General features: G+C 48.4%; 3 protein-coding genes and 2 long non-coding RNA genes across 19 annotated transcripts in view; 2 read left to right on the forward strand and 3 right to left on the reverse strand.

Annotated features, from left to right (window-relative positions):
- Window positions 1-12082: 12082 nt before the first annotated feature.
- On the forward strand, window positions 12083-168429 carry PTPRS (protein tyrosine phosphatase receptor type S). The gene is given in 35 exon segments (XM_066983830.1): window positions 12083-12238; window positions 69328-69495; window positions 87831-87976; window positions 88935-89076; window positions 96954-97142; window positions 106856-106966; window positions 120155-120424; window positions 122565-122851; window positions 122853-123147; window positions 124074-124207; window positions 124380-124524; window positions 130582-130887; window positions 132328-132521; window positions 132967-132993; window positions 134800-134917; window positions 138463-139053; window positions 139745-139842; window positions 140353-140606; window positions 140993-141086; window positions 141316-141531; window positions 143334-143491; window positions 146275-146387; window positions 148753-148800; window positions 152942-153039; window positions 155740-155863; window positions 158636-158811; window positions 159391-159510; window positions 159624-159778; window positions 161774-162059; window positions 162511-162689; window positions 163205-163331; window positions 163410-163535; window positions 164596-164750; window positions 165430-165565; window positions 166121-168429. Coding segments are annotated over 34 exon segments (5775 nt in total). The 5' UTR covers window positions 12083-12238; window positions 69328-69407; the 3' UTR covers window positions 166190-168429.
- Window positions 168430-168853: 424 nt separating this feature from the next.
- On the reverse strand, window positions 168854-180382 carry LOC106044933 (uncharacterized). Of its 2 annotated transcripts, XR_010826718.1 has the most exons (5): window positions 179642-180382; window positions 177609-177778; window positions 174126-174311; window positions 170256-170359; window positions 168854-169126 (listed from the first exon to the last, which is right to left on the reverse strand). It is a non-coding gene; the product is annotated as an uncharacterized lncRNA (long non-coding RNA). The 2 variants fall into 2 exon arrangements; XR_007168597.2 differs by lacking the exon at window positions 177609-177778 and having other exon boundaries at window positions 179642-180375.
- A 4959-nt stretch (window positions 180383-185341) lies between these two features.
- KDM4B (lysine demethylase 4B) lies at window positions 185342-276451 on the reverse strand. Of its 4 annotated transcripts, none has more exons than XM_048077727.2 (23): window positions 271501-271969; window positions 264433-264595; window positions 262340-262515; window positions 260971-261085; window positions 258704-258897; window positions 241663-241712; window positions 238385-238488; window positions 233838-233975; window positions 219320-219516; window positions 218794-218826; window positions 214540-214709; window positions 208830-209320; window positions 207444-207561; window positions 204012-204190; window positions 202612-202834; window positions 200629-200705; window positions 200401-200456; window positions 199807-199915; window positions 194471-194656; window positions 194179-194343; window positions 193302-193421; window positions 190189-190281; window positions 185342-188265 (listed from the first exon to the last, which is right to left on the reverse strand). In XM_048077727.2, the coding sequence occupies exons 1-23, from the start codon at window positions 271533-271535 to the stop codon at window positions 188080-188082; spliced, it is 3378 nt and encodes a 1125-aa protein (XP_047933684.1). In that variant the 5' UTR covers window positions 271536-271969; the 3' UTR covers window positions 185342-188079. The 4 variants fall into 4 exon arrangements, with proteins under 4 accessions (XP_047933684.1, XP_013050678.2, XP_047933688.1 ...); XM_013195224.3 differs by having other exon boundaries at window positions 208815-209320; XM_048077731.2 differs by lacking the exon at window positions 218794-218826 and having other exon boundaries at window positions 208815-209320.
- A 22-nt stretch (window positions 276452-276473) lies between these two features.
- LOC136787012 (uncharacterized) lies at window positions 276474-278724 on the forward strand. Of its 7 annotated transcripts, none has more exons than XR_010826717.1 (2): window positions 276474-277465; window positions 278255-278724. It is a non-coding gene; the product is annotated as an uncharacterized lncRNA (long non-coding RNA). The 7 variants fall into 7 exon arrangements; XR_010826713.1 differs by lacking the exon at window positions 276474-277465 and adding an exon at window positions 277473-277757; XR_010826716.1 differs by lacking the exon at window positions 276474-277465 and adding an exon at window positions 277473-277757 and having other exon boundaries at window positions 278261-278724.
- Window positions 278725-279801: 1077 nt separating this feature from the next.
- UHRF1 (ubiquitin like with PHD and ring finger domains 1) overlaps window positions 279802-284814 on the reverse strand; it is a 30462-nt gene continuing 25449 nt past the window's right edge. For all 5 annotated transcript variants that reach the window (XM_066983840.1, XM_066983839.1, XM_066983841.1 and 2 more), the window contains 8 exons: window positions 284684-284788; window positions 284274-284380; window positions 283326-283488; window positions 283086-283223; window positions 282587-282698; window positions 282320-282480; window positions 281870-281968; window positions 279802-281257 (listed from right to left, as the gene is read on the reverse strand). In XM_066983840.1, the coding sequence (XP_066839941.1) occupies window positions 281111-281257; window positions 281870-281968; window positions 282320-282480; window positions 282587-282698; window positions 283086-283223; window positions 283326-283488; window positions 284274-284380; window positions 284684-284788 (1032 nt within the window). In that variant the 3' untranslated portion in view covers window positions 279802-281110. The remainder of the gene's footprint in view (window positions 281258-281869; window positions 281969-282319; window positions 282481-282586; window positions 282699-283085; window positions 283224-283325; window positions 283489-284273; window positions 284381-284683; window positions 284789-284814) is intronic.

Genomic DNA, 284814 nt, shown 5'->3' on the forward strand with positions numbered 1-284814 from the left:
GGTGCTCAGATCCCTCCCCATCGCTGCCTTGCCACGCCACAAGATGTATTTGCTCCTCTCGAGGCTGCAGATCTCGCTGCTTCTGCCCCCTCCCCGATTTACCTCCCAAACCTGGAGCAGGACCTGCTGGGTACAGAGACCTCAGCTGCCGGAGCGATGGCTTTGCAAATAATGGAGTTAGCAGCCAAAGGACCAGGCGCCCGCATCTGTTTATTAATTATAATGACTTGGTATCATTCATTAAGAGCTGGAATTTATTTATCAGACAGAGGCGGAGTGCCACGCGGCATTAGGGTTCGATTTTGTTCTGTGAGCTGGCTGAGGAGCCCAGGAATTAGGAATGACTCTGTGCATTGGGCAGGAAAGAGATGTACGTAGCAGGCTAATGACATGAGAGAGGAACAAAATTGAGATACATGGCGCATGCCCGCTCCGCTCCAGAGGAGTAAATGGACGTACATATTATTATTGCAATATAATTTGAGCAAAGTATTTTCCTAGGATCTAGAGCGTTTGCTATAGTTAATTGAGATCCCGAAGTTCAGTGCCTTTCATTATAGCAAAGCTCTGGAGCGGAATACTCTCGGCTAATGATCAGAGCAAGATGGAAAGGGCATTTACTGGAGCTGCATAATGTGGCTCGGAGGTGGGAGAGTGTCAACAAGCACGCTCCGGCTCCCACGCCGGGGCTGCCCCGGGGCAACGCTGGAAATTTGGAGCTGCAAAACCTTTTGTGGGGCGTGGAAGGAGGCAGGAGCTCAGCTGCACGGGGCTGTGGGCTCACAGGGGCTGCTCTGGGGTGGCTGGGTCCGAACGGGGGCTCTGCTCTCCGTGGTTATTGCATGAACCCATCGGCTGTCAGCACCCAGGGGATCGGATCCTGGAGCACACAGATCCCGTCTCCTCCCACGGCTGCAGCCAGGCAGTGCTGGGGATGCCCGCTAAAGACCAAAGAACCCGAACCCCACCAAAACTGCACCAACCCCAGCATAAGGGCACAGCACCCCCGGCATCCCCCTGACCTGGGAGGGAGCTGGGAAGGGTTTTCTGCCGGCCACCTGCCCCTCCAGCACCTCGCCGCCTCCCCAGCACCGCCTCGTCTCTGCCTTTCCCAATCCCAAAATAATCTGGGCGAACAACGGCAGCGGTTATCCCAATAACCTCCGCCCTGCTGGAGAAATAATTACTGCAAGTCCAGAAGTGAGTGCTCAGAAAGTAATAACGAGATCAACAGCGGGCTGAACTCGGGCGATGGGTGCCTGGCGAGCGTGCGGGCACTGGGTACGGCTCAGCCGGTGCCACCCCCCGGCACCAACCCCCTATTTACCCCCGTGCAATGTGGAGCAGCTGGGGCAGAGCAGGGGTCCCCAAATCACATCCCAAAAGCCCAGCTTGCACCCGTGGAGCGATGCCGGCCGGCACAATCCCATTCCCCCCTGACCCAATCTAACCAAAAATGCAATATTTTCAGCCGCCACAATCCTGTACACACCTCCACTCCCACCCCGACCCAATCTAACCGAAAATGCAATATTTTCTGTCTCGACGATCAGGCTGCAAAGCAGCCGAACAAGACCCACCTCCTGCCTGGGGCTTGGGGGGATCTCACCACCACCCCCCCCCCCCCCAAAAAAAAAAGGCTCCCCTTGGGAAATGTGAGCCCTCAATCATTTTGACGTGCGCACCTCAGCGCCTGTCATCCGTCCCACTCCACCTGTGCACAGCAGGCTTCGCTTTTCATTAGAAATAAAAATAACCCTTGTCAGAAGGTTTTTCCTCCCGCGGTTGAACGCGGAGACGGCAGATGAGTGTCGGCTGAGCCGGGCCCCCTGGCAAGGCTGGGAGCCGGAGAATTTCTCTGGAGTTTTTCTAGGTTTAGCGAGGCGGAAAATAGACAAGGAGAACACAAAAGCAAAGGCCGTCACTCAGGCTAACTTTATCTCAAATTAATCCTGCCAAAACGTGGCAGTGGGGAAAGGGCCGGGGAGAGGGGAGGGAAAAATAAAATCAAACGCGATGTGGAGACCTCTAATAAAAAAGTCGCTTTCCCTGCAAGCAGCAAAGCTCCGTCCCGTGGCCTCGGCTCTGTCTCAGGGCTCCGATACTCGATCCCTTCTGCAGCAACCAGGGGTAGGATTTTTCCCCTCCTGAGGATGCTGCAGGACCAGGCACCCCAAAACCAGGGTCCTGAGCAAGGCTGGATGGAGGCTGGGGACGGTGGGTGCCCACGGCTTTGGGGGGGGAGGGAGGAGAGGACCCCAAGGGGGAAGACGCTGGGCTGGGGGGGTGCAGGAGCCCCTGGGGGAATCGGCCTGGTTAGTTCACCCCATAGCTGCTCTTTGGGATTTCCATTTAAAATCTGAGACCTAAAAGCCTCCTGGAAGCTTCAGCACTGCCACAGCTTCTCCTCCTTCTACCACCGCTCTGCTTTCCGCCGATGCTTTTATTTTATTTATTCCCCCCTCTTCCCAGCTCCATCGCCCGGTTGCTATAGCACCTGGCGTGCCAGAAGTGCCCTCCTTGCCCACCAAAACCGCGTGATTTCTATGCAAAACAGCCAGGCAGCCACAGCCCCTGCCCACCCAGCATGCAGGGCACCGGGGGTCCCCCGACTGCAGGTTTTGGGGTGCAGCATCACCCCTGCCACCCTCCCAAAACCCAGCACAGGGTTAGAAATGGGGCGGTGGGAGCCGGGAACATCTTTGTACTGGGGGCTTTGTAGCTCCGGTGCCATCTCCTCCCTCTCCCTGTTCCTAGCTGAATAGGTTCTCGCTGGAAACAAAAAAACCCCTCTTCATTGCTGAAGAAAACCTACACATCTGCCGGGCTTTAAGCAAGGTGTTATTTTAAGCTACATCTATTTTAAGGTGGTGCCAGTCTTTAAGCGGAGGAGCGCGTTTACACGGGGACCTGGGGAGATGTGTGCCACGGAGCCCCGTCACGCAAAAAAACACCATTTTGTGCTGTTTCTGTTCTCTCCCGTAATTTTTCCCTCCCGTGCACAGCCCCATTGCTCCTCTCCCATCTCCATCCCCACGCGCCCCCCACCTGCCACGCTCTCCCCAGCCATGGGGCTGCCGGTCCCGTGGCCACCAAGCCCAGCCGGCAAGGCACGGCTCTGCATCGGGGGCCGGTGCCACCGTCCTCAGCCCGGCAGCAGCTCTCCGTGCTTATTTTGCGCTGGTGCCACTGACCACGCGTAGGTGCTGGGGAAGAATGAGGGCCTGATTGGGGCTCGGAGGAGAGCAAGCTCGAAATGCGGCGTTTATTGTTAGTTGACACCAGGGAAGGTGGATACAGAAAAAAAATAAAAAGTAAAAAGCTAGATTTTCCTTCCTTCTTAGCTCAGTTTTCCCCTGGAGGCACTCCATGTACTGTGCGAGAGGCCAGACCACCAGTACCTGCCCTCAAGCAGCTCTGTGAGAAATTGCAGCTGCCTCTGTCCCGTATTTTGGGGCCGAGATGTGCACCAGGAGGCGACGACTGTCCCGGGGGGGGGGGAGTGAGGAATGCGGGGTGCGAGGGGCAGCACCCACGTCTCCCCTCCGCCGTGCCGCAAGCAGGAGGAGCGGGGTGCTGGGGGGGCGCGGGGGCACATCTGGCAGGCGCGAGCCCGCTCAGCGGTAACACATCTGGACGGATGCACGTGCATCTGCCAGACCTCATCAGGCAGGTCTGCGGCGGGGAGCAGGCGGCGGCTCCACGGCACCAAGCCCACGGGTACCGGAGGCAGCTTGGGAAAGCTCAGCTGGGAAAAAGAAAAAGAAATAAAAGCAGCGAAGGCCAGGGCAGGCGGCAGGGAGGGCTCTGCCTTCAGCCGCAGCAGCTGCTCCAGGTCCCCGTCCCGCTCCTGCTCCCGGTTCATCCAGGTGACCCCAAGGATGAGCCAGGACCCGCACCCATGTCCCTGAGCCCCCTGTGAGCTTGGCAGCGGGGTGGGATGGCACCTTCATCAGACACCCAAGAGCCCCCCAGGGAACGGGGACGAGCGGCCGAGGCGCGCTGGGAGTTGCTCCAGGAGCGCCTGGCACATCCGAAGGAAAATCAGCCAAGCCGTGTGGAAGGCGGCCAGGTGGCAACCTGAGGCTGGGAAGGGGCACGGAACCTGAAGGATTTACAGCCTCGGAAACCTTTTTCTGTGATTAGAGCAATGACCACGGGCTGCGTGTCCGGGTGAACTGGGACTGCTTGTACCCAGCGCAGGGTGCGTGCGGCGGGACGGAGTTTGGGAAAATAAGAAAAAATAAAAATAAACCCTCTAGGCTCCAATGTGTAGTGAGAGCACATACGCACCCACGCTGGCACGTTGTGGGAACATCACCCAAGGGTGCTGAGCATAGGCAGCATGTCCCTGCCCCTGGAGACAGGGTGCTGAGGGCTGGTGCTGGCGTGCCCCCGTCACCCACCTGGTGAGCCCGCAGAGACGCTTCCCGCAGGGATATCTGCAGGTCGCTGCCGGCACCCGCAGGGCAGACCGGCGTTTTTGCCTGCCCGGTGCCCCGCTGAACTTCCCAAGCTGTTCGAGTGCCTGTGAGTGAAAACTTCAGCTCATTAATTAAGCCGAGAAAATTAGAAGCTGGCCTAAATATAGCTGCCCAATGAGACTGCAAAGCAAAAGGGAAACATCCTTCCCAACCGCCTCGCACTCCCGCCCACCCGCTCTGGCAGGCAAATAAAAGACAGAAATTCCCATTTAAACTCCGCTTCCCCCATGTGCGGTGGAGCTTCGGGGAGAAACGTGGACGGGGAGAGTGAGAAATCCTGCTAGGATGGAGATGTTTGGAAGGAGCTTGGTCCTCCCTGCGCTCCCTGCAGGTCCCTGGGGCCTGGGAGCCGAGCTCTTGCTCCCTGAAGGATGGGAAAAGGAAGGGGGGAAGGAAGGGGGGAAAAAGGAAGGAAGGAAGGAAGGAAGGAAGGAAGGAAGGAAGGAAGGAAGGAAGGAAGGAAGGAAGGAAGGAAGGAAGGAAGGAAGGAAGGAAGGAAGGAAGGAAGGAAGGAAGGAAGGAAGGAAGGAAGGAAGGAAGGAAGGACGGACCATAATTTATCATCTCCCACCTGAAGGGCAGGCAGAGCATTAAGACCTCATTTGTTCAGCACCGAGATCACCGGAGTCCCACACGGCACATTTCATTCAGCCTTAGCAGACTGTTCCCTATTTTATGGTCTGGATAATTTAATGCAGTCCAAACAAAAGTTTCTCTCCCTGCCCCAAGCACAGCGATTCCTGGATGCACACTCAAATGGGCACGTGGAATCTGGGACAGACCCAGATTTTTTACCCATAGGATCACGCTGGAGGGGCCGTTTCCCTGCTAGGTCCTGCAGGAGATACGTGCACACCTCTGGGTTTCAGGCTGCGGCATTGCCATCGCTTCCAGTTTCCTTGCAAGGGTTGCGTCTTGCCACACCGAGACGCTTGGGCATGGTTTGTTGGGTGTTACGAGCCCGTTTGTCTTACAGGGACAGAACCAAAAGCAAGGGGGGGCTGAGTGGCACCCAACGACGCAGCCCCGCTGGCACGGGGGGCTCGGAGCAGCGGTGCCGGAGTGAGTCAGCTCCCAGTTGACGGCAGTGCTTCAGCCTCTCCAGAAGAAGGTGAAATGACTAATGACTAATCCGTGCTATTGCCACCCGTTCTGCGCTAGTTTCATCCACACAAAAAGCCTCTGCTGCCTGCTCCGGCCGGGGAGGAGCGATTACGACAGCAGCGATGCAGGAGGCTCCCGCTCCTGCTGAACTGCCTGGGGGGGGTTTGGTGGTGGTCCTGAGCACGGGGGATGTGGGACAGGGGTGGTCGGTGCTGAGCAGGACTTTGGGGTGCAGCAGGGAAAGGCAGGGTTGTGTGCGATGGGGGGGTCAGCCCTCGTTGCAGGGATCCTGCTGCGTCGGGCTGGGAGAGGTGGATCTGGTAGGGGATCGAAGCCAGGGAGAGCACGCAAGTGAGGATAAAACCTTGGTTAGCAGCTGGAGGTGGGAGAAGAAGGGGGATAGCTCACAGGTGGGGAGCAGAAGGCCCATGGGAGGTCCAGCCCGGCTGCAAAGTGCCCCCTCACCAGCCTTCTCCATTTCAAAAGGGGAAAATTTTAGTACAAGGAGGGGAAATTCCAGCCGTGGTTTCTCCCCTCTTCCCCCATCACCCCTGTGCAGCCAGGCACTGTTCAGGAAGTCTCCCGGGAAGGTACCCACAGCAGCACGGCTTCACGTGGGCTGGATGGGGGGAAGCCGAACCCCAGCGAGGGTGTGAGCCTGGCCACCAAAAAAAGCCTGGATTTATCCCCCTGTGGAGCAGAGGGCGAACTCCAGCCCCACCAAGCAGCTGGGTGAAAAATCCTTCCACGTGCTGCAGATGCGAATGTCCCTGCTGGAGACAAAACTGGAGAATATCAGCATTTTTCCCCAACAGATTGCTTCCTGCACTTAACAAGCCGCTGTCAGCACCGGGCAAAAGGATGCCCCCGCCTGATCCGAAGCGCCCGCGCTCGCACCGAGCGTGCGCCAGAGCTGTGCTGGAGCACACCAAGCCGTTTTTAGGCTTGGAAGCTAACAAGATTCATCAACATTTTATAGCTTTTGCTCTGCAGATATGAAACGGTGACCACAAGCCAAACACTTCTGTCCTTTACCTTCCTGCAACACCAATGACTTTGGTGCAACAGAAAGCCAAATGCAGCCCGTAATTTTTCACTGCAAAGACAGAATTCAGCCCATAATGTTCTTGATAAAGCGAAGTACCAATGACACAGCTGAAAAACATCAGAGGAGCAAAGAGCAGTGAAAGCTTCCCTGGGCTTCCATATGGCATTGCTCCATTTTGGACCGCATTATTATTATATTTCATCCAGCTTTAGCTCTTTCTGTGTTATCTGACGCGGGGAAAATGTTGATGTGGAGGACGCCGGCACAGACACCCGGCTCTCCTCTCCCGCCAATGCGTGCCGCATTTGTATTCTCCCCAGTACTGCGACGTTTTCAAAATGTTTTGTTAAGTTAATTTGTATCCGCAGCCACTTGTGAATTTTTCAGATTATTTGATCTGTAACTGAACTAACACGAAGAGTAACTATTGTTCTGCAGGAGCAGACGGTGCCAAAGCGTGTCTTACGTGTTCGACACGTGCCTGCCGACTAACCCAAAACGAGGTCCCCAGGCACCAGCGATGCCATCAGAAGCCAGCCTATGATGGCACCAGCATGTCCCTGCCCTGCTCCGTCCCATGGCCAGGGCTGGTGAAGGCACGGGGTGCACCTCGCTGCAAGGCACGTGCCTCCGCTGCAGATTCCCCCAGATCACAGAATTGTAGGGGTTGGCAGGGCCCTGCAGAGCGCACCGGGTCCAAACCCCCTGCCAAAGCAGTTCCCTAGGGCAGGCTGCCCAGGGAGGCGTCCGGACGGGCCTCGAATATCTCCAGAGAAGGAGACCCCACAGCCTCCCTGGGCAGCCTGTCCCAGCGCTCCGTCACCCTCACCGGGAAGAAGTTCTTTCGCGTGTTGGTGCGGAACTGCCTGGGCTCCATTTTGTGGCCGCTGCCCCTTGTCCTGTCCCCACAGAGCACTGAAAAGAGGTCGGCCGTGTCCCTCTGCCTCCCACAGCTCAGGTATTTACAGACATCGATCAGATCCCCTCTCGGCCTTCTCTTCCCAAGGCTGACCAGACCCAGGTCTCTCGGCCTCTCCTCGCAGGGGAGATGCTCCAGGCCCCGTATCATCTTTGTGGCCCTCCGCTGGACTCTTCCCAGGAGATCCCTGTCTTTTTTGTACTGGGATCTCGGTCATGCCTCAGCTGTGCTGTTCCCAGGAGGCTTTCTCATGGACACTTGGCTTTGGGACATCCCACCCTGCATCCCCGAATGCGTGTGCGTAGGGGCAGCTTTGCTCGAGGGCTGCGCCTCACTTCCAGCCGGCTGGGCTTGTGTTAGCTCCCCCATCGCTGTGACTGCAGAAAAATTTATCCCTCGCTGGTTTTAACTGGGGAAAAAAAAAAAAAAAGAAAAAAAAAAGAAAAAAAATCAACTTTAAGGATTTTGGAGCAAGGAGAAAGCATAAGGATGGAGTGAAACCTCCCGGCAGCAGTGGCTCCTCGCTGTCCCGGCAGTGCTGCTGCTTTCCAGCCCAAGCCATGGGCAGCAGGATGGCAGCAGTGAGAAGCTGCTCTTTCATTCAGCTCAAATGAGTTCTGCCTGAGGAAGACCCTGGGATGCGTTTTTTTTGGTTGGTTGGTTGGTTGGTTTTTTTGAGCTATTTCTGAGTTGCCAACTAGACTTTGCCCAGGAGGGTCTATCTGCCCTAATCCTGTGGCGACCAAGGGAAACACCAATCTGCTGTGCTTGCAAGCAAATGGAAAAGGAACAAAAAATCCAGAGGAACAAAAAATCACAGACTCAGGTCCCCCCACCCCAGACGCCAGAATTTAGCACCAGCAGCAACCCCACAGCAGCCACCTTTGCAAGGGGGTGTTCGTGGATCAGCACTGGCCCCTCCAAGTGGCCACCAGCTGGCGTCAGTCGTGCTGTGACTGTTCCTTAAAATACTGTTTTACCAGCTTGAATTTAAGATCTGAGTTCAAATGCCTTCGAGGGGGAGATCAGTACCTTTTTTTGACAAATAAACGACAACAACTGGGCATGGTGGCTACAGCTGCTGGAGCAGAGGTGCTTTCCCTCCTGGCTCTCAGACGAATTAAAACCCAGTGGAAACAGCAACAGCTTGGAGAAGGAGCTGGGAGCAACGTCGGCTCCAGCACAGCCCCCAGGAGCTGAAGCGAGGTTGTGCCCAAACCTTTGATTTCCTTAGGTGACGCCTTGGGGTGTGGGTGTTGGTTTTGCAGCACGGGGTTTGCTCCCACCTTCAAAACATCGCCGCTTCCCTTCGTGGGACCCCCAAACCGTGTCTGCACGGCCCCATGTCACGGCCTTGGGGCAATATGGGCACAGGATGGCATTAAGGTGGAACTTTTTTACATCACAGGGGTACCACGCTAGCTGTAAAAATATGTGTGCTTTATTAAATCGACCAATACAGCTGAAAAAAACTCAGGCAAGACCGGGGGCAGTTCTCTGCAGGCTCCTTGTGCACCTGAAAACTCCCCCGTTAGTCATGAGGACACCCAGGGATTGCGCATCCTTCAAGTCATTCACGGCTCTGTGGCAAGTCATGAGATATTTGGTATTTTCCTTCAAACAAACAAAAGCAGATGATTAAGGAAGAGGCGCAGCTTGCTCGCTTTCAGGAGAAAGACAGCTTGCAAAATGCAACTCTCAGGGCTTCAATAAAACTCCAGAAAGCAAATAAACAGCGTGGCTGGGGAGGATAATGCACCCGCTTGCCTGAATTTTAAGCCAAATTTGGGATTCTGGGGTGGAAGGAAGGGGATTACCTCCTGCAAAACTGGCACCAGTGAAAATGTCATGAGAGTGTGGACGCTGAAATGCAAAGAAAAATGTGTGCTGCAGCCTGCGCCTGGCTTTTTAAGCTGTATATACACCAGAAACTTCTAAAACTTTGAAGAGAAAAACATTTCCAAACGGAAAGCCAAATTCCAAAAAGAAAGCAGCTGAGTTTCATCCCTCTTCTAATATTTTTTGGTTATTATTTCATTTCCAAACCCTTTTTTGCCTAAGGCAACATGTTTATACAAAGCATTTCACTCAAAAAAAAAAAAAAAAAAGAACTAAGAACTATTTGCAGATGGAAAAATATTCTGTCAGAAATTTCCTGGCCACCTCTCCATTTCATGCCAACGCTTCGCACACTCAAATGGCTATAAATGACTATACAGCAGCAAATTTGGCCACTGAGATTTTAAGCTGTGGTTTTGCAGCCCTCTACGCACAGGATTTAAAACCCCCACTTGTTTTACACTTTCCTTCACAACTATCTCCCAGCCATAAAATATACATGGAAGCATCGATTGCTCTGGTGATCAAATATCTCTCCCTTCAAAAATATACCTACCCAGAAATGTAAGCATCCTAATTAAAAATATGCTTGAGAGTTGAATTGCAAATGAATCAATTCCTCCCCCCCAAAAAAAAATGAAAAATAAAAAACCCCCATCAAGCAAGACCAGGATGGGCTGGTTAATAATTGATATTTACATTTCTCCCATGTCTGATCAAAGGATTCGATTGCATGACAAATGAGGAAATTACTGTAAAATGTGGTACATCCATTAAGAACACAGATGCAGCAGATAGCACGCGGGAGCTGGGCGATGGGGTTTGTGCCACGAGGCGCTGCGGAAGCAGCTCAGCGGCCAGACCCTGTCCCAGAGGGGACACCGCCATGGGGAGTATGGGACCGGGGTGCTGGGGCTGGGCCTGGGGCTCTCATGGGGGTGAGAGAGGAAGTCTGAACCCCAAAGCAGCGCAGTGGGGCCCTACGGGCTCCTATGGACCCCTATAGGTTCCTGTGGTCCCCTGTGGTCGGGTAGGAGTCTTCGCAGCTTCCTATCATGGAATCATTGAGGTTGGAAAGGATCATCAAGTCAAGCTACCCTATCTCTTCACCAAACCATGTCCCCTAGTGCCATGTCCCAGGGACCCCAAGGGTCACTGTGAGCTCCTGTGGGCCACTACAGACCCCATGGGTCTCTGTGGGCTCCTGTGGGCCCCTATAGGTCACTGTGACCCCTACATGCCCCTGTGGACTCCTACAGGTCTGTATGGACCCCTATAGGCTCCTACAGGTCACTACAAGGTCCTATGGACCCCTACACATCTGTGAGGCCTCCTCTGGATGCTTACAGATCCCTTAGAGCTTCTACAGACCTCTATGGAGCTCTATGGGACCCTATGGGTTCCTACGGGTTACTATGAGCTCCCATGGACCCACATGCATCCCTATGGGACGCTATGGGCTCCCATGGGCTCCGATGGACTCACAATTTGTTTCCAAGGCCAGAGCAATGACCGTGACCTCCCCGTTGCAGAGAAAAACAGGCAAAATCCAGGAGCAGTGCCCTGCACCCTGAGGCTGTGCACCGGAGCATGTGAAAGCAAAACGTTCCGCTGCCCGATTTCCCCAGAACAGTGAAATCTGCGCCGACGGCTGACATTTGGGCAGTATTAGGAGGTGCACGAGGGGATTGGGGAAAGTTCACGGAGCAGCAGATGCAGGAGCAGGCATTTACCCTCCAAGCGATAGTGCCCGGCTGCTTCGCCAGTGAGACGGCTTTGGGTCCCAGGCTTCAGAAATGAAAAATGCTAAAAATGTTTCCCCTCTTTTCCTCTTTATTTATTTATTTATTTATTTTTCCCTGCGACCTGGGGCTTCAGAATGGAAACCGACACGGTGGTGGGGTCAGTGCTGTCCCCTGGGAGCTGCTGGGGGTGGGAAGCAGCGACGGGGAGATGGGGGAAACGGACTGGGTTGGGGAACTGTATTAAATGTGAAAACGTATCGAGTGTGGGAACATACTGAGTATCAGGAATGGATTACATACGAGAATGTATTGAATGTATAAAATATCAAGTATCAGGAATGGATTACATGTGAGAATGTACTGAATATATACAATATGGACTATCAGGAATGGATTACATGTGAGAATGCAGTGAATATATGAAACGTTGAGTATGGCTAACACTGAATATTGGTAATATGTTACGGCAAACATACCAAATATGGGAAATATATTGAATACAATAAACTCAACACGGGGAAAAGGTGGAATTCACTGCGAAATCCCCTGAGGGAACCGCGGTGCGTATTACTAACGTTAGCAATGCGCTAAACTTGAAAAACACATTAAATGTGAGTTGCTGCACAGGGCAAGGACCCAACGAGGACCCCCAGCACCTGCGGGCAGCCCCCACGCGCCAGAAAATGGCGGCCCGGCCCCACCCGGAAGCCCCACCCGGAAGCCCCACCCGGAAGCCCCACCCCCTCCGCGCGCCTCGCGGGCCCCTCCGCCACGTGCTGGGGCGCGCGGGCGGGCCCTTTAAGGCGCGGGCCCCGCCCTGGCGGTGACGTCACCCGCCCCTTCGCGGCTCCCCCCCCCCCCGCTCCCGCCCCGCGGTGACGTCAGGCGGCGGCGGCTCGGGGCATGACGTCATCAGCCGGGCGAGCGGCCGGCGGCGGGCGGCAGCAGGCGCCGCAGTGTCCCCGCGGCCCGGCCCCAGCGCAGCCCCGGCCGAGGGCGGAGGAGGAGGAGGAGGAGGAGGAGGAAGGGGAGGAAGGGGGGGGGGACCCTTCCCAGCCCCTCCGCCGGCCGGCATGGGAGCGGGCGGCCGCGGCGCCAGGTAGGGCGGGGGGCGAGGGGCGGTGGGGTGGGGGCGCCGTGTAATGGGATGGGGGGGGTCAGGGTAATATGGGGGGGGGGCTCAGGGTAATGGGGTGGGGGCTTAAGGTACCGGGGGGGGTCGGGGGAATGTGGGGAGTCGGGGGAATGGGGTGGGGGCGCCGTGTAATGGGGTGGGGGGGGGTGAGGGTAACGGGGGGGGGCGCCGTGTAATAGGGTGGGGGGCTCGGGGTAACAGGGTGGGGGCGCCGTGTGACGGGGTGGGGGCTCGGGGTGATGGGGAGGGGGCTCGGAGGGTGGGGACACCCCCCCCGGTGTAATGGGGCTAAGTTGAATCGGAGGGGGGGGGGGGGGTCCGCGTTGTAGAGGGGGAATGGGGTGTAGGGGGTGTGTGTGGGGGTAGCGGGGAGCCGGGGGTGGGGTGTTGTGGGGCGGGGGGGCGCGCACCGGGATGGGGGCGCGATGTAGCGGGGAGGGGGGGGGCAGCCGGGCTGGCCCCGGGGGCTGCAGCGCCGTGGGGTGGGGCCCGGGGCTGTGCCCGGCCCTTGGACGCTGCTGGTCCCCGGGATGTGCCCGGTGCCCCCCGGTACCGGCACCCGCCGAGCACCGCCGGCGGGGCGATGCCGCAGCTCGGGGACACGGCTGCAGCCCCCCGGGAAGGGGCTCGGCCCCGCTGCCCCCGCCTGTGCGGTGCCTGGTGACGGTGACAGCGGCGGGGAAGGGGCCGGGATCACCCCAAAGCTACCCGAGACCCCGTAGTACCCGACCCCATAGTACCCGACCCCAAAGCTATCCAAGACCCCATAGTACCCAACCCCAAAGCTTCCCGACCCCATAGTACCCGACCCCAAAGCTACCTGAGCCCCCGTGCTGGGGAGAGGCTCCCGGAGCCGTCCCTTCCCCTGCAGCTCCGTGATTTATTTATTTTCATTTTTATTTCTCTTTTTCTTTTTTTTTTTATCCTCCGTTTTCCCCTATCTGCCTGTTCTGCCAAGCGCGATCGCTCCGGGCGGCGGGGAGCTCGTACGCCGTGCTTCGGGGCCGTTTTTCATCCACCCTTTTGGCTTTCTGCTGGAAAAAAAAAAAAAAAATCCCAAGCCCTGGGGCGGGCAGAGCCGCCCCGCAGCCTGGCGATGCTGCACCCACGGGAGCAGCGCCCGTTGGTGGCACGGGTGGGGTGTCCCCGAGCCCGAAGCCGTCCCACGGCTGGGGGGGACCCCACAAAAATACAAGCGGCGCTGAGCGGTGCGCGTGCTGCACGGGGAGGCGTCCCTCTCGCGGCGTGCTGGGGGAAGCAAATGGTGTGAATATGGGATAAGGGGGGAGAAAGGGAGCCGTGGTTACGAGGTGACACCCGAGGGACGGGGCTGGCGGCGTGGGTGCGGGTGCTGGAGGGGTTCCAGCGCTGGGGGGACCCCAGCCCTGCGGGTGTTTGCCCTTTCCAAGTCCTATTCGCAAAAGCGTGCCGTGAGATTCGGGGGGAAAAAGCGCTTTTTTTTTTTTTTTTCTTTTTATCCCCAGCCCTTCCACCCAGCTAGAGGGAGGCAGAGTCCGTCCCCGTAAAGAAACCCGGGGGGGTGACGGGGTGCACAGCATCCCTGTCCCCTCCCGGCACTGAAACTTCCCCGGGATCCGCAGGGCTGTGCTCCCGCGGCTGCGAGCGCTGCCGTGCCGCTCAGCTCCACGCGGGGGGACGCGCGCGTCCCCCGGCAGCACAATCCTAAAGGTTGATTTTTTTTTTTTTTTTTCCCCTATAAAGCGTGGTTTGTGCCTTGCGGGGGCTGCGCTGATTCCGGGCTGGGGGAGCCGGAGCCATAACCTGGCCGTGGTCCTGGGGTGCTCGGGTACCCCCGGGATGCTCGGATGCCCGTGGCACCGGGTAGCAGGATGACTGCAAGAGCTCTTGATGGGAAAAGTTGCGTTGTGGTGCCGAGCCCGGAGCCATTCGGGTTCGTGGGGTGTGTGCCCGTGCAGGGACCGTTCTGCGCTCGCTGGCTGAGAACCACCCCCCCCTTCCCGCGAACCCAAAGATTGGTAGCCGTTAATTGTTCCCTGCCAGATTGACTTCGAAATTAACGAGTTTGCTGGCGCTTTCTCCTCCTTCCTGTGCGTGGTGAGGGCCCGTATCTCAAACGGGGGGGGGGGGAAAGCCATAAATACTCGGAGTAATGCGAGAGAAGCGTCCAGCTGAAGCGGTGCCGCGGGGCGATGCGGGAGCGCAGGGCGGTGAGGGGGGCTCCCTCGGGGGCAGGAGGTCCCCGCATCCTCCTGTGCTCTTCTGGTGGCAGCATTGCTACCAGGACCGGGTCCCTGTGCCCCCCCGGTCCCTGTCCTCGTGATGTGGTGCCCGCCTGATGGGGATGAACGTCCTCTTGTGGGGTCGCATCCGTCGCACCCCGAGGTTTTGCTCTGCTGGGGGGGCAGAACCGTCAGCCTTTCCTCCAAGGAGCAGCCTGAGCGAGGCGTGCCCTGGGGAGAAGAGGAAAACGGGCCTTTGCTCCCTTCCCACGCGGGTGAGCTCCTGGCAGACCCTAGGTGCTGTTGCCGCTTTGGGGTCAGGGCTGGAAGGAGGGTGAGGAGACGGCTGAGGATCGTGCAGGCGGTTTGTGGGGAAACTGAGGCCGGGGGAAGGGTTTGTGGGTGTGCGTAGTGCTGACTCCTGCACGCCCCGTTCCCGTCCTGCTTCGGCCACATTCGGAGACCTCAAAGGAGCCCCAGGCGGGCCAGCCCCAAAACCCAGCTCTGGGGCTGCCAAAAGCCACAAAGCGCCAGAGGGAGGCAATCAAGAGCCCGGTGTTCCTAATTAGGCAGGCAGCAACGCAGAAAGCCTTAATGACCGCCGTGCGGGCTGCTGAACCCGGCGGCGATGCTCAGCCGGGCTGGGACCGCCTGCGGCACTGCACCCCGGGTTCGACGGCCCTAAAACACCGCACGGAGCTCAGCCAAAGCCCCTGCAGCTCCCTGCCCTGCTGCGGGGTAAATGGAGGTAGCGGGCACGCGCCGAGCCCTCCGTCCCCTTTCCCACGTGGCGCCCGAGCTCGCGTGGGTGGCGATGTTGCGTGTGGCCCGCCGCTGCGGCTGGGTTTCGTTTGGACCCTCTCCATTCCCAACCGGACTAGTTTTTTCTCTTGCACCACAGATTACAAAATCGCAAGTGTAGGACACCGAGGTAAAGGCGGGTCTGCCCCACGTCGGTGCTGGCGGCGCGGGTTTATGGGAAGGAGGGAGGTGGTTGGGTTGCGTTAGGGGTGCTGCGAGGGACTTTAATCCACGGCTGCTGAACTTCGAGCTCTAAATTCTTCTTACGCGGGTTGATAAGAACACGCTTAATATTCCTGCCTCCATCCCAAAAAAGGAAAATCTGTAAGTGACTTAACTCAAATATCCTTGCCTCGACAGAGTGGAAAAATGTGCCCAACTTTCTGCTTCAGATAAATCCTTTCCCCGGCCCTCTCCCTCCAGCCGAGGAGCTCTCCGCTCCCTGCCACCACCGCGGGGATCGGTGCCGGGGGTTTGGGTGCCCCGGGCCGGTCGCACCCACTGGTGCCAGATGCAAAAACCAGCCAGGGCTGGTAGGAAGCGAAGCTCCCGGCCACAACAGGATTATTTTTTAAGAATCGTTGGTGATTGAAAATTGCGAGCCCCGAAGTAGTAAAACTCAGGGCAGCTTCCTTCCTGCACCATTTATTACACAATAAGCTGGAGCAATTTGAGGGCTCTCTTCGTTAGGCTTTCTCTGCTCTTGTCCTCTCTGATTGTTTGCTTTATAACTTGACTGTTGGTTTGTTGTTTTTTTTTTTCTTTTGACACCACAGCCTAGCAAACTGGAACTTGTCTCTTCTACCTCCCTCCACCTCGTAAACCCTCTGGACTTTTGGGTCTGCTCCCACATAATTCTCTCGGACTTTTTGTTTCCTAGCATGGCAATCGCTGGCCGAGCTCGGTAATTTATCGAACTCGGCGTTCGTGGTGCAGTAGCTGCCCGTTGGGTCGGTTGCTGCTCGTCTAAACGAGCTCTTGCAGAGTTTTTTGCAGAGGCTGTGCCCGGTGTAGCCCCAGCACCTGACAAAGTCACGCTGCCCTCGTGATGTGCCATGGCAAGCAGTTTTCCTTCAGCTCCCTTTATCCTGGAAGCCTCCTGGCTCCGATCTCCCAAGGAGCTGCCGGGCACGGCGTGGCCCCAGGGCCAGAGGGAGGAAGCGGAGAGGTGAGGAAGAGGATGGTGACGCGTGTCCGCCGCAATGCCCAGGCGCAAGCAGGGCGCACGTGTGAGCTCGAGGAGAGGGGACGCGGGCTTTGTGCAGCCCCCGGTGTTTTAGAGGAGGTGTGCATCTTCCAAGGCACGTAGGGATGCTCTTGTCTCCGGAGATCAAGGGGTGGTGACAGCAGCCTGTGGGACATGCTGGAGTTTCTCCTTGTCCCCATCAGGGACCCCGCTCCTGGAGGAATGAGGCTTCGTCGTGTCCCGGTCCTGGGCTGTTCGGGACTCAACGTGGGTTTCTGCCTCTTGGATTTAGGGAGATGGGCTGCACGTGGCTCCTGGCACAGCAGCGTGGGGTCTTGGAGCCCTGCTGCTTGGGCACTGCAAGCTTCCATCGCCCCAGCCCAGGGGGAGAGGAGGTTTTAGCAGTGCCCTCTTCCATGCACCGTTACAGCTTGGGCTGTCGCAACCTGAATGTCATCGTGCAAATAAGGCCTCTAATAACCTCCATGCTCCCGCTCCGCTCCCTGACAGCGCTTGCCCAATTAAGAGCTGATCTAGATTAGCAAGCAGATCTTGGTTTGTCTAAACAGGTTTAGAAACCTATCAAATTAAACTGGGCCAGGCGACCGATACAAGGGGAACGCCGAGATGGGTTTAGCAGCTGCCTAAATCAGATTAGGTCGGGGCTGTGGCCGGGCAGGGCTGCTTTGGGTTAAGAACCCTGTGGCAGTTTCTGCTCGGCTCCCGCTCCTTCAGGGGGTGTCAGGGCTGTTTTGCAAAGCAACAGCTGAATCACTTGTTTACAGCCTCGTTTTTTGGGTTATTGCTGTGTGTGGTGCTGGTTTGCGTCAGGCCGGAGGGGCGCAGTTGGGCCGTGGCCTCGCAGGCCCCCAGGCTGCCCCGATCCGAGCGGGGATGTCAGCGGAGGAGGAAACCCAGAGGCTGGGTGACCTCCATCCCAAAAAAGGCCCTAATGGGGCCATGCAGGAGGGCACAGGACTCCTGTCGAGGCCGGTTCGGCTGCGGTGGGGCCGTGGCTGCTTTGCACGAAGGCTCCCAAGGGGAGGCACGAAGCCTTTCTCCTGGGAGGTGATGTGTTTTGGTATTTTTTACAGTTGAAATATGCTGGATCCTAAACCCAGAAGTGGCCTGACTTTACGTACCGCTGCTTTCCGGTCTCTTTTTTTTCCCTTTTCGCTGCTGTCCGTGGGCAGTAAACCCACGATGCGAGGCAGTTACCCGGGGCTCCCACGTGCTGCGGGTGCGGGAGGCACGAGGCTGGAGGCGCAGCGCTGCCGGCTCCCGCGGTTGCGCTCGCTGCAGCCACCGAGCCGGGACTGCAAGGAGCTGGCGGGAGAGGGAGGGAATAACGTGCTGCTGTGTGCCCGACTTTTCAAAACGCGATAATCCCGTCTCAGGAAAAGAGCAGCCTCGTCTAAAATGCAGCTCGTCGTCCCTTTGTGGTGCTTGAGCCGCGCCTGACCGTCCCTCCCTTCGGAGACGCCGCTGAATCGTTTGCTCCTTCGTGGCGTCCCTGTGTCCAAATCGGTGCTGCTAACCCACGGCTGCTCCGAACGGGAAAGGTTCCGTTCTCAAAAGTCCTGATTTATCATTCCCTGGAGCTCGTGCTTCCCTCCATTTTGCTTTTGTGAAGAGAGCGGAGACGGGTAGACCGGCTACCTGCTCGCAGCGCTGCAAATGTGTGCGCGTGTGCGCGCATCCGTGCAAAACCCGCAGGAACTGTGCTTTTTTTTTTTTTTTCCCCTGATTAATCTTCAGCCCTGATGACATCAAGCGTTTCCCGTGAAACGTAGATGGGTGCTGCTCCTGGCTCGCTCCCACCGAGGCTTCCCTCCCGCTGCTCTCCTTTGTTCCCTGCCCGCGGTGCCTCCCCCTCGGCAGGGCAGCGGGAAGCGGAGCCGCGCGTCCCAGCGCCGAGTTCCCGTTTCGCCGCCGACCTGCGCAGCTCAGGATGTGGAGAAGGGAAAGAAAGGTGCTGGGCAGAGCCGCTTCCCGCTGCGGGTAAGCGGGTGGGGGACGCGGTGGCCTTTGTCCCCAGCAGGAGGGGACGCCCGGGTCAGAGGGGTGGCCCTGGGCGGGCCGGTGGCCGCGGGAGGTTTTTCCAGGGGTGGTGTCGGGGAGGGTTTGGTGTGGAAGCACGTGGGAGGCGGTTCCCAGCATCGAACTGGACGGGCTGTGGTTTCCACCGACAAACCGTCGTCCCCTGGGACGGCTCCTGGCCCCTCCGGGCGGCTCGTTGGCGCTCCAGCCTGGGAGAAGGGGAAGACGGGGACCCAACGCCGCGGCCCAGCACTGAGACCCGCGTGCAGGATGGTGCCGGCACCGGCTGCCCCCCAGGAGCGGCATGGTTGAGCCGAGCACCCCGTGAAGGAAAAAAGGGACCCACAGGAGTGACACGATGGGCTGGGCACCACGGCGGCCATGGCACGGGGTCTGTCCCATGCCCAGCTCACGAAGCAGCCGCTGTTTGTGTCCCCCGGTCCCCTGCCCGGAGCTGCCACCGACCCGGCCCCGCGGCAGCCGGACTGGACCCATCCCGTGGTGTGCACAAACCTCCCGGTGGCTCCTTCCCTCCGAGTCGCCATTTTATTTTTTCTTAAACGTTTATGTATAACCATACACTAACCTATAAAAATTAGTTTAGGATGGCTGCCAAGAAAATCTCTGCAGTGCCTTGTGGGTAGCTCCCTGTGAATTACCATAAAAGCTGTAGTGCCGAGGCTGCTGTGGCAGTTGTGAGGATGCCAGTCATAATGCTCTGTATTTAAAATTCAGATGAATGTGTAATGCATTCGTGTCTGGATTGCAGCAGCTCGTAGCGTTTCTGGCATCCGTGCCCTGCGCGCCGCTGCATCCTCTCTCGCTTTTTAATGCCTTCTCGCGCTCCTCCAGCGTTTTGCCTGATCGTGGAGTGCAACAGGTAGCAGAACGTGGGCTGGGCGCTCCGGGAGGGAGAGTGGTTTCTGATAGCTTCCTCCCAGGAGAGAGGAACCTCCTGCTTCCATTGAGCCGGCAGCAATATTGCACCGAAGGGAGCAGCCGCCCCGTAACCCTTCCCCTCCGCATCCTGCGGCGCGTGCCGGAGCCCGAGCGACGTCCTGCTTCCGAGGGCGCTTGGGTTTTGTGGTGTGCCGAGCGCGGCTCTCGGGAGCCAAACGTGCTCGAGGAAACGACCGCGGGGGTCGTCTCGGCGTGAGAAATGCGCGCTTGGAAGTGCAAAGTGTCTCTTCATCCAGTGCCACTGCTGCTCCTCCGGAGCAGAAACCAAAGCTCTGAAACAGCCTCGGCCGAGGAGCTGGTGCGGGTACTGGCAGAAGGCACCGCTGCTCTCCTGCTTGGCGTGATGGATCATTTCATTTAAATTTTACTGAAATATAATATTCATCACAGTGTCAGTGGCCCACCTTCATTATAGCTTACTGATAAACATCTCTAATCGGAGAGTGATCTCTCCGCCCTGCCAGAAGCCGCCTGGGGATAATGAATACGGTTTTTGGAGCAGGGAGAAGGTGTCTCGGGGCTGTGTTCCTGCTCTCCCCACCCCGTCTCTGTGCCGAGAATTATTCGCCTGGCTGATAAATGAGGCAAAGAGCAAACGTGTTTTTCCCAGGGCCGTTTGGGGTATCGGTGTGCGGCTGTGAGATGGTGGCAGCCGGGACGTAACCCGGTGTCCCCGTGGGTACCTGACAGCGTTTTCCACCCAGGAGTTTCCGAAGGGTCTCAAACACAACCGCTTTCTTTCCTACTTTGTGCTCTCCGGGGGTTTAGGGCACGGCACGAGTGGGGTTTTGCCCCAGCCGGGCTGCCTCCTCCTGCAAGGGTTTGGTGCTGGCTGCAGCCTCCGCCTCCCCCAGGTCCCCCTGGCAGCGGCATCGCCCGGGCTCCGCGGTGCCGGCAGCAGGGACGCGGCTCCCCCGTGCTGCACGACGGAGGGCTCAGAGCAGCCATTTCCCCTTCTCCCTGCGGAGCCCAGAGCCAACGAGGGAGCGTGAAGGAGCCGGACCCAGCGCCGTGCGGTGCTTCAGCCGTCCCAAGCCTCTGCGTGCTGCCTGGCGGAGCAGGCTGGCATGGGGAGAGGCCGGGGCCTTTCTGGGGGCTCTCCTCCTCCCGGTGCATCCTACAAAATGCTGCTCGTCTTGCTCCTCTCGACTGGTTTTATGCCGAGGAAGGGCTGCCGTGTGACGGAGGGCTCTGCCACCTCCATCCAGCACGGCCGGGTGATGGCGCGCCCCGGCTAGGCTGCTGGCTTTGGCTGCCTGCTGCAAAGCGAAGGTGATGTCCGCGGTGCCCGGGATGGATTTTTTTTGGTCTGTGCAGCAGTGAGAGATGGCAGCCGGCGGTCCTGCACGCACTGGCACGTCTGCTGCGCTCCTCCAGGGAAAGCTGTTGGCTGTTCGGCCTCTGAGCCCCCCTCGGGAAGGAGCCCGGTGGCTCTGGGGATCGGCTCCGGATCGTCTCTGCCTTCCTGACCTTCAGCAGCAGAGCCCTGCAAGTCCTCAGCAGCCCTTGGTACAAGCGTGACCCCTTGGGCTGCTTTTCTGCAAAAAGGGCTTTCCTCTCCCTGCACCTCCGCTTCCTCCTCCGCGTTTGACCCAGAACAAGCTGAATTTTGCTCTGGTTTGGGATTTCCTGTCACCTCTGCTCCTCTCTGGCTTCCGTGTCCTCAAACGTGCAGCACGCTTCTGTCCCACCGCAAAACTTGTCAGCAGGAGGAAAATCGCCCGGAATTTGGAACCGCTGGAGCTCTGGGCTGCGTTTGGACTGCTGCGAGCCCTGACCCTGCTCGAGGACCCGTGCCCGAAGCCCCTCCGAGGACAGCCGAGCAGCGGAAGAGTTCCCTGCTGCCTCCTTCCTCCCCAGGCTTGCTGCGAGGGCTGGTCGTGTGATGCTGATAAGATGATTGATTTTTTTCCAGGAGCCCGGAGCTCGGTGCCCTCGGAGGCTGCGGATGAAGACGAAGCCACCGCCATGCTCCCCGGCAGGATGGAGCAGAGCTGTGTGCACCGGGTGAGCGGCAGCGGGGTCCGAGGACCAGCCACCCTTGCTGCCCGTGGGACGTTGTCCTGCTTCCTCAGGGAGGAAGAGGACGAAGCTCGGACTGCTGGGCAGCCCCTAATGAATTTGCTGCCAGCCCCCAAACGCGAGCCCAGCGATGCTGTTTGGGTTTCAAGAGCTGCCTGCGTGCTGGAGCTCGCAGCATCTTCTCCCGAGCTGCAGGCAGGGCTACGGCTCCGTCCCTTTATCCCTCCCTCGCTTTGCAAAAGCAGCTTGAAGCTCCGTGGGGTGAGCAGCTGTCCCTTCCCGTCTCCTCCTGGTGGGGACAGGGACAGGGTGCGGCCGGGGCCGTGGGTGCCCGTGGCACCGCCTGGAGGCTGCAGCACCCCCCCGGCACCTCGCCGCGTGCTGGCCTAACCAGGAGTGAGCTGCTGGGAAAAGCGGGGAGGCGGAGGGGGGAACTGAAGCCTTTCTTAGAAGTAAGAGAGGAAGGAGAATGAAATATTAAACAGCCCTGGCAATTCGGGCTTCTCTTCCCAGCCGCCCTGCAGAGCTGTGCGGGACGCGGGGGCTCTGGCGGCTGCCGCGGGTGGGTTTGGGACGGGGTGAGGAGGAGCAAGGCAAGGCAGCAGCTGCACTTTTCAGCCCCCGAGGTGTGTTTGTGGCTGGCTTATCCTTTGTTCTTGGCTTACCCTTGACTTTTTCCAGTGTCTCTGAGTGCGTCGCCTCCCGTCCCCGTCCTCAGTTTCTCATCCCCCCCATCCTGATTCGTGCAGAACAGCCTCGAGGCCTTGGTGCTTGTCCTGGAGAGAGAGCCCTGCTCTCCTCCGAGCCCTCCAAACCTTACCGCGGCGAGCACCTCGAGGTGACACGGTGGCAGGTTTTGCTAGGAAATAGCAGCCAAGTTTGTGACGCCAGGCTCCGGGTTTCACGTCAGGCCCCCAGGAAGCTCAGCAGCGCTCTTTGATCTTCAGAATAAAAACAAAACAACACTCTCAACTTGGGTTTTTCCTTGGGAGTTGCTTTATTTGAAAAAAACACTTCTTTCTGGTTAGCCTTTTGGAGAAAAAAAATTAATATCCTGAAATTTTGAGTATTTAGGCAATTGCTGGGCTTTGGCTTTAAGTTGCAGGATGGCCGCTGTGCTTCCCAGCGCTCCTCCCTTGAGGCAGCGCTGGAAGTGGTGGCATCAAATGGAGTCCTGTCTGTCTGCCCGTCCCTCTGTCTGCTCTTGGGAGTCCTGTCTGTCTGTCCATCTCTCTGTCTGCTCTCGGGAAGGCTCTGGGGCAGGGGAGGATGAGTGTTTTGGGACAAGACTGCGAAATCCCAGGATAGGCTCCCGCGTTGCTGTGCTTCGGGCATTGCACAGAGGCACGTGGGGGCAGAGGGATCGGGACGAGAGTCCTTTAAGGTGACCCCAGTGGTGCTGGGGAGAGTCCGGCTTGCTCGGGTCTCGGTGTGCGTGCGGGTCTCGGTGTGGGAAGGCTTCAGGGGCACCCGCAGCTCCCTCCTTGCTGCGAGCGGCCCCGTGCCAAAGCAGGAGCGAGGGCTCGGTCGTGGCTGCTGGGAAAACCCAGACTCGGACCAAGAGCTCAGCGTCCCGGTGGCATCCCGAGCGCAGGCTGCTGGAGGGCTGGGAGGCGCTGCGGCCGACCTCGGCTGTTAAACCCCCTCGGTTGCGTGTGAGCAGAGATGCTTTTACGGCCGGCGTCAGCCTCGCGACGTTCGGGGAGGCTCCGGAGCTGAGATAAGGCTGGGGCTGACGCACGGAGGCCGGCAGCAGCACGTCTCCTCCCCAGCCTCCTGCAATTCGGCGCCTGACGCTGTCGGGGCGGTGTCTGCAGGGAGCCTGCGGGGGGCTTGGGGCTCGTGCCCGGGGCCAGCCGGACACCAAACCCTTTTGCTTTCATAGCTGGCATAGCTGGCCCTTGTGCCGCGGGGTGTCCTGTTCCACCTCGCCTCCAGCATCGGCCGGGCTGTAACTCTGTGTTCCCGGCCGCAAATTCCCCCGGGCAGGGAGATCTCGGGTTCCCTCCCGAGGGTTGGAGGGGTGCCCGGGAGCTGCGGGGCTCGCTGCCACCCCTCGGTGCGACCAGTGCCTGCCTCGGCGGGGAATGCAGCCCTGGCACTGCCCGGGGTCTCTGCAGCCCGCTCCGGCTGTGCTGGCACAGCTTTTGGGTTCCTCCGCTTTGTAGGATGCTTGCGGTGCTCCCCGCAGGAGGAACCCTCCGGACGTCCCTGGTCTGAGCCCCGCTGAGGTCGTGGCAAAGGGAACGGGCTCTGCGGTGCCTCTGGTTCCACTCGGGTCCTGCCCTGGGTACCCACGTGGCAGGTGTCCCCAGCAGCCCTGCAGAGATCCCTTCGCCTTGGTCCCTTGGCGCTCTTGGCGTTTGCGGAGGAAGCGCGGGGGAGCAGTGTCCCTGGGGGCCACGGGGCATTGGGAAGCGGTGTCTGTCTCTGTAGGGCCAGCAGGAGCCACCTGGGGCTTTGCTGGCAGGCCCTGAGCAAGCTTTGTCCCGCAACCAGACCCTTTGGGATGCAGACTTCCCTTTCTCTGGGGAGGGATTTGCAGCACACCTTCCACCGTGGCGTGGGGCAGCTGGTGACACGGCTCCTCCTTGGCTGTTGGGATGGGTTTGCCGTCGTGCTCGCTGACTGGTTATTCCTTTGGGATGCAAGGCTTTGCCCAAGCATTACAGATGTGGTTTTTTGTTCGTTTGTTTGCCCTGGGTGGGTGCAGAAGCAAAGCATTGCCCCCTGCTCCCCACAGGGCTTACAGAGGGCTGGGGGGACTCAGGGGGACACAGCGGTCCCAGCTGGGGTGGTGGAAGGGATTTGGGGCCAAGGAGAGCAAAAGGGACTCGTTTGCAGCCACATGTGGATGCCTGTGCTGTGCTGCTGGTGTTTAGCATCCCTCCGCGCTCTGCTGAGACCTCGGGGACTGGGAGCACTGGGCTCGCAGCTGGGGGAGGCGCGGGCCGATGGCCCCCGTGTCCCCTGCGGTCCCCCCTGCGCCGAGCAGGGGCGGCTCTCGGAGAGCCCCTCCTGACCTTTCCAGCTCCCTGCCCTCAGCTGCCAGCGGGTGACACGGTGACATTTCACGTCCCGAACATCTGAGCGATTCCGTAAAGAACGGCGGCATAAACGCAGCGCGCTGGCTTTTGTGCCCGACAAATCGGATTTGTTACCCCCGAGCCTCGGCTTCGGGCTCGCGGGGCCCCTCCGCGCCTGCTGGGACGGGGTGGGAAGGGGCAGGGACCGCCGTGGGGATGGGGGCAGGAGCAGGGAGCGCTGCTCCCGGCAGCGCGGGGCGGTCGCTGCGTTTCCAGCAGCGTGTTTCTGGAGGGATGGGGCTGTGTGCGGCACACCTGAGCTGCAGTTGGTGCCACCCAGGCGGTTGTTTTTCCCCACCTCCGTCGACCGGGCGATGCCACCGCCTGCCCATCCGCCCCAGCACGCTGCTGGGCAAAGCAGGAGCGATGCCAAAGCTCCCGGCCTCGTGCTGGGGGGGAGCAGCACCGGGCTAAGTGTGCACAGCCCCGGGCACGAGCCCGTCGTGTTTGCACAGAGCACACCAGCCCCATTTGCTCAGAGGGTTGCAAGCAGCATCGCGTGCTGCTGCCCGCCGTGCCTGCTGCTATAGAGCACGCCGCCTATAGCGTTATTTATGGTGCGTGCATGGCAGGTAGGAGACGTGCCCCCAGCTCCTTCCTCTCCTCCCCAGGGAGTGGGAGGAAGCATGCGTGCCGGGGGAGGTGATTTCCTCTGCTGGCGTGCTGCTGGAGGGCTCTGTTTGCTTAATGCTGCTTAACCCTGGTCTGGGCACTGGCACAAAGGGTCTCCAGGGAATTGCCAAGTTACTTCCCACCCCCCGCTTTTCTTTCCCTAAATTAAGTAAAAAAAGGTAGAAAGCAAACAAAAAGGCTCTCTGTGAAGCAGGCAGCTGAGCATGCGTGGGGAGAGCCCGTCCCTGGCTTCCTGAGGTCTCCGTAAGGGCCGTGCAGGTTGGGCGCGGGGAGCTCCCGTGGCGATGCTGCGCTCTCCGGTGCTGCTCCTATGGGAAACGTTCGCTGCGATGGCAACAAATGGAGGCGGTCTTTTAAATAAATAAATAAATAAAAGTCATCTGTAGGGCTTACAGGATGGGGACACCAAAGCTTCCTTGTGTGATTTCTGCTGGGCGCGTCTGACTTGAGAAACTCCTTCCCCTATGCCCCCAGCATGGCTTTTGGCAGCAGAGCTGCGCGGGAGATGTCCCTTAGGTCCTAGGCTTGATTTCCTCACCAAGCCCTGGGGGAGATCACCACCGCCGTCCTCACGTCGGCACCCAGCTGAAAGCCCCAGCAGCATTTCTCCGGAGGGCTGATGAACCCTGGTTTTTGGCCGCGTGACTCCTCGTGCACCAGCCGCTGCTCTGGGCTTTGCCCGAACTCCCGGAGCAGCGACCCTGAGGGAGGGCAAAACATGAAAATCTCAAATCTTCCTTGCTGCCGATCTCAGAGGGCTCCTGCAGGGTTTAGGGACGTGGCAAACCGCTGGCTTTGATCTCCAAAGGGGTTTAGAGGGCTCAGAGAGGTGCCCGGTGTCTCCCATGGCCGTGCTTCTTCAGGAGACCTCTGTTGGAGAAATGCCTTCCAAACCCACTCGGTTCCTGATGTGCACGGTGCAGTTTTTTCTGTCCTAACGTCACCCAGGAGATCCTCACCACCACGAACACCAGGGACATGCTGCAAAGTTTGAGGCCAGCGCTGGATTTGGGGCCAATACCCCATCCCTCCCTGGGCTTGAAGCAGGGCAAAGCTCGGCTGCGAGAAGAAATCCAATGTGAAAGGGGGAAAAAAACCTTTTTTCAGGTTTTCTGGGTCTGAAATGTGAGCAGGATCCTCGGAGATGGCTTTTCGCCAGCGTGGAGAAAAGGGCTGAAACCTGCCTGATCTGCCCAGGCCCCGGGCGTGCGGCACGTCCTCCTGGCTCCATCGCCTTGATTTAAGGATCTGATGCATCCCGCCGCTCCAAAATAAATAGCTAGTTATTTTGGGCCGGGGAGGCAAACAAATCAACAGGCCAGTGATTTCTTCAATCATCCTGCATGCTGCACAGGGGAAAAATTAATAAAGTACCTGCCATCCTCAGAAGCTGTTTGTTAAAGCCAACGATAATGATGGGCAGAATCGAGCTCCTGTTTCTGACGGCTTTGCTCACGCTCCTGCGCTCCCGCTCCCTCTCCGAGGCGTCGCCCTGCCCGACTTAGTGGTGGGAAAGGTCTGGGTCTGAGCCTCTGTGGCGCCGGGAAGGGCTGCACGGGGCTCTCCAACCTCTCTGGGGACCCCCTTGTGCTCCAAGAGCTGCGTCCTTTTAGGTGGCTTGGGATCCACAAAAAAAATCTGGATTTTCTGGAGTCGCTGTCCTGTGGTTAGTGCTCGTTTCTTGGTGCATTTGGGACTTTTGAGGCTTTCCGGAGCCTTGCGGGAATGTTCCTGGCACGGGCACGTTGAAGCTGCCCTGTGTGGTGGTGGCTGCTGGAGGAAGGATGCTGGGGAGCACGATCCATCCCTGCAGACCATGTCGGCACTGGTTTTCCAGCACGCCCTTGAATTTTCTCATCTGTAAAATGGGCATGTACAGAGCTACCCCTCGTGAGGAGCTTGGGACTAAACTCGTTTTGAGCCCGTGAGGTTTTCACAGGACTCCAGCCAGCCTGCAGAGACCAAAGCTCGGCTGCTCTTACCCGGCTCAGAGAAGCAGCCGGCCCTACCTGGAGCCTCAGGGCTATCGGCTGCTCTGCCTTTGCCCTCCAAAGGCCAACCCAGAAATGTTTGGAGTAAAACACCGCGGCACGGGAGCATGTAACGTTCCTCGATTGTGGTGTTCATGGTGCTGCAAGGCTCAGGGAGCATCCTCAGCTCTGGGTCTCGTTGCTGCAGAGCACCTGGTGCTGCGTGTCCCCTCCCCAGCCCCCGCATTCGATGGCCCCCAAAATACTCCCGGGGCCTTGCAGCAGGGACCTCTTGCAGCTTGCACCGGTTTTGGGCTTGCCACGGATGGGTCTCCCCCCAAACTTTCCTCTTGGCCAACTTATTCCAGGAATATTTCATGCTGAAGGTGTGAACGGTGCAGGATCTGGTGCCGAGAGAGACGGAGGGTTTGGCCAGCCAGGGCTGTTTGTGTGCTGGTGTGGGTCGTGCATCGCCTCGGTGGGAGATGAGCCATGCAAACAGGGGGTTAAACAGCCGGGGGCACAGCGACCAGCCCCAAATATGCCAGTGTGGAGACCAGAGGGAAAGCAGGGAGCAGATATCCCCCCACCTGGGTGGACGGAGGTCTCTCGAGAGCTGACTCAAAAAGAAAAACCTCTCCCCCCCCGGTTTGGGTGATGCCCCATCCTTAACCCCATCTGCAGGAGCCTGTTCAGCACCAGGGAGGCTGAAGGTGGTGTTTGCCGCTCCGTGTTTTGTTTTTTTTTGGTTATGAATATTCTCCCCACCAAAATACCCTGCTCCGGGCTGCTTTCATGTTCAAAGCGTGGCTCCTCCTGCTAATGCACCTCCGCTGCGTGCCCGGCTCGTGGGTGGCTGCGAAGAGCAGATCTGCATTTAGCTCACTCTGGCGAGGCTTTGGGAGAACCAGGGGGAAAGTCCCTTTTAAGTTTACCGTTTCCAGAAGAGACACGAGCTCCACAGCCGGCGCTAAGTGGGGAACACGGCTGTCAGGGGGCGCGAGCTGCCTTGGAGCCGAAGGAGGGGCGAGCTCCGCAGCGGTGGCAGAAGCTCCCAGCCACTTACCAGAAGATTCACGGGTCCCGTTGTGGTGCCAATAAACGCTGGAACCAAGAATTGATCTGCGTTCAGAGCACTTGAATTAAGTAGCGGGAGCTGTATTTTTAAGCTATTGGTGTTCAACTCTTGAGAGCCCTCTGACGGGAAGGGCGGCCAGAGGTGGCACCACGGCGAGGCAGCGGCAGCCCCTTCCCAGCTGGGTTTTTTGGGGTCCAGGTTCCCCGCATCCACATCTCCGTGCATCGTGCACCCCCTTTGCAAACAGGGCAATACAGGGTATTTTTAGTGGGGGAAAAAAAAAAAAAAAAACTAGTCTCTGGTGATGGCAGATGAGCTAAAATCTCCCTGCTCTTGGAGGAGCAGAGAGCGCTGCTTCCTGCCGGATGCAACTCGGGCTCAATCCCGAGTCCTGTCCTCAGGCTCCAGATGTCCGTTTTCATCTCCAGGGTGCCAGGTTTGTGGCCGGCTGGTCCCAAGAGACCCTCTGTCGTCTTTGGGGGCCGGGAGGAGCCGACCTCCCCGCTGGGGGGGTTCTTGGGGTCCCAGCTTCTCCCCCCCAGCACGCAGGGACCTCGCCATGGACGCGCTCGATGGCACCGTGTGGCAGCCACCACGAGCGGGTCGGGGCCTTCTCTGGCACCAAAAGGACAAATTAAATAAACATGCTCGATTGCTTAAACATTTGTTTTTTCAATTAGCAGCAGCTTTTTTGTATTAAAGTATGTGGCTATGCTGCTGGGGAACACTTTAGCAAGTTGGTTTTTTTTTGTTTTTTTTTTCTTCCTGGTGCTACTTCTCCAGAGCGAATCCTGATTTAAAAACCAAATGCAAAACGCAGGCCAAGTTTTAGGTTTGATCCCGTAAAAGATGTCGAGGGGAAAAAATTGCACTGCTCGGAGCCGTGGGGCCCTGTTCGGACGTGTGGTGGGGCCTTGAAGGCAGCGGCGTTTGCAAACCGTGCCTGCGAAGCGCTCGTAACGCGTCTGCGGACGCGCGGTGTGGTCGGCAGATTGCAAGAACGTCGAAGTCTCCTGCAAGGAGGCGTTTGGAGACGCGGGGTAAGGGAATAACGCAGGGCTCGGCGTGCTCGCAGGGACACGGAGCCTCAGCCAGGAGGTTTTGGGGACCGTCCCCTCCGCGGGCGGCATGCTGGCGGCGCCCACACCGAGCTCTTCCCACTCCGTGTCTCTGCTTCTGTTGCGCCTCTGCGGTCTCTGTCCTTTGTAGATGGCAACAGACAGCCTGGCGTGAGCATTACAGCTTGGTCGGCATTATAGGATAAGGAGGTTTTAGATGCTGCCCTAATAGTAACCAAGATTGCTAAATAGCATCTCTGGGAAGGCGAAATGCAGCCAGAGAGACGCTAATGCTTCAGATTGACCTTGCTCGGAGCGTGTGGGGGTTTTGCTGTTTCCGTCGGCTTGCGATCGGTTTCCTAAAATAACATCCATCCAAAAAGCACCGCCAGTAGCCGAGCGAGGATCCCTCTGCACGTACCTGTGCGAGTCCCGTCCCTGCTGGGCGTGGAGGCACTGAGGAACAAACCAGCATCATCCCATTTTAGAAAGAAGCAAAGAGAGACCCCAAACCCCGGGAGCGCTCCGTGTTGCGCCCCCGGCTTGCAGCAAAGCTCCCGGCAGCCGGCCCGGGGACCAGCCTGGATCGAGGGAGCCACGGGGGTCTTCAGGGCACCCCCCTCTCCTCCCTTTCCCTTTGCAGGCATTTTAGAGCAGTCCCCGAACCCCAGCCCACACCCTGAAGCTTCAATAAGCCAGATTTTTAAGATGCTTCGCTTGCAGAAGGGCGCTGACCCCGTGGCTGGGTGCGTGCAGGTGCAGCTCCAGCACGGCCACGAGCACCCGTGCACAACCACGGGGCTTGGGGGGGGGGACCCCAGCTCTGTGCCTTTCCTAAAGGCGACCAGCAGCAGTTCTGTTGTTTTTTTTTTTTTTTTTTTTTTTTACATATTAGAGGTTTAATAAATGGAATTAAATACTGTGGAACTTAAGGTAATTAAATGTGGAAGCAGAAAGAAAAAAAAAATATTGTAAAGCATCCTCTCCAGGAAGCTAATAGGCTCCATGCCTCCTTATCTTAATGATTTTCATAATTTAGCTGAATGCAGAGATAATGGATCTGATGAACCTTTATGGAGCTAACTTTAGATTTAATGGGCTTCTTGCTGGGGAGCGGGGTGGGGGCAGGTGCAATCAATGTGCTTAAGGAGGGAGATAAGAGCACGAGAAAGCTGCAATAAAAACAGCCAAACGGGGTTTCCGAAGACTTGAAAGTTGCGCTGAGTGCTCCCTACTTCCCACCTGGAAATAACCTCGGAAATCATTTGCAGCGGCCACGTGATTTCCTCCAGCTCGGCCACGCCGCCGCTGCCAGCGGGTTTTGCCTTTGTGCACAACCTCTGACCCGCCCCGCGACGAGGGAGCCGCAAAGCTGGGATCATCTGCGTTAATCTGGTCTCGCTGAGGCGGGATCAGTGGAAACCACCTCGCAGATTCACTGCATTACGGAGCAGATTGAGAGACTTAGAGAGCAAATTTAATAAATATCATTTCGATATTACTCGGTGTAAGGGGAAAAAAAAAAAAAAATCCGCCGAGCAGCTGATGCTGGAGCACCCAGCGAAGGATGGTTAATGGGAACGTGTCGTGGCTGGGGAGCTGGGATGTGGGAAACGTTCAGTGCTGACTTGGGGTGGGGGGACAGGAGGAAAGGACCTTGCTGGGGGTGGTCAGAGTGGGGTCACAAGAGCGTGTACAGGGCTGGATGTGCTTGGGGAAAGGGGAAATGAGGATGTTTGCTAAGGGAGGGAGGTAAACCGGCACCTTTGGTTCCTTGCTGGTGCAGCCACGAGTCTCCTGCTGCCCCTTTGCACCACCGGGTGCCCGGGGAGCTCCAGTGGGTGCGGGAGCAGGGCTGGGTGATGCCGAGGCTGTTCCTGGACCCAGGGGAGCTTTGCTGTGTTGGCACAGCGGTGGCTGCAGAGCCGTGTCCTCCCTCACGCACCCAGGGCCGAGCCAGCCCCCCTGTGCAGGCATTTTTGCAGCTATTTGAAACCTGCACCTAGGGTAAAATCTGGGTACAAGGGCTCGGGGTCCCAAACCTTTGTGTCTCGGGGCTCCCTGTAGTACCCGATGGAGTCTTCGAGCTGTGCTCCGACATGGCCGCAGCCTCTTGGGAGCTTTCCAGTGGGAAAGCAGAGCTGCCAAGGGCACGAACAGGAGGACGCGACGCCGGCAGGGGCAGCCCTGGCGGGCGCGGGCACGCAGGGTGTCCAAACGCGACCCAGGGAGCCGGGCTGGGAGCGGGCGCTGTGCCCCCGCCGGGACAAGGGCACGCGTGGAGCCGGCAGCCCCGCGCGCTGATGCCCGCTCCGCGCCAGACCCCGCTCGCAGATGGTGTCCTCCACGGAGCAGAAAGCTCCGATTACAGGGGAAGGGGAAGCGATGGCGCTGGGAAACCCCGACTCCCTCCGCTCCGACGGTGGTGAGCGGGATTTTGGCTACGATGGGGCGTGGGGACGGGTGCTGCTGCCCGCTGCGTCCCGTGGGCATCGTGCCCGGACCGTGCACCTTCCCGAAAGCCTCGGGCGAGGGCAGCGAGCCCGGCCCGCGCCTGCGCTGAGGACCGGCGGCGGAAGGTGCAGCGCTCGCAGGCAGCCGGAGGGGCTGCTTCAGCTTTGTCCCCGGCAGGACCCCCTGCCTGCTGGAAAAACACTTGGGTTAGGAGAAATGTGTGACCTCTTGCTAACCCCCTTCCCCTTCTCCTCTCGCTCTGCGAGACGTTAAAAAGAAGGGGAGAAAAAAAAAAAAAAGAAGAAAAAAAAACCCCTCACTGAGGCCAATCCAAAGAGGGCGAGAGCTGAAGACTGTATCATTAAAATGCTAAAAATGAGTGTGCTGAAAACAGACACAATTGGGTATTTAAAGCTCTGAATGAAAAGAGTGTGTGTTAGCCGGCTTGCGGAGAGCTGGTCTCCCAGAGCCCCTGGAAAATATGTGGTCAAGCCTGCACCATTAACTTTTTGTTTCTGGTTTGTAAAGTAGCTGTGAAATCCACAGGGGGGGCGCGCAGCCCCTGTCCCTGCCAGGCTCGGGGGGGACGCCGGCACTCAGCTCCGCCGGTCGCTCGATGCTTGTGCGCACCCCGAGTCTTTTGCTGTCCCGCTGCAATCTTGGTCCCAAAACTTGGCACTCATCAGCCCGGGCACTCGTGGCCCTGCGTCCCCAAGTCATAGGGGACGCCTCTGTCACCTCTGTCACTAGTGCAGACCAGGTGCGATGTGCAATGGAGCCGGAGGAGCAAAGGTGGAGGTGCAGCCTGGAGACGCTCGGGTGCGTTGGAGCCGCAGCTGCCTGAGCCCTGCCCCAAACCCGCACAAATTTGCTCCTGGGTGAATAATCACCGCCAAGGCACCGCGGGGCTCTTGCATCATTTGTTTGCAGCTCAGAAGCTGGGCAGCTTGGGCTGCTGGAGGCGAACCAGCTCAGGTGGCCGAGGTTTGCCAAGAGGTGCTGGGCTTCGCAGAGGGTTTCGTTGCCTCCTTTCCCTTCTGGGTGCAGACACCTGGACCTCTGCAGCCACCCTCGAGCGAGGGCTCGCTGCATCCCACCTCGTTCCTGGGTGGAGGCTGTTGCTGGTGCCGAGCTGCAGGTTGGTGCCGCGCGGGAGGGCGAAGGCACGTGGGGTTATTCCGGGCATGTGCACGTACGCAGGTTTCCCTCGTCTGCATATGCAGAGGGATCTGTGTGGGTGCGAAATGCCCCGAAAATGTCTTCTAGGGCAAGTACTAACTGCCAGGCTGGGCTTGGCTCCAGCACGCAGGAACAGATGAATCAGATACTTAATGGTAAAATCAAACCTCGCAAAGCGTTAAAAACAACCCAGCTCCACCGGGCTCCTCTCTGCCGTCCAAGGGAGCCCCAGCGAGAGGGAACGAGAAGGGATTTTCAACCAAACTGGGATTTTTCGCCGCCCCCCCCCCCCCGCCATATCGCTTGGCTGCCAGCCTCTCAGAACGGGAAGTTTTACCCCGCCTCCCGCGGTCTCGGATGTCAGGTTGGCAAGAAAAATCCCATCTGTTTTCAATCTGGATCCTCACTTCCATCCACCGAGCGTTCCTCCTCCCCGCGCTCCCCCGCTCCCAGCCCCCAGTGCTGGCGTGCACGCCAGGCAGGCCTCGGTGACGCTTTTTTTTTTTTCCTTTTTTTTTTTTTTCCTTTTTTTTTTTTCTTCTAAAAATGTATGTGGCCTCCTTTGCCCCCCCTTCTCCCAGGCACATGCTCCAGTGCAGCCCTCTCCGCGCTGGGGCCTGCCAAGAGCCTCTCTGTGCTCAGCCCTGCTACGGTTGCTGGCTCGGAGAATTCCCAAATGACCGAGGGTTTTTCAACTCCAAGCATTCAAAAAACTGCAAAGTATCTCTCTGTGTGAAAAAGAGAAGAAGAAAAAAAAAAATTGAAAGGGAGAGGAGGGAAGGGAAGGAATTTTGTTGTTGTGATTTTGTGTTTGGGGGTTTTGTTTGGTTCCAACGTCTCGGTATGATTTGGAAAAGAGCAAGTACAGAGTGTTTTGTTCCTGCCCAGAGATAACCGAGCTGCTCTGAAATCCTATATGGAGTCAATGCAAAGACGTATATGTAGCAATCATGATACCCTAATCTCTTTCTGAAGAAACCCTTTTGTTGCACACCAATCGTCTCCTTTCTCTTGGCTGTCCTCTCTTGCTGTATAATGTCTTATTTAAACTATAAAGTCCTCAGGCTAGGAATTACCTTCTCTCTTTACAGATGGCTGCAAGAGCTTTGCACGTCTGCTGAGCTCTATGAAAAATAAATGAAGGAGGTTGTGGCTTTTGTTGTTGGGTTTTCTTTTTTTTTTTTTTTTTTGAAGTGTTGGGAGGTGAGAGTTTATCTGATCGTAGCATAAACCCAAGGTAGCAAGGACTGATGGGTGCTATTTGCTTTTGCGTTGCCAAAAAACCTCAAGGTGGGGAGTTATCCCTGCTGCAACCCCTTCCCTTTCGGCTCTCAGGGAAGGGCTGGCAGTGGGACTGCTCGGGGCAGGGTTTTGTGCTTCGGCCGGGTGCTGGAGGGCTCAGGGGCTTCAACTCAGAAGGGATCTGGCCCTGGGGAGAGCTCGGGCGCCACGAGCCCCTCGGAGGGGCTGGGGATGCGAGCGCCAGCCGCGGTGCCTCAGTTTCCCCGTTGCATGGGCTCTGCCTGTGGGCAGCTGCCCCGTGGGGATGAGTTAATGGTGGCGTGTCCAGGGCGTGCTCAGGGAGCTGGGGCGCCCCTAATGCACGGGAGACGGTGTGTGTGTGGTGGGGGGGGACTCTTGCTTTTTATTTTGGGGAGGACGGCGGTGCTAGCCGTGGGGAAGGGGCTGCGTGTGTCTCTGTGCGGGGACCCTACAAGGCCAGGCTGCGGGATGAGGGGCCCCGAGGGCAGGCTCAGGGGGGCCCCTACACAACCGGCTTGAAGTCCCAGGCCGGGGGGGCTGGAGGGGGGGATGCCAGAGCCGCTGTGTGAGGGCAGGGACCCAGCAGAACCAGTCCCGGGGGGGGGGGGTGGGACCCAAAGCCTTGAGCCGGGCCGGGCCGGGCCCTCCCCGGGGCCGGGAGCCCTGAGGCGGGGAAGGGGGGACCCAGGCGAGCCCCGGCGGCCGCCGCTCTCCCCTTCCCCGGGCCTCCCGCCTCGCTCGCCCCCTCCGTGCGGTGCCCCCAGCGCCTTCCCCGCCCCGCTCCGCTCCCCCCCACCCACCCCGACCGCCTTGGGCTCGGCGGGGCCCCGCGGCCCGGCCCCTCCCCGGCTCCTCCTCCTCCTCCCTCCGCCCGGGCCGCGGCGGGCTCCGGGCTCCTCGGCGGGGTCGCGGCGCCCATGGCCCCGGTGGTGCCGAGGGACGGCGGGGCCCTGCCGGTAAGTGCCGAGCCCGGCCCCGGCCCCTCGCGGCCCCGGTGCCCTCCGCCCCAAGCCCTCCCCGGAGAGCCCCGGGACCCCTCCAGCGCCGGAGCGAGACTCAGGAGAGGCGGTTTGATTTCCAAAAATCTTTATTTCTTTTTCTAATTTAATAATAATAATCTTAAAAAGGGCAAACCCACCCACTCAGCCCGGTAGCGCGGCTCTCCGGGGAGCATCCCCGCCGCGTCCCCGAGGGCCGGGGCCTGGAGCTGAGGGGAAAGCGGGGATGCGGGGGGCCGGAGGGCGACGGGGCTGGCTTGGGGTTACGGGGAGAAACCCAAAGAGGAGACCCGCTTCTGCACGGCTGCCCTTGGCCTTTCCTACGGCCGTGAGCAGCCGAGCGATGGGGCCGAGCGGTGGGCAGCGGTGTTTGTCCCCTCGGTTCCCCAGCCAGCGCCTCCCGGAGCGGTTCTCCACAAAGCAGGAGGCAAAAGATAACCGTGTCCAGCTTCCCCCTCACGCGCCTGCCGTACAAAGGGCCAGCTCTCCGACTGGCCCAAATAACCCCTTTCCCTTACCCCCTTTTTTCCTTGCGTGCGTCTTTCTTCCGCCCTGGGAATGCCTGTTATTTTTTAATGACTAAAAGGCAGCCCAGGTCCGCGGCAGTTGCGTGCACGATGCTCCCACAGCTCGGGTCAGGCCACAGGTTTTGCGCGCTTGAGTAATGCCCCAAATTTACTCCCCGTAAACATTGCACAACGGCGCTTGGTCCCCGGGATTAAAATATAACTCACTTTCCCTGGTTTATACGGCTTGCTGGCCATTGTGGCAGCGTTCTGCTGTGGAAAAGCGCTCCGTTTTAAAGCTCGAGGTGCAGGCTAGTCCGGGACGTGTAATCTTAGAAATGTGAGGGGGGGGAAATGCTCCATTTTGTTACAGGAGCTGTGCAGCTGGAACTTTCCTGAGCAATGGCCATATTTTATCCCTTTATGCTTCCTTTCTGTAGCAAAGGCAAAATACTTTTATGTCGCAGGTAACTTTCACGTCAGGGCTCTAACTTTGAATTCGCAGCAGCAGGTTTGACTCGAGGCGGTTAAAGGAACGCTCGAAATTAAATTTAAATTTATATTGTTCGTTGGCGGAAAGATCCCCTGCAGTTAAGGAAAAAAATGTAAAGATGAAGCTGATCATTGCTATATGTGAAAAGGAGTTTCAAACATTAATATTATGGTTCCTCTCCTAAAAAAAAAAAAAAAAGAAAGAAAAGAAAAGAAAAGAATTCTCTGGCCTGTGCTTTGTATAGCTACATCTCCGTGTTCTTTCATTACCCTTTTCCTGAAAGCATCACTTAGAGGAGGAGAAATCATAAGTTCAGGCACACTGGGCTCGCCACACACAGAGGAACATCTGCTGAAAAGAGACTTTCTGAGAATAGCAAGCCACCTGCACCGAGAAATTTTTCTTCTCTCGTAACCAGTTCAGCGTTCATCAGGCGTTTGTCCGTGATCCACTGCCGGTCTGCTTGTTGGCTGCAAAGGTGCTCGGCAGCCCCAGTGCTTTGCGAGGCTAATATTTATTTACAGGCTTGCGCCGTTGGGTTTGGCTGTTGTGGGGATTTCTTCCCCCGAAAGGAGGAGGTGAAAAACCTGTATTTGCGCTAATCCGGCTCTTTTAACAGTTTCTTCACAACTTGCGTTTTCTCCACCGTAACGAGCGTCTGGAGACGATTTGTGCCTTTCCAGCCGCCCTCTCGCTTGTCGGGGAGGAATGTGTTGGACGTGGGAGCAAGGCTCGCTCCAACGGCAGCGCCGGCTCACTGGGGTGGTTCTGCACCTGGGAGGGGTCTGCGCGGAGGACGTCCCTTCCCCTCTCTCGCTTTCCATCCCTGGAGTGCAAACCCTAACAGTCGCAATCCCCTCGTGGTATTGCTCCAAGAACCTGCCAGGAAGGAGGGAAGGTGTCTTTATTGTCCTGGGAGCGTGCCAGAGATCCCCCTTGCGCAGAGGGGTGCAGCACCTCAGGGAGAAGTGTGGGCGCTTGTCCCAAACCTTCCTGCCACTCGGAGGGGCAGTGGGGGAGCTCCGGGGCTGCAGCCCCGTGGTCTGGCTGCTCTGCGACTTCCCCCTCCTGCCGAAACACAAAGCGGTGATTTTTGAAGGTGTTGAAACCACAGAAGACCCAATTACGGTGGAGACGCCTATCGCTCCTCGGGAGGTGGAGGGACCAAAATAAACACTGAGGGCTCGGCGTGAAGACAGCGAGTTGAGCGTTAGGTGCTGAGTTCCTGCAAAGGTGACAGTTGCAGCGGGTATCTGAGGAAATCCCTCGTTACCCTGCAGAGCTGGAAAAGCAGGGTATGGCGTTTTAATGTGCTTCTTAGCCTTGATCACAGAGCTTTCAACCACCCTCTTTACCCTCGCCGTTGAATCTGGCCTGTAGGTACACATTCTTCTACAGTGCAGCTATTTTCACGAGATTTAATCTCTAAGGAGCGTGCCAGAAAAACAGCCTTGGGGAAATGGCAATCTGGTAGCTTCCTTGTCTGTAAAATGGGAATAGCAATGCGTAACTCCTTTCTGTAAAGTGTTTCAGGGCCTACCAGTGAAAAGCGCTCAAGTGGCACGGGTTTGAAGCTCCCGGCCAAAAAGATACGAGGCAGAAGAAGCGGCAGCGAGGCTTGCCCAGGCTCCCCGTGGCAGGTCGGCGGCGAGGCCAGGAGCAGAGCCGGTACCTCTGACTTCTGCTCGAGCGTCCCCATCTGCCGCGTGTGGCTGCGGGCGGAGAAAAAAGAAATCGGCAGCGCTGGGTTCGCCTGGCTGTGCATCAGGGAGGAAAGCGAGGTTGCGTGACTCCATCCTCGGTGCCTTTCGGGAGGCTGCCCCGTGCTACCAGGTGGAGGAGCGACAAGGTGTCTGCCACCGGCCCACAAAGAGCTGGATGGAAGCCACACGCTCATTTCGTGCTGGCTTCCGTGCAAGCCTCGTGTAGTAAGCGCTTTGTAGTGCTGCTCACCTGGATTTTAACCAGCCACCTGGAGATGGAAGGTGCTCCATCCCGTTACCACCCCCTGCAAGCCATCCTCTGCCCTATTGGAAGAGGTTTCGGACCCCAGGGGTACTTTATTCCCATGCAAGGCTTTGCTCTTGGGCCCGGCAGAGATCGTGGCGCATCCTGTGGCGCCGGGGGAGTGTCATCTTGTTCTATTTGACTTTATTTCATGCTGCGTTCGCGGGTGTGAAGAACGAACTGGTAAAATTGGGGCCTGTGGAAGGTGCGAGACGTGGTGTTTGTTCAGATGCTGACAGCGGGAAAGCATCTGTGCAGAGCTCGCTTTGAAGGAGTAGCTGCCCTTCCAGAACTATTTGGTAGGAGTCCTAACTGCTGTGGTACGTGCAGCCCTCTGAATCCGGAGGCACCTGGGAGGAATTACAGCCGTGAACGTGCAGGGGCTGATGCAGGGACGGAGATCTCCCGGCTGTGCCGTGCGGCGCCTTTATTTTCCCCATGTATCCTGTATCATTTCCGAAGCGGCTGCCGCCTGAATTTTGCGCGACCTCTCGTGTGCCTGGCCGAGCTGGGGGTCGCGAAGGAGCTGCCCTGCCTCTCTATTTCCAGGGAAGTTTTTTAGGGGTTTTGTAAGGCTGCGTTTCTTTCCCCGCGTACTGCTTAATGCTCTTGTTGTGAGTTAGGAAGTGCGCTACAAAAACGCCAGCGTAAAGGCTGCGCAGAGCTCATTTTGTTCAGGCGAGGACGCCACGCGTGCAGCTCACCGCTCACGGGACGACGTGCCTTCTGCTTTTGCCTCGATCTGTTTACGCTGAGGAGGAAACAGCCCGATGCAGCTCAGGGAATTGGGGCCGGCCCCCTGTTTATGGTAATTCTTAAATAGTTCATTTGGGCGTAATGCCTCTTTTTACAGTTGATTCCCTATTACAAACAGATTTTCTGATAATGGCACCTGTGCCATTCAGGCGGGATCATTATTATAATAGCAGCAAGCATTGTTACGGAATTGGCACGCGGAATTTATGTCGGATCGTTACAACGACAGAAGTAATGCCATAAATAAAACGACGCTGTAACGGCAGCGCTGAACCTGGGCGTAACACAGAAAATGACAGGTAAAAAATTCCCCCCGAGCCTCAGCACCGCCAGGCTGCGGGGCGTGAAGCCCTGTGGAGATGGTTGCAAATCCCTAGGTGTAGAAACGGGGCTTTGCTCTCGTCCTGCGGGGCTTTGCTCTTGTCCTGTGGGGTTTTGCTCTCATCCTGTGGGGTTTTGCTCTCGTCCTGCGGGGTTTTGCTCTCGTCCTGCGGGGCTTTGCTCTTGTCCTGCGGGGTTTTGCTCTCATCCTGTGGGGTTTTGCTCCTCGGGCTGGCTCTGAACGTGGCTGTTTTTCGGGATGGGTTTCAGGCAGGGCTTGTGCAGGCGCAGCCCGACCCTGCTGCGTGGTCCCGGCGGCACGTTGCCTCGCGCGGCTCCCCGTAGGAGATGTGGGAAAGCTCGAAATCGCGTTTGGGAGGTTAGGCTGGGGGTTGAGGCTGGGGGTTGAGGCTGTGAAGTGCCCAGCGGGACCTGCCGGAGGAGCCTGATGCGAGTAGCGTGCTCTAGCACCGTAAGCAAAGTACCAAACTCCCACAAAGAGAAGAAAAAGGGAAAAAAGGGGAAGAAAATCAGCGGGTTGGAGAAGTTACCGAGGATTCGTAGCGTGGAAGGGATAGTACCAAACTCCCACGAGCAGAAGAAAAAGGGGAAGGAAGAAGGGGTGAGAAAATTGGCGCGTTGGAGAAGTCACTGAGGATTCGGCGTGGGGATTACCCCCTCCTGCACTTTTCTTCCTACAAATCCCCGGAGCTGGGTGTGTTGTTTTAAAGGCCGGGCCTGCGGTCAGGTTTAACAAACGCCGATAATCCAGATGGCTAATCTGGAGCTGCTCTGGCTAGCTAAATCCTTCTGGCAGGCGGCGAGGAGGATGCCGGGAAGTGGGTTTGTAACGGTCGCGCTTAAACAAAGTCGCCGCTAATGCTGCTTCAGCCGCCGTGCGGACAGAGCACAGATGTCTTGCTTGGGGGGTTCTGATTTATTTCTTTTTTTAAATAAAATCCCTTTTATTTTTCGGCAGCGCCCCCCGGATTAAACGCTCCGAGCGGGGGGATCGTAGCCCCTCGGTGGGCTCGGGTGAGGTTTCGGTGACCCCTGTGCGGCACACCGGTGCCCGGCTCTGCGGCAGAAGGAGGAAGGGTGCTCGGGGAGCTTGGTGGGGCCCCGCCGGGACGCGGCCGTGGGACGGTCGCTTTTTGATGGTTGGCCTTTGTCGGCGGACATCTGGTGCCAGGATTGCTGCTGTCGGGGCTGGGGGTGGGCCGCAAGGCCAGGGAATTTGATGGATTAGTGCGCTCGGAGGGCTGGGGGAAGGGGCGGGTAGGGTTTCAGCGCTCGCTGCAGGTAGGGAGAGAATTTGGGGATTAGGGGCGTTTTTCTGGAAGCTGCAAAGAGGGGAGGATTCGCGGAGGGGGAGGGGCTGGGAAGAAAACAGCCTTTCCAGTTTCCCCGAAGAAATGTCACTCGTGCGCTCTGTAAGGGAGCACAGGGGACACGCGTGCGCGCTCGGAGCAAGAGATGGAAAAAGCCCGCAGCAAATTGCTGCCAGGCTCCCCCCCGGCTTCGTAGCCCTGGGGAATCCCGGTTGCGTGGCCTCGGGGTCGGTCGGCTCATTCCATGCTGCTTCCTATGGATTCAGTAACCTCCTCTCCCCAGAGGTCGCCTTAAATTAAAACTTTATCCTTCGCTTAAGGGAGCGAGCAGCAGCCTCTCCTTGTGCGGTACAGGATCCCTCTGTCCGTCTTTCCCCGCGGCCACCAGATGGGCTGAGCTGGGAGTCGGCAGCTTTGGAGCTGCTGGAGCGGGGTGCGGGACGCCTCCTGCCCCTGCGTCCTCCAGGGGAAGGAGGGAAAACCCTCATTTCCCAAAGCCTCCCCTGGGGGTGGTTATTTCAGCGCGCTACGGCCTGGAAAGGGGAAAATTGCTGTTTTTCTTGGGGCAGGGCCCGGCCTCGTGGTGCTGTCGCTGGGGTGCATCGCACGGGCCTTTCGCTCAGAGCTCTGCGCCCGCCAGTGCCCAGGCGCGGGTGGAAAAACCCCGTCCCTCGTCTGCTGCAAGGCTTTGTGTTACTGGGAGGGCACCGGGACCTGGCCAAAATGGGGACCTCGAGGAACAGCCACGCTGAAATCCAATCTCTGGCCAGGCCGAGGATGGGATCCATGTGTAAAAACGGCCCGGAAGATTAAATGTCTGCTGGCCTGGCCTGCTGGAAAGGCTGCTGCGAGGTCGGCTCTCCGGGAGGCACATTTTGTCCTTGGGTCATGTTTTGGGGCTGCACGCACACACGGGTGTGCTGGAACATCGGCTCGGTTCGGGGCTGGCTTTGTCCTGAGCAGGGAGGGACACAGACGGAGCCAGCCCTCGTGAGTTACCCTCCCCCTTCCCAGCAGAAATTGAGAAAACTCAGGTTTTGAGGAAGAGCAGAAAATTCACGTGTAATAAAGGGAGCTTCGGGACTGGGAGAAAGGAGGCGCCACAAACCATGAGAGTTTTGAACTGGTTTGGACTGGGGGATCCGTCGTCTTGCCTAGTGTTGCCGTAGCCTTAATGTCAAGGGTACCGAGCAGCCTTTTTGACTTCTGATTTCTTCTCTGTGGTGAACAAAGCGTTGGTTATGGGGACATGGCTCCGCGGCAAGGCTGGTGTCCTCAAGGTGTCTGAAAGCCTTGAAACGCTGCCCTGAAAAAAAGGAAGAATAAGGGAACGAATTACACCTGCCACCCTGACAATGCCTTTCTGTGAGCTTTAAGGAAGAAAAGGAAGAAAAATTTGAGGGAGAGGAGGGAAGAACTGGCTGTAAAAACGCGCGCAGGGCACTGCACAGCCGTGTTGTGTGAAACGGGAGCTGCTCGGTTCAAAGGCTGAGCTCAGCAACCCGGGGCTGGGCTTCGCACTGGGGCTGGAGGGGAGCTGGCGGAGGGGCAGCAGTGGCCGGGGGCTCAGCACCCGCTGCAGGGGGGCTCTGGTGGCCGGGAAGGCTCTGGTCTGCCCAGCTCCGGCCATCTCCTGCGGGTCCTGTCCTCTTCGGAGCACTCCTGAGCCATCCCCGCGTTGCACCACGAGCCTTGCGTGCGTGTCGAGGAGCGAGAACTGGGGTGCTGGCTGCTGCTTCTCCAGCGTTCATGGATTTGGTGCCTTGGATGCTGCAGGACGCAAGTGCTCCCTGCGGTCCCTGCCCTGCCGGACCGAGTCCTGCTTTGGGCCCCACGCGGCGGTGGCTCAGAGCTGGGAAGAAGCTTCCCCCAGACAGGTAATTCCTCCGGAGCGTCTGCTTCTGGGTGCTGCCGGCGACGGTGCGCCCGACGAGATGAATCACCGTTGCCTCCAGCCTGACGTGTTTGATGGTTGCAGCGCTGCCTTCCTGGAAGGGAAGGGATCGCAGTCCGCTGCCGGGAGTCCATTTCTCTTACCGGAGGTGGAGCGGCGCACGGAGCGCGAGCCCATTCCTCGCAGCCGGCCTCGCTCGTGCGCCATGAAACACCCTCCTGACAGCGCCTTCCCCGGCAATATCCGGAGATGAGCGATGGGCCCGCGCGGTGCTTTATGCACTGCCGTGAGAGGTGGCAAGGTGTAAATCGCGCCATCGGAATGATTTAGCCCCAGGTGCAGTTGTGATTCGAAATGAATTTCTCTCCCTGCTTCTCCACCGTGCCAGCGCTGGAGGAGCTGCTCGCTATAAACCAGGAGCTAATGGCAACGGCGTGCCGGGTGGGCTGCACGGGGCTGTGGGGCTGTGCCTTCATCCTTCCCCTCTTCCTACATCCCTGGGTGTGCCGTGCATCTCGTCCCAATCTGTGCCCACCCCTAAACTCGTCCCAATCTGTGCCCACCCCTAAACTCGTCCCAATCTGTGCCCACCCCTAAGCGCGGGGCCGCGCGGCTCCATTGGAGCACCCAGCTCCCATGAGGCTTCGTAGGGAAGATGAGCGACGTGTTCCAAGGGGCTTTAGGTTTTACGCAAAGCCAACAACGCTTAAGCCAGCTGGTGGATTTTTAGGTTTTTCAGCAAGTTTCGCTGGTCAAAAAATTGGGAAGTGTCCCGGGTCCGGTGTGAAGTGCTGGCGGAGGGCAGGTGAAAGCGATGGGAGCGGTGGGGTGGCACCTCGCCGCGCCCTCAGGGAGGTGGGTCGTGCCCCTCCTGCTTTGGGGGCAGAAAGGCAAAATCACGAGATGGCTCCTGGTTCCATCGCGGTGAGGACTGAACATTAATATTAAATCTTTGGGGGATTTTTTTCGTAAAGATGAGTTTTGCTTCTTGGCTGGTGCCCTGGCTTAGGCCTCCTGGAATAGGTTTGGAAACGCGAGTCGAGGCAGATATGCTGAAAGGATGAAGCGAGGCCTCAGCTCTGCTGCTTTCCTTGCAATTTGCTTTCCAGGGGAGCTCTGTTAGTGCCTCACTGCTCTCCTGGTGCTGCCAGATGCCCAGGATTCAGCTGTTCCTCAAAACGTAAAGGTACAGGGGGAGGGATGAGCCGCAAAGACTCGATCACTGTTGGATCTTCGGCTGTCTTCCTAACGCGGATCATGGCGTGGGGGCTTCCTTTTTGGGTAATTCTCACCTGAAAACACGCTTTTACCAAATTCGCCGTTTTGGACTAGAGAGATTAAAATATCTCCATGTTTTTTCTAGAGACAAATATGCATTTGGTGTTCCTTGCCTGTTACAAAGCCCGGTTTCATGGATAGCCAAATAAAATTCTTGGTTCGAAGTGTTTCTGTAACGCGTTAAAGTTTATGGAGCATTTAACAAACTTTTTTAGTGTGCAGTAGTTTATAGTGCCAGCAAACAGCCAAGTGTCACATCAAAGTTGCAGGCTCTTCCCACTTACTGGCATCATGTTTAGTGCTTCTCCGGTTTATCTTGGGTGGCTTTTCAGTGCCCGGCTCAGCGTGGCTTCTGTTTTCCTTCCTTCTCCAAAAAAAAAAAACCAAACCTCTAAAAGATTACGAATGCTGATTTAGGGTGCGCAATTCGAGCAAAGTGGTTGGATTTATTTTTATCTTTAAAGCAGAAAAAAAAAAAAAAATAATCACGGCGACTTCAGGGTTCCTGTGGGGTTCCCTGCTGTGCTGGGAGAGGGGGAATCTGCTCGTGGTGGAAGGCGAGGAGAGTTGTGCCACGAGCCCTACAAGTCGGTGAGGCAGGAGCTGCGTCGGCCAGGGATGCTTTCGGCTGAGGTGAGCAGGTATGGTCAAGCCAGAGCCCGCCGACAGCGGCACTGAGGCTGCTGGTTTGGTGCCTTTTTGCCAGGATTTGGGGGTTTGCTCCTCTGGGTGGAAGGAAGCTGAGCTCCGGGGCACTGCGCGGATTGTGACCCCCCTGCCCCAGGGCTTGGGATCGCAGGCGGGTAGGAGAGCGCGGGGAGGGGGTGCAGGGAGTTACCGAGCTCCTGAAGCAGCTGCTTCCGTCCCAGGGCTTGGCTTTGTCACTTGCACTAAATTTGAACTAAAGAGGTGTAAAAAGCCGATTACGAAGTCTGGATAATGCATCACAAGGTGTCTTATTTGCTTTATTGTAGATTTAATTATGATAACGTATAGACGTATAATTATGTCCGCACGCAAGATCTATTCAGTAGTAAAGGGTTTATATGACGTTATAAATAAGGGAACCTGAGCTGTACCAAGGGCTCCCTGTAGCATCCTTTATTATATCCCGGCTGGAGGTGGGAAGACTCCTGTTCCGCGTGAGCTACACGCGGCCGGGACTGCTGAGGTTCAGCTGTTCGTGAGGGGTTACGCGGCGCAGGATGTGATTTTTCATCACCCTGCCTGCATTTCAGCCTTAGTTTGCTTTGGAAATTTCCTGCGGAGTGGAAGGCAGCACAAAATGTCTTATTAACGTTGATGTGATCTGTCAGCAGCAGTACCCGGTGAATTGGGATATGAGAGAGGCATGTAAACAAATTTGAAACTGAAATAATCTGACTGTGTGTTATTAAAAAACAAAGCAATATGCAGCGATATAATGCGAGGAAATTCCATTTTGAGTTTCTAACGACAAACCTTCCTCACGTTCCTCCTGTGATTTATATAATTGCTGAATCGCTTTGATGGCCTGATGGAATTACAGCTCCGCATTACACGATGGATAATCAATCAAAATAAACTGTGTTTACCCCTCTGCTGCAGCATGTGTATGAAACAGATAGGTTACGGCGTGAATTATTCCGTAACGCTGGTATTCGGGCTGAGTTTCGGGTGTGATTTCAGGACCTGATACCTGCGTGAACCTGACCTCACCTGGTCGGCTTCGAAACCCTGCTGGCTTAGGCAGGGGCTGTAGAAACTTGCTCTTTCTGTCGTGCGTGTAGGAACATTTCTGCCTAAATAAGCAGTGGGCTTGTTTGTTTAAATATCATAGAAAAGAAAACCGCAGCAAGGAGGCGAAAGGTGCCAGCTCCCCAGCTCTTTGTAAAGGCGAGGTGAGACTTGCAGGGTGATGTTCTGCCTTTCTAGGCAAGCTCGGAGGTGGTGATGTCTGATACCTAAGGGACTGCTGCCCGCTTCGCTGGCTGCACGACTGATTTCAGTTTTAGTCTGGGTTTAGAAGAATTTCTTGCCCCGTTGGCCGACTGTGCCGCTGTGAAACGTGGAAACCCTTTTTCTGATGGGTTTCTGGGTTAAAAATTAAAACAGGTCTTTGTAGCGGTGGCTGAGATGACGTGTAGATGCCTTACGTCACCCGGTTAATATTTCTGTTTTAATAGGTGACTTCTGCAGCAGGTGATCCCGTTTCCTGGAGCCCAGAGCACAGCCATGTGTTTCAGTGGCTCTTTTCCTGCTGCCTACCCTCGTTTTCGGTCTGTTGGCTTAGCGGCAGGGCTTTTTCGGGGCGGTTACGAGGCGCAGTGTTTGCTTAAATGGCTTCCGTGCTATCGCAGACGCGGGGCTGTCCCTTTGGTCTCCCTCCTCCGCGTGCAAAAGCTGCCAGCTTGTGACGAAAGGCAGATAAAATGGAAGGGCTCTGGCGGGGCGGCAGGCTCAGCGCCTCGGTCTGAGCCGGAGCATCCCCACGTCCAGCTGGGCTTTCTTTTGGGGTCCTCTGCGGAGCTTTGTCCCGCACAAAGGCCGGCTCTCCCCATCGCTGCTCCCCGGAGAATCCCTTCCCCTCTCCCCCCTCGCCTCGCTGCGAGGGGATCACAGCTGCCGAGTAAATGTTAAGATAATGGCGTTATTACGGAGTAATTACACTGCAAGTTATTGAATTAAAAGTGATGAGGCTGCCTGTAACGCCGAGCGGGGAGAGGGGGGAGAGGCTGGGTGGGAGAGCGCAGGGCTGGGAAGGTAGAGAATAGAGCAAACCTCATAAATTTCCTCTTGTCGAGAGCCCCTTGCTGCCGGGACCGGGACTGAGGATGAATGAAAGGGAAGCTCAAAGAGCTAATAAATAAACCATTTCCCTGAGAATAGAGGGTATAATTAGAAACCGTGGCCCTGTGGTTTTGTGTCTGCCCTGGGGTGGAATCTGCTCAGCGCTGCACCGCGGCGATAAAACAGGGAGACAATGCAGAGATGATGTCGCACAGTTGTTAACTTTTGAGGAAGGAGACGTGTTGTTCCTCTCTTTTTCTAGAAAAATAAAAATAATAATAAATAATTTAAGCTTTAAGTTGCAGAACTTCAATAACTGGCTATACCCCGGAGCCTCTCCATCAGGAACTCTGGCTGATTTTGCATTTTTATTTCTGTATATTTTCTGGAGGGGGAGGCTCTTTTCTTTTTTCCATTTTCTTTCTTTTTTTTTTTTTTTTTCCCCCAGGAGTGCCGAACAAAACTGCTTCTTTTTTCTTTTTTTCTTTCTTTTCCTCCTATCTCAGGCTGGGATTTACCTACAAATGCAACGCCCGACCCCTCCGCAGCTACGGCAGGGGTGTTGCTGTGCTAGCAGACGGCGTGCGTGCGTTCCCCCTAGCTCGTCCTTTGTCTTTGCCAGCTCAGCCCTGGCAGATCTCACCTTCTCGGCCGTGGCATGTCGGACCTGGGGCCTCCCGAATTGCACATAGGAACAGCTAAAACCCCTCCCAGGCAGGATAACAGTCTGTTAAAGTGAGGTTTGTGCCCGAGCCTCCATCTCCCCTCACACCGCGGGCATCCTCCGGGGTTGGATGAGCCGCTGCCTCCGCTGCCCTCCTGGGGGCTGGGCAATAGCCACTGGATTTTCACAGGTAAAAGGAAAAAGGGTGCTGCCTCCTTCCTCTCGCTGTGTGCCCCTGAAAGTCCGGGAGGAAGGAGGAGTTTGCATTTTTGCAGGTTTTTAGCCTCAAAATATCTTGGGTGGCTTCGGATGAAGGGGGGGGGCATGAACAGGAGGGGTCCCCCCACCCCGCGCGGGTGCTTGAGGAGCTCGGATGATGATTTCTGAGAGGCGCTTTGGTAGGTGCTAGAGAAATGTGGAGTGTTTACCTTCCTTTACAACCTCAAAAGCCCTAATAAAATACACAACAGGAGTATTAACAATGAAACTATTCTGAGGATTATTAAGCTATTATAAAAGAATGGAAGGAAATCTGCCTGGCATTATGTGCGGTGCCACGAGATATTTAAATTAATACTTTTCCTATAGCAGCTCCCTCAGAAATCTCAGAGCACTTAAACATCCTCAGCGAGCGAGAGATCCTTGGCGCCGGGAGACAGTTCTGGAGCATTTTCTTTTCGTGTAACCCCGGGGGAAACCGAGGCAGGGCGATTTGGCCGCTGCGCTCACCACGGGAAGGGTGAGCGGGGTCTGATTCCCGTGGGGTTTCCATGAACCCTTTGGCGTGATGGACGACAGAAAATACCCGTGTCCGGCAGCGCTCCCCGCTGCCTGGGGATGCCGGCCGGCATTTCTTCCCTGTCCCCCAGCTCAGCGTGCCGCTGGGCAGCGGGGCCAGGCTGTGGGCACCGCGAGCATCCGCCCGGCTTCGCCTTTCCCTGGCGGCTGCCGCCGCAGCGTTTCCAGCGCTGCCCGCACCCGTCCCAGGGAAGCCCATAAACCCTGATATAATGTTATTTACTTGTAAAAGGCAATTTGTAAAGATCTGTCTGGGGGCTGCTGTCACCATTTCCATGGGATTTATTTTTCATTTATTTACGGTTTATGCGCATGTATAAGCGGTTCTTCTTTCCCGTCATAATCTGAAACTCAATTGTCCCTTGGACTTTGCTGTCACCACTTGCAGCGTCAGCTGTGCGGGTCCCAGGGCTGCCTCCTGCGGGTTGGTTTTTTTATTATTACTGTTTTTTTCTGAAGATGGAGGGGATCTGTAGTCATCGCATCAACCTTGGGTCTTGCAGTTTGCTTCAGGAGAGAGGAGAGCCTGGAGCTTCCCTGAACACAAACCCTGGTCTGGCTCGTGGGTGATTTGCCCCAGCCTCTTCTGTTATCCCCCAAATCCTGGCCTGGACAAACCTTTTCCCTTTTCAGGCTTGGTTTTCTGATGGAGGTGGAGAAATGCAAGCAAAGGCTGGGAGGTAACACCTTGAGGGCAGCCTGGTCCTTCCCACCAGCTGCTTCCTTCGGCACCTGCCCCTGCCCCGAGCCCAAATTATGGGCTGCTCGCCTCTGCCCCACAGGGAGGACGATGCTATAGACCGAGAACCGCTGAGAAAAGGGGCACGTGTGCTCCGGCAGCTGCTTTGCAAAGGCCTCGAACTGCGTCTGGCTGGGCCGGGTGAGGCTGCAGCTGCCAGGCTGCCGTCGGCGTTGCAGCGGAGCAGACCCGTCCCCGCGCACAGGAGGGTTCATTGGCACCCAAAGTTAAGGTGCTAAATTCTTGGCTTTCGATTCGGGATAATAAATGAAGAATTCCCTGGCTTTGACGGCTCACAAATTGGTCGGTTCAGGAGGGGATGGCTGATTTGGAGGAGCGTTTTCTCCCTGGTCTGCGGGCAGTCTGTTGGCCGTGGGGTCTGGGGCTTTGGTTTTACCTCGGCTCAGCACCGGGCGTAGCAGGTCGAGACCTGAAGGTGCTCATTTATAAACAAGATCGGGGCATCCAGCAATGGCCTCCGATGTCTTAAATTTCTCCTGACTGCCAGCATTCAGTGTTTGCTCGAGATTTCTGTTTGCCTTCGCTTCTGATGATCCCACCTAAAATAAAGGCTCAACTCTTCTCCCCGCTGGATGTCCTTGGTGGAAGACAGCCGCTGCCCCGAGGGGAAACGGCCGCTGCGGATCTGCGCCTGAGCTGGGAGCAGCTCCGGGATCTTCGGCATCGATGTGCAGCCCCTCGTCCCTGCCATCCCCCTCGAGCAAACCTTAAAATAGATCCCGGCACAGCCCGGGTCCCGGACAGACGTCTGAAACGCTCGGTAGCTGCTGACCCAGGGCTGCGTTCTTCTAGGAACAGGCAGAGAAGGGACCTGAACTGGTGGAGTCACCTGGTACGTGGAGGAACACAGTCTAAAAAAAAAAACCAAAATCAAATAGGAGAACTGGTAGTGGAGCTCTTTGAAAATTGTTCAAAGGGACCTTGTCAATGTGAAGCTCCTATTTATGTTTTTTAGTCCTCCTCCCTCTTTCGTTTGTTGATACAATCTTGGAGGTGGGAGGATTTACAGAAATGCGTGCGTTTTTAAGCTGCTTCTTCAGACACCTTTTTTCCCTTGTAAACATCGTTTGAGGCCAAGCTGGAAAATACAAACACGGAAAAGTCCTCAGCAGACCCCTCCTCTGCTCGCTTCAGAACCTGGAAATCAGATTGCTGCTGGATGCGGCGTCAGTGTTGCGGCTCAGCTTCCCAGCTGCACCAAGGACACAGCGGTAAAAACCCGTGGGCAGTCCTACATTTCGGCCAAGTCAGGGACTCCTCTGAAGGTCTGGGCTCCCAGGGCAAGGATGCTCAGCACCACAGGGGCTCTTGAGGTGGGTCCATCCAGTCTCTGAGCAGGAAGGATTGTTTCAGAGTATTCGGGGCCATCTGAAACAATCCCGAGGGTGAAGGAGGAGGAGCACCCTTTAGCCTCTCCTGCACTGGAGCAGCTTTCGGACCTCCCCTCTCCGTGTCGGGCTCCATCAGGGCCTCCGAAAAGTTTGGCGACGAGGATCGCTCCTGCGGGGAGAGGGCTGCAGCACCTCAAGCCTTGAAAGTGGCTTTTGAGAAGTTTTTCCTGCTGCTGGTTTCGGCGGCAGCAGCACCAGGGCACCTCCTTACTCGGAGGACGTGTAAGGGCTGAGTAACCCCAGAGGAGGTTACATCCGAGCAGCCTTAAACTTCCGTGCGAATTAACAAGCGAAGGCAAAACTTGTGGGGTCCCTTGGCTCTTCCCCCACCTAGCTCCTGGGAACGCTGCACGTGCGTCGGCTTCTGGGCACGGCTCTGACGAGCTCACGCTAAAACCGTGCCAGCCCCGAGCCCGCGAGGAGCAGCTTGCTGTGAGTCGGTGATTTTAGGGGCGTTGCACTGAACCGTTTGCAAAGGTACGTGTGAAGGGGGAGAGGAGGCAGCAGAGCTTCTTTCCCCCCCCCCGGACGGGGCCACGTGGTTCCTGCAGGTGGAGGAGAAGAGCGTCGGAGGGCACCGTTACAGGGAGGGGCGTGGAAAGCAGCGGGGAGGAGGGCTTTCCCCGCCGACACGCGGCGGTGGAGCTGGGCTCGGAGCTCAGCAGCTCAGGGGCTCTCAAGGTGGATCCCCCCCGTGTCTGCCTAGGAAGGATGATTTCAGGATCAGCCCGTCCGCGCTGCAGAGCTGTGTCCGCTGCCAGGAAGTGGCTTCGGGGTGCGGTGCCGGTGCCTTTACCTCGTTTTTTCTGGCTGCGGACAACCCGTAACGCCCGGAGGAGCCGAGTTCGGATGGCTGCTCTCGGTGTCTGTCCCTGGGAGCTATGGAAAGCAGTGCTCGCAGTCCTGTTTGAACTTGCTAGCTGATGAGTTAAAAGGTTGTTTTGACCCTTCGGGATATTTAAAAATAATTTATTTTTTTTTTTAACCTTCCTTCTCCCCAGTTTTACGAGAGGGCCACGCCAAGAGCTTTGTGTTGGGAGGCAGCGCAATTACAGCAAGTCCAGGCGAGTGGATCTCCCCGGGGGCTGTTTCGTAGTTGATTTTCACTCTCCTTTTTTTTTTTTCCTTCACCCATCCCACTTACTGCTCTCGCTCCTCCACTCCCCACGCGCGTGCGGTGCAGCCGCAGGACCCCGCGCCGCAGGGAGCGGCCGCGTGGGGGCCATGGGGACACGGGGACAGCGTTGGGCCCGCGGGTCCACGCAGGAGAGGGGGAGCACCGCAGGCTCATGTTCTGCTTGTGGGCCCTGTGCTTCGTGAGCCGGGCAGGGTTTCTTTTTCGGGCCGCCTCTCACCTCTCGGAAAGCGCCTGACCCCCGTGCAGGCGGCGCTGCCTCGGCATCTGTCAGCCCGCGAAGCCCCGCTCGCCTCGGGCTCTCCCCTCGCAGCGTGGGTGCAGGGGGAGGCCCAGGGAGGTGTTTTGTGTCCCCAGATCCACACGTGGCTGCTGGGCACCCCGCTGCCTGCTGCTCTGGGATGGGAAGAAGCGCTGGCTGTTCCCGTGGGCGAGAGGCGCAGGCGAGTGCTGTCAGCTCCTTCGCTGCTCCTGCCCACGGGCTCCGAGGGGGCTGAAGAGGCCAGGCAGCGTGTGCACAGCTCTGCTGCTGCCCCCCTGCACGGCCTCGGATGTGCTTACCTGGGGGGTGCCGAGAAGGCGACCATGGGGCAGGGGGAGCCCGGCGTGCACCGTGCTGCCCCCCGGGGCTGGCTCCTGCCCAGGGGCTGCCTCCAGCACGCGTCTGTATGGCGCTCCCTGGGGACGTGCAGGCACCGTGTGGGTGCGCATCCTCAGTCCAAAGGGGTTTCTTTGGGGTTTTCTTGGGGGTGACTGCCATTAGCGCACGCGAGCACGTTTCAAACCCAAAGGAGCGTGTGAGCAGGAGCACAGCTGGGGCTGGCGGTGCTGCTGTAGCCTGTCCCGGGCTTTATAAATGCGGACTGAGCTTGTGATACTCGGGGAAGGAGCAGGAAATTATCACCGCGTTTAAAGAGGTGAGGATGAGCGTGACATGGCCGAGGGCTGCTCTCTGCAGCCGGCTGCCGGAGGCGTCCGGCCCTGGCTGAAGCGACGCCGTGGCTGCGAACAGAGAAAAATCCCAGAGAGCTGGTGAGTGCTTCGCTTCTCCCGGGAGCGTGAGCAGTCTGAAACGGGTGGCTGAGAGCGCCCTGCTCTGCTCGCTGCCTTTTGCCCGCTTTATTTAATTCCCAGTCTAACCGAGCCCTCTCCAGCCAAATAGCAAAGCTGCTTGGGTTTCCTTGCCAGCCAGGTGCACGTGGAGGTAGGAGGTGGATTTGTGGAGCTGGGGCTCCTGCTCCCCAGCCGCCTGTCTTCCCTGGTTGCTTTTGCCTCAAGAGCTGAGGTTTGCACCCTGACAACGTTTTTTGTTCCCTGGGGAATAGCCGGAGGCTTAGGGGTCTGGTTTTCCTCTGGGCAGATACGTCTTTGCATCTCCTGGCTGGGTGGATTTACTCTGGAATAAAGCGGATCCAACCCCAGAACAGTTCTGCTGGAAGAGCAAAGATCATCAAAGTCCCTTTAATTCGCAATTAGTCCCTCTGCCCAAGGCTTTGAAAATTGCTTAGATAAACTGCATTAAAAGTTAAATCGGAATTAACCTTTCCTTGCATAAATGACCCCTCGCAGCCCCAGCTGCAGCAGAACGGGGCTGGATGCAGAGCACGGGGCTCCCAGCGGGGCAGCCCCTTCCTGGGGCTAAAATGGGCGAGTTTGGGTCCGTTCCCCTCGCAGCACACCCGTCCCACTGGGGCTGCTCCGCTCCGCGTGGCTCGGCCCCGCCGCGAGCTGACCCTTGGCCCAGGGCTGCCGCGCCGGGGTATTTTTAGAGAAGATAAAGAGAGATGGCAGGAGAGAGGGCTGCGTTCCAGGCAGCTCCGACTCTTTAATTATGTTTTTGGTCTAGAAAATTATATGGTTCCTAGAGCGTAAATAGAGAACGTATGGAAGGTAATTGCACCTCCGGGTGCGGAGCAGCTGGAGCAGGGAGAGGCCACGTCCGTGCAGAGGCCGGGATGGGAGGGAAGAGCCGGCCAGGGAGGCGAGGGAGATGCCAGGGCACTGCCCCGTGCCCGTCCCGTCCCTCGGGAGCGCGGACAGGGGACCTCGTAGCAAGGGCACGGGGGGTCCCACGGAGACCTGCCCGTGAGCCATCCCGCTGCCGTTAGTCCCTGCGCTTCGGGGCAGTTCCCTACAAAGCTGTCACCTGGGTCACCTGGCCGGGGCCGCCCCAGAGGGCGAGCCAGGTTGTCCGGGGACAGTGGGAATCTTCCCCCCAGCCCCGTACACCCCCGGACGGAGAGCTGTGGTTGCTCCGCAGGGAGGAAGGAAATCGAGGGCCTGGTTTCGCGGTTGCGTCTTCCACCCTGCTCAAGAGTGGGGCACATGGGAGGAGAGAGCCTCAAGTGTTCTCCGCGATTTATCTTCAGAGCTGCCCTGGTTTCGGGTGTGAAACCCGGAGCTAGCAGGGGTGGGGGGTGTGGGGCTCGCTGCAGCAGCTCCTGAGCATCCCTCGCCGAGCTGCTGGCATCCTTCGCTGCATGCTGCCCAAAAAGACGTTCCTGTTCTGCAGGAGAGAGGGCAAGCGTAGAAGCTTTTTCTTTTAAGCGCCTTTTTTTTATTATTTTTTTAATCCAGACAAGTTTAATTTTTGGTGCATCCCACTCTTTTAAAGAATGCATTCAATTCAAAAGCACCCTAAGCTCCGCGTTGGCGGCGATGCGCTGCGCGTTTCCCTCTCCTTCCCCTCCTTCCACGAAGCGACGCGGCTGGAGGACGCTGCAAACAAAGGCAAGGACACGCTTGGGCTGCCGCCGTGCACCCAGCAGGACGAGGGGCAGCGCTCCGAATCCACCGGGTGCTGCTGTGCGGGACTCAGGACCCTGCAGAGCTCAGGACCTTGCAGGGCTCAGGACCTGCAGCGACGAGGAGCCGAAACCTTCGGTAGGTGCAGGAGCGTGAGAAGGGACCTGGGGTAACCCGGTCCCTGCAGATGCTCGGCTCCGGGTGCAGGATGAGTTTCCTCCAGGTGGGACTTTGCTGTCGAGGCACCTCCAGGCCCATCCCAGAAGTCGGGATGTTCTCGGGACTCAGAGCCCCATCGTGGGGAGTCCAGCACATTCTGCCTGAGACGAAAACCGAAGGTCTTGATGAGGGAGGAAGCCAGGGTAATTGCTCTGGGAGATAGGAAAGGGACTCCAGGGAAAACAGCTGGGACTGGGCAAGGAAATCCAGGCTTCAATCTCAAACCTGTCTGCAGCTGCAATCCGGGAAGGGGTTTTGCAGAGCCTTCACCCTGCCACCCTCCTTGGGTTTAACTCTCCTCTGGCCGAATGCTGGACGTGTGGGATTTTTTTCCCTCCTCCTTCCTCCCGTTTCCCAGTATAAATACATGGAGCAAAGCCGCCAGCTCTGTTTATTGAACACAAATAGAAGATAAAATAGTGGAAAACTAATTTTTTCATGCTCATTGGTGGGAAAGATTAAAATTATGCAAATCCTCAGCAGCGAGCTTGGTGCAGAGATAAGGGGATGTTCAAGTCGGCTGGCTGCCTGCTAATTCACTCATTGAAAAAGAAATGAGCAGGAAAGCTGTGATCAGCGTCACCGGCCCCTCACGGCGCTCACGGGGCCGGGATTTCTTCGCCGGGCAGGGAGGAAGGCGAACAAAGGAAACCTTTTTTGGAGGAGTGTGGGATGCGCGGCGAGATGCAGCCGCTCGCCCCGAACTCACGTGTCTTCGAGTGCCGGCTGCGGTCGCTGTGATGGAGCACCGAGACCTCGCCCGGGACGTTTCTGCCGACCCCCGGCCTTCCAGTTTGCAATGACCTTAAACTCCCCAACAGCTCAACCATTTGTCTTTTTTTCCCCCGAGCGTGCCGGTTGTGGGGGCGAATGGGGCGAAACGTGCCATTTGGGTCCCTCTTGGGTCTGAGCAAGGCTGAGACGCGAGCGGGGAACCTCCGAGGACGAGCGCTGCTGGTGCTGGCTGCTTTTCGCTGTGGCTCTGGGGGCTGCGTGCCACAAAGCGGGGCTCAGCCCGGGGGTTGCTGCCCCGGCACAAGGGCAGGGAAGGGACGGGACTGCGCCGTGTGCCAGGACCTGCCCTCTGCCAGCACTCCCAGCCCTGTCGTCCACCCAGTAGGGCCCATCTCACCCCGTGAGACGGCCGCTTTGTTACGGAAAGCAAGTCTCCAAATTCCCCGGATGGGCATAACAATTAATTTTTTGCAAAGCCCGAGTGCTGCAGGGTGTTCCTGGGATGAAAGGCCTGCGCGCCCGCCCGGGACGGAGCAGGGTATGCGCAGATGTGTTTGCGGTCAGCAAAAAGCATGAAGCAGCATCCCTCGGCCCCCGTGACTCCGGGTCTCTGACTCAGCCCCGCGCTTTGGCAGGAGGAAAGATTTAACTCCTTTAGACCAAACCGCGCCGTGTCCGACGCTACCAGCTGGCACCTCTCCTCTCGGGGGACAGCTCAGGGCAAATAACGGGGTTTTGCCTGCTGCGCTGCCTGCTTTGCCCAGCGCGGGCTCCTCGGCTGACCCTTGAGTTTATTTCTTGAAATCCCAGGAGACGACGCTGGCGTGCGATGCCCGGTGCCCCCTGGAAGTAGAAACCCTGCAGAGCACCTCGGATTTTCGGCCGAGCAAAGGCACCCGGAGCTCGAAATGCCGACGGCTGCTCGTCGTGCTGGGAGAGGAAGCCTGGTGCCAGCGTGTGTTTTTGGAAGGGTTTCTCCGACTTCCTGTCAAATCAATATTTATTCACCAATCTATTTGTTTGCTTTTGTCGCTGAAAACTCTCGTGGCGTTTTTTTTTTGTTTTGTTTTGTTTTGTTCCCCTTGTGTATTTTTGGCTGCGCGGCGCTGGCAAGAGGGGCTGCTCCAGCTCTGCTGGCTCCAGCCGTTCCAGCTGCTTCCTCCAGCCCGGGGTTCGGCGCCACTGATGTGCGGAGGGGCTCGGCTGGCAGCAGCCCTCCGGCTGGCCGCAGCCTTCTCCCCGCTCGCGCTTGGGCAGGAGGGGACAATGCTGCTGGGATCGCAAGGGGCTGACCTCGGAGACCGCGGTTTTTCCACGGCTGTGTTATGGGGGCCGCGAGGCCGATGAAGGGGGTGCAGAGGACACCAGCCACCCCCACAGTGCTTCGGTCTCCTGCAGAAACCTGTGCCTCTGGGTTGCTTTTGGCTCCTGTTGCTGGTTTGTAGGCACGGTCGGGATGTGCGCAGCCCCTGTTCCCCCCGGGGGCTGCAGGACCCCCCTGTATCCACCTGCAGGCGCTGCCCTCCAGCCCCGTGGTGCCTCCCCGGCAGCCTGCACAACCCCGGCCCTCCAGCCCTGCGGTTGCCCTCACCTTTTATTCCCGTCACCGCGAACCTTCCCATTTATTTCTTGTTCCATTTCACCGGGAGCAAAACAAAGAGCGGCTCGAGCATCGCCCTCCCTCCAGCTGCGCTCCTCCCTCCCCTGCTCCCACCGGCTCCTTCCCGCAGCCCGTCGGGGTGCTGCTCGTCGCCCTCCCTGCCCGGGGCTCTCCTTTTCCTGCCCCTGCCTCTCCTTTTCCTGCCCTTCCTTCCCCCGTGCCACCGTCGTGCTTCGCCTGAGGACGGGGAGCGAGGCTCTGCGTGGCTGCGGCACCTCGCTGCTGCTTCCAGCTGGCGCGGCTCCAGCTGCTCGCAGAGCTCCTTGCACCTGCCCAAAGCTGCGCCCGACGTCCGCGGGGCCGTGACAGAGCCGGAGCTGGGGGTGCCGTAAAAAAGGGGCTTTTTAGCAGGACCTAAAGTGCTCCGGAGCCCCCACGGGCTTGGGGAGAGCGTCGCCTCCTCCGGGGCTGTCTGCAGAGCCCCGGAGCTGGAATATTATTTATCTCCCCCCAGCCAAATCACGCAAAGCTAAATTGAGCTGTGGCAGGCAAAAGTGTGAAGCGTATTATTAGGAACAGGGAGCTCTTGTTCCACAGCTGCTGCCGCTGCTGCCGTTAGTAATTAATGTTTGAGGAATTGCAGATCTTCATTAGGAGAACAATTAGATTAACGAGAGAGCCTGAACTGAGGCTGTGGTGGGAAAGGGGTGGGGGGAGAAGCTTTAAAAACAAAATAAAGCCCCTCCCTGGCACCCTGCCTTGCTGCTTGGGGACGTGCTGGGATGGTGGAGGGGAAGGAGCCGGTCCCCGCTTGTCAGAAAGATTTCAGGCAGTCCGGACCCGTCGCTCGGCCGCGGCACCTGGCTATTAGCGGAGAGAGCGTCGGGCGAAGGCTGCTCGGGGCTTGGCGGGGTGCTGGGGCCGCCTCGTTAAAAGCTTTAATTGGTGGCCTCGGCGCTGCACACGCTGACCCCTCCGAGGCGAGAGCCGCCCTGGGATCGCCTCGCTGCAGGGTCTGGGCTTTAATTCGGCAAGGAGCGGGCCTCAGGCTGAGATTTGAGATGGTTCTTGGCACTTCTACAGCGAGAGGAGTTTGGGGTCCCCTCCACCGCTTGTTTTCTTCCCTGTGCTGGGGCTGTCTGTGCATCACCGCTGCCTGACGGACGGACGTGGCACCGGGGGATTTGCTCAGCATAAATGAACCATTTGGAGGCTGTAAAACCATAGGAAGCGAAGGCAGAAGGGAGGTTGGAAGGTCAACGAGTCCCTTTCAGTGGCCCAAGGCAACATCGCACATTTGGAAGTCCCTGGAGGCAGATAGATGCGTGCCTGGCCTGCTCAAAACCTGGAACAACGGTGGTCTGGAAGGAAGGGTGGTGGTCCTGGAACAATGGTGTCCTGGAAGGAATGGTGGTGGTGGTCCTGGTGCGGTGGCATTCTGAAAGGAGCAGTGGTGGTCCTGGCATGACGGTGTTATGGAAGGAATGGTGGTGGTGGTCCTGGACCAACAGTGTTCTGGAAGGAAGGTGGTGATGGTCCTGGAAGGATGGTGTCCTGGAAGGAACGGTGGTGGTGGTCCTGGCATGCCAGTGGTTCCCGGCCGTGCCCCTGGCTGCCCCCGCTGCACGCTCAGCCCCATGGAACTGGAGACCCGGAGACGCTTCACGTGGCCCCGCCGCGCTGTCCCTGCCTCTGTCCCTGAGCTGGGGGAAGGGGGCGGCTGGGGGGTCCCCAGCGCCTCCTGCTCTGGGACGTGGCACCGCAGGAAGGCGTTGGGCAGCACGGGGCAGCGCCCGCAGCTGGGATGGGGGAGGCTGTGGGGCAGCTCCCAAAAGCAGAGAGCGGCGGAGTTGGGGATGGGGTTGGGAAAAGCCACGTGTGTTGCAGAGAGGGCTCAGCCCTCGCAGGGAGGGAGAAAGCGAGTTTTGCCTTTCAGGGTCCGCAGATCTCTCCCTTCGGTAATTGATGGGGACAGAAGAGTCGCCTTTCCCAGCGGCTCCAGATGGCGCGGCGAGAATAAAAGCGTTTTCTGCAATATGGTGGCTTCCGCGCGTCCGAAGGAGAGATTTGTTGCTGGCCCCGTTCCCGTTTGGCTCGGCGCCGCCGAGGGTGGACAAGGCACCGCCTGGCCGGGCAGAGGGATCCGGGGAGCTGGGAGCTCCCTGCGCCGCCCTCGGCTGCTTCTCGGGGGCAGCGCTCGCCCTGCCCTGCCGCAAATGGAGGACAGAAAGCATCCTTCTCCCTGGCCAGGCTCATTCCGTCGCGTGCTGATGGTCTTAATGATGGTGCCGAGTAAATATTATCCCATGTTTAATTCATTGCCCGCTTCCCTTGGGGCCGGGGGGGGCACGTTTGTGCCGCTCAGCGTTGCGAGCCCCGAGCTGCGGATCCGCAGGCAGCCCGCTCACAAAACCTCTCTGCGCGGTCTTGGTGAGGAGCGACTGGTCGCAAAGGAACCCGGGCGATCTCGCCGGCCTGTCAAAAACCCCCCTCGCGTTGGGTTAAAGTAAAATAAAAACGACGTGTCTGCCAGGTGGAGTCTGCTGGAATTTGGGGTAACGGGTAGGGTCTCCCAGGGCCCTCTCACACGCTCCTTTCCTACAGCCCGCTGCAGGAGGGACGTTAGCAGCCTCTGAACGCTTATAAATGTTTTAAGCAGCCTCTGATGCATCCCTGGTGGGGACTGGCCGCGTATGGGCTGTGTTAGCACAGCCAACAAACGCAGCCACCCCTGGGCGGGACGGCTGCTGGCCTGCAGGACCACGCTCCTACCGCCGCTCGGAGCAGAGAGGGAGGAAAATCGGATTTAATAGAAGGAACCCAGCAGGGTGAGATCGGGCTGGCAGGCGGGAGCTGGAGGATGGCGAGGAGGACGTCACTCCCGATTTCTGCTTGTTTAGCAGCCTCTTAATTTCGCATCTCATGCAGAGGATGGAAATTGCAGGCGAGCCCTGCCTGGCCAAGCTGCTTGGCTCGGCGCTGCTCCTGCCCGGCACCGCACGGGCGCTCTGCGGGGCTCTGCTCGGTGCTAAGGTAACTCCTGCAGGCACTCGCTGGAGCCGGGGCCCTCTGCAAGGATGTGACAAGAGCCAGAGGCTTCCCTAGATCGACGAGGCAGAATGAAATCAGCGAGCACGGAGCGTGGAAGCGGCTCCCCGGCTCTGCTGCTGACCTTGAGCAGCGCAGCCGAAGACTCTGTCCAGCCTGCTTTGGTGTCTGCTGGTCCTCCACCAGCCCAAGCAGTGACCCAGCATCATCCCGGCTCAGCTCTTGAATTCAGATGAGATCATGGCAGTGAGTGACGGATGGGATTTTTTTCTTTCTCTCCTTCTTCCTTAATCTCCCCTGGCTGGTGGGTCTGAGACACAGGATTCCTGCTAGAGCATGGGAAGGGATTTGCTCATCTTCTGTCTTGCAAGCTCGAAAGCAAATCCTCTTTACGGAGTTTAACCCCCCTGCGTAGGCTGGCAGGGCTGGAGCTCTTGGCAAGGAGATGGTGGGGGAGAGATTCTGCAGGAAAAGGGCTGGCGTTAAACGCAAGAGGGGAGGATGGGGACCAGTGTCCCGGAGCCCTCGGTGGCCCAAGGGGTGCAGCGTAGCCTCGTGTCGGTCTTGTCTGCAGCTCCCCGGGTCCTGGGCTGGGAAGGGCCCGTCCGGAGGCGTCGATGGGGCTGTGGAGGGGTAGTGGCATTGCTCCGGGCACTGAGACCTGCAGCAGGTCCCCGGGGTGGGCGAAGCAGCCCCGGTGCTGGTGGCTGGGTGAGACGGGGTGGGTGAACGTCCTCCCGTGCCAGGCTTCCGAGCTGGCTGCTGCAGAGCCCAGGAAGACAGAGAGCCCGTGCTAATAGCCCTGATGAGCTTTCCTTGCCGGTCGCTAATCAGCAAGATGAGAGCTATCGTGGCAAAGCTGTTCCCATGGTAAGGACCAAGCCATGAGCTCTCTGCCCTTCGTGCTGCAGCTCAGGCCCCGTCCTTGCTGTGCTGGGGGATTTGCTGCTGAGGTTGCGCCGAGGAGCCGCACGCGTCCCTTTTCCCCCGATGCTCCTCGCCCTGTCCCACTGGAAGCACAGCCGTACCTTTTCCGTGGGGTAAGAAGCAAACCAGATCATCAGCTGCACTGCTGCCGCAATGACTTCCCTGTACCACCAAACAGTAATTAGGCTAAACTTTGCTTCGTTACTTTTATTTCCTCTCGTTTGCTCTCTGCCACGGGTGCGCAGGGGGCACCGGCCTCGTGCAGGGACCGCAGCGAGAGTTTGCAGGCGAGAGCAGCCGTGTCGTGCACGAGCCATAGAAGGAAATGTATTTCTTTCCCTTTTTTTGTTTCCTGAGGCTTTCGGCTTGCCAGTACGTGGGCTTGAGCTGTTCCAGCCTCGGGAGTTTTAATTGCTTTTTCCTGATTGGAAAAGCAAGGGCAGTCCCTCGGCATCTCCTGGCCACAGGAGACCCTGAAAATGATGAGCGTGAGGATAAATCCAGCCCAACTCCGTGTTAGTCAGTAGGAGCCTCTCTGGGGTCGGTGGGGTGTGAGGGAGGGGGGTTCGTGCCTGGGTCCGTGGGGTTTAAATGGCGTTCTCCAGGGCGCTGGGTTCTGAGTGAGTTCTGTTGTTGGGTTCTGGCCTGGTGTGGTTTGGGGATTTTTTTTGCTCTATTTCTGTCATAGCTCATGGTATCGGGGGCCGTGTCTAGACAGAAAAATAATGGAGCAAAGCAAAGGCTGGGCTCTGCAGCACTCTTCTCCCCGGGGCGATGCCTGAGGCCCCGCAGCAGCACCGGGAGGGACCGGCCACCACCGTCCCACGGGGCCCCGCGAGCTGCCTGGGCACCCGCTTCGGAGGAGGAGATCCGCGAGGAGCCGGAGCGCAGATGAAGATGACAAACGGAGGCAATCGATCAGCAGTCGCCTGTAATGAGAAGGTCGCTCTTGCGAGAGGGCTGCTGACATCCTGCACCGGTCCAGCGCCCTGAGCTGGAACTGATAAAGCACCCCGCGTTGCTAATTAGCTCTCCTTTTTTCTTTCCTTTTGCTTTTTCATCTCTTTTTGTCTCCTGCTTGGGCTGAGGGCTGGTGGAAGATGCGCTGCTTGGGGTGCAAACGTGTGCCAGCAGGAGGTGGGCAGGGTGCATCGCCCCAAAACACCAGCGCTTTGCCAGGGAGCCACCGCTCCGTGCGCCTGGCCCAGCTGCTGCAGCCGGCAACCCACCGAGAGCCCCTCCGGGGAGGTTTGCACGAGACCCTTCGCTGACAGCTCCGTATATTGCTGAGGAAGCACCTTAGGGTGCTCTCGAAGTGCTCCCTGAGGGCATCTGAGGGAGCTCTGACCTGGCGGGCAGGGAGAGCGGCTCGGAGGGCGGCGAGGTTGCGAGACGCAGCGGAGTCAGGCTGCTACGTGGAGGGAGCAGGAAGCCAAGGCTGGAGGGATTCACCTGTTGGGAGAGACTGATGCCATCTGGATGGGCTCTTCCCGGCGCAGCTCATCTTCGTGCCATTATTACAAGTCAGAAAAGCACTGGTTCCATTGCTCAGTATTTTTCTCGTGTGCTCGTAGCTCATAGCACACGAGCTGGTGTCAAGCAAGGCTCCGGGAAGTCTCCTTCCCGGGAGGATGGGACGCTCGCCTGAATCCTCCGGAGACCTGGGCTGGAGAAGTGCCTTTTCCTAGCTCGGACTCTAGACACGAGAAGAGCTGTTGCAGCCTTGCTGGTGGTGGGTTGTTGTCTTGTTGGGCACTTTGTTGGGTTCTTTTATTTCTTTTTTTTCTCTGCGTTGTTTGAGTAGCGCGTGGCATCTCTGATTCGGAGAAGGGCTGGTGGTGATGAGCACGGCTGCGGTGGCCGCCCAGGGCGCAGAAGGGCTGTCTGCGGTGGGGAGAGGTGCGGGGCTCCTGCTAACGCAGGAATTTCGGGGCGAGGATTTGTGTAAAGGGACACAGACCTGCTCTCCTCATCAGTCTGCGGGTTGCTCCTGACCAGTGTCACCACAGATGACGTCAAACCACTCGTGAGGGGCGCTGCGCGTGCAGGAACTGCAGCGCGGTGGCTTTCTGGAGGTCAGAGGTGGGCACATCGCCCTTTTCTTCAGACTTGCTCAACAATCGCTACCTGCTGAAAACATTTGTGCCAAAAAAAAAAAAAAAGGACTTCGGTATGCTTCTAAAAAGGTGTCAGCTTAGCTGGGGACGTGCACAGCATCCCAAAACCCAAAGCACTTTGGCGCCGAGTGCCTGCTCCTTTGCTTTGCTGACCTGCACTTCCCTGCCAGCCTCGGGCAGGTTGCTCTAACCCTGTGCCACCCTCCTGCCTGCTCACGGGGCTGGGACGCGGTCCCCTGGGGAAGGCGCGGTGGTGGTTTTCTCCATAGCGTTGTTTCCTCGCAGAGGATCGTGTGTATTCCCCTCGCAGAGGCTGGCGGGCGCGCTGTGCTGGGATGAGGCCGTCGGGCGATGATTTTACCCAGCGGTGCAGGCTGCGCCCCGAGGAGCTCCCAGCCTGTCGGGCAGCTGAGCCGGGGCTCGTGATGGATGGCTTCCTAAAGAGAGGAAGAAAGCTCGGAGGCCTGGCGGAAAGAAATGCAAACCGTTACCCTGAACCGCGAGGAAACGGGGCTGATGGTCGCCGATGCTGGGAGGCGCTCAGCGGAGATCTGCTGAGGTTCGTCGGTGAAGGCCAGAGGATGGCGTGTGCCCGTGAAGGGAGGAGAGGAGCAGGGGGAACGTGGCCCTGGGTCTGATTCTTCCCCACCTCGTCCCTTCGTGCGTACCCGAACCCCCAGGGGGAAGCCACGGCCTCAGGGCTCTGTGCTGGACCGGTTGGATGCAGCCCGGGCGCGCTGCTCGCCCCAGCATCGCCCCCCTCGCTGCTTTTCACTCTGCCTTCAGCATGGCTGGGCCCTCGGGGCCCTCCCAGGGCTGCAGCAGCACGTGGCGTGGTGGGCTTGGGCTTAGCCGAGGTGCTCTGCTTCCTCCTCCTCCTCATCGTCCCTGCGGACCCATCCGTGCTGTGCTGCACCTGCCGGCCGCGTCCCGGCCGCCGCAGACACATCACCGCCTGTCAGAGCTGTCACTGCGGGGACACGCTGGGCCGAAATTAATTTCTCCTGACGATGGAGCCCAGCTCAGAGCGCTCCTCTCGCTCCTCCTGCCCTGACCATGGCTTAACCCTCGCCGCACCATCATGCCCACGGGCAGCAGCACCCGCGTTGCTGCCCCCCGAAGCTCCTCTGGTGCCCATCACTTGGGGACGGTGCTGCGGGCGCGTGGCGTGCACGAAAGGACCAGAAATGCTGCGAGAAGCAAGAAGGAGCGTGTGGCTGTGTGCAAACACAGCGAGAGGCATCATGACTTCGTGCTCAGAGCTCTCTGAGCGTGCAGTTTCTTCTGGGTTCCCGCGCTGTGACAAGGGATAACGCTGTCATATTAAAGCGCTTGGAGATCTGCGGATGAAAAGCAGCGGATAGCACCGAGGCGGTCCTGATCAAAGCTCTTTTTCCTCCATCTGTGTTTGTTTCCCCATGGAAGATAATGCTCTGCCTCTTTCTTGTAAATATTTTTTTTAAGATCTGAGTAGCTCCGCGATGGATAAACAGCCGTGCTTAGCTCTGGAGGGGCTCTGCTGGCTGCTCTAACTGCGGTTGCCGGACCAGGGCCTGCGTTTTGAAGTGGGCTGGGGAGCGTCGAGGAGGGGCTGCGTCCGGCTGACCTGGGGGCCGGCTTGGAAATGCCCTGAGATCTCGTTTTTCAGGCGGGGACGTGTGTCTCGAGGTCAGCCCTTGGAGCTGGCCACCTCCAACCAGCAGCTGGTCTTGCAGTGAGCTTTGCCGGTGGACGGGGCTTGTATTTGTTTTACTAACCTGTACTGAAGCGCTGACGTGGGGAAGGTGACGGGAGCACGGCGGTCCCGTATACCCTGGCAGAGACCAGGGCTCTGAGCAGCAACAGGGTCCGTGGGGCACCTGCTGAGCCGAAGCAGCCCAGAAGGCCGGGTGGTTCTGGGGGGCTTGGTTGGCCTGAGGAGCCTGATTCAGCAGGCACGGGGGGTCTGCAGAGCGCTGGGACCTTCCTTGTTGCGAGGGGAAGGATGCAGGTGAATGGGGTGTGTGCACGGGTCTTGCTGGGACCTGGAGCATTTTGCTTTTGTCCTTGGGGGTGTTTTTTCCTCCCCGTGAGCAACAGCAGCAGCAGTTGGGGCTGTTGTGTGGATCAGCCTCTCGGCAGCCTCCCCGGGGGCTCCCGTGGCTGAGCAAGGCGCGAGGCCGAGCGCTCGCTCCTGGAGCAGGGGCACCACCATCACCTCCCTCCCCGCTGGCGCTGCCTTGCACGTGACCGGGAGGGAATTACGGTGGCTGCCATCTCCCCCCCTGTTTAATAGGGTTTAGCTGGTCAGCACGTTACCGGGCGGGGAGGGGAAGCGAGCGGCAGCAAGGCGTATTTCGAATCACGTCTTCATGCTCTATTTCCCCGGGAAACGAGGCAAATAGCGGCCAGCAGAGCAGCCCGGCTGCGGGGCTGCCAGGGGGAAGCTGCACGTTGGCATCCCCTTGTCCCAGCACCGGGCCCGCGATGGTCCCGGGCCAGGTCCCAGCTGCCCACGCTGCCACCGGCGCTGGCGTCCCTGGCCCAGCCCCAGCGGGGTTGGGATTGCCGGGGGTGAGGTAGGAGCAAGGGAGGGCTGGGGGGTGGCGAATTAAAATCTCAGCTCTCCCCTCCCCAAGGGAGGTGACAAATGAGATATTGGCTGGGCTAAAAGCTCTTCTTTCTTCCTTTAAAGAGGTTGCTGGGAGGAAATGAAGCGACCCGCTGACCTTTGTTAATACGCAGCACAAACTAAGCCGGTGCTGCTGGAAGGAGAAGAGACCTCGGCGCAGCCCCGTGCCTGTAAGGTGTTTGCTTCGATTGCTGCGTCTAATGGGAGTCATTCTCCCGCCGCAGCTACCGAAAATGAAGATGTTTAATCATCCGCTAGATCTGCGTGGAAGTTTCTGCAGGGAATTTATTTAAAACGGCCCTTCTCCCTCTTGCGTGCGGGTGAAACAGAAGCAAGAGAAGCCCAAACGCGTTTTGGGGAGATGTTCTTGAGTTGTTTTATTCTAGTGAGCCTGAAACGAAGCCGTGCTCCCTGCTGGATTTTTCTTAACTGCAGAGCAAACATTTCAGTCGCGGGTTGGATGCGGGCTAAGAGAAGGTAACAAATGACAAAATGCCTGCGTGGCTCTGCCCCCTCTGATGCCCGTACCTGTGCAGACACTTTTATTTCAAGCACTGTTTCCCACAAGCTCTCTCCTTAAGCAGCAGGAACCAAGCTAGCCGAAGTGGTCTGTAGGCAAAGCCCTCCTCTATCCCCTTGGATACCCAAAGGAGCTTACAGGAGCTAGGTGTCCGGCACCCTCTGAAATGGGAGTTGCTGGGAGGAAAATCTTCAAAAGCATCTTAGCAGCTTAGGTTAAGTCCCTTTGACTCTCAATGGAACTTAAGCTCTTAAGAAATGTAGGTGCTTTGGGGTGTTTCGCCCTTTGTTCCTAGCACCCGTGGGTCCCTGGAAGCCCCTTGCTCTGTACTGGCTGGTGGAGCCACCGTTGGAGGCTGCTTCCTGCAAACACGTCTCCATTTTATTAGTTTTAGTAATATTCTGGAAGATTTCGTGCACAGTGCTTACAAGATGCACGTTTGCGTGCTTAAAGCTGGAGATCAGGCAGTGTGCAAGAATGAATGTCTTACAGGAGCTCTTTTACTGTAAGAATTAATCTTATTCCTGAAATGTGACCGTATCTAGCACAAATCTGACCCCACTGGGGGCCATGGCTTCTCTTAATTGCATTCTTTAGCAAGGATTGAGGTCTATTAGGTAGCTTGCTCCTGTTGCAGGAGATCCTGTGCCAGAGAATTTAGTGAGAGTTTGCGGGTCCGTGGAGGAGTGCAGGAAAGCTGCCGTTGTGTTTGCTTGTGCCGTGCCAGGAGCTTGGCTGGGCGCTGAGCAGAGACAGGCAGGGGGAGTGATGCAAACCTGCTTCAGAGAGCACGGACAAGGTAAGCCATACACATGGAGAGGATGGGTGATGAAACCCTTGCGACTTGAGCGTTCACCAAAGCAATTCCCACTCGAATTCAGCACCGCCTGGAGGGCAGGAGAGGCTTGTCGCGTGGTGGCTGGGTTTCCAAATGTTGCGTGTTCTGCGTTGTAGGCAGGAATCGCGCAGTGAATAAGAGTTTGCTCCCAGTCTCTCTGTTGCCAGGGCGCTACCCGAGGGCAGAGCTGTCTCCTGCCCCAATCCCCCCTCGATACCCATGGGGTGCCGGGTGGGTGCGCGTCTTGGTGTCCTGAAATCCCGTGTCCAGGGGGAGACAGCCGGTGCCGTACCTGCTCTGAAGGATGAGTTGCTGGATTGAAGTTGACGTGTCCTAATACCTCTGCCAGCACTTTCTGTCTCCATCAAGGGCTCGGGAAGCACATTAGCAGCGGAGCGGAAGTGTCACCCTCTGGCATCTTTCTCTAATCTTGGAGCTGTTGCCGTGTCCCCTTAACCAGACCTTCTCCATCGGAGCCCATTACGTGGCATGAAAAGCCACGCTAGATGCAGGGCAGAAGGTGGAACATTTCCCCGACGTGCCTGCGTTCTGCTCCATTTTCGGGGGCGCTCGGGGGGGCAGGTTGTGTGGGGCAGCCTCGTCTGCTCTGATGCCACGTGTGAAGAGTGGATGAGGAGCACGGAGATGTTGGGTGGCGTTTCCTGGGACTGGGCAGGGGAGGTACAGACTTTGCTGCGATAAAGACAAACAGTTTGTGAAATGCTGGTTGGGCTAGCCTCAGGTTTTGAAATGCAGAGACCTTAAAGGGTTGGGAGGACGCCTGCACTCTGATTCCTGCCCCTCCAGCCCACCTGATGGGACCTAGGAGCTGGGTGAATCCGAAGCAGGGAGAAGGGAAAGCCAGCAAACAGCAGCTAGTTCTGTTTGTTGTGCTGGCAGCGGTACCACATCCCCAATTTAATTAAGAGTTACTATCGCAGCTAGTCATAATGTTCCTGGTCCCTGCTCGCCTCTGACAACACCAAAAGAAACCCCAGCGCACCGCTCCGCGCCCTGGAACCCCACGAACCCCCCGTTAAGTCTGGCTGCAGCCTCTGCGTGCTTCTCTAATCGTGTCTGGAACAAACATTTGAAGAGATTCCCAGTGGTTTAATCCAGATTTTTTTCTCTTTCTTGTACGAGTATCAGTATTTATGCTGCATTTTCACAAGCCAGCGCTGAAGCACGCTGGATCTAGACTAGCACAGAGCACACAGCAGAGGCTTTGTAATCCTCAAAGTGCGAGTCCAAAGCTTCTCTCTGAAAAGTTGCTCTTTAGGGCTGAGTACATATGGGGACTTCTTGTTTATCCTAGATTTTCTTTTAATTCTGTACGGTTCAGCCTTGGAGAGTTAATGGGACCGAAAAAGATTAAAATGCCCCTTCACACTGCCTGTCCCGATGGTTACATGCCCTGATGTGTATCAGAAAGCTTAAGCAGCCGCACTATCCCCTTAGTCCTTCTAAAGCCTTTGATCGCTGTACAATATCTCCTACCTGGCTTTTCTCCAAGAGGTGACAAACCCCGGGTTTGATTTTTAATTGGGGTAACTGATGGCAGGAAGGAATCCGCACAGATCTGAGAGCATCTTTCACACAACACCGGCCCGTTACTGTGGCGCTCAGTCTGCCTGACGGAGGAACCGCGCGGCCGCAGCCCCACCAGCAGGTTTTGTTGCGGTTTTCGCTGTCTCTTGCCTCTGTTTTCAGCCCTTCGGGGGCAAAGCTCTGTTGCTGACACACAGGATGGGGGAACTTGCTAAGAATACAGCTCCCTTAATGCCATTCCAGCTTTGCGAAGGGATCAGGATGAAGCTGTAAGGACGGTGCCCCCAGCTCCAGGCGTGTTCTGGCCCAGCACTGTGGTGGCTCGGTGACGCGGCTCCTCCGTGTGTCGCGGGTGGGGAAACTGAGGCACGGAGCAGGGCAGGGGCTGAGCCCTGCCGAGTAGCTGCTGTCACCCCAGCCCCAGGAAGGAGCCTGGGGCAGTCAGCAGCCTGCATTTGCCACCCTGACACCCGTGTGGTTTCCAGGGCTGAGGTTCAGGCCTGCTGCCTTGGGGTGACGGCTGCGCTGCGCAGAGCCATGGCAGGAAAGGAGGCGCTCCCCCAGCCTCAGCAACCAAAAGGGGATGCAGGGGAGGCATCTCCTGCTTCGTCTTCCCTTTTGTGGACAACATTTTTGTTCCTTTCTGGCTTTTTCGCACGTGGGGTTTCCCTTTTTTCTTCTCCCGCCCCAGCGTTTTGTGGAAAAATCCCCCTTTGAGAGGGGCTCTGGGCCCTGTCAGGTCGGATCCCTTCACACCTCACTGCTCGCCAGCGCAGCTTTTCTCCCATGTTGGGGACAGGGTGTGGGATTGGGGGAAGCTGACGGGTGGTAAACTTTAAACACGGGCCCTGCGCCGTGGCTGCCTCCCGGTTACGCTTCCCTTTTCTCCCTTTGTGTGGGTGCTGTGCAGAAATTCGCCGTTAGCTGCTACGGCGGTGGTCCCTTGGTGGCATCGAGGCCCAGGGCTACCTGGCCTCCTCACAGGGACCATGCGTGGCCACAGCTTTCCTGGGGCCCTGCTGCTTCTCCGAGCTCTGTCCGGCTGCCCCGTATCTCCGTGCCATCCACTGCCCTCGTTCCTCTCTCTGAGCGCTCTCCCCTTTCCCTCTGCAGGTGCTGACGACGCTGGGGACACGCTGTGAGGCCTGCTGACCTGGAGCCTTCCCGGCTGGCGCCGAAGGCCGCTGCAGAGGATGAGGATCCTTCCCAGCCCTGGGATGTCTGCGCTGGTCTCCCTCGTGAACCTCCTCTCCGTGCTGCTGATAGGTTGCGTAGCTGAAAGTAAGCCTGTGCCGGGCCCCTGCCCCTTTCTTTCACCTGTGCCTCACCTCCCCTGGAGAACAACAGCAGGGCAGGCTTTAGTGCAGAGAGCCAGCAAATGTATGCCCAAATTTTTCACGTTAGGGAAGTGCTCCGGACTTGATGATACCTCTTAATTTTTCAGCATCTTGAGCTCTCCACTAGCGCCTTGCTGTTGTTCCCAGTCCTGCCTTGGAGGGACGTTATAGGGCAGCTAGGTCCCAGCCTGTTTTGAATCTCGGGTTGTCCCTCAGACTGCCGAAGAGCTGGGTAGAAGGGGAGGGGGGTGCCTGGCAGCTTTGCTGGGCCCCTCTGCCCCTTCTCCTGGCCCCATCTCCACCCAGCTCGCCCATATTGTCCTCTCCTGCTCCGTCCTTTCAGGCGCCTGTCAGACACCAGTGACCGTTGTCATGTTACTCGCTCGGGCTGGATTCAAAACAGCATCCAAAGAAAGAGTATTATGTTTCTCCTTCCCCTGAATGAACCAGTTCCAGTTTAACACATTTTTTATCTTTGCTGCCTTTCAATTCTTGCTTTAAAAAATGAAAAGGGGAAGGAAAAAAAAAAGTGAAAATCTTCAGCGACTCAAATGTAATGTTCCTTCGACATGAAGGCTGATCGCTTGGGATCAGTGGGGAATAGACTCTTCCAAGCTGATTGAATTATAACATTTTTTTTTCCTCCCCAGCAAAGCTGCTTGAAGCTGGTGAGAGGGCTGCTCTGGTCAGTGTAGCCCTTGACAGCTTTTAACGTAATCACTTCGTTATCAGGGTTTATTAAGATGACGCAGTCACTGGGGATTGAATGGGATTCTCGACCTTTTGTTGCTGAGAAATTTTTTTGAACAGCGCTTTCTCTCTTCCCTGCAGTAGGCAAATGGGGATGTATTTGCCTTGCCTCGCTCCTGAGTTTTGCTCAGTTAGCCCCTCTTTGCAGGGAGAAATGTCCATATGCAGAAAGATAAAGTTTGCTTTTGTTCTCCTCATTTAATAAGCTTGGGAAGTGAGCCGGGCTCAGGTAAGTTTGTTATAGGGCCACTTTTCTGGTGTGTAGCTTTGGGGCAGTCTGCACCTCAAGTGGTGCTGCCAGTTTCATAAATTTGTCCCCAAGCTTCAGTTTGAGCTGCGTGTCTTGAGCACCAGGAGCAGTGCAGCGGTTGGCAGCAGGGAACCCTTTGTGAACGATTTGCCCAAGTATTTATCCAGTCCTATTTGGATATTGCAGCCACTGCTCTTGTAGGTTCTTACAAGCACCTCGGGTGGATGGTTAAAGCTGCCTGGTGTGCTCCAGCTGTGCTCGGAGCGGCCTCGTTGGCATCTGAAAGTGGGTGTTGGGGCTAAGCAGGCTTCGACCTGCACCGGCTCCTGCCAAAACAGGAGACTGCAAGCAGAAATGTCCATCCCTGGCTCTTTGTGCAGGAGGGGAGGAGGCACTGACAGTAGAAAACCCCGTGTTAGGGCTGCAGAGTCCCATTCGTGCTGCTGGTGTGCTGCGACACTCCCAGGCAATCACTTTGTCCTCAGTTTTCCAAGCAAGCAGTGCAGCTTCGCAGGTGCAGATGGAGAGTTCGTGTGCGTGCAAGCGCATCTTTGTATGCGTACAGCCCCGATTCATCTGTTGTGATGTCTGAGAGCCTAGGAAAACTGGTGTCCTTTTCCTCTGTAAATGTACACCGAGCTCACCGAGCTGCTGGGAGCGGGCACTCTGCAGGCTCAGGGCTTCTCCCAACCATCGCTGGGTGACTCCAGTTTTTCTGTGGTCTTGGTTTTCCCAGAAAGGAATGAGCGTCTTGTCCAGCCCTGGCTTCTGCGGGGCGAGATTTGCTCAGCAGAGCTGGAGATCTCACATCTGAGTGCTGAGAAGCGTCTCTGGTGGCGATGTGCCCTCGGGAAGGGCTGGTGCTGATCGGGCACAGACGGCACCAGTTGCATGGCCCCAGCCCTGCTGAAATCTGTCCCCACTCAGCAGGCACCTTGCTGCCAGCAGCCAGCCTTCTCTCTCCTCTAGTTCTGCAGTGTCCTTGGGTTCTGAACAGGGAGGCTTTGTGCTTTTTTTCCTCCTGCTGCTCACAGATCTCCGTAGGGGAGCTTTTACAGGCTGCAGGACTCGGCGTCCACGCAGAGCTGCTGTTACCTGCTTGAGGTGCAGATGGAGTTGGCCCAGGAGTTTTTCTCCTAACCTGTAGAACATGGCAGCATCTCCTTGACCTGTGTAGCCTTGGGGATGCTCTCCCATCTGTGCCAGCTCTTTGAACTGCTCTGAGGCCGCAGCTGTTTGTGGCTGCCTGGTGATGGTGAGCTGAGAGCCCCTGATTTTGGAGGGACTGCTGAATTCTGCCCGTGCCAGGCAAGTCAGTAGCATCCCAGCTCGTCTGCGATGCTCCCCACTGAGGCATATAAACAGCAAACAGCTTTGTCTGTCACAACTGCGGAGACTGCGTGAGGAGCTGTCACTCTGTTCTGACAGTGTCCTCTCCCATCAGATGGCCCTGGGCTCTGTCACGCTGCCTCTCGCGTAATCCCTTGGCCGGCATCCATTTGGCCGGCGCTCGCCACAACGCTGACCCCATTTCCTGCCCTAATTCATCCAGAGGGGCTGCCACGGCCGCGCAGCCCCGCGGGCGATGGCAGATGGGGCCGGGGTGGTGGCCCCATTGCAGTGGGAAGCCCCCATCGCAGGGAGGAAACCCCCAGGACACCAGCTCATGGCAGGGACCGGCTCACCTTGCAGCAAAGCTGGACGCTTGAGCTCGCCTCCTCTTCCAGTGCAGTGCTGGAGGAGCTGCGGCCTCTGCAATCAAAGGACCATTAAAATACTTCCCTTGTTTCCTAGGCTAATTGATCTCAGTCAGTGATTTAAATCTTTCTATGGCTGGAACATTCTATTTAAAGGAAACTGCTATTTAAATTAAAAAACCAAAGCACCACACTGCTTTTTGCCTGCTGTTCTTCCTTGAGAAGCTGAAGAGGATAATTGAAAAGTATAAAGCAGGCCTGTTTCTCCTCTTTTTCTTCGATTGCATATGGTCACTTCCATTGTTTCTTCTATCCAGTCGAGGGTAGCCATGGAACTGGAAATTGCTGGCTCTGTGGTTATTTGCAGCAGCCTCTCATTAGATGGAAGGTATTATCATTTTGTTAAGGATTCAGCTGGTTCTACATTAATGGGCAGCCCTGCAGTGAGCTCGGAAGGGAAGGCCTTCCCAAGACCTGCTCCCTGAAGTGCTGCACAGCCCCAGAGGCAGCTCTTGCGTGCCTTCGAGCTTAGAGAAGCCAGGCAGCGCGGACAGGTGGGGTCCGGACACAGGTCCAGGCGGTGGAATAGTTCCCAAATTTCTCATGCGCTTGGGCGTAGAACCAAGAGCTGCTGCTTCGTGGTTATGCACCCAGCTCGAGTCATAAAATCTCCGCAGTGAGCACCTTAAAACATCTCCTGTGAAGGCAGCCTCGCCTCGCTGTGCCTGGCCGGGTCCTTTTCCTGCTCTCTCTGCCCAGGGCTCAGCTGCGTTCGGCTGGAGCGCGGCGCTCGGATACCCTGACCTCCCGTGCTACCTGCAGGAGCGACGTGCTCGCTTAAAGTGCTCCTCGGTTGCAGATAAAAAGCCACTTACTGTATAGAAATGTGGTAATTTTTATAACTGAAATCAGCACGCTCGCTGTTTTCAAGTGGATTTTTCCCATTGATTAAACCTTTGCGTTTTACAATAGTGCGTTGCTAATTGGTACTTTGCATACACGGAGGGCTGGTGTGTGGCGCTCTCCACCCCAGCAAAGATTTAATAGCAGATGCAGTAGTGAACATTACTTATTACTTAGGTTTCCTTCCTTTTATAAATCACTTTATAGAACGCTTACTAGCACACTCCAAAGTATTACCATAAATAATTAAAGCCAAATTGCAATTGGCAAAATAAAAGAATAAAGCCCCTTTTATGATGCATTACCCTGACTTTCTTCCCTTTTAATTGCCCTTGCTCCATCGTTAATTTGGAGAACACAGAGGTTCGTGCCAGGCGCATGTGCGGGGGGCTCTCTCGCGCTCCGTGAGCTGCAGTGCCTCGGGGGAGGCCGGCAGCAGATGGCAGCGAGGTCGCTCCACGTGTGCGGGGCTTGCGGTAAGGATGGAGACCACGTGTGGTGGGCTGGGAGAGGAGCCCGTGCAGGTCCGTGGTCAGGCTGACAAAGCAGCGCAGCATTTCGGGAGCTGGCACAACAAGGAGAGGTGTGTGCTCCGTGCTGTGAAATGGGGGAGCTGGTAGCTGGTTCCTCCTGCTGAGAGCCAGATCCTCGCAGGTGGATGGGACTCCTTGCCTCCACACGGTCCCTCGCGTGCTCTTAGCCACAGGATTCGTCTCCGCGGCAGAGCTTGTAGCTCTGGAGGTCCCAGCTTTGATCTGTTGCTGGCCAAGACGGCAGTTGTCAGATAAGGCGGTCGTGAAAATCAAGGAGGCTCCATCTTAGGACTTGATAGACGCGTTAAGATGACAGCAGTGGGAAGGGAATCTTCCTCTGCTTTGTGTGAAATCTGCTCCATCTATAAGCGTTTGAACCTGATTCATGACAAAGCAGCAGCGCTGTCCAAAGAGAAGGAAGACATCAAAATGTGGTGAAGTGGCGAAGCCAAACATCCTCCCAGAAGGCAGAGCCCCCTGCTTCCCTCCCCCGGACCCACCTGCTGCTCATGTTCCCTGTACACCAGTTGCCTTTGGAGGCAAGGGGACCCCTTGCTCTCCTTGCTCCCGAATCGCCCTTTCCTTTGCTGCCTTCTCTGTCTGCCAGCAGGGATCCAGCCAGCAGTCGCTGAGGGCTCTGGACTAGTTGTCGTCCCACTCAAGGACACTGAATTAAGCTTCTGTGTCACCTTGTTTAAGTGTCTGATTAAATTAAACCTTGCCTGCCTGGATTGAGTGATGTCACCGTTTTATTATTTATTTTTAGATAAATTGGAAAGGTTCTGTTTCTAGAGGAGCAGAAGAGGAAATAAATCATGCTTTGCAAGAGCTTCCTTGGGGGCAGGGGGGCTGTCACCTCCCAGGTCTCAGCTGTGCCCCCCACCGTAGGCATTTATTCGATTAAGCTCTGCTGAGGTGCACCTGGGGACAGCAGCAGCTACGGGTGTTTGGGACCCAACCATGGGTGTCTCCTGGTAAAGGATCCTTTCCCACCCAGAGGTTCTTGCTGCTCAGCTTCATTAGATGGCTAAGTTAGGAGAAAAGAGCATCTGTGTGTTGCGTAAACAAGCGGCTTGTGTAAAAATGCCATCTATGTGGTGGTTGTGAAAGAGAAAATGTATGTCTTCACCATACCTGTATGCCAAAAGTAGGGCATTTAAGCCATTGCAGACTTTACCAGGGAGCTAATGCTTATTTCTTTGTGACTTTTTCCCCTTTGGGTGTGCTTTTCACCCAGATAGCTCTCGCACATGCTGCCAGGAAGGATGGGAACTTTGTGTTAGCTCACTAGGACCCTGGGTCACTGCAGCTTTTCATCTCTCTGGAAAGGTCTGCGTGGTCATGTCGTTTCAAAACCAACCAGATATGAATCTCCTGGGTCACTGAAGGGAGTCTGAGAGGGTATTCCCAGCTTTTTTTGTGGCCTGGCAAGCCCAATATTATTCTTAGAAGGCAAAACAGAGTGTTTTTCAAGGACACCCAACCAGAGGAATGTCGTTATTCAGTGTGCGTGGGATGGAATCTGGGCTCGAATTGGCCTGGGAGAGCCAGAGTCTCCCAAGAACAGTTTTATTCACTCTGTGCCTCTCCTCTCCTCCGGTCAAGGGTGTTCTCTTGCAGCATAATTGGTCCCAGTGCCCACCTTAGGCATCAATGACGTTCCTGCACTGCAGCTGCCTTTAATTTGGGGGAATTGTTAAAGTTCATGAGGACAGTCACGTCCTGTGCCATCTGCTGCTCGTGGTGGAGACGACCATTGTACGGGCTGCCGCAGGGTGCTGGACGAGGAGCCAGGAGCATCCTTGGTCTGTGACTGCACCTTCTCCACCCTCCTTCCCTCTTTTTGCTCTCGTCTAGGGCTTCTCTTGCCATGCTCTTGTCAGGTGTCATTAGTCTCAGTCTTGGTTTGGGGTTCTCATACTGCAGACGCTAAACAGGCGCGTTACAGTTTGGCAGAGGAGCCGCCTGTTCCGTCCAAGGGCACAGCAGATAACAGCGTGACTGTGGAAGCGATCGCAGCTAACCTAGACCTGAAGGTTGCCAGGAAAGAGCATTATAAATATATTTTGGAACGCAGACTGCTAAGACTTTGAAAGGGGATATTGCAATGAATGATCCGAGCAGTTGACACGAAGGAGTGCGGGTTGACCTCCTTGTTTTCTTAGTATCATTGTGCAGAGCGTTTTTAGCGTGTCCCATCGTGCTTGCTGCGGACATGAAACATTGCAGTTTCACGTGAGCTTGGTTAAAACCAATGCCCCGCTCATTTCATCTGTAATGCACAATCATTTCTGTTTCCTTTTGAGGCTGAGAGGAAAAGTAAAGCTTTAGGAAAGAAACAAAATAAATAGAGGGAGCTGCAACTGGTTTAGCATTCTACAAAGTTTCTCCCAAGTCCTCCAAACCCTTAATTGACTCAGGAGCATAAAATTGAGAAGGGGAGAGAGTGAGAGAGCGTGCGGAGTGGCGCGAGCAATTTGAATAATTTATTGTCCTTTGAAGTTGCAAGAGAAATTTCAGCTGCCTTGGGGAGTAATTTCTCCCCATTCTGAAAGGGTTTCTCCTTATTTTAAACTCATTCAGAGGATGATAGTTTTGCATTTTCTGCATAATTAATGAGCATAACTCCCCTCCACACTCGCGCAACCTTTAAAGAGTGTTGGGGTGATGAAACTTGGTGGTTTTTTTTAATTAATAAAGTCAAATTAATTTGGCTGTGTCCTCTTCCTCCCTCACCTCCGTTAGAATTTGTGGATTTATTCATAAATTAGTCTGAGCGTGCTGTTAAGAGTAGCAACACTTACTAATCTTCAGCCTTGACTTTGATTTGTTTGAATGAGTTGCTAAAAGGCGTTGTGTTTTTTTTCAGTTCAGCTATTAAAGATCATGTCTCGTGTCATCAGCCGGTGAGCCAGGAAGATTCCCTCAGCTCTCATTTTTCTGTTGTCTTTCTGCATGGATAGGAGCTGGTTGGTTTTGAGGGTTTTCTATACGCGTTTTTCTTTATGAAGGCTTCAATACCCCCCTCTCCTTATATGATCTGCTGATCGTGGTTAATTCCAGTAGCTGCCACTTGAGGGACTGCGTTCACCTGAACGGAAGAGGCATTTTCTGCTATGGTGCCATGGAGGGGCTGCGTTACGGTCTTCTGATAGGAAGCCATCCATTGCATCTCTTGGCAAGTGTCAAGCATGAACAAAAAAGTGTCCTCCTGAAAACAAGGTCCCCTTTCTCAATCATGGTCTTTGATAGAAGATTTAAGGGATTTCTTGTTACAGCTTTTCCATGTTTCCATTTCTCTCATGTGTTGGACATTTTGTTCTGGCTCGTTGACTCTAGTTATCCCAGACCTGAATTTGTCAGATCTCAGTACTGTTGTTGCATTCGCCCTTTTTTCTTCTCTTGTGTTGATGTGCTCGCTACAAATCTGAATGATGAATATTGTGGTTCAGAGACAGAAATTGTAATGACTCATGTGGTAGGAGTCAAAGTTCGTGATTGTTAAAGGTTGTGTTCGCCCATTAGTCAGGCTTTATTAGATTTTTATTTCTTGTTTGCAAGATCTCTTGTTCGTGAGCTCCCTTGACATCCCAGTCTCAATACTGATGAGCAATACAAGCTCAAAATATGCTGTTAAGACTCTAAATAAGGTGTTTCGAGCTTGTATACCCAGAATTTCCATTTGTTCAATGGAAAATGTGGGCTGAAGTCTCTTACCAGTGATTGGATAAGAATGGTGTAACAACCTTTCGAAAATACCCCAAATTTTGTGCTCTAGGAATTGTATCTTGCCCTTTTCCTGTAGGTGAGGAGTCTTATTCTCTTACATGAAAGAAAGAAATACTTCTTAATTTTGGGGGGAGCGTGTGCTTCAAAATATATCAAAATATCAGGCTAATACTTTGGAACAGTAGAACTGTTTGTGGGAAGGAAATGGAAGTAAGATAGCTTTAATTTACAGGAGCAAAAGGGTTTTATCAGACAATAGTGTATTTATCTGGTGTGCCTTTCATCCCCAAATTATTGTATTAGCTAGCAAATCACGATTGGGATCGTTCGTCTGCTGCAGCACTGCAGCCCCTCCTAAGCTGGCGATGCAAGGCTGGGGACTGAGCCGTGTGTTTACATTTTGCAGAAGTCTTTGTCATATCTCTAAACCAAGGATCAGAACTGACCTCTCTGATCACAGCCTTGGGGCTTCGTGCGCTGCACTTTCTCCGAAAGACCATGAGATGCTGAAGCTTGTAGCAGTTTGTTTTCCTCATCGCTGCCGATTCTGCTGTCACTTCCCAGCAGCTCAGGACCTCTGCTGGGCTCTATTAAGATGGCATGCCCCCGCGGGAGTTGGGATCCTTGCTCGTTAAGCTTTCTCTTCTTTCAGGCTTGTCCCACAGGTGGTGGTTTTTCATGTTCTGGCATCCCCCATAGACTCTGGTTCTGTTAGTGGCTCAAGCAGAGCAGCAGAAGTTGAGTAAAGGCCAGGCCCTTTCTAGCTGTGTCTTCTCTAGGAAGGGGATGAGTCGAGCTTCTCCGAGATGCCGATGCCAATGACACGGCTGGAAAAGAAGCTGTCTTAGCAACATGGCAGGGGAAGGGAGAGCTCTCTGCCTTAAGCTTCAGATTGCAAACAATCTGGGATGGCTGTCATGATGTTGATGGACAAGGGGCACTCATTATGTTGCCAGGATAGCTCCTTGGGTTTCATGCTCAGCTCTGGGTTATTATGCCTTGTTGTAGGGCTTGTGGACAAATATGGGATGTGATGTTGTTACGGTTGATTGAAAGCACTCGCATGTCCCCAGGGTCCTGGCCTGCCACGTTGCTGAGGCTGCACGTGCTCCTGTGCTTCCCGGCCCTGCGGCAGCGGATCCCAGGGCTGCCATCTTACATGACAGCATTGCTTGTCTGCTTCAGCTCTTGCTGGTCTCAAGGAGCTTCTTTCTTTCTTCCTGGCATAACAATGTAGTGCCAGAAGGTGAATAAGAGTCCTGGGTAGAGATGCTACAGAGATCCATCTGCAACGCCACCTACTTGCTGCTTTGCCCTGGAACCGCCCTGTGCTGGGTGCAGGCAGTAAGCAGACAGAGAAGCAGTTAGTGCACCTGAAGCGCTCTCCACCCTATTTCTCCTTCATTAAACCGAAGCATATGTAGTATTCCTGGCTTCCACCATGTCACAGCTCTCACAGGATGGGTAGTTTCTGGTGCGTACACACTACATGGTGTGAGGCATCAGTTTTCCTGAGTTATGGACAGAGGGAAAAAGCAGAGGCTGCATGGCCCAGAATACCAGCCTTGTGGAACAGGGACAGTCCTGTCGAGCAGTTTGCACCCTGCGTATGTGTTAGGTATCATTACACAGTGCCCTGTGCATTTGCGTAAACCACAGTTGGAAGACTGTTTTCCTTGGCTGTGTCAGGGTGCCAGTCACTAGGGCTGGGACTGATCTGTGACAGCAGCAGATTCCCTTTGTGCTAGGGAGGAAGGTGGATCCTATCCGTACATATGGATGCATGAGAGTAGCCTGAAGTCCTGCTGAAACTGGGTGACTTCATACTAGCTGCTGTTCCCCGGCGATAAGGCACGGTCCCATCCCTTAAAACGAGCAGTTTAAATAGACCAGAAGGAAGGATTATGCTTTTCCTCCAGCAGGCAGGATAACGTGTTTTTTTCTCACCTTGGGTGTCAGAACTAGGAATAGATTTTGGTAGCCTCAGTCTCATCCTGCCTCCTCTGCTGCAGGCTTGTACCTCCTCTTCCAAAGGGTCCGTATGTGAATGCATTGCAGATAGGTGCCTGAAGGCTGTACGGATGTGCCAGGTCCCCAAAACGGCAAGTCTCGAGGCAAGAACAGCTTGGTGTGGTGCTAGCTACGAAGGGCCTGCTGCCTCATCCTGGCTGAGGGGAAAGGTGGGAGCTGGCAGCACGGGCAGGCCTCGGAGAGGAGCAGGCGGTGGCCTTGTTAGACAGCCGGCGTAGTCATGGTGTATAAATGAGTTCTTGATCTTTCTCACCCATTTTAGGCTTGTCTTAAATCCCATGCCGAGTCACAGCCTTCGCTGTGTCCTTCCTTCTCCGTGGGCTTGCAAGAAAGGGGAGGGGGAAATCTTTCAAATGACATTCCCACATTTCTGACAGGGGAAAAGCCTGTGTACACTTGTGTGCAGCCCAGCCGTCCTGAGTCAGGTAAGGGCTTTGATAGATCAGCACCAGGGGAATAGCAAGGTGGAAGTATTTCACTTCTAAAAAAACGTCCTCAGTCTTTTTTTACCCTCCTTTCCCCAACCTTGCCAGTCCCATCTCCCTGAAGGGAGCCAAGAGCTGCTGACAGTAAGAGGAAGTCTCTGTCTGAAGCCTATAATTATCCTGTCTGCCTTCCCAGAAAAGGCCAGTTGGGGAGCGAGTGTGCTTCTGTTTCATGGACCAGCTCTGCGTTCTGCTGCCTCCCCAATTACTGCTTAATGGACTTTTTATGATGATAAGACGACTGGGTTGGGAAGAAGTTATTGACGGGGAAATGGAATATAATTCACTCCCTGTTTGTTTGTTCTGTCAGAAAACCCTCATTTTAATTTTATTTGTGAGGCACTGAGAAACAGCCCCAAGAAAAAAAAATACAGAATCTGTCAGTAAAACCTTGGATTTCAAGGGGACCAGAGTCTCTGCAGGACCTCTCCAAGGGGTGTTTTCAATCTTCTTGTGTGTCTCCATAGAGACCCTCGCCACTGCCTGCATCAGTCCTGCTCCCAGTTTGCAGCTCTCACTCCTCTCATGAAGAAAAATGTAAATTATGAAGCCATCTTTCTTGCTTCTACCCCTCTTGCAAGCTCCCCCGCTCTCTAATGCCGCTGCTTTGCAATGCGTACCCGTTCCAAACATCGCATTCTTGCTCCCCGCTCTCCATCTGTCTTAAATTTGGCTGCTCTCTCCTGTTTTCATCTGCTCTGTGGCTTGCCTCCTCTATCTAATCTTCACTTCCTTGCTCTGGCTCTGAGCAGCTCCCTCCTTTCCATCTTGCTCCATTCCTCTTGCATTCTCCCCATCGATTTCTCCCCTCTTTTCCCCCTCTAATGCATCTGTGACTTTGCCATCCTTCCTCCCTTCCTCTCCCTTCTTAGCTCCCCAGTTCTTTGGTGTCCCGAAGCTGTTTTCTGCCCCTCCGGCCGTGCCCCCCAGGCCACCCCCAGCTGCTCACCACTCCCACCTCGATCCCTCAAGCACAGGGCACACATCTGCTGCCTGCAAGCAGACCGCAGCAGCGCACGTGTGTCAAACGCGTTTCCAAACCAGCAAACAGCCACCCGGAGCTGAGCCCTACCCAGGTTGTCCATTGCCTGAGAGGTTTTTAAAAGGGGAAATGAAAGCACTACCGCCCAGCGCTGGAGTTGGGGGAGTACCTTGTCCTCCTCCAATTGTGAGCCTGTCAGCAGCTGTGGAAAATGAAGATGGAGTTTCACTAGATCAGCAGAAAGTTTCAGCCCAAAAACCAAAGAGGGGGGCAGGAGAAGAGAGGGAGCTTAACCCTTTGCATGTCAGAGAGAACACCATGGGATTCTTTCATAGACTCACAGAATGGTTTGGCTGCTCTTGAAGCCAGAAGGGTGAGAAATAGCCTGTCAAGAGAGATGTCCTCATTCAAGCTAACATGACCTGGTTGTTCGGAGATTGCAAAGCTTTTGTCTGGCTTTTACATTTTATCTTCTTCTCCCAACCATAAATGCATGTGGGAGAAGGTCTCTGAGCTCTGCCTCTGCTGATTTTTCCCAGTTATTTTTTTTTTGTTTGTGTTGCAGTGTTTAGAGGCTGTAGTTGTGTGCAAGACCACCTATGGTGTTGAGTGCTGAGCAGATCCGTGCTGAGACCCTCCTTTACTCCAAATTGCTCGTATTGTCTAGACGAAAGCAGGCAGGCAGGCAGGTGTGAGGAATGAGGATTGTCACCTCCACTCTACGGGTGGCAGGCTGAGGTGCCAGGAAGGGTGAGCGCCCAAGGTCAGCCGAATTTGCGTCAGAGCAAGAGATCTGAATCCCGATTGTGGGAATCATCTGGAGCCTTGAAGAGCAGATTGGGGTTTGTTAACGCTAACAGCAAAATGACATTGACTATAAATGGCTTAATGGCCTCCTCTTTTGCCTTTGTTCTTGAAAGGCAAAGGTGCGGATGTTTGTGTGTATAGATTATATTGTATATGCACAAAAAAGGGATGCATTTTGATCAGTTCTGTATTTTTGAGCTAGGATAAAGGCTGACACTGCCTGACATGCCCCGAATCCCTCCTGTGGTGTGGGCAAGCTCTCACAGTGGGCATCTCCACAGGGAAAAGGTGGGCCCAGAACTGTGGGGCCTTTTGTTGATGGTTGACCAGGAATGGTGGGCAAAAAGACACTGCCCTGTGCGTTCAGAAAGGCTGCAATAAGCTGGCCAAACAGCAATAAAATGGCCTTCTTGCTTCGCTCTTGCTTTTGCCTTAGTCTCTTTGGCAGTGTCAGGTAGAGCCGAGAGCCCCCTCTATTCCCTGCAGCAGGGATAATGGCTGTTTATTCACCAGCGAAGAAAGAGCTGAAACCTGGGGCCTCGTCTGCTGGCACCATGGGTCAGCGGGACCGGTGCGTAGGCCTCTACCAGAATGCTGGTGGCGGGGATCAGGGTCACCAAAAATGGAAGCAAAACCTTTTAAAGTACGTGTTTTGTAACTGGCTTTCTTTTGTTTCCATGGATTGCTGCTGCTGTGGGCGAGGGGCCCTTTCAGCCAGACTCATGCTGCTCTGTGCTGGGGCCAGAGGAAAGAATAAGTGGTTTGTCTTTATTTGCGGTCCATTGTGGAGGTGCTTTCCTGGAGGCAATGTGGGGGGGGTTGTAAAAGGAGGCCTGATGATCACATTTTGCCATCTCAAATCAGCCCCAGGCCCCTGCTGGGGGGCTGGAGAAGAGGGGAGAGCTGGGGGGTCAGAAGGAAGCAGAGGTGTGGAGGTGCCTGTATGCAGCCCCCTCCTCAGGGAGGGCCTGCAGGGTGCGGGCTTACACACACACTGCCCGTTCCCCTCCCAGGGCTGGGGCCAGTGACACACTGAAGTGGTCAGGGACCATCCTCAGGCCTTGTTCTTATCCGCCATGGGGCTGAGGGGCGGGGAGTCAGGCCTGCACCAAGGCACAGAGACAGGCCTGCTGCTGTGGTACGGCACCTCCAGGCCTCCCCTGTGGGAGCTGTGGTGGAAGGAGGTGGCAGACATGTTGTCCTTCTCCCTGCAGGAGCAGCTTTCTGCCTCAGACTTGCCCCACAGCTGGTGGGAGTAGCTCGGGAGAGGAGCAATTCAGGTCTCAGCTGGATTTCCCATCCATTTTGTCAGTGAAGCGTGGGGGGTCTCCTCTTCTTCTGTGGCAGAGGTGGGGGTCTGCATGCCACCAACTGGTGCTGTGCATAACGGGACTGAGGATTTTGCCCCAGGATCTTCATGGTGTAGGGCAGGGACGTGTGTGTGTGCTTGCACAGCTCAGGCTGGAGGAGCAGGGGGCTGTTTTCAGTCAGGTCTTGTTGGTCCACCCCATGCATTTCCCAAATTGCCGTGTATTCCTGTGCTAGCACCGGGGCACTTCAACTCAGAAGGCTGGGAGGATGTTGGTGCATTGATCTGGAAGGCTGGCAAAAACGCTTTGAGAATCAATTTTTGTCTCAGAAAAGCCCAGGGAAGTCAATATTTCCCCAGTGTGACCTGCCTCCCTCTGTCCCCCCATTTGAGCTGACTCTGGTTGACCTTCCCAGATTGCTGGGAAGCAGGCTAGTGCTTGCCATGCTGTTTTTACACAGCCCTCTCTGCTACCAGTGCTTCATTCTGTTAGCCAAGCTGCTGTGACTTTTCCCTTCAGACTGTGTCTTCAGCCACAAACTGGGATAGCGTGGAGAAAGCTGTTCCTACCCTGTTGCATGGTTTTGGGGGCTAAACGCGTCCCCAGGCTCCTTGTCCACCTCCCTGTCCACCTTGCCCACATAAGCCCACCTGCAGGAGAGGCAGCCAGGTCTATCTGGAGACCAGTCTTAGGGGAGGCAAGGAAACCGGATCAGTGGTGTTCACAACTGCCTTTTTTTTCCTCCCCTTCAGCTGTTGGCTCAGTTACGTTAAGCCCATTTGTGCCTCTCTACCAGCACTCAAACCACCTCTGGGTTTTCCATCCCTTTCTCTGCCTTTGGCACCTGATGTTTCAAGCAGGCATATGGTGGCTGGCCTGTCTCCCTCACTCCTCATCCTCCGCCCGCTACTCACCATGGCAGCAGCTCCTGAGGGACATTTAGGTTTAAAGGGTGAGATGTCCCCTCCTTTTCCCCACTCCTACATCTTACAAACTTCCTCACTGTAAAGTTCCTCAGACTGGTTTGGTATCTGTGTATTAGTAACAGGAGGTGGTTTCTTTTTACATGACTGCATTTGAAGAACTTTTTCTGCTGCGGTGTCACATGAAAGTATGAAGGAAGGAGAGTCGAAGCAGCAACAGATTCCTCTTCTGTGAGGAAAGCTGCCTTGGTGTGCAGGGTACGTGGGCTGATGCCTTACCATGTTCCCCTAGTGTTTGTGCCGCAGGGATGAGTCGGAGACCCCACCCTTATCACCTCACAGCTTCTTCTCAAAGTCTGCGTAAGGATTCACAAAATCCCAGCAGTAAATGTGCGTCATGTCCCTTCTGAACAGATGCCGGGACCGCCCGTCTTCCTCTAAGCCTGTGCTTCAGCAAGTGAAGCCGACTGGAGGTTGTCTGCATGGGGGGGACCATGAGGGTGAGCTCACGGTCTCCTCAGCTGCCCTTGTGGCATTGGCCTTGACAGGGTTTAGGAGCAGAGGGGCAGGAGCAGAGCTCTCTGCGAGGTGTGACAGAGGTGGGTCGGGGGTAGTCAGTGTGGGTGCTGGTCGTCTTTGGGGATGCAGTCGCATAGCATGGGATGGAAGGTGGCTATACGTCTCTTCCTTACAATCCATGGCAACTATCCAGCGTGTCTCTTGCCCTGGCTGTTGCTTTTGGGAAGTGCGTGGGCAGTCGGCAGGAATAAAAGGTTTGGTTTAACTTGATGGCTTTCCATTAAGCTGTAGAGAAGAATCACAGGTACACAGCTGCCAGCTAGTCTTTGCAGCCTCCTGTCCTGAAACCCAGACCCCAGGAAACCTCTCATAAGTAGGAAAATTCTTTGAAGTTCCAGGTTTTTCCACTCCTGTTTTGATACTGCAAAAACCAAGTTCTTCTGCTTTGCAAGCTGAGAAAGGGGGAAAAGATAAATGTCTTGTGACCCCCAGACCTAGGTGGAACTCACTCAGGGTTTTCCAAGACTGACTTTTCTCAGCTCTCCCTAAGGGAAGTGATAAAAAAAGCTCCTGGATTGCAAGTATGTTGTCTGGAAAATGCCTGTCTCTGATTTTCATTTATTTATTTAAAACTGAGGCCCTGCAATCCTGGCAAATGAGGTGAAACACATAAGCCATTCTGAGTGTGCTGATAGTGTTTCACTTTCGCATGGCACCTTGTTGCTGCTTTTGGAGCCTTTCGAAGTGATTTGCAGAGCTGGAGCAGGAATTCTAGCTGCATGTTTCACTGCAAGCTGGACTTGGCACGGCAGAGCTGTAGCAATCCTACGCGGCACGTAGGAATTTGTTTCAGCTTTGTATCATCACCACCTTGCCTGCGATAGTGCTGGCTTTCTCTTTTCCAGAGGAGAGAGGGCTGTTCTGCAGTTGGTGTGGGCTGGAGTGACAAGGGGTGCATAGGTGGAGAGCGTAATGGGTGCTTTGGCAGGGGGAGGGGGAGAATCAAAGCCTGGAGCTCGGAGTCTCAGACAGTATCAAAAGCAATAATTTAGCTTTGATTTTCACTGATTTTCCGAGTGAGTAGCAAAATCTAAGGGACTACTTGTTAGGGATTTTTGTTTGGTTTCTTTCCTTTTGTCTCTCGTTCTCTGAGAGCTAGTTTATCGCAGGCAGCTCGGCATCGCAGTGACCTCAGAAAAGCAGCGTTCACAGAGCAGGTCGGCTTACCTGTTAGCACACAATGAGTCGACAGAGTTCCTAAAAAGGAACGCTGAGCTATGACTCCAGTTCTTTCCCTATTTGGAGCACCTTCACTTTCGTCAAGACAAAAATAGAACCTTATTTGTCCTTATTTGTGCTCTAATTGTACTGCTTGCACCCATTTAAATCTATATGCAACACTAAGGATTGTTAGGGGCTTGCGTTTTGGGAAATGAACTCGCATCAATAAAGTGCTCTTAAAAGCCCTGGCTGATTTTGGCTGTACCTTCAGAATTGACCTCTGCAAACTCTTCGCATTTTGAATATAGGAGAGCAGAGGAAGGAAGCGAGGTTGCAGGCAGAACGAGCATTTATATTTTAGCCCGAAGCAAAGTTTTGGTTTTGCCTTTCTTGGTTGGAAGACAAATTCCCAGGTGCCAGTGCCTCCAGCGGGACTTGCTTGATAACCTTTAGCAGTAACATTGCAAAGAAGATTCTGACCTCTAAATATAGATTTGGATATTTATATATCTGATGCTTTGTACACACAGCATTCGGTGGGACATAAACAGCTCCAGCAAATTGTATTTACCTCCAGCATGGAAACAAAGGCTTGATTGCATCACATGAGCGTGCTCCGTGCCTTTTATTTATATACTCCTGGCCACACCAGGCAGGGAAGGGGGGAATGCTGCCTTTTGTTTTTCGACCCCTAGAAGACCCTGGAGACTTCTCTTTAGCTAGCATTTGCCCTCTTCTTATGCTCTTCGGTAGCCTGTTTACATCTTGTTTTATAGACTCTGAGTGTGTACGTATAAACATACAGATTTCACAGTCATGTGGTCTCCTTTTCTCAAGAATAACAGACGGCAACTTTATGATCTGAGCGATTTTATTTGAACACAGCTGTGGCCTTGTGATTTAAATATTTCAATAAATTTTAAACTAACTAGACAAGAGGAAACTGTGCAGGGAAACAGGTTAGAGCGTGGAAAGAAGGTTCTCCAAGGACAGAGGCAATACGGGCTCTGCATGGATGCTCCTGGCCCCATGGTCTTCCCATCAGAAGGCCCTTGACACCTTCCTTGGTCAGAAAGCCTGTCCCAGCATCCTTCCCCTCCCTGCAGAGATGCTCTTGTAGACTGTTAGAAATGAATGGGAGTTCGTGTGGAAGGAAGGAGGGAGGGAGGGGTGCTGCAAGCTCCAGTGCTGTTCCCTGGGGTCCAGGCTAGCTAAAATGCAGCCCCAGGCTGCGTGTGTGTTTGTTCAGGCCTGCACCTTGGAGCAGCTGGGCATAAAGAGACTCTGCGGAGTTTTTGGATTCTTCCTTTAGCACTGTGAATTCTTCATCTTTCCTCAGATGTCTCGTGACGAGTAGGGGGAGAAGAGGGGAAGGGGGAACTGCAGGAGCAAACTGCAGACTTGGCTGCCATGCTCTTGTCTTGACAACTGGATTATTTTGAAGTGATAGTAACTTTCGTTTCTTGTGCTGTATCCTATCAACTTGCCTGTTCCAAAGGCTGGTGTGCCTGTTACCGTGTAAATGTACTGGTGAGGGAGAGGGAGAACATTTGGGGATGAAAACAGAGGTGCTACAAGCCAAGGGCGTTTCACATCCCAGGGCCACTGGCATCAGTCTCTTTCACACCATCATCCTCGAGATCTCTTTGTACCACATTTCCTGTTCCATGTGTTTCGTGGTCCTTTACTCACACTTTCCCCCTGCCTTGCCCATGTTCCTATAAATCCACCCCATTCTGTGGTGACTTGTTCATCTGCTGGGATCTGGGGAGTGCAATTCAGTGTTTCTAGATACTGTTTCAGTTCTACCAGCTTTTGGTGGTGATTCTTAGATGGGCTTTACATGGTCAGCTTTCCCTGTGCAAAACAGTTTAAAAGTCCACTCTTCAGAAATAAGAGGCTTTGCAAAATCATCCCCCTGGAATCTCTCTGTAGGATCAGGCCCTTAATAATTTTGTGATGTAAAATAGAGGCAAAGGCTGCTTGTTCCCAAAAGGTGAAGAGGTTTAATTTCATCCGAGATCATTAGAGAATAGCAGTGATAATGCTACTATTAACTACAAACAGTGTTTATTAGAGTTTGTCTGTCCTCGTGACAATGATTATATTTCTTTTTTGTTTTTGTTTTTTTCCTTAAAGGTCCCCCTGTGTTCATTAAAAAACCCGTGGACCAAATTGGTGTGTCAGGAGGGGTGGCCTCCTTTGTATGCCAAGCAACTGGAGACCCAAAGCCACGGGTCACCTGGAACAAGAAAGGGAAGAAAGTGAACTCTCAGAGGTTTGAGGTAAGAGACGTCCTTCAAATCAGTGTCTGTGCATGTATAAAGAGAGAGAGACTGACACAAAGCAGCTAGTGCTCTTTCGTGGCCATTCTAAGACCCAGTAATAGAGGGAGGTTTGGAATGGGAGGAGTTTTAACAGCAGAAAGAGTGAAATGCAAGTTTTTGGCCATGTCAACAGCCGGGATTGTTCCAGAGCAAGAGAGAGCTTGGCTTACTTACGTTATTGGAGTTTTTTCTGTTGTTTTGTTGGTTGTTTTTTTTCCTTCCCCATCCTCAGATACAATATAAAGCTGCCTTCTTCCCTCCCTAAGAAACTCCAGCTGAGCTGGTGGTAGTGCATCTCTGTAAATGTACCTTTCGTACCCATCCATGACTCATTATTTTAACCCTGGGACAGCCTGGAGTAAACATTACAGTTGCTGGCAGCCAGACCCAAGCAATTGGTATTGTTTAGATAGAAATGAGAGTGGAGGAACAAGAACTAGGAGGTCATCCTGTGGAATTCGCTGTGGGACTCTGTCCTGCCAGGCAGCTGTGTGCTGAGAAGAGCTTTGTGGCGTTAGTTGCCCATGCAGATGGAGGAAGGAGGTGGGGATTCATTTTTATTTTGTTTTCACTTGGTCAGTTTCCCTGTGCTTAATTACAGTTGTACGCTGAACACCCACCCTGTGCACACACTCACCACAGCTCATTATTTCAGAGCATTTGAGATGTATGTATCAGTTTTTTTGGGTCAGTGGTCAGGGATGGGGTTTGATGTGGAACAGTTCTCTGCTAACTTGAGGTCAGTGGAGAGAGAAACTGCCTATGCTGGCCATGTGCAGGGAGTTGCAGGACAGCTGAAGTGTGTTTTTGAGTGTCTGTGTTTGGACATGGGCTGGTGCCTCCTTTAGGAGCAGGAATGAACCTCCTAGTTACAACCCAAGGATGCTTACTGTCTCTCTTTTCCTTTGTTCTCCAGACAATTGAATTTGATGAAAGTGCAGGTGCTGTTTTGAGGATCCAGCCACTCCGGACTCCCCGGGATGAGAACATTTACGAGTGTGTTGCTCAGAACCCTCACGGGGAGGTTACCGTCCATGCCAAGCTCACCGTCCTCCGAGGTAAAGATCGTGCCTGCCTGCCCTGTGTCAGCATCATGGGGGAGAAGGCCCCCTTGAGCTTCTCCCTTCCTTCAGATGAGTGGGAACTGTCACAAAACACATGGCCGAAGGACAAAGTCCTTCCTTTTTGATTTGTTGGACTTGTCAGATGTTTGTTCTTTTATCTCAGAGAGTCATAAAATTGCAACGTAAGAAACAAAGCTAGACTGCTTGCTAAAACCAGACCATTCCGGAGGTTTGACTGGAAGATGAGCTGAGGTTCCTTCCAACCTGAATTACCCTATGATGCTATGATCTTCCCTCGCCTCCAATAGAAATTTCCTCCCCAGGTTTACAAGCAGCACCAGAGATCCTTTGCTCTGTGCGCTCTCTGAGAACACAGTTCCCCTCTCCATTTTGTTCTTTTTTTTCCACTTGTCCCCGCTCTAGAGGATGTTTACATGGATGCCTCCTTCATGTCATCTGTTAGAAATATGCTCTCTGAACTTGATGTGGGGGAGGGAACAATATGCTGTTGCTGTGGATGCCTCTGGATGTTTTCTGTTATTACCCTGGAGATCTGTAAAATTGCTTTGTGAAACGCTAAACTAGGCTGCTTTCTAAAACTGACCCACTTCAGGAGGAAAGATGGATGGTGATCTCCATTCAAACCACAGGGCAATGCAGGTGATCCTGGCAGAAAAGCCTGGCGGGGGGTGGTGGGTCACTGCCTGAGAGCTCCTGACGGGGACTTAGCTTGGGAGCGCTGGCTGTGGATGGAGCCATCAACAGGAGGTGGTGTAGAAAAGCTGCAGGCTTTTGGATGGGGACACTTGTAAGAACAGTCACTTCTGCAGTGAGCATCGCTGACTCCAGTTTGAGGTGCTCCAGGCATTATGTGGTCCTCCTAAGAGCAAGTGGTGGCTCTGACTGAATGCCAGTTGCCTTTTCTTCAGCAGTTCCAGTGTTCTCGAGAGCATCTGGAGTCCTTTTGTTTGAAGAGAGAGCGAGCACATCCCTAATAGTGCAGGGCTGAATTTGTGTGCAAATCCCCGACGTACAGCAATAACTGAAGACCAGGCGTAAAGGGCACGTGGCAAAACCCTTTGTGTCCCTTCGTAGCAGGAATATCCCTTCTGCTGCCCACCTGGCAGGCTCGGTGTTGTCAGGATGCTGCCTTCCTTTGAGCATGCGGGCCCGTGGTCCAGTCATGCCTGACAGATTTGTGTAGGTGCACTTCAGTCGTTGTGCTGCTCCTCTGCCTGGCGTGGCATTTAACCTTCTTTTAGCTGCGTGTGGTGGGCTGTAGCTGTCAGGAGGCTGGAACAGCGCTCTGTGACAAGAGCGTGTCGAGCTGGGCGCCTCGTTCTTCACACTTATTCCCGTGTATTCTCTGGAGCTGTGATGGGTTGGGAGAGGTGCCCCTGTGATCACATGCAAAATCCCTACCCCTACAATGTAGCTGTGAGCGGTGGCAAGAGAGAAAGTGTTCCTCCAGCTCCTGCTCTCACAAACCCTCTGGATCTCACATCATTTTTCAGGCACGCTCTACCACAAGAAAGCTGCAGCGTATGGGAAACGACGAGCCGAGCTCAGTGGCTGTCCCTGGGGACAGCGCTTCTCTGTACATGTCTTTTTGCAGCTCTTCCTTCCGGTACCAGCATCACACACGTGTCAGCTAGAGAGACAGATGACAGAACAGGAGCTGCATCTCCCCGCTGCCTGCCTAATTACTCTCTTTGCTGATCCCACCAGAACATTATTACCGTGTGCTTTGCTCCTGGGCGGTGGTGCTTTCACGAGCACTGCTTCTCTGTTTGCCTGACAGGACCGTGTTGGGTAGCTTTGTTAGCTGACCGCGCACGAGCAGCTGGGGCCCCCAGCTCGGGATACCTGGGGAGCAGTAAGTACCTGCAGGCTGGGCCAGCAAGTTTGTTGGAGAGCATCAAGGAAGCAGTTTTTGTAGAATACCCTCCCCTCCCCTCCTCCACTGGAGTTATTCCATCCTTAATCTTTCCTTGGCTTTCACATAGCACGTATTTTCTCCTCTTTATGCTCTTTTTTAAGTGCTGGGAAAGTTAAAAGGGCCGAGCACAAGTCCACTAATCTCCACAATAACAATTTAGCACGCTGGCATCTCTTCCTCTCTTTTTCCTCCCTGCTCCTGCATTCACCCACTCTCCTGTTTGTCTTTTCTCCATCTTTCCTTGCAATGCCTCCTCCTCTTTTCTGTCTTCTCTCACTTTCAGAGCCTAATGCTTAGCATAAAGATGGGGGCTGCTGCACAGCTTGGAGATGAATGTGAGCTGTCATCTGCAGAAGCTGCCACCTTGACATGTTTTGGAGTACGGAAACCTGGGCCCCAGCTGTTACAAACCCTGCAGAACGGGGTTTGGTCTAATTCTGCAGCCTGTGGCTGTGCTGTTATAATCAGAAGGACATGTGTGTACCTTCATGTAGTACGCATGTATGAACAGTTACGGGATTTCCTTAACGCCGGTGCAAACAGTCTGATGAACAGAAGGGAAAAAAATACATTCTTCCCTCCTAGATGCAGCTGCTGAAGGGACTGGGAGTAAACCCCTCTCCGGTTATCCACAGGACTGCTCCTGGATCGGACCCTGGTAGAAATCCACGTGCATTCACTTAAAAACAGGAAGCTGCAGGAGAGGAAAACCTTTGGGAGCTTCTGGGAAGCAGAGCTTGTGATGGACACCGTTCAACTCGCAGTCTCTTAGCACCAGCTCTGCTGGCTTCTTTGTCCATCCTGTTCTGGTTCTCAAGGGATCTGAGTTTTGATAGGGCTGTGGAGACTCGCTGCGCTTCCCCCAGCTGGCTGGACACAGCGCCTGCAAGCCTGGTTCCTGCAGAGCCCAAAGAATAGGAAAGAAAGTGGTTTGGGGAAGCATTGTCCAGTTATTGTTGACTCCAGCTGCTGTCGTTTTTCGTAATAACTTAGCAGAAAGGAAGCTGGTTGGCACAGGCACCCCAGCTCCCAGGTGGTATTGTTCCTCTAAGCTCCACACTCCCAGGAAAGATTGACGTAATTTACTTTTTATTATTATTATTATTGCTTCCTATGTAGAGATTATGGTTTCCCTCCTTCCTAGTGGCCTGAGGCAGATTCTCGTGCTGCAGGGGACTGTCCTGTGCTGCCAGCAGCTGACTGGGCTGCGAGTACGGGGGAGCCTTGCTGCAACCCTCTGCCTGCACTGCCTCTGCTGCTGGGAGGCAGCAGGCTGGGTTTGGAGCAGGGGCCGGGCAGGGCTTGGCTCTTTGCTTTGTTGAAGCTGATAGAGTTCCACGGGGGTTACCCTCTGTGAGCTGTTAGTAAATGCAACATGAATTGTACACTGTACCCATAAAAACCAGTGCTTGGTCCAGATAAACGCAACGGAAGAAAATTTACTGTGCCCTGATAGCTCGCTGCATAGTGGCCGATCCTATCTGTTCCTGAGGATTACTGCACTCTGGAAAATTGAGGAAAACTGGCTATTAGACATGTAAGGGCTGTGGTGGTTATTACCGGTATATGGTGCAGGCTGCTGGGGGTGGACATTCAGAACTTTTTCGAGTGATTCCCTGTTGCTTTTTTATGAAGTGTTCATTTCTCTAACAATCCTGGCCTGAAATGTTCCTCACACATTTCCTACTCAGAGAGGACATCTGGTATGGGCTTGTGTAACGTTCTAGCAAGACTCTGCTGGGTTGTTGCTTTTTGTAATTGCTGGCTTTTTATCAGCAAAAATAAACAAAAATCAGTTGGAGATGCTCAGCAGAAAGCAGCGAGTCCCACGGGAGCACGTCTTAAGGAGAAGCTGGCCTCTCTGAAATGTTACCTTGCCACTTGAAAAGCTCTTGGCAGACTTGCTTCAAATTTGACTTGTTTTTCTGTTCTTGTAATGACCTGAAGATAAGGCCAAGTAGCGAGCAGATTAGTCCTGTACTTTATGAATAATGTCAGACCAATTTTAACTCAGATGCCTTTATAAGGAGTGTACGTAGGGGCACGTTGTAGGGAAGGCAATGAATTACCTGCACTGCTACAGGAGCCAACATGCATATCGAAGTCTCTATAGACCAGCAAATATTTAATAACATTGTTAGGCTATTTAGCTATTTTCATAGCAAAACTCTCAATCATAATACATGGAATCAACAAACAAAGCATGTATTATATATCCTGGCATGTATTAAAATCGTCTTTAGCTGTGTAATAGCAGTTGTCTAAGGCACGGGGACATACATATTGATGGCAAGAACTTGTTGATGTAATTTTACAAAATGCACGATGCAGGGATACCTGCTGGGGAGGGCGGTAGCTGTAAGGTGCTCATTAACTTAATGAAAAAAACAGGAATAAAGCTTAGGAGTACTGGAGTTTGATCCAGATTCTGCTTCAAATTAGTGCCACTCCAGCTGCTTCATCTCTGCGTTTTTGGCTCTTACAGCTTGAAGTGAGAGTAGTCGAGTCAAAAAATTCCTCCTCCTCTTCTCTTCATCAACATCCTCACCGTGCCTTTCTGCATTCAGTACGTAGCGCGTCTGTACATGCTCACACCCTCATTCTCTTCTAAATTATTAAACAACTCTGCACAACCTGCGGGAAAAAGAGCAGCAGCAAGACCCGCCTTATCGTTCTTCATCATCCTCATTTCCAGCACAGCTAATTATCTAAACACGGAGGTGCCGCCTTCTAGAGTGACAAAGAGGTGCCAGGTACCGGTGTCTCCTTTTGCTGTAGCTGGCGACCTTTGCTTTATCTGTACGAACATGTGTGTGTCAGCACGTGTGTCCTCCAGCAGGATTTATTATAAATGAGTGCTGAAGTGCTCTCCTCTCCCTGCCTCCCTCCATCTCTCCTCCCTTACTCTTTCTCACTCTTTGTTCAGTGGCCTTGAGGTAATTTATCTGCTTTTCCTTAAGGGAGGCCCTTACGCTTCTCAGGCTAAGAGCAGGTACGAACAAGGTGTTTTGGAGGCTCTGGCAATACGGTAAGTGCAGCACGTGAAAACATTTGCCTGCGTAAGCCAGCATGATCTGCAGCAGCAGGCCAGATGTGCCCTCAAAGCATCTTCAGCTCGCATCTTGCTTCTTTTGTTCTAGCCAGTTTCCTGGGCTGCTTTTTGAAAGAGAATTCACGACCCGAACCATTCCTTATTTATTTATTTGTTAACAGGTTTGGGCTAGTGTTTGGGGATTGAGGGGGAGGGTGGCAGGGCATGCGTGTGCATGTCTTGTGGGGATTGAGTTGAGACTGTAATTGCATTATTACAGGGAATCCAATTGTTAGGGGATGAAGCCAGCTTCACTTTCCTGGCAGGAAGGAAATCTGAGCCCTTGAATCAGTGCAATATGTGATGTTCAGAGATGCTTCCTCTGCTGATCTGATCCTCAAATCTGATCACGCCTCTAGTCGCAGTTGTTTTAATTAAACTCAGAGGAATTCTGCACAATGTGCTGCAAGATTAACATTTTTGTTTAATTAGAAACACTCGGTAATAACGGTTGTAGCGAGCCTCCCCCCAACACGCGTGCACATACACGCACACACGTGCACACACACGAACACGCACACCCTGCCAGTCAGGAGGGCTGTCCTCTCTGTGGATTAATTGGCTCGTGAAATTAACGGGCACGGGTCTGAGCCAGGTGGAGGAGCATCACCAGGGAGCAGGATAAAAGCAGTAATCAATAATGATGTCATCTGCAGCCAATGCGGCAGCAGCTCCCCGGCTCCTTAACAACACACCACCGCCTGGTTAAATAGGAGAAGGGAAGAGAAGACGTTAAAAGCCTGGCTGAAAGCTGTGCAAAGGCAAAGCAATTCCCAGGGCCCTTCTGTCCTGAGCTCACTCCGGTGGGGGCTGGGGTTTTGCAGCACGCAGGATCTGCAGGAGCAGGCGCTGGAGACTCCTGCGATGCCCAAGCACAGCCTGGTGAACTGACATCTCAAAGCTTTGCTTCAGTCCCTTGTTAAAGACGTTTGTGTCTTTTTTTCGAATGCGATACCCCGGTTTAGAGGCGTTTACAGAGGCACTGAAATGACTGCCCCTTTATACAGCTGTAAGTTTGGCCATACTAGGAAATCTGTATTACTTCAGCAGTTATAAGCCGGTACGTGTTGCTGTTTGTGGTCAGATTCCTTTGATATATGAGGAGAGGTGTGGTTAGTACATTTCACTCTCCAGTGACTCATAATAGATGCTTTATAGCTCTCATAGCAATGGTCAGAAGAAGGAAACAATGCCCAGTTTTAAACACACAATTGAGGCATTTAGAACCCTTTTCTCCTCCGCAGTAGCTGTGCAGTGCTAATAATGGTATTAGACAAGAATTTCGTGGCCTGGGGTATCAGAGCACCGCACAAACATTTGGCTCTGCCTTCGTGATCTTCGTAGCTTTCCAGAAGCTGAGTGAGAGGCACGGCAGTGGCGTAACGCTGACCCATGCCTCGTGTGTTCAGAGCGTGTGTACACCAGTACTGGGATCTGGCAATTCTGCTTTGCTGCTACACGAAAAGACACCCACCATAGCGAGGCCACCGGGTTTCTCTTTCGTTCCGCTGTCTCTGGGCTCAGCCATAGGTAGTTTGGCTCCATCGCTTCTGACGTGCAGTGTGCCAGGAGCAGGAAATGAGCTCTCGTGTTTGCAGTCGGCAGGGAGGATTCCCAGCCTGAGCATCGGGACGGGGTTTCCATCCCATCTCTGCTGCCATCACAAGAGCTCCCATTGGTTTCAGTGGGGGGCTGGTGGTACCTTCTGTTGCTTTTTTTAAAACCCCACCTTTTTTAAAGCCCAAACGCTTTATATGTTATTTCCTTTCTGTTACCTCAGCTGCTTTTGGGATGGATTCGATGCTATAGTATCCCCAGGCTGTGATTCCTTAACGCGCCTCATCTGTAATGACAGAGAATCCCCGTAAACTCTCTGCCTGGTGCCCACATCCTCCCTCAAAGACAGATTTGCTGTAAGAAAAAAATGTCATGTTCCTGAGCTGTAGCAGCCAGCGCAGGCCAGGTCTCTTCCACGTGATGTAGGAGGTCACGCCAAAGATTATGGGGGACGCACTGGGGTTTTGTATTAGTTATCACAAATTAGTCAACATCAGTTAGGATTGCCCTCCTCGCCCTCATTAGTGAAGGCAAAGGCAAGGCAGAGGAAGCAGGAAGCTCTCTTGAGCCTGTCTTCTAGGTGCTGGTGCCACATCCCTCTTCTTCTAGGGCAGCAGCACTCTGCCTAATAAATCTGGAAATCACACCCTGTCTGCCAGCGCCTGGCTGACTGTCGTTGTGTGTGTCCCCTCTGGTGCCTGCAGCTGGATGATATTTTCCTCTCCTTTCCCTCCTGGTTTCCACTGCGCCTTTGACATTCCTTTTCGCATAGTCACTTTCATTATTCCTCTGGTGCAGCGTGTTTTGTGTTGTGGGGTTTGGCGGGGGAAGAGGAATCGCTCCTTTCTGATGTGACTGCGTGTGCCGTGCTCTGCAGTACGGGGATCTTTGCCACGTGTGTGCACAGCTTCTGCTGTAAAACCAAAAAATGCACGTCACCTGCCTGGCAGAGGGACTCGGTGCGAGACCCGGAGAAACTTTGGGGTGACTGAAGCCATGCCCCAAAGCTTTTTTGAGTAATTCATTGTAGATAACTGTAAAATTTTCTTGTGGGACATTAGGATAGTCAAACGTAATGGACAAGTGAGGAAGTTTTACTGCATAATGTGTTTCCACGAGTCGGTTGTGGACCATTTGCAGTAGCCTTCTTTTAAGTTGCGTTGCCCAGGGTATTGGGCAGCTCGTCTGCCTGGTGGTTTTCTCAGCACATTCCACTAACAGATCCTTCAGCTGCCTTGGCCCGGCTGTGTGTGTAACCACTCTTCTGTTGCTCTCTCCCACCAGAGGACCAGTTACCTCCCGGGTTCCCAAACATCGATATGGGGCCCCAGCTGAAAGTGGTGGAGCGGACGCGAACAGCCACAATGCTCTGTGCGGCCAGCGGGAACCCAGACCCCGAGATCACTTGGTTTAAAGATTTCCTGCCTGTCGACCCCAGCGCAAGCAATGGGAGAATAAAACAGCTGAGATCAGGTAAGGTCTCCGTGCGAGGCTGGAGGATCAAGACCTAGATACAGCTGTGAAGAGAATGCTCAGAGGTTCCTGGAACAGAGGGGGGACCTGCAGACATGGGCCTACTGGTGTGGATTGGGGCATTAGCTTTTCTTCACTTCTAGGACTGTTCTTACCCAGGGAGTGTTTGGAGTGTTTTTCCCTCCATCCCATCTTCCTGCCCTTATCTGCTGTGTAGTTGGCATAAAGGAAATCACAGCAGGGAAGCTGGTTCTTGTGCAGGAGTGTAACCAGTCCACTTGCCTCCTAATGATGCTGTTCAAGCTCAGGGGGAATTGGGGACTGGATAGGAGCTGAGTGTTTCCTCCTCAGCCCAAGACCTGGGTAAGGAGGAAAAAGAACCTCTACAGCAGACAGCATTGTAGGCCACACATACCTGGTGCAGGGTCCACAGCTGAGGCAGCCTCTTACCGTCGAAGTATGACCCTGTTGGTGTAAATTGAGCCTGTCGAGCTGGTGTCGAAGAGCAGCTTTTGCAGGATCTCTCTGGCATCGAGTCCCTGCAGTCATTGCTGGAGAGCAGTTGTGAGCATTCTCGAGTGACCCCTCGGTGCTCAGTGGCAGTGCCCATGGAGTGGATCTCCATGAGCAGATGTACCCCAGCTCCGTGGCTCTTGTCAGTTCTCTGTCTTTCCCCATCTGCTTGTCCATCTGTCTCTTTTGTTTGTTTTATGTTTGTTGCTTTTTGTGTGTGTCAATGTGGCATCTCTTAATATTCATCTTCCAGGAGCTGTTTGTGTACTTGTTAAATATCCTATTCACAGTGTGAATGTGTGTGTGCATGTGAGGAGGGCACAGGTGTATTTATTTTTGAATGCTACTGGTAAAACACTTTCATTTCTCAACTTAAAAAAAAAATAGTATCTCTCTGAAAATATGCAAATATGAAACAAGCTGTGGAAGTTTTGCTTTTTGACAAAAACGAACCCAAGCCATAATCCTTTTCAAGTACTTCTTGGACTGACTGCTTTAACCCAGCCTAAAGAAAACGTGCCTATGTGGTTGGACCTAGCAAGTCCTAGCATCGCTTCCGCTACTCAGAACGTTCCTTTGGCCAAGAGAGAGAGAGCACTTGCACGGGTTTTTTTGATTGTTTTGTTGTTTTTTTTGGAGGCAAAGGAATGTCACTGTCGTAGGCAAAGGGAGAACAGAGGCTTCAGAGAAGCAACTGGTATTGCTCTGTTCGAGTTAGACATTTTGCAAGTCAGCCGGTCGAGTGGTAGCCAAATAGTTCTGCCCAGATCTCTGCTGGCTCCAAAGAAATCCAGTTCTGAGTAGGGTAGTGCTGGATCTGAACATCAGAGGACTTAACTGCCTGGTCTGTCTCTAGACCTGTTTAGCAAAGAATCTATATAAAGATTTTTAGTTCTGTGGGCCACTGGTGGTAAAGGCTCAGTTTATTTCCAGTTCAGCGTAGCTTTTATACACCTGCTTCTTTATTCAGTGAAGCAAACTTACAAGCAGATACTTAAGCTGCTTTGTTAGAATTAGAATGGATTGTTGAGTCCCACAAACACAGATGAGATTGACCTCCCTGTTTTATTGTAACAGCTGAGTCAAATGCAAATAAAAAAAATCACTCGGCATAAATAATGAGAGGTAAACTAGAATTATATCATGCTCTGTGACCGTGATCTGAAGTGTGAGTAATGCACAGGCAGATTATTTTTAATACATTTATCATCTTGCTAGAATGCCTTTATATTCCTTAACTGGATTTGATCTGATGTTTTCCTTAAAGCCACCTGAGTGCTGCATTTTTTTTCCAGCGAATTGGTTAGCCTCAGAGTGAACCCTTGACCTTTCTGATAAATCTGAATATACCTGCTGAGAATTAATCTTATTTACAGTTTCTCTGAATTAGTAAACTGGTGAAAGCCTGAAGCATCCCTGTTGTCCTTTGGGGCAAAAACCTGTTGCTTCTGTGAAAGGGAGTGCACAGACTCCTGGTCACGGCAGAGGGCTGAAATTCAGGACTTCTGATTTCTCCTCCTATCTCATCTACTTTTATGGCCTTTCAAAACCTGCGTGTTCTATGATGCAAAGGCTTATGAAAGTGGAAAACATTAACATTAAGGTCATCCATACTTCGTTAGCATTTTTGTCAGTGGAAAGCAGTTTTTTAAGACCGAGGGAAAGGAGATTGAAGTGTGTGTTTGTAACGTGGGTGTGACGTGCAAGGCGATGCCTGTTTGAATGCTGGCGACGCTGCTAATGTCAGAACTTAATGTAATGCATTTACCTTTACAGAAAGCAAACTTTGCTTCCAGAAGTGTAGTGCTAGCACACGTTAGGGTATTGGATGCTTCAGGACACTGCTAATGAGCTTCAGTGTCTTTCACATACAGGTCACCAGGATGACTCCAGCCTGGCTTCTTGGAGATTAACAATTAGAGCCGACTAACGGGTGGTTGATGAGCCCTGTGTGAATAGGAGTGCAGGGAGGAGGAGTGCCCCTGGTACTAAATCACAACTCGGCGCTTTGCGCTAGCAGACTTAGTGTAGAAACCAGCAACGGTGTCGGCTCTGAAGGCTTGGCTGCGCCTTGCTCCCCGACAGGGAGCAGTTCAGGGGCAGGCGACCGAGCAGCAGGACAGGACAGTCCCCCAGGTTCTGCCCTGGAGAGGAAGCCATCAGGACAGCATCCACGCTGCTTTATTACAGAGGCTGCTAAGAACCAGGGAGGGCGTTAATAACTGAACTTGTATTGATGTATGAGTTAGTGGCAAACATGCAAATTAGCTCATTAAATGTACAAGTGAAATGTCACACACAGAGCTCCGCAAAATTGGGTGTCCATGTCCAGAGTTAGTTCTCATTTATATTAAAACAACTAAATGTTTCTCTGGCAATATAAATGGACCTCTGAGAGCATGGTCATTATATTTACATCATCCTGTGGACCCATTTGTGTTAAGGGTCTTCAGTATAACTGAGAAACAGGTGATGTCATTAACCATAGTGCCTTTTTTCTCTATCCACATTCCTTTTTCTCTCTGTCTCCAGATATTCTTTCCAAGCAGCTGGAAGCCTTTTAATATTTGAGGGTTTTGGCTGCACAAAAAGTTTAATTGTCAATCAAACAAGAATGAGAAAAAAACTCTGTCTAGCCTCCCATTTTCCTTAGACTTAGAACATCTCAACCTTAGAAACCCAGGTTATCTAAGAGTTTAAGTGGTCTCGATGGTGGACAACAAATGGATATTTCTGCTTAGCACTGACACAAGCGATCTCGGGATATTTTGAGTAGAAGCCAATGTCCTTTGCTCAGCCGTGCCACCTAGGGGGGAAATGGGAGACAGCCTGAAGCCGACTTCTTACATCATAGAAACACTAAAACCTTTTGTGTCTTGTGTGTTGTCTTCTGCTTTCTAAATAACTGGCTATAACAAACTTAATTTTTTCTTTTTTGTCTTTTTTCACTATTTTTTACACTCAGAGACCTTTGGTAAGTTTGTTCAATTAAAAAAAAAAGCTAAACAAAAAACCCCAAACCTGCTAATACCCAGATTTGTAACCCTTACCTTTAAACTAATTCCTTTGTAACAGCTTTTTGAGAGGCATGCTATGCATTTCTTCTACTAACTCTTTCAGTAGGGATCTTCTGCCCTCTTAATGAATTTCTGCAGGGGTATTGCAGGCTACAAAAAGAATAATAATCATCCTAATTAATATATCTGTATAAAGAGATAACAGCTAAATATGAACCTCCTAACATTGGATAGATTTTTTTTGTAACTTAGCAACAGTTGTCCTGGAATTCCCCAAATACACAATAGCTTGTACCCTGGAACTGTGATAATTGTGTTCACACCTGCAGGAGGTCCTGGAGTTTCACATCTAACGGGGTTATTGGCGTTTTCAGAAGGGAGAGGTGGGGGTGCAGCATCGTCAAATTGAAGCTGTTAATCACAGGTCATTGGCTATTGGAATGAGTTGAGCAAAGGAAAAGCCCCCCCTCCGCATCATCCCTGTCCCTCGAGAAGCCAGGAGCCTGTCTGCAGAGCTCACGTCACATTTCCTCCTCGTGCCAAGTCCCCTTTTGTTATTAAAGCTGTAGCAATTGCAGCTGTCAGCCAGGATCCGGCATTTTAAAATTGCAGAAGACCCTTGATGATTGCTTGCTTGTTTAGAATAGAAAGCTCTCTCCAGCCCTCAGGAGAGGAGCATAGCACACACATGTTCACACACGTGGCCTGACAGAAGGTGGGGATGTGTTTTCTGTCATTGCCATGGCAATGGTGACTTTCCTCCTCTCCCTGTTTTCGAGGCTTGGAGAATCCGTAGGCAGCTTGCTGGGTGGGAAGAGTCAGAGGAAGGGATGGTGGAAGAGCAGATCCCGTCCTCTCTGGCACTGGGGGACACCTGCATGGGGCGTTCTGCCTGGCACCATCCTGGCCCTTTCTAATCCAGAGGCAAGTGCTGTATGGGGTCCGGTGCCTTTTGCCTCTGCTGTTTAACACTGGGCTGGCCATCTGGGCTCGTGCAGCCCCAACATTTGCCCTAAACAAGCAGCTTTCCTGTTTGTGGGCGGTTGTGGAAGGCAATATGAATAGTTTGCAAAACCAGCTTTCTACTTGGAAGGTCCAGCATTCATGTGAACTCTTCCTCTTTTAGTTTTCCTGCACACCCAGTGCTGTTACTCTGCCCTGGGCAGTGGTCAGCCTCCTGAATTTGCTCACGAGCTGTTAGAACAACAGCAGGCAAGCCAGCTCCTGAGCACAGATGCCTCCCTCAGTCCTAATCAAACCTCCGGGAGCTCTCAGAATTATTCAGAATATATTAATGTGTTTCTGATCCTCCTCTAGCACCAGCCTGCTCCCCCTAAATTGAATATGAAGCTGGTTAGATGTGAAACTCCAGCAGTGAAAATCTACCATCTGTGTCCCTGCCGCCAGTCAGACTGCTGTTCTCGCCTTGCAAGTCACCAGATCTCATTTTGGTTCAAATTGTCACCTCTGTCCCAGGTGTGGGCCATCTTGTAAAAGACGTTTTGCTCCTCACCTCCGTGTCCCATACGCCAGGGTTAGAACTGGAAGCATCGAGGAGGCATTGCTTGGCTTACCCTGCTCTCCAAGAGCTGCTGACAGCCTATTTCCAGGGGCAACGCCGATGCTTAGAGGGAGCAGGGAATAAGTAACCTACAATCACATTAACACAAGGAGGCAACAGCTGCCATTGTACCCTCTGTAGCTCCAGTGTGTTTCTCCTGTATTATAGCGAGCCTTTGCAGGAATCGCCAGGCCTAGCCAAGGCCGTGAAGCCTTATAGCAGTGGGTGATGCTGGGGTCTCTTCCCCTCCTCTACCCTCTCCTCATTAGCCTTGTTCAAGATGTGTGCCACAGATGGCAGATTTTCGCTCCAGTTTTGAGACAGAAGGATGTATTGGAGGCTGTTTTTATTTCCACTGAGTTGATCTATAACCCTTTGCTGCTTTGTCTCTCTCTCGCTTTTTACAACCTTCCTGCCGTCTCCCGTGTGGAGATCTGCCCAAGTACACGCTCCCCTCACCTCTTTCTCTTTCAAACGCTGTCTTTCCAACCTTTGTCCTGATAGCTAACCAGCCTGCTTTATTAACCTTAGCTAGTTCCTAACCCTAACTAGATGCTAACTTTTTCTATCAAATAACCTAACCTCTTAACTAGAAGCTGAGTATAACTAGAATCTAATATCCTAACACTATAACGCCTCTCTTCCCTCCTCTCCTTTGAAAAATAGAGGTGTACTGTAATCAATACCTATGTATTTTTACCTTCTATCCTGAAAATGGAGGATTGAACCGCAGCACAAGAAGGATGAGCAGGGCTGAAGGAGAAGGGAAGGGTTGTGGTGAAGGCAGAAGATGGACACAGGAGGCTTTGGCTCCTGTTCCTGCCTCTGCCACAGACTTCCCTCTGTGACCGTGGGCAAGTTGCTTCACCTCTGCCTTGGTTTTCCCACGTGCAAAGTGAGGGAAATAATACTGCTGTACCTCACTAGGGGAGAGGAGAGTGCGTAGGCTGACATTTGTCATGTAACGCACTGTACAAGCCTCGGCTGGGAGGTGCTGCAGAATGACGGCGCTGTTACCGTTACAGAGAAGCCCTTGCATTTCTCCCTAGTAAGAGGCAATATTTGGAATTGCGGAATCTGCCCTGTTCTCAGGATTGGGGTAAAAAAAAAAAAAAAAAAAAAACAACCAATCAACCCCCCTTTTTTAATTAGCTGTGTGACAAGTGTGAATGCCGCTGTGAGCAAAAGGACCTGCCGGGTTTTCAAAGGAAGATGGTTTCAGGCTCGAGAGGTCAAACAGGGGGACAGTGATTTTACCACTGACTGGGGTCACCAGCCACAATGTCACCTCCTCTCATCTGTGAGACCTGCCAGGGCAGAAAACTCATGTCAGGCATTAAAGACAACTGGAGGGGGTTTGAATAAAAATCACCCAAGGGATGCAGTCAACAGGCAAGCATAGCAGGACTCTTCTCTCTCAAAAAAAAAAAACAACCCCTCTCCTGCACTGGCATTAGGGAGGCTTCTAGAGCAGTAGCACGAGGTACCCCTTTCACAACCTTATTTAATGCAGAGCATCTGGCTTCAATCTCTGCTGTGCAGAGCTGCTAAAGGATAACTGAAGGTCCTGCTAAGGACATGCATTGAATTCCTCCCACATCTGTGCCAAAAGCTTAAGCTTGGAACTGGGAATTCACTGGCAGATCTGGGATCAGACCTGCAACTCTAAATGTGATGCAAGGTACCTGGATGTCCTTTCCCTGTCTTGGCTAACATCATCATAATGCCGACCCTTTCCCCCCAGGGTGATGAAGACAAGTGCAGGTTCATCATAAAGCAAACAGTAATGTTAGCTGAGAGCTTGAAGGTGTTCTTTCCATTCTTAACAACAAAATGGAGCCAGTCGGAAGAGTTTTCAAGCCAAGTGCCAAGGAGGTTCTGTAAAGAGCCAGCAGAATTGGACTGCTTTTTAAAGGGCATCCCCACCTTAAGTACCCCGAACCCTCTTCAGTCTGTCCCTGCAATTCACGATGAGACAGTACAGGAAGTTTCCTACTGGGAACTGTCTTCCTTGACTCAGGTCCTTTTCCCACAGGCAATCCAGGTGTTTGGGGTTTTACAGTCTTTTCACTTCTTTTCTTTGTTTTCTTTGCAGAAGGTACACCGATCCGAGGTAAGACACCCCCAGCTCGCTCACTCACCCACTCTCCAAACACTTCTCTCCACTCAGTTGCTGTTTCATTGACCTGTGCTCAATCCAGATTCTTGTTGTTGTTATGTTCTCTTGTCCTGCTTCACCTCTGGATATTTATTTCTCTTTTTATACCTGTCTTTATTTTATATATGGTTATAATGTCTGTTTCTGTTTGCTGGGTGCACTTGGTAATATTGATACTGTTATTCTAATGACATCTCAGGCTGTGCTGCCTCAGATTTATGGCAGTTTTAAGAGCTAATCTCTCCAGGACTGCAAAGGACTGAAGTTTATCTTGGGCATTAAATGCTATCAAAGCTTGGTAAATACTTAGGGCCTTCTTTTGATTGGTGCAAAGCGCTCCTGAGCCATTGATTGTGGTGAAACTTTTCCAGTCCTTTGCTCAGGCAGATCTTCAGCACTCCCTATCTCTGTGTAGTCGTGTGTTTGGCTTCAGAGCCATCTTCCCCTTTCCACTCTCTTACTTGTAGGTTTTTCTGGGAAAGATACCCATGGTAAGTAGTTTCTGCACTGTCTCTTTAACGGAGCCAAAAAGATGTTAGACCTCAAGCTGTCATTGAAATTCAGCAAGAATTGGGTGCGTGCACCTTGGAAAACCCTGCTTTGGCTTTATCTACCCTGGCAAATTTCCAAGTCCATAATTCTCTGTTGGTAAAAGTAGTAGGAGGTGCTGTAGGTGAGGTATTTATTTTTTCACACATCATCTCTGTTGGCTCCTGGCAAGTGCTGAAAACTCACTGGACTCTCTACAGTATAATTTCCACCATTGCATTCACCAGCAAAGCCGCAGTGGTCAAGACGAAAGGGGTGAGTCCTCATTCCTCTGGTGTAGCTGCTTGCCCGCACTTCGTGTCCTGTTCCTGCTCTGGAGTGTGGCTTGGTCTCCCCTTGCGTACACTCAGACAAGCAATGCTCATGAGTGATGCGGAAGATTTGTCTGGAACCAGTCGAAGCAACTCACAGATTTGTCCAAATAAAAGAAATTTATAGAAGAAGTCCCTGTCCAGCTGTCCACCCAAGTGGAGCTTTCAGATGACAGAGCATGCTCGAGCTTTAATTCAGTATGAAATATGCTCAGCTGATGTCTCAATGTGAAGCCTCACACCATTTGGTTTCCAGCTCCTTTTGTTATACTGAAATACCCGGAGATTCTTTTGAAATTAATTTTTGTTTGCTTCAGTGTTTTTTTTCTGGGGGGGTTGTTTTTTGTTTTAATTCTATCTGCCCTGCCTTTGGGAGCTACCAGACACAGTGGATCCTGGTGGGAGTTGCACTTTCACACCCCATCCCTGTCATCAATACTTTCACAGCCTCACGTCTTCCCACGCAACATCCTTTTTCACCCATGCACACACAGAGGAACACGAGCTCCTTGTCCTCCTCGTGCGAACACATTGGTTTTCCTTCCTGAAGAGGCTGTATCTGTAACCAACAATGATATCATTTGAACTTTTCTCGCTTAAGATTTTATCAGTAATATTACACTGAACTGGAATTGTTTGGTTTTTATATTTAGGGATTTTTTTTTCCAGGGATAGCAGTTAAAAGTCTTAGCACATGCGAGGTCTGTCCATATCTGTAGTATAATCATGTACTCATAATACTCATAATGCATAAAGCATTTGATAGCCTGTTGAATTATTTATGTAGTATGTATTTTAACTCAAGTTTTGCAGGAGCGAAGCCTTTTGAGGTAAATGAGACAATTTTCTTCCATGTACTTACATGCAGCATATCTGCATGTCTGCTTACAGGGGTGTTTAGTATGGCTCTGAATTCATTCTTGTGAACTCCAATAAGGTACGGGTTTAAGAAAAAGCTTCGTCCTTTTGGCCCAGTTTGTGTAAACCGCACATGCAATTCAGGAAATCCAGTGCAGTATTTGCAGGTTTTTTTCTCTTGGAAATATTCACTAGCAGTAACGTGATTTTCACTTTATTATCTCCTGTGGGATTCCTCAGAATCAGGTATTTAGGTACAAAACAAAGCCAGCATTGGTAAGAATTCTTCAGGGTTCCTGGGCAGTGGGTGACAAATCCTTTCACCTTTATGGTCACTGCTTCAGATCGAGTAATGGGAAGCTGACTGCCCTCTGACAGATTTCTGGGAATCACAGTAATACGGATTATTGAAGTTGATTTCAGGAGTTCTGGTGCAGGATATCTGCATTGCAGAAGTCACAAAAGTTGGTAATTCTGCTCATTATTTCAGTACAGAGAGAGGCACTTAGTATAGAGGCGGGGACTGGATTTTCTCTTCCTGGTGGCTCTGTGTCCAGCCGTAACACTAATAGCTGATGTTGGCAGGGCTCCTTAGTTCCAGATCCCCAAGGCCAAGACCCCCAGGCAGCGTTCCAGTAGGTATTCACCCGAGGGAAGGAGAAAGCAAGACCTTGACACTACTGCTCCCTCCTAAAAAAAAACAAAGTGGTGATGATTGTGTTTGCTGCGGTCTTCTCTCCTCGCAGGTGGCCTGCAGATTGAAAGCAGCGAGGAGACGGACCAGGGGAAGTACGAATGCGTCGCCAGCAACAGCGCCGGAGTGCGCTACTCCTCACCTGCTAATCTTTACGTGAGAGGTAGGGAGCGCATCGGCTCACAACACTGGCAAATATCTCCCTCCCCGTGGCCTTCCTTTGTCCCCAGCTCTTTGATTCGAGCCCGTCCCTGAGTGCAGGGGAAGCACCGGTGGTTCTTGGTTGGATCCTTACGGTGCACTACTGAGCTTGCAGGGGGATCCTGGCGCACCCTGACTTCTCACCATTGCACGCCAGAGCTGCAGGGCAGCAGTACAAGGCTGTGTCACCCTCACTGAAGTCAAGCGTGACCCAAAACAGTGTGCCCGAGTATCTGCTGCCATCAGTCTGCAGGGCCCAGAGAAGAATGAACAGCTTTGGCTGCCGAGAGGCCGTAGTCCCCTTTCTCACAAAGGATCCCCGCTCTCTGGAAGTGGGAAGGTTCCAGTTCTGCTGGTGTGGGTGTGAGAGGAGGGGAGGACCCTCTCAGCCCCCTCCACAGAACTGTTTCTCCCCTGGATCTTCCCAGATCACAACAGGAGGGTGCATTCTCACTTCTTGCTCGTGTCCCAGCTGGTTTTCCCTTTGCCAGCAGTAATTTGTCGCTGGTTCCTCGGGCATGAACACTGGCCATGGGCAGAGACTCGCAGAAAGCTGGAGATGGCCAGCAGACATCTCTGCCGTCAGTGACAGATTCCTTTGCCCTTTTAGCACCGGGAACAGATGACAGGGGGATTGGCTTCTGCTAATGCCCCCTTGATGTTCTCACACCCAGCAGGCAATTGCCTTTCTGCTTTCTTTGTTCTCTTATTTTAATCTCTCTGACCTGTAACATTTTGTGTGTAGCTTTGGTTTAATATCTTTCCACAGCAAAACCCTTTTGGTAATGAGAGAGCAGGGCTGGTCCTTCTCGCTTTTTTAAAAAAAAAAAAAAAAGAAAAATACCATTGGGAGGAAAAAAGAAAAGTTACATCCCAGTAAACTGTTCCCATTTCCATCCCATCGACAGAGGAAGCGCCTCCCACCTACACTCACGTTAACTCTGCAGTCAATGCAGAGCCATGCTCCTGTGTGCACTCCTTTCTCTCTCTCTTTCTCTCTCTCTCGTGTCTCACGCTCACTAAATCACATGCACATGGAGAGAAGGCTTTTAATAATTTAATGTTTCCAAGCTAAATTTTTAAATAGCCTTTTGTGGCCAGCTGGAAAATTGCGTTTGAAATTTGCCCTGTCGCTTGGACCCTGAAATTCTTCTTTTGGGAAAGTAAATCTGGATCTGATACTAATTCAGGGCTAAATCCTTCGCAGACAGTTTAGCTGGAATGTTTTGAGATTTAAAAAAAAAAAAAAAAAAAAAAAGAAACAGGAAAAAACGTGGGGATTTTTCATTATTCTTTTATTTACAAATCTCCTCTACCTTTCTGGCCACTCGGAAACTACCCTGGAGACAAAGGTTGTAGCCCTCGAGTTGTCTCCCCACCTGGCTAAGGGCCGGCTCCAGGTGGATAGATAGCCAGCCCTCCTTCTGTCGGAGCTAGCCCTGCGTGCCCGAGGCCGGGCTACCAAACAAAGCCAGCAGTTGCCGGCCCAGAGAGTGCAGAAAACGCCGTGTAAGCAAGCTCGGCCTGTGGTTTGGGTGTTTTTCATGCTGTTTAATTCCTTGTTTCTTGTGTGTTAATATCGTGGAAAGGTAACAAAGTTCTGAAATGGATCTGCTTTGGTGGGAGGGGAAGTTCATGCACATTTTTCTTCCCGTTTTTTGTTTTAAAAGAGTCATGAACACTCCCGTGTTTCCAATTGACTTGTTTCTCCCATAACATGCTTGTCTCTATAGAGCACCTGGGATAGGAGTTGTAAGTTTTAACATTGCAAGGAAATGTTTTGGTTTTGGTTTTTTCTTTTCTTCTTCTAATTATTTCTTTTTCCTTATTCAGTCCCGTTGTGGAGCTAGTGCAAGCAGAGCTGGGCGCGGGGCTGGGGGGAGCCGGGCTGGGGGAGCGGATTTCCACGTGGGGCTCACCTCGGTGCCAGGTCCCTGCCTGGCACGGCCTCCGCTCCCCCTTCTTTAAAGAGCAGATGCACGTAAAGAAGTGAGAACTCCTTTCTGGAGTTGGCATCCCCGTCGGGTGCTAATTCCGACTTAGGATTGCTCACGGTCTGACCTCTTTACAGAGCTTGGTTGTTCTTAAAAGGGACCTAGCTGGATGGGAGGGGGAAAGCTAGGAAGGCAGGAAGGAGGGTCGTTACTATCTTCATTTTTTTTCCTTTCTTTTTATTTTGGTTAAGAGAAAAAAAAAAACAATCAATTTGCAGCTGACAGCCTTGAGAAGGCCTTTTTTTACTCTCTCTGTGTTTCCCCTATTTTTCTCTTCTCCTCATGTCATTGTGTTCCGCATCAAACCCCCTTAACATCCCTCAGAGCTACGAGAAGGTTGGTGTGGTTTTTTTCTTTTTTACTTTCTTTACCCACATTTTTACATTCTTAAGAGAAAAAAATATATATATTTATAAAAAAATAAAAAAAAAAAAAAAAAAGAGAAAAAGCAAGAAATCTTTAAGATGAGCGAGACCCGCCCGTTCCCGGGTCTCGCAGAGATGAGTTGAGTTGCATTGTGGGCCTCTCTATGCATCCTTTGGTAATGTTGCTGAGTTCTTGCACTTTTTTGTCGTCATGGTTACCTTGCCGTTTGGACATTGGGCCTGATGCATGATAGGAGAATGTAACAATCTTCTTTGCATGCCACTTTTTAAATTAATTACGACTTATTTTTTCTGTATATAAATATGTATAGTTTTTTTTTGGTTTGTTTTTCTTCTTTTTTTGACAATTCTGGTTTATTTGAAGTGGATTTACTCTTACTTTCTGAATTTTTTGTTCTGTTGGGTTTTTTGCTTTCTCTTGATTTCCTGTTTCAGTTTCGATTGGTTATGCTGTGCTGTAGTTTATTCCAAACGCATTGTGAGAAGCCAGTGTTCCTGCCCACCCGGTGGTAACTGAACTCCTCAATCCCTCCAGGAGGAAAGGAGTCACACAGCTCTAACGCCTGTCCATGGAAGCCCTGCTATTTGGGACAAGCCTTTGTTTTGAGGGGAGGGAGGGATCTGGGAAGTGGAAAAGATGGTAAGAAGCCAGGGTTTCAGTTCAAGAATCAGAGCAGACCTTGGGTCACCTCATTACTTGCCAATTTCTTGGAGGTGTGGCTGCTGTTCCACATCCTGCACACAGAGAAAAACCCTGAGCCCTGCTTCGAAGAGCTTCCCAAGCCATCCAGAACTGGTAACTGCCCCTTTCCCAACGCTGATACCCAAGACACTGTGTATGGGAGCTAATCTGCTTTCGGACCAGGATGTGGAAGGACAGAAAGCTTCCTCCCGTGTTACTGAAGCACACGCAGTTGTCTTTCCTTTAGAGCAACGAGCCCCGCCGTCGGGCTGTGCCCTGTCTCATCAGCAGACCTCGGCACAGCCCCTTGCAGGAGGTGATGCCTCGTCCTTGCGGCGTCAGAACCGAAGGGCAGCCGGCCAGCTGCCTCCTGCAGAAGGGTAGCTGGATTTCATGGCTCTGCCTCTCCCCATTTACCCTCTTTATTCCCTGTCATTTAACCATTATTGCCTGCCTTACGGGCACCTTGAAAACCAGCCTGCGTGATTATCTCAGAAATACCAGCTCCAGATAAGGTAGAGCCCTCCTTTTGAAAGGAATGTGAAAAAAGAAATGCAGCAGTGGTAGACACGAAAGAGGCTGCTGGGACACATCTGGCAGCTGCATCCTTATTGTAAACAGCAATAAGAAGTCTGACAAGTTACATTCTAGCTGAAAATGCCTCTTTTCCCTCTTCTCATCTCCCTGTTTATCCCCATTAAGCTTCTGTTGCCTCCCATGTGTGCATCCTGAGTGGGCGAGCCACATGGGATAGTAAACAGGTGGGTTTTTTGCAGTGTGTTAGTTCTACCATTGGTGCTTGGTGCTTTTGCCCTGTGCAGAATTGAATGCCCTTCCTTTCCCTGTTTATGCGTTTCCCTCTGCCCATCAGTCCTCACTACTCAATAATCTACCAAAGGAGTGGCTTTCCTAGTGTACAGGTATTAAAGCTGTGTGATTTTTGAGAAATCCAGTGCAGTATTGACACAGTATCTGTCTCTCTCTTTCTCTGTCTCTCTCTTTCTTTCTGTCTGTCTTTCTCTTTTTCTTAAAATACTGAGATTTCAGTGCTCGGACCCTCAGTACTGGTATTCCCCCCCCCCTCCTTCAAGTCTCTCCCCCTCTCCCCTTAGATACAAGGGTACCACTCCGAAATGCTGCACTGTTGATAATGTCTTTCTAAAGCGGCCAGCTGTGGCTCTACTAACTTTGACTAACGCCAACAATAGCCAAAGGACATCCCCCAATCCCAGTGTTCTATTTAAAGAAAAAAGAATAAAGACTTGTTCTATTTAAAAAGAGCAAGAGAGAAGGAATAGTATTTGAAATGAGGTGTTCCCATCCCACCTCCCTCCTGCCTAGGACTAAAAGGTGATAATCACCACTAATCACAGGATTTTCCTTCATGAATAGGAGTTTGAGTTTCAGGATTTAGGTGCAATTAAAAAGGGATTTACACACCATTTATTTTTGTATTTGTTTATTTTATCTTTTATAAAATACCTCTAACATGCCCAAACTGCGCTGCTGCTGCTAGAATCACTTGTGGTGTGAGAAGGTCTTAAGATTAAATTCTTCCTTAAGAGCCAATAAAAGCTATAATAATATCAACAACAATAAACTAAAGCTAAATTGGATGTAGGCACCATAGGCTGGAACGGCACCAGGAAGGGAGACACAGACTTGAAACCTGTCTAGGAGAGGTTACCTGGTTTGCTAGAAGTTACAGGCATGGCCTTGCAATAATTGGCGCAGGGTTTGCATTGCATGTTATTACAGATCAGATCATGTCACAGTCCAAAATAGCAGAGAGTCCACCATCAGGGAATTTCCAAGGTCAAAATGCAGAAGCATCTTCGTGGAGACCCGAAAAGCAGATCAGGAGGTGAGAGGAATCCTGCCACTGGCCTGGGCTGTATAGAAGTTTCTGACCTAAGTCAATTGTCCGAATTTCACTTGCAGTCAGTGTAAGGAAGCACGCAGCTCTGTCGGGCAAATCAGCACATCTTAAGACGGAGATGCTGATTTTGTGGGAGCTGTACAGCTCATCTGGCTTGCAAAAATAGATGCGTCTCTGTATCCCTAGGGACACAAATACCATCAAAGTTCTTGCCCTTTAGTGATTGCAGGAAAGGACTGCTTTGAAGTCCTGGGTAGCAAGAGGTGTCTTCCTCACTGATGGTGTTCGAGAGCTTTATGCCTCTGCGTGCACAGTGCTAGGCACCAGCTTCATACAGGGGAGGCTGGTTTCAGAGCCTGGCAGTTCTCACGGCTAATCAGAAAGCAAACGGCTGGGTACAGCATCCATGCAGAGAGCTACATGGCCTTCCTTCAGCTAGGGCACAAGGGAAACCTTCCCGGCCTTTTAACAGGCTTTGAGTCTTGCCCAGAAGGGCTGAGATGCTCACTCCGCTTTGGCACATAAAACCAGGTACGATCATTCATAACCTGCCTGTTTTTTTACAGGCATCAGTGAGTCAACGCGCACGGCGTCCAGGCTTTGCCCCAGAGAGGGTGGATGGCTGCCTGGCCAAAATCTGTGGCCGCAGCTGTTCTGCTCCCTTGAAATGGAGCAATTTGTAGCTCTCCTCTTAATTTTGAAAGCTTTAAACTCTTACCTCTGTTGCTCTATTTCGATCCAAATAGCCAGCTGCTTGGCTCAAGATAGAGCGCTGTGCAAAGACTGAGTGTCTCCGCACGCTCTTCCAGATTACAAATGGAAAGGAAGAAGGAACAATGCACCGTAGGGCTGTGTGGGCTGTGCTTTAGCAACCTGTGCAGAGCCGCTGCTGTTGGTACAGGACAAATTGTCTTGGTTGAATTTACCAGAATTAAAAATTTTACCCTATTTCACGCAGCGGTGCCCTGTCAGGAGTTACAAAAGGCAGCAGTTGCGGTGCTGTAGGGATAATCCTTCTTCCCTCTGCTCGAGATTCTTGTTGCCGTGCTCTTTTCAAGCACAGAGGGTTTTAAATGGTTCGACAGGCATTTAAAAACAGCACAGTGCACTCCCTGTGCCTGCTTAGGCCTTGCCTCTTCTGCTGCTGGAGTCAAGTACAGTGCTTATTCACCCCAAATCAGGTTCTGCAGCCCCCTTCCTGCTGAGAACATTGCAAATATTTTTTCAAGGCTGTCTGGAAAACCTCAACTCATTGAGAGCCTGAAGATGAAAACAGGCCAGGGATAAACACATAATAGCAAAACTAGTTCCAATCAATTAAAATAAAAACCATAGAAAATGCAGAAATTGCATGCCTAGGACCTCAGGAAATACAGCTTCAAAATATATTAAAATGTGACTAATTTAACGAGTAATTTAGCCCTTAGCCTGCTCCTGGGTTAAGTTTGGCTCCTGCGTAATTTGACCATTAAATGAGAGCCGCTGGTTCCCCAGCCGGTCCCTCCGTAGACAAGTGGAACGGTTGCTAAGCTGTTTAACTTCCAATGCCTTTTACAGGTTAGAAGGAAATAATTCCAATTGCGCTATAGATTTAACAAATGGCCACGAGGTCAAAGCAATCCTTGATATTTTAAACCGTAGGAGTTTTAATACCTTTTTAGACTTGCATTGATAAAGTCTTTAATGGAAGAGGAGGGAGGCAGAGCCGCCGCTAGTTCGTACAGCTGCCCCTGTAATGCCGTTTTCCAGGCACTGGAGTTTCGGGAGGGCGAGCTCTGGTACAGTCCTTGTTGCATTAGCACTTCCATGGGTGGGGGAGCGCCCTGTCTGTGTTTGGGGTGTCCTCAGCTCTGAAATTCTAGTTCAAAAACCAAAGCAAACAAACCAATTTGCTGTGTTTCTGCAGAAGGATTTCTCAAGGGTATCAGGAAATGGAAATGGATACAAAAAGCCACCCCCCAAAAAGAAAAATCAAAACTGTATATCTATGTATATCTATGTATATCTCTATAGAGGGCACTTTGCAGGAACACTGTGCTGTACTGATCTCGAAATCTCTGCCTGCCTGTGTCTCTTACACCTTTTGCATTGCTGTTCTCTTTGTTTTAGGGGAAAAAATTAGATTACACCTTGTCAAATTAAAATAACAAAAATGAAAGAGCAAAGCCTGCGTTTAATTTTACAGATCTTCTTGAGAAACAATTGGGTTCCGATTATTTTATATTCAATCCTGTAAAAAGCAAGAGAAAAAGAAAAAAAAAAAAAAGAATTACAAAAGACCAGAGATGTTCAGCGAGCCTGTCACCCAACTAATGTGTTTTTTTAAGAGGAAAAGTGACAATGATTGGGAAGGTAATGGATTTCCTTAGACCAAAACCAAGCCTTGGTCTCATTCTTTATTTATCCAACTATTTACTTATTTATTTTTATTTACCATGAAGGAAATTAGGAAGGAGATGGGCATGAGGAGGGAAGTATCTCGTCCTCTGGAGGGACGGAGGTCGGAAATCCAGAGCCGAGCAGCGTCTCGCCGCAGTGGAATCAACTTGGAATTGGAATGGGAGAGGGAGAAGGCAGAGGCGGCTGCACGGACAGCCCAGGGGCAGGGACGGACCACCTTTTGGGAGGGGAGGACAGGTGTAATCTAAGCTTCACTAATAACGTAGAGGCTGCACATTATTTTGGCACCCTTTCCCCTACCCCTCCTCATTTTGGAGCAAGACGGAATGACTCCTGTCTCACCAAAATGGCCAATAATGTCCGCCTTCTCACCTCATTTGGAGCAGCAGCTTGCTGAGTGTCAAAATGTTTAATACCATTTGGTTTTGTTTGGTGCTTTCAACCAGTCACTTCACTTTCTTTTTCTTTGTTTTTTTCCTTTTCCAATTAATTTATTCTTTAAGATATGAAGTACGTTTCTCTTTTGGTTGGTTTTTAATGTGAATCGGGGTTTGAAGTGATGGGTTCTTGTCTAGGACATTCTCCTTTCCCCACTTTTCCTCCAATGTTTTTCTCCCTGAGCTAATCTGGAAAGGGCTTAAAAAGTGGAACCGGTAGGTTTCCCCAGCACGAGCTGGTCGGTTGGTCCTCAGATTTCTTTCGCTAGCAGCATCCTGGGAACACATTTTAAGGATGGATTCTGGTGTTGCAAAAGTCAACCCTGGATCTCCCAGTGTCTCTTCCGATCAGGTCTGTAAATCCGTCCCTTGCCAAATGTCTCTCACCTTGTGGACCCCAGCTGTCTTTATAACCGAGTGGTGTGGGGGGGGAACCTTAGTGATGTTGATTTCCTTTTCATTGGAAAGAATAATGCACCAAAAATGCCACTCACAGAACACAAGCTGGGGTAACCTCTGCAGCCATGAGCAGCAACAAAACCAATTGGCTTTGCGAGTGAAAAGTTCTGGATCTGTTCAGTTTCTCATGTAAGTTAAGTTAAGCAGAATTTGGGGTGCAGCTTTGCTTCTGTGAAATACTTACCAATAATATAAATATAAGTAATACTTATCCAACAATATAAAACAAAAAACTAACTGGACTTAAGAAATCTTTCCGTGCCTCGGAAATGGCTTCTCTGTGCTGCAGTAATTTGACTTGCATCACAAATGTCCTGCTCTAGTCCTAAAGCCTGCTTCTGTCAGTAATGAGCTGTATCCTTGTTTGAAAAAAGCTCCTGAGAGTTTTTTGGCCATTGAAAACGTGTCTTTGTGTGTGCCTGCTTGTGTGTGTTTATCAGGAGATGTTGCACATGCACATGGAGCATGCACGTCTGTATGCATGCAAGGTTGGCTTTGGAAAACAGTTGGGACAAAGCTGTCATGGAAACCAAACATCCCTGAAGCTCAGGGCTAAGGTGCTCCTTGAAACCAGTGGCAGCTGGAGGCCTTGGCCTGACTGCACCCTCAGCATCTGAAGGGAGAGAAGAGAAGCACATGGAGATGTCGGTGACTTGCAGCCTTTGCATTGTGTTGTCACTGGAGGTGTTTTTAACCTGAATTCTGCACAATGGCAGACTGCCTTAAGAAACACGAGGAATCTGCCTTGTAGCTCCTGTAGGGTGGTAAAGGAGTATTAGTAAAAAAAAAAAAAAAAAAAGGCTAAATTTCTGGAAGAGGAAAGATCTGCCCTGCTCTAGAAATGGGGTGTTCCTGCCTGAGAGAGAGCTCAGTGCTAGGAAAGAAGAGATCAGACAAGCAAGAAATTGCTAAGAGCATCAGAGAAGTGGTCTGTAAAGTGGAGCCCTGGCTGCCCCACCACAACTTCCCCTTTCCAGAGAGGGCAGTTCTTCCCCTTACCTCCCCAGTCTCTTGAATTTGTTGGATGGCAAAACAAAAGGATTCACTTCTCTGCATTTTTAGATGGAAAAAATTCACTTTTTCAGCTGCTGTGCTTGAAACGCAGCTGGAGCCAGAGCTGAAATTGTTCTTGATTCAATCTCTAGCTGCTCTTCGAGCTTGCTTCCCACCACTGCTCTCTTCCTAGGCTCTGACCTAAATGCTGACCCAGAGATTCTCAGCTTGAGAAATCTCATGTCAACAGTCAAATCAGAGTGGTATGGCAATTAAAATAAACAGCGACATGGTTCCTGGTATCCAGAGACGAGCCCTACAAGTATTTCCTGTTACAGAAACTGCTGTTGTCACAGCCCTGAGCCCTGGCAGGGATGTATCGAGGGACTCGCTGAGATCTCCAACCTCAGCTAGCGTTGGAGTTATTTTCACCTCCTGGACCAGCGTGTGGATGTCTGTGTATCTGTACACACAGCAGTGTGTAGCTTTTTTTGAACCAGGATGCACGACAGAAATGCTGCCGCCCCTTTTGTCCTCGCATCAGCCCGCCACTACCCCTGCCCCAAATCCTCCCCTTTTCACAGAAACACGCCGTGTCTTCAGCTGGCACCCAGATGTGCCGGTTGCTCCCCGTTAGTTGTGAAAACTGCAATTAAACCAGCAGAGCAATTACGCTGCCCTAAAATCCCACAGAGCTGACCTAAAACCCTAAGCCCTGGGTGCAGCGAGGTCGGCGGGGGGAGAACTGCTTCCCTGCTTCCCTCTGGACGTGGGCACGCAGAGGAGGCCGGCTCATTGCTGGGCTCCGTGGTCCTGAGCTTGTGTTTTGTGAGTGGCTCTTCCCCGTCCCTGCCCCAAACACGCAGACGGCAGCAGGCTGTTCCCTTCAGGCTCCGATTCTCAGCACTCCGCCATCCATCGAATGATGCTTTTCAGTTATTAAATTCTGGTTTGTTCTTCCTTTTTGTTTTTTTTTTTTTTTTCCTTTTTCCCTTTTAGTTTGGTTTCATTTCTTTGCGATTAGCCTCGGTTTGAATTAATTGTCTTGTTCTGTTTCCATGACAACTCGGTGTTTGCATCCCACCTGCCGTTGTTTGTTGCTGTCGATGCTGTTTGCTGACCGGATCTTGTCCGGCCTACGTCTCCCCATTTCTCCTCACCTCTTCCCACCCTGCCTCTCCTCTCCAGAAGGTTACACTCAGAAGAGCCATCCCCACCCAGATCTGTCTGCATGGTGACCCCACTTGTTTCTTTTCGAGTTCTCTCCATCTTGTCTCAGACTGTGACCGGGGTGGTCTTCGCGTGGCTCCATTTTCTGAAACCTCCCGCAGCAGACAGTGGAAGGAAAGACGGGGTAGGCCACAAGGCTGTGCCCTCGTGTCCAGGGCTCCCGATCTTCAAAGGGGTATGACAGGAGGGAGCAAGAAGCACGTTGCCTGCCCTCGTGAGCCAGTGCTGGTGCCAGAGGTTGTGCAAACACCACAGTACTCCCCTCACACCTTTCTCTAAGCAGAAAGTCAGCTTCTAGTCACAGCGTCCACGCGAGTTTGTGGTCTGGCCCTCCACACCCCAGGCCTTTCCCCACTGCACCACGGGTGAGGACGTGCTGTCAGTTCCCTTCACAAAGCTGTGCACGTGGGATGTCTCCTCTGACATCTCTGAGCTCCCAAGGCCCCAAAGCTGGAAGTCCTCTCTTCCTTCCCTGTAACTGTGCAGAGAAGGATCCTGTAGCATGCTGGTAAGAGAACACCTTTCTGTGAAGATATCTCCCTGTCAGTTTGTGGGAGGAAGCAGAGGCCATATTTGGCTTTTGTTTAACAAAACGCCACTAAATGGAAAACAGCCACTATCTCTCCTGGCAGCGCACTCCCCATCTGAAAAGATCCATAATGTTGAGCGGCAGCCAGGGGAATGGGCTGGAAGATAAATACCAGAAAAAAACGAGGACATCAATTCCAAGGGACATCTGAAGGCACTAGGACGTGGGAAAAGAGATTGCAGGCTTAGCTCTGGTGTCTTTTGCATTGCTATTGCATGGATGCGACCGTTGGTGGTTTTAGAGAGGTTGTTCAGAGGGGTTACCTGGGAAGAGGACACCAGGGACAAATATTTCTCAGGCCCCCATCACCCCTACCTCTCCCGTCCCCTTGCTCACCCTTCCCGAGGGGTGTTTATCGCATGGCTCCCACAAGCTGGGAGGATTCCCACCCTCCTTTTTTCCTTGGGCTGCTGCTGTGCCTGCAGCTTACTGGGGTCTGAATCCTTTTGTCCCTGCTTACAGGATGGGACCTTGCCTTCAGCTTCCTCCCTAGGGCCTCTCTCAGGCACTTTATTTTCTCCTTTGTCCGTCCTCCTGCTTTCACCCCTGAGGAAGAGCATCCACCTCGGCCAGCTCAGTTAGTTCAGAAAATGGAGCCAAGGAAACCACCCCCTTCCCTTTGCGTCCATGTTCTTATCGTGTAAGGTCTGGAAGCTGCATCCACCTCTCTGCTAAGGAGATGCACAGAACATGTCACTGTTTTCTCAACGTTAAAGTTTCATTACCTTGTTTTTCTTATTAATTCTATTCTATTTATTATTCCGCCAGGGCTGAGATGTGACAATGTGAGCCACCACATTGGGTCACATCAGCTAGAAAAAGTATGCAGCATTAAAGTGGGTTTCCCCCTCCCCTCCCTCTCTTTCTCTCTCTTCTTTCTCCCTTCCCCTCCTTGTTCTCCTTCTCCTCGTCTTCCTTTCTTTCTCTGTTGCTCTCTCTCTATTCAGTTTCCATGTGGGCATTTGCTAGCCGCCCATAAATTATATTTCTCTGCATTCTCCTCTCTCTCTCTTTCTCTTTCTATCTTTTTCTCTGTCTCTTTTTTACCTATTTTGCATGATGTTTGTGACTCTGAGAGCTGCATCTATCAATGGAACCGTGTCAGATCTTAAAGAGGCTTCGTTAGGGTTTCTATACCCGAAAACCACAAAAATTTCATTAGAGTTTCTCATCTTTTCCACACTCTGTCTCGCTCCAGGGGGACTGCATCCCCTTGGACGGTTCTCACACGCAGACACCAACTAAATTCTGTCCCGCTCCGGGGACTCCCTCTCCCCCCTTTTTTTTATTTTTTGCCTCTCTGCTTTTCAAGTGGTGTCTCTCCGGCATCTGGGGATGTGATACTTCTCTCTTGGTTGGATTCTCTGGGTCACAAGATTTGGGCCTTCCTAACAAGGCAAAATCTTGAGAAGTTTCCACCTCCGTGCCCGCCTTCTCCTCGCCACCACCCAAGGCTGCAGCATCCCTCGCCCCCCGTCGGGCACGGAGCCGGCCCCTCTCTGGGGACGGGGGCAGCCCCTGGGGTGTCTCCGAGCCGTGGTGGTGGAGGAGCCGATTTATTCGGCCGCGGGAGAAGGTGATAGGGGAGGATGAGCTGGACCCCACTGGAAAAGGGGAGGAGCGGGCTTCCCGGGGCGCGGAGCGGGGAGCTGGGGGCCCCAGCGCCTGTGGAGGAGATTTTCGACGCTCGCCATGCCAGCTCTTGCCAGTAAAGATGAGAAATTGCTAATAAATTTTTGTGTCTTTATCTGTGCTGTGATGGGTCTAATCTTGATCAATGGAACCCTGTTGCTATGAAATATCGCTTTTATGTCTATATTCTATATATTGTTTGTGAAGTACAAATTTATTTGAAGTTTAATTTTTTTGGTTTTTGGTTTTTGATTTTTTAGTTTCTTTGATTTTTGTTTTGTTTTTAATGAAGGAAGAAAATAAATGATGACAAACCCCATCTGTATTTAAATTATCTTTTACTCTTTTTTCTTTTTCTCCCTTTTCTTCTTTTTCTTTTCTTTCTTTTTTTTTTTTGTTTTGTTTTATTTTTTTGTTTCGTTTTTGTTCTGTTTTGTTTTTTTGTTACCTCTGTGCGTCTCGTCCACAGTTCGCCGCGTGGCCCCTCGCTTCTCCATCTTGCCCGTCAGCCACGAAATCATGCCCGGCGGCAACGTCAACATCACCTGCGTGGCGGTGGGTTCGCCCATGCCATACGTCAAGTGGATGCAGGGAGCGGAGGACCTGACGCCCGAAGATGACATGCCCGTGGGCCGTAATGTCTTGGAGCTCACGGATGTCAAGGACTCAGCCAACTACACGTGTGTGGCCATGTCCAGTCTGGGAGTCATAGAAGCCGTTGCTCAGATCACGGTGAAATGTAAGAGAGTGTGAGCACACCTGCGTGAGCGAGTGCGTGGGTTCCCCGACGATGCATGTTTGTAGGAGCGTGCATGCACAAGTGCGTGAGCTGCTGCATGGGTGTACGTACGTGCAAGGCACGTGTTGGGCGCATGGTCTTCACGGAGCGTCTGAGCACGTGTGCAAAGAGCTGTGGGCACGTGTCGTGTTCGTGCATGTGAGCATTTGTAGATAAATGGCCGTGCCGGTAAGCCTTCGCCAGTGCATGAGTGCGTGTCGTCGTGCGACTGCGTGTGTGTGAGTTGTGGTCCTGCCCGTGGCTTTGTGTGCCTGCATGGGGAGAGCCCATGACTGACCTGCACGTGATGAATGTGGGGACGTGATTATGCATGAAGCACGCTTGTCGTGCATGAGTGTGTGTGCACGTGAGTCAGCAACGTGGCTGTATGGGCATGAGGGTGCCTGACTGCATGTATGTACGTCCGTGGTGGTACAAGCCCGTATGTATATGCGTATGTGAGCATGAGCAGGAAGACAAACCTGTGCACCGTGCGTGCCACGTGCTGGGATCTGTGCATGCGTCTGTGGGGATCCCGTGCCCAAAGGAATCCCCAGAGAATGGGATGCTGGTGGCTTGAGATCTTCCCTTGCTTCAGGACAACTGGGCTGTCTGTTATGAAGAAAATTGATTTAAAGCCCTGCATGCTTGTTTTTGTCCTGGGATATGGGGCTGGCTGGGCAGTTTGCAAGGAGCCTTGGATGGCTTGAAGCCTGCATGCCATCCTGTTCCGAGGTTAGAGATTCAGCCAAGGCCCTGAGGATCTCTGACATGTATGCCCTTGCAGTAGAACGTAGATCCAGCATCTTAGTGGCCGTTGTTGCCTCAGCAAGAGGGGGAATATCCCCAGCTTCCAGCTAGCAATTTCCAGGAGGAGCACGGGTGCAATCTTCAATCTATTCTGTCCTCAGCAGGGGAGTATTAAAACCCAAGCGGGATGCCCCTGTGGTTGGGTGAGTGTAGAGCTCGGTGTATGAGCTGGTGTCTGCTCTGAGTGATGGCATTGCCCACGAGGGATCTGGGGGAGATGGGGTGGGAGAGGATTCGGAGGGGAGGGGGAGAGGAGGAGAAATACCTTGGAGAAGGGGAGTGGTGAAGAGAAACCGTCCGGTTTGTGTCGGTGCCTCTGACTGAGGGAGACCTCACCGTAGAAGTGAGTAGGTAGGCACTGGTGAATCTTGACATGACACCGATCCTGTGCTTTTCACAGGGATTGGGCTTACGTGCTAGAGAAAGGATGCCCACGGCTGGGCTGAAGTGCTGTTTATTCTCCTGTTTTCTTCCTTCCCTTTTTTCCATCTTACACTATTAATTTAAAAGGCTGATAGATACATTGCTTCTGCTTCCAATTGTCCTCAGGTGTGGAATCTTGCCCTGCTGGTACATTCTGCCTTTTGTCATTTTATTTCACTGCTATTTCCCCTTTTGTTCTTGTCTGTAAGCATCTGCAATATTCCCCAGTCAGAAGATGAAATGAGAAGTTAGAGCTTTAAGGCTGCTCAAGCCTAGAGAAGATGAGATTGGAAAGGGTCTAAAACAAGTAGTGAGGAAAAGGTTAAAGGTTTCCGGCATTCAGCATGCAGTCTCCAGCAAGTTTGTCTTTTGGATGAGTGACAGGAGATGGACGTTAACACATTTGTGGATTGAGGTGAAGTACTGCATGTATTTATGGCTTTCTAGTTCTGGAGAGTACAGTCCATGCTGTACTGTTACCTGCACGCTAGACATGGAGAAATTCAGCAGTGCCAGAGCTGGGTAGCCGGTGCTTCAGAAGATCTGATGATGTGCTCTGAAAGAGCTCTTGCAAAACCGCTTTTCCTTGCTGCCCTGTGAGCCAGCGGATGTTCAGCTGAAGTCTGTGCTAATGATTCCAGATGTTTAGCTGAGCACTTCCCTTTTGATGGAGCAGTTTAAGGAGGATAATAGAGTGTATAACTAGGTTCATAATATTTCAGCGGCACTTTACTGAACTGCCGCTCTGTGATTGGTACTGTGCCTCTGGCTCCTACAGCCCTAACTAGCTCAATTAGGCACCACTTCAACACACCTTTTTTTTTTTCTTTTTTTTTTTTTTTTAACGTCTGTTCTTCCTAATCCTCAGCACTCCCCAAGGCTCCTGGGACACCAGTGGTGACAGAGACGACAGCAACAAGTATCACCATCACCTGGGACTCTGGAAATCCAGACCCCGTGTCCTACTATGTCATTGAATACAAGTCTAAAAGCCAGGACGGACCATACCAGATCAAAGAGGACATCACCACCACGCGCTACAGCATTGGGGGGCTCAGCCCCAACTCTGAGTACGAGATCTGGGTCTCTGCAGTCAACAGCATTGGGCAGGGGCCTCCCAGCGAGTCAGTGGTCACTCGCACAGGGGAACAAGCTCCCTGCCAGTGCCCCCCGTAACGTGCAGGGACGAATGCTGAGCAGCACCACCATGATTATCCAGTGGGAGGAACCAGTGGAGCCCAACGGGCAGATCCGTGGCTATCGTGTGTATTACACCATGGAGCCTGATCAGCCTGTCAGCAACTGGCAGAAGCACAACGTGGATGACAGCCTCCTGACCACGGTGGGCAGCCTCCTGGAGGATGAAACCTACACAGTTCGGGTCCTGGCCTTCACCTCGGTGGGAGACGGGCCTCTTTCGGACCCCATCCAGGTTAAGACGCAACAAGGAGGTGAGCACCTGTGTCACTAACCTTGGAGGCACTGGGCTGCAGGAGGGAGAGGTGGTGGCTTATTCCATTATCCAGCTGTGGCCTCTGTGTCACCAGACCATTTTTTTTCTTTATTGGTTCAGTTCGGTTAAAAAAGAAATAACTTTCTAGTAGGAAGTTTGGTCCAGCAGCTGGAGCCCAAAGGCTTGGCACATGATTTTCATTCTGTCTTTGCTCACAAAGGTTGTTGCTTAAATGGGTAGGGCAAGCAATTGTGCAAGGAGAACCTGGTTTTGCTGTTCCATGCTTCAAAGCGAGGTATCTTCATGTTTCCAGCTTCTAAATGTCTTCAAAATAGACCTGAAAACACTCACTGCCCAGGGAATGGTGAAGCTGAACTCTTAGAGCACCCAGAAGCTACCTTCTCAGAGCTGAGCGGCAATGGGCTTAATTTTGTCTTTTTCTAAAAGCAGAGTAAAACAAAGCTATTATTGTCACAGCAGATATGTTTAGCTGAGAACAAAAGGTGTTCTATCACATATTGTCTCCCAGCATTGCTTTGGGTGCTCTGCTCACAGGAGTTGGGTGCTGGTGAGGAAGCCCTGCCTTCCTCAGGAACCTTCTGCTTCCTGAATCTCCTAATGCTGGGGAAGGGCCATAACCTGCACTGCCAAGAAAGAGGCATATGGTCCAGTAGGATTCTTGTCTTCACCAGCGGCACTGGACCTTCCCTGGTCCTGCAGTGGTATTTAACATGGCACTGCTTTAACGGAAGGGCTTCCCCACTCTACAGCGTGGCCTTTTGCTGATTACATGCCCTTCACACACAGGCTTTGAGGAAAACTGGGATAGGATTCTTCTAATAAGCCAAGTTAACGTGGTTCCTCCTGTCTCCCATCTCACCTCCTCTGCCCTGTCCTGCCCTGTGGGCTCCTTCTCTGCGTCAGTTCCTGGGCAGCCGATGAACTTCCGAGCAGAAGCCAAGACGGAGACGAGCATCGTGTTGTCGTGGAGCCCTCCCCGCCAGGAGATCATAGTGAAGTATGAGCTCCTCTATAAGGAAGGAGACCACAGCAGGGAGGTGAGTCTGGAGAGGAGCAGTGCAAAGGGTTGGGGCCCTGAGGAACATCCCGGCCCTCTGTTTCTTGAGCTGGCTGAGAGAGGGGAGTGTAGGGCAGGTGTCTCTGGGCAGGGCTCGCCTCTGCTCCTTTTTGTTTGTTTTTATTTTTTTTCTTCCCCCTCGCCCATCTCAGGTGCTGAGGAACTTCGAGCCAACGACCTCCTTCACTGTGGAAGGCCTGAAGCCCAACACTGAGTATGTCTTCCGGCTGGCCGCCCGCTCGGCTCTGGGCCTGGGGGCCTTCACCCCGGAGGTCAGAGAGCGCACCTTGCAGTCTAGTAGGTGTCTCTCCTTTTCGCACCCTTCTCTGAGGGGAAGACAGTCAGGGAGCCAGAGATGGTGGGCACAGGGGTACGGAGCTGTGGGGCAGATGTTTGCCGTGCCGCGGGGGGTTCACACATCTGGGGTTGCTCTGCCGGGAGGTGGGCAGTGCGGGGCATCTCCGGGACCTGGTGCCTTCCCCCCTTACACCCAGATAGTTGAGATGTGGTCGAAGAGGGGGGCCGCTGCATGCTTTGCTGGGGACGGCGTTAAGTAAGTTAGCAGTGGCCACTTGGGGTGGGGTGGAGGGCAGCAAAGATCTTACGGGTGGGCTGTGCTGGCCCTTGGTGCTGAGCATGCTCAGGGAGGACAGCACCCCACCGCCGTGCGGCAGCGTGGCTGTCCGCCAGCAGAACCTGAGCAGCAGCTGTCTGGAAGGGGGGCACAAGCAATGGAGCAGGGAGACGGTGGGGGGCTTGGGAGGAAGAGGAGAAGGGGAGGGGATGAATCGAAAGTTCCGTTTTTTCACCAGCCTTTGGGAAAGCAGTCCTCATGCGATTTTTCCATGAGTGACTTGGTAGCCACTGGGAAGAAGGCCTGCTGTCCCAGCACGTGCTGGGAACGGGCCCGTTTGGGCTCCAGCAGAGCGGGAGAGAGGAGTCATGCGGAGGCTGTGGGGGGATACTAATGACACCAGGATGGAGCGTATGCAACCAAAATGTGCTGGTTTTAGTTTAATGGATTGTCTCCCTTCGCTGTTGCCCTGGGGACAATAACCCTGGATGGCAATATTTCAACCTGGGCTTTTCACAGATCTTTGCTTTTAAATGAGGTGTTTTTTCACTGCATGAGTGGCTGTGGCAGCTGTTCTTTGTGTTTTCTGTCTCCTCTCATCTCTACTAAATCACTCCGCTGCAGTTTGGAGTAGCCGGGAGCAGAACTAACTCAGAAATGGCTCTGGTCACCAGTGTGAGGAGAGAGAGTGCCTGCTCCCATCTCTCAGAGTCCTTACCAAGGGGGAGCAGCGGGCTCCCAGCTGGGCACCTGCCCCACCTTGCCGTTTCAGTTCTCACTTCTGCTGTCTCTCTCTCTCTCTCTCTTCTTTTCCCCATCTCTCTCCTTCTCTTTCTCCCTCCCCCCTGGGAGTGGGAGGAAAGGGGAATCTCCTCCTTCATAGACAGACTTCCTTACAGCGGTTTTCTCAGGCCTCCAGTCCGTTCAAAGATATTTTGTTTTCTTCTTTCCTTCAAATGTTTTTCCCCTTTTTTTTTTCTTTTTTCTTTTTTTTCATACTCTCTGTATGTATTGAAAGAAAATCCTTTCCTGACTTTGCTGCAAATCCACTGGTTCTGATCCCAGTCTGGTGCTGTCACACGGACCATCACTGTGGGGTGGGGGAAAATGAACTGAAAGGACCTGAACAATAATTGTCAACCTTACCCACACTCTGCTTCTGTTCTGCGAGGGGTTTCCCTCCTTGAGATTTGTGGGGAAGGGGGGAACAGAGGGTCTCGGATTTGTGCTTTCTGGTGTGATAAAAACAGGCTGGAAGGATGGCTGTGGGTGCTGATGACAGTAGGGCTTAGTGACACCGAATATTTTTCCCTCAAGGATGAAGAGAAGGGGGTCCGGGAAAGGGGAAGGCTTTGGGTCTTTTTCTAACTTGGCACCTGCCCAGAATGAGGCCTGCTTTATTTCTCTGTAGCTCAGCTTTCATAGGGGTAGTTTCATTAATTTAATGCTCTTAAGAACATCAGCTGGGAGCTGTCAGTGTCCTGTAACATGGTGAAACATTTTTTCCTGGCTGGCTGTTGGAGGAACGAGTCAATTCTCCCTGGTCCAGGCGACATCCTTCGGCTCACAGACCTTCTGGCTCGAGACAGGCTTTTGTGTCTTCCCTCTGCAGCTCCTTTTCCGTTCAGCTCTTCCTTGGCCCGCTCCATGGCTCTTCTTTCTCTTCTCTCTTCCGCTGTCTGCCTGCCCGCCTGCATGCTCTCAGCCCGACGAAACCCGCTCCCTGCTCTCTGTCTGTCTTGTCTCTCGCTGGGCGGTTTCACACCACGATGGCATCTTGTCTCTGCAACAGCAAAGCCTCCCTCATCCTCCGGCAGCCTGCTGGTGCATTCGGTGCCCTTCCCCTCCTCGCTCAGCTGGCAAGCATGTGCCTGCATGCCGCAGCCCTCCCTGCATTGCCCACCTCTCCGCACAACACCCACCACCTCCCTGTCAGGGTGGCTCCTCCCGAGCATCATAACCAAAGTAAAATCCATTAAACTAAAGGTAAAGTATATTTTTCTTCTTGAAGTAGCTGGGTTTTAACTCTTCAAGTACCAGAGACGTAGATTGCAAAAATAACAGAATCTGATGGTTGGAGGAAGCTGTTCTGCCCTTTCTAACTAGCCACGACCTTCCCAGGGCTCCTTGGCAACTCTCCTGCTAAGAAATTTCGGAGCGCAAAGCACATGTCAAGGGACAGGGGTGGCAGGGTGGGTGCTGTGAGGCTGCATGTGCAGGTGTAAAGGAACCACGAGGATTTCTTAACCCTCTGTTCCTTCCTAAGAAAGGATGTTTCCCCTACCCATTAGCTCTGCTCCCCTTCCCCCTTCCTCACAGTGTGTGAAGTGAAAAAAATCTTACACAAAGTCTATGGTACCTAAAGGGTTAAAAAACATTGTATTGTACAAGGTCAGTAAGGGTCATTCTTGTGGCTTGGACAGTCAACTTTAAAGCATGTAAAAGATGCAGTTCAGGTGAGTACTGGCTGGTCTCAAGCAGATTCACAAATACAGTCCACCCTGTCGCTGCAGGCTCACGCACACGTGCGTGGATCTGCACACACTCGTGTACATCCTGGAGCCCGTGGGAGGGTGGGGAAGGGTTCCCAAAGAGCTGCCTGCATGATAAAAGCAGAAACCAGCAGACAGAGATGACGAGCTGCCTCCGGGGGCTCCCGCCCGTGCTGTGGCTCCCTTTCCAGCAAAGGAGTTTGGTGCAGAGGTGAACTCACAGCCTCCGCTTTGGGCTGCGGCGCTTTCCGTCCTGCATACAGCTCCCACCTTGTCGATTCCGCCCCCATGCACGCATGCACGTGGCCAGGGTCACGCAGGTTGGGCTGGATTGTGAAGGAAACTCACAGTGCCATGAACTCCCCAGATGCGTCTCCAGTATGGCCAGCCAGCACTTGGTGGCTGTTTTCATCCAGGTGCTGTAGTCGATGAGAGTGATGGGGAGGGGGTCCAGGTGGGATCTGGGCCTTCACCCCCATCACCCACCCACCCTGCCTTTTTGACCAGAGAAAGTGCAAACGACCCCAAATGGAGGCCTCACTCCAGGGCCTCTCTGTAGGTCCCTGTGCTGGAGCGTAGAGGGTGAGTGAGCAAGCGAGCGTGACCACGCGCAGCAGCTGCCAGTGCAAACAGTGAACCCAAGTGCCAGCTGGAGCTCCGGCTCTGCTTACTGGGGCTTTCATAATGAGTTTCAGGATGGAAAGGGTAGGTCGGGTCAGACCCTCTCTGCAGTGGGTTTCTCAGCCGTGTGGCTTTGGCTGGACAGCTAAGCAGGAAAGGTAGCTTTTAATACACCAGCCCCTGGCGGGGGAGAAAAAAAGGAGCAAACCTTTTTGCAAAATACTCCGAAAAAAAAAGGAGTGTCATGGCAGGCGCTGGAAGAGGGTTGAGGCTTTTTCCTCCATGCCCTAAAAGAGACTTGAGTTGCTTCAGGGGTGTGAGAAGGAGCAGCGTGCCTCCGTTCTGGAGTTGTCGGTACTGCATCAATCACAGCAGAGGGAGAGAGCTGCAGGCGTAAGGCAAAACAGCAGTGGGAATCTGCCACCCTGCTCTCTGCCCTCTGTACGGGTAGCTTAGCAAAAGAGAATGGATTAGAGCCCAGAATTACCAGTCCTGTGATACCTAGGGTTTTGCTGGCAGGGGAGAGTAACTCAGCCAGGGGAGTCAGCAGTGGGGCAGGGCGGCCCCTTAAAAGCCAGCCATGTGCAGAAACCCACCAGGAGCTTGGTCTGGCCTCGTAGCTCAGTTTCTCTTGTTCTCTCGTAAGAAAGTCTTATAAGTTAGCAGTTGAAGCATGGAAGGTAGGTAAACAGACTGGGAATGTTCTGGAAGGAGTCACTTTTTATATCAGTATTATTTTATTATTATGATTTCCTTTCTGATTTTTTTTTTTGTTGTTTTAAATTACTGGTTTGATTTATGTTTTATTTTCAAGTTTGTTGCTTTTGATTTGGTTTGTTTGACATATTTTGTATTATTTTGCGTGGCTAGCCATCGCGGGCTGATTGTCACCCTCTGTAGTGATACATATAAGGGTTTTGTTCTCTCAATTTAAATACAGCCCAATAATAATAATTAAGCATGAAAGTAGGAGAACAACACCCAAATTGTCCTACTGGACAAAGTGCTCAGCACTGCAGTGGAAGGAACTGTCTCTACCCGTTCTGCAAACCCTCTTATTTCTATTTAATGGAGGTGTATGCGAAGCATGCAGCTTTCACTGCACTGCAAATTGGGAAAAGTGTGACTTGATTTAGCTGAGTCCTCAAGGCAAGTTTGGCCTAAACATCTGTTTGTGACTCAGGGATAGGAGTAGGACATTTGAAAAAAAAAATCATTTCTCAGTAAAAGAGCTTTGTGTTGATTAAAAAGCACCAGAAAAAATAGAAATGGTGCAGCATTTATCTATTCCCTTGCTTCTGTCAGATGATGCTTTGGGGGCTTCTAAGGACACCCCAGTTTCTGGCAGTATCTGCAGAGAGTTAAAAGCTGGGTTTTTTGCAGTTTTACTCTTGTTGGATGCGATTGGATTTGCAGATTTGCCTTGAAAATGTATCCCTCTGTGTGCTTACCTGGGCTGATTGATAATACTTAGTTTTTGAGAGAAGTCTGGTTTAAGATTTCCCAAAATTTCCCAGGTTACAGCTGGGGTGCAGAAGTGGCAGGTTTTCTGTCCAGACGTCACCGAGACCCCAGACCCGTGGCACCTCCTGCCTTCCCAAGGACCTGACTTTCTTGCAGTTCTCCTGGTGCTACAGGCACAGCCATGGTGTGAGCCAGTACCTGGTGTGTGACAGAGCTGGTGTCTGCGTCCGGCTTCCTACTGAGCAGATCTCGCTGAAATTATGTCGTGCGGCTCAGTAAACACTGACGTGAACAGGAGTGGTGGTTTACACCTTCCCCATCTCCTGAAAATCGGTCCTCAGACAGTTGTTTGCTGATACCCTGAGAACGTGCAGCTGTGTAGGGCCAGATTTCCAAAGGTGTCCTGGGATTTTCATAAAACACCCTGAAGTTGTTTGGACAGAGTGAAACAGGAGTCAGGCACGCTACCACTTCTGAATATCCCACTGGGTACCCAAATACCTTGACAAACCTCCTGCCTCACTCCTTTGCAAGACTTTTTACTAAAACTATTCCTATCTAAATACTTTCCCTCATCCAGCATCGTGGGCTCTTTGCTTGGCGATATCCTGGACGTCACCACTATGTTTTTTCACCTCCTTCAGTCTGTGGACAACTAATAACTTACAGCTGGGTATACAGACTCTTAAATTTAAGCCTCCTGGCAAAAGATTTGCTTTTCTTACTTACTTTTCGCAGATCCCTTCACGGAAATTTGAGATCCCAGAGACTGCACTTTGGAAACAAGTGCTTTACCAGCCAGGGCAGGATTTGCCAGACCGCTGTAAAACAGGGAACTAAAGGGAAGGGTCTTTTATAGGGTAAAGCTGGGGGCTAAGCTTTGTGGCACACACGCTTAGTAGCAGCAGCAGGACCCCTCTTGGCTAGCCCGCTTACAGTTTTAGTCCTTTGCTTTATTACATTTCAGTTTTGATGCCCCATTTCATTTCTGTTGGCTTTTTTTTCTTTTCATTTAAAAAAAAAAAAAAAAGACAACAACAAAAAGCTCTCTTCTTTTTTAATTTTATCTTCCTGAACCAAATTTTTGTACGTTTTGTTTTAGATTTTTTTGTTATCATTTTCTTTTTTTTTTTCTTTTATCTTTCCCATCTTTTGTTTTCTCCCCCTTCTTCCCTCTCCCTCCTGAATTTTCCCCCCTCGTAGAACCGTCTGCCCCCCCTCAAGACGTAAAATGCGTCAGCACCAGATCCACCGCCATTCTGGTAAGTTGGCGGCCGCCTCCGGCCGAAAGCCAAAATGGCGTCCTGGCTGGATACAGCGTCTACTATCGAGCGCTGGACTCTGAGGACACGGAGCTTAAGGAGGTGAATGATATCCCCCCAACCACCAGTCAGATCCTACTGGAGTCCCTGGAGAAGTGGACAGAGTATCGCATCACTGTCGTGGCTCATACGGAGGTGGGGCCGGGCCCGGAGAGCTCGCCAGTTATCGTCCGGACGGATGAAGATGGTAATTGCACTTTTTCTGATTTTGTCCTGGGTCCGGTGGTGAATACGTGTCCCTGCGGACGCTGGGGGAGGACGTGTCGAGTCCCTTCTCATGGCCGATCTGGGGTGCGAGGGCAAGGCCTGAATGAGGCCTCAGCACAGCCTCCCGCCGGGAGGGATCCGAGGTGTGGAGCACCATTTGCTGCCATCTCTCAAAGACCCTCTGAGAATTGGGGTCTGTAGGGTCTTCCTTCCCCGCTTTAGGGCTGGTTTTTCTTATTTCTCGGGGATTTAATTTCAAGGTCGTGAGCCCTGTCTGCACGCTTTTCCTGAAAAGATTCTCTTACTGACCAAAGACACAGCTGAGGCAGCAAGGAACTGAAATCAGAGAAGAGGAGGAGATTGCTTGCCAGAAAATTTTAAAGTATTAAAAGACTTCTTCCCACACATTCCTTGTTACTAGCTCCTCTTTAAGTCAAAGTTTCGGTTAGTGGTAGAAAGGAAGAATCTGATTGTTTATTTCAAAAAACGTTTAATGACAGTTTACATCCCAGTTCAGTGATCCAGCTTGGAGACTTGTGCTTGGTGCGCAGACACGAATGGGGATGGGCCTTGAACTTTCCTGGTATTTCTACAGTAAAATAAAACCAGGAAAACTGTGAATGTACGCAGGGAGGGAGAACAGAATACTGTGAGGGTGAGGTGGGACCCTCAAATAATATGTCAAATAAATAACAGAAGTCAAATCCAAACTCCAGCTTTCTTCTTCCATCCCAAAGAAAAAAGACTGAAAAAAAAATCAAACAGGTTTATCCCCCATGTGGGTCTCGTTTTCCTTACCACCTGCCCACATCCAAATGGATAGATACCTTACTCAGAGAAATTAGGGTTTTCTTGCAGATGAAGCTCTCGAGCACTGTCCTTTTCTATTATCATTTCCAAAAATTCACCGCATATTCCATCCAAGACATCTCTTGTTTCTTGTCCTGAGATTAGGCAGCTGCACTAACCACCAACCTGCCCTGTTTGAGAGAACAAGGAGCTCCAAGAGCAAGTCCCCTTCCCCATTCTCTCTACCCTAACGTCCCACAGGCATGGTCAGAGCTTTTCTGACTCGTTAGAAATTGGCTTTGCCCTCAGAATGTGATCTGGAATGACATGGCTTCTCCCATCCAAGTAAACTGGAAAAAAAAGGAGCCTGTCAAAGAATAACTAGACTGGGAGATGGACCTGTTCACATGCATCCAGATCTCTGAGCCACGCAGATTAGATCCCCCTAAACTGCTTCCCTATTTCGTTGAATAAAGGCCAGTGGCAGATGGTGGGGTATCCAGTTTGCAGGTTAAGTCTTCCCCCTCCTTTCAGAGCTGTAGATTCAGCTGTAATTGCCCCAGAATTGAAGCGACAGGCCCCAGACAGAAATCTCCAAGTGACTCTTGTCCTTTTATTTCCTTCCTCGCAGTGCCCAGCGCACCACCTCGGAAAGTGGAGGTGGAGGTCCTGAACTCAACTGCAATCCAAGTGTTCTGGCGCTCTCCAGTCCAGAACCGCCAGCATGGCCAGATCCGCGGCTACCAGGTCCACTATGTGCGCATGGAGAACGGAGAGGCCAGGGGGCTGCCCCAGATCAAGGACATCATGCTGGCTGACGCCCAGGTAAGGATTCACGTCCTGCTGCAGTTTGTTTCTCTCTCATGGAAGCTTTGAGGGGGTGGGTGCTCCAGCTGCCTTGTCTCATCCCAAGTAACTTATCGCTGGAGAAAGTAGATGAGCATCTCTGTGATAAAGATATATGTTATCTTCCTGCAGTTCATTTGCAGTCCCAGACAATAGCTATTGTGGAAGAGTATGAACTGCTCTCCCAGCTCTGAACTAAATGCCATCCATCCTCCTCTGTCTGGGAAATCTTTTAAGACAGACAAAGGCCACAGTGGAATCTACTAATTTCTCCCACTCTACTTCTTCCTTCATGCTGGCCTGGTAACTTCTGACTTTGTGTGGCTGCTTGCTCAGGGACTTCTTCCTCATGCTGTGTCTCTGTCTTTCCCTTCTTTCCCCTCTTGTATTCTCATGTGCAAAACCTCTCTTGTTCTCTGCCCAGTGGGAAACAGATGACACTGCTGAATACGTAAGTAAAAAAAAGAAAAAATCCTTCCATCCTGGTTCTGTCCCTTCCCTTCTCCCACTTGCTGTTGTGGTGTGATATTTTCCTTTTCCTTTTTATTTTTTTAGTTTTATTTTCAGTGCCAGTGTGCCTGTTTTAAAGCCTGATGTTGGTGTTCCCATTCACTGTCCCCACCCTGTTTGCTTTGCTCTGCAGCCCTGTGTGATTGTGTAGTTTGTCAGCGCGTGGCAGTCCTGCAGGGTTTTCCCCTCAGCTCTGAAGGAAAGAGTCTGCTCCTCCTCCACAGGGAAGCAGGCGGGACATTGAAATTGGGACTACCTTGAACACCTGCTTAAAGATGGGCTGGTCTGCAACTACCTTGCCTTGTGTCTGAAAAAGTCAGGTTGTAAAGCATTGGGTATTTAAAGCCTCCTAAATTCCAAGGTATCAGGGTACGAACAAATGCTTTGTGCCCTGAAAGGGCCAAGATTCTTAGATATTTGTTCTGTTCAAAGCCCTGGAATCACTGTTGGCCCTTTTACCTTTCAAGTAGACCTTAAAATCAGCTTGGCTGTTTGGCATTTGATACTTCTGTTAAAATGCTAAATGGTTTCAGTGATCTTACAGCTACAAAGCAGTAGGAGAAAGCATTTCCTTCTTGGAATAGCAGGGTCCCAAGGTAATACATCGTTAAAATGAATATATGCACGTCTCCTGGAGATTGCCAAGTGCCCTACAAAAGTGAGCAGCCTCTGTTTTACAGAAAGATAAACTGAGTCACATGAAAGGCAAAGTCGCGTGCCTAAAATGTTAATAAAAGTCAGTGGCATGTGTGAAAGCAGGACAGCTTTTTGACTTCCAGAAAGCAGACCTGTCTCTCCAGCTAATGGCTTCCAAACTTACTGATCAAAGTCCTGCTGGTTTGAAATACTGCTCTTCCACCGTTGCTCAGCTCTGGGGGCAATACAAATACTTTAAGGACCAGCAAATTTTTTCCCAAGTGCTGCCCTGCGATTTAATATTTAAAGCACCGAGGGACAGTGGAGGGAAGGGGAAGGCCATAAAACATGCACAAAATTTACATCTCCCCCCTTTCAGAGCCTTGGCGAAAACCCTGCTGCATATGCCCCCATCCTGTTTGATTTAGCACGGGTGTTCCTGTACAACCCAGCCCTTTGAAGGGCCGAATACTTCTTGGGGAAGGGCTATTCTGGAGGCCAGCCTTCTAACAAAAGCTCGTGGGAGCCAGGTGTGGTGAAGCTGATAGAGGAAGGAGGGTGCTGGGGATTTAGCAGAGAGCTTTAACGTGCAAGCAAAAAATGTCGTCTTGCACTTTGCGTTAAAGCAATCCCTTTAATATTATTGAAGGCATTAAAAAATATCCCTGAGGAGAGAAGGGAGGGGGGTGATGGAGAAAAAAATGTAATCTCCTTGAAACCGCTGAGACCTCCACTGAGACGGCATAGCGAAGGGGAACACTTTGAAGAGTGCAGCAGCGTTTTGATGGCTGAGGCAGTTTGTGTTGAGATAGGGAATGTGTGAGAGGTAGATCTGGAAGAGAATACATTGAGCCAGGGCCTGCAGAGACACGCTGTGTTTACAGAGGGGCTGCCTGCAGCTGGAGCGTGCGTGCTGCTCGCCAAAGGAATGTGGCTCTCATCCTCCTGCCAGTTGCCACATCTGCCTCGTTGCCGCAGAGCGTCTCATGGTTTCAGATTCAGTGAATGTTCCTGCATGCTAGAAAAGACCTGAGACTCCTGCAAGGAGAGATCTACCTGTGTGTGCGTACATAATTATTTACACCGTTTTCCTTTGGAATCTCGCAAACAGGAAATGATCATTGCTGGGCTCCAGCCTGAGACTACGTATTCCATTACCGTAGCCGCCTACACCATGAAGGGAGATGGTGCTCGCAGCAAACCCAAAGTGGTCACCACTAAGGGTGCAGGTAAGAGCCTTTTCTTGACCTGTTAGGATTCACCAGTTTCCTAACGTCCTGAAGCCAAGAAGCTCCTTTCATCCCACTCTCCTCACAAAGAGGACAGACTTGCAACAAACAACATGCTGCCCCTGAAGAAAAAAGTATTTCTAATAAGGCAGAAAACCCTTCATTCCTGGCAGGTAGCCTTCACTAAATGAAATAATTTTCTCTCCAGTGCTGCAGAAAGCCCCATACATACAGAAATGCAACAGAGGACAAATTCAGTGCTTGTAATCTTATGTACTGTAAATTCCAGAAGTACCAGAAGTAAGAGAATCTTTGCCCAGTCTGACCTGTATGGTGACACTGAGAGACCCCGGCTTTGATGGCTGCACACAGAGGTACCTTGGGGAACAGAAGACCCAGAGGCCTGCTGTCATGGTGTTAACTTGCAAAGAGCTGAAAAGCAGCAGGGAGGCAGTGAAGGCTTATACTCCCCAGTCTTCTTTTCTTTTAGTATCATGTCTGAACATAAGTCCCCTCTTTGCCTAGGAGTAGGGATCAGTAGGGAAAAAAAGGACTGACAGGATTGACCTTTTCTTGCAAGAATTTCTGCAACCTGGGCTCACTCTGCACATGCCATCTAGACTCATCCCTCCCTTTGCCCTATTCTTCATGGCAAAGTGTCTGTCAGCCTCAGTGCAGAGGACACGATGTCAGGCTAGGATGTCTGGGCCAGAAGAAGGAAATGACAAAGGGCAACAAGATATTCCTTGTTCCTCCACACAGTTGTGCTGCAGGCAGAAAACAGAGGTCTGTGTTCCACCTGTCCTCTCAGCATCTGCGCTCCCGTGGTTAGTGCTCTCACAGCTGGACCTTTGCTGTGCAGTAGGGGAAAGGTTTTGTGCCATAGAGTGAGACTGCTGTGCCCACACCTGGATTTGACCCTCCTTCAGCCCATTTGTTGTTGGCCTGTGGTTATCTTCTCTCACCCCATCACACTCTTGGTCATGCTGCCAGATGATGGCTTTCTCCCCTTGTCATTTCTTTTCGTCGTCTAGTCCATTCCCATCCCTGGCTGATGATTATTCGTTTTCTTAGTTTTGGGGCAGTCATCTTCACCCTTCCTGTAGCAGCTGCATAACTGACATCATCTCTTGTTCCTGGGAGAAGATTGTTCTCTGCCTCTGCCTTTGGTCAGAGCGATGCAATTAACCTGGAAACCTCTGTTCAGGCTCTGGAGGTAGCACAGACACTCAGCTCAGTGCACAGGACAGAGAGGGCTCAGGAGCACTGGCCTGAAATACACAGCACTGGAGCAGCAGCTGCCCTCCATGCCCTTGTCTTTTTCTCTGTCCCAACTCACATCTTCATCCCATTATATGTTCTCATCTTCAGAGAAGTGAATGAGAATTCAGCCCTTCTCTCCCCTCTTGTGTTTCTTGCTTAGTTAAGAGATGGCACATAAGAGAACAAGATTGTTTTCCAGGACACAGATGTTAGAGCAGGGTACATTTAGGTGACAGCATCCAAACTCCTGCCTTCACACCCTGTAGTGTCAGTATGCTGTCAGAAGCCTTTTCCTTCATTCACTCTCTTCTCCATCCCCCTCTGGCTTTGCCCATGTTTCTTCTTACTCTCTGTTCTCTCCTCTTGTTTCCCTCTTTTCCTGAGGCTCTCTACCTTCTTCATTTTTCTCTCCTCGAGCCTTTCTCTCTCTGCCCTCCCTCCCTCATTCCCTTGTCACTCTCTTGTCAACCTCCCTCATCTCTCCCCATTAGGATTTGCAGTGCAGGTGATCACTCACAGAGGGATGTTTTCTCCAGCACAGCAGCTATTACCCAAAACTCAATTTCCCCCAACTTGAAATAGCTATTTAAAAAAAAAGAAAAAAAAACTTTCAAATGGCTCTGTAACATTCTTATCTTCTGTGCAGTGTTGAGTCAATATACCTTCTGAGAAGAGAGATTTCTTTCTTTATCATTCAGGGCTAGGGGCTGAATTTAAATACAGTAATACATCCAATTTTCTCCTTTACTGTCCAAACCAATTGCAAAATAAAACATTTCCCCCTGCTTTCTTCTCACCTTTCTCCAAACAATATTTGTTGTGCAAATGTAATATTTTCAAGCTCAGCTGATTATAGTAACGTTTGTGATAAAACCCAAAACATAAAGGTAACGGCATTGTTTTTCTCTGTAATGTGTTTCTTCGGCGTTTCCGAGGGAGGCTCTCCCGGAACTGTTCCCTAGGCATTCTTCGGCAGTTCACAATGAATAAAGCATTTGTTTCAGAGACAACCCCTCATCCCTGTGGTCAGATGTCAGTCGCTACACCGGGCGGAGTGGTTTCCCCAGTCTGACTTTGCCAAGATCCCTGACACACGCAGCATCCTTCCCTGCCGGCTCCCTCCTGCTCCCTTTGGTAGCTGCACTCCAGCTTTCAGCCTGCCAGCCTGCAGTCAGACTCGTGCTCGCTCCTAAACTCCATTCTCTTTCCTTTTCCTGTTCAACCAGAAGAAACACCAAGGCTCAGAGAAGGAAATTAGATCCCTAATAGTGGAGTGAATGTAAATGACGCGTGAGCTGCTGGAATTAATGCTCTGCTTTCTCCAGCTTCAGAAACCTCTGGGCCTACGCGTGTCATTTAACTGTGGCTGTGGGCTTGCTCTGCAGTCAGGCTGTGCCAAGGCTCATTAGACAGAGGCACTGCTGAGTTCCTGCAATATTCCCCGAACATGGAGGAACTAACTGACAGGATGAGGAGGGAGCTAGCTGAAAAGATACCAACACTCGGATGTCCTTTCCCTTCCCGCAGAGGAGAGAAAGTGCATAGTGCAAGCAGCAACTCTTCCTGCCCTCTGCCTTGCACAGATTTTGGGCTCTTGTTCCGACTCTTTGTGTGCTTCCTTCTTTCTGTACCCAACTGGGTGATCAGATGCCTGCCAGACTTGCTTCATCTGGCCTTGTGCCTGCTGCTCAGGACCTGAGGCTGCCCAGACTTCCTTTCCCATCCTTCATTACTTCACCCGCAGCTGCTCTGGCCTTCCCAGCCCGAGCCAATCTGTTCCAGTCTCTTTCTGCATGAGTTGTGCTGTGTGAGGGAGAGAGAGAGGGAGCGGGAGGACAGGAGTCTGGGGAACTCCTGCATTAATTCTTCCCTGCCCTGCAAAGCAATCTGCTCGGGTGTTTAGGGCAGGGGGCTGGGATTCAGGACTCCTGAGTTTGTTCTTCCCAGCTGTGGTGAAGTATTTGGTCCAGTGATAAGAGAGAAGCAGTGCTCACCTTTCCTTCCTGAGGAAAGGGAGCAAAAATAAATCCAGAAATAAGTAAGAGCGTCACAGGTAACACACTGGCAGTGCATCTCATCTCCTAAACTTGACAGAGACCATCTACCTGTAGTGGGTGGGTAGCAGCAGCCAGGTTTGCAGGGTGAGACAGCGAAGCACACAGAGTCAAGGCGAAGCCTTGCCACTGATTCGAGGAACCTGTGCTGTAGCTCAAGGGTCTCTGAATCTCCTCACCAGCCACCCTGTCCCACATTTGACTGAAAGTGTCTCTGTTCTCTCCCAGTCCCAGGGAAACCCATCCTGTCTGTGCACCAGACAGAGGAGAATACTCTTCTGGTGAAATGGGAGCCTCCGTTGGATGCTGAAGGCCAGGTGATGGGCTACCGGCTCCAGTTTGGCCGCAAGGATGTCGACCCCCTGGCTACCTTGGAGTTCACAGCCCTGGAGGATAAGTACACTGCTCCCAGCATCCACAAGGGCGCCACGTATGTTTTCAAGCTGGCCGTGAAAAGCCGGGCTGGCTTTGGGGAGGAAGCTGTGCAGGAACTCACCACCCCTGAAGACATCCCCAAGGGTTACCCCCAAATCCTCGAGGCGAGCAACATCACTTCCATGTCGGTCCAGTTTGGCTGGCTCCCCCCCGTGCTGGCCGAGAGGAACGGAGCCATCGTCAAATACACCGTGGCCTACCGGGAAGCCGGCTCTCCCGGCAACCCCCTGGAAAAAGACCTGCCCCCCTCCCCAGAGAACTCGTACACCCTCAACGGCCTCAAACCCAACACCGCCTATGATGTTAAAATCCGTGCTCACACCAGTAAAGGCCCCGGGCCATACAGCCCGACTGTCCAGTATCGGACGTTCCAGCTGGATCAAGGTAGGACTTACCGGTTTCTCCTCCCTCTCTCTCCTTGTAACCGGGGCTGGTGCCAGGAGGCAGAGAGTTGGAGAGGTCAAGCCAGGCTCAGCCAGGCTCGTGAGTAAATGCAAAGCACTCTGGTTTCACACTCAGTCCCTCCGCTCCTCTCTGCCTTGTGCCAGGTAAGTCCCTTTTACCGCTTTCTTCTAAGTTAAGTCCGGACACCCTTCTTTCACTGGCACCTGAAGTGGGGTGCCAGTCGCTATACAGGTGGGAAGAGCATTTTCTTCAGCTTTTGCAAACAGCCAAAAGAAAACAAGAAAAATCAGAAAGCCTCAAATGTGACCTGGGATGGGTTTCCTCACCTGAGCATGCTCAGAAAGCCAGCACCTCGTTCCTGCAGCAGCCACCCAGACCCGTAGTGTGCACTGAGCACGGGCAGGGTGAGGGCAAGGCTAAGCACCCTCCCTCACCCTTCCCCAGGGTTAGACATGGGGACAGGGAGCACCGGGAGATGGACCTTGACAAAACTCAAGCAAAGTGTGGAGGAGGGAGCAAGCCCTTCCATTCCTGCAGCAGCAGCCAGACCCAAACTGGCAGACCCTTTTGCCAGTGCCTGACGTTGTCTTCCTTCTCTTTCTTACTATTCCTTCCCTCTGCTGCCTTTTCTTCTCCTCTGTCCCCTTCCTCCTCACTTTTCTCTCAGCAGTTTTACCCAAAAACTTCAAGGTGAAGATGGTGACAAAGACATCTGTCCTTTTGAGCTGGGAGTTTCCTGAGAATTACAACTCTCCCACCCCATACAAGGCAAGTGGAAGGGAGAAGTCAGAACTGTGTTCCTTCTCAATTTCCTGGGAGTCTTGTCTGTTGGTTTGAATAATAGATTATAAGAGCCACAAATTCTGGAGCCAGTTCTCAGATATGGGCAGATAATGGTTAATCATTAGATCAAGGAGGTGCGCTCCTTGAAATCAGGCCTCTTGGCTTGCACTCCTGCCTCTGTTACCAAATCACTACCTCCCTGGGCAAGTTACCACAATTTTCCCATTTCCAGATCCAAATTTCTCTTCTCAGAGAAGCTTTAAGGCCTTGTCCTGTGTCTGCCTTATGCCTGGGTACACTGCAGCACAAGAGACAGAAACTCACCTAGCTCCTATTCCTCTGTTTGCACCAGCTCTGGCAGAGCTGCATGGAGCACAGCCCAGCCAAGTGCCTTATGTTCCCTGCAAACCAAAGCAAAGAGGAGAAAGGAAAAAGGCAAGCAGCAGTATCCGTCTTGCTCATGGTACATCTTTGCTGCCTCTTCACCTCCTACAGATCCAGTATAACGGGCTGAATGTCGATGTGGACGGCCGCACCACCAAGAAACTCATCACCAACCTGAAGCCCCGGACGTTCTACAACTTTGTTCTCATGAACCGGGGCAATAGCATGGGCGGCCTGCAGCAGAACGTGGCTGCCTGGACTGCTGCTGACATGTTATCCAGGAAGCCAGAGGTGACCCACAAGCCCGATGCTGATGGAAACGTGGTGGTGATTCTCCCAGATGTAAAGAGCTCCGTGCCTGTCCAGTAGGTTTCTGATAAAGTACAGACTTGGTCTGCTCACTTCATGGTGCGGGGTGTCAGAGTTCATAGCACAAACCAGCAAGGACAGTGGCAGAGAGTGTGTTCCCTGCGTTTTCAGCCTTGCTGAGTCCTGTCTTTGGAAGCCACTTCCCAGGGTTAACGGGTTGCCACAGGAATCCAAAGGGAGGCATTTTACATGGGGCTGTCACTGAATCCAAAAGCAGCAACAACAACTGTGCAAAACTACAAATAAGGGGCTTGCTGGGTTGGTTAGTGGGGCCGTGTGGGCAAACCTAGCCTCCCACCATCAGTGTGTGCAATCTCTCCTTCTGTGGCTGATAGAAGGAGATTCAGTCCTCCTATTTCTTCGGATTATTCCCAACTCTTAGGGCTTACTACATTGTGGTGGTGCCTCTAAGGAAGTCCCGTGGAGGACAGTTCCTGAACCCCTTGGGCAGCCCTGAGGAGATGGACCTGGAGGAGGTGAGTGTGGGTGAGACTGAAGCCAGGTGTAGGGAGAGAGCAAACAGCTGTAGTGGACTTTACGGTGACCTGAGATCCTGGGAAGGGTGGGTTTGGGGCATGTTAACCCTGTTCTGAGTAGCTAACGTGAGGTTAGTTTCAGTGGCATAGTTTGGCTCTCCCTCCTCCCTGTTCCCCTGAAGGAGCTGAAGGCGTCAGGGCTCTCACGCTGTTCCTTTGCTTCCTCCAGCTCGTTCAGGACATTGCCAGGCTACGACGCCGAAGCCTGCGTCACTCTCGTCAGCTGGACTTCCCCAAGCCCTACATCGCTGCCCGTTTTCGCTCCCTCCCTTCCCACTTCATCCTGGGGGACATGAAGCACTACGACAACTTTGAGAACAGAGCCCTGGAACCAGGGCAGAAATACGTAATCTTCATCCTGGCGGTGCTCCAGGAACCCGAGGCAGTGAGTGCCGCCTGCTTTCCCCTGCCCTCCTCAGATGCTCGCGACCCTGCTGTCCCCATTATCGACCAGAGACAGCAGCTGCAGGGGCAACTCTCTTGTGAGCTGCCAGCAGGTCTTGTGCCCTCCTGGCGTTCTCTGTAACTCTCTTCCACCAGATGCCAGGGCTCGAGGGTTGTTTTTTTCTCTGCAAAGGCCTGCCAGTCCAGCTGCAGAGCTTTTTGCGTGCGGCTATCAGAGCTGTTTGTGCTTGTGTCTGCGTACAGCAAATGTGCTTTTCTGTGCAGACAACAACACAAGCAGCTTGTGCGCTGCTTCTGCGTTTTGCCCGTCTGCTTAGGCAGGGCTTGCTACATTTGTGGCTCCAGCTTTGAGTTCAGAATGGGGGATCCTGAGCTCAGGAGTACACTCAAGTGCAGAGATCCCTTGGTCAAACCCCTTTACAGAGAGTAATTTCTTGTAAAGGCTGTCCCTGTATTCCTTAGGGCAGTGACCCCAGACGTCCTGCTTTGAGAGCAGCGTGTCACATGTCCTGGTTATTACTAAGTTCCCTGTCATGCAGAAAGGGGAGAGGGTTTTTTTTTCTGGAAAAGTAGATGTGCTCTCTGCTCATTTTACCACTTCAGTACCTCAGCTGATTTCAGTGATGTTGTGCTTGGCTTTATGAAAACAACTCTTTTAATATTTACCTGTCCTTCCTCGTGAACAATAGGAAGCAGTCTAATTCTTTGTTGTTTTTAAATCCCCCTATGGAATAGGGGGATTGCAATAGCAGGGGGCTATTTGAAATTAAGGGTTTTCAGAGTGTTTTTTTTCCAAATAAATATTTAGTTGTGTGTTTGATATTAAAGGATTAGGCTGACACGCCTGTGAATGGGTTTCTCAATCGGATTACTGCAGCTTGTGGTAATTTCTTCTTTAGAACAAGGTATTGCACACTCACTCACGACAGCCTGGAATCACTGCAGCTCCCTCCTATGTAGCAGAATTTCAGTCTTACTAAGAGCTGGTAGAGTTTCAAATACCCCGAGCCCAAATCTCCTGTTCCTGTCCTGTCCCAGACTTTACACTTGTACCAGGGCTTACCAGTTCTCCTTGGTGCACTTCATTTTCTGCAGTCTCTGTGGAAAAGGGGGATGCATCATTCCTAGGAATGCTAGAAGATTGTAGCATTCATGAGAACGAGTGAGCAATGCTTGTTAGTTAGGACTCTGGTGGGTTTGAATGTGATTTTCTCAAGAGCACAGTTCATTGCAGAGAGAGCAGAGGTGACATTCTGTTTTTTAATGTTTAATTGTAAGGGATTTTTTTAAGTCACCAGACCAGACTGTTTCTAAGCACTATTTTTTGGTTCAATCCCTTCCCTCTTCCTCTGTAATCCCATCTGACTGACAAAACCCAGATGGTGACACGAGAACTTGACAGAAGTGTTTGTGTGATTGTGGAAACGGAGAGGTCTTTGGGATGTGCTGGAACAGAGGCACAGTCAACTTTTTTTTAAAATCCCCTTGCTGGCTATAAGATTAGGTGAGCCACAGGCATGAGCCAGCCTAAAACTTCATGTGAATATTGTCTTTTAATGGTCTGTCTTGCCTGAAGTGTTGGAGGAGGAAAAGACCTGTCACAGGGACACAGACACCTGTTTTTCCTGTAGGTTGCAGAGGTTATTTTCTCTGTTATCACTTAGGCTGTGCGTCAGAGAGCCCACATCCTCTATAGCAATTTCTCTTCCGTAATGTTTAGCCATTGTTTTCAGCCCCCATTCCCTCTCTGAACTCTGTTCCACAATCTTCCGTGTCTTCCAGACCTTTGCTGCCAGTCCTTTCTCCGACCCCATCCAGCTGGACAACCCCGATCCGCAGCCAATCATCGATGGAGAGGAAGGGCTCATCTGGGTCATCGGGCCCGTCCTGGCCGTGGTGTTCATCATCTGCATCGTCATTGCCATTCTGCTCTACAAAAAGTAAGAGATGATTCTTGCCCAGATCTGTGACCATTCTCAATGTCTCCAGGAATAACCCCTAAAGGGAGTTTTCTCTTCAGTCCTGAAGTTGTCAGCTGGGGGGCAAATCCTCCCACCAGCACCAGAGAGGGGTCCTGAGGCAGAAATGCTGAAATTGAAGGTTCTGGCTGGAACAGGAAAGATTAATAGTGGGTTGTCAGGACCTGCTGCTTCAGAGTCTACCCCATGGAACTCTCAGTAAAGCAGAGCTTGTCTAAGTGTTGTGGCATATGTGCAATGAGTTTGTCAGGTCACTTGCCTGTCTCCCCCAAAAGAATTGGTCAGAGCTACAGCCCTGGGCTGCCCTTCGGGTGCTGTGAGGGCACAGTGGGGGCGATGCAGAGAAGCACCTTTGTGCTGTGGATTGGTTGAGACCTCTGCTGTTGTCAGGCTGCTTTTCAGCTGGAACTGGGAGATGAGCAGCAGCTGGGGGGTGTAGTGTGAGTCTGCAGGAGAGAAGAGTGAGCAGCCCCTGGAAATGTCTCCTTTTTCCTTGGATTTCTGAGCAGCTCATGGTGCATGGTTGGGGACAGGGGCACACACAGGTCACACTGTGCAGCAGAAGAGGACAGGAAAGGAAGCAGATGCTGAGTAAGATGGATCAAGAAAAGGGGAAGGACGGCAGCTCTGGCCAGTGCAAGGGTGCCCTTAGCTGGGACATTGGTATGGAGAGAGTTCAATTAACCCCACGTCATCTTTCATCTGCACAGGTGTGTTTGCTTATGCACCCCAGCATGTGTGAAGCTGCTGGACACACACAAGTGCTCAGGGGAGCAGGGACTCAGGTGCTCCTTTTTGGTGCTCATTAGCACTGATCTAACTGGGGAATCATGACTAGCTCTACCTTCCAACTGTGTTACTAGGGTTAGAGCTGAGCAAATGTTTCTCCCCTCTCCTGCGATTCCTTTCTAATCTGAACATTTGTCTTGTCTTCTCTCCACTTACTGCTTTCCTGGACAGCAAGCCAGACAGGTAAGAGCTCCAGATTTGCCATTTACTAAGGTTCTTTCTTTAATGGGCTGGCTGTGTGTTCAACAGTATTTATCATCTCTGGTGGTGGGGCTGTGTCTGTACAGTTTCTACTGTTAGATCTTTCCTAAAGGACACCCTGTGTTAGACTAGCACAGGGCCATATTTGAATTGGGACAGAAAAAGCAAAGAAATCCCATCTTCCTCCTGCTTGTCCGTTCCTAAATATAATGGCCCTTTCTCGAGCTGAGCAGCAGTGACAGTAAGCGGCTCATAAAATGTTGAGTTAATGGAGCAGAGAAACACCCATTTGTGTTGCAGTCAGAGGTGAAAGTGGGTTTTCTCCATGTCTGACTGCTCCATACAGGCTGTCCCTGAGCTGCTGGCATGCTGGAAACAGAATCTCACCAGCTGAGCTGTCCTCGCCCCATTGCAAAAGCCATTCTTGCCCCATCAGCCAGGGACTTCTAACAGAGTTCGCTTCTAACTGCAGAGTGAGACTTATTTCGAACCATTTACAAGGCTGGGAGAGCTTTCACTGAAAGTAACTGATGGGTTTCGCCAATGAACTATTAACGGCAGTTTCAGAACTGCGGCAAAAATAAACTGCTCCCAAACTGCAGAGTGGTGTAATTCCAAAATGCTGCCCCATGCAGTGCTGGCAGGGCTCTTGCTACTACTTCTAGCTATTAATGACATTAAGAGACAGCTAACAATGTGCTGAATAACCTTCTCTCTGCCTAAGCAATTACCGTTATTGCTGCGGGCGTATTTCAGGAGGCATCGGTACAACCCAAGCAGGAGAGGTGAGGAGCTCTACAGCCATCTTGGTGGAAGGGCCAGGACAATGTTTACGAGCCTTGGGGTGTGGGTACACGTTCTCTGCCCACTGGAGAAGTTCTGCGTCCAGCAGCTTGTCACTGTTCCCTTGCCAGAGGTTATCACCTCCTCAGATCAGCACTGGGCTTTGCTTCCAAATTCTTTTCAAGGAGAAGGAGCCAGGTCAGCAAAGACTTTTAAAGTGCCTCAGCTAACCTAGCCCATTTTGAGCAAAATATATTATGAAGCACTCACATGTGCAGCTCAGCTGGCACGTTGGAGCAGGCTTCAGCTTCTGGCAAGGAGGTGAGAGAGATCGCAGCAGGCACAGCTGTGATCGGAGAAGATGTGTCTATGCTGGTTTTGAAACCAGATTTTAGGGTTCTGTAGATCAAAAAAGATTGAAAACCACTGCTCTGACTTCTCTGTCTGCAGCAAGGCACTGAGAACTCCAAACAAGCCAACAGAGAAATAGCAGTACTTTATGTCCAAGGTCATGACCAGGAGATTCTGTACTTTTCCAAATGATTATGTTGGCTCTAGTTCTTTCAGGCTGAAAGTGGCTTAGCCAGAATTGGAGCAGTTCTACTTGCAGAGCTCTGCAGAGTTCAGGGGAGGCTGTTGGGGGAGGCTGAGGTGTGAGTTCACGGTACCTCAGCTGCTCCTCGTTGCTTATCTGTATGCCTGCTGTGTGAAGGGGAAACTTCCAGACTTGGCTGAAAGCTGCTGGGCAGTTGTAAAATCCCATCAAATACTGCACTGACAAAACGTTCCAAACCTCATCCCTTTCCTGATGTGTTTTATGTAATTTACATCGTTGTTCAGGACGTGGCTGTACCTGGCCCTGATTTATGTGGGAGCTATTCTCAGGCCTCAGTGTGGCCCTTGTAGCTGAAAACTAAGAGGTCTGTAAGCTAAGAGGCTTTGTCTTTTTTTTATTTTTATTTTTTTTAAAGCAAACGGAAAGATTCAGAGCCACGGACAAAATGCCTCCTGAACAACGCTGAGATCACCCCTCACCACCCGAAGGACCCTGTGGAAATGAGGCGCATCAACTTCCAGACTCCAGGTAACCAGCTGCAAACCAGCCTCCCTCACTGGGAAGGCAGGAGCGGAGCAATTGCCCTTTCCTCGGCCCCTTCCTGCCAGGCTGCTGCAGTGCCGCTGCCTTTGAGACCCAGCGCTGACCTGGGCTGCAGCCGAGGAACCTCCAGTCTTGTCTGTGCCAAGCAAGACTGCTGCAAGAAACCTTTGCTGGGAAACCACAAGGGCCTTGCAGGCTCCACCCAGCAATTGCGGGGCAGGAAGAAGGGCTTTTCTGGAAATCCAGCTAAATTGGTGCATTCTGGGCTAAGTACAAGGCTGCGAGTGCCGGGGCCGTGCCGAGCTTGCCCGACCAGCACTGCTGCCGCACAGCGCCGTGCCTCGTGCTGGGAGACCCCGGGGCGGTAGAGGTGAAGCATGGCAGGCTGCCCAGCACACACTGCTTCACCCACGTCTGTAACGGGTGCTTTCTGCGTACACCCCAAAACACTCCCGTTAGGATCCAGGCCTGCCGTGCGGGTTGTGAGGGCAGAGAAAGGCAGCTGGATGCTTCACGCAGACGAGATGGCGTCTCCTTGCGTAGTGTAGCTGCCGAGCTAGCGTGTCACTGCACCGAACTTCTGGCCAGAGAGGCCCACTGCACCCTCCCTTCCACACACGGGTGTCCCCACGTACGTGCATGTCTAAGCTGCCTGCATGGCACCTCTGCAAGCCACCAGTGACACAGCCCGGCCCGGGCATGTCCTCGGGCACACAGGTGGTGGTGCTGAGCAGTGCCTGCGCTCTGGTACGCACCTCTGCTTCCCACTTCCTGGTGCTTGAGGATTTGGAAGGGAGTTTATTGTGCTTTTGGGAGCTGGCTGTTGTTTTCGGTTTGTTTGTTGTTTTTTATTTTTGCTGTTTTGTGCTTGTTAGTAATGTTTCTGCAGCTCCTGTTTCCCCTTCCCATCCCAGTCCTGTCCTTAGCGTTGTCTGAGTTTTCTTAGGGTGACACTGGCAAGTTGGTAGGTGCCCGGAGTGCAGGGATCTTTGGGGCAGTGCTGAACTGAGTGTTTCATATCAAAAAGCTAGGAACAACCCATTGGTGTGAGTCCAGGCTTAGCAAAGATTAAGTCTCAGCTAAGGGATGGAAGTTGGTTTAATCTGGCGTGCAGGGACTGAATGCAGAGCAGCTGAACTGCAGCTGGGTCCCGAAATCAGCTCTTACCCAGAGGTGCTCTTGCAGGAGAGGGGCACTGCTTGGAAAGCTCAAGAATCCTGCTGTCCCAGCTGTTTTGCCCTTTGTATAAGCAACTTCTTTTGAAGGTCCCCAGCTGCAGCTCAGCAGCAGTTTGCAAGTGTCCGGGCTCTGCGATACGTACTGGGTACAAACAAGAATTCCCTGTGGGAGCGTTCAGGTTGGCTGCTGGGTCTGAGACCCAGGAGAAGGAGCTGCACTCTGCCACGTGAAACCAATGCTGGGATAAAAGCAAAGGTACAAGACTGTGGCCGTCCGGGTTAGCCTGGATGCTAAGAAGTAGCTGGGTGTGCTGTTGTGTGTGTTTCCCTGAGTGTTCCTCCCTGTCCTCGCAGGATTGCGGAGCCAGCTCAGGACGAGGCCCTCCCTGGCTCCAGTTAATGAGATCAGTAGATGACCGAGCCTGTCTCAGGTTGACCGTGCTGTTTTGGTCATGCTGTACCTCTGAATTCTTGACCTAAGAGGCTTGTAGAAGGTAGCTAAGACCTGCAAGCATGCCAGTAAGACTCCGCTAGGCAAAGGTCTGCAGATCTCAAAAGACTGCCAGTTTTTGTCCCGTGTAGCTTTAAAAAGACGCTGCCAACTTTGCTCTGTAACGTTATCGAGCCAAAGCAAGCTGGCTGGTCTGCCGTGCTATCGGGTTTGTAAAGCAGGATGAGGTTTTAAGGGATTTGGGAGAGCTGGTCGCCTGCCTCCCGCACAACTTCGATAGGTGGCTGGAAATGGAAATGGGAACGGATGGGAATGCAGAACTGGAAGCGTGTCGGTGATTACGGGGAGATGGTGGTGCAGTTTGCAGGTGGGAGACCTGCAGAATAATTTGAATTGAGTCTGCAGTGCCTTAGGAATGGCCTGTGGGCTCTTCTCCAGGCAGGTGTCCCGGGGGCAGCACGCAGAGGGTCTCTGTCCTGTCCCCAGCAGCAAAACAAAAGGGGGGAGGACACGGGAACAGGAGAGTGCATGAGCATCTCTACAACTTGGAGGGAACAGCACATCTTAGTGATCCTGTCCTTGCCTAATCAGCACAAAAAATAACTTTCTTTTCCTCTTTAGATTTATGTTGTTTTTTTGTTTTGTTTTTGTTTTTTTATTAGCATGAAATTTTTTAAAAAGTGTATATTTTATTTATTTATTTTTTTACTGTTTTCTGCAGATTCTGGTCTGAGCAGCCCTCTCAGTGACCCTGAGTTTGACTTTGAAAGTTAGTTCCTGTGTGTTTTTGTTCCTGTTGGTTTCATTTTTCCCCCATAATTATTTTTCCCTCTTCTGTCGCTTTCCTTTCCGATTCTGTTTTGTTCCTGTTTTGTTTTTTGCCTTTTTTTTTTTTGCTGAACTCTCTGTATCCCCGCAGTGTTTGCCCATCTCATCCCTTTTCTGTGCCATCTGTTTGTCTGAACTGTGCTTCCAGTTTTACAGTACCAAACAACAGGCCTCTTGCAAGACGAGGATAGGAGCAGGAGCACGAGAACAGAGCCCCCAGTAGCAGTGTGAGACACTGTCCCTCCTTCCGTGTCTCTTTTGCTTTGTCAGGAGGAAAGCGGGGGTTTCAAGGCTTCTTTTTCTCCCCATTGTTGGCGATGTTTCATTTCGGAAGCTTGGCTAAATGTCCCTCGTCCTTATTCACGGACAAAAAGCAATCTTTTGTGCACCAGTGTGTGAGCGTTGTGTGCGTGCGTGCCCGTGGTTTTGTGTTCGTCGCTTTGTAACGTGGGGAAGGAGGAAACTGTGGATGCAGCTGACGACCTCCTCTCTCTTTGGAGAGAGCCACGCAGGCACCTTTTCATGTCTGCCGAGGACGAGAGCCATTTCCCATCTGTGGCAGGTGCCTGTTCCTTGGCACCGACTTGTTCCAGGCGCACAAAGACCAGAGGCCTCTCCATGGTCCTCCACACCCGTGGGTTTCACGCGGAGTGCCATCCAGCCGCGGTTATTTTGCAAGGATAAATGGGCTCCGGCCCATGGAACAGCTGTTAGGGTGACGTTTCTGGTGAGTTGGCTGGTGCACAGAGAATCAAGTCTTTTGTGAGAAGATTAGAGAGATTCAAGTGATTGAAATGGTAGATGAGACCGGCTCTAAAAGACTTCATCCCCATTAGAAGCCAAGATCCCAGCTTTGCTGGGCGGTGGTGTATTTTTTTGGGTTTTTTTATGCTGGGCAGGGAAGTAGATAGGAGATTTCAGCTGACAAATGCGAAGAACCACGGGTGCTGCTTGTGTTCAGAGACGTGAGGGCTGGGGCAGTTTTCTGAATACTTTAATCCCAATACCGGTCTCTTTGGTGCTGAATACTCCTGCCAATACTGTCCCGGTCCACCTGCCAGCTCCAGCACCCCCTTTCTTGTAACACAGAGGGGTTTGTGTGTTTTTTAAGCCACGCTGATCCTTCAGCCCATGGCAGCGCTCCCTCCGCCACCCTGGCTGCTGCGGGAGGTGGCAGGGTGGCAGCCCCGCAGGTAACCAGGAGCTGAGCAGCAGGACCCGTGAGCCATTTTCCTGCGTGGCTAAAAAGAGTTAGGGAATTAAAGCAGACAGAAGAGAAGCTGCTGCAGCTGGCACAGCAGAGCTGGGCATAGCAGCCTCCTGGACCTAACAGGAACCCCGATACGCTTGGCATTTTGGCCAGGAAAGTGTTTAGCACTGCGGAGGCTTCCGGTTTTTTTTATTATTATTATTACAAAGAATCCTAGAAATCAATCCGACAAGGAGATTTTTGTCCATAGCAGCAGCAAAACAAGGCAAGTTCCCATCGGCCAAGTTCTCAGCCTGTGTTTGCTCACAGCAGGTGGGAGGCGGGGGCAGGATGTTCCCCAGCAAAGAGGCAGAAATGGCTTTCAGAAGCTGGTCACACTGATTTTTCATCAAGTTTTTATGAAGGCAAGTTGTGAAATGCCATCAAAGGGGACATGACTTCTCTTTCCAGACTGGCACAGTGGGCCTTGCCTGTGCAGCCCGTGTGCTTGGAGGGAAGGACACGTACTGCTCTGCGACTTCACAGCCAAAGAGCATCTCACCTGATGTTTTTTTTTTCCTTGCTTGCTTGTTTTTATGGGGTTTCCTGGTTGTTGTTGGCTTTTTTTTTTTTTTCTTATAACATACATGTTCGTTGTTTGGGATTTTATCTAAACTATTGTGTTTCTAATCACACATCAGCAAAATAATTGAGGTTTTTGCAGCAGAGTCGGGGTGGCAGCTGGGCTGGGAGCTGCCTGGCTGCCTGCCGGTCCAGGTGGGAAGGAGTCAGTGAGGGGGCGACCCGCAGGGAGCTGGAGACACTTCTTGAGGTGCCAGAAGTTGTTCTGAGTAGGGCTGGGCTCTGCTCTAATGGTACAGCTCAAGGTATGTTTGCTGCCCTCTTCAGCCCTTGCATTCAGAGGCAGAAGGACGGGAACTGGGCGAACTGTTTCTGATATCAACGTGCTTTGACCTCTGGTATCCCAGTGTGGTCCTCCCCTCCCAGCGAGGGCAGAGAGAGGACCAGTTCCTCCACAAGTCCCCAGCCTGCATCCAGTGCCGGGTGCGGGGCGGATGGCTGCCACCTTCCAGTGGGAACCCGAGGAGAAATCCTTCTCTAGGTGAAACAGGCTACAGGACAGCAAGAGTAGGAACTTCTCCTTCCTGAGCTAGGGGAGTTTCTGCCCTGATCACCAACAGAACAGAGTGCAGCCAGTGCAGCCGCCAGAACACCTTGGGGTTCTTCTTGTGGGCTTTTTTGGTCTGTTTTCCCCCAGCCCTTCTATTTTCAGCCACACTTCCTTGTGCTGAAAATAGACACCTAGTTAGCTTAGAACAAAACGTTGGAGTGGTGGCTCAGATCCCCGCTCCGTGGCAGACTCATCCTGTCCCCAGGCCTGGGGGAGGCAGCGTCTCTCTAGGACTCACTGTAAAACTGAGGACGTCATGCTTGCTTTGCCATCTCTGTGCTGATATTTCAGAGTATCTGACCATGCTGCTGCCACCGCCGCTGCTTTGTCACACACCAACACCCACGGGGCTCGAAATTCTCCCTGGCTTCCATCTCTTCTCCACCCCGGTCCTTCTCATTGGGGGCACAGCCCAGGGCTTTTCAGCATGCTGCTCTCCTTGCCTGTCCGCTGCCGTCCGTAGCGGCATCAGCTGGCAGACAGCATGGGAAGCCTTTGGAAAAACACGATCCAATGCAGATGAGCAAAGCATGGAGAGCTTTTCCACCTTGATTTGTAGCATAGCTATTCCAGAGGGTAGGATGGGAAGGATCCCTGCTCTTTCCAGAGCTCCGGCCGCTCTTCTTGGAGCGGGTTGTGCAAATCGCACTGTAGGCACGCAGACAGCTCTGCTCTGCCTTTAGGCACACAAACAGCTCTGCCGTTGGTGCTCAGTCCCGTTCGTGGCTGAGATGTGCCCTGAGTCTGGGGTAGCGTGGCCCTCGCTGCCAGGATCTTCTCAGAGAAGACCGAGTCTGTTCCTTGGCAGCTCTGCCTCGGTAAGAGCACAGCTAGCGTTGGTTAAAACTGCAGGGGAGCTGAGGTCAGGAGGCATCGGGCTCCCCAGCAAATTGTTTCCCGTTCTGCAGACTGAGAAAGGGGCAGGAGGATCTTTGGCCCCCCCTGTCACACAGGTAACGAATTCCCAGCAGAGGTGGCCGACCAGGTCGGTACAGCCTTACCTGCAGCTGGAAAACGGAGGGCGAGGCCAGAGCAGCGCCTGCAGGCTGTGCTATACAGCATCCTCTGCAGCCCAGGAGCAGGAAGAGGAGCCAGAACCTGACTTTTCCCTACCTGGCTGCACTCTTGCAGCTCTGAAGGTTAACCCCACTGTGCCCGTGAGCTCACCGAGAAGCTTACAGAGCCAGCGTTGTGCAAAAGACAATTCCTGAAAAGCCTCCCCTGCTTCCTCCCATCTGCATTCCCTCCCCCTGCCCCACATCGCCATGGGTGGCTGGATCCCTGCCCCTTCCCTTCTTTTGTGTTGGAGTTTGTTTATGATCATTGCGGGTGCTGTAACATTTGCTGCGTAGGTTCCTCTGGCAGCGTTTGCTCATTTTAAGTCCACTATTGGAATTGCTAACATGCATCTGCTCTTTGGATTTTCCTTTTTGTTTTGCTCTGATTTACACATTGAAAATGGGGCCATCATGGAAACACTCATTTTACTGTTTTTTATTTCCTTGATTTTTATTTTTTTTTACTTCCAAGGACACAATTTCGAGCCCTGAATTCTTCTCTTCTAACCTCCCTACTTTCATTGCAGATCTTACATTGTAATTTATTTTCTTTTCTTGTTTCTTCTTTCTTATAAAATGTGCAACAGTTGTGAATTTTAGTTATTATTAAATGAGATTCTTTTCCTGCTGTCTTGTCTTTTAGGTATGCTCAGCCACCCACCAATCCCTGTTTCCGAGCTGGCTGAACACACAGAGCATCTCAAAGCTAATGATAACCTGAAATTATCCCAAGAGTATGAGGTATGAGCAAGAGTGAGTGCTGTGCATGGGTTTGCAGAGCCAGGAAATTAGGAAATTCGGACAGGCCCTCATCCAGATAAACATAGTTTCATTTTAAGGGTATGGTCAGTTGAAATAGAAAAGCCATTTACATATTTAAAATAAAGTACTTGCTCAGTGTTTTCCTAGGTTCAGTTCCAGATAGCAAAAGAGGAAGACGCTTGATCCGTGAGACTTTCCTGTCCATAGAGGGGGCGTCTTGGACAGGGTTCTGAGCTCCCTTCATGAAGGAGGGAATGTATTTCTGGAAGGTGACGTTTTAGACAGCTGGGATGGGGACTTCTTGAGAATGGCTGTGTCTTGCTGCTGAACGTGCAGAGGATCAAGCTAGGGAATGAGATACGTGGTTCTAGATAGCTTCAGTTAGGAGGGATGACTGGTAAGTCACATCCACAGCTGACATGATCAGCAGTCACTGAACCAAAACTGAGGAAACGGGGTGACTTGTGCCTTCCTTGTCTTGTCTGGGATTTCTGTGCTATCGTTTCTCCTTCCTGCTAATGTTTGGGTACTCCAGTGTGCTCTGCAGATGAGCAGCCAGGCAGAGCTGTGGCTGCTGGGCTCGCATTTCCAATGGTTCTCCAGTTTGTAAAACTGCCACCTTGCAGGTGCTCTGACAGCTGGGGCCAATCCCAAGGCAAACTGAGGGGGGAAATAAGAGAATTGAAGCCCCCACAGCTACTTTATGTGGCTTCCTTGTCGCCAGAGTGCAAGGGCTGTGCAAACCTGTTCCTGGCCGCAGCTGTATCAGCACTGCTTAAATCTTAAATCCCAGTGCAACTGCCCGGCGCTGCTGGGGCAGTCACTGTGTGAGCTGCTTTCACTGCAGACTGAACATACGACTGAATTTCTCGGTGGTGGTGTTCAAAGACAAAACGCCCTGATATTTTTAGACTAATAACTAGTCTAGACTGCCTAGTTCTGCATACAGGCAGAGAGCGAGGGGCTATTTTCTGAACAAAAGGCTGGTTCTGGGATGCTTTCTCCCCGGTCTGGCTTGCAAACATCGACATGTGCGAGGCAGCTCTGCGGTCCCAGCTCCGTGCCCACAAAGGGGGGCTGCGCGGTGCAGAAGGCATGTTTGTTCTGCTGGGGTCTTTCACCCCGCATTGGGGGTGCAAGGGGAGCAGCAGCCTGGTAATATGCTCCATCCTGATTTCAAAGCCTGATTTGCATAATGCAATATCCCAAGTGCCCTGGCTTCGTTCCAGCACAACCTCCTCTAGTGGGAGAGCCAGAGCTAAACAAACATCGCTAATGAAATGAATGTGAGGCGAGATTAGAGGGATAGAGAGCAAACAGACACATTACAACAGTATAAATACCCATTAGTTAGAAATGCTCGGCAGCGAGAGTGCAAGGGAGGACGCTGGTGTCGGGCGCTTTTGTACCAGCGTTGCCCCCACCACCGGAGCTGAGCTCTGCTGGGGAGCTCTGGGGTCGGCACAGCAAGGGGAAGGCAGTGGCAGCAGGCACCTGGCGAGGGCCAAACTCCGCAGGCTCAAAGGGACGGGCCCAGGTGGGTGCGGGGCCCTGTCCCCACCGGGCAGGCAGGGAGAGGGAGAGCGAACAGCGGGAAGCAGAACTCAACACGCTCCTGCCAAGCCTCCAATTGAGGCAAACCCCTAGGGCTCTGCAAAATGATGAAGGAATTAAGCCCTTGTTTTATTTAATTCTCCGGCTGAGGATTTAGAGGTAAACGTAATTAACCTAATTTCCATATCTGGGACAGCTGGACCTTAAAAAAAAAAAATCACCAAACCTGGCATAAATCACCAGGACAGGCAAAGAAGATTTTTCTCTCCAGCACGTTTCATTGTTTACTCTTTTATCCCTTCTAGGAAATAGCCATGTTGATTCGGGTCCTCAGGGCCAGGTTCCTTACCCCTTGTCTGTCCGGGGAGATGCACATCTCCCTCCCTGCTGCCTGCAGGTGCCTGCCCCTGCCACGCTCCTGTGGCGCTTTCAGCCCCCTTTGCACCTGGGAGACCCTGGGCACCGAGCCCTTGCGGTCCTGAGCCGCGCTGTCTCCGCTCTTCGCGGAGCAGCCTGGTCCTCTCCTGCCGCCTTTTTCCCTGGCGGTTCACATCCTGCTTGTGTCCGTGGTTATAAACCTCATCCTCGCTTAAATATCTCCCTTCCCAGGTACTCACTGAGACGCTGGTATATTTATGCCCTCTTAATTGTTGTTGAGTTTAACCATGCACAGATTTAGCCTCTTCATCATTTCATAAATACCTCCTGATGTGATTGTCCCCGTTGTTCTCTCCCGACTGCCTGCCGTTTATCAGTGTCAGTAGCGCAGGGCTGTAACTACTCCGGTACAGCCACGGCACAAGGATGATTCAAGGCCTCTGTATTGCAGCCTGAAATTGCACTGATGCTTTTGCCACCACTGCATCATGCCAGAGAGGGAATTGCCTCAGGTACTGCTCTGGGTGCTTGGGGCCAAGGGAAATGGGACCTGAGCACACTATGCCACTGGGCTGAGGCTTTTCCACAGCAAAGATCTGCTCTTGAGGGAAGAAAATGGTGAATGCTGCATCCTCAGCTAGACCTTCAGAGCCGTGACCTGTCCCACGTGGAGCAAGGTACTCGGAGCTTCATCTGCTGCTTTTTTTCCCCCTCTGACTCTTCTGTTTTCTTTCCCGATTCCTCCAGTCCATTGACCCTGGTCAGCAGTTCACCTGGGAGCACTCCAACCTGGAAGTGAACAAGCCCAAAAACCGTTACGCAAACGTGATCGCCTACGACCACTCGCGCGTCATCCTGCTGCCCATCGAAGGTACCGTAGCAGCATCTGCTCCTCCGTGGTAGCTAGGCTGAAGTTCCTGCCCGGGAACATCTTACACATGCTCTCTTCCCTTCCCTGTTCCCCTCTATTTATATTCTTCTCTTAGCATCTCCCTGGGGGGTAGCAAGCAAGAGCTACCTGTGTAAACCACACATTTGTTAAATTCTGGTGACTGACATGTTCCCTGGAGCTGCAATCTCTCATTTCAAAGGCTGCTTTATCAAGAAGCTGTCTTTGCTTTACTTAGAGATCCCCGCGATACGATTCTGACGAACAGGAAGAATTCAGACCACATAGTGCTTCAGAGAGAGCGGAACAGGGCAGCGGGTGGCGGTGGATGTGGAATGTATCTGTACAGCAGATGAATAAGAAGTAGGCACAGGGCTAATTGTACGAATGTGTGTGTCAGCAGCACAGCAAAGATGCGGCTGCTGAGTCGTGCAGACGTGAAGCTTGCACGATGTGCACCTCCCGCTGCAGTGCTGGCCCCAAAAAAGCTAGGAATAAGCAAGGTTTAGTGTTAGCCTGAGAGGTCATAAATTGTTTCCTGAGCTTCTTACGTGAGCGATGGTGCAGTTAGAAAATTTACATTACATTTCACAACTTGTGGCTCTTGACAGAGTTGCTATGGTGCGTGCTACGATAAGAGGGGCTTTTGGTGGAGAGGAGATGGAGTTTAACAGGGGATCTGCTTTGGTTGCTGCCTCTGAGATAACCTGAGGTGATGAGACTTGAATATTATGTGTGGCTGTGCTGTATGGATAAAGCATTTGTGGCCAGTCTTGCATTGCCAGAGCTGATCATCTGAGCAGAGAGGATATGGGACATGCAAATAGCCCCCTGGTGATTTTAAAGGTTAATTCAGAAGCCTTCGTGGCAAGGGAATTACTAGAATAATCTCCCTCTGCCAAGGTAATTCTGAGGGTCGGGGGAAGTGGAAGAGCTGCTCCTGAGGTAACAAAAGATCGTGGTGATCTGCCAAAAAGCTGCACAAATCTGGATTGGTCTTGTCTGCCATTAGAGGATTTTAAGCATTCCTCACTGTGAAGACGCCTGTGTTCTAGCTTGTTTTTCTTCTGACATTAATATTGCATGAGCCAAGGAAAGCCAAGTCTTTAAAAAGTTGCCTTGTCATTCAAGAGAAGAGCCCAAGTGTAGAAATGAAGGACACCGGGCTGGTCTCCGCTCTCAGGAAAGCAGGAGGCAGGGCTGGATGCAGGCGGCAGTGCTCACTGCCCCGGTGGCATCGTGAGGTGCTGACGGCAGCATAAGTACAAGGGACCGAGGTTGAATTTCCAAGCCTCTGAGAGGTTCTGACTTGTCTTGGCTGCTCTGTTCCTTCCTACCAGGCTGTAGCTTATGCCGAGAGCTGGAAGATGAAAGGCGTTGGAGGAATTAGTTGTTGCTTTCTTTTTGTTTTAAATCTGGACTTGTCAAGGCTGCAGATTGTCACCGTCTGCTTGGTCAGGAAGAAGTAGTGGCTTTAATTCAGTGACTTCTCTGTAACTGGGCCTGTCACAGCACAAAACATTGCAGGAGCTCATGGCCACCATTTTAAATTACAGAGCGGACCCGAGGGGGCTGGAGAGGAGATTAATTCCGGAAGCTCAGCCTTGATCACGTTCCTGCAGCCGCTGCACAGCCACCTTCCCTTCTGAAATTTCAGCTTGGGAAGGGCTGGGGGAAGGGAACCCTCCAGAAATTTAATCAAAAGCCATTTCCACCAGCAGCTGAAATTACCGAGTACCCTTGAGGACTGGCAGGCAATTCAGCCTGGATCGTACCTAGCCAATAGAAGCAGCGATGCCTTTTGCTACAGCAGGACGAGGACTAGCAACCCAATTTCATACTGGTACAGCTCCCCACCCTTAGCTCCCCCTCGAGACACGAGTTAAGCGTTCTGTACCGAGTTAATCTTAGGTTAGCAGAAACCTGCCAGCCCGGCCAACCACTCTGCTGTAATTAGGAACGGGCCGACTCTCCAAACAGTGCAAATTGTCCGTGCCAGTCCTGGAGGCTCTCTAAAGCTGAACCTGAACATCAGCGCATGCCAGTGTCCATTTTAACTTCAGAGCAGCTTTCTCCTGCCATCTCCCAGTCACCCTCTTCACTCTGGCAGTACCTTCTGCCACTCGTATCAAACCCATCAAACAAGGACACGAGCAGGCAGCTGTAACTCAATAGCCTGTAACTTATGCAAATAGAAAAAAATAAAAATAAAAATAACAGCGGGCAATTTAAAGCAAGTCAAAGCCTGTAATTTCAAAGCCTTTACTGGCTGAATCCAGCCTGGTTTTATTCTGTACTTTGTCCAGCTGTAGCTCGCTGCCTGGAATTAGGCAACGGACCACACTGTGCATCACCCAGATGCGTTTGCTACCCAGCTTCTGGGCATTCTGGGACAAGGACTCCTTTTGTTCTATTTGAGAGCAGTAAAGCAAGAGCCCTAAGCCAGCACTTCCACTCCTATAAGTAACACCAATAAGAAGAGTATGGTTTCAAGGTTTGATAGCTGGTCTCTTTAACATATCCTGCAGGAAGTTGTTTGTCTCCCTGTAGCTCAGACCTTCAAGACAGGAACTTCAGCTGGGAAGAATTTGCAGAGAGTCTTCCTGCAGTGACTCCAAACCAGCAAGCCTTGAAAGCTCTCGTGTTTTTGCAGGGGAAATTCTCTCTAACGTTCTTTTGAAAATCTTACGCTTCCAGCTGCGTAAAGTCCTGTCCTGCACAACCCACTGACTTGGTTTTGCTGATTTAATGCAGGAATTGTGGGCAGTGATTACATTAATGCCAACTACATCGATGGCTACCGGAAGCAGAATGCCTACATTGCCACGCAAGGACCTCTGCCAGAGACCTTTGGGGACTTCTGGAGGATGGTGTGGGAGCAGCGCTCAGCTACTATTGTTATGATGACTAAGCTGGAGGAGAAATCACGGGTAAGAAGCATGAGAGGGATGACAAGTTAGTCATAATCCTGGGGGACTGGAGGGTAGGGTTGGGGAACAGTGAATTCCTTTGATCTGCAGCCCACGTTTATGTCAGTGGGGGATTTCTACCTGCTTTGCCAGCACCCTGAAAGTTCAGTGATTCATTCCTTTAAAAAAATAGAAAATTCATCCCAGAAAGCGGCAGCCTCCATTGCAGCTCCAAGGGAAGAGGACACTCAATCCCACCACGTGCTCTGTAGGTCTGTCCTGGAGTTAATCATTTGGCAGACCTCAGATTTTATGTTCAATTCTCTTGTTTAACAAGCCCCAGTACTTTCACTCTCATCTTCAAGATGACTCCAGTCTGTTGTTGATGTGATTGACGTGGTGCATCAAAGCCTGTACTTAGTAGGAGCTTTTCATGCCATGTGTCTCCCTGTTGTGGTGCTCCGGATAAGAGACATTTCTTGCACCTTCCCTGCCCTTTACAACCTTGTGAGCTTCACCTGTAACATCAGGACACTTTAGGGATGAGTTCCAGCAGTACAGGGTTTGTTCCAGCATTCAGCATTGCCTTCTGTCTTCCAGATAAAGTGTGACCAGTACTGGCCAGGCCGAGGTACGGACACCTATGGAATGATTCAAGTGACGTTACTCGATACCATCGAATTGGCCACATTCTGCGTTCGAACATTCTCCCTTCATAAGGTGAGCTTTCTCCTGCTCCCGTTTCCTTCCCAGAGATGGGCACACTCTCCTCCTTACCTGGCGTGGCTGTGCTGGCACTGCACACTACTCTTGGTGTGCTTCTCTCTTTGCAGAACGGCTCCAGTGAGAAGCGGGAGGTCCGCCAGTTCCAGTTCACAGCGTGGCCTGACCACGGTGTACCCGAGTACCCCACCCCGTTCCTGGCTTTCCTGAGACGGGTGAAAACCTGCAACCCCCCTGATGCTGGTCCAATCGTGGTGCACTGCAGGTACCGATTTCCCACACCAAACTCTTACATGGGGCTCTCTGCAAGGCAGGCAACATGTCAGTAGGATGTTGATTTGCACTTCGGAGACATGTACAGTCTCCTAGCGAGCACCCAGCCAGTAAGAGCTGTCCTGTAAAGTGGATTCCCAGCCAGCGTCTGACAAGGATACTTGGGGTTTTCATTCGGTGCAGAATTTCCAGCAGTGAATGGTTTAGTTTGCTCCGAATTACTCAAACCTTATCAGCAACAGGAAGCACCCTGTGCTGTACTGGCACCTGCTTCTCTGTGTAGGGTTTTTTTTTGTCACAGCGGGAAAGGAGGAAGCTCAAGTGTGACCTAAGAAGCTGCTTGGCATTGCTGCATTGGGTGTTTGGGAGGCAGAGATGCTTGAGCTGTCAAAGGGATAGCTGACAGTGATTGAAAGAGGGGGTTTTTTGAGTGCTGCAGCCATTCCAATATGACAAACTGAAGGCCCCCACAGGCAGGTAGCATTCCCTAATTCAATTTCCAACCCAAAGAGGAACACTTGCAGCCTCAACTTAGATAAATCCCTGTGTTCCTCAGGAGGTTGTGGAGAAGCCTGCAGGTTACTCAGCACCAAGGAAAGACTTCTGACTTTTACAGGCTGCTGGGGGAAGTTAATCCTGCCTCTCCTAGAGGATGCCATTTAAACAGTCTTTGTAAGTGGGCAACTTATCACTAACCTTGCAGATGGCAATTATCGTGCACCTCTCAGAAAATGAATAAAGAGAGCTGTCAGCTCACAATGTGCAGGAACCAGCTCCCAGATCAGCTGCTAAATTCTTGCCAAAGCTCCAGTCACCTGCTTGGTTCAGGTGTTAGGCAATCTAATTAACAGAGATCAAGGGGGCTTTATGAAAAAAGGCACTGCACCAGAATAGTAAAAGGAAACCCTTTATTAGCAGTGGCAAATGCACAGACTCACAGAGCCCTGCTGATTCACAAATGCCATTACATGCAAGTCTGATGTTACCTCAATGCACAAAAACGTTTAGGAAAAGGGGTGACGCATGTAACTCATTACAACATCAGTAGTTTCTCAGATGCTGAAAGATCTGAGTGTTAGACATGCTTTTTAAGCCCTTAGGTCGTGCTAACCTATTGCTCGAGCCCCCTGCCTAGAATTGTCATAATTGCATGTCTGCCGGGAGAGCTCCCCTCATGGGGATGTCACATGAAGAGGCATGAGAAGCGGGCCAGATTGGTGTGGAGGGGCAACAGTCATGCTACCAGAGGCAACTTTTCATCTTAGGTCCTCAGGTGACAGAAGCCCAAACTCCGTTTTGGAAGTTTTTGCTAAACTGAGCTGAGACTCAAAGCGAATCTCTGCACATTGCAAATTTTCTTTGGTATTAGGCCTGAGCACACCTGCACACAGAGTAGCACAGAAGATGAGGGAACTTTTCCATCCAGGCTCTGAGCTTCAGGAGCCTCTCCGTACCATTGTGGCAGCACTGGCCCTGCTGGGCTCAGATAAACAGCCCTGTAGGTGCCAGCGCAGGCTTTACAGGTGCTGCTGCAGCACCAGGGACTTCAGAGCAGCAGTAACTTTGGTGTCATTGCTGTCCTCCACTGTCCCAAATCTTCCAACAGTTTGCTTTTGTTTTTTTTTTTTTTTTAACTTTGCTAAGAGCAACACATTGAGGTGAGTGGGAATTAACACAGCCAGTTTGATTAAGCAAGTTCCTCTAATACAACAAAAATCATAAAACAGATGAACCAAAACCATTTGGGCATGTTCTGGTTTGCTAAAAACTCCTTGGTCTCAGTTCTTCAATAGCTGTGTTCACAAGGCTGTGTTCCTTTCCATCCAGTGAGTGCAGGTCGTTCACTGTCTGCCTCTTGTCAGTTCCTACCCCACGATTACTGCTGTTTGCATCAGTGGAAAGCTCCTCCCTCACGGGTGGCTTTTTGGAATATCTTTCTTTGGTGGGTGAGTTGTCCGTCGCTTAGTTTTCGCCCTCTACCTTTCAGCGCGGGAGTTGGAAGGACTGGCTGCTTCATTGTGATCGACGCCATGCTAGAGAGGATAAAACATGAGAAGACAGTGGACATTTACGGGCATGTTACCCTCATGCGGTCACAGCGCAACTACATGGTGCAGACAGAAGACCAGTACAGCTTTATACACGATGCCTTGCTTGAGGCTGTTGCTTGCGGCAACACAGAAGTCCCAGCTAGGAATCTCTACACATACATCCAGAAACTGGCACAGATCGAAGTCGGAGAGCACGTGACAGGCATGGAACTGGAGTTCAAGGTAAAGGCTGGCGCTTGAACTGGGCTAGTAGTGACTGGGGAAGGCTCTGTGTGCCTCATGGGAGCTGTCTTCTGCTGGCACTCAGCAGACAGGGAGCCTTTACAAGGCTGATGGAACTTCTTGGTGCCATGTTAGAGAAGTAATTACTCTTCTGGCTTCTGCTACTGCAGTTCCCAGGGGGAACTGCGCTGTTGCTGCAGGAGGCTTGTCTGGTTGTTTCAAATCCACACTGAATTTGCTCCTTCCTTAGATTGGGTTTTTAAATGTTTGCTGTGAAAGTTTTGCTGGAGGGAAGGTGTCACACTCTCTGTCCTCCAGAAAGGGAGAGCACGCAAGGTGGAACAAAATGGTGGAGCGTAAAGGGCAAGTTAACTAGGCGGCCGTGGGGCCCGGGCAGATGAGGGGCAGCCAGGAGCTGAGCAAGTGGTTGTGACTCTGCTTTTGTCTTCAGCGACTCGCCAACTCCAAAGCCCACACCTCCAGGTTCATCAGTGCCAATCTCCCATGCAACAAATTCAAGAATCGCCTTGTCAACATCATGCCGTATGAGACGACGCGGGTCTGCCTTCAGCCCATCAGAGGAGTGGAAGGGTCAGACTACATCAACGCCAGCTTTATTGATGGCTACAGGTAACCAGCACCTGGCTGCCCCCACCACTGTCAGGGGGTTAACTTAACTTAGCAGGCTGCTTTCTGAGGCTGCAGCACTAAGGGGTGGACTAGGTGATAACACCCGTGGTCTGTTCTGTCCCATCGCTACCTGTACTGCACACAGTACAATTCTAGAGGGAAATTCCTTCTTGCTTATGGCTCGTGACAGCGTGATCTGGATTCACCTTGTGGAAACAATAATTAGAAAGAGCTTCACCACTCAAGCTTTTAGTGTTTTGCGTTGGTTTTGGTGGGGTTTTTTTTGGTTTTTTTTTGTTTGGTTGGGTTTTTTTTGGCCACTAGCACCAAAGACACTGCCTCAGGCCCCCTTTAGACACTGCACCCTTCTAGCTCTGTCCCAGCACTCCTATTTGTTTTCCTATCTTTGTATGTACTTCCCACAGGCATGTGCACAAGCCCTGGTGTAGTCTCATGGTACAAGCCGTGATGTAGCCTCCTCTTGACCCGTGCCTCTGGTTTGTGTTCTGTTTCAGACAACAGAAGGCATACATTGCTACTCAAGGGCCCCTGGCAGAGACCACAGAAGACTTCTGGCGGATGCTATGGGAGAACAACTCCACCATTGTCGTGATGTTGACTAAGCTTCGCGAGATGGGTCGGGTAAGTGTGCACTAAGAAGCCAGGGGGAGAAGCCTGCCACCGAAGGGCCTAACAGAGACATTTCTTTCCCCTTGGCAGGAAAAGTGCCATCAGTACTGGCCTGCAGAGCGTTCTGCCCGGTACCAGTACTTTGTAGTAGATCCCATGGCTGAATACAACATGCCTCAGTACATCCTGCGAGAATTCAAGGTCACCGATGCCAGGGTAAGCAATGTGCAAGGTGCAGTCTGTGTTTGCAAAGGTAATAGTTTGAGGGGGGGGTGGGAGGACTGGAGTGGTTAAAACACATGCAGTAGAGAACATTGCTTACAGAAAGCAAGGGAGTTTGGCTTGTTTGGCTCCTATATAAAAACTGAGGCATAAACTCTTCCTAAGAGAAAATCTGGGATTATCCTCAGAGAGGAGAGATTAGTTATGATGAGGAACGGAATGCGTAGCCACAGATAAATTGTACTTAAATATGTTTTCTTATAAACTTTAAGTAGTTTTCTAACCTCTGTTCACTAATCACAGTAGTGAGTCAGTGTTAGTTCACCAAGCTTTTGGTTTTACTTGCAGCTTATTTGAAAGGACAGCGGAAAATAGTATGTCCCCAAACACCTAATAAAAACAAAGACTTGCCAAGGATGCTCTTTGCCTACAGAAAACGTACACTTCTCTTCTGGTTTTAAGAGGAGACAATATCACTAAGATTCAAAGGGGCACTGACTAAATCTTAGATTCAATGTCAGATTTCTCCTCCGAGGGAACATTTCAGTTCCTTCTGAGATTTGGTTAGCAAATGTAACTCTCACTCTCAAAGCAGCTTTCCCTGCTTTTGAGGTTGTCAGTATTGTAGAACCTGATAATCCTATTTGCAAGGTTGAGGGAGGAGGATGCTTCGTCAGTCCTGGTAGAACAAGATTTATCTTCCTGTCAGCTGTAATTCTGACACTATGGCAACTCTTCCTCAAGATTGATAGAGAGGCCATAACCTCACCTTGGATGTTCCTTTGCTGAAGACTCCATCTGTGCAGTCTTTGCAGTGGTTGGACCTTTCAGGACACCTGCCAGGAGCATAGATCTGCACTGACAAACCAACTCCAGAAATGTCAAGTGCAAGATGAGCAGCTTCATCATGATATATTAAATCCAACACAAAGTTGGTTTGACTTTTTGTGCCCCTTAATGAACTAGCAGTAAAATGCGGTGGTTTTTTTTTTTGCCGTTTGTATTTAGTAACACAAATACAGGATGTTTTAGCTAGTAATATTTTCTTCCCCAGGATGGTCAGTCACGAACTGTTCGTCAGTTCCAGTTCACTGACTGGCCAGAACAAGGCGTGCCAAAATCAGGAGAAGGTTTTATCGATTTCATTGGACAGGTACATAAGACCAAGGAACAGTTTGGCCAGGATGGCCCCATCTCTGTCCACTGCAGGTAAGCACATACGAACGGAAACACTGAATTAATTTATCTGAGGATGCAAAAGAGCAGAAGGAATTAAAATCCTGCAGGTATCGCCCTCCTTTCCCACCCCATCATTGCGGGTAGATTTCATGGATGTTGGCTGTTGCTTTTGCCAGCCAAACTTGTCTCCCTTCAGACCTGGGCAGTGCCCCCAAGGCTTTTGCCCCCTTCTGTCCCGAGGAGAGGTATGAAATGCTGATGCTCTGCAGGACACAGGAATCGCAGTGTTAATCAGTATTTGACCTGCAGCATTTTACCTGTTTTATTACCAGTCTCAGCCCAGTTCTGCAGCCCTAACCCTGCTAGCCTGTACTTGCTGATAGCCAGATACCTTCCTCCCCATGGGCAGAAGAAAATGCATTCTTTACCTATTTACTTCAAAAAAAACCCTAGTGTTACATATTAGTAATAATTTTCACACTGAATGCTGTTCACTGCTACCCAGAACTTTTTTTAAATGTCAGTCTCTCAAACGTTTGCTTGGGTCACGCACTTTGGCAGTGTCCTCCTAGAGACTTTCCAGCTCTAACATGTTTTTGTTCATAAGACAGGGCTGTTAGTTCAACCATACCGTAACCTCGGTGTTTAAGAAAGCATTTGACCATTGTAACATACCGTTTTTTGGTGTTCTCATCTCCCATTCCTGCAGTGCTGGTGTGGGCAGGACTGGAGTGTTTATCACACTGAGTATCGTCCTGGAAAGAATGCGCTATGAGGGTGTTGTAGATATTTTCCAGACAGTAAAGATGCTGCGAACGCAACGACCTGCTATGGTGCAAACAGAGGTAAGGTGGAGCAGCAAACCCTTTCTCTGTCACGGTTTAGAGGGCTTGAGCAGCAAGTCCCAAACCTTTGCAGACCAATTCCCCAAGTGCCCTGGCTGAGTGGAGCAGACTTTTTGCCCTTCTAACCACTAGCAAAACCTTACTTGAAGGGTAAGCAAGCCCAGGCTGCACTATTGGTTTACTTTACTAAGTAATAATAATGACAACCATGGGCCTTTAAATTTCTTAAAGATTTCATCCCAGTCTGCCAGCCTTGATTCTTATCGCATCCTGCCTCTGAGATAAGGGGAACTCACCTGCTTCTAAACACAGCCCACTTTCTTTTTGGCTGCAGAGAGGGGAAAGTTATTGGCAGGATGACTGCTATCTATGAGATGACAACAATAAAGAGAAGGGATTTCCTTTCCCAGTAGCTCACAGCTCTTTGAGTGAGAATAAAAGGGTCTGTGCATGGTTCCTGCCCAGGTGTACACTAGCTGGAAGCAGGGCAGGGAACTGTAAAGCAGCTGTTTCAACCTCTGAAGCTGAAGCACTGATTTTCTTTACTGTTTGCAGGATGAATACCAGTTCTGTTACCAGGCAGCTTTGGAATATCTGGGAAGTTTTGATCACTATGCAACATAAAAAGCCATCCGTTGTGCAGACTCTACCAACCACTTAAGTCCTGGAAGGCCTCTTTTGACCCAGGAGGAGCGCTTGAACTTACAAAACTGAATCAGAAGAAGTACCTTTTCATCTGGACAATGCATTGGGGAGCAGGGGGAAGGATTGAAAGGAACACCCCTTCAGGAACTCCATGTTGTAACCTGGACCGTGAAGAGGCAGCTCAGGAGATTGCTGAAGGACTGCTTTAAGTGGTGAACTGCTCTTGTTACCTCAAGTGGTGTTCGCTGTGGAAGATGTATGGACATCATGAAACAGATCCAAAAGCTAAAACACACCTTGCGAAACGTTACCGCTGGAGAAGGGAAGGAAACCGACTTTGGTTACATCATTAGAGTTCAGTTTATTTACTAATATAGTTGGCAGTCTTTAAAGGAAGTCACTTGCAGAATTGAAGGTGTTCTGTAAAAGATAAGAAAAGGAACTAAATCTCAACACTTAGACAAACTTAGGGTCAGGAGTTCTTCTAGCTGGAGTCTTAATAACCTCAGTATCAACACTGGGATGATTCTGGGCTTACAGGCACCTTGCAAACAGCATTCACTGAATGCCCCTGCCACGCGAGAGGTTTTATAGCTCACACTTTGAATACTTGGAACATTCCTCATTTCTTCTAATTCCAAAATTTATTTTTTAGGATATTTAAAATTAGCGAGAGAGAACCCAGACCTGGCTGTGTGGTGTGGCCCCCTCCCCTTGCACACAGGTGGGACAGGTAGAGGTGGCAGCTCCCCTGGGCTGGCTTTCCGCCTTTTCAGCACATCCAGCTACACAGAGGCATTAATTGGGCAGCAGTGGGACACCCCAGTACAGAAAGGCAGCCCCTTTCCCATTCTCTTTGCACATTCACACAACCCCACTTCTGCTGCAAGGAGCTGTGCCGCCCCACCGGTTCCTGCCACAGAAGGCCAGGAGCATCTCTCTGGAAGGAGCCTGGGAAGCATCCTTAAGAAATTTATTTCCACTAGCCAACTGCTTCTTGCTGCCAACCCCTCACCTCCGGACACAGCGGCTCTCCGGGCGCGATGCAGCGATATTCCTCAGGACTGTCCCGGTACCACATCAGACCAAGCTCATTGGCACAGCTACGAACATGCCCTAGCTGTATAAATAACTGGGAAAGATCACGTGAGATCAATGGCATATACTGTGAGTGGCTTTCTTTAAAGTATCAATGTAACTGTAACAAGTGACATTACCTTTTTTTTAAATAGTGTATTTTTTCCTTTTTTTTTTAAAAAAAGAAGACAAAGAATATCAGTCAATGAATTTAAAAGAAAAATTTGCTTATTTGTTCATATTATGTTCAAAGACAGTCTATTTTTTCACTGTAGAAATGTTACGTGTAATGGCTGTGATATATAAAAATGCAGTGCAAATTGCTACTTCTACATATTGCTTTTCTACCATTTAAAAGGATTAACTTGCTCATGTAAGAACAAAACGTCCTTTCTGGATTCTTTTGGGGTTCTTTTGTTTAAAATCGCAGGCATATCACGTGTCTTTGGAAGGGTGGGAGATCAGCAGGCAGGCCTAGATGTGGCGGCAGTGCCAACCTCTCCCCTTCAGCTGTGGCCGTGCTGCTCAGTCTTAACAGGGCCAGGGGTGACCGGGGAGAATAAAAAACACCAGTGTCTTACGACTGAAGACAAAAAGACGGCAGTTTCAGAGCCATGGCACGTACAGTTTTTAAACATAAATGACGTAATGCAGGTAACAGCCCACCTCTGTCTGTGCCCTGGGTTGTAGATATAATGTGCTTGCAGGTGTACATGACGAGGAGTTTTCTTGCAGAAGTGGCAGAGGAGAGAGCGTGTCTCGGAAAAGATGCACTGCCCTGAACACTGCTTGCCTGGGACTTTTTTTATTTTTCTAGAAGGGTTTATCATTGCCATCAAGTGCTACCCAGAAAACCCCACAACAATCCATTTCCTGTCTTTAACTGAAAAAGAAAAAAAAGAACGAAAGGCTTCTTCGAGATTTAACTTCTTATCTGTGTGAAAGTTGCCCAAATTTCTAAGTATGTTGCAGCAAAATCTTACTGGAAGAGCTGGGGGGAGGGAGGGAGGTTTTTTTTCCTTTGTATGAGAGCAAAGTGCTGTTGCTTTCACACTGTTATTTCAAACTGAAACAGTAAGTGGTTTTCATACCACTGTGTATGTAGATATATTGACTTTGTATTAAAGGAAGATTGTCTGAAAGGCCTGACTGCAAACCTGTTTGTTGTTGGGAGCGGGCAATGAACGAAGCAGTTGCTCTGTGTAATGCAGCAACTGCAAAACCCTTTTCCCTGGCACACGCAGCCAGGTGGCAGGTTGCTCTCCCTCTGCTGTGCTTATGCTCTTTCTAAAAATAGGCCACCTGTACAAGCCAAACATGCAGTTGCAAAGAAACAACCTCATTTGGAGAGCTTTTAGCCAAGTATCTGCAGTGACAGCGGTATACGCATACCCCTGGCTTAGGTCTAGCAGTGTGGCCGTTAGCACGAGTGTACCAGGACCACTGCTCACCCGAGAAGCCGCAGCTGCACGGGCTATGCCTGCCTTGAGGGTTAAACCCTTTGGTGGCCTCCATTGCAGCTGCCTTGTGTAGCCCTTATGTGGGGCAGTGGCATGGAGAGGAGCAGCTCCTGTCCCCGCAACTGCTCAATCTGGAGTCTGTGTGCCCATGGCACCAAGCCTGCGGGCAAGTGTTTTTTTCGGAGAAGAAACACACTTACTTAGAGCAGGAGGAGGTTAAAGCCGACGGTCACATTTGAAGCACAAGGCCAGTGCGGATGGAGGTCTCCCTTGTGATGCTGCCCAAGTTCCCAAGTCTACGTTGAGAGAGGAGCTCAGGAGGAGCGGACAGGTCACAGCTCCACCCGCCGGAAAAGGCAGTGCCTCGTGCTTCCATTCCCTGCAACACAACGGGGTGGCAACATTAGCTCCTGTCTCAATTTCAGCAGGAGGTGCTCACAAACTGTCCGGCCAAGATAGATTTATGGCAAATAAGCTAAACCATAGTCTTGTACTAGGACTGCGGGTGCCATGCCCAGGTAGGCTCAGCCTAGCCTGAGCTTCACCTTTTTTTCTTCCTCATGAAGTCAGAAAGACATTAAGCAGGGAAACACAGGAGATATAGGTTTCTGGAAGCAGCAGGATGATGAGAGTATTCCTATATCAGTTCCCCCCCCGCCTTTACAGCTGTGTTGTGCCACCACAAACCCTCCCGCCCTCCTAGAACACCACCAGCAGCATTTTGGCTCCCACTTAAAGGAAAAAAAAAAAAGGCTTAGCAAGTTAACACAGAACTGCGATCAAACATCGAGCTGTGAACTCAGGGAATTACATCACCTCCAAAATTCTGTTACTCCACGTGACAGATATAGCAAGCGGGGAGTCAACATCAAACCCTGATGGCACAGGAAAAAAAGGGGGAGAAAACCAGGATCCTTGTTTATAAACATCTCATGCAGGCAGTTATATGAATGGTAAAGTTCTTGTCTTTGTTTTTTTTAACTCCTAATAATCTCTTGGACTTGAAGATAATTCGTGGCACCAAACCCTACAAGGTAGCAGCACAACACAGCAAAGCTACCTTTCATCAGCCTTGCCTCAGTCAACGTGCTGATTTTTAGTATCCCCTTATTCCACCATTGAAGAATAGGAAGGAAAAAACGATTTGCCTTCTAAGCGCTGTTCATCAGCCTCTGTAGTTCTGGCACGTGCCTACCTGGTCTCCTGCGATCTCAGCAATACTATTCTTGTCTCTCTGTGCTGCTAATCATTTCCATCGCCACTCCCCCGTCTCTTTGTTCGGTTCCATCCTTTTTTTGAGCTGGTGTGACCACCCCCCATGTGGAGATGCAAAACTCTCACTGAACAGAAATAAATACCACGTGGAGCACAGGGACGTGAGTGACAAAGAACTGGAACAGCAGCTAGGGACAAGGTAAATCTTTCAAAAAAAAAAAAACACAATACAGTAGGGAGCTAGTTACAGGAGCAAATACAAAATAAAATCTCAGAGCAAGAGTAAGGCTTACAAGAACTGCGAAGATGCTAAATGACACTGATTCCACCTTGATGCAGCAGCAGCACGAGGCCTACAGCAGGCAGCAATCAGACAATAGCTCCTTTTCCTCCTTTTCTGGAATATCAAGGAAGACAAGCATTATAACCACAAAAAAATTGACACCTCGACCTTCTGATTTTGATTGCATCAGACACCCAGAGGAACTGCCACCGCCAAGGCCAGGAGCTGCAACATGGCCAGGCACCCCCTCCGGGATCCCCTGCCACCCTGGCGGGCAGCGGCACAGCTTTGGACATCCTGCAGGAAAACAAAACAGGCCCCGGGGTGAGCTGCTTGAAAACACTGCTCAGAAAACACCATCAGAGCCAAGCAACCCCGGCCCTGGTGCATTTAGGTTCCTACAGCTCCCAGCATAAAAGCCAAACCCCCCCTGTGAGCACAGAGCAGACAGCACCACGTACACACTCCTAAGGGCTAGGAGGGAAAAGAGGGGCCCTGCAGAGCCCGGGCTCCATGAAAAACCTCCGGGCTGGAACTCTTGCTGCTCTGACTCAGCTCAGTATGACTGGTACATCTGCACACCGCCAAGCTTTGCACAGATTCCTCTCTCACAGATACCCAGCAGCTTTTCTTGCCTCTGCGTTAGGCCAGGATGCTCTGAGCATCGGGGACGCCGCGGCCCCACGAACACGATCACAAACCTGCACACACTAAGTAGTCCCACCGATGCAGCGTTTTACTGGTGCTCATAAGCTGCCGAAATTACAGCCTAATTTGTGGTTTCTGAATGCGACAGACCGACGTGCTGGTGGTACGATTAAGCATAAATTATTCCGGGCTGCAGGATGTGCGCAGGACACGGGCTGCACCGCGGCGCCCGGCCTCGCTGTGCCGAGCAGATGAAATCACATTTCTGGTCCAGGCTCCGTCTTCCAGGGCTCGCTGTGCCAGGCAGCAGCAGCCTGAAACCCAGCCCAAGGTTAGCTGGGTTTTTTTTTTAATTAAACCCTGAGCGCTGCTCCATTAATGCCCCTTTTCAGCAGGGAAGGTTCTTGTTTCTTATTGATTCAAAGGTCCCTTTTTAATCTGTCTCCCTCTTTTTTTCTTTAACGTGAGCTCTGACAGATTGCTTTGACAGCAATTTATGAGCCATGCCCATGCATGGTGGAAGGAGTAAAGCATTGCAGGCAGGATTTTTTCCAGAACAGGCCCGGCAGCAAGGCTCCACATCTCCACGGACACAACCCCTCACAGAGGATCGGGGCTAGAGACCGTGGTTGTACGAGGGAATCTCCACTGCAGAGCCCTTTTATTGAGAGGCCAAGAGGGACAGCAGAGCCTAACCCAGCCCTTCGGAGGTGGCTGCACCGCACGCTGTCCTCACTGGGAGGGCGTCCAGGGCATTTTGGGGTTTTAGCTCTGCGGGGCAATTCCACAGCACAGCCACTTCAGCCAGCAGCAGCCCTGCTCCCTGCTGCCCTGCAGGACTCGGAGCTGACCCCGAGCCCGGCCAGGGGCGCAGCCTCTGACCCCAAGCCCTGTGCAGCCCTCTTCAGAAGCAAGTGGGTCTCAAGGCATCTTCTGACATCATTTACATGTAAATCCCGATCAGATTCTTTTCACGGGTTAATAAACATCTCTTTGAGCCCTCCCTCTTCCCCAAATTACTCTTCCCCTGCTCGAGTGCGGCTGCTGGAAGGCTGCCGGGCCCCAAACGCCCTCACCGGGGCTGGGGTTCAGCTCAGGGCAGCACGGCCGGAGCTCGGCAGAAGGGGTTTGCAGGGAGCAGGCTCGCCCTGGTGAGCATTTGCCCCACACCATGCAAAACCGTCGCATGCATCCATCTTAATTTGCATCGGCCTGGATGCCAAATCACCACGGGACTGATTTGCAAAAGCCCCCACGTCTCCGCACGAGCCTAAACCAAGAGCCCCTTTAGTCCCCTGCAGCAGAACAAAGACTTGAAAGTAGATGTAACCGTAATTTACATTCCAGAGGAAAAGGAAAAGCCTTTCTTGGTTTACAGAATTACCCAAGTGGCAAACCAGTTCCCAGGCCAGGAGGAATTCTTCATGTTGCACTACGCTTTAATTATAGCGAGGGAAGCAGTAACAGAATGAGAAATCAATTCCTCCTCCTAAATAAGATGGTTGCAAATTCCAAGTCAGTAACTGAACAGATGTAGAATTGAAATGGAAAAAGTAAATACCCTAGCAGGCGCTGAGAAAATTGTCTTATTATCTCAACAAGTTCATCCACTGGGAAGGGGATGGGGGAGGCTAGTCCCAAATCTCCCCATCAGGAAACCAGAACAATTCGACCACGTATCACAGCGTCACAGCAGGTGCCTGAATGGACACGCTACTGCCCACCCCTGCACCCACCGCTACACCCAAATCCCTCCTGCCCTTCCTTCCAGGCACAAAGCACACCTCTGAGCTGCTCCCTGAGAGCCGCTGTAACCTTTCCTCGCCTCCAAGCGCCAGCCATCCCTGCGGGATCCCACGGGAAGCCCCCCGGGGTTACCGCTGCCTTGCCTCCAGCCGCTCACGTCCCTTCCTCTTGGCACTGCCCTCAGCCCTTCCAGCACCAGCTCCCATCGCAACCAGCACCGCTCCCAGCTCGGGGAGGCTCCCGGTGCTGTCCCCGCGAAGCAGAACAACCTCGGCCTGGAGAGAAGCCTTGGACACCAAGAGGCAGCTCTGAAAACCCACCACTCCTGTGATCCTCCTCCTTACTGACACGCTGACGGCATGTGCCCAACACCTCAGCCTCTGTGGCCTCCAAGCACCTCTTGGGAGGCTGCTGGGCGACCCCGAGCACTGGCACGAGGTGCTCTCAAGGCTCCCTCCCGGGCCGCATGGCACCGTGCTGCCTGAAACGGGCTGTGCTGAGCAGGGACAGGTCCACAGCTCATCCCCGCAGCCCGGCCCAATCTGATCATCGCACCTGGGGGTGCCAGGCCAGACACAAGGACCTAAAACGGGACGACGACTGCTTTAAACCTCACCCCTGCTGGGTCTGACTCTGGTGCTTGTATGAACTGCTCACAGTAAAAGCAAATTACTAGACTGTTTCAAAACTAGGCTGAAGCCTGAACAACAGGGAAACATTTCTATTTCTTAACAGCGCTCCCTCCCCAGCCACTTAACGCATTCATCCCAGGCCATCTTTAATCTGCCTATTTTCCTATTGCCCACTTATCTGTCCATCCATCTACACACTAGAGCAGTAACTCCGGATCCCTTTGCAATTTGTACCAAGCCCAGACCCTGATGTCGCTATCTCCTCACGCCTTTATCTCGTGGAGGACAGACACGCGCGGTTCCCTCCCGGTCAGTACGGAGACAGATCCTGATGAACAGAGCTCGGTGCTCCATCCATCCATCCGCGTGCACACAGCGATGCATACATACAAGCACACATGTAGGTGCAGATGGCAATCCCAGATTAATAGGTTACACAAGGGTTTTAGCCCAGGCTTACCGAGGATAATAAACCCCTCTAAAAAAAATTTATCCAAATGATTAAAAAAATCTTTTTTTTCTCTTTAAACGTGTAACATTCTGCTTGAGCTGCACGCAAGGTGTTGTTCAGGAAATTGCTAAACACTTCTAATTCAGATTTCACCTCCCCCAGGCCCTCTTCCCATCCCTTTCTGGCTGGGAAAGCCCAGCGCAGCCCCACAGAGCAACCAGCAGCCACGAGCCCCCAGCTCTGCTCCGAGGTTTTCAACATGAGACGCAGGTGCGGTGACACAAAAGCATCCCAGGGGAGGGTGAGGGGAAAACACCAAAGCCAAACAAGCCAGGGGGATCGCTGCCCATCAGCTGGCAGGGCCTGCTGGTCCACCAGATCCCACAACGCAAACACAACTGACCTGCGCCTGTGCCTCCGGCCTCCGTGCACAGGGAGAGGAAAGCTCCAGGGCACCCTGCTCGTGGAGCCACCTCGCTGCAAACTGACCCAAAGTGGGGCCCAAAGCCCCGCAAAGTGGCAGCAGGTGTGCGGGCAAAGCAGCTGGGCACCACCAATGGCCGGACAATTAGCTTTCTTCTCTGTTTACCTGAAAGAGAAGCAAAAAGAAAATCTGCTACAGCTGTCGCGCAATGCAAAGCACTTGAGAAACCAGCAGAGTCCCACAACGTTTCCAAGTTTAGGAAGCCAAAATCCCTTCTAAAATTAAAAGAAAACCGAAGCTTGGTTCCCAGTTTTGTCGATGACTGTATCGCAAAGTTCTGCTCAGACTTCTTGCGGTGCTCACAAAATTGTTCTCCTGGCAAGCGGGGAGGTTGTGCTGTCACGAGGAAAGGAGGGCCGTCTGCTCTCTGAGGAACGGGACAGTCTGTGGCTGCAGACACCACTCGTGGCCGAGCTGGGCCAGTGACAGGACTGACTGGGAAAGCTCCACGGCCGGGGTGGGCAGCCAACGCGGTGCCAGCAGCACGGGGCACTCGCCGGCTTTGGCTGCCTTGGAAAATCTGGAAAATCCGAGGGCGTGGGACGTGGGCCTTCATGACTCACGCGATGCAGCAATACGTACAAAATTCCTTCTTAGAAGTAGTCTTGTAGCAGCGGCAGGCCTTTGACCAAAATCAACGTTCCAGTTTCCACGAAGAACACCGCTGTCCTCATCCCTGCCCCGGCCCTTTGAAGCTAAGGCTCTGTGAAAGCCACGCAAAGCAGCGTCTGGCAATTTGGGCTTTTTTTTTTTTTTAAGTTGCTAAGGGTAGGTTAGCGTTACCCTTACAGAGCAGCAAGGTCTGGAGGTCACACTCATCTCCCATGGGGGTTCATTCCACAGGTGAGGCCTCTTCCTTCTCTCCCTCTTTTCCACAGGCTCTCCCCTCCAGGCGCCGCTCCGAGCTTGTCGCCCTGCGCTTTGTCTGCTTCAAAAGCAGCCTCAGAAGGCATTTAAACAAGGAACTCGCCAACACCTCGCTCACCTGTGGCTTGCCCTGCCGCAGAGCACAACGCCGTTCAGCGCACAGCTCCAGGCCTGCTTTCAGTCCTTACGTAACGACTTGAGGTAGGTGTTATCAAGCTCCCCGGTGATTATTTGCAAAAGCACACTGAGGACTCACTTCGTTTCCTCACAAAAGATCAGACAGGCAGGAAAAAAAACATCTATGGATCTAATCAGTATTGCGGAGCGGTGTCATCGCGGCACGCGGTCCACAGGTGCCACCCACAAACACAAATTCCTCCCCTTTAAGCAGTAAGGAACGCTTGCACGATTTCTTGGCCTCGAATGTCCCCACAGGACGTTTAGGCTGAAACCTAAAAAAAAATAACCTAAACTTTTATCAAAAACCTGTACCAAAAAAATTACTATTCCACCTGGAAAAGCAAATTCCAACTGCTGCATAATTTTTTTATCTAAATAATATTTAAATTTTAAAAGGGGGGGGGGACTAATTACATCTTCGTGTGGAAGATCATAAATCACATAATTACAATGGGAACCTCTGCATCTTTCCAACAGACTAAAAGCAGGCTACGCAGTTCTTATCTCATTACAGTTTAATTAAGAATTATGTTTGAGCATCTTCTTTTTAATTATCAAGGAGCCCAGATGACTTCTAATCTTTTTTTCTTTTAACCCAAAATGAGGGAGGGTGCGGTCCAAAACAGGCTCTAATGAATTTACAATTTGCTCTTCGGGGAACTTTAATAAAATCACTCCGCACAGAAGATTAACACCGGTGTAGTGAACTTCCAAAAAGAACATTTGGTTCCTTTCAATTAGCATCACACAACCGTCAGGAGCTTCTAGGGGGATGCTGAAGTGTTACGTTTTAGGGCAAGGATGGGCATTTCAAGGTGGGAGAGACGAGGACGAGGAGGCTTTGCGCTGCTTCGCTCACATCCAGAGTGGCACAAGCGGGACCTGCCTCTGCTTTGCAGGGCGAGGATCCAAACCTTGCGGGCAGCCCACGGGAGCCTTCGGCCTCGCTTCATCTCCATCTGCTGCAGGGTTTGGGGCAGGCACAGCCCCAGGCACAGACAAAGCCAGCGCCAGGGCTGCAGCGGGCACTTCCTACCACGCTCCCACACGGGACAGAGTATTGAAGGAGAAACGGATTTCAGCCCCGTCCTTGGCTTCTGGGGGAAGCCAACACCAGTGCCCACAAACAGTCGTGGCCCTCACAAGACTTGAAAGCTTGTGACTGGCCTTTTTGCCCATCAGATGAAAAAAATCAGATCCCAACACAATGCTTCATCCCTCACTGCCGGCAGAAGATCTGAGATTTAATCAACCTCTGAAGAGGAGATCTCCTGATACCTGTAGTTATCTATTTATTGCTTTCTCTGGATAAAATCCACTTACTAGGGCTGCAGCTGCTTTACATCCATCTATGCTGGCAGCGTTATTCCCTGCGCCCTGCTGCGAGCCCCACAAGGTGCCCCGAGGCCAAGCCCGTCATCCTGCCCTGTCGCAGTGTTTCAGCACAGCCACATGCGGGGGTCCAGGCGCCCATCACGAGGTGGTTCAGCCGCATTCATCCTTCAAAAAGCCTCTTGGAAAGGTCATCTGTGGTCAGCCGAGCTAAAGCTGTGGTCAGCCAGGCTGAAGCTGTGGTCAGCCGAGCTGAAGCTGCGGACACCTCTGTGACCACACAGCTGAAAGCTGCAGCCAGGCCCTTCTGCCCCAAATAAACCCCTAAACCTGGGGTCCTGGGGACGCTGCACCAGCCAGAGGAGTGGGTTCCCCCCAGCCCCGAGATGCTCCGTTTCCCTCCCTTGCACAGCAGGAGAAAGTTTTCCCCACCAAACAGTTTGCCACTGAGACCCTATGGACTCCTTGCCACGCTCAGCCCCGCTGTCTGCCATCACCCGAGGTAACAAGTTGCAAAGAGCACACATATTTTTTTTTAAACCCAGCACACAGCAAACACTTCTTAATTCAATTGGTTGAATTGACAGAGAGAGATTATTAGTTTTCAGTAAGATTTGATTCAATTAATTAGCTTGAAAATATCAGCACAGCCAGGCAAGCAAAGAAAAACAGAGATAAATCCCTGCCATAGCACTGCTTCATCTTTTAAAGGCAATTAATTCTTAGTTATTAGCTTTTAATTAGGGAATAATAATGACACCATTAATACAGTTTATTATACTTGTCAGCAGACAGCTGTTCCAAACAGATTTTATTATCAGATCTTGGCGGCTTTTGTCTGCTCTGCTCCCCCTCTTAGCAGGCATCCCCAGAAGGTCCTCCGGGACTGCAAAGGAGTGGGTGCCTTGCGTAATTCGCATGGCTTTATTTTATTTTATTTTATTTTATTTTATTTTATTTTATTTTATTTTATCTTATCTTATTTTATCTTATCTGATCTTATTTTATCTTATTTTTTCTAACCTTTATAAAATGCCTTCTCTCTCGGAGAATCCTGGCGGCAGCAGGATCCAGCCTTGACAGTGCATTTGATGTCTCTCTCACGGGTAATTCACACGCCTTTCTGTCTGTGGTTCCTGGGGGGAGAGGCTGGATCTGTGCCAAAGCTGGTTTCACACCTCGGCTCCTGACATCTGAGACGGCATCCAACACGCAAAACATTTGAGATGCCAAAAAATTCACTGTTTTGTTTTGTTTTCTTCTGAGCTTAGCCATCTCTTTGGAAGCACCATGTTCATTTAGCACACAGTAGAAATGATTTGGAAGCAAATAATAATTTTAAGTAAATCAAGCATTCCAAATAAGTTTACCCATTCTTAATCTCATTCCACCCTACTGCTGAGTGCCTATCACTAGGAGAAGGCAGCCGCAAAGGGTGAAAGAAATACCATGTAATACTCTTTATTTTCTTGCCCCAAATTTACCCTGAAAGTGTAAACTCCAAATCCTTTAAGAAGAACCTCTACCACACTATCAGCAGCAAGCTGCCTCAAGTTTTCATTGATGCTTTATTACTTCTTTGTCTACTGTGTCACTAAAATAAAATATCCGTAAGACTCATAATTATACATGCTGTCACACATACAGGAAAGCACATGTTCTCATTATTTTCACCATCGCCCTTTTTCACTGTGTCCTAGACAGAGCGGTTGCAACTCCCTGGCAGAGGCTGCAAGCTACTCCCAGGGCACAGGCCTTTCCTAGCTGTGCTTTACTATTCCTCTACCAGAGAGTCTCAAACCCAATCATGTATGCAGGATGCCACTGTAACACAAAAATGTAATGCCATACATTTCCCTGATTTACTCTGGAGTTAATAAATCACAGAAACACTACAGTGTAAAATAGCGTGTTGGGTTCCGCTACCTTGATTTAATTTTTTTTAACCTCGCTCTGGACTGGAAGAAGCCCTAAAGGAAATTCCAGGTTGCCAGGAGCTTGGAGGCTCAGGTCAGCAGGAGAGAACACGCTCCCCAGCACCGAAAGCCTGCTAGTGGCAGGCATCTTCCTCCTCGCTCAACACGGTGCAGCTAAGTCCCAAGGAAAGAAATTAACCTGGTGTAGGAAGAAAGCAGCTGGGAGAATCTATTTGCAATTTTGCACAGGAAAGCGGAGAGTTGTTAAATTGAAAGCAAGGCTGTTAAAAAGAAGAAACTTCCCCTACTGAGAACTGACATAAAAATAAGAAGGAAAAGGATGGCAGAAAGGAAAGATTACAACCATTATGATACAGATTTAGAAACCGAGGCTCAGACAAGCAAAGTGCCGTACTGAGCCAGGAGGCAGTGGCAGGACGAGCTTCGGCATCAGGAATCTCCAGCGGGACGCGCCGGCTCTCAGCAGACCGCCCTGCTTGCTGCAGAGCTCGCTGCGCCTCCAAGGAGCTCATTTCGTGCTCTTTTCCCCCCCTGCACTGACAGAGGCTTCAGGTGCCAGGTGCTGTGCTGTAGGCGTTTTGCGCATTTGTATCCGCACGCAGTTTCCAAATCTTAGAGCTACACTACGCATTCTCACTGGTGACTAAGCCTGAATATTTTAGGAGAAACTGCTTTAGGGATCTTGGTGCAACTATAAAACCTTCTCAGCCAAGGTTTTTTTTTTTGTTTTTTTTTTTATGCTCAGCTGTATCCAGGCAGAAGTTGGGAGAGGAAAACCAACAGACAAATTGAATGTCATCCAACTTTGTCTCCAAAATACATCACACAGGACACTCAGTACTACTTTTCTAAGGTAGCAATAAAGAGCTTGAAGTAGAGGTTGGTAAGGGAAGTGTCTTCTCCACTATAATTAGTACTCTGGTAGCACTAGCACTACCGATACCAGTGAAAATTCTCCTTTAATTTTGTCACTGTCACTTGGGATCACACACATGACGAGAGGGAAAAGCCTCAGCCCAAGTCCCCAGAGGCCAGATTCCCCCCTGTTTCTCAGTGAGATACCTCAGTGCAAAGCAACCGGTCACGACCTGAAGGGCTTTGTGGCAGGAATTCACTCACCTGTGGCTGGGGTTTGGCGAGTGCTCCTCCTTGGTAGGTGCAGCCTCACCCGGTAGGCCCGAGCTTTGCCTGGGAGGCTCCCACAGCAGGAACACGGCCGCGGTGTCCATGGCAGGTGGATCTGCGGAGGAGCAAAGGAGAGGAGGGTTAATGCTGTGCATTCCTTGACTCATACAGGGGACAACAGCCAGGGACACCACAAGCGGCCTTTGCTCCTCAGAGCCTCCAGAGGCCCAGGCCCCCTTGCCATGCCAGTGTGGAGCCTGGGGATTCGTTTCTGATTTCACCACTGCTCTTTATCAGAGAGACAGCTCTGAAAGGCACAGATTTTCTACCCCACAATGGACCTGTCACGGTGACAATTATATTTAATAGTAGCAGTTCAGCCTTGCCTTTCAGGGGCGCTGATTATGGCAGTAAATAGAAGCACATTAGAGAGGTGACAAGACACTGACAGGCTGCATTCACACTGCATCGGGGGGCTGCAAGGGCCCAACCACTGCGGTCTTGACAAAAGAAACCCAAGGGGACATACCTTTTTATTGGGCTTTTGGTGTAGAGGAGAGAGGCACAGAGGTTAAAAATACTGCCCAGCCTAAGACCAGAAGCAGCAAAGAGAGCGCAGGCTGCAATGGAAACTGCATAAGAAAACAAAGCAGTGCACCAGAGATAAGATAGTGTTGTTTTTTTTCCCATCTTTTCAGTCAATCACCTGCTGGGAGTGAAATATTGCCATGATTCTGGCAGTGCTATAAATAGAGGTGAAGTTTTGGTCTTTGTGCTTTGAGAATAAATCATGTAAAATCATAAAAAGGGCGTCCAAAATCAAGGGAAGTACCCACAAGTACAATCGGTGGTGGGGCAGAGAGGCTCGATGTTGGGGTTGCCTCCCCAGGTTTATCACACAAATATTGCGAAATCATTCGGCAATTAAAAAAAAAAAAAAAAGGCGGGGGTGAAGGGGAGCTTAAATTCAGCCACAGCAATAGGTCAGTGTGACACCGCTCACTGCAGAGCACCACAACCATGTTGTGTCATCTGCAAATATGAGGATGCCTCTTCCTACTGAGGAAAACTACAGAGAAATTAATTTGGATAAAATGGACCGTGCTCTTGATTTCAGAATGCCACAGAAGTGAGAGTAATAATAACATTTAAAAAGCAGCCGATTTTCTACACTCATAATTAGTCAAAAAAGCTTGTGATGAACTGTTTCTGTAAAACAGAAACATCCCTGAGCATTGGGATCTCACAGAAACAGTGGCACTCAGGCAGATTTTTCACTAGACACGGAGAAAAATCTCGCATTAATCACCCAACACAGGACACACAGCTATGGGATTGCAGCGCTAATTCCATGTTACAGCTGAATCCCAGATTAATCAGATGCACCATTTCCTCAGCCTAGATATCCTCTAGCGGCTCCAAGCTATTAAGATAACAAAAAGAAATAAACCTCAGCTCTAAGTGGAGAGACCAGGAGATCGGACAGGCGCAACGGCCCTTCTCCCCCACCTCATTGCTTCTCCACGTAGAAAATTGTCCAGTGACCCTTCTGTACCTGCAATCAAGTCAGATTTGATCTTGCTAGTCAGGCAGATGAATCCCTGTTATTCCAAACAGCGGCAGCATCTTGGCTTGCATCATGGGTTACTGACCATTCATTCCTAATCAAAGAAAATTTGCTGTGTTTTCAAGAGATGGCTCCGTTAAATGAAGCATATGAGCAGTGGATCTGTCCATTTATTTATTTTTAAACCATGATCTGGGGCACAGGGGAGGGTATCACTCCTGTTTCAGAGACAGTTTGGCTACAAGCTCATTCGCTGGAGGATATTAGCAGCTGGCATCTGAAATGGCAAGACTAGAGTATAGAGGTAAGCCAAAGTCAACTGTGCTGAAACACAGCCAAATTCTTATTTATTCCACAGGAAAAATGGCTAAGCTGTGGTCGCTATGTAATTCCAAACAGTGTTTACACAGTGACCTTTCCATTTCCCCTCTTGGAAACAAAAAATTTAATTGTTTTGCTCCTCTAATGCAGAATAAATAACTCCCAGTGATTTTCTATTGGTGTGCAAATAAACCGAGCGGTTATCTTTTTTCTGCTATCAAAGCTGCCAGACCATTCCAGCTCAACATCCCCAACTCATTCCAGCCTTGGCACTTCACCAAAGTTGCTTGCTTTTTTTTGTGTGCACCAGTATGGTTGTTGATGAGGTGAGAGCCCCGAGATGGCCTGGATACGGGGCTGGAAATCAGTGAACCCACAGGAACTCATTCGGAGTGTTTTTGCTGGGGTCTTAAGAAGCTTGTTCAGCCTTTCCTCCCACAAAATTCTGGTTGGCAAAGCAGGCAGTAATGCCCCCTCGAGGAGCACCCATGAGTATCATCGCTATTAGATGCTCAGAAGCTGAGATGGTTTACGCTGCTCAGGGTTAAACTCAGTACAGGGTTTCCTCGTTAACCTGCAATGAGATAAAAGGACAAATTGTCCTTCTAGCCCAGGCACTATGAAGCTGAAGTCACAGCATCCCACGGACAGGCGCAAAGACAAGCACCCTGGGAGGTGTCTGGGACGTGTCAGACTGCAGGAGGGTGTGGGAAGGGCTGCACGGAGCTGTTCTCTCACCTGCCAGGGTACGAGAGGGACAGTTCTGGCACTTGGCAGGTTCCGTGCAGTGCTCCTCCTTGCTTTAATCCATCAAAGTATAATCACATGCCTGGAAAACCTCGTCTGCTGCAAACCTGCACTTCCTGACTTGGTCCGTTTGCAGTTCAGTCCAAAATGGGGCTTCTGACATTGCGATTGTTGGAATTATTTTTAAAAGGGTGTAAAAAGCTCATTAGCCTACCTTTAGCTGTATGAAGCATAGGGAAAAGAAGCCCCAACAAGAAAAGTAACAAGGACTTGCCCACTGCAGTACTAGCAAAAGGACCTGCTGCAGGAAAGCCTTCATTTTGTGCTCTGAAAAAATCCAAGAGAGGCGACAGAAGCAACGTGCTGATCGCTCACTGCCTTCCTCATAGCCCTGAGTCACAGGATGCCCACTACCAGGGAAGACATGCCCTAATAAGTTCTGCTAGTTCAACTCAAATTGCTTTTAAACTAAAACAGCATCCCCAGGTTCAAAGCAAAGTTTAGTTTAAAACTGCTCCTGATTATCTTAAGCTGAAACTCTCCAAAGAAAGCACTCCAACCAAAATAAGGGCATTCTTCCAGAAGAGAATTGCACCTGTTTAACGAGTAGTTTTAGTAAACTGGTGCAATTTGTTCAAGCTGAAGAACTACTGATGAAAAACTAATGTGAACAGTGAGGGAAGAGGAACAGAGAAAACTCCCCACAGAATAACCTTAAGAAATAGAAGTTCTGCAGAACTGGCCAAAGCACAGATGTCTGCAGCATGTGACGATGTTTTTCCATCATCTGCTCTTTCCCTAAAATAAACGGTCACAAAAGCAAAGCAGAAAGGAAGCAAGCACATCAAAGAGGGAGTGCCTGGGAGCTCTCTTTACCCTCCCATGTACCGGCAGCACCGCTGGAAGCCAGGAGAGGCCGTGAAGGGGAAAGCCACCAACTGCCACGTGTGAACGTGCTCATGTAGAGCTGCATGCTGGAGATTGCAGCAAGGCGCTTGCAAGAATTGTTTCAATAGGACTAGAAGCTACCACAAGGTGTCTTCTAGAGTGACAGTATGATGGGACAGCAAAGGGCAAAATGGTAAACATGGAACACACATTTTTGGAAGTTAAGGCCGTCCGCTCCGTCCCAGCCGTAGCCAAGGGACAACAGCCTCACCCCAACCAGCAGCGCTGTTTGTAAAGTCTACTTAATAGTCCTGTCCCTTATGAAGAAAGAAAATAAGACATCGCCTCCATTTCTCCTTCCCAAGTTAAGGATCGTTCTTCAACCCAACCAGGAGTTAACAAATCTCTCTGTCCCATTCCACTCGCCAGGCAAACAGCAAAAGTCTCTGCTGACCTCACGGTAGAAATAAGCAGCCTGTTGATGCCTGTCTCTTCATCGCTGCCAGCAATTATCACAAAATGTCTTCATTGTGCATGTGGCAGTTAGAGACACTGACTCAGGGAGTTTTATCAGCTTCTGTGCTACAGGTTTCAGAGCAGCTGCTTGCCGTAAGGACACCCTGCTGTTCACCAGCCCTAGAGAAGCTGGACTTGTGCAAAGCAGCAAGGAGAAACTGAAGTGCAGTCCTTTGCACAAGCCAAAGCATCGCACAGGGGGATCTTGTCCTCACCTTTGCAGGTCTGCTAATGGCTGTGTCCTCTGAAAAGCTCCCTGCAGGGCAGGGCCCACTGCCAGGCAGGAGGAGACCACGCAGCACGCACCGATGATGCCCGTGAGCATGCCGTGGGACATGGGGCCACCAGCAGGGCCTCCTGAGGATGGCGTTGGCACAGGTGGAGAAACTGAAAAGCAAAAGGACTGCAACTTGCCTTAGCAAGAGAGGCAGCTGCATAATATTTGAAGACAGACACAAACTCACTTTCTCCAGGGACGAGAAAGGCAGAGAGGTTAGAAGAAAAGGCTAATGAGTTGCGCTCATCTACAGTCTTTCATCCAGCCCCAAACAGTGCTTAAGTGTAGACAGAGGAAAGCACAGGAAGCAAAGCTCTTCGCTACAGCAGTCGTAGTACTCACATCATCTCCCTGGGTACAGCACCATTTCCTATAACTCCACTTATCTATATTTGAGTGCAGCAATCTCAGCTAGGAACAGAAAACCACAGTGACTTAGGGAGGTTTGTGTGACAAAGCCTATCCCACTCTGCGAGGCTGTGATAGAAAGTTTTGAACCTTGGCTTTTGATGACTGATCCAGGCAGTTACTTAGAAGCTTGTACCACTTCTTACCACATCTTTAAAATTATATTTGTTCTTATTACAGCAATATAGCAGACCTTAAATTCAAAGGTAAGCTCGGTGTGGGTGTAAATTCCAATGGACTTATCAGCAGCTTCTTCCCACTAGTGATTCCTCAGATTATCTCAAGAAAAACTATTAAGCCCCAGAGGACTGGAAGCTGCAGATTCCTTTTCTTTTACGTGTTCTGCAGCATTAGCCTCATACTGCAACAATTTGAGAGGAATTTGTAGAAAAGAATTAGGGCTTAGAGAGGGGAATGAAGGTGTTTAAAGGAAGGTTCAGGAAGATGCTATTTCAAGAGGTTCAATGTCAGCACGACCTCCAAGGGCTAGAGAGAAAGGCCACTGGAAGGCTATGAGGCAGGCTCCCAAAAAGGATAGCAACCTGGTGATGTGAAAAATAAGGATTTTAGGATCACCTCTGGCTATTTAGCAGCCGCTGTTCTTACGAGAAATCCAGCTAAAGCAAATCCTGGTCCTTGGACCAAAAATACATTGCAAGCTTGGTTCTTAATTTTGGGAGGGGGTGCAAAAAGCTCTTCTGCATGATTAACGGAGCGGAAGGAAAAGACCATGTTCCTGTTTATGAGTCTTGGCTTCTCTTGCTCAGGTAATCAGTCATCATTACAAACCAGATCTGGGAGCTTTCTTCTCCTGCAGTACAAAAGCCTTTAATCTTAGAAATGAAGAGACTTCAACCCCCCCAAAAATTGTAATTCTGAAGTGCTCAACAGCCTTTAATTCATTATGAACCTAGAGGCAGCGGAAAAAAAAAAAAAAAAAGTAGGCAAAAAATACATCACATCCTTAATCTAGGGAAAAAAATCAGTATTTTTATAGCACATAATCAGACACTTACAAATATATTTCACTGGAGGAAGGGGAGGGTAGGAATGTGCATTTCCTATTTCCTTTTCAATAGCCTGATGCACAGAGGCCATCAATATGGTCATTAGAGATAATCTGCACAAGTCATTCCTAAACCAAAAAGAGAGATTTAAAAAGAAACAAAAAAAGGAGAACCCCTGCAACAAGGAAGGGCATTCGACAGTTCCAGGTTCATGTTTAAACATAACTCATCATCTGAATATGGGGGGAGGAAACACACTTTGTTTTGTACAATATAAATAGTATTTTTTAAAAGGTACTACATATGAATACAGTAACGGTGCTATTTCAGTCGGGACTTGAACATGCAGAGGAAATTCCCCGTCGCTCACAACCACTCATCCCCATCCCACCCTTCCCCTCCCCCTCCAAAAAAAATCCTCTGCTGTTAAAATTTTCTTTCAACTGTTTTAAATATTTCTCTGTGGCCTAGCAACATTCTTTTTCTTTTATACAAGCAAGCTTTCTGCTAAATTATGTTTTAACCGACAGGAGACAGCTATGTAGGAGTAACAACTGAGGCTTTTAAGAACCTTGCCAATTTTTAAAACTTTTATTAGTCTCAGCTTGATTTTATTCTTGGAGACATCCATTGAAAACGTCAATATCTCAGAAATAAAAAAAACCCTGTTTCAAACTTCTTACAAACACGCACGCGTGCACACGCGCCGACACACACACACAGAGAAAATAACCCGTAGCAGAGGCAGGAAGAAATAAAGGGAACTCCAATTCTCTCCAGGGAGAACAAAACCCAAAAAAATAAAATAAAAAATTAAAAAGTTGCTTCATTCTATCTCCACTCTTTCACTAGGACAGTTTAATACCCATCGAGTCTTTTAAGATGCTAATCTACCATCTGCTAGCCCACAAATCCTTCCCACTTATTCCCTGCAAGATCCAGCTATAGCCTTGCGCAAAAACCTCTCCACAGAACAATGACCACCTTGCTAATGGGACTTAAAGAAAAAAAAAAAAAGAATATTGTCTCTTTCTGGCCGGTAATTTCAGGGAATTAAGTGGAAAAGATTGCCGTGCAGCGTTCCGGATAGCTCTACTGTCTCACCGTGGCCTCTGCCAGGCCGGGCCATCTGGGCGAGTGGCATGGTGCCCCCGTGCCCCCCTTCAGCCAGACTTTCTGGAGGCCACGTCCCCTTCCCAGCTCTGCACTAGGGCTGCAGTTCTCTTTCTGCAGTTCTCTTTCCTTCTACAGAGGTCCTCCGAGGAGAGTGGAAGACTTTCCAGTGACTTCAGTAGGGTTTAGGACTAGGCTCTTTAGAAAACACTGTTCCATAACAGCTCTTTGACCGGAGGTGATTTTCAAGTGTTCAGGTGGGAGCTGCCCACTCAGTACTTGAGGATTTGTTTTTGCCTTTAATGCTCGTTCAATTCTCAGCAAACTGAGTCCAATGAAAAGAAGGGCTTGCGTTCCTCTTCCCAGGAGTATCTCAGAGGCTCAGTCTTTACTTAAGTAAAGGATGTCACAACAATCAAAGATGTTTGGGGAATTTCTTCTTTAATAGGATAAAAGAAAAACATACAAACACCTCCCAGGCTTCTGTCATGGAATGATTCTCACAACTGTAAGGAGCACAACTCAAAAAAATGGAGACAAAGAAAGAAAAGGTTCCTATGGGAGACATGCCTACCAGAGAGCTAGAACAATCTCTTTATGCTCTAGTCTGCAGTGGGGAAGGGGATGGCTCGTAAAGGAACTAACACAAGAAGCAGCAACAGAACACTTGCCAAAACCGAGTGGCGTATTGTAACTGAAAGCCATGCTGATTTTTTTTTATTTTTTTTTAAAGTAGAAAGCAACTTAGACGGCAAAGATGGGGAAGGAAGATGACAAGAATGACCAGAACCTGGCCATTGTTTCACTAAGTCCCTTCCTGGTGACATGGCAGAAATGCACACATCTATCACATGTCTTTAAGAGAATTAACTGTAAGAAACATCCCAGCTATGAAACATTTCTTTCCCCATCTTCCCCAGATTACAAAGAAGATAGTGTTTCTTTACAAAAAAGAACCCAGAACTCTCCAGGACATCTGCGCTTGCTTTCTCTCTCCCCACTGTAATATTAGTCACATTTCATTTGGGGGTGAGAGGGGAGGATTTTATTTTCAGTTTTAAAGCCATAATCTAGAAAAATGTTTTGTGGAAACTTTCATTTTCCTATTTTTGTTTGCTTTTTTTTTTAATAATGCTTATTTATAGAAAACTTCACAAAGGTGACTTCTATGTACAGAAAACACAATTCCAAAGGCTGCTTCAGTAGTCAATGTAATAGCACCTTTAAAGACAAAAGAGTTTGACATATTTTAAAAAGTCATTTTATCAAATTTTAACCCTTTCCAAGCCTTACAGAAAGGAGCCAGTCACAAAGCTCTGTTAGTACAAACTCTTCCCGAGACTCCATGTGAAATGCTGTCAGAAAGTTTTTCAAGCTCCTATCGGTCAGCAACGTCTGGCAAAGTAGAGGTAGCGTGCAGCCAGACAGAATTTTCTTGCAGTCTAAACCAGAAGAAGATGAAAGGAATTCACAGCAGACTATTGCACAACGCTGGTCTTCTATTCCACAGTTTTCTGTTTTTTGTTGTTGGTTTTTTCTTTTCCTCGCGGGCTTGAAAAGGGTTAACTTTGTATTTAATTAATCCTGGTTAAAACATGTTGCTCTGAGTTCCAGGTTGGTACTGTGTCTGCAACAGGCTCTCCATAAAGGCCAAGTAATCTTGGTTTTGTCCATATTCTTCAGGATTTCTTGAATTCCCCAGCCGGGGGCGCTTAGCTGCTCTCACTTCATCTCCCGAAAATACATCTTCCTGAGGGGCCCCAGTGCTGAGGGACTGCAGGAGACACGAAAGTACAGTCATTAGAGGCACAGAACGAAAACAGAGAGAGACTGCACAAACTGTTGAGTGCATCTGCGTAACAAGGCAGCAGGGACAACAAGCGAGTGAACAATGTGGTACAGAGAATTTCTGTACAAAAAGCGAACTCCAAAACATGCAAAGCACATGGCTGAAAGAAAAACTTCTGGGTTTCTGAAAACAAACTTGAAGAGAAGCCCTCATGTTGCCTTCCTTCTGTATCAGAATATCTTTTACTTCAATTCCTGCCTTGCCAGTTCACTGTTTACTCCTATCCTCCTCTCTCTCTTCACGTTATTCATTCCTTGTAGAAGGCACACAGGAAATTGGGGCTTCCCTGGTGTCTTAGAAAGACCAAGACCTAAAGAAAGCATTTGGGGTTAACATGACTGTACAAATGATTGCTTCTGTTCATCCTCTTCTTACACTCTCAAAAGAGGTACATTTCTTGGTAGAAATTATAATTTCCTATTGCTTTGTTCCTTTGTTCTGCTGTTCTACGTTAAAGCACCGTGAGCATCACTTCCATGGTATATCATCTAACGCTCCTGGCAGCGGAAAGTACATGTGAAAAATCTTAGCTTTCAACCAGACTTGAAACTTTTAATTCACTTTCCAGCCTGCATTCCTTTCCCTGGAACTGATAGAAAGTCTGATGGTTTCCACTGCAGAGAATACGTTACTTTCCAAATCTTGTATTTCAGAGTTCCAATAATTGTCTTTATTACTAGTCAAGCTTAAATAAACCAGAATATTGTGCGCATCATAGAAATCAATTCTAGGATGTTTCTTTGCCACCAAAAATCTTTCAAGGATAACAAGGTGAATTCTTGTTAAGACTGTAAAATTTATGCCATGAGGTCTTACTGTGATGAATGACCTCGAAGAAGATGGAGAAGCCATATAGAGATACATTACAGAAACCATTTTACAGATTTTTTTTTTTTTAGTAAAAGCCTTTCATGCATAAGCAAACAAAGGTTTCCTCCAAACTGACATGAGTTTTTCCACGTAACTGCCTGTTACTAGGCCATTTTTAACAATGTGCCTCTCATGCTTCTGCTGGTGGCCATGGATTTGCAGGTTCACAGAATCACTGGTTCAACTTGGCAGAGAAGTTCTGTGTACTCCTAAGGAATGGTTGGAACATCCTCTTTTGTTTCTTAAGAGAGACAGAAGCCCACAGCCTTATCACAGAATAACTCTGTGGATCCGTCTCTGTCATGCACTAGCTAACGTGACATTTAGAATGAAGAGGAAAACTGTATATTCTCCACTGGCATAGAATCTGGTCTCATTATTTCTTTAAATGAGATGACTTTAAAGATCAAAGCACCAGGTCTGAAAACATCCCGCAAGTCTGGACCAAACAAGCTGTGAAATAAATCCCTCAATTTCTAGGCTGAATATTTCAGATGCATGCAGTTAAAGGCACACTGATCTTTTATATAAGAGATCTGTAGGTAAGGACTATGTTTTACATCTCCTGTTTGGTAAGAAATGGGGTCTTGGTCCCATGTCACTAGTCAGTTCTCCAGGTTCCACTTAGCTGTAGGCCCATCCACGTGACTTATGAGGAAAGGCAGTATTCAGACAGAATGGCAATCCGTAGAACTAAATTCATACACTATGTGGTGTAAAATGGTATGAACATAATCTTTTAACCAGAGAACACAAAAATCAGGTCTGAGCATGTAAAATGGAAAATCATTTAAATGCTTCTCAAGCATTTACATCAAGAATTTCTCCTGCTATACATATTCTGCAAAAGACCTGGGATTTTACAACCAGAGAAAGCGGAGGCTGTGTTCACTTAATGTCTAAACAATATGTTAAGAAAATGTGAATGAGTACTGCAAGCCACAGCCATTTTACCGCACTTCTTCCTTTGATACCTACCAGGCGAGACTTCACTCTCTTTGGAAGCTCTTCCTCCAAGGTATAAATATCACCACGCTTTACCATTAGCTGGGAACCATCTTCAAACTCAACCTGCAGAGTAGGCAGAACATCAAATAAGAACATTTGGCCTCTAGATTTACAGTACCTGAACAGTTCACTCCCAGATTATGCCAAGCATGGGCCCTTCAGTCCCATGGGAATACCAGGGAAGCATCAGAGGCCAGCTCTGTCCTACTTCTGTCCTCCATCCCAGTCAGAGGGCTAGAGATTTCCACTGGTTTTTAAATTCAAATCCTGAAAAAAGCAGCTTTTCACTTATAATAAAAGGCAGCCCTGTATTCAGGCCAATATGAAGATGAAGAATTTCTTTCATCTTAAACAAAGCATTTTCACACGTCATGAGGAAACAACCCCAGCTACTAAAATACATCTATATTTTAACAAGCAGAAATAATCAGCCAGGTACAAGAAATGGTGGTAAGTCCTCACGTCAAATCTTTTTCACTAAGCACTGATTATATCATGAATTATGCATCAGTTGTTACAGGAATGTTTATTCATGAAAACGTGCATATAAAAATGTTAAAACTATTAACAAATGTTAAGAGATTCTCGTTTCCTTTGCTTAAGACTTATTACTTTTTCGGATAACGCAGGAAGACACAACACGGTTAATAGGGGATGGCAAGCTCGGACTGGACACATTCAGAAGGAAGCAATCGTCTGTTCTCTGAACTCCTCCTCCCGTGCTGCCCAGGTCTTACTACTCATCAGTTACACCAGGCCTGCGATGCCTGCTGAGGTCCCTTAACCGAGCAGCATACATCAGCTGTAATAACTACGCAGGTAGGAGAACAGCCTTTGACAGATGAGCTCTGCTGAGCCCTACTGAGGTGGTTTAAGGTGCTACCAGCCCCATTTACTCTCCGGTTTTACATATTACCGCCAGCATAGCGGAGTCAGAAGGGAAAATAAATGGACAAGTTTAAGAGCCGAGCCACAAGCAGGTCTGCCATTTCCACTACCTGTGCTCGATCTCCAGCAGAAAGGCAGAACTGGCAATGCAGGGCAGCAGCAGCGCAAACCATCACACACACAGTGGCTGGATTTTGTTTATTAAAGCTCCAAATTACTGATAGGGCTTAAGGCCTGTTCTGAACACACATTAGTGTACGTTAAAAGTCGTTTGGGGTATTTTTTATTTTTATTTTTTTTAAATATACACAACTAATCTTAGCACACAAAGCACAGGCTTAGATATGGGAACTGGAAAGCTACTGCAAAATAAGGCAAGATGAAAATGCTGAAGCTAATCCATGCAGTCTTCCTACGAACACGCTTATTTCATAACAAAAACCCCATCTCTGTGTTGTTAAATATAATCCTATTAGACAATAGAGATGCACAGTAACTACTGAAAATAAGTATCTATATAAGGAACCAATGTCGAAAGCTATTCAGGCTATTTTCCCCATGGAGAAGAGCTCTACCTATAGGTAACTGCACGATCTGAAAAACCCAGACTCCTTCATGCATATTTTTCTGTCATCTGTCACTATCAGTGGAATAGCCTGTTTCAAATTTTTTTTTACCTTTGAGAAATTGATGACAATTTCCCATACTGTGATTAAGCTGAAAAGCATGCATAAAAATAGATCTTTATGGAACTACATATTGTACTTATTCATAACCAGGGTCACCTCAGATCACATCTTCTCTGAAGCATTTACTTTCCATTATGCACACGAAGAAGACCGTTAACTGACGAGGTGGACTATTGTGCTCTTTGCACACAGATATGAAACACTCTGTGCGCAGTAAGGATAGAAGCCAGAACCCAATTTCAAACAAATGCAAGATTTGGGACTTCCTTTGCCTTTTACAATTGTCTAGGGGCATCAACCTCTTTAAAATAACAATTATATTCCAGCATGTATTTTTCAAAAGGATGTGCTCAAAGTACACTTTCCTTTATAAATCACTATAATTTTCAGCTTCTTGGTAACATTTAAAACAGATTTAATCCAATGAACACACTGCATCTTATAAAACCTTCTGTGCTGAAATATCAATGCTGTGTTATCAGGTTATATCTTCCTTTACTTTTAGAGCCTTCCAGAAACAAAAATCCTCTATGTGCAAGACTCAAAGACAAAAAAACCTGGCTGCTGTTTTTCTCTACTTAAAAACAGAGGTGGTGAGAGTGTACGAGACTATTATTCCCACATGCTGCTACTGCTTTGCAAAGTACCTTCCCATGGCCAGAGGTTTATTTCCCCCCTTGAAGTAGTCTCCTGACCCATAATTTCCCTTCCTTTCTCTCGAATTGTCAAGGAAAGTTTTAATTATGTAAATACTGGCTCATGGGGAACTGTAGGTCATGAGCTCAGTTAGCACGAGCCATCAGATAGCCATCAGAGAGTAGTAGGAGCAGGTCACTTTTGACCTGATTCAGATCTGAGCTGTTTTTCAGTATTCCACTAACGAATCTGAGACATCAGCCATTAAACACTTTTCCCACAATGGAGGTGAATGGCTTTTCCTCCATCTGCCCTCTGTTATGGGAAAGTTCCTGTGTAGAAGCTTCCTAATAGTGGTGAACGCTCAGGGAACAATTGCTATGGGTCAAGGAGAAGGAACAACTTCTGGAGACCAACGGGTCTTTAAGTGTTGCCTCTTCATCCAAATAAAGAGCAAAGACATTTACCTTCAAGAGAAAAGCTACTGCTTGCTAAGCAATCCTGTACTGATTTGAACAAGTCCTTTCGGTTTACTAATGCTTTTTTCCTTCTCTTCAGCTGTAAAAAACTGCACAACTATAATCAAGAAGTTGCGTGTTTTTCCCACAATACAAAAAATGGCAAATCTATTTTATATTTTAAGAGCAGTCTGACATATGTCTAGCCATGCAGCCATATTCTGCCACAGAATACCTTTACCCTGATCCTATTTTAACACTACATTTCTCTTTAGACTACCAGCAGCATTAATTTCAGAAGGCAAATTCTCTCTTCGAGACCAGAGCAAACATTCAACATTAGTGGCCTATACAATAGGGGTAACAATCAGACATGTCAATATGAAGTACACGGATACTCTTCCGTACTTACCTGATAAATCTGACTGATCTGGGCTGCAATAAACTTGGCCTTATAGACGATTCCATCTGTCCACTGCAGTTGAACCATCTCACCCTCTGGAGGGGGTCCCATTCGGATGCAGTCTCTGCTCTGAGGACAGACAGGCAAAGAGGTCAGACAGCCAACAGAGACAAAGCTCAACAAGTAGCTGAAGAGGTGTGTTAAAAACCACTACTCGGGGAAGTTCCTATAAGTAAGCATAAGAAAGTTACTAGACTTGTGATTAATTGCAGTAATCTCAAACAAACCATTAAACACCGAAAGAACAGAAATAAGCACTTGCACCTCCTTCTGGTGACAGTACTCAGTTCTAGAAATTTTCTCACTACAAATCCCAAAACATCAAATTGCCTATATCACCAAAACCAAACAGGGTGACCTGCTCTGTTTCACATGGTGAATCAATGGTACAATCAGGAAGAGAACACATAAGTTGACAAGTCAGCCTTTTCTATACATTCCCTCTATTAAGTGCATTTCCTATTTTGAACCAGAAGCGCTTACAACCTGCTTCCCCCATGAATCACACTTGTCAGCTGAAAAAGGAGAGATTATTCAACCACAAAACAAATAGGATGCAACTTAAAACAAACACTGCATTCTGTTAAGTTATATGCATATAGCAATACCACATTTTTGTAAAGAAAAAAAATGAAATGAGATAATGTCACAAACAGGAAGGATGGTGGTGAAGAACAGTATGAGCTTTTCTATGCAAGTAGCAACTTTACTTTTATGACTTTTTTTTTTAAACTTTTGTTGTTCCACCCCACAGCGTACAGAAGGAATGCACATTACACTTCGCACTCATTTATAACTGTAATAATCTCCATAGTGAGCTGCTTACAATAATGCTTTCTGGGTAAACGTTGTCACTGTATGAACCATCATCAAAGTTTACTTCATAGAAAGTCTGTGTTGTCGTGCCAATCACTTTACATCTGTAGTAGAGTCCATTCCGGTTCTTTGTGATCACAGTCTGTCCAAGGGTCACTTCCCTTCGAAACTGAATCTATGTTGAAGAGAAAAAGGGAGAAATTGGCAATCAGAAAAGCTGGGTTAAAAATACAGGTGCAGTGAAACTGCTCTATAAAAACAGCAGAAATTAAAAAAAAATAAAAAACATCCAACAAACTTACATTCTGGTTAGCTGCTTTGTGTTTGAAGCAAGTGATGGACACAACGTAGGGCCAGTCATCCGGCTCCATGGGTACACCAGCGGCGTGCGCACAGGTCACGTGGAAGGAAGTGGAGCAGTGCTCATAGGAGCACTGGATGCAGGCACCAGGCACTTTCTTCATCCGCTTCCGACAGTACACGCATTTCTGAAACACAAGTTAGCATTATGCAGACAGTCAACGGCAGCTTTAATGCAACATATTGGCATCCTGACAACTGACAGGGTCAAAAAGTTCTTAACATTAGTGTCTACAGCACAGAAGCCACAGCCAAAACCAGTGATATTTCATGCTATGAGGTCAAATCTAACACTGCCAGAATTGCCTGTCCAACTCTATACACTTGCCTAGAATCACGTGTAAGCCAAGTGAGTACCTGCTGTAGTTTCTTATCATTCCCACAACCGCGACAACATCTACCAGTAAGTCAGCCCGCCAGAACCATACTGGATGGTGAAGCAGACTAAAATTCAATTTGAGACTATGCTCACAGGAGGACTGAGAGAAAGGAGGACCTAACAGACAAACACACATCAGTATTATTCAAGAACTGCCTATTAATACTCATCCTCCTTAGATATATAAAACATGTCTATCTTACTTCGAACTGCAGCTAGGCCATCAGAGACACTGCAGAAAAATAATGTGTTCATTTTTGGAAAGAACAGAACAGAGGATAACTGTGTAATAGTTTGTTCTATTATGTTTAATGGAACATTTTATCTATCAGATCTAATAGAATATCATTTCATGTACTGGAACAATGGTGGGGCTTTTTGTTGCCGTTTGTTTTTTTACATACAAACATACCAACTGTAAGTGTTTTATTACGATCCATGTCAGATTACTGGAGATAAAACTCAGAAGAAATTAAAACATTGTACCAAACATCAGAATTACAAAGGGAAAAAAATGGTATGTAACCTTTCAGCATTTTTAAATAATTTTCTGCAAAGCAGATCCACTTATTAGACCTATCTAATTAGACAGCATTTAGAGGGGACAGGTAAGCAACTTAAGACGTGACTGCTTTAAAAAGAAACGTAAAAAAGATTGGAAGCAAGCATTAGGTGTCAGTGGGAAACAAGATAAATCTCCTCCTTAACAGCACCAAAGTCTTGTTTAAAGCCTCTCAGAAATACATGAGATTAGATTTTGGTAATCCCAATCTAAAGAAATTTAAGTTGGATGCTTGGAAATATTTCTAGGCAACTATTTGGAAACACCATTCTTAGGCTTTTAACATCTTAAGTCTAGAGGATCTGTCACTGATCGATGAAAGCTTCTTTACCTTAGCCGAGGCTTCTTAGACAAGGCAAATCAAGGAAAATTTAATATTACACATGAGATGAACATGCATTTTACTTGTTAGAATGAATTGCACTACTTAAAACAGCTCGTATAAATAAAATCCTGAGAGATATTATAAGCCTGTGAATCCAACTATACAGCCACGTAATTTATTTATTACAGAGAAATAATTTCCATATACAAGGAGGAACAGAGGAAAGCAATAATTTTTAGTGCCCATTTCCAGATGACTGTTTCCAAAGCACATTACTCTGGCTTGCTCCAGCCACTGCCCCCCAAGTTTGATTGACGGCCTCCCTCCCAACCCATCCGCCCACCTAAATATAAATGTCCTATAAACATACTCTGATATTATGCATAACTGTCTTTCTCTCTGCAGTGTCTGATATTAAACAGGGCCTTTCTTTCCCTCTTTAAATCTCCACGGTGTCTCGTTTACCTCACTTCCATTAAAGCAGCGCTCCAAGTACGCAACATAACAGAACTCACGACCTAAATTGTAAGGTCCGTATGAATTACTACATCCCATGGGATTAGCAATGTAACGAAAGCTTCCTGAGGTCACAGAGTAAGCCTATGCAACCCCCAGAAGTACAAATTCACTCTGCTCCTAGATCTGGGCTAACTGGAAAGTGTATCCTCAAAAATATTAAGAGTAATACTGCATATAAACAAACCCACACACATCAAATAAGAATTGCCAAATTTCAATGTTATATTTGTGTTATCATAGTCCATGGGGCCTAGCTAAGAGCCCCACTGTGCTATAACCCATTGCCAAGGCAAATAAAAGACCACTCCTTCTCCAAAGACTATTTCTCTTTTCCTTCAAAGCAAAACATACAAAAGAAAGGGAGATACCTTCTTCCTTCTTTCTCTGCAACCTAACCACTCCCCGACTGGGACCTGTCCCCCATGTATACGAAATAAGTCAAATTCACTTCCTGTGAATTAAATTAAGTCAGTACGTTTACACCAAAGATTAATTTGGCCTTTTTACTGAAACTAACAAAAGCCAGGAAATTCAAAGTCAGGGCCTTAGTGTTGCCAGAATGTGTTTTCTCATATTTAATAAGCTATGCCTTTATCGCGCTGTAAACCACGTTCAAAAGCCAGATAAGCACCACAGCAAAGTGCACAGCAGGAACACGGCACTGAAAGCAAGTCAATAGCAATGAGATCTCATTATTAAACTGTCAATACCTAATTCTCTCACCAGCAGGGACAACTGCTGATATACAGTGTGCTCAATACTGCCTCTCACGGGAGTATTAACCCTGAAGTACCAGGAATCTGCCTTTATTGATGCAAACAGGTTTCTTCCAAGCCAGAAGGATTAGCATGCATCTAATGACACCCTGACGGTAGACAGATTCCTTATGGCAGGCAAAAGAGCTACAAAAGTGGAATATTGAGAGCAAATATGACCACAGGATAAAGATAAACGAGAGCTACAGTAAGACTGAAATGTAGAAGACGGTGAAAGGAGTGAAAATGTTGAAGATCTGGAAGTGTGGGAGATGTGATGAACAGAAGCCCCAGTGCTAGGTACTACAGTGAAGCAGCACGTGCAAGATTGAAGACATTTCCTGGGGGAGAGGAGATGTGAGAAGGTCTAAAGCACAGGAGAAAAATCTTCAGAATAAATGCACACCGGAGAGTTGGGTCATAGCTGAGAGTAAGAAATGGGCTGTCTCCTGTTTGATGAACACTGCAATTCATTTACTCCACTGAGGAATGACAGCTAATTATTCCAAATTTCCACGTCATAAATAATTTACGCACACAGGCCCATAATACACCATTAATCAGGAAGCATGCAAGCCGCATTCTTTGAATGATGCAATACCCACAAACGAACTGAGAAGTCTGGGATGAAAAAGGGAGGCCTGGTGTGGGCTTGAAGAACAGAAGATACTCTTTAAACAAGTCACTGAAATTTTTTGATGCATCAGCCCTCCCACAGTAACGTTAAAAAATAAAAATATAAAAAAAATCACAGATAACTCTATTCTATTCTAACTCTAGATATCTTCTATTCAGATAGCTCTAATCTTTTCACTTCAACAACTCACAACCTTTGCATAATTTCTACTATCCTTTTACATCTTTTTCAGCATAAAAAGCCGCCTCTCAAATTATATCTAACACTGCATCATCTCCATCAATGTCAAATCATCAGATCCACAACCTTTTAGTCCCCTTCAATTTGTCTTCCTAAATAAAGCTGCACATCTCTCCCCCCCCCAAAAAAAAGCAACAAAAGAAAAAAACATAAACCCACCAAAAAAAAAAATTACATCCCCCCCTCAATATCCTCCACTGACTCCCTCATGTGCTCCACGAATTATCTGCAAAATCCTTACTATTAAGAAAACTCTCCCCAATGGCTCATGAACACGTTTCCCCACACGAGCCTTCCCAATTTAAATTTCCTCTGTGCTCCTTCAAACACTACCCCGATGCTGCCTGTAGAAGCACCACTGCCTTTCACGTTTTAGCTCCAGACAGTTTATTTGCTTTCTTTCCTGCACCAAATGACACTCAAAGTCACGTTACATGTGGTGGCAACACCAACAAACTGTTTTCAACAGACACTGATGGTGCATGCATACATACTGTAAAGGCACTCCTAAATATGACCAATAGAGCTGAATGATTTTTATAATCATTAATTAGCCTGGAAGCCTACTAGACTCTGTGAGTTGAAGTGCTTCTCCTAAAAATGCTCTACCTTCCCTCAGACATGAAGAAAACATGAGGTGTAAAGGGAATACAACGCTGAAGAGATCAACAAAACTATGAAGCTTTAATTCAGGAGCAGAAAGACATGTATGTAGTAGGTCTGTGTAGAGGCTTTGGATGGAATAGCCAATGTTGCAGAACAGATTGAAGCAACAAAGTTTTAGTTCAGCTTAGCCAGTACATTAATACTGCCCTGGCTTTATACAACTGTAAGGTAGCCACAGAAGAGTTAAAGAATTAAGTCATAATGTTTCCTTGTGAGGCTCCATTAAGCAATACAAGTAAGTCTTGTGTAAAAGGATTTTCAGTTCATCGTTACAAGTGCTGGTAATGAAGAGGATGCATGCTGGAAATGTCAGATGATCCATAAAGACCCAGTGCTGTAAGATTTATCACTCTCACATCACACCGCTCCATCACTCCACCTGAATAATGAATGCTTTTTACATTCACATTTGTGTACAAAACCCATTTGCACAACAGAGAAATAACTCTGGAAGCAGACAGAGATTCTTCCTAATCTCTCACCCAGCCCTGGCTGGGCTGCCTGCACTAAATAGCTGCACAGTTAACAAATACATCAGTCCTAACCAATACATCACTGCTAACTTCACCTTCCCCCATACCACACTCCCAACTGTCATCCAACTGATTTCTGCACAAAAAAAAAAAACAGCAAAAGCACAATTTATTTTGCAATAACGCACTATAGCGATGGAGCATTAACTAACACAAAGATTAATTGCTCTGAGCTAATGAATCATCCATTACTAATCCCTCAGATGAGGTTATTTGCAGCTAAGTAACAAGTTGTAGCTGGACTTTTATTAAGGTCTTTGCAGAGCCTCGCCTTGCAGTCACGGTCACAAAGATGTATTAATTTCTACAATAAATTTCTTGATGGACAAAGAGAAATATTTTAAGGAAAATCAAATCAGAGATGAACAGGTCAGCGTGTCAGCTTCTTTCCAGTTACTATCTCCCATCACACTCCTGCCATGTGGTACTTTCACTAACTGAAAGTTTCAGGTAGGTTAGCCCCAAATGTGCGGTGGGCAAATACCCCAGGCTCTGCCTAGGGTAAGAGCACACTCCTAGAGAGTAAAGGCAGATCAGGTAATCACAACTTTTTTGTGTGTCAAGGCACTGAGAGAGCACCTCAAGGAGACATGCAAACAATACAGCTTCCTTGGCATTTGTGGGAAATAAGAGTGAGAACATCAAAATCAAAAGAAACCTACCAGTTTCCATCTCTGCTCTGGAATAGCACTGATATCCACAGGATGACGCTCTATTACATTGAGAAAACGGGCCTCAGGGACAGCAATAGCACAGATTATATGGATCCACCTGGAAAAAAAGGTTGGGAGAAAACAGAGTATACTGTTATTTGAATTAAACACTCAAGAGGGCAGTTAACATTTCTCTGACTCCATCACCTACAGTACCAAGGCATGTTTATGGTGGTTGGCAGCCCTAGCAATGTTACCAACCGATTCGTTAATCACGGTCGCACAAGGTAAAGGTCTCTGGAAAAACAGGGCTCAACCTTCTTATGCACTTGATCTCGCATGACACTAAACATTTTCTGAAAAGACTTTTCACTGAGAATGAACCAAATTTAAGAATGCTAAGAGCCACAAAGCCCTGATGTTTTCAACATGGTCCAGAGTGTAAGATGGTAGTTATTCAAGCTCACCCTAATAATTTAGTGAATAGCAGTTACCTTCAGAACGCCAAAACTAGTTGTTACAATGGGCGTTGAGACCAAACCCACTAAACTAGAAGATGAGATGCAATATAGAAGGACAAAAATATTTAAAAACACTACTTACCGCCCATCAGTGGTCATCTGAAGAGCTCCTCCCCTGAGATTACACAGGCAGCATTCCTGTAGTAACAAAACCACTTCAGAGAGGACTGAAAAGGTCTCCCAGACCTTTCACAAAAAGCTGACTACATCTGCGATGCAAACCGTATCCTCCCACCACCCATCTCTGTGGAGGTATGTAATCAACCCACACAGTAAGTTTTCTTTCATCTCCAGAAGAGTAGATGCTTACCGCTGCCCATGCGTTGGCTGAGCACCGTGAGCAAGACCAGCTTTCATCCACCAAATCTGGACGTATTCCATAACAGCCTGAAAGAAATGAAATTATACCCAGAGTTATGCTAATATTTCTTTAGTACCGAGTTATCGACTGTTCAATCCACGAGGGAAAGGACAGTCTCAAATTACTGAATTAAACTTAAAAGAAGTTATTCATAAAGCACTGCGATTGCCACAATAACTCGATTTATAAAAATCATCCACTTAACCACACAAACATTTTGTCAAAAAAAGTCAATAATATAGATTCACAGCTGTCTCCTGTATCTGAAGTCTCTTTTCATCACATGGCAAACCAAGGAAGCAGATTCAACCCAATCCTAGAAAATGGGCAGGGGTGGTGAATCTTAAACTAATCTGGAAACTAAGCTGAAAGAGAAACGGACGCCTTTAAGTCAAGTACTTCTGGAGCTCGAAATGGGGTAGGATAGGCTGGAATTTAAGCACTGATTTCTTGCTTCAAGTCTACAGGCAGCTCTACTATGGGATCTGAGGGAGAAATAGTTAAGACCGACTGAACCCCCAATTCTCCTTTAACAACAACCCTAAAGGAACAAGAAAAATATGCTCTTTTTATGGATTTTGTCAACACCCTAAAAACCAAGAAACCTTTGCAAAAGCTTTCTTCTCTGTTTGTCCTTGCTGTTGTCGTAACCTATCACAGCTGGGTGAGGGCACTTCTCAGGAACAAGGAGATTGCCAACTGGTTTTACAGCATGCTGCCAGATAAACCAAAGTACAACTGAGCCCTGCAATCCTGTAATAAAGCAAATGGATTCTCTGCAGCAAAGTCAAAGGGATATCACAGTTTTGCTGTACAAACAGTGACAAGGAAACAAGAAGACACTTGAGACCACATTAGAATAGAATGCAGAAGGTAAATCCCATTCACAAGGGTAAGGCACAGCTAAATCAAAAATCTGAATTTCTCTACACCCTGTCTGAGGCTGCAGATTAACATCACTGTGCCCACATCACTCTCTCCCTCAATCAGACTTTGGCCACTGAAACTATTTTGATAGACTAGTGTATTGAAGACATATGGATGGATGTACAAGACACAATATCACTGCTCTGACTGCTAGAGATACCACAGTTTGTGAAGAAAGAAAACAGTCTTTATCCTCACACTCTATCATATGCTCTTATTAGCCAGAAGTGACCATAATCACAGACACAGCATGGAAAGAAGAGTTGTACTTTAGTTCTCCACAAGAGACAGTCAAGCTGAGCTGCATGGTGACATGTGGACTATAAAATTGGAACAACAAAAGTAATTCCAGCTGATGCAAGTCAAATAAGACTTCCCATCTGTCAAGATCAAACAGCTGAGCAGTAATTTGTCACATCTCCTGGTACAAGTGCAAATGTTAACTAGATGTCATACAATCTACAATGAAGGTACGCTCTACAAGGATTAATCAGATCTTCTTTTAGACATAACTACCAGGGAAACACACAGACATATGTTCCTTTTTGTTAATCAAGTGCCAATCCTACAAATAGCAACACAGGCACTAATAAAAATATATCTCAGCAACTACTCCATAATCTCTGATGTACACAAGAACAAGACAACCTAACCAACCTTACCTTACCCAAGGCCGATATAGGAACAAGCAAAAAGAGTGCAATCAGCTTGTGATTTCTGCTTTATTGCAAAAAATAAAAGACGACAAAATGAAGGATCTTTTATGTGAGGCATAGAAGAATCAGCCAACAAAACAAATAGTAAAAAGTGCATTTGTGTATATTTTAAGAACAGTTACTGCCAAGATGGACTCAGATATACACACATACTAGTACCAGAAAAGGAAGGAGCGGGAGTGACAGGAATAGCAAGCATGCCTAAGAGGTATTCAAATATAGGCAACATAAAAGAAACTTGAGAGTTTCTGAATATCCAAAACACTTTGGTGAAGAAGGAAATACTCACTAGCATGAACCTGCAGGCAGCATTTGGCACAGGATATCAAGGGACTGGTTCCATCTTCTCCAATATATGAATTTGAAGGAAGGGGCTCTGTGTTTTCTCCACTTGAGGTAAAGCACATCTCTGGGATCAGAGGCTTGGTCTTCTGTCCGCACTTAGAAAGGTGGACGAAGGAGGTGGTCTCCCCTGCAGAGACTGGGGCAGCTTCTTTATCCACCTGTAAAGACTTAGAGAGAAAATTGCATCGTAAGAATCTCCTCTTCCCTGGTCACAGCTTTAACCTTAAAGTCAAAGCGTTTACCCTGCAAAAATGTCATCCCCTCCTGTCATCCGACACCTGACACCATGCAGCACAAATAAGGAACTTTAAGCTGTAACTTCTCATGCACACCTCCGCCCCCACCCTTTTGCTCCTCTCCCTTCCTTAGGCCTGTACTGAGATTCATAATTTATTTTGAAAGCTGAAGGAAATATTAGAATAATGAGAAGCTTTCCCTATTTTTCTTCTGTAAAATCTCAATTCCTAAATTGCAGCTAAAAACAGCAAGGGGGGAAAAATACATTAACAAAAGCAAGACCTCCTCCTCCTCCCCACGACACTCCCATCCTTTTGGCATCCTTCCCTATTCTTTCTGCAAGAATTTCTCCAGAGGAACATTTCAAGGTTTCTGGTAGCAGAGCCGAGTTAAAAACAAAGGATTAAAACAGCCCAGCTATAGCCAGTTTTCCTCACAGCCATTATACAACCAATCAGCAATCCTGAATACACGTTTTATTTTTGGTCTGTATAATAAATTAAGAGATTTATAATTGGAGAATGAGGTGGGTTCTGCTTTTCTCAGAAAAAGCTTCCAACACATACATATGAATACACTGCATGTATTCCTGTCGGATACATATAGCCAGATTTGGCTCTACAAGCACGCAAAAATGAATCGGTACACAACTGGACAAATAAATAATTCACCTGATAAATTTTGCCTTTCTGCTCATAACATAACCCAAAGCATATTAGCAGTTTCTAAGGAATGATGTATATGCTTATTGAATAAATTCTCATTTTGCTGCTTGTTTGCATATATTCAAAAGTCCAGGCACAGATCTAAACGAGAGTGATCACAGACCAACATGGCACTGTTTCGCTGCATGAAAGAGTGTTTGCGGTGCAAACCCATGTATGTGTGATTTAAATAATTAAAGCTGAAAAAGCCAGAGAAGCCAGGACAGATAAAAAAAAAAGGCTTGACCCACTGCCTCTGCCAAACCCCAACACACTTCTCTGACACAAATTTGTATGAGACTTCCTTCCCATTTTATTACAAAGGTCTGCACGGTAACTTGCACAGTAGCTACCATTTAGCACCCAGCACTGATGCATCAATCAGAGAAAATTTGGAAATTACCTGGTTATATGGGTAGAAGAGGGTACAGACAGCACAGTATGGCTCACTCAGTGCAGCAGCTGCATTGAATTTTCTTTCAGCTGGGAAATTATGTGCTTTATTCTTCCACTGAAGGGAGAGTAAAGATTTCAAAGCCTCTGGGTCGCTCATATCTTCCTCCCCAGAAAATGGAAACATTTCTAGAAGAAAAAAATCCCCAACCGATGGACAGGCTTTAGGACAGGCAAAATGTAGTGATAAGGTAGGGTTAAACAGCTTATGTTTCAACAACACCAGTTGAATAATTAAGAACAGTCAACCCATCCATGGTGCTTCACATGTGTCTGAAATACTTCTTTAACTGGATATAATCTCCACTTTATGGTAGGATAGACAAGGTAGAGACACCAATGACCTGATGAAATCATCCATGAGGAAGAAGAATAAAGAGAATCTGTATTTATTGCCTTCCTAGCTCTCCACTTTTCTAGCCCTAGAAACCTACAACGTCCTCTTAATGAGGCCAAGTTCAAAAAACATGATGCAAGGGCAAGGAAACCCCCCTTTCCTTTCTCCAGCTGGGAGCTGTGCTCTCTAACAGACGTGCATGCAGTATGTGCTGGCTTGGTGAGGCTAACCCCCTTCTCCCAGCTGTCAGCAGCCAAGGCCACTTCAACCTTCACAAAGCGCATCCTGTACCTGTTTCTGCAAACACAAATGCTGCCCAGGAGATGCACACGGTTCAAGTTTTCCTTTTACTTTTCTGCAGCTGCTTCACAGCAACTTCCATCAAGTGCACACCGCTAAGCCTTCAATTCACATTCATCACCACCTTTTCTTCTGCGGAGCTCTGATAGGTACTGCTTGTGCTAATTAGCTTGCTAATTCTTTGTTTTTACAAAACCTTTCTTTAAAAGGCCCTTGGTATTTTATGATTAAACCACCACAGAATCCATTCGTGCCAGTCTGGGGGTCCAAGTTTCTTACCACTCATTATTAAGGAGTTTTGAGTCACTACAAGTGTCACAGAAATTTGCCATGCAAGTCTAAGTGTAAACTGCTCACTGCATCACCAATCTGCAAAGCACCCGAAAGAACAGCTTTGGTCAGGGGAACTCAAAAACATCTTAGTGGAGCATCATCCCCTGAGCCCAGCACATGAAACAACATTGTTCACTGCTAATTACTCGAAATCTGCAGTTAATGCTCTCCTCTCAAAAAATCTAAGCCTCTTCTCCATTCCTGCCTCCCCTTCTATATTTTCAAATTCTTACGCTGCTGAAAAAGATAGGAGGAACTTTCAGGAAAACACTTAGAGCTAAGTTTATATCTGAGATTTCGAATGCTCCTTCCAACTAATCTGAAAAGTATTTGTCAGACAACGTGGGAAATTTGGTTGTTTGATCAATCCTTTTTTGAGATTATGAACACTGTTTGTCTTTGCCACTCTAAAAGGACGATTCCTTTCTAAAATGTCTTGGCTTTCTTACTGCATTTTTATGTTGGACTAAAATTGGTATCCACGGGCTAACGAGAACTGCTAATAGCCCAGCCTTTTCCACAATACCGCATAGCATTCTGGTGGAAAGGGAAACAAAAAGGAAAGCCTTGCCAGTGGCTGAGCGAGGCGTCCCTTCCTAGTGGAAGATAATGCTTCCACCACGCGCTGACTGCCAGTTCAGGCAGCATCAGCACACAGCTGGCCCTCTAACAGAACGGATTTACAAGGACGTGTTTTAACAGTGGTCACTTCAGCTAAACACACTTACCAGTCCACATCTCGTGTAGGGTACAGCTGAAATTAAAAAGATCTGTGACCCTGGGTATGCAGATTGATACTACCGAGACAGATTTTCAAAGCACAGCTCAACAGTCACCTCTTAAAGAAATCAAGCACCTTTCATGAATTTTTGAGACCTGAGCCGAAACCAAACCATATGTTTCTCCAACTTTTAATCAAAGCGTATCAGGAGACAGGGAAGGATTTGTGATACCAGTGAAATCGATGAAAGCTGATTGGAAACCAGCATCACAATCCATATTGACAGGGGAAGAGAAAAAAGGAAATGACTCTTGTTTGTGATCACTGCCTTCATTCATCCCAGGATGGATTCCAGGTGAGCCACAGTGTTCAGGATGGCTCCTGTGTCTCCAAAGCAACTTACACACAGGGAGAAAAGGCTTGCAGTTTGTCTCAATTGAATGTTAGTGTAGAATATTGCGTTCCCTTAATTTATATGCTCACTTTTCCTCACTGCAGCCTCCAGATCATCCTTATACATTAGCCCTGAAAAAGCACAGAGTGCAGAGAGCTGCTTCTATTCCCTTGTGGGGAAGAGAAGAATTTGTTTGATCAGATTTTGCCCAGCAGTGCTGTAAATCAGTCCGCAAGAAATGCCAGCTCTCACAGAAGCGGCTCCTGAGTCAGCCAGCCAAGTCCCCATACACCATCCAACAAGTCAAAACAGTGAAAGGAATCTGTCTAATGAGGATCCTTCAGCACAGAGTTTGTTGCAAGGTACACCAAAACAAGATAACTAACTAGCATCAACTGCTTTTCTACACTTCACTCCATGTTACACATATACAGGATATCAAATGCATCATCCCTAGCAAGGAGATGGAGGTACATATGTACAGCATACCCTACTGCCACACATTTCTTTAAAGTCAGTCTTGTATCCTTCTGAATGTAAAGCTTTAGGTTGCTTGAAAGCTGAGACTGGCACCTACACCTTCAAGTACCTGCCCCAATGTGAAATATCTTACCATGGAGTTTCTATATTCTGCATATTTTATAATGTAGGCAAGAACCAGAAGTGGTAAATTACACCACACTACAACACAAGTGAGAAGTAAGAGCCCTTTTTATTTTTTCCCTCCTTTTTGCCCAGATACTATGGAATTTACAGTGACTGGAATGTAAGAAAAGAAAAATCAGTGTACAGTCAAGCACTGAGAGACTTCCTAATTCTCATTTCTGGATCTGTTATGAAAAGTTGGACCCCAACATTGACACGAATCAAAAAAAACAACAACCAAAAAAAGTTAGAATTTACCATCCCTACACATGTAACAGCAGACCTTATATCCACCTCCCTCTGAAGTGATCTCATATTAATGAATTAGCTAAGAAGAAGCTTTGTTACTATGAACTCTTATTTCCCTTTGCTCAAAATGCTGTCTCATTCTGCAACCAGCAAAATATTTTTCTTGGTAGAAAAAAGGGTGGGAGGTGAGAAGGGACACACACCTCCTACAGATGTATTTTGCTTCTAGCCAGGTTATCAAAATGGGAACGTGCTGCATTTTCTACCATTTTCTAAGCATAAAGTGCATTTTCCAAGTATAACACAAAAACTCTCAAGCCATCCAATTTTGTTAATCAGCTTCAGCAATTTTTCCACGTTAGACAGGACACACAAGCAGTCTTCATGCTAGTGCAGTACTCACCCTCGTCACTCGAGGTCTCCTGTTTAACAACTGACAATGGGGAGCGGGTGGGTGGTTTGCCCAGTGGATGACGACGACTTTTCTTTATCTCCATCTTCATTTTTGAAAAAGCAGCGGTCTGTAACAAACCAGAACGAGCTAGACAGGAACCCCAAAATGTATTGGCAAGCAAAGGAGACTACAGGACAACAGAAGGAGAATACTTGTCATAAAGAATTGCTGAATTTACACAGCCAACTTTTCATTGCTTTTTGACTGAATCAATAAACCCTACTAAGCCAATTACTGTAGTAGATAAAGCCAATTCTGCCTCCTAAGATGTCAAGTGCGGGTAAACTGCAATGTTTTCTTAAAGCCAGAACAGCTTCAGAGCAGCTTCAAATTTGCCAGTTCCATTGCCTTATGAGAAGTCTGGGTCTACCACACAAACAGCTAGAAAATCTAGTATGAAAATTATGTACAGGGCATATAGGACCAGAAACATTTTACCAGAGCATTACAGTGCATTTTATGACAAACGTATTTATAGTCTGCTGTACCTACTGCTTTGTGCACCATCCAACACTGTAAATACTGCATATATACCAATCACAGTGGCTCATAGTCCTTTTTGGTGAAAGGCACTGAACACATTACAGGTAAGCTACTTAGTACTAGATATCTAATATCTACATAGTACTAAGTATCTAATTTCTAGATATCTAGTACTAGATAAATAATTTCCGAACATTTTCCTCCTTCCTCTTTTGAAAACGGTCCTCAAGAAAGCACTCACCAAGGGAAAAAAGATGCCTGCAATAGATTATATGTCATGAACTGTATTGTCCATGAAAAAGTTTTGTCTGCCAACTTTTCCAACTCTAGGTTCTCATTACGGAAAAGATCCAAAGGCAACACTACAGCAGGTCAACACCTGGAAGCATAAAGCACATGCTATCAGCTGGAGAAGTGAGAAACAAGGCAGAAGAATTATCGAAATGCTGGTGCAATCCAAGTTCCCCTGGTGACTACTTGGTTTTCATCGTTTTCTTGGAGTAGCTGTTCTGCAGCAGCCATTTACTTGCAGGGTCTTCCCTGCCTTGTGTTTTAGGTTGATTGTTCCAGTAATTTCTGTATTTATTAGTAGCAGGAAAAGGGATTCCCTATTTTATCTTTTGCAGACAATAACGAGTATTATTAATCAGCTAGCATCAATGCAATGACTTACTACAGACTGAAGCATGAGAAAATAATCTCTTCCTGTCAAAGCAATCTATGGCCCACCAACATGGCACTATTGCACTAGAGGCTCGGGCATAATTTAGGACTCCTGTACTCAGCGTGTTCCTCAAAACCAGCAAATGTTACAGTCGCCTCCTCGGCCATGCGTACCTGTAAATCACTGACCTCTGTAGCAATCTCTGTATTTCCTGCTTCTGCATTCTCCTCCTCCTTCACAGGGATTTCCAAAGGGACCGTCTGTTCCCGCCAACCTGGACTTTTTTGTGTCGCAAACTGCTCGAACGCCTGCTGGCAGGACATGCGCTCCTTGTCAAACACCACCTTTTTGGTCCGTGGAACCACATAAAGCATGGGAATGATAGGCCGAGGCTTAAAGTCATCTTCCTCTACCGGCGTCTCCGAGGGCTGGATAATGTTCAGGGGAGCCGGGGGCAAGCTCTTTTCTGCTGCGGACGACGTGGGTACTGCTGTGGGTACTGGTGGCCGTGCTGCTGGTGCCTCTTCCCCTGCCAGCTGCTGCTGCGGTGCCGGCGGCAGGGGTGGCTGCTGCTGCTGAGGCTGCGGTGCTTGCAGATGGTGCTGGTGTTGATGGAAAAGGTGCTTCTTCTTCCTCTCACCTTTTACTTTCGGAGGACGGGCCTTTACTTTGCAGTCACCTGTTTCAAGAAATGGGCAACATTCAGCTTCACATGTCAAGACTGTCGGGTATTTGATTTTTCCCCCTTTCACCAAAAGACTCCACAACCTCTCTGGGCAACCTGTGTCGGTGTTCAGTCGAGAAGAATTGAACAAAAACACCTGAATCATTATTACTGAAGATTTCTACTGTAAGGCCTTTAAAAGCAATGCCTTTAAAGCATGAATCAAATACAACATTGAGCTACATCCATTACAGATGCCGTGACAGTCCTGGTTACTGAGATATCCTTTCCTAATACTTGCTCCGTTTGTCCTTGTTTCTACCTGCTTACCGTCCCTCATGTTATCTGCATGCTGCTACGAGGTTCTTACATGGCTGTGACAACAAAACCACTTCTGGAACACACAGATGTCTCAACCATTTTACCACAGAGGCAGAAATGACCCAGCAAAGTCTTCCCCACCTATCTCTGCAATACAACTCTTTTCAAGGATCCACACAGTCTAATTTTACAGCGGTAATTAAAATTCCTACTAGCCCTTGTGTGAGTGTCTCTAGGTCAGGAGTGGAGACGCACTCAGAGCTTGCCGTAATCCATTTAAAATGATGTATGTTCCCTTTGCCCAACTCTTCCCCCACTTCATGAATAAAGTTATCAGTTCACTGAAAGGAAAGTAAATAATAGATGCTCCACAGACAGATGCCAGTGCTCGATTTGTTTCATAAGAGATTGTTTTTTACCTGCAGATGCTACAACGAGATGACTTCACTGCAAAAGACCATTTCCCCACTAATAGGATGAGAATGAGGGCTGATGACAACAAAAGACAGAGAAAACCTATTCACCCTAAAAAGGAAGCTTTACCGATCCCACCCTATTCAGACTCCTCCAAAGACTGCCAGCCAAGCCTAGTAAACAGAAAATCAGGTAAGCCATCACACAGTAATGCAGCATTTGCAGGAGGAAGGGTTTGAAAATAGAAGGTGAATAATCCCACAGTAAGACGAAGTGCCAAAATCCCTGCTGAAACCTTCTAGTGGATACCTGAAGCTGGACATTTCCCACAAGTCTGGTCTGATGACTTTATTTACATTATTTATATAAAAAAAAAGGCAACAAGTCCATCCCAAATAGTATGCTTGTATTCGTGTAGGCAGTCTCTCAGATAAACTGGTTTGTTCCATCACAGAGAAAGGAATATTGAATTTCCTTAGAGAAACAAACATATTGAATGAAAGTCAAATTGGATTTTTCCCCAGTTGCACAAAACCAGATCATATTTACTCCCTATACGCTCAGCAAACTCTCTACCCAACAACAAAACAAATGCCATTCACCAGCTTTATTGACTTCTAAATGGGTAATTGGACAGCAGCTGCCATGCAGAACTTTGTTTAAAAGTTCCTCCATTAAGATGAACAAACTAGTTTGCAAGTGAATCTATAAAAATCAGAAGACAAGAGAAAGTGAAGTAAAATTCAAAGGCCTGATCTGCCTTATCATGAATACTTCTAGAAAGTGAAAGGATCTTTACAGACAAATCAATACAGTAGGCCAGCAGAGGAATCCCTATCAGCTGGTCTTCCACAGAAGGAGAAAGGCACAAGTAGCAGAGCTTGTAAACGTGGAAAACAGAAGCACGATGATGGTAAAACTCACTTGTCTGAAGGTAGTTTGAAATACTACACTGAGTTCACCGAAGCCACAGGTATCCGATACCTCTGAGGGGAAGGGGTGTTGATGGGGAAATCAAACCACTTACACCAGAGCTTACACCATACCGTCGAGCAATGAGATTATCAAAAGCTGCTATCAAGAGAATGGACTTCATTTGTTAGAACAATATCCCCTGGCATCCGGCAAAGGCAATTAGAGATGGACTACAGCATGAATAATTAAGCCGTAACTTTAGTTAAATTATTTGTACTGTCAACAGCTCAAAAAGCAACTGTAAAAAAGACATTAATCTAGCAGATGCACAAGCACAGAGGTAAGATGAAGCTGAACATGGGAGAAAGCAGGGGAATTTTTCCAGTACCTCCCTCTAATGCAGCACTCCATCCTTCAAGATGCTGTCTGTGTTTGTGCGTAGTTGCACTCAAGGGCTTTTCTTCAATCCATGTGGGAGACTGCTGCAGATGAAGTAATCCCAAAGACTATTCCACTGTTCCAAAGTTCCTCCTAAACACTGAGTTCATGTTCCCTTTCAACAACATTCCTTACTTCTAGAAACAGAATATTACCCTGAAGCAGTTCCTGCACACCTAGCACTTACATCTGATACATCACCGGTGCTAACACGACTGATACAAGAGCAGAAAGCAGTGAAAGAAAGTGGTAGGGAAACGCCTTGTACATGCTTCTAGGAATTGTGTCTGTTCAGTTGTTACCAGAAATTCATTGAGCACATTCTGTAAGTATGTGTGTAGATGGACAGAGCAACTCCTAGCAATTTGTAAAAAGGTTCTTTTTTCTCTATGTGATTCTAGAAAAGTCCAGAAACAGGAGAGAGTCCCGTGTTATGACACTGTTTGGTGATAATCCTTCCATCACGCTAAACAGCCTCATCTCTCAATGACTTCACGTTGCAAGCTTAAGCCACCTTGGAGAACTCAACCTTGGGATCTTGCCCCAGGTAAAATCCTCACAAAGCAAATCATCATCTAAAAAGATCAGCTATGTATGCACTGGCTTGCTATTATGTGCAGAAAACAGCAGAAAAGCTTTCATTTCTGGTTTCCTGGCACCTTGATCACAGCATTACTTCATGTCATTACGTACCTAGTTTACAGTCGCAACCCTCAGAGTATGTGTGAGAATGCCATTTAATGAAACATGCTAGAAAACTCACACGACGATTTTGCAGCTTGGCATCTCGTTGCTGCTTCTCACATTAATAAAAAAAAAAAATCTCCTGTGAGATGTACGGGTTTGTAGCCCAGCTCTGCGGGACTCTCACTACACACAGCACAGCAGATAACACCTGCTGACTCACAGGATGTATTTATGCTGCTTAGCACACCCAGGGATGAGCAGAGCTCAAAGGCTCTCTTTTTTAATTTCAAGTCCCCTGACAACCTGCTAAGAATTCTAAATTCATTAATAGCAGCGTAATAAATTATGAATATAACGCTGAGTCATAAAGACAAAAAGAAAACACTTTAAGGTATCTGGGTGAGAAATCCTGAAAACCTCCATTTATTAATATTCAGCTAGTCCAAATAACCAACATGAAGCGTTAAGACCTACTTTGAAACTACCAATGATTACTTTGAAATCTCATTCTTCTTCCTACTCAAGTTCATTATTTCGGGTATAAGTAGGAAATAAAATCAAACTAAAGTCAGAGCAAAAGAAAAAAGGAAGTTAAGGAGAGGAAAAAGCTAAATTGCCATAGCAGGGCCATTCAAAAAGATGCTCTTTTCAATGTGAAACTGTAAGACACTTGTGAGAGGTAACAGAGACAGTACAAAGCAAGAAAGTAGAGAAAAAAACTTGTATATTCGCTATATATTTGTATCTAACAGCCACACCCAGCACTAGACCTCTCAGAAATTGCAGTGTCAACAGTCTAGTTACAGTGACACCTTCTGCAACAGTCCTGAAAATGAGTTTGTCCCTCCTGTGCTAACAGTTAAAGAGCTCTTAACATGTAGCCTAAGCGTATGATTTAGAACCTACTCGGCTAGAACAAAGTTTTTATTGTTTCTCTGCTATTCTAAGGATCTCAGATCTGTCCTTGTCACTTATCTTGTCTCTCAAGGGATATCAGCATTTTCAGGCTATTTATTACAAGTATTAACTATTAAACTTGTGTAAGAGCTAAAGGCATACAATTTAACACCCTGCTGCCACTCTCAAGCTAGGGCAACAGAAATTAACAATTCACACTGCACTACTCCTGCTCTGCATGACAATGATTTTCTAGCTCCTTATCTCCCATGAAAAAGGAAAGCACACTGCCTAGCTAAGAGACCACGGAACCAAAAGACCAATTCTTTAGCCGGAGCTTCCACAAATTTCCTTTAAGATCATCATCAAGGGCCAAGAAGTAGTTTACAGCATCAGTTATCTCCATATGCAAAACAAATAATGGATACATAATGCATGAAAATGAATTCACTAATGTTTATGAAATGCTTGAGAATGCCTCCAAACGAGAAATATCAACCACTTATCCTTGTGCGTTATGAAAAAAAAAAAAAAAAAAAGCTTACACCCAGCAAGAACTGCAACCCTTCGTACACAGCCAAGAAAAAAAATATCACAAAAAGAGCCTCCAGCAAGATGGCTCACGTCAGGCTTTTGGACTAAACATACACATGAGGAACATGTTACACACACAGCAAGATATCCTCAGTTTTTGCAATAGGCCTTCAGTCCTATTTTGCCTTAAGTCATGGAGTATTCCAACCAACAGCTTCAAAGAATTTTACAGACGCGGTTTGCGACAGGAGGATGGTAATATTAATAAAATATTATGTGCACTCTATAGATGTGCCAAAGAGCAGGGAAAGGTTAACTGCAACCTTATCCAAGGTTGCACATAAATTGAGCCATGGATTTGTGGAAAGCAGTTGTCATATCAGCTTCTATTCCTATTTGCCTTCTCCTCAACAGTTTGAAACCTGTGCTTTTATGCACAAGAAATCTAAAAGGACTGGGAGTTGTCATGGACAGCTATTAGCTTCAGCCGTGCAAAGAAAGCCGAAAACTTTCCCTCCTACAGCTCGACTTGAAGAAGACCAAACCTGCAACTTGTATCAGGCAGCAGCTGTGGATCCCACACAACCTAAGGCTAACTTTATTCACAGTCTGTTAAGAAATGGGGAGGAAAGGAGAGAAAGGAGTAAAGATTAATTGCACAAAGGAGTGCACAAATCTTTTCTTTTCAGAGTAGGACGCAAAACATATTTATTTGTTTCTTTATGAAATATTTAAAAATATTCCTCCCCTAAAATATGTTTTTACAAACCTCTAATAGTTTTGGCAGAACTTTCAAGCTCTGCCAAGAAACCTATTTGGACTGAATCCTTAAACAGAAGGAAAAATCAATCGCTGTTGTAAATGATGGTGTATTTCACTGAGCATAGATTTAATTCTGGGAAAACCTTCACTGATATTTCAACAGAAATAAACAAGAGCAGACATGTTATTTACAAATGTGTTTTAGAGAGATAGCTTGCCCCAGTTCTTTGCTGAGGTGATGTGCCATCAGTGAGCAGGGCTCTCACCTTCTCCCTCAATCGCTTTGCTTCTCTCTTCTTCCTCTAGATCTGGCCCCCTTTTCAGTTCCTCTTTTACTTTCACATCTTCCAAGGCAGTTTCAATAGCCATGACATCCCCAAGAGACTTCTGATCCTCTGTTTTATGTCTTCTGGGCTGACTTCTTTTTCTGTGAGACCTAGAAGTACAGAAGTGTGATTTGACATAAAAGAACAGCCTTCAATATATAAAACAATCACCAACTTAAAAAGCTGCATACAAAACAAAAGGATCTTCTTTGGGGAGAAAACACAAGGTAGCTAACAATAGCTGCAGGGCAAAACAGATATCTGAAAGGAAACAGATGAACCTTGCATAAAACAACATTTAAGATCCATTCACAGCAGCCATTAATTGTTCTGGTTTCTTAAAGAGCTTTTGCCACCCTAATATAAGCTCATGAGATACAGTTAAAATCGTTTTAATTGTATTTTAAATCTATTTTGCTTGTATTTCAAAAAACAGATGAAAAGGTGTTATAAATCTTTCTTTCATCCTCTCTTTCCATTCCATCATTTCTTTTCATTCTCTACATGCTTCCTTTTGGAAAACTGCTGGAAGTCTGCAAGCATCATCTCCCAGCTCTCAAACACTACCCCAGCACGGCCACTTTCTCAAAACACCAAATAATGAATGCTTATAGCATAAGCAATAGGCAGTCTATGATTTCAGTAGTATAATTCACAGGGTCCAAGGCCTACGAAGAAGCCTAACTAAAAAAAAGTGCACGTTAACGTGCTCAGACTAATACTAACAAGCTAATAGTAATGGTGTCCTCTCTTAAAAATCAACGTCACTAAGACAAAAAGATCACAGCAGCCACAATGTGAAGGCAAAGCAAAGCCAGATGCCAGGATAATGCCTTTTGGTTGGGACCCATACCAGAAGCCAAGCACCCACACTGCCACTCACTCACTCCCCTGCAGGGCAGGAGGAGAAAATATGAAGAACAAAAGCGAGAAAACGTTTTGGTCCAGACACAGACAATTTAATAGCTGAAGGAAAGAGGAAATTGAGAGAGAGGGGGGAAAAAAAAGGCAAAGGAAATCACTTACCACCTCCTACTTCCAGGCCAATGCCCAGACAGTCACTGGCACCTATACCCACCCACTCTTCTTCTTCCTCCACCCCAGTTTTTACTGCTGAGCATAAAACTGCAAGCCATGGAATACTACCCCTTTGGCCAGTTTGGGCCAGCTGTCCTGGCCTCTGCCTCTCCCAGCCTGCTCACCGGCCAGGGGCAGAGTGGGAAAAGCCTTGACGCTGCACAGGCACTGCTCAGCAGAAGCCAAAACAGTGGTGCTATCAGCATTGTTTTAGCCACATGTCCAAAACATGGCCCTGTTCGGGCTGCTAGGAAGAAAGTTAACTCCATCCCAGCCAGACCCAGTCCAGACTTCTCCTTAAAGGATCTGCCAAACAGCTCCCTTCAGTGTGGGGTGCAAGCCTACCGAGCTCTGTTTTTCAGAAGAGACTAATTCAGAAACCTGCATTTTTTACACTATTTTTTTAGCATGTAGAGATTTTTTATTTTTTTGAAAACAGGATCTTCCATATGGCCTCCCTGTTCCAGGCCCTTGCATCTACCATCACGTAAGAAACCAAACCCCACTGATACTGCATTCCCTTCCATCAGCCCCAAACTCCAGAAAAGCTGAAATTCAGCTTCACATCCCCAGAAACTCAGTTGCTAATTAGATTTGGAGTACTACAAAGTTAAGAGTCCTTAATCAGGCAACCAACAAAAGAAGGGAAAAAAAATCAACCTGAGATGAATGATTAATAGAAAGGAAAGTTGATCCATATGCACAGGAATTTATAATTGCTAGACTCTAACCATATGGTAGCACTCCAAGTATAGATGTTAACTTCGCACCTGCAAGACACTCATTAGCAGGAACACACAGCTGAACCCAGAAGGATCAACTTTTCACCGATATTCGACGTACACACCGCCTTCTTCGTGTGGGGGGAAATCCAGGTGGGAGAAGACAAACCTGTAAGACTTTTCTGTTACAGCTGAAACTTTCCATAGTTGGTAAGGAAAGCAGTGGAGTAGAATCAAGCTATTTTAAGAAAAGTGTATGTTTTACTGCCATTGTGTAGAAGTGCCAGGCAAAAATTAAGTCACACAACTTTATACTCACAGGAGATAAAAAAAGATCTTTTTACAGCGCTCTTTTGACGCTGAAGTTGTGGAAAAACGAACAGAGGAAGAAAGAACATGTCCGTTTAAAAAAACTGGGCTTCCAGAACTACAAGAGCTGAAGGCTGTACGTTTCAGAAGTGCAGATGTTCTGTACCTGACATAATTCGCAGACCAGAAATGGGCTTTTTGTGGACTAGACTAAAACAGTCTCTTGCTGAAGCCATAAAGTAAACAAAGTAGTTTTTTTCAAGGTAACTAAGTATGAATGACCTTAGAGAAGAAATAACATATCTCTTTGCAGAGTTTAAAAGCTACAGTCTCCAAGAGAGAAGGCAAAAAAGCAGCTTTGTACTCTTTGAAGTACAGACCACAAAGTGACTTAAAATTAAGTAGATACAACTGCGAAGAGGTTTGTGCAGAGGTGAATCCCATTCTTCCAGTAAAGTCCATCCTGCTGAGAAAAGTCGGTCTTCAAGTAAAATTGTGTCTTTCTAAGACATAAGCATAAGGGAGAGACTACTGATAAGCAGTACTAAACTGCTTGAAACCTGCTCCAGTATAATACTGAAAAAATGTAGGAAACAATGAACTGATAAGAAAAAAAGTAGCTGGATGTTTTACAGTAGCTCGGGTTAAAAGAGAGGCTCCTCTGTTAAGCAATAGGTTCAAACAGGGGAAATATCCTTGGTGTTACACGTGCAAACGTTAAATATACCCAAGTTACCCTGAATGTCCATAGAAAGTATTCCCATAAAGAGGCTCCCAACTTCCAGACATGGAAGAATAGGATGCAGGGACCCATTGGAGTTCAGACAGCCATAGCCCCAAGAGCAGAAATCACACCTGCTGACTCTCAGACCACCCTGTTTTTCCTGAAGCTCACTACAGAAAGAAGAACCAAAAACATTTTAGGAAAATAACCTCTGGAGCGAAGCAACATTGCAGAGGTCTGTCGTCTGTCAAAACGGCCCGCTTATATCTTTAAGAGCATGCCCTTAGTAGACAACACACCTTTCCCTGTTCAGCGTTTTAAACTAAGGGCCTAATCATTTCATGTAGAAAAGGTAAGGCACAGGACCACCACTGCAAAGCAAAACTAGGTGACCGAAAACTCCTGGAGGACAACAAAGACCAATGCCAGGGAAGGAGAGACACTCTTATTGTATATCCTTTTCTTTGATGTAATACCTGAATGCATCCAACGTCATCAAATTACTAGGTCTGTAATTTTAAAACTCAAAGTCACTCACAGATCCTACCAAAGATGGCCTCAGAAACCTAAAGACTAATTAAAATTTTATTTCTGGATTTCAAGGAAGTGATGTTTGAACAGAAATTACAAGCGGAACCTTACTTTTAGATGAAGCAGTACAATTTCCAGAAATTGACAACACTCGCATCTGAAATGCAACGAATGGTAGATGAGATCAGAAAGAAATAAGCTGTGTGCGCTACAGAGGAAGCGTTTTGGGTAACAGGCAGGCTAGGAATGAGAATGATGTTTAAAAAAAGGGAAAAAAAAAAGTGTAAGGGAACATATGGAAGAGCAGACACTTTACATCTATCTGAGTACATTAAAGCCTTACGATCATTCGACTTCTTGCAACACAGAGTCTCACTCTTCATGCTAGAATGCCAAGGCAGGTAAGTTCTCCCAGTGGCAGCCCGTTTCTAAAACACACTAGTCCAATCCCACCTGCCAAGGCAGCAGCAGCTTTTTATTGACTATCTGCTTTGGTGACCAGTTAGCTTTGCCCACATCCCGTTAACCATCGGACAAATATCACATCTCTGGCCTGGGTTTGTTCAGGTCATTAGCTGAGCACTCAAGAATGCAAAACCAGAACAGGCAGCTGAGGTTCTCTAACAGGACACAAGAGGAGATCTCAGAAAACTGCACAAATACAAGATGAAGTCTGAGAAACCTTGATGTCCAAAGATTTTCTGTGCCCTTTCAAGGAAGCAGGCATGAAAAAACTAATTGAACCAGGAAAACACTTTAGGAGTTACTGTTTTAAGAAACTTGACAGGAGAAAGAACAAAGTCATTGAAGTTGATGAGGGAAGTCACATACCGGTGTTTGTTGTCCTCTTCCTCATCTCCTATCCTATAAAGCAAGATTCCAACAGTAAAAGGTTAGCATGCCAAATTTTCAATTCAAGCATGCTGTAACACAAAAAACATGATGAACTTGCAGAAAATTAATACAGAGATCAAAGGAAGCACAAAAAGGCATGCATAAAATCCCTTTTGCAATTGACAATTTTTTCCTCCTGCCTTCTGATAAGCGAAGCTGTAAGTGTTTACTATAGATTTTTTGTCTTCTAGGATAAAAGATGGGATGTGAGGGGGCAGACAGTGTCCTACTTTCAAAAAACTTGTGCTTCTATAGTGTGTAGAAGAAACAGAACAATGAGGGAGCATATTACCCATGAAAAATTAGAAGAGCAAATGAGAGATTGAGAGAGAGAGAGTTTGAACTATCCCAAACTGAGAATTACCGAGTTTAAAAGCTTAGCAATTAAAATCAAACACAATGCTTAGACAATTTTTTTTGTCCGTTTCTGTTATCTGGGTGGTCATTTTTTTGTTTGTTTTACCTGCGAAGCAATTTGGCCTTCAGTTCTGCCTTCGTCTCATTCCAGGCATCTAGTTCTGGGCTAGTCAGAGCCGTGGGTTTCATATGGTCCAGGACAGCAATATCTTTTCCTTGTTTCCATAAATCATAACGTTCTGGTTGCAGAACCCTCACAAAGACATCCATGGAAATCTTCACCATGTCTTTGCGGCAAGTACACTGCAAGAGATTTCCAGACACCAACACCATGTCAGATCAGAAGAACTTTTCCTTTTCTCATAAGCTGAGCTTGCCTTCCTCCAGAGGCAAACTGGCCCTCTGCAGGCTTTGTCTGTAAGGCCAACAGTGGGTTACGCAAGGAAGTGCACTGACACATCCGTGGGTATTTCAACTTGATGAAAAGCATCGCCTCCACCTGCCCTGGGCAATAACAGAGACAGCACAAGCTGCCATACGCTCCAAGGTAGTTGAAGGCTCTGTTCCCCAATGTTTTCTTCTCTAAGCCCACCAACCAAGTTAGAACTTTCTTATAAATGCTATACAGTTTATATATTACTCATCTACTGTCTTACAGTCATTAGACAGTAATAACTTCGGTCAATACAGACCAGAGGTCTGAGTTTGAGCTCAAACCCCCATTTCCCCTCTTAGCCAGTCTCTTCTGGAGTTTCTCAGGCTGAAAAGAGATTAGCAACACCACTTTGTAACTGAAAAAGCCTTAAAGGAACAAAAGCTTAACCTAATGACCAAGGCAGTTAAACTTCATAATTGCACGTCAAAGATGTAGTATATAAATCCTTCACAAGACAGCAAATTGCAAAACCAAAAATTAAGAACGTTTTGCTGCTGGCAATGCAAGATGGTTTGAACAGACGGACAAGATCTGTTCAGCTGTGTCCAGCTTCCAAAAATTAACTGGTTACTTAGCAAAAGATGGTAAAAATAGTGGAGTGGGAGAAGAATCAAAAGAAAAAGCAGGAATGTACCGATGCCACTGGATGCAGGTAATAGCCAAGACACCGGTTTGGCAATAGCATTATTCAGGAAGCTCAACCCACACAAAAATGGAGTAGAATAAAAATACAGATGTGCGTCACGGAAAGCAAGCAGCCAGCCACCCCACAGTAGGAGCCCCAGCTGCGCTCCATTTTCTGAGCCGATAACACCGCAACTAACAAAACCTACCTGTACGTTGAGCAGGCTTTTAAAAATCAGAAGAGAAACATCAGTGATTGACAACTAAGAAATTATCACAACTTTACTCCCCAGAGCCCTGATAGAAGACCTAAAGCAGCAAAAAATATCAAAATATTCCTTAACCTCCAGCAATTAACACACAAAGCCCCAGCCGCAAGAAATTACTTTCACCTGTGCACTTCAGGAGACTAATCAGAGCATATGTAGAGAAATAAAAAAGGCCAAACCAACAACATTCTGCGTTTAACCCAAATATGCCTAAGCCAAAGAAAACATGCATCTTTCATTTCAAGTAGCATACGTTCATTAAAATTAACCTCTGGAATGACACCCTTGCCATTGTATTCATCTACACAAAGACTAATTACAGGTTTTTTTACTTGGATTCTGTTTGCTCTGATGAAGCTCAGAATTAATGGACTGTCTTTCTTCCAAGAAGATTCTCACCCAGGATGCAGACACCAGGCTGAAGGAGCATCTGTTCTTTATGAGCTTCTAACTCAAAGGCGGCACAGGATTGAGAAGGACACAGCAATACAGCAAAATCCACTTGTATCTGGGGCCTGCAACTGCAGCTTTGCTGGTAGGTGTGAAAAGCAGGACCCCTTCTTAGTTCTGCTCTAAAGTTCAAAGCATTGCTTGGCAGGCACCTGCACTAAATTGCCTTTCAACTTCAAGTTGAGGATGAGGTAATTCAGCCACTTTGCAGGACTTTTTTTAAAGCTGTTTCACCATCCCTCTATACCTTTTCAAAACCATTCTATCCTTTTTCCTCAGAGAAATGCATGAAATTAAACTTGTTTCCTTTCTTCTTTCATTTTTCACTACCATTAAAAGCCTTATGGCTTCTCAAGAAGCCATCGAGAGAGAAAAGGAAGATTCTTTCTGTGCAGTTCTTGGCTATCCCACTTCCCCCCAGCCCCTGTTTCTCATTTGGGCTACCTGCAGTCCTGCTACGACTTGGAAAGCAGCAATCACTGAGCACATTGAGTGGGAAGAAGTATTTATGGCCAGGCACTTTCAGGAAAACTCGATTCATTTAATGAAAAACAGTGCAGGAAAGAAAGGCTGGAAATGCAATTTGGCCAAAGAATGGCAGGCCCACAGCTGGTGCCCATGTTTCAAATTCCTGCCCAGGCAGAAGCTTCTCACCAGCACCTCCACAAATGCAAGCTTAAGGGATTTGTGTTGAGCACATTCTCAATCACTTTTCCTTAAGAAATGTTAAAAGCGCCTGTGTACTGCTACAAAGAGGAATGCAGAAGAGCACCCCACAGCATACATCACCAGAGAGCTATGGAGATTGACCTCCTCTGCCTTTACAAGTATGAAAAATGGCTTCAAAGAGGAACAGCCCACTTCCTCATCCTGACCTGGCACCAAGATGCTACAAGCACGCAGACGTCAATCCCTTCAAATCAAGCGGAGCAAATCCTGAGTCGGACAGGTCTAAAGGTCTCAAGTGCAGTCTCCAACACCACAGAACCACCGGCAGCCTGAAAGTCTCACAACAACGTGAAACATACGCAGATTATCGCGACGCCACATACTGAGCTAGCTGGATGCTGCTCCTCACGCTGCTATTCAGAGAAATGACACTGTGGGCTGCAATCTCCAACACGCCGCAACACCAGCAGCCTGCAGCAGCCAAGTTCCTTTCTTCATACAGAAATCTAACATGATGTATGTTTATATTTCAATTTTAATTTAATTTTATTGCTTTCACAGTAGCAAGCATGAATAATTTACAAAGCCTTTTTCCTCTGGGGCTTCTCCCAGATCATGCAGTTATATTTCCTCAGCTGCTGCAGTTCTGTCACATTCATGTTCCCAGAATGGCCAGGGTATTTTTCCATAACCTTCCCTCAGACACAGCAGCAAGATCCTTCTAACACAGCAGACACGATATGACTGCAAAATGGAACATGCACGTATGTATTAGGGGTGGGAGAGGGAGCAGAAGTGGGAGATCAGAGAAGGAGACTGCGGAGAAAGAGGGGCGAGAAGATTCCTTTGCAACTAATTACCTGCTCTGCTGTATTAGAACAGGACAAAAAGAGCAAGCCTGTGTTTCCCTGTCAATGACAGCCATCTCCATGTACTGCCCGTTTCCATATACACAGAGTCATATTTATTCCAAATATTCTAAGTATGTGATTTGGCCATAAATACACAAGTTTTCTAAGACGTATTATGCCTACACCACCCCCCTCTGTCTCTCCCTACCCCAATCTCTGCAGTACATATCTTTCATTTTCCATTTCCCCCCCTCAAATTCTAACACTTTATTACTCCAGTATTATTAAAATGTGTAGAAGCAACAATATAAAATGAACATGATTATGCTTACACAATCACTAAGGAGAGATAAGAAACCTCGTTTTCTTTATGTGAGGGAAAACGGAACCACAAAGTCCCCATTCAGGTATTCTAGAAATTCCTACTACAGATTTCCTTCCTTTCTTTTGGCAGCATAACACGTACCAGTTGTAGACCTGTGAAAGATTTAGAAGTGATATGGTCACCCAAAGCACGGACCATGACTAAAAGGCAACATGAGGGATATGCTTGTCATATCAAACTGGCAGGTGAGAAATGTAAGGAACTCGGAGATCTCATCAACCATCTTGGTGCCTCTTCTCTGCCTCTCCCCACCTGGTAGCCAGACTGCCACACCGACCTGCTCGGGAACAGCACGGCTGGAGGAGTGACAGATCAAACAACAGAGTATTTGTCATCAAGGAAGATTCATCTCCGAGGACCAACTGCAAGTTCTGAGGAAAGCGGCAGGGGATAGAAAATAAAACAAAACAGTGTTAGGGGTAGTTCTTTGCCTTCAGTTACAGGGTATTTGAGACCCAAAACAGCAACAAGACAATAGGAACTTCCATATTCACCGAGTCTACAGGAACCTATTTGTTCCATCTTCTGAAGACTTTTGCTAGCCCCAGCTCTCCTTTTTCATAAGCTAATGACTTTGCTACCCATATGGGATAAAAATACACAAAGCCAACTTGCAAACAAAAAACCTAGAAAAATAAGGAAATGCAAAGGTGAAACACTTTTCCAACACAGAAAAACAACAAACTTCCCCTATTTCCTACTTTATTATCTGTTACTCAGAGTTGGAGACTGTGGTGAAATACCTGACTGCACCAAGAACCGTCTCATCACTAATAATTCCGTGATAGTTGGAAATGTGTTAATACTGAATGTGTAACTGTTATCTTATTTGCTATTTTATTTTTAAACTAACAAGCATATATAAAATTACAGTCAAATGAAAAGACGAAATGATCTATGAAAAAATGTAGCCTCATTCAACCTCGTTGTAGGGATTCCTTCCCTCACTTCCCAGTTATTACCACTAAACTGAACCCCATCTGTTCTGTAACACAGAAAGAGTTAACGTAAAACAACCCTTCTCCTTACGTAGGAATAGTCACGAAAATGATCTATGTAAATTGGCACATCTGGTTCTCATAGAAAAAACACTCACATTTAGATGAAGTCAGGGCCTGTTGCAAGCACAGTTGTTTAAGACTCAGCTAGCCTCCCACTTTGCCTTAATGGAAGTTTGAACAGAAAAAAAAATACAATGCACTCAAAGTTAAGTTCTTTCAGCTATTATGCCGTCATTAAATGGAAAACCTAAATCTTTGCTTAAGGTTTTTTTTTGTCTGCTTCTTTGTAACGATGAAGCCTAAAAGCAAGTTACTGGGAAAGAAAAGCTGGCTATGTCCAAAAGGTCAGGAAATTCTTGCTGTACGTTATAGGAATACACACTGCTCACACAGAGAACACTCCTAAACGTTTCTCTATGAAGTGCCAGGACAAGATATAAAGCTTCAGCGTTTGGCGGAAACACAAAATGCTCCCAGTACAATACTTCTAAACAGCTATCCAACTGCTTATCCGATTACAGATGTGTTCCTTGAGATCTAGTTAATACTCACCCTGTACAACAGAAAAAACTAGTCTGGACTCCAGCTTATTTCCCTTCCCTTCAGCCCAAAGTTACACTTCCACTCAGCCCCTTAGCAAGCAATGCTCCCAGAGACAACCAAGTTTTCAAAAGTGACAAAAGCACACAAATTGCAGGTAGGTGCCTAAAAGATGAGTGTTGGGTATTCTGCACGTCACTGAGGAGTTAAACTTTGAAAAGAAGGAGAAAAACCTAAAATGCTTCGTTCGTGTGCTTAATGGTTGGTAGTTGAAAGCTTGTGGGAAGGGAGATGAGTCTTGACCCCCTGTTTCTACTCTAATTACAAGCATTGCTGTAAGTCTCAACAACAAACCAGTTCATTAGGAAACCCACTGGAAATCCTCCACAGAGTTTCATAAACAAAACAATTAGGCAAAGACTTCCAAGGACTCCCCCTGGTCCCTGGCCGCAGGGCATGCTTTCTCCTCACTTGCTTCCTTAACTTGCTGCCATAATGTTCCATGCAGATTTCTGTGGGCAGAAGAGCTGGGTAAATAGCGAGTGGTGGTAGCTGGGGAGGCAGTTTTACCTACTCCTCTGCAACATTCAAAATTCAGTATAGAGTGCTATGTGACATGCTTTATGTTAGGCAAATATAATAACACCCCATCCAACTCGCAGGTTTCTGCTGGTATGTTACATGGAGATGTGTCAGCCTTTCCCTCCACCATGCTATTTCACAACTTCTGCCAGAATCGCTTTTTTTTTTTTAAAGCTCTTCTACTATTCCGTAGACCACACCTGTACAGTTGCCAACTACTCCTGAATCTTTCTGAACTATTCCATCATCGTTCCTGAGAGATGTACACAACCCCAGCGGGCGAGGGTCCAGCACTGTGTCTCTGATAAGGCTGAAAGGACCAAGAAAGAAATTCACCGCTCTCAGCAACACTACCAAAAAGGGACTCGGTGAAATACCAGCTCCTCTGTGTTTGGACAGACTCGTTCCAGTACAAGGAATAAACAAAGTAAGACTAAATCATAACCACTGGATAAAAGCCTACAGTGAACACCATTCTGACGTTATCTCAAGCTATTATTTCTTCCGCATCGTAAGCCTTGTGGTTGGTGAAAGAAGTCTACAACCGAGCACTTTTGCTGGCAGAAAGCATGTCATGTCAGCGGGTCAGCACTGTGTTCGTGCATTAAGGAAGCAGCTACCATGCCCTGACATGGCTTAGCGAAGTTCTACAGCTCTGAAGTGACAGATGTACCAGACAACTCCTGCTAAGTCAGTGCAGTTAGCCTTCTATCCTCCTGTTGGATCAACCGCTTCTTATTCATTTTGTTTAAAAAGAAAGCCAAAAGCTGTGATGGTTTGCAGGCCTGTGATATAGCAGATGAAGCAGTAAAATCCACCATTTTGTGTACCACATATGACTAGGAAAATCTACAGGCAGTTTGTAGAAACATGAATCATTTTGTTCGGTGGAATATCAAGTGTTGGTATCTAAAGTGACAACCCAAGATCTGCCTCTAGCACACTGGAATTATTTTCCTGGGTAACAACAAGTATTCCTCAGTGACATTTTTTCAAACGGACAAGAAACTGAGATTTGTTTGTTGCATCTCCAAATGATATAAATTAGAATCAGGGGAGGGCTGATGCATAAATAAAGGAGGCAGGAGGCTGTCTATCAATCCTAAAAGAAACAGCAATCGAGGCCCCTCTGAAAGCCACACACCAAAAGAAGCACTTCTCTCTCTTTCCAGTAATAATCTAGATTCACCTGCATGTATTCTCGAAGCAGTTGGAGAGTTTGGTGAGTTACAGAGCAGAGGTGAGATCTGAATCCTGACAACCGAGATTAGGAAGCGTCCTCAAAGACCCTGCAACAGAACCTGCTGACTGAACCTGCCAGTAGGGAACCGAGCTGGAAGAAAATCAGGAGCATGGCTGTCAGGAAAGACAAATAATTAAGCCAGGTGGAGTTTAAAAAAATTAAAAGACGTTGTTCATAAGCAATCTACTTTAAGCACGCTATAATAAAAAGTAGGCTTTATTTTTAAAAACGTTCTTCCTGCACAGAGCGAAGAGTCAGAAGGTTAACAAATTTTGCCCTTCAGTATGCTGAAGGAATTCCTGTGGAGGACAACAAACAGAAAAGGTACCTGATGAGAAAGTGTGATGTGAATTCACAGCTACTTTACACTTTTATGCTGCTTTTCAGAGTTCTAACATCATCATTTCTGCAACTCTTGAGCAGAATGCACTATTATTTATTCATTCGTAGGTGGGTAAGACTGCTCTTCTTCCTTTGTATCTAAGCCCCCACGTGTCACCCGTGAAGCAATTGAGTGGAGCAACACCAACTGCCCAGGAAAGCACAATGCTATGGCTGCTTTCAAAAGGGATTGTGATGGCCTCGCAGTCCTACTATGCCCAAAGCCTGATGACCCCAAAGCCCCAGCTCTGACACGTGAATGATTGGGGCTGGTAGCCTTTACCAGGGACTCCATGTGACAGGGAAGCTGAGCAAACAAGCTGCAGGGAGCACATTCTTCACATAGCTATTTACTTGCAGCCACAAAGCACACAGCCACCTCCGCACTATAAATCACGGGGTTAGTGAGGCAGGGAAAGGGGGGGAGACTGGCAGCCCAGCCACATCAGGACCCGACGGGCTGAGGGCAGCTCCCAGAGAGTCACCCCGAGCAGGCAAAGTCATTTCCAAGCAGCATTCGGGAAGCCAAGAACAGCTTTACACCTTACAGTAATTAAGCTAAGAGTAAATCAGACTGAGCAATCTTGTAAAGCAGATCCCTAGCAGTTCAGCACCCTAAGGGCGAGAGCAGAGCAGGCAAGCTGCCTGAAGTCATTTTTGCCCCCACTGCCTGCCCAGAGGTATAAAATGTCCCATTTGGGGGGAGTCAGGTCCTGAGCAGCTCCCAGTGACCTGGACTGGGCGCTGCAGTTGCTCATGTGTCCCTTCTTCCAGGGTGGGCCAGAAACCCGCCTGGCACCACCCATCCCAGTGGCTAAAATCCCCCAAACGTCCAGGTTTTGTGATTACAAACCAGCATTTGTTCTTCCTTCCTGAGAAAAATGCTGCCAACCAACCTCCCAGTCAGTACTTCAGAAGGAGGTCTCAGAAGAGAGCTGATAAAATGAAGCTCCGAGAAAACTTCAGAAAAATAACTGTCTCCTTCCCACCTTAACATGAAAAGCACCGTAAAAAATCCTTTTTATTGCAAAGAATCACTGTTTTGTGGAGAGTAAAGCATTAGGAATGTTTACAAATAACACAACAAAACAACTACCAAAAAGGGGAAAGATTTTATACAAGAGCATTTTTTGAATCTGTCTTACAAAAAGGAACTATGGAAATGCTATTCCATACTAGAATATTTATCTTTTCTTTTTTTTTTTTTGGTATTATACGCTTAAAAGGTCCAATTAGAATCAGTTAAGGCATACATACAAAGTAATGCAAAAATACAAGTTTTATTTCCCCTATTTCAGAGACCAATTTTACAGCACTACCAAGCAGTTTCTGCATAATTCTCAGGAATTTTCTTTCTTGGGAAATAAAGGACATCTTTCAAGAGAAAACCTACTAGCATATGAATAGTGAGGAGAAGCAAGCTTCAATTTTGCAATGAAAATTATATGCCAGACAACTTTAAATCACAAACACTCCAAAAGTAAATGTGAGATCTGTTATTCCATTATTATTTTAAAAACGCACACCAAAAAATAAAAATAAAACTCCACCATGGAAGCAACAGTTTGGAAACAACAAGCTATGCAAAAGACCACAGTGTAAGCTCCAAAAGGCACCTCTCTTGGGGATGCCTTTATGTATCGGTAAAATCCAAACAGAAGAGTCTTACTCGTCTTCTTCTCGCCAGAGAAAGGAGTAAGCAGCAGAGGACTGAGCTGCGCTGGAGCGGAGGTCTCTCCTGGAATGCTCTGCAGGTGGAGATGAAGGCTACTTGTTTCAGGACACAAAGTGTAGGATTTGGGAAGGAGGGCAACTTGACCCCATTTTATACTGAGAGAGAGATAAATCCAGCACTATCTCTGGAGTAAATAAGAGATAAAATGAAGGTATGAAAATGTCAACCGATGGTAACGCAGATGCTATCATCCAGGAGTGTCTGCTAGTAACATAAAGGGAAGAGCAAAAAATTGTTCCCCTCCCACCCACTTATTTCCAGTCCAGTTTGAAAAAAACAGAAAAGCCGACCTGTGAGACACACTTGAATTTCTTATAAAATTGTATACTCTGAAAGTGTCTTTTCAAACTAGAGGAGACTTATAGGCCGCATCGACTTCAAGGAGGACACTTTACTAAACCAGTTGATGTTGAAAGGGTTGTTTAGTCAAACACACTGCTAAGACCACCCTCAGCCTATTGATGGTTGCGTCCAGGAGTTTTCAGAAACAAACGGAACCAAAAAAAAACAATGCAGAAAGCAGCTGCAGGCTCATATTACAAAAAAAAAAAAAAGAAAAAAGCCACAAACACAAAACACACTGAACAAACCCAAACCTAATGGTAGGGAATGAAAATGATCATTCACTGCCTTTCATTCATCAGGCCTTTTTCAACAAAAAAATTAATGGTAGACAAACGACTGAAGAGCACCAACTACCGAGTACAAAGCAAAGTATTTCTCTGTAATTTCCAGGCTCTGCCTGTGCAGGTAAACATTAACTACAGCATACAAAAGTAAAACCATCCCTATTCAACTGTATTATTTAATCGGCAATATGAAGGCCTAAAGCAGAGTGTTCAGATCACAGGTGACTCCTGACATCGTGCCGCTATCTGTAACTCCTTGAAAAACCCTTTAACTCCTTTCTGAATCTCTTCTTACTTCACACATTATAGCAGCCCGATGCTGACGTTAGTCAGATAGGGCCGTATCTTAAAAAGGGCATCTCCTGCTAGAGTTTGATCTCCACATCTAATATAGCAAAGAATGCTGAAATGAATTACCATTAAGTATTTGGAAATACCTAGTGATGACTGCACCCCAGGATGACCTACGGGAGCCCCAGGGTTAACTGAAGGTCTCTCTCCCACCTGTAGAAGAGTAGCTGAGAGATTTTCTTTCTGCACAGATTAAGTGAAATAGGAACTATGGTTGGTCTTAAAGTCAGTCACCTTGACTGGAAAGAAGTCGGCTGCAACAGAAGGCTCCTTGAGGACTGGTGGGAGACATTTACAATGACAGTAAATGAGGTAACAGTTAAAGAGCTGTTAATTCTTACACTTCTGGGCACAATGTCCAGCTGCAGGCGAGACATCTATTTCCCGGTGGTACACCACCATGTAATTAGAGACCTGAGGTAAAGGAGAGTGTTATATCCTTCCTCTGAATCGAAAGAGACTGACATTTTCTAAGAACTGGGGAGCAACCAGTCCTGAGGATTTAAATACATCATGAGCGGTGACAGGAATTTTGTCCGCCACATACCAGCACTGAGGCTAGAGAAGCACTTACCACATAGATCAGCAAGTCGGACTTCAGAAGCAAACACCTGCTATAAATAAAAAGCTGAAACAAAACCAGGGCAAGCATAAGAAAAGAAACCAGAGATTTCTGCTGAACGCTTGTGGTAACCAATGTGCCAAACGCCATCGTTTTTCAGGTTTCCCACCTGAGCCTGGGGCAGACTAAACATAGAGGAGACATCTGATAGATGAAGACAGTAAATGGTAAGAGATTATTGTCAGGGTTGGTTACAACTTGCATCTAAATGCGTGAAACCCAGAAGGAACATCCCCATGACCATTACAGACAGACAAACACCCATCCAGTTCCTTTATGGCAGCTTCTCCTGCACAGTTCTGAAAGAGACTCCACCACCTCTCCACTAGGTTCTCAGAAAGCTGTGAACCAGACAGCTAATTTCTTCACCCAAGGGTTTACCAAGCCAATTTCCAATTGCATTTTTAAGCATCTGTTGATCCTGGTTACGGGTTTACACAAACACAAGTACACCTACCAACTATCAGTCTCCCACACAACTCCGCAGCCATTGCCGTTTTTGCCAATGCTGATGCTTGTTCTACAATTCGAGCAGAAACGGTGTCTAAGAAGCTGATCTTTAAACTTCGCTCCAGTCGTCATGTATTTACAGCCTAGGCAGGTTCCACGGTGGTTAGCAGAACATTTCATCTGTTTGGCAGGCAATTAGCACGGTTCTATCTATGGTTTTTGGAGGTAAGCCATTACCTTCCTGTCTCTAACTCTATGCCACTGACATGTCTCACTCTATTCATAGCTCTGAAAAAAGCAGAATTCAAATTTAATCCCCAGGATAACGTCCAGAAGAACATTACAACTGTCTAATTTTGAACCTTACCTTGTCACCAATCTCATGAGTACTGGCAGGACAAGGAGAGAAGAGAATCACTTTACAGCCTGGTTGCACTGCAGTAACACTACGGACCTATGGAGCACCATCCACTCAAGAGTTTCTAAGAATTTTAATAATGACCGTATGACATGAAAAAAAACCCTGCTCTGATGTAGGCAAATATAATCGAATTGTGCCTGACAGCACAGAAATCAATATAGCCATTTCTAAATTTAGCAAAGCTGCAGTAGTTAACCAAAAATTGCACTCCTGGATGTCTCTCTCCCTGAACTCCTTCTCCTTAAATGTGTAGGCAGGTGGGGTGTAGAGAGTCAGCTGATGTTCCATTAAAGTTCCTGTTTAACTTAAAATGGGATTTAAATAAACCTTTTGCCCTCACTGTGTAACAGCATTCATACCTCATCTGGAGCCTGATAGTAAGGTATCAAAGGGTTAATTAACATGTATGCAATGTGTGGTTTAGGTAATATTAAATGGAAATCTCTGAACAGACAAGTGTCAGCAAGTGCAATGGAAATAAATTGGGCATCTCCTTCCACACTTCAACCTTCTTTCCCTAGATTTGCTCAGAGCTCTCTATGCTGCTTGTTCAGTAATTTCACGCTACGCTGCTTAACAATGTAAGCATGGAGGCTCAATCTAAAACTGCACTTCCCAAATGTCACTTGTTTGTGAACACATGGCTGAACCCAAAATTGCTTTTAATATTAGAGAGGTGCCTGCTGGCACTGCTGTAGTTAAGGGTCTGTCAGAACTTCCACAATAAACCCCATTTTCTGGGGTGTATAACCACAACCATTTGCTACAGACAAGCCTGGCATACAAGGTCACAACAAACTAACTTGATTTTTTTTTAACATTTTCAAACCAAGTTTGCTTGGCCATTTTTGACTGTAAGACACTTAACACCGTTTTGAGGCCTCTCACGGTTCTAGGTTTTTCTTACCCTCTCTTTAGCTCCAGAACAAATTCAAATGGACAACTCCCAGTCCACCTCCACATGGTCTCAGAGCCCACGGCTACTGCCACATGGTCTGCTTTACCGCCTTCAAGGATTGCAAAAAGATTACAAACACCAACCCTGGATTCGCATCCTTGAACACTGGCAGGGGACAGCGGGAACAAATACATGACTTTTCAGTATGAGGATTTTTCTATTCTGAGAATCGTTTCAGTTGCCATTACTAGCAATTCAGAGGTATTACCTGGCTGGCACAGTGAATGTTATACTTCATGGCACAGCCACTAGCATGCCTAATGTAAGATGCTTTTACACCACGGTGGTTTCAGAAATGAAATAATAAAATCTATTTGTTTATTTTAGACAAGGAGAGTGCTCAGGTGCCGAATTTGTTGGCTAACAGCTGACTCCTTGAAACTGTGGGCTGAATATTACTGAAAAAATAAACAAGACAGACACCCAAAGGTAACCCGAAGGGCTAAACTTGCTTTCTGTGGATAAGCTTCTCGGACACTGAGTGTTGCAATGTTTGACAGTCAAGGACTGCCTGCCTGCAGTTGCTGAGGCAGGACATAAATACCAAGAGATGGAAAAAAGCAGGAAAAAAGGCTTCTGTGGGTTAACAACCACCTTCCTTTCCTAGTTGCCTTAATGATGCTTACTAATTAAAAAGGAAAACTAGGAAGAAACAGCATGGCTTTTTTCATGATTCTACAAGATCCCTCACTGTCTGCAGTGCCAGAAACAGCACTAGCTTCGAGAAGCAGGAAGGAGTGACTGGCATTAATCACAAAGCAACCACTCAGGATAATTAACACACAGCAACGATCACTTCTGAATATAATTATGCATAGAAAGTTTCAGCTTGGGCCGAATGTGGCGGAAGGCATTACAGCACAAAGGTGAAGGGTTAAAGACAGCATTTTCAACGAGCCTAGGATCCCAAAGTGGAGAAGATAGTGACTACATTCAGTGATCATCTACCTTTCTTAGAATATAAACCCTAGTAAAGGAAAAATGGGCATCATTACAGTGTTCCACAGATTGAGGCACAGATGCACTTGCAGCCCATTTTCAATGGGGTTGGTTTTGCCCAGAACAAAGCATTAGGATGCATTATGAAACCTGCAGAGTCACACCGAGTTGATAGAAGAAAAATAAGTGAAGGAGATGATATAAATGCTATTCTAGAGTGAAATCTAAGTCTGCCTTTCTGGAAAGGAACATCTGAGGCAATTTTACACTGCTACCCCATGGCAATCATTTATCCTTTCCCCAAAGACTGTGTGGAACTGATCCCTAATTTAAAAATTCACAGATTTTATTGAACCAGTTATGCTGCACTGCATCACGTCTAATGTACCAAAGACATCAATGCATTAAAAACAAGCCATTTAAGGCAGACTTTCAAAAAAGAGAAAAACTATATTAATCAGTTTGAAATATATGCCCGTAGCTGCTAATAATTCACATTTAAAAACCAGAGAACACAGTATGCATGCTTTCATGAAAAACTGTCAGTGCCCTCGGAACTGTCAAAAATAACAAAAACATACAAGAAATTTGCCTTAATGAAATAGCCATACACAGCCATTCCAGCACGATTCTCCTCCTGAGACATGACTCAGGCTTTTTGTACTATGCAGATGGTAGAGAAATCCAAATATTTTCAGAAGGTTATTGGTATATTCCTATGAAAGTTTAAGATGTCTCCAGCTTATTCCTTCTCCTTCAGCGTGTGCCTAATGAATTGTATTCAGTCATATCAGTCACCTTATTCAGTGTGAAATACAGTTTGGATGCTTCAGAAAACTAATCCAAACTTATTAGTTTCAAAACAACCTCTCTACAAGGTGCATGTACATTCAGCATTCAAGAAAGTCATTATACGCCCTTAGAATGACATGAATTATCAACAAGAACAAAACAACAACATGGAACAATGAAAGAGTATATCCTCAAAACAATTTCAGTTTTGGTCAAAAGGACAAGTCCCCCACTCAATTGTTTGCATTTCATGAGCTGATGGTCTTAAGTAATCCCTCATCCAAACAGACACCTACTTGGGTTGCCATTTTTCCGTAGTCGATCCACCGCAAAGTGGCAAAGTTGGTAGACTCGGCACAGTTGAAGCCGTGATTGAAGCCAGCATGGTAACCGTAAGGAAATGTAATCATGAATTCTCCAGCTTCCTGGGTGATCTGAAAAACAAAAATAAGACATACCCCACAGATCAGTTGAAATAGTAGTTTGAGAACAGAGTTAAATCTCTCTGGTTAAATCTCTCTCTCTCTCCCCCAGCTGGAGGGGAGGCAAAACAGTCACTGCCAACTCTTGGCAAAACCTGGAACAACTTTTTGCTAACAGCAGAAATACCGAAGTAATTCTACTCATGAAAAAAGACAGTACAAAGGATGGAAGCCATCACAAGATCTGAACTCTGCTGAGTCAAAGTTACAGAAAGAATCCCAGGCTACAGCAGTTCAGAAGATCAACAAATTTTTTGATGGTCATCACTTCAGCTTATGTTAAGATCAAACCCATGTTCATACTCCATGCTAGTGGGGCGAAGTAAATTGGATTTCCCACCTAAACATCCACTCTGCCTTGCAGTGTCCTGCTGAAATACATGCTACTTTTCACTGTATTTATTTCCTCACTCATATTTAATCATTCTTATTCCCATTCGTTCACCCATTAGTCAAACAACCTAAAAATTACAGCTCACCATTTGTCTACTCAAGTAAAATTAAAACAATAAGCAAAAAGATTGAAAACTGCCCATTACAGCTGTAATCAGAGGCCAATCAATTCCCAACGCTTTTCGAAAATCACCTTTTAAAAACCTACGAAGAGGAGACATCGGGGAAGAAAGGAAGGTAATTAAATCCTAGCACACAGCGTAAGAACTGGCAGCAATACAGCGCGCTTTGAGCAATCCTCCCGGGCCAGCTCACCAAAACGTACGATAGCATCTCCCTTCGACAGATCACAAAAGAGGCAAAATTTGTCCTTCCCTTGTCTTTCTAAACCAGAAGTGCTGACCAGGCTTTCATAACAGCCACATGACGCCTCTGGATCATTTCCCACAACACAGTGGTTCAGAGCCTACAGAGGTTTTGAAGAACTTACACTTAAAAGCACAAGGATCGGTCCACATAGGAAATGTGAGCAGCAGTTAAAATATTTACCCACTATGCTGATCAAACACCTAAGCCTGCTAATGCTATGAACGTTAGCAGAACAAAAAGAATTAAAAAAAGAAAAAAGAAAAGCTTATATGACAACACGAGAAGCTTCTGGATGAGAGGTGCCGAAGTCCGGTCTGCAGCCAGCTTCACGGCGCGTTCCCCATCCAGCCCCCTCCATAAATCAAAGCAGAGCGGTAGATTGCTAACTTCACAAGACGGAAAGATTATGTTTCTGTCACGAAATCTACATCCTGGTGTCTTCATTTCAAGCCCACAGTGTATGTCCTCCATGTCACTGCTGTCAACATTATCCCTACAATAAATTAGAAAGCACTCGAGATGATGGATAGGCCATGCAGAAAAGTAATAACTATTGAAAGAAAGCCAGCACAAACTGCCACTCATGGAGAAAGCCCTAAATTTACTGACTTCTGCAAGCTCTTGAAGAATAAATGGAGAAATCAATAGGAGATTACAGAAATACACATTTTTAATTATTAAAAAGCCCTAGTATTGATCTGCTTCTTTTTTTCCAGAAGTAAATACCATTATAGAGATTTATAAATGTGTGCTTATTCACTTCATTGAAATCTGCCAAGAATTTAGATGAAGGGATCCTATCTCTGTTTCTAAAGAAAAATGGCACACATTCCCTGTCTGTGAATAATAGCGATCCTCCTTCAAAAGCTACTATTTCAGGACAGGGGTTATTCAGATACAGGCTGCTCTGACTTAAGAGATCTCCTCCTCCTCCTCTTCACATTTAAAAACAACCAGTGACTGCCCGAGAGTTGAGCGAATCTATCACAAATACACATTTTCACCCCGCGCTCTGTAAATCAGGCTTAGGAATTATATTGCTTTAGGTAAGATGTTAATAATCCCCCTTCCTTTAAAATATAAAGCTTGGCTTTGACATGCACTAGCCTCTCCTATTTTTTAGGGGGGGTAAAGAAGAAATAGATAAAAATCAGATTCGTAGCATTCAGGGAGCACGTATTTTAAAGGTTCTACATATAATCAGCATGAAGGAGACACCAGATATGAATCTGTAAAAAAACCTTCATGTCACAAATCAAAAGATTCAGAGCAGGAAGCCTAGCTAAATGGGAGAAGGCTTTTTACCAAGCAACAAATTAGAAATTCCCTTATTTAAAGCACTTCACACCCCATGCCTATCACCATACAGAACAGTAAAGCTGACCTGGGATAAGCTTGGAAGGAAAGCCTTCCTCTAGCAACATTTTTTTTATATATACATATATTTATTTTTACAAACTCTTTTTTTCCTCTTGCACGGTTATTGATCAGAAACCACTTACCATACAATTACCAGTCAATGTCCCTTTCCACAAATACATGGAAAAGCAAACACATAAAGATGTATCACTCCGGAGCAAAATCTGCCCACCTACAACATTTAAACTTCTGAAGCCTGACAAGAATTTCCTTCCTGTTCTGACCCCCTGCGGACACAAGAGCACTGCCCAAACACACCACCCGAATGACACGGCAGAAATTAATTCCCATTTCCTGTTCTCTTCCATTCCACAGGAAGGGATGCCAGCAGGGGGCTGCATGACAGACTTCACTTACAATGCCTAGGTTGCACCAACAGGTACTTTTTAATCATTATTATTTTCAGCTTTTTTAGATAAGCAGTGACCGCTCGTTAGGCTCTGTTCAATGTGTTCTGGAATCACTTACGAAGCTGTTTTAACCAGAAGCCATACGAAAAATACCATTAATAGCAGCAAGACACAGCATGCAACTGATACTGCAGCAGAAAAAAGCATAAGAAGAAATTCTTAAACTTCACCATTTAAGTGACATTTAGACCAATAAAGATAAGGTCGGACAGACTTTTCAGAAGATCACACTGCCTACAAGTTTTGTACTCTTTTGGGAGTACGGTTGGAATAGACATCTTTGACCCTCCATCAAGTCATTTCTCCAAGGGGCATCTATGCATTGAGATGCCACCCACATTCCAGTCTGCCCATCCACTTTCCTGAAATTTGTAAAATTAAAACCCTTACCAAAAAAAATCAGATCCCACAATTAGATCTTTTCATTATTATTTTCAACCATACGTAGCAGATATCAATATTTTCACACTTGGGATTTAGGTTTCACAGACAGAATTACAAGAAAAATGGTTTGTTGATCTGTAAGAACAATTTAATATCGACCATCGTGTGCAAACTAGGCCAAGTCTAGCTAGCCACTGATGTTGAACCGTAAGCACCGCACATTGCTTCACGCAAGTCTCCTCTGCACTGACAGCGAGCTCATCTGACAAGCCAGATGATCACGCTTCAAATTTCATTCATCACAGCCTTCCACCAGGAAAAATGAAACAGTCCCTGGAGCAGTAAATTGAATGAATTCATGGTTTTTATGCTATAAAAAAGCCAAGATCTTTTACCTCCATCTCAAAGAATCACTAGGCTCATCAAATAGGTGCCATACTTTGTCTCAGGTGGACTAACTCTAGCAAAACCATGCTTAAAAATGATCAGAGCTCAAGAGTTCTTACGCAGAAAAAGAAGGGCATAATATCTAGAATGCTGATGATGCAAGGGGGTTGAGGAAGGATGAAATCAATTTGAATCAGGCACTGATTCTTTGAATCTTTGACACTTCCCACCAGAGTTAAGAGTCACAGTGTCTCCAACTCGATTCCTTTTCCCACACCCGGACAGGATCATACCCTGACACGATGTCTTAACCCCCCTGGCAGGACAAGAGCTCCGTACGCTGCTAACACGCAGAAGCAGTAACTGCTTGATTGATTCTACACAGATATGAAATCCGTGGTAAGCATGCTTGGCTGAGGAGATTTACTTCTTGTCCAAAGACTTTGAGAATAAGCATATTAAAGCGATCACTCCAAATAAACACGACCCAGCATTTCAAATAAGACGACTTAAGAGATGCATGGATCCTTGCTGGCCCTGTGTAGACAGAAGGCTTGTACAACAGAGAACCAGTATGTCTAACTCCAGTTTTTGATTCATACTGGATCCAGGAGAAAAAAAAATTAAGCCTGTGTTCAAGAATTACCTGTGAGTTATGCAGCCTATTGATAAGCCATAGCACCTGAATTACAGTTTAGCCCTGCCTACCTGGAGAAGCTCCGTAAGTGACGAAGTTACGATGCTTAAGTTAGCTCTCGTGAAAGGTTTTACAAATAGAGGTACTTCACAAAGCTTGTCCTAGACAAACCACAAATCCTCATTTACAGGTATCCAGCTGGTTTAAACTGATATGATACATTTAGCATAATAATGCATTTGGAAATTAAGCAAATTGCTCCCCAGTGGCTTGCAATGAATTGTTTCCTTAAAAGAGGGGTGTTGTGGTTTGTGCAACTCAACAGCTTACCGGCATCTCCAAAGTATCTTTTTGGTACATACCCGGTCAAAAGGAATGCCGTACTTCTTCAAGATTGAGGGCGAAATGAGGGTCATCTTGTGACGGAGGAAAGCATCGCATCCCTGAGAGCTTCCAGGAAAAAAACCTGTGAAGACATTACAAAGAGGGCTATCATTTCTGGAGTATTATATCCAATCATTATTTAATCAGAGACAAGATGACAAAATGAAAACCTGCCTAGATACTTTAGATAGATAAAAACAATAGGCATACTACTAAAGATGTCAGTAGTTAGCACATGCCTCACTGTTTAAAATACCACATAAATCTTGTGGGGGAAAAAAAATTGCATGTTGATGCACATAAGTGTTAATCCCATTCAAGTTGAGAGTTAGCTTGTAAATCATACATATTTGGGCATAAGCAACTTGGCCAGAATTTCAGGAAAATCCTAACAAATTAAGAAACAGAACCTGGCTGTCTCACGTTTGGGCTAGACTCTGAGCCACCCTTTTTCTGAATATGGACAAGGAAAAATTGACAAGCATGCACCATCTACTCCATACTGATATGTCCTTTTTATACCTTCTTTGATGGGCAGCTATATTATTCCTGGGAAAGTAACACAACTGTTATCAAACGATTCCAGAACGATCTGCCCTACATACCAGCCTAAAGGAAAAAAAAAATAAGCATGCAGATGTTAATATGCAGTCAAAAGAAAGAAACAAAACAAAACATATCCACTACAAGGTAGTGGAAAAAGGGACACTTATTCACTGGCCACAGCAGTCACTCGTATGTCTGGCAGAGACAGCATGATCTGACTCAGCATCTCAACAGTACGAAGTACAAGTTCAGCCAGAGCTACAAGATCCACACCGAGTCATTAAAACAAACCACAAATAATTAAAAGTAGGATAAAAACCGAACCAAACTCTTTGACGTCAGTACTTCCTTCCCGAAAACATCAGCAAGACCAATGTAAAAGCACTGTGTTCAAGACCATGTGTTCGGGTGACTCAATCAACAAATTATGTGTTTATAGGGATTAAAAAAACACCATCATTTAGGAGAAAGAGAAAAAAAAAGGCAACCAAGCTCTGGAAGCAAAATTAATTGATGGGACATAATGGAAGGGGGTTCAGAAAGTGAAAAAAAAGGATTGTTGGATTCCAAGTTTTCTTATATTTTTGTCCTAAAAGCATTTCAATTACAATTATGACTGTCTACTACCCAGTCTGTCATCCTTCTCTGCACTTCCTCTTTTTAATGCACAGTTTAAGTGGCTCTCATTAAAGCCACTAATAAAGAAACACATTTTAAGTGATTAGCACCAATAACACGGCAACACATTAACATTCTCTCCATGGGCTCTACAACTCTCCCAGTGAGCCCTTTTACAGCTCAGCTATTCATTTTCCATATTAATTGCATACTCATCTCTCCATAGTGAACTTCTTCGTAGTATAGATCACTGATGCACAGGACAGGGAGGATGCCCAAGCAGTAATGCTGCTTCTTTGTAGTTTTAAAGCATTACTCATCCCAACTTCCATAAGGCAACAACCAGCTTAAAATAAATCATTGATAATTTGTGTCCGGTTTATTGCCAGCCATCACTGTGCTTCAAAAACTGATCATCAGTAAAATGAAGTTACAAACAGCAAGAGTCTTAATATTACTGTGTCAGACTTTGGTGTGATATTTCAGATTCTACAGAGCACGAGTCATCTAGATTTATTAACTTTCTAATATGAAACTGTAGCTTCTATAAAACCTGACAAATGATTAAACAGAACTGTGCAGACCCAAAGTAACTTTGAAATGTAACTTTTCTGAGCAACGATTTTTAATATTAGTAGTATTTAGGGATTTTGTTTTTCTCTGCATTAAGAGAAAATACGACCATCTCCTAGGAGGTTTATACCCATTTATTCTATATTTATCCTACACAATCGATCCCTTCAACACTCTCCCCTTTTTTATTCAAGTGAAAAACAATATTTATAATGACAGTCAGCAAGAAACATCATTCCTATGAATACCTACTTTACCGATATTATTATTATTTTGCATCAGAATACATGCGGCCTTCCAGGTCTTCCTGCCTTAGTACAGCAGTGCTTTTGCAGCATTATCTTCAACAACAGATTTAAATCATTAAAGTATGCCTCATCAAGGATGAAACATGTAGATTTTGAGTTAATTATTCTGGGACAGCAGCTTTTTTTAGCTGGGCAGCACTTAGAACATTTGCAAGTACACAAAAATAGCAACAAAGCACAAACACAACATCAACTAATAAAAATATATGTATTTTTGCAGTCAGTCATCTTTCCTGAACCTTCCACCATTACCAACTGGAAATCAGAAGTGCCCAAACCGGAACACTGGTGTCTGTGCTTGCTGTTCTCACCAAGGGCGGGAGGCAGCTCGCAAGATGACCTTGGCAGGTACTCAGGCAAGAACACGCACACAGGATTTTCAGCAGCTGAGGCTGGCACTTTGTAAGGCCAAAAATTACAGCCAGCCTGGTGAGAGGTGGAAGTTTATCACAGCTCGAGCTAGCCCTGCTTTTTGAGATGGGCTTTATTGTACTGAGAAGACAGAGAGGGATGAGGCTGGAATAAAAGGCAAGCCGCCAAACACTGTGCATCATCTTACAGGGAAGTGAGAACTCCCCTAGCTGTTCTCCATGAACGCTGTCACTGCATTTGTAGGCACTTGCCTAGTTAAGATCAAAAGTAATCAATGCCAATGCTGTACATGTAACACTGACAGCGTAGGAAGCAAGAAGGGTTTCTACCACACTGTTTCCCAGCTGAATGTGTGTAATGGGGGGGGAATTATCACAAAGACCCCATAGACCACGCCACGGAACCGAAGCAACGGAGTTCTCAACTCACTGCCACAAACCTCCTGTTACACATGGAGATGCACGAGGGGTCTCTTATTAAATCCATTTCCCGCACATGGTCTTACTGCCTCAAAAATCAAGTTTTTTTCCACCAATTTTAGTTAGGCCCATAGCGTGTCAGAAGACTGAGGCTTTGAGAAAACAGTTGCACTGGTAGGAAACGTTCACAGCACTTCTGACAAGATGACAAGCTTTCTGCCCCTGAAACTATTATACCAGTGCGGGTTCATCAAGCAGCTCTCGCAATAGTAAATTATAGTTGTCAGTTCAAAATCAATTCTTTGTAAATCCGTTTGAAAATTAAGGGTAGGATTCTCCTCTGGGATGCTTTAGTTTTCACTAGGAACATACCCATGTATTTGTCCAAACAGTATTAACATGGCAAGAAGCTAAGCTTACCTTTCGCCAGGCGTTCCAACCTTTTGCCATGTTCTGGAGGAATGGCATACCTAGGAGAAAGTCAGAGAAGAACAAAAAGTCATACCGCAACCTAAAAACAGTGAAATAAAAAATGGGCTAAAAACAACCGTGGTAATAACTTTCAGCACAGCACAAGGACAATTAACGTCCAGAAACGTAACCAAAAATTGAGGTCTGGAAGGTATCAATAACATGACTATAACACACAGAGGAAAGCCAGTATTCCCATCAAAGCCCTCAGACACGTTACACGAGGTGTGATATTTGTCTGCAATTGTTTAAACACAATCACAGGACTTCATAAGGTAGAAGGATAACTGAGGTGACAAAGTGATGATACAACAGGAATAATTCAGCACAGGGAACAGCAGGCTTGGTTTCCACAGGAAAGACAGCTGCAAAATAAAACCATAAGGCTGTGCTAAAGATTAACAAGTACGAAATTTCAGAGAGGCTGAGAAGGCGTGAGGGAGGGTCTGTGTGTATTGGCACACCTACAGGAAATGAAGATAGGCATTTTTGAAAGAAAACTGTGCAAATCTTTTAGGTTTTATTCAAAAAAGTAAGTACTATTCATAACAGCAGTCAATCCTTGTCTATGTGCTGGATTGCACTGTCTGACGTGAAAGAAACAGAATTAAACTTTTAGGTAATTTTCTTGAAGAGGTGAATGGAAAAAGCAGGGTCTTCTGAGGAAAACAGCATTAAGGAATAAGGGAACAACTTCTAAATATTTTAAAGAAAGTTTTGTATGCCTGATGTAGAAAGAATGCAAAAGAAGTTTCAGATGTGTTCCCCCTCTGCCTCCCAAAAAAAGTTCTTAGTTAGCTTACTGCTCTGAAGTTATATGACCTCAGTATTCACAGAAGCAAAATTCAGGTGTCAAGATTTTATATATTCAGGCTATGAGGTAACTGAATACCATGATATACTTAAACATGTTTAAAAAGATGACAAAAATAATGTCAGTGGAATTTTTTAAACTGTTGTTTACATACTGCATCAAATCAAACGTGGCTCTCATACTCGTTTTTGTAACAGTAAGAGAGAATTTTGAAAATTGATATGTGAGAATTACATTTATTACTAGCTATAACTTCTGCACAACATGAATAATAAAAAATGAGTTATTTTTGTTATTTTCAATAAAGTTGTCAAAACCATCACGTCCCATTATAAAAAGTTGAAAACAGGATATTGTAAGCAGGCAACTGCATGATCTCAACAACAGGTACACAGTATTGCTCTACTAATGATAGCATCTCTCAAAATTTTAAGGACTTTCAGCCTGTCCCCTTGCTCAGCTTCTCAATTTTCAACTTAAAAGTTTATTTACAATGTAAGGAGAAAGAAAGGAGTCATATCCCATATTGCTTTCGTCCACAAACAAAAATTTACCTTTTGTGATCTAGCAGGTTAGAAAGGATAACCAAGGAAAGAAATCATACATGGGATGCTTCAAGAAAGATTTAGACATTAAGCCGATTTAAACTGATGGCTTAAAAAAAATCTAAGGGAAAACACTATGTGGCACCTAATCTTATAAAATAATAAACATAGCAAAGGGCTCCCAACATCCTCTGACCAAAGTTTGACAGCGCCTTAAATTGCATAATTGTCAAACAATTCAATTTCATTTGTCTGGGACAAAGCTAGTAACTTTCATTTTACAAAGACCATTCATCACTTACATAAATGTGATAAAACTAATCCCGATCCAAAGCTCCTTTGTGGGATTAATGTCCCTTAAAACAGGGAAATGAGACATTCCATTTCTTCTGGGAAAAATGCTGAAGGATTGGGAAAGAACTAATTTATGGCTACAAGGCTGCTGATGATTAATGTAATATCCCCAGTCTACAATGCAACCTTCACTTAATTAGTGTCTGTAATTGGGAGTTGTAAAGATAAGATTAATTGAATCTTGAGGATGTTAAAAGTTTAATATATTGGAACATGGTTATTGTGCTATCTGAAATTGCAGACCGCAAAAAGCCAAGCTGAGCTCTGGAGAGCAGTCCGCAGAGAAACAGAGAAAAAGGACTTGCCTGGATAGAAACCAGCAAGAAAGGAGGAATTTCCAGCTTATAAACAAGAACTATATGTAATAATAATATACAAATCAGAATAACCTACCACAGAACAGCCTCTCGGTAATAGCTGACTTCAATTTTATAAATTAACTTCTTTGTTTGGACCAAGTCTTTTAGGAAACAGAGTCTATACATCCTTATAAACGTATTCTTAGAAATTCACAAAGTTAACTGCAGAAGAGAATTAAGAGTAGATCAAATTCTGCTTTAAGTTGCACTCACAAATCTGACCGATTTACATAAAGATAGGCAATAAAGAAAGAAGTTGGGCTGCTATTTAAAACCAGTAATAGAAACAGAAGGCTTCTGCAAGCATTGCACAGATTGAGCTAGCTAGCTGTATATGATCAGACATAAAATGATTGATTACAAGGTAGAATAACAATGGAGGTGACATGGAAAGATTAGAAATCGCTGCAATCAAAGGAGTATTGTAATTGAGCGTGTAAGCATCCACGAAGGGCTGCCTTTTGTGTAAGACCTTATGGTAGCATCCTCCCGCTTTCACCATGAAAAACAGCCAGGCACTTATTAGGAACAAAATACTTGACAGAGGGAACTGACAAAGCACTGTCACTGAAGACGATTTCTTACCGTCCTTCTTGCACCCACAGGTTGGGGTTCAGATCAACAGCAAAATATCTTTAATTCCAGAGACAGCTGCCAAGATTATGCATGGTAAAGCATATCCAATTACTTCATTTTCTATATGCATCACTTTGAACATTTCGAGATTTTTTTTTCATCAAATAGTAGGGTTCTTTTTCCTTTAGTACCCCAGCCCTAACACTAAAAGAAGTAGTTTTCCTCTGGTTAAATACCAGAAACAAAACCCATCCCATCGAAATCTTAAAAAGGAAAAGAAAAAAGAAAAGCACATGTAAAACTGCTTCCTTTTTCTGTCCCGTTCAGATGATAGCATAAATGCATTCCACAAAGACATGAAAGGAGAAGAAAAAGCACCTCGGAACAAGAAAAATACCAGTGGGACTTTTACATCAATTGGTCAAAATAGACCACAGTCTCCATTAAAGCTCTCGAACTGGGCTGTGTCTGGAATACGAGGCTGACTACTACCCGATGCCTCACCGCTGTTGACAGAAGCACTTTCATGACATCCATCTGCCCAAGTAAAACTGACTTTGGAGTACAGCAGACCTAACTTTGACACAGCCTTCAGCAGACATTTCTTTCCAGCCACAGCAAAAATGGAGCAAGGATCTTCTGTCGTCCCAAACAGCCACAAAATTAAAGAGAAGCGATGCTGGCAACATAAATATTTTAACAGCCCTTATTAATAACTATCTTTTTATAGGCTACTTCTGCTTCAGAAAAAACATCTGCAACAGCCAACAGAACACACGACAGCGCCAAAAACGCTGACCTTGAGCCACTGCTTCAAGTGCAGTATCTGTCCCTTCTGGTTCATCTAGGCTCCCCAGTAAAAGCTAAGCTGGTGCAAACAGTGCCAAACCAGTGACTGTTCTCAGGTGCGTTAAAATTCCAAATAACTGGGCTTGCAAACAAACCAAGAGACTACACCTCAAGTACATGCTCCCCAGGGTCTGGGCAGCCTTACCTTGGTTGGCTGGTTCAAAGGGCCAAACTTAACCCAAAAAGCTGCCACACAGCAGTTTGCTGAATTACTGCATGAATAACGTCTTGCTGCCTTGGCAGGGAACATAAGATTTACAGAACGGAAAAAAAAATCTCAAGATAAAAAACTTACAGCTATATGACTCAAATGTCATCTTACCCTGAAGTCAACAATCTGAAAGTAATATACTGATCCTTCTAAATTACCTTTTCCTACTCTTTCGACTAAAACAAGAGCAAGTCCCTGAAATAGATTAAGTATCACTTCTACGAAAATGGAACTTACTGTTCTACATGAAAGATTTTCAGCTTCCAAACTTGTTTCACGAAACCTAATTCCAGCATATCTGATCTCTATTTCCGTTTAATTTTCTGAGTTCTTGACTATCCTGCAAACCTGATTCTAATGGTAATTACCAGACATCGGGATGACGGGTCTAGAAGGTACATGCCCCGAAGCCACAACTGCGTGAGATGATCATTCCCATACAGCGGTAAGCTTGCTTTTGTTAACAAGTAATAAGTTTAACCGGACAGTCCCCTTTTTATCCTTAATGCAAAAGATCCCTCCTATTTGCCATAAAGGATGTCATTAACGGTGTAATTTTCTTGGTGTTTTGTTTATTCCCCTGGAATGGCTTGATGGATGTGGATAATTATCAGACTATAAAAGCCAGCAAATGTGCTATTTTCTATCGCTCTAAATCATCAAACAAATAAAGTGTGAAACAGCATTTTTGAATACAATTTTCCCCTCTAATGGCTTCGAATTATTATCGGGAACAATGAAAATAAATAAGCAAATGTCTTGTGAGTTAAGAATTAAATGAGTGTGTAAGAAAAAAAAAAAAAAAGAGTACACCGGCCATCCTGGGATCCAAGGACTGGTTCAGAAGTCATTAAGAGATGACATAAGAGGGAATTCACTACTGCAATGTCACCGCTTTCCGGCATCAGATGTTCTTCAGGGGCTTTCCAGCCTAGCTCAGATTCTGACCTAAGGCTGCCTCGCCAAAGCGGGGGATGAGGATGGTTCAATTTTGTCTCAAAAGCTATTAAAACATTTTACCCACAAAGCGCTGCTGCCTCAGGCAATCCTCAGCCCACTCACGCCCTCCCCACCAGTTTCTCCTGGTTTAAGGGACAGTTCTCACCTGAAGCTATCATTAGCTTTGGCAGAGCACCAGAGCATCCCGTCCCTTAGTTCAAGCTTCCAAGACCTTTTCTTGCTACAGTTGTGATACGCATGCACAGATTTGGCTAGTTACGACACCTTGCACGTCAGCAACTTGGCCTCTCCTTTGCCAAAACGGAACAATTAAGCAATTACTAGATTACTGAATCACAAGCGCCCGCTCTCTACTAGGGATTGGGCACTACGGGCAGAGGTTCAGCTGCAAGCCTTCGGAAATGTCACTTCAGCCCGATTCCTGTTAGAAGGTAAGAAAGTTAATTTCACAGTGTCTGAACAAGGTCTGGCCAAACAGGGCGCGCACAGTTTAACATGCTATAATTACTGAAATAAGGAACGCAAACAAAAAGTGAACAGCACGTTTAAAATGCCTAAGACCGTGCGTCAAGCTGCGGGTTACTTATCTGTCTTCAAAGCAGATTTAGTTGTGTCAAAAATATTGACCCTTTGAAGATTCAAATGCCAACCTACTCTCAGTGGTGACAGGCAGAATAAAAAGCTATTATTTCAATCTCTGTAAGATAAAGTGTGTCCATAAATGCGTAATCTGAACCTTAACCTTCAACATCTTTAGCCTCCCTGACAGCAGAAATGCTTCAAAAAAAAAAAAACCACAAACCAAACCTTAGTCTATCAAGAATATTTATCACCTGATAGAAGCCTCTAAGAGCCACTACTACATGCAGAGGAGTTCCTCGCCTGCAAAGTTCACATCCTGTTTCTAAGACCTATTTTTTCTACAAGGTAAAGTATTTTTAATACATCTCCTAGCAGTGTCAAAATAAAGCTCAGAGCAATAATCAAGAGTTTTTCTGCACTGTTCTTAAAGTTGGTTTTGCAGCCTGTCTGGAGAAAAGGCATTTCAACAACAAGAATGGATTGCTCCTTCGTCGCGAGCACTGTCAGCTCCCTACCCTTCGCAGTCAGCTTTTTCCTCACCTTTACTGTCCTCCACGTTTAGTAGCCCTTCATCCCTTTCTCCCTCCCAATTTGTTAAAAGACAGCAATCAACACCCCTTCTTCTTCTCCTCATCAGTATCTGAGATTATGCAACAGTGAATTTGCTTTAGGTATCCAGTTTCACTTCTCACAATCACCATTTGGAAAGGAAAAAATCTCTGGTCTCCCTCATCTGTCCCCCTCTGTTGTGTCTACTCTGCATCAAGAATGCAAACACGTGCTCCGGAGATAAGACCGCACACGGATCAGAGAGCTCCTTGTTCCTAGGAAAAAACCTTTATTGAGTGTCTGCAGTTTTATCTTTAATGGATCATTTTACAGGACAATAGATGATGGAATTCAGTATCTTTAACCAGCAGTGTCAATGATTTCAAATAATGACATTTTTATTGAAATACACATAGGAAGAAAGATAAACACAGAGGCTTGGGAGTATCTGCTCAAAAAGCCATAATAAGGAGTAAATAGGTAATGACAGAACAAGATTACAACCACACGAGCACACCAAATCAACCTGTCTTCTAAAGCTCAGAGAAAAATGAGCTCTGAAGACAGCTGCTCAAATGCAACCCTATGGGAATGAGCACAGGAAGAAAACCAGGACAAAACCTGCTCAGAAAGGTAACAGTGAGCGTTCTCAGTGCTTGTACCGTGGAGGCTATTTCACATGGTAAGATCCCTCTTTCATTAGCATAGCTGTCTAATTATCAACCCCACTGCCAACCACAATACCGAGAAGTGGCAAGTAATTTTGCTCTTAACAGAACACCCAAGATGAGAAACCTCCTCCTTCCCTTAAGAAACTGACGTCTGTGCAATTACAACCCCTCAGTTTGTTCTGCAGCAACATTAGGCAGGATATTTCAAGCCACTCTGGACTTTGTATCGAATCCTAATGGATCGACTGTTGGAAGATTACCAAAGGTTACCAATCTCAAGTCGTTAAAATCACTCGTTAAAAGGCTCTTCCAATCTTAAAGCTACCATGAGCTAGAAATATTATTAGAGACAGTTTCAAGAAATAGCATTAGACAGCGGCTTTTTAAAATTCTGATTTTAAAGCAATAAACATTTTCAAGAGGTGCACCTGAACTAGTAACTTCAAAACATGCACAAGACAACCAGACAATTAAACATTTCACGTTGTTTCACTAACCTAGAACTAACCTAGAACTGAGAATATGAGAATAAGATTTTTCCAGAACTCAAATGCAATTTTTAAATACTATTTTAAAACAGGGAGTTTAAATATGAACAACCATCTGGTCTTGGAAAGACTACCAATGTAACAGTCCAGTAAGCTTCACAGCAACAAATGCCGGGCACAAAGCACAAAATTACAAATCACATTGGAGTGATTCTACTTCCACATGCACAAAATAAACCCAGTCTGCTTCTGCATGCAGTGAATGAGCTGTATGAAGGGGGTATTTTACTAAGAAAAGGTGTTTGGGGGAAAACATTATGAAATCATTTATTCATTCAGTTTGGCCAAGAAGATAATTAGTATACAATTCAACAGAGATGAATGACTATAATATGCATCCTCTTACCATTCGCTGTTATTTGTTTTGAAGAACCTGTTCACATCACATTTATTTCCCTAAACTGGTAATCAGATTATTAATTACTGGTTCCTTTCATAATGGAAACTGTACCAACACAAAAAGAAGCGAAGATTGTGCTTCAAAGCCCTTACACAGTAAAAAGACCTCAACACAACTCAAGAAACCTGGAGAAAAAGAGGTAACCAGGGGAGATCACAGATGTTTTATCTTGTGCCAACTGGCTTGTGAGAGCTGCCTCCTTTACTGGGCACCAGCACATGTTTGCTCCTGCTCACTGCTTTTGGAGAAGAATACAGATAGCTTCCTAAAGCAGACCAAAAGAAATCTGTTTGTTAGTTATGAAAGGTATCTTTGAATGCAGAAACCCCTTGTGCTAGAGACGCAATGCCACTACACACATTTTCCTTTTGGAGGAAAAAAAACATTCCAAAGATGTAATGATCCTCAGCCACCGAGCGACGTTGTTATAAGCCACAGCAACACCTTCTCTGAAGCCAGTGCCAATGCTCCATCAGCATCAGAACTAGGAGTGCTATAGCTAAGGTCTGATAAAGATCGGTGACACAGCTCGTAAAGGTTCCTGTGTTTCATCTACTCAATCCCCCTTGCCACGCTGACTGTCCAGTTGGAAATGAAGTGGCTAGAAACCCAGCACAGACATTACTTCGAACATTAACTAGTTAACAATCGCACAGCACTCCGACGACGCAGAGTGCTATTTAAGTACTGTCATTACTATAGGCTTCTGTTATTTTAAACTACACTTGTACTGCACTTGGCGTCACCCAATGTCAATTTTCTCTCCTGAGCAAAGAAAAAAATCCCCGCTGATTTCTGCCAACGTGTTAACAAAACACGGATACAGACAAAGCTCTGCAGTACCACTGTCGGTTCCCTCTCGTCTAACCAACCCGTATCAGGGCCACGCCAAGCCGGAATTTGCAAGCTCGTTCTCCCACAGGGCCCAAGTCAGATCATGCTGAAAGAGTTACGTGAGGCATGGAAGCTCATCTCCCTCCCATCTTGTCTCAGTGGCAGAGTGCACCGTTCAAAAGGCTCAGTTATTAAAACCAATCTGTGATCCTGTCAGACTTCCGTAGATCTTCATTTCAAATCAGGCCTGAGCTTTGAGCAGACACTTTCAAAACGCAAGAATGAGTTCCAGCAAGAGCCTTCTTGGATCAAAGGCACGCTTCTTTCAATCCAGACTGGGACTACTGAGCTGTGATGAATTATTAGTGCTGGCGGAAACGGCAGCACACGCATTAAATGCTGGAGTAGGAGCCCACTCGAAGACACTGCTATAAAAATAAGAATGAGATCACAGATCAGCATTACCACTTCTCAAGATCATTATGGAAGAGCATAAAGACGAGCCATAGATTAGAAGGATCTTCACTTTGCTAGGCTCAGAACAACCACTAGCAGGCAAACCCCAACTTGTATGAGTTTTTAATTTCAAGAAACTAAACACACACAATAGAGATGGATTCAAAATGCATAAACTGAAAAATCAAATGGTATCAAAGTATGTACTAATACCACATCTTTTGCAGTGGATTTAGGCAAGAAAATACAAATAGCAAACAGAGCAGAGGTTGTCAGCTGGGAGGAGAAGGAGAAAAAGCACTGATGTGACAGAGCTGAGTGAAAGGAGCAGAGCGAATGGATACCAACAGCCAGCTGGCTGGCTGAGGTCACTTCACCCATTCTTACAGAGCAACAGTCCCTCCTCAGAGGGTTTACATAGCTGATCCCATCAGTCTGAGTCTGCCGTGGCCTTCAGGGCATTTTCTCGGAGTTAGATGAGAGTGACTGCAGAAAGGCAACGTGCAAGTCCTACCTGCCCAGAGTACCATGCCTCCCCTCCATCGTGAAAAGTTATCTTTTAATAATCTATCTACAACAGTGTAACACCACAATAAAAATCCAAGTCCATTAGAAAGAAAAATCTCCACTGTTCCAACTGCAGGCACCTGATTTGGAAGATAACCCCCATAACACGTCTCTGCACTCACAGTGCTTCGTACAGTTTCCTTTGATGACTTAACTACATTAAAAACTCTCCAGTCCCTACAACACGCCGATCCCTCGGACTTGTAAAGCAGCCTAACAACCAGCACCAGTCCCTTTTTAATGAGGGTTACATCATCTTTCAGGCACAGCACCACCTCCAGGACAAACAGCGCCCTCAGCCCTAGGGGAGCCTGGAGGAAGGCTCGTTTGAATATCAGTAGCGTAGTGTGGTTTGTATTGATTAACTAATGACTGCGGTATATGAGGCTTGAAAGGCTGTATTAATAACTCACTGCTGCACTGCTCTCATTTATCAGTGAATTACAGGGGGATGCAACTCTGCATCTCAATATATCACTCCTTTCATGAATCTCGGAGCAAAATCAACATGCACGCGAATTCTCAATGCAGAAACCCAAAGCAGCTTTCACCTAGCAGTTGTGGAAGATGTAGCAGAGTGAAAAGCTGCTCTGCCTGGTCATACTTTATCTCCCTTTCCTTTGATTTCTTTTAATGAATATCAGTGTTCCTTCCTCTATCCCTTTTATCAACAGAAAAGGGTCTTGCTTTTGCCAAATCTGCCCGAGAGTAAATGGTGTTGCAGTTAATCTATAAATCAACCATCACCATAAATTCTACTTTTTCAATCCAAAACTGCAAAGCTGTAAAACAGATTACATGGGATAGCAGAGGCTGGAAGGAAATTTGTGAGCTGCAAGGAGCCCCTCGCTGCCAAATGGCCTTCCTCTGCCTCTCCTTTCTCCCCCACTCCACCCCAACAAGCCGATAAATCTCTACTGTCACAGAGTGGAACGCACAAACAGCAAACGTGCACACCCATTTAGAAACAAGCCAGCCTCGTACACTACCCGAGGGAGGCTGAAGACCTTGGCGATCAAGGGGGGCGAGGGAGAAGGCTGCAGAACCTTCTTCTGAATTCCCTAAAGCAATGGGGCAGGGAAAACTCAGAAAATAAAGATAAACTCTGTATGGCGAGGGAAAAAAAAAAAAAGCCAGTGTACCAATGCAGAGTCCTCAGCTGCCTCAAGAGCAGAACGCCTCTGTGATTCCAGCTAATCTGCCTTTAAGAAACTCACAGGATCTCCAGGGTGCGAGGGTTACTGAGATCCCAATAATCAAGACTTATAATCACATCTGATCAATTCAGTGATTCAACCGCCTCGTGCAACGGCTCCCTGAGGGAATGCGATAGTTAGAAGGCAATAGATGATGCAAGGGACAAGCGCCCTTCCCCCCCCTGCTGCCATACAATTCGGTATCAAACATTCAATCCAGCTGCTTTAAATGGGATTACATGAAGCCCATAACAAACTGCAACATATGCAAGCGTGTGTTAAAGCAGGAGGATGGCGGAGAACACCACACAGGGGAAACGGGGACAAGGACCCCATGTCCTGCATTGAAAAGAAAGAATGAGAGAAACTGGAAGAGCGGAGCTCTGTGCCTGCATTAGGTCATTTTATTTCCCCAAGATAGTTTTCCAGGGATCAACATTTTCTATCCTGGAGGGAGGACAGGACAAGAATTCTGACTAAGACAGCTGCAGTGCTCCCTAAGACAATAATGAAAAATAAAATCAGCAGTAAGATGCTCAGCACTTGCATATCTGCAGCTGCTTTAGTATATGCTATTAGCCAAGAATAAAGAGGGCTGGCTCCTCGTACAATCCACTCCCAGGGGAACAAACACGTTTTGCTTTAGATCTCCTCTGTTATATCACTCTTAGAAAATGTGCTATTTCCATATTGTTGGTGGCATCAGTAACAGATACTACGAATTTATTAAAACGTAGATGTTACAAGCAAGTCCTTCCCTGGACTCGTTTTCCTCAGTTCCAACAGAAAGACTTGGCCTGCACAGACATCATTGCTAGAGAAGGAAGAAAGAAAGTAGAAATTCTAAAATACTGTAACCAAAGTTTTCAGGTAATTCTACATACTTTCAAGGAAGCAGTGTTGAGACCTTTACAACACAGAATACTAGAGTGGTTTTTAAAAATGTAATTCTATCAGTGACCAATGCTTTCAACTAATCATATTATTTTAAAATTCCTTTGGTAATTTGTCCTTAATTCTACATAAACTGCTGTTCTGGCAAAAGTGTACTATGTGATATCAAAGTCAAACAGATTAGGCATGATCCACTTTCAACAAGGGAACGTTTTAGAAAGGAGACCATACAACTTAAAAGCTAAAGCTGGCTCCCTCTCTTAATTAAAGGGGGATTAAACATCCATCATGATAAGGAAACAGAGACATTTTATAGAAATTGATTACCATCCTCAGTGTCACTCTGGTTTAACACCTGCAGTTTCTGAGAGAAAGATTACAGTGTAACATCCCGCTAATACTTACAAAAATATATCAAATATTGTTGCAATATGGCAAGATCAGTCACAGAACATCCCAGAAAGATGACCTTATTACCCAGTCAGCTGTCATCGTGTTGACAAAACAAGATGGAGACAGTACTGCCTCCTAAGAGTATTCAACCAAATTCACGTTGAGATTACAGGCATTTCAAGCCTCCTTGGGTACTTCCTTACTACTGGAAGCCCTGCAAAGATTGGTATTGCATTGGCTTCTCAAGGGCAAGGGACATGAAAGGTCTCAGCACTGCTGTTTCCAAGAGGAGAGCCTTTCCGAGGCTCTGGGCACCAACGAAACCAGTTGAGGCTGCACTGCTCACCGCTCTGTAAGGTGAGAAGTGCTGGTTTGTGCTGCTTTGGCAGTATTAGACCATGGGGCTTATTTTGTTACCCTAAATCTGTGTGATTACTACTGCTGCAGCAATTCAGAAGTGTAAAACAATAACCCTTATCTAACACAGGAAGAGCACCTACATAACTGATATGCAAGACCACAACCCACATCTATGCACTCACACATTTTTGTAGAGATGAAATGAAATGATGGTGGAGTATCTCAGTGTTTAAAAATATGCTTTTGAAACTGCAAGGGCTGAGACGCACACATTCCTCAGTAAAATGCCATAATAACCATGAAGTATTATACTTGGCATTCAGTTTTGTTGCTTCTGTCACTATAAAAAATCAGTCCTCTCTTAGCGTCATTTGACAATATGCTCTATTTTAGATCTCAGCTTATGAATGTACAAGGTAATTATACATAATATGTATAATTGATACAGTAAAAACTCGTACCACAAGAGGTTTAATATAGGGCTGCAAAATGAAATACATTCAAACTTCTGGAAAAAAATGAAGACGGACTATGAAAAGGTTGTAATTAAACTACTAATGTGAGAGGGACATTTTATTGTAATTTGAGAAACAAGCAAGCAAGAGACTCAATCTGGCAGCTCCCTGCCTGAGAAGCTTAAAACGAAGTTTCACAACAAATTCATGGCACGTTTGATGGATAGTGCCCACACCTTCCATATTACCTCTTCAGTCTAATCTGACTTATTTTCTAGTTAAGTCAACAGAAGTGTGACTACGATGTAGACCAGATGCGTACACCTGAGAAACAGAGCATCAAAAAGATGATCAACTTCAATAATAGGCAAGTATAATCCTACAGGGCCAGTATAGATGTCTTTGCAGAAGCAATCATACTGGTTAAAGACACACAGTGCTCATTCTTCTTGGTATGAGACAAAACTTAATCAATAACTGCATTGCAATCTACAAGCACAGATAAACCATTTAATGATACTGGAAGCAGGGAAAAAAAAAAGCTGTCTTCCATTACCCCCTTTCCTCTTCCCCCATCACTGGATGACCCTTTACTGCTGCAGTACTCCACTTAGCACTGAACAACATTTTAGCCTGCATCCCCAAAAACACAACACCGTGCAGAGAACTCATTTTGCTAAAGTCTGTTCTACGGAGCTTATGGAAAAGGAAGGGCACAAGACAGTGTTGGCAGCAGGACTTCACTGCAGTGAAAAAGACACATTAATCAAGGAGTTGTATGACCATGCAGCTGCTCATTAGGTTGTACAAAGAAGTCATCTTCAGTTGTTGAACCATAAACGTTTATTTCAACTCTAATCCCACTCCCCGAAGTACCTGCTTTGCAAGAGGTATAACCTAGAATTCCAAAGGCAGAAATAAATACATACATGCAACATAATCCTTCAGTAACTACCCTCCCTGACCTGCAAAAGAGAGAGATTGCTTTTGCAGCTTTTGTCCACTGAGGTGGCTTTTTAAGGTCTGACTGTATCCAGACTTCCCTGAGAAGGTACTTCACCTCTTCCACGAAAAATAAACATGTCCATTTCTTGTCCAGCTCACCTGGATGAGGTCTGGGAACTAACCGCAAAGGGCCCTATTCCTTTCTCACCTTGTCTTTAAAAAGAAACAGAGCTGGTGGCTTCTCACTGTTCCCACTTGCTACCCTGCAAAGCAGGACTCTGGTTACACAGCCTGAATTAAAGTAGCCCAAGATAATTTATGAGGGACATGAAGAAAGAGTTATGTTTTGAACAGACAATTTTGAGGCAGAATACTACCAATATACAGAGTGCTTGGTTTCACTATATAAAAATCTCTGACAGCCAAACAATAACTCAGCCTCTTATTTTAGAGCTCAAACCCAAACTGGTAGACTTCGTAACTCTCCACACTCCTGCTATTCCCTGAGGTGCTTCTAAGATGATCACTGTCAGAGTCAAAGAGTCTATAAAAAGGATGAAGGAAGCTGGGAAATTTCCACAGCGGTAGTGCCAGAAAAAACAGAACTAACATTTTAGCCATCTCCGAGTAAAGCCAGGCTGCACCACTGGAATTTCACCGCTGAAGTCCACGAGCTCCCCCAGCTGACCTTTGGGATCACTGCAACCGTATCCAGAAGATGGGCTATTGCTCATGTGCCTGGAAAGTTCCAGTCTGCTCAAAATGGTATTCCTATTTACCCCTCAAAAGCCCATGCTTCTTCACAGAAGAGCTTAAGAGCTCATTAACAGAAGTTGTCAGAGTGAAAAAGAAGAAAGAAATGACTTGGGCAAGTGACATACTCTTGCCTGCTGCTTCGGGGAACAGCAAGAAGGCCTGCCAAACCAGCAGTGGCATCCTGTCACAATACATCTATTTTTTGTGTTATGCAGTTATCTATGTAAGAATCTCACTTGAACAGGAAAATATTTTACCCAAAACATGGTCTAACCTCAAAATCCTCATTTTTCCCCCCACCATGTAAGGTTTACAGAAATAGTTACCATAAAAAGACCTGTAAATCTGGATGAAAAAATCCCAAAAGACCTTCAACTGGATGAAAAAATCCCAAGCTCCCCTCCCTCCTTTTAAGCATGGTAAAAGTGCCTTCTTTCCCCGCACCTCACCCCCCAACCAGGTGCATAGCACATCCCTGCTTTGATTTTTAACCAGCAAGACTTGAGCTCTTTTACAAGAAGATTTTATGATCTCTTTTCTCCATTTATAAGCAGCAGTGGCTGAACTTTTCAACAACCAAAATCCCTCTTAGGGAATATCAGGTGTTCCCTAGCATCCCCCCTGAAATCCTCAATAGGATTAGACAGAAATAAAAGCTACTAAGAGCTTCTAAGATTTGGTATTTGCCAGACACAATTTTCAACCTACTATTTCTAGTTCTTCCTGAATCTTACCCTAATTCATACAAACATGCTACACACAGGTGTTTTGGGTTTTCATTCTTGGAGGCTTTCTTTGTTTTTCTACTATGCAATCTGTATTTTCCACAGGAAAAAATAAAAAAGCATAAGAACATAAGGAAAAGACACGGTTTTGCACAGATGAGGCAACAGCTTCACACAATGAGTTTATCATCCTTATGACAGACACAATATGTTGCTATCCACATATTGTTATTTACAAAACTCATAAAAAAAATTAACCCAAACAACAAAACAAAGCCACCAACAATGACATGAAGATCCTAAGATACATAGAAGCAGAAGAAGTTTAGTTCAGACCACAAATACTTAGCATATATTTCATTTAGTACCTGTTCTCTAACTTTTGCTCACAATGTCAGAGCTTGTTCGCTCCTAAGCAGAGCAGCCATTATTTGCATGTTGTAACCTGCCTCTCTTTTCCAGGTAACCTGTTCTTATTTTTGCTTTTGAAAGAGAACCCTCTGTTCTGGGCCCAGAACAAAAAACAAGCAGAAGACAGGTGGAGCAGAACTCATAACACGTAAGTATGGAACGAGTGGTCAGATACAACCATGACCACGCGACACTAACGCAAACCTCAAGGCCAGCCACCTGTACAACTCCTAGAGCAGCTAACGTGTGTGTGCTGACACCGCCGCACTATAGAGGGGGCTTTGCTGATGGTCACTGCCACGCCTGTGCAAAGGAGAGAAAGTGGGTCTTGTGTGCTGGTGGCACCACCTACTGGAGATGAGGGCCTAATAAAAACAATTTTGAATGAACTGCTTCTAAAGATGAATTAAAAAATTTGACAGTATCTAAAATGAAAGCATGTCACATTTCATTCATAACCCAGAGAGATGTTTCTTGAGATCAAACTTGTTCAACAGAGGCATCATAAGTGATTCTGCAAAATCCTCATACTTCGAACGAGGGAGACTAAGAATCACAAACGCTGTGGCAACAAATTTCCTGACATGTCGGAAAGATTTAAAATGTTCACATTAAGACTATAGCTGAATGTTACAGATCCAGCCCCTCCTTCCACTCCTTTTCAAGCCTGTGGAAGAACACTATATCCATTCATCATCACATCTTTGCTGTTGGTAGCTTTTATATGCCTGCAGGCACTAACAGCCTGGAGATACGTGGTGTCACCGGGGACTCATATTGCAGAGAGATGGGAGGATCTTGTCTGCCAGTGCCAGGGCACAATGACAGCAGTTTCACAGTGACATTTAAGCTCTAATTTGCACGCAAATGTCAATATTTATTAGTCACATCAAGATCTTCAGCAAAGCTCTTCTGGGTTGCTAAATCTCTCTGGTTATATTTTTAAATAGGAGGCTTGAGAAAAAAGAATACTGGTTCTTGTTAACTTATTCCAGATCTCCTAGCTTCTTAATTTCATCCTCATCTATTGATTACCTTTGTGTAAAGTTACTTCCAACTGGTCTATGCATCAAGTGTTGAAAAACGCTTATCGTCATTCCAAGAACTGATCATGAAAAAGGAGCACTTGGACCTACCTTGTCCCTGGATTTGAAAGCGTATTTGTATATCTAAATAATGGAAATTTTAAAGTAACAGATGTTTCCTGCCTACAACACAATGCAAGAACAGCAGCCTTTCACTATTAAAGGGCCTCTGGAGCACCTATACATTCTTATCATCATTTGCTCATGTGCATTAGTTTTCTAAGAAGCCCCAAATGTTGAAATCTGTTTTAATCATAACATCAGCAAGTGTCCCTAATTCTGCTACTTTTCTACAAAGCTGGGAATTAGGCCTCCAACCTAGTTAGCAATGAAGAAAATAAAATTGCTTTCAAATGTAGAGTAGGAGAGGGGAAAAAAAAACAAAGTGAGAGATTAGGTAGGTCTTATGGAATCAGGTGGACTTGAAGAAAGGGATTTTTCAGTGATCTCTAAGTACAAGGCAAAGTCAGCATCTGTTCATACTCTACCACTTACCAGGATTTTGGCTCCCCAAAATGCAAGTAGTTGATACTGTAGAGATCCATGTCCTCTGTATGCCAAGCAAATGTTGTCTTCCACATCCCGAAGTAGAGGTACGGAGTGTTCACACCTTCTATAATAATACCACACTCGTGTTCCACCATGTCTAAGAGGGTGTTCAGATTGCCAATATTCCATTCTTCCACATCCTATAATACAAAATAAACGTTTTGTACTGGTACGTATCAGGACTTGCTATAGCACCATAATAGACCACAGCTTCGTTTCAGAATCTTGAAACGTGGATATCCTAGTGTTACCCTGGAGGGTTCCTGTATTTGCATTAATTCATTTCTACCTGCTGCCAGAAAGCTTACTTTTAATGTTCATCAATGATCATGAAAAGGATGCATTACCGCTACTTTGTGGCAAAGGGACTGATTACTAGCTAAATGTGTTCTCTGAAGAGGCACTTGTACTCTGTGATACTCTACTGTTAAGTAACTGATCTACTAATAAACTCAAGATAAACTAAAGGTAAAAACCACTTCTCTCAATGACATTCCGTCCAGATGCTCTTCACCTGGTGAACATGTATCAGATGACGACAAACACTAGACTGAAACGTAGCCAAAGTGGCAGAGGACTCTACATCAGCTCAGTGCTTCAGATAAAGAATAGGGAAGACAGCTTTGTTATTATCAATATTTAAAGAGAAAAAGCAGTAGTAGGAAGTGTTCTCAAACTGGTAGCTGGTTTTCTCTACTTCAACATAAAATATAAAAGCCAAATAAATTGATAAAAATCTTTAACCTTGAGATTGCCGGACTGGTGTTACTATCTCCAAAAGGAAACTAACAGTCTCGTTTAGACCCCTTTCCTCATCGTACTTAACGTGTAGGCAAGTAACTGACAGGTATGCAAGCACACCCCAGCTTCATCCTTTCTCTGGAGTAACAGCTAAATAGTGAAACTCAAGCTGTTCAATCTCAAAACTTTCTAAATCGATCTCAAAGAAAAAAAAGAAACATATGAGGAGAGAGGAAGGGGCTGAAAAAACGAAGCAGCTGAGAAGTGGGAAAGTGACAGGAAAAGTAGGGCAGAGAATGATTTTCATTACTCTGACACCTCTATGCTTGCAGCAGTATCTGTAACTGGACAATGGGAAATGTTCTTTAGATGTAACTAGTAATCCAATTATTTAATTTCTGCTTAGAGGAATTTTAACTTCACTGAATGAAGCAATGTACATTTGCTATGTGCAGAAACTACTTCTAAAGCTTGCACTTGGACAAGAAAGTGTTCAACAGAGCACCAAATACTGGGTAACTTTGGTGGCTGTGAAAACTTCAGAAATCTTGTTTATTCCAATTAATTCCATATTACACTACATTGATAATAAAAACACTTTTACACCAACACACTTCTACTGTGGACAATCACACAACGCTCCAAAAATGAGGCAACTTTCTACTTAAAAGAAAGCTACGGAAGAGGGGCGCAGCTTTAAATTAGCTGCCTAAACACAGTAAGAAAACAAGAAACCTTTATCATTTACAGTAGAAGAAATCACACCACAAGTACTTTAAGCAGAGGATGTAATTTCACCAAGGAAAAGCCAAAACAGTTTGAATTGTAACAAATTAGCACACAGGTGCGTTATGTCCTAATGTAACTGTCTACAGAGAAAAAATCAAAATGTAAAGAGTTTAGTTGTATCAATTATCAAAAAACTGCAACAAGGGATAACAAAAAGTATTTCTGATTAAGGGCCCGATTCCCTGAAATACTGCTTTTCTAGCTCTCTAAGCTACAGGTGAAATCTCTATTTTACTCCCTCTTTAAATAAACTAGCATGAAAGAGATTAGCCTCTTAGAAAGAGATTTAATTTACCCACATACCATCATATAAATTTGGAGATATCATTAAACCCAGATCATTATCACAAGTCCAGTTTTTTTTAAACCTTTTATGCAAGCTTTATACAGTTTTCTGCCACGTTTCCTAAGAACTCTTTCAAATCCCATTTTCCCTCATTTTTCTAGTAAAACTAAGCTTTCACAGGCTTCATTGCCTCTATTATTCAGCATCTCTAGGGGCAGTGGAAAGTTTAGTCACAGTTTCCTAATGAGTGAAAAATAAAGATGTTTACTTTTTTTTTTTTTTTAAGTTGCTAAATTTAGCAAATTCTAAATTACTGTTCCTTAATAAGTTAAGAGCAATAAAGGAAAGTCAGGGAACACATTAAAAAATAAAAAATAATGAGGAGCCTTTTACTTACTGCGTCGTATAGTGAGCCGCTGATATCAGCCCCATAAATTGGTGAGACAAACGTGAGATTCTTCCAGTACTTGCGCTCCAAGTCTTCAAAATCTTGATGGCGTGGAGTACAATACCTGATAAGAACACAGAAGAGGTAAGGATGCAACAAGTCCCAAGGAAGACTCACCACAGACATAAAATGACTGCCAAGAAGAGTGCATTTCTCAGCACTGTGAGATGCCGAGTTGGAATTGCCATTCGCACCAGTTAACATTACAAAAAGGCTACGCTATAGTTTGGGAAGCAGATTCTATACAGCACACAGTAAACAAGACATGGAGCATGTTTTTATAGCATCTTCCATCTAATCATCTCAAACCAATGTACAAATTACAGGAAAATTATCTAGATTTGTTATGACACCATAAAAGCATATTAAATTCAGCAAGGGGTGGAGGAAGAGCAAAGAAAAACATAAGGTGGACTAAGGTCACGTCATAATGCGTGGATATAGCCGAGCACAGAACTCAGGTCTTTTGTTTCTAGTCCTGCAACGTACACTAGTAAACTTTTCTTCTCTCTTCATTTCCTAGTGGCTGTAAAAATAAGTTAATATTCAAAGTAGGCAGACTCAGGAGGTTACTGAAGATGCATCTCATTTTTAATTCTACTCAGATTCATGTTATTTACTGCCTTTTAAATCTTTCTACGAAACCTCTTCGTGCGTATGGACAAACAGGCTGAGCATTTAAGTGAAGCATCAGATCCTCATCCTAATGGTGCATAAGGTGAAGTTATCACAGTTTGCTGAACACAGGCAAGGAACTTGTATAGGCTGTGTTAGCAAATTTCAAAGTTGATTGCATGACATCAGTAATGCCTGAGAGAAAACTCACAGTAGTCCAGAGCTCTGGGAAAGCAACTCTGGAAAAACAATGCAACTGCAGCTTGTATCAGCTTGTCCCAGCGAACTGAAGTGTTCCCAATGTTCCCATGTTCAGACGACACTCATGCTATTAATATTAGCTCAGGCACTCAAATATACTCGTATTTGTACCTGAGCAATGGAACACATTTCCCAGAACATCCATTAATCGACCAAGAGCTCTTCTCAGAGCCCCAAGCCATTCTTTTCAGGCAGATTCTTAGCCAAATACTGACTTCAAAGAATCGTTCTATACCAACTCCCAGAAAAAGATCAAAGATACACCAAACACATCAAGTTATGAACTTGTTTGAGATTCTGGATGTCAACCATCAAGAAAAATTTGTTTCCTCCAAAATGCTTCCTATTTAACAAGGCTGACGACATTTTCTTTTCATTTTGTTTTCAGGCTTTCTGCACTACTCTCCCATTCGCAAGGTGAGCACACTTAACACTAACATACTTCTCACTGTTAGCCAGGCGCCGGTACTCTCCCACAGTCATAGGTTTCTTCTGTATGTTATACTGGGTGAATAACCCCGACTGGCCAGTAACCACCTGCTGAATGGGAGCTGGGATAACCATATCATCAATGTCGTCATAGGTTTTTCGTGGCTTCCATTCCTTGGGAGGGATCACCTGTAAGGGGAAAAAAAAAAACCTTCAAGTTCACAACAGGCAAAGAACCTTTACTAGGGAAAAAGAAGTTTAAATGGAAGGTATTTCACCCTGCTGCTGCACGTTATCAGATAACAGCAGCATCTCAAATAACCAGCACATATGACAAGACACCTCTTCTGCAACTGCTTAAGTACAGTACTAGCTGACATGTTTAGAGGGCTGGTAGCCTGCCTGCCAGCAGTCCTATCAGTACCAGGTCACAGGAAATGGCCAGTGATTGAAGAAAAGATCCACAACTACTGCAAGGAAATACACTGCATGCCAAAAGGACTGCACGTGCTTTCCCTCCAGAGCAGTGTTCCTCTCTCACCTGCCATTCCACAAAGCTGCATCAAGTCTCAAGCAGCTTTACTAATACGCTGTAACTCTACAACTCCGCAACCTTTTACAGTAGTCTACATCACTGTTCCATCCAGAAGTTCACTGAAAAGGGTAGAGAAGAACAAAAGAAAACTGGGGAAAACACATCCAGGAATAAACACTGCTCCAAAGCAGTGCTGAATCTGGAAGAAAAAGCTGTAATTTTAAAGAGGAGAGTTGCCAATAATTCTAGGCTCAAGATCAGAGAACAATCAGTAGAACATTCAGCGGGCATGTGGAATGAAAAAAATAACAATAAAAAAATCTACAATCTAATTTGGTGTAAGAATTTACAAAAAGAAAGTTACGGGAACGTGAAGACAAGTTATTGATTTTTGTGGGCATGGTTCCTTTAGGATATGATGAGCCTTCCACTAAACAGCTCTGAACTGTAGTTGCAGTAGAGACACAAAAATTAACTTGAAATGCTGATATTTAGTCCTACGGGTAGAGTAATTTCTTCAGAACATCTGGAATTCACCAACAACCTTTATTAAAATAATCTACCCTAGCGGACTCACAGAACATAATTGCTAGTACACTTGAGTGGACAAGGAAACATTACACAGAGAGCTTTTTATCAATACTCTGCTCTACTTAGAACTGTAATAAAAACAGTAATTGACCTATTTTAGAAGAAATAACTATTATTTCATGCCTAACAGCTTTACTTCTCTGCTGTGCTTTATTAAGTTCTGCTAAATACCACGTTTAACAACTACCTTGTCAGAACAAATGCTCTCTCAGCCTATGGAGTAATATGACACTTCCACAGAAACAGTCCAAATCAGTTCTATTTTTCTTCCAAGCAGTCACATTTAAAGTATTGGAATTTAAAAGCGTCACAGAAGATTTCTCATAATGTTTCATCAGTTTCAGCGTAAAGACATGAATGTGAACAGGAGGCACAAAAAGGTTTCAGAGCTGGCTGGAGAACTATTTCCAGAAGATCAAAAAGGCTTTTGGATACCTTTGGAAATCACACACACATACACAGCACATTTACAGGTATAGATTCAAGTTAGCCTAAGACAGTAGCTCAGAACATAAAAAAGGTAAGAGCAAAAAGTTTGCTTCCATTCATATAAATATGACTTAGGAATCTTGTCCCCATCCAAACCTAGGTAGACTTGAAAAGCTTGATCCTTTACCCCAACAATCTGGGGGGAGTTGAAATCGTCAATATTTCTCCATTTCCAGCAATAGACTTGGGACATGGCAATACCCTTCACCCATCTCTGTAAGGGATGGGAATATTCTTGCTTTCCAGTCTGGGATCAGGAAAAGACATTCTTTAAATAAACACTTCTTTCACTCTTATGAAAGGCCTGTAACTCCTTCGCCTTTCCCCTCTGTAAATCAAAACAAAGAGATTGCAAGTACAATTTTCAAAAATGTACTCCACTTGACCACATGAACAAAAACTACCTCTGAGTGCACAGGCACCTCACATAAAAGAGTCTCAGGCAGGTAGCCTTCAGAAAGCTCTCAGCCACTGGAGCTAGGCGAACTGACCTTGGCAAGCCCTGCTCGGTGAGCTCCTTGGGATTCAATGTAAGCAATGTACTTCCCGAAGTCCCGAAACTCCTCGAGGGTGGGACGAAAGGTCATGATCTTACAGCCAGGGTTCTGCGGACTTGGGTTTTCAGACCCCATATTTCCTGTACGGCGGCAGCACCTTAACAGTGAAAACAAAAGGGAGAAAAAGAAGAAAGGCACAAAAAAGATAGTAATTAAAAATTTTTATATGCTTTCTATGTGCTTTAGTAAAGTATAGAAAGGCAACAACATATTTTTCATTTCTCTCTCCCCACACCCAAGACAGCATTTATGAGTAGCATCCTCTACTTATGAAGGGTTTCTGACCAAAAATCCAATTAGTCTATTTGATAACAGGGCCTTATGAAGAGTGAGGTATCGGGGAACTCCACAAGGTGTTCTAGGCACTTCTCCATTGTTTTTCTGTGAAAAGACATCAGAAGCTGTAAGAAGTGACAGAACTCACTTCTAAAACAGTTAAAATCACTGTGGTGAATTCTTATTCCCATATAGGAGAATGCCATACTAACGTGAGTATATTTATTATCACGTAACCAAACCTACACTTGAGCAGGCCAGAGGAAACAACGATGTTAGGAATACCGGTATCACTTCAGAGTTCAAATATGGCCTAAATATAGCACGTAGACTTGACATCAGGCCCTTCCACTCATCATATGAAATCGTGTTTCCCCAGGACGGCAGTCAAGAACAAATTTCTCAGTACCTTCAGCATCTATGCAGTGTATGCATGGAACTAGCTGCCCCTCACAGCTCCCCATCAGAATGCTTTTTCCTTTTCTATATTTAGTTTTATGTTTGTTTTTTTAAAAAAAAAAAAAAAACAGCTTTGACCAATGTATTAGCACTGTATTAGCATGTATTTCTTTTTTTTTTAATTTTGGTGCTAGGCTACATAAAAATTTTAAAAGGAGTTTGTTTTTTTAATGTAATTTCCCTACACTTTGATTGTATTTGATATTTAAACAGACAAAATTAAGAGACAGACTATCCATTAAAATATCTAGATGTTCAAAGCGTCTCTCAATACGAAAAATAAAATTGCTCAGTTTACTTCAAAATTCACAAGGCAAAAAAATCCAAAACAATTCAGGATGCAATCCTAATTTTGAAAACAAACCTTTTAAGGCTACTTTAGAAACTCGTAAGGCAACCAAAACGTTTTAACGGCATTTCAGTCGCCAACACAGCCACGGGACCATCCTCCATGTCAGAAAAGCACCACGGCGATCCCGCTGTCACCAGAGGGCACCACGGGGCTTTCAGGGAATAATGCGAGGCGCAGCAACGCTACGGCAACTGCGGCTTCAAAATCACAAGCGGGCTGGGATTTAAATTGATTTCGACCTAGCGAAAAAGTATTCCAGATGCTACTAGAAGTACTCGTCGTGTTAGGGAAAGAAGAAAGAGAAACAGACTGCTCTGTCATGGCTTTAATCAGAGTGCACGGCACAGAACTCCTGCTTCTCCAGAGACAGGCAACTACAGAAAACGTCCCGCAGAGATGGACGGACTCGGCACCCAGCTCTCCCGGGGCATCAAGTTTCCCTTTCCAATTCTAACTGGGTTAAACACTTTTCCTTTCAAAGGGAAACGAGAAGTTTTGACTTGAAATTTCAGAATATTGTCAGAGTAACTTTTGCGTCAGATTTGTTTCAGAAGATCGGTCTGCCAGCCTGCGCCCCTCCCCAGCACAGCCCTCAAAGTAATTCTAGGCCTAGAAGCGAGCCGAGACTCTCCTGCATCCGCGGTGAACAAATCCAAGCATCCCACAGCATGCCTGAGCAAAATCAGCCTAGCAAAAAGCTGTGGGTCCAGTCCCTTAGCTCAGCACCTCACAGATTCCCACAACGACTGCGTTTCTGACAGAAACCGCCGCCGGATGAGGAGACAGACGGCCCTGTGCCGGCCCCTCCGCCTACAGGGTGACTCTGCCTGAAGAGATTTCTGACTGCCTTGCGGAAAAGATTTTCCTGCGTTTCAGGGTCAGTACTTGAAGATAAGAAACATCGGATCTATACCTACACAAGTGTTTCCTAGAAACATGAAAATAGCAAAGAGCACCTCCTGCCCCTGCAGCAGAGCAGGGCCCGGCTCAGCGCAGCCACAACGCAGGCGGTGTTTGGGAAGGCGCTGCTCTTCGCCAGCAAATGGCGGGGCTGGCCCTGGTGAAGAGTCCAAAGCAAACGAAAAGCCAGTATTGGAGAAGCGGGGGACACAGAGAAACCATCCCCAAAGTCCTATTCAAACACAATCGCATTGAGGATACTTCTGCTATTTTTAATGCAAGACCAGAAATGCCACAGGGCTCCGCAGCAGGAGCGCAGTGTCGCGCTGCATGCAGGCTGCTCTGGCATATCTGGCCCTGAGAGAGAGAAACCCGAATTCCTTCCTGAGGAGAAGCCATGCCAGCACCATCTGCTCCAGGGAGGCCTTCCCAGTATTTGCAGCTTTGCCCACAACCAGGAAAGGAAGAACAACAAGAAAGAAGTAGTTCTATCCCATCTTCTCACAAAGATGCCCTTCGTCAACTTCAATTTTTACTCAATGAACTGGGAGAGAATAGCCCAAAGAAATTCACAGACAAGGCAGGGGGTGGGGCGGGGCTGGAATCCAAAACTAATTCCACAGTTTGACCAATTAATTAAAGGCTTTACTCGCCTCAGCACAAGAACGGTACTTCGCAGCTCTGCAGCACAGAGCTGGTAAAGCACACCGGATTTTTCCATGTTTAAGCCCATCTCTTTATCCTAAGGAACGTCTCAACATGTTTCCTAGATAACATTTGCTGCAATATACGTTCACCTGACTAAATTAACCATGCCATTACAACAAAAACTAGCCACGGAGCTCAGGTGAACGGAGAACCAGCTCCAGCAGCATCCCCTCCACCTCAGCAGCCCTGAGGAGCTTGGTACCCAGGGCAAGCTTTAGGGGAAGAGGATTTATCTCTTAATTCCTTTGCAATAGCAGCACTACAGCAGTTTGGATAAATAGCAGCAGCATTCCCTGTTAACCCCTCAGCTCCCAGCCCCACTGAGGACATAGGAGCAGGAGGAGCCGCAGAGCTGCTGAGGAGAGCCATGTCGTGCCGCTGCATTACGCGATCGAAGGAGGCCACCTCGATACAACGCTGCTGTAATAAGCTCGCTGAGAAAGATTTCACAGCAGAATCCAACTGTTTTGAGAACACTAAAGCCATTTTGCAGTCAGGGCTCTGCCATACAGTGGGGTGGACGGGGACAATGTGAACAACCTCTCTTCACTAATAATACTGAAAAGGACAATTTTGCAGAAAGAGTCTAAGCCCCCTATTAGTTCATGAAAAGAAGAATTAAGGTATTTTTCTCAGCTGGGTTCACTCTGCTTCTTTGTAAGAGTGAGTAACAACGTGAAATATTATGAAATACCTTCTAATTTGCAGTGCTGGTAAGGAAACACTACAACTTGTCTCCAGAAATGATCACAGTGGACACAAAGAGCTGAGTTTTTAATTTCAATGACTTTTACGTGAGACTTTTACCTCTAAAACTGATGGGAACTAAGACACTTTTGTGACTGAAATCCTACACCTGTTGATTGAAAGCTCTGTATAGCACAGAAAAAGCCTACGAAACCCAGCTGAGATCAACGACTTGTGCTTACTAAAGGACTTCCAGAACCCGGAATCCTGTCTTTCAGTGAAAGGCTTGGGACTTTTCAAGCAGTTCCCCACAGCTCAGACACTATTGATCTTTGAGGAGTGGAATAATGCCAGCTCATCCTCCTCAGGCTTTTGAGTCAGGGGGTAACTTTGACTACAGGTAGAGACTATTAGTGGAAACGGGTCTGTCTCAGCACTGGAGCCGAATACTGCACATATACCCAGGGCACATTTCTGCCAGCATAAAACAAGCCAGTTCTGCTAGTACTACAAACTACCCGTTATCAATCCAGATCTCAGCAGTAGAAAACAGTAGATTTGTGACATAAGACTCATTTTGTTTATACAGCAGCACCAGAAGACCATCTGTAATCTTGTGAAGCAAACCATTCTCTTCAAAACCCTTTAAAGAAGGCACGAGGTTTCTGTTTAAAGGTAAAACTTCTGCCCACATCATGCCCTGCTGCCGTGCACATTACTGCATACAATTGACAAAAATACTTTGGAATGACCGGCTGTCTTTCCAAAGGTGCAGTTTTACATCATCAACCCCAACCAAGCCTCCTACTGGCTTTTTGTCAAAGGCAGTGAAGCCCAACAACCAAAATTCAAAAAGATGAAGGAAAAGACCCTTTGGAACACACGCTTGTAGCACAAAAGCAGAAAGCACGGATTCAAATCTTGTAGGGAAAATTATCACATGGAAGCCATGGGTAGCAAAAATAAGTTTGTTGGAAGAAAATTCATAGCATCCACAGCAACTCCACAAGATTTTACTTGGGCTGTGTTAGAAGAGGCTGAAAAGGCATCTTTTGAATATATGAAATATCCTCCCAAGAACACTCTGCAGCCTGGTAGCAACAGAGCGCAGAAAACATGCACACTGACCCACTTGCACTCGCAGTGGGCAGGCACATGCTCTGGCAGCAGCATCACACCCCGCTGTAGGAAAAGGACTACAGCCATCAAAATTTCGCAGAATAAACAAAGCGCCTGGCCTTGGTTTGAAGCAAGAGGAAATTTCACAGCAGTACCAACTTGGATAGCTACTGAGCTCCCATCCATGGCCATTTGTTCCTCTCCTGTGCCAAACAGGATTACTGTGGTGCCACAGAGCGAAACGATCAGGGAGCTGACGCCGGTTACATGGCTGTGCTCTAAACCACGTCTGCAGTTACCAGCACAGGACTCCTATGGCAACAATGCAAAGCCACCATCTCATCAAACCACAGCCTTGCCACGAGACAGAAAAAGCATTTCAAACATCCGAAACAGTTATAGGAAAAGACTCAGATAAAACTTTTCTAGAAGGCACGCTTGCAGCAAGTTTTCCTCTCTTCCCCAGACAGAGGAGTTTATCACCCGCACAAACTGAAGTTTGTAGGTGCCTTAAAATGGATCGAGGATTTACTGGTGCTCCTCAGTCGGATTGCCCTTTTATTACAGAACACTGAACCTACTAACTCTTAATCTAATCAACGCAACAAACATCACTGCACTTGTAATACCAGTAAAACTGCTGTTAGCAGTTAAGAAAATTAAGTTCTACAGTTCATTACACTATGCAAGGACAGTGAATTATACACCCTTGCAGGAGACCATTTAAGGACAACATAATCCAAAGCAAGGCAGGGAAATACAAATCTCCAATGCAGAAAAGGGAAAAAAAAAAAAAAAAGATCTAATGAAGAGATCATTATAGCCCTCTGGATCTATCAGAACACAGTCAATGCTTGGCAGCACAGCGGAACAACAGGAAGCTGAATATCAATGTTAACAAATTCTCTAATCTTGTTTCAACACCCAAATTGTTAAACCTTCTGGTTTCCTCACCTGGCAATTTCCCTTGAAAACTCGCATCCGTTGATCCGAACACACCTATTAAGCCTCCCCTGCCCTTCCAATGTACTGACAACAAAAAGACAGACCTGACTCAATCCAGATTTCTCAGCATAAGGTAGGCTGGACAGCGTACTGAGAACTCCTCGATGCCTGTACGTATTTACCACCAGCAACCACAACAGGCCTTACTTCCTCGTCACTGCAAAGCAAGCTGCTGAGAATGTGCTACCGTGCACCCTCTGGAAACTGCTGCTGAGCTTTCGACAGGCTGGAAATCCATCCTCACCTCACGCTGCCCTGTCTGTGCTAACTCCTGTGCCCAGGGTGAGGCTCTCGAGGGAGACCACCTTGCTATGAAATCGTTGCTTTCTCCACAAGCATGAGAAATGTTAAAACAACTACTTCTGTCAGTGCTCAGAAAAGTGAAAACCTGTAAAAGGGACTTAAAACTTGTTTGTATACCTCGCTACCCTCAGTTAAACTGCCCATGGGGCTGGTTTCATGCCCCTTCTCAGACGAGGCAGGCAGGCGCTGATTACGAGGAGTGCAACAGCAAACGAAGCGTGGGCGGAGGCAGAGCAGCCTCCCTGGCCTGCAGTGAAGCACACGGTGCTCAGCAAAACCAGCCCGTCTCACAGAGCCATCGCCCAGCACCAGGAGGAATGGGGATTCACAGCCTCGCAGGTTTTTACCTCCCTCAGTGCTCTGCTAGGAGCTCGCGGAGGCACCAGAGCTGTGAGCACGTGCAGGCCGTGAGCAGCCTCTTCTCTTCAAAGCACGAGAAAGCCTCTGCCCCGAATTCTGCCCAATCTACCTCAGGTCCCTGACAAACCTAAAATGAGAATAAGTTCAGTTTGAGGGGGAAAAAAAAAGTCTGATCTTCAACTGAAAATACCGTAAAAATTGCAAAATAAAAACAAACAAAAAAAGACAGATTTAAAGCGTGCCTGCATCAACTTCTTGTGACTCAATATTTCTGAGGCATTTCACACACAAAAGGTGGGAAACCTATTCAAGAATGAGTTCTTTAAGTTTATTTTTAACTCATCATTTGACTGTTGAGCACTGAGTGCAAACATTAATGGAAACCTCATGTGTTTATTTGAAACGACTTTTTTTTTTTTGATGAATTAGGCTGGAACTCAGAGGGCAGATTCTTCTGTTTCTATCGACTTCCTTTCTCAGCACGTCAGCTGCGCTCAAATTTACAGCCAGCTTCTCGTGGATCAGGGCTATGGAAGTTTCTCAGCAGAACAAAAGATAAAGCGTTGCAAACCATCCCCGCTGTACATAAAGAGGCGATTATGTACCCGAAGTGTTCGGAAAGGTTACAACAAGCATCTGCAACACCGTTCACTGCTCCCCCCTTTGCTGCCGAGAATCAGATTACGGCATTCGCACGGATTCACGAGTTTGCAGCTCCTGCTGCTGCTGCTCAGCCCACTTTGAAAGGGCCGATCTCCCGGAAGACTACAGCAAGATTTTAAAACCAAGGCCTTTTCCACAAGCTGGTCCCTATATTCAATTCAGCTCGTTACCTTTTTAACCTCGAAGTGCTCTGAGCTTTGTACATCCTCCAAACGGTCTAAGCAAAGTCACAGAGGAATGAGGCACACAGGCGGCATTTCCACGCAGGCACAGCAAGCGCCCATCGGCCAAGCGCGGAATTCTCGGATTGTGACAAATGGAAGCACCCCCTGTGACACCCCACAAGCCTTCCCCGGAGTTCCCAGTCTTCCTCTCCTTGAAATCAAGCAGCATATGTAGCTCGTTAAAGTAAAATAAAATTTTCCCTTAAAACATCTTCTTAGCTATAAGCATACAGTTGCTCATACATTTCTTCAAACTGCAGCAGAATTATTTAAAGTCACAAACGGCATTTAGAAGCAGAAAACGTGTTTAGAGTTAAGAGCCATAAATTTGTTAGAAGTTAAAACAATTACTGCCTGAGTCAATGCAGTCAACAGCCTTCTGTGATGCTTCTTTCTGACTGAATTCAGAATTATTACACAACTGCCTCTCCTCCTCACATTCACTGTCCTACTGAACGGGCAAGATAAACTAAAAATGAATGGGCATTAAAAAAAAAAAAAGGGCACTAAAAAGACAAGACAGACAAAACCCAGAAGGTTCAGCATGCCATCACTGACACAGAACCTAGACCCAAGTATCTCACAAATTCCAGTTATATGCCTGGCACAATAGTTATCTTTACTGCCCTTTACTACCTTTATTATCTTTAGTGCAAGGCTATTAAGTACATAAAATCATCCGGATTGGTCCTTTTGAGATTCAGCCTCATTGCAATTACTGGGACGCCAGAGGAATGCCTTTGAGTTCAAATGGGCTGAACTAATTCTCCTCCAAAAATAAGACCCAAATACGCAGGGGCGTATTTTGCTCAGCACTGTGCCTTCTGGGATACCCACGTTTAAGAGCTGCTGTCTGGCCAGCACCACTTACACGGGCATACGTCAACGCCGGTCCCAGCAGCTCTGCTGTCACTCAGCGTTATTTCGGGTTAACTTTGCGAGAACATCAGAGCAACACAAGGCTCACCATTTCAAACCAGCAGCCCGCTGAAAGCAGCGCCTTCTTCCCAGACCGGGAGCAATCGAGGATAACAAGCACCTCTTCTGTGTATATTCCTGTTCACTTGGAACAAGGATTCACAGTCTCAACCCACAGCACTCGGATCCAAGGCAGCAGCGCTGCAAACCTTAAAATATTGTGAAGTAACCCGCAGATTACTATCAGAAAGAGCATGTGTATCCGAAGACTTGACTGCTGCATCACTTCGTAAGCGGGGTAGCTCCTGTATCAGACTAATACCTTAACGAGGACTAATTCCCAACAGCCTTCTGGCCACAAACCTGCCAGAACTCCAAGCCCGCAGCAATGTTCTCAGCAACTTGCTCTATTTCTCCTCTGCGTTGCCTCAGATTTTTTTAAGACAGAATTTCCACAAATTAGCTGGTTGGGTCATTGAATGCTCTAACTGCTTTTGAATATTTTGCCAATATGAAGTCAAAATCTTGGTTGCCTTTTTTTTTTTTTTTTTTTTTCCTTCTGCACAAGGTGCTTATAGGTCCTGCACAGGGTGGGCGTGACACACTGACCCAGATTCCAGGCTTAGGAGCAGCTGCACCACCAGAAAATCATTTGCTCGGGAAGAGGCTGAGCAAGAGCAAAAGCCAGCAGGGGGAAGAGCAGGACCAGGAAACATCTCGTACCTTGTACACCTCCAGACTGCTCTTTAGCAAGAAATCCTGTCCTCAGCTGCACCTGTAAGTAACTTGGAATCGTCATCTTCACAGAGAGAAGGGGAAACAAGAAATAGTCTTCAGGTACGCATTTTACGTCATATCCATTTCATAATTTTTAACCAAAATTGTGACTCAAAGGAGGGAAAATTTAGAACCTAAATTAAAGCAAAACCTGGTAGAAAACCAAGGTAATTTCACGTGAGCTTCAAGGTAATTTTAATCTCTCCCAGCTCCGTTTTACCCAGTTCTTCCCTCTGGAAGTTACGGCCCCAAATCTTAACGCGCACACACCACAGCCAAAGCAGCGCTGCTTGTTTTGCCAACACAGAACTGAAGTGGCAAACTTCACATAAACTTATCTGCAACAACAGAAAACCACAAAGCTCCACCAAAATCTTCTACCCTACTCTGAATACATATCGGAAACTCTAAAGGAGCATCACAACTCGTTGGGAAAAAATCTTAACACGCCACCAACTTCCAACAGTGTATTCTCATGCCAAATACAGCATTTTTGTCAAATAACTTTAGGAAACAAAAGAACAAACCTATATGTTTCAAGAAATCAGGGAGCGTGGCTTGTTCACAAACCTTTTGAAAAGCAAGGAGAAAGAAAAAAGAATCCAGCTGCAAGCCATTTCTGCCATAATTTAGGCAGAGAAAGATGAAGTATCTTACACGGTGCAAAAACAGCGCAACAGGACACAAATGTGTTCTCCTGTGTTAGCAGCCATCCAGTAAGTACGTAACTGAGGAGCTTCTCAATGTATAAAAGAAAATAGTCTACTCTATTAAAACATAAATAAAATTAAGCACCTTAACAATTAAGCCATGGTTTAAGTGACTGTATCTGCAAGTTGTGACAAGATGGGACATACTTGGGCTAAAAGAAAGAAAAATATCTCTAAGCAATGACCAGTTTACTGAAAACTACTGAAAAGGGGGAAAAAAACGCCTCTCATCCCACAACGATTTTATACAGATGTTAACGTGACATTAATACCACCAAGTACGACATGGTTGCTGCCAATATTCTGCAGTGCTCAAGGATTTCAGTTTGCTGGTGCATCAAAGAGACAAACCATCTTTTGATTCTTACACAGACGACAAAATTATTTCAAAGAGTGCCTCGAACAGCCACAGAGAAGCCTGGTAGCATCCACATATATTAAGCAAATCCCCCACTTGCAGTGACATATCTAGCCGTCATCCATCTTTGAAATTAACAGATGCGATATTGCGAGTAACGCTGCGTACAGCACAGGCAGACAATGAATGGACAGACAGTAACAGGCACTGCAAATCCGTTTCAACGGCACAAGACAAAACGTTAAAAAGTGAGTCAGGAAGGGTAAAAAATCACCAGCGTGCAGTTTTTCTACATTGCCAGGAATTAATTAGAAGATAATAAAGTTTTTAATTCTTATAACTGCAAAGAGATTTGCACAACGTGTTAACCGACGCGTGGGTGTCTCAGCCTGCAGCAAGACAGTGGGATTATTTCTGAGGTACGAGCTCCCAAGTACGATGTAAGCTCTGAAGGTTAATTACAGCTAGCTGAATGACGACACGTTGTTTGTATCACAGCTGGACATCCCCAAAACCTCAAAAACACCTAACTTGATAAGTGTACAACGAAATATAGAGCCAACGTGCTTATCCAGCAGGGCTGGACAAACTGGTTTTCCCAACCCATATAAAATTTCTTGAGTCCTGTTATACAAAAACAGCTCAGAGTTTTCAGAAGTTGCCTACACGTTTGAGGACTTAAAACGCCCAGCATCTGCAGATCTGTAAAACAAATCCCTCTCCTTTATCTGTTAAACGACAGGAGCTGATTGCCATCACCAGAAATAGTTTTCACTACAATTTGTGCCAACAGTAGTCACGTTCAATAAGCCTCTGAGTAGCTTTGAGCACTGCATTTGTCTGAGCCCAATAACCAACATTATCTGCAGGAAACGAGTGGGATTCTCCCTCAAAGTGCGTTTTGCTAGCAACTTCTCATCAAAAGCTGATGAAACTTCTTATGTACGGGAGATCTTAAATATAAAAGACCACAATCACCCTCATGTCAAAGTTGGCAGACCTGCGTGAGTACTTTGTTCTTCTGCCCGGGTGTTCTGATTTCCTGATATAACTAACTTCTTACATATAAAATCGTATACACGCTGCTCTCCCTGGATCGGTTAAGTGAATTAACTGCTTTAATGGAGCAAAAAAGGTGAAAGGATCACACATTACTGAGTGCTGGACAGCATTTCCCTGTCAGAGGAAGTTTTGCTGCGTGTCTCATACAGGAACAGTAGCTCCCTAACAAAGAGCCAGGTGTATCCACCTACCTACACTTTGCATAGGAGTAACTCCTTCCGCTAATGAGAGAGATTCCTTTGGGCACTGGAGGACTCAGTCTGCCTCTCTCAATTTTTTCCATTTATTATAGGGGAACCTAAGAACGGGGAACTTACTGTCAAAAAGCAATTACCCCTACGTACTCCAACAGTTATTTTCTGTAATTGCTGCAATGTAACTGTAAGCTTTAACTTCTAGTCTTGAGATTTCTAGTGATTACACGAGTTCTAACAAAACAGTGGAAAGAACACTAGGAAATAAGCACAGACCTCAAAACCAGAAGCATCCATAAGAAAGAAGTTAGTTATTGGGTGTGAAAAGGGAAAAAACACTATTAGGCTTCAGACAAACAGAGTTCCTGAGAATCAACTCCTTTTGGTTAAAAGAAGCCTAACTTTGGAAAGGTCGGACTCGATATAACAACATCAGGTATTTACACTACCGCCCACAAAGACAACCTGGTCCCATACCAAACCCCAGTGCTCTAGGCCTGTGCCTGCATTGCTGAGTTAGTGCCCTGAGCAGCACCCGTTCTCTCCAGCAGCTTTCATAAAAAAGTAAAGAAGAAGAAGAAACATAGATAAATTAGGTCTAATTTGTAAGTTTAGCCCCTGCAAATGAGTCCAAAATGGTCCTTCTGCAACACATCTAGACCCTACGCAGCTGTATGTACCCTTGTGGAGAACAAGAACCAAAGCCAGCGTTAAGGGAAAGCACAGCCTTAAGATGAAGGCTTTCCCCTTCCACTACATACGTGACAAAAGAACAGAACCTCATGCATCTTATACCTATTTCTTATAAAGTACAATAAAAATAATAAATAATAATAAAGCAAGCGAGCAGCTAAAGGGCAGGGGAAGTCGACAAAGCACGAGCGGCCACAAAATTTCTGCAGACCGTAGCCCCCTGGGGACCGGGCACCTCACTTTTTCATGCTGCAGCGTTTGTGCCCAAACTGCTGGGCAGGGGAAGGACGTCCAGGTATAAATACGAGTGCTGCTATTAACGTTAGGTTTATTCAAATAAATAAATAAATAAGAAGGGAGAAAGCCTGGTTTTGACACTAGACTTTGACAATCTCTGGAAGGAAAAAATGAAAATAAAGCCCGGCAGCGCATCCTAGCCGCCAGGTTTTCCTTCCAGCCGGGCCTTTTGTACGCTGCTGCGGGGCCCCCGCGGGGAGCGGAGCCGCTCCGCGCCGAGCCCACGGCGGCCGCAGGGCCCCGGGCAGCGCCCCCCGGCCCCGAGATGGCGGCGGGAGGGCCCCTCGGCGGAGCCCCGAGACAAAGCGGGCGGCGGGGCCCGGAGGAGCGGGGCCGGGGCGCCGAGGGCTGGCTGAGGAGGCGGAGGCCGCTGTCCGGAAGCGAGAGGCAGCGCCGGGGCCCGGCCCGGGGCAGGCCCCGGGGGACGCCGTGAGGGGAAGGCCGCGGGCCGGAGCCCCGAGGGGGGCAGCGCGGGGGGCTCCGAGCGCCGCGGGGGTGGAGCCGCGGACGGAGGAGGAGGAGGAGGAGGCGGCGGCGGCAGGGCCCGGACGGAGCGGGGCGACGCAGCGGCGGCCGCCCCCGTACCTGAGCCGCGGGCGGTCCACCCTCGGCGGCGGCGGCGGCCCCGTGCGCGCAGCGCCCCAGCGGCCGGGCCGGGGGCAGAGCGGAAGGGGGGCGGCAGCAGAGCGCAGCGCCCCACGGCCAGCACCTGCCGCCCGCCTCCTCGGCCCGAGGATTGGCCGAGACCGGCGCCGCCTTCGTTCAGATTGGACGCGAGGCCGCTGAGAGGCAGCGGGCGCAGCCCGTGGCGCGGCCGGACGGCGAACAACAAGGCGATGGCGGCCGTTGATTGGGGAAAACCGTCCCGGCGAGGGCCCGCCTACCAACAGGAGGGCCGGCCGGTAGTCCTCGCGTCGCTCAGCGGCTTTCCACCAATAGAACGCGGCTCTGAGGAGACGGCGGCCCGCCCTCGCCTCCTATTGGACCTAGGCGGGGGGACGGCGGGCGCCAATAGGCGGCGCGAGCTGTCCGTCAGCTGCAATCAGAGCCCTGCGCTCTGGCGGGGGCGGGGGGCGGTGCGGACGTGAGGAGCCGCACAGCAGCGGGGGGGGGGCCGCTGCGGCCGCCCTGCGCCAATGGGGCGGGGAGGGGCCGGCCCCCCCCCCCTCGCCCCCCCTTCCTCAGGGGGCTGTGGTGAGCTGTGGCGGGGGGACACCGAGGGACGGAGCCGCTTCGGAGACCCCCGGGTTCAGCCCCTGGGGGGTTATACGGGGGTCCAGGAGCGCTGTCAGCCCTCATACTGCACCCTGGGGTGCTGCTGAGGAACCCTGGAGGGGAGCAGCGCAGAGGGGTTAAAGGTGGCAGTTAAAGATGGCACACGCTGGGGTTTAAGAGACACAGGGCCAGGAGTGCTGGTAAACAGGGGCTGGGTGAGCAAAGCTGGGTGCAGCCCCAGCCCTGTTCCCCCCGCACCCACGCTGAGGGGCCGGGGGCACCCAGGGGCCCGGCCGGCCCCAGCACCTGGGCAACACCATGGGCGTGAGGGGAGGAGGGCAGCACTCGGCTCTTACACGCCTCATGGGGGTAGGGCCATGTTCTAGGTTCCCCAGCCCACACTCTGATGACTCCACTAGCTCCATAACTTTTTTGTTTTTTAATTAAAGAAGTTAACTATCTCCACCTCTTCCAAGTTACAGCTCCTTCTCTGCAGGCCACGGGCTTTACCTACGCTTCATTCCCACCCCGCTGTGCCAGGGCCATGTTTGATGCAGTCCCGCTGCGGGCAGAATCCTGCCACGTCCCTGACTCGGAGGTAGAGTTCCCAGCTCCTGCAGAGATGCTACAGGTTGTGGCGAGTACCTGAGCCTACAGGGGAGCGCGCTGCAGCTCCTGGTATCTCCGTCTCCAGCAGTCACCATCACCACAGGACAGAGGCACTTTGAAAAAGTGGCTGCAAAGACCATGGAAGCCTGCCAGGATAAAGTATCAAGGGTATTTTTTAATTTATGGTCCGCACAAGTTTAATTGAGCACAGATTCTGTATACTTGCTGGGAAGAGAGATGGGAATTCCCAAAATAGAAGGAAGATCCCTCCATTTTTTTCAACACTGGTTTTCTTGCTTCCTGATTTTATCCATTAAATACTTATTTTACCACATCACACACTGGTTATTTACTCTAGAATTTCAGAACACAAATTTACACAAGTATGTATGTTAGCAGGATGATGCTTCATTTCCCAATTTCCAACACTAAAAAAAAGCAAATTGCTTCATATCTAAAGCCACGCACTCGCTCACATTATAGCACAGTAATTTTTTCTAGCAGAGCTTTACAGTTTCAAATGTGCAAGCCTAAATTACAAAGCATCTAATTTGCAGTAAAATTGTCCTAATTCATGCTAAATAAATACTGTTCTGAGTTTCAGTGCACTGAAACCTGTGTGGGAAAACAAAGCTCAAAAACAATATACTAAGGAAGTCAATTACAATAGGTTCTTTCTATTTAAATATACACATTTCCTCAATTTTGCCCACCCACCAATTCTTCTTATCACAATATAGACTAAAAAGTCAAAAGACAGTTTCAGTGGAATGTAAAGGCCTGACATTTAAGTGTTTAATGTTAACACTAACCTTAATATAAGCTTATTTTAAACAGGGCAGACTAAGCAACAGTTGCACAATTTCACAGCTTTGGTTTTCAATATCTCAAACGTTGATCTGATTTCTTCATTTATTTCAGCTGCATTTGCTTTGGAAAAATCTGTCTTTTAATTTAATTCTCTGGTTTGGGAAGTCAATAGAGATGCTTGCATGACTTGCTAAAAACATCTCCAATACAATACCTGATAGGGTACTTCTAACAATTCTGGTTTTATTCATTAGATATGCAGGCAATTGTAATTCCCAGTTCACATTTGGATTTTAGTAATGTGGAAATCTGCTAACCCCTCCAGTTGAAGAGATACTGGGAATCTAGGTGGTTTTTGTTTTGTTTTTTAAATTGAATATACCATGTTCAATGGTATGTAAGGCCTCTTAGTAGTGCCTCCAAGAAAAATACTTTGAATACAAGAATATTCAAGTAGTATTTCCAGAATTTCTTTGTAGTGAAAAATAATAGGCCTTAAAAAAAATAAGAGGCTGAGAATAATGGAACATAAATACAAATTCCTACACAAGAAATTACATCTGGAAACCTTCTTCAGAAAGAGTGAAATGAAAACAGTCACCACTTTCATCTGAAAAGATATTTATTTTGAGAACTTCAACTTGCACATTGTACAAAAATTGACAAATTCAGCAAAAAACTATAAAACGTTTTTTTTCCCCCTAACATATTAACATTATAATTTTAAAAAGGGTAAGAGTTAAGAAAACTTAAGCCAGGCACATTTGTTCCAGTCTGTCTGCAGTAAAGTGTGATTAAAAACATCTTGTCATGTTGAGGTATTAAACTGCAAACTTTGGTAATGTTAGAAAAAGACAATCCATTTACAAAAGCAAGCCTTCTTGGTGTCATTTACAATAACCAAAATGTTTCATAAAAAAAGTCAAAATTGATTATTCTCCATTTCTAGGTAGAAATACACTGAAACAAAGAAATTCATGTTACCATAATACACCTAGCATTAGGAGGAAACCCAAAAGTTTGCAAATCCATGCTAATCGTATACAGCTACAGTGTTATATTTAACCCTAAGAACAAAATCCGGTTGGCAAGTTTAAACAATTCAGTGCTTATGAAAAAATATATACGGTGATTCAGAGCCCAGTCTTTCCAAAAAGGACAAAAGGCACTTAAGAATGGCTTTAGTATATTCCACAATGGCATTTCTGGATAGAAGACAGCACCTGGCTGAACAAATAGTTCCCTAATAAGAAGTCCAACTGAGGTAGTACTTCATATTGCTCCAACTACTTGACTAAAAGCAAGCAGCTTTTTTTTTTTTGATATACAAAATTAGCAGGAAATGGCTTTTGATAGGTCTGTCAAATGTATAAAAAGTTATTTAAAAAATAGTAAATATCCACTTGCAATTAAAAAAAGTCATAAGCCAGGAACCATCTTGTACAAGTTGAGCATGAAAATGCTGCCAAGGTGATGCAAAAATCTACCTTTATGGCCAAATCCCCAAATGCTGAAGATTGTTCAAGCAACCAAGCCATTTTTCTTGAATTAAAAAAAAGGGGGGAGGGAATGGGGATGGGACAACAGAGGGCAATCCGAGAACTTTCACAATCATTAGCAGCCTTACCGGAAGCACTTTGTATAGAAAAAAGATGCGTGCTGATGAATGGCAGTTTTGAGGGGAAAAAATTAAAAAAAAAAGCAAAATTCAACATTTAGAACAAAAACAAAATCCACAAACATACAGAAGGATATTCCTTGAAGTTTATAGTTTTTTTAAAAACAAGGAAGACTTTAAACTTTTTTTTAGGGATCTGGGAGAACACAGACTACTTTTTTTTTTTTTTAAATTAAGCCCATTGAAAACCCATTAATAAGTTTGAACACAAGGAAATTAGAAGTGCTTTACAGAATCACCGTCCATTGCCATATCCAGGAAAGAGCTGAGTTAGAATGGTCTGCAGTGTTTCATTCACTTGCATGGTATAGTTTTTGCCAAGATCGTAGCGGCAGGCTGGACAACTGTACACATCAGCTTTGAAGGATCTGTCCAAACAATCCTGGTGAAGGATAAAGAAAAATAATTAGTTAAGAAATACGGATGTGCAGTTCAGCTCATTCTACAGAGCCCCGATTGGAGAATGAGGTTCCTTTTACTTCCTCGTTCACCCAGGTGTCAACAAGAGCTGAGAAAGGCCAAGAGCAATGCAAGGCTGGCTGTCGGAAAGAAAACTTCCTTCATTACATGCAATAGCACACGCTCTTCAACAGAGCGCATCAGTCACGGCAGCATTTAAGCATGTGGTAGAGATGCTAAAGACTGTCATAGCTTCCACAAGAACACTCCACATTATTCCTCAGAAAACAAAACAAAACCATGCGCTTTGCAACACCGACAAATCCATCAGTGTCGCCTAGCAGCATTACTCAGCCTGCAGAGAAGGTCTCATCGTCTTTTACAAGAATCAGGCAGTAGCAATACAATTGTGGAACTTTCTTTAAAGTGAACTTTCCTACGCCAATGAACTTTCATCAAATCTTAAGTTTTCACATATATAACTGAGTCCTTCTAAAACACTAACGGGCAGAAACAAACAAAAAGAAATCTGCTTTACCACTTAAGTCAGTTCAAGGCTCAACTGCTCAACAGAAGAGTCACAGCAACTGCTCACCTTGCACACGTTGTGTTGGCATACAGTTGTGACTGGCCGAAACACAACCTCCTGACAGCAAATACACAAGAAAGCCTCTTCAACTTTATTTAGAAATTTCTGTAAAGAGAACATTTGAATCAACTTCTTGTTACTATGCTCTGAAAGGTACAGCCCTCCCCCCCAAAAAAATAAAAAATGAAATACAAAGGATTATTTTAGACATAGAAAGGTGTTTTGTTTTTTTTTTTCCCCTTTAAACAAAGCTCAACATGGAAAAAAGTCACATTAACAAGTTCTTAACCTTCTCCCTGGTCTCAAATAGTGCTTTTAAGTTATGCTGTGGATGCCTACATTAAAAAAAAATGCTAGAGTTCTGAGGCTATTACTTTATGCAGCCAAGAAGTTTATATTTAGGAACAGTAAAATAGTTGATTACCACTATTTCAGGAATAAAAAAGTATTATATACCGGTCCATCTTTGAGAGCATCTAGTACTTCATTCCACAGTTTTTCATTGGCTTCATCACTTTTTATAAGAGACTTTTGCTGAGATGTCAGCTTATATGGCTCTACTTTAGTTTTCTTTGGAGTCCCTGTAGGAGAGTTAATGACTTTTTCCTCCCCTCCACCTGAAAAAGAAAAAAAGTGACTTCTTAAAAAGAAATAAAGATTAAGTAGGTAAAAATTCACAAAGACCTACGAGGCTTTCTATATCCACTTGCCTACTTCACAAACCTGCTGATTTCCTTTTCCTCTTTCCTTTCCCTGGGGTATCAAACTCATCATCTCCGTTATTTTCTTTTTCTTTATCTTTGTTTGCAACAGCTTCTAAATACCCCTCAGGATACTGCAGGAAAACACAAAACAAAAAGCATCCGATGCAAACAGTGCCAATTCATAGACTTTCCAGCCTCTAATAGTCTGTAAGATGACCTCTGAGAGTTGCTCCAGGAGTTATCTGTCTTAAATAATAGATCCCTGCCCTCCTAAGGTACTTTGACTGTAAGAATTCCATACAAGAAGATGAGTTTTGTCCATTTAATCTCCTGATGTAGAAAGAAAACAACCCACAAGAGTGAAAGTGCTCGTGTCCCCTTCAGTCTAAAGGGGGCTATCTTGATTCTTAGATTCCTACACAAGGCCAAGCAGATTATCCTCAATAAGAATGTATAACAGAAAAATTCCTGCTAACCATCAAGTCAAAGGGAACCACGGTGATGTTCCAAAAGTGTACCTGCATTGTTAGGCCAAGCTTTTTCATCCTGTCCTTTCCTTCTTTGGTCCAAGGAGCAGGTTCGTCGTCATCCCTCCTAAGTAAGTAACGCCACACCAAAAATCCAGATTTCCCTGTTTCGGGCCAGTATTTCACAACCTAAAAAAACAGCCAGAAGCAAGTCCACCAGATACTATTAAAGCTTCTTTGCCATAAGCAAATTACCTTTCCCTACTTCAGTAGGATTCAAATCCTTCTTACCTTATATATCCCATCATATCTGTTCCCTTCTACAGGAGCGTATTTGCTGTGTTTGCCTCCTTTCACATTCCTCACCACTCGGACTGGCTTCCCAGCTCTCCAGTCCTTAGCTTCAGCTCCATTTTTGTCATTGATGGGGGCACTGCAGTTCAGAGCCAGAGCTCTGTAAGAGAAAGTCCATTCAACTTAGTGCATTTACCCCAAAACTCTTCAGAATCAGAGAGGGAACAAAGTAAAACAGAGCTTGCATGGAATACTTGCATGAGCATCGCACTGATACAATCAGGTACCATTACTACAAAGAGTACCAGCGTACTGGCGTTGTGCTGAACCTTAGAAATAACGTACCAAAAAAAAAAAACCCTGGAAGCTACTACTGCCTATGGGAACCCCTTCTAGGCCTAGTCTCAGGAAAAAGCATGTAGCCAGTCTTTTGCTACTTTGCCTTACAGAGTAACACTTTCAAGTATCTAAGAACTAACACTAAGTAACACTAAGAACTCTGTGAGACAGTATTCGAGTCTCTTGACTAGGGATCACGTTTTAAATACACTGATTATTCATTATATTACCCTAAATTAATTGCATGGACCACCTCCTCCACCCAAATCCACACTTATGTGCAGGAATAACAGCTTCGAATTACAAATGATCTGGTCTCCCAAGGTGACTCATACAACAGTGGCTGCAAAGGATTCAGGAGAGAGTATGAAAATTTCTATGCTATTTTACTACTCTGTTCCTTAAGTTTCAGTCAACGTAGAATTGTAGCGATATGAGTCTCACATTTTTCATTTAAAGCACACTGTAAGAAGCATTTCCAGTGCACAACAGATCTACAGCCATTGTAAAACAACAGTTTTACAAATTACAAGTAAGATAAACAATTTTTCAGGCCAACAGACTGCTAGTTACTAAGGTTCAGAACAGAGTGCAAATGTTGCCAACCTGTTCATGTTGGTGAGTTTTTGATCACAAGACTGTTCCGCTGTACGTTTGTTTCCAGAAAGATCACGACCTCCGCTCCCTGTATATGTGAAGGAATTTCCATGATCCTGAAACGTATATGGATGGTTGCAACATATTCACAAGAGTAATTAAATAAAAGAGTATTTTAATCAGGTATCTTTAATATTGCACTCTGAAAAAAAGGAAAAATGACACACACACACACCCATTTAAGTCTCCCAGACTCAACTTGCCTGTCGTCCCCTCTTAAGTTTGCTAACAACAGAGGGAAAAGTCAGGGTGACAACTGTTGTCGCATCACACACCTTAACAGGAAACGTCTGATACAAAATATAAGACGTCTACATGATAGTTTGGTTCTCAGACATAAATAATCAGGATTTACTTACTATATCATCTTCATAGCCTCCTGCCAGAACCAGGGAATAAGCACCATCATTACTTCTGCCATGTATACCTGCTACGTGGGGCCTGTGAACACCAGATTCGCTCACCTGGAAAAAAAATAAGAGAAAGAAAT

The sequence above is a fragment of the Anser cygnoides genome, chromosome 27, assembly GCF_040182565.1.
Source record: "Anser cygnoides isolate HZ-2024a breed goose chromosome 27, Taihu_goose_T2T_genome, whole genome shotgun sequence".
NCBI classification, from domain to species: Eukaryota; Metazoa; Chordata; class Aves; order Anseriformes; family Anatidae; genus Anser; species Anser cygnoides.

Excerpts from the sequence above, each read along its gene's own strand:
- KDM4B (XM_013195224.3), bottom strand. The coding sequence starts at position 271,535 with ATGTACAAAGCTCAGAGCACTTCGAGGTTAAAAAG. Across the intron at positions 200,457-200,628 it reads CAGCCAACGCATGGGCAGCG|GAATGCTGCCTGTGTAATCT; the intron begins GTAAGCATCTAC and ends TTGTTACTACAG. Across the intron at positions 188,266-190,188 it reads AGAGAGTGAAGTCTCGCCTG|TCCCTCAGCACTGGGGCCCC; the intron begins GTAGGTATCAAA and ends TGTCTCCTGCAG.